This window comes from Carya illinoinensis, chromosome 1 (assembly GCF_018687715.1).
Source record: "Carya illinoinensis cultivar Pawnee chromosome 1, C.illinoinensisPawnee_v1, whole genome shotgun sequence".
NCBI lineage: Eukaryota > Viridiplantae > Streptophyta > Magnoliopsida > Fagales > Juglandaceae > Carya > Carya illinoinensis.
The window spans coordinates 55197611-55480190 of record NC_056752.1 but is presented as its reverse complement, the minus strand read 5'-3'; the positions used below and the strand labels follow the sequence as shown (position 1 = coordinate 55480190).

The 282580-nt window shown below is 36.3% G+C and overlaps 26 protein-coding genes, 3 long non-coding RNA genes, 3 other non-coding genes and 1 pseudogene across 62 annotated transcripts; 20 read left to right on the top strand and 13 right to left on the bottom strand.

Annotated features, from left to right (window-relative positions):
* Positions 1 to 7585: 7585 nt before the first annotated feature.
* LOC122301225 (dirigent protein 18-like) lies at positions 7586 to 8308 on the bottom strand. The gene has a single exon (XM_043112425.1). The coding sequence runs from the start codon at positions 8306 to 8308 to the stop codon at positions 7586 to 7588; it is 723 nt and encodes a 240-aa protein (XP_042968359.1).
* Positions 8309 to 8840: 532 nt separating this feature from the next.
* On the top strand, positions 8841 to 15985 carry LOC122290161 (spliceosome-associated protein 130 A). 3 transcript variants are annotated; one of them, XR_006236318.1, is made up of 5 exons: positions 8841 to 12282; positions 12988 to 13479; positions 14063 to 14218; positions 15395 to 15551; positions 15716 to 15985. XR_006236318.1 is itself a non-coding variant. In XM_043097731.1 (4 exons), exons 1-3 carry the CDS (start codon positions 9271 to 9273, stop codon positions 14198 to 14200), a joined length of 3642 nt encoding a protein of 1213 aa, XP_042953665.1. In that variant the 5' UTR covers positions 8841 to 9270; the 3' UTR covers positions 14201 to 14218; positions 15395 to 15985. The 3 variants fall into 3 exon arrangements, 1 of the variants encoding a protein (XP_042953665.1); XR_006236317.1 differs by having other exon boundaries at positions 15708 to 15985; XM_043097731.1 differs by having other exon boundaries at positions 15395 to 15985.
* Positions 15986 to 16190: 205 nt separating this feature from the next.
* On the bottom strand, positions 16191 to 19911 carry LOC122290173 (caffeoylshikimate esterase-like). The gene is made up of 8 exons (XM_043097751.1): positions 19676 to 19911; positions 19525 to 19572; positions 19273 to 19399; positions 18977 to 19123; positions 18553 to 18683; positions 17031 to 17168; positions 16783 to 16881; positions 16191 to 16660 (listed from the first exon to the last, which is right to left on the bottom strand). Exons 1-8 carry the CDS (start codon positions 19676 to 19678, stop codon positions 16367 to 16369), a joined length of 987 nt encoding a protein of 328 aa, XP_042953685.1. The 5' UTR covers positions 19679 to 19911; the 3' UTR covers positions 16191 to 16366.
* Positions 19912 to 23025: 3114 nt separating this feature from the next.
* On the top strand, positions 23026 to 31806 carry LOC122290149 (60S ribosomal protein L35-like). 2 transcript variants are annotated; one of them, XM_043097722.1, is made up of 4 exons: positions 23026 to 23186; positions 23327 to 23462; positions 23566 to 23722; positions 31594 to 31806. In XM_043097722.1, the coding sequence occupies exons 1-4, from the start codon at positions 23183 to 23185 to the stop codon at positions 31666 to 31668; spliced, it is 372 nt and encodes a 123-aa protein (XP_042953656.1). In that variant the 5' UTR covers positions 23026 to 23182; the 3' UTR covers positions 31669 to 31806. The 2 variants fall into 2 exon arrangements, with proteins under 2 accessions (XP_042953656.1, XP_042953647.1); XM_043097713.1 differs by lacking the exon at positions 31594 to 31806 and adding an exon at positions 24568 to 24927.
* A 5372-nt stretch (positions 31807 to 37178) lies between these two features.
* LOC122290135 (exocyst complex component EXO70H1-like) lies at positions 37179 to 39385 on the top strand. The gene has a single exon (XM_043097693.1). The coding sequence runs from the start codon at positions 37294 to 37296 to the stop codon at positions 39226 to 39228; it is 1935 nt and encodes a 644-aa protein (XP_042953627.1). The 5' UTR covers positions 37179 to 37293; the 3' UTR covers positions 39229 to 39385.
* A 256-nt stretch (positions 39386 to 39641) lies between these two features.
* On the bottom strand, positions 39642 to 40717 carry LOC122290142. Of its 2 annotated transcripts, none has more exons than XR_006236306.1 (2): positions 40373 to 40717; positions 39642 to 40156 (listed from the first exon to the last, which is right to left on the bottom strand). It is a non-coding gene; the product is annotated as an uncharacterized LOC122290142 (long non-coding RNA). The 2 variants fall into 2 exon arrangements; XR_006236303.1 differs by having other exon boundaries at positions 40403 to 40717.
* Positions 40718 to 43083: 2366 nt separating this feature from the next.
* LOC122290126 (3-ketoacyl-CoA synthase 19-like) lies at positions 43084 to 44855 on the top strand. The gene has a single exon (XM_043097680.1). It carries the CDS (start codon positions 43160 to 43162, stop codon positions 44543 to 44545), a length of 1386 nt encoding a protein of 461 aa, XP_042953614.1. The 5' UTR covers positions 43084 to 43159; the 3' UTR covers positions 44546 to 44855.
* A 6618-nt stretch (positions 44856 to 51473) lies between these two features.
* LOC122294038 lies at positions 51474 to 51589 on the top strand. Its single transcript, XR_006237452.1, has one exon. It is a non-coding gene; the product is annotated as a U5 spliceosomal RNA (small nuclear RNA).
* Positions 51590 to 52585: 996 nt separating this feature from the next.
* Positions 52586 to 52705, top strand: LOC122294045. The gene has a single exon (XR_006237455.1). It is a non-coding gene; the product is annotated as a U5 spliceosomal RNA (small nuclear RNA).
* A 261-nt stretch (positions 52706 to 52966) lies between these two features.
* LOC122290118 (ankyrin repeat-containing protein ITN1-like) lies at positions 52967 to 57680 on the top strand. The gene is made up of 4 exons (XM_043097670.1): positions 52967 to 53865; positions 54160 to 54666; positions 55506 to 55915; positions 56719 to 57680. The coding sequence occupies exons 1-4, from the start codon at positions 53844 to 53846 to the stop codon at positions 57547 to 57549; spliced, it is 1770 nt and encodes a 589-aa protein (XP_042953604.1). The 5' UTR covers positions 52967 to 53843; the 3' UTR covers positions 57550 to 57680.
* Positions 57681 to 60815: 3135 nt separating this feature from the next.
* Positions 60816 to 62384, bottom strand: LOC122303638 (probable membrane-associated kinase regulator 4). The gene has a single exon (XM_043115506.1). The coding sequence runs from the start codon at positions 62092 to 62094 to the stop codon at positions 61012 to 61014; it is 1083 nt and encodes a 360-aa protein (XP_042971440.1). The 5' UTR covers positions 62095 to 62384; the 3' UTR covers positions 60816 to 61011.
* Positions 62385 to 67624: 5240 nt separating this feature from the next.
* Positions 67625 to 70670, top strand: LOC122290112 (chalcone--flavanone isomerase). Its single transcript, XM_043097661.1, has 4 exons — positions 67625 to 67811; positions 67901 to 68059; positions 69619 to 69842; positions 70061 to 70670. The coding sequence occupies exons 1-4, from the start codon at positions 67706 to 67708 to the stop codon at positions 70352 to 70354; spliced, it is 783 nt and encodes a 260-aa protein (XP_042953595.1). The 5' UTR covers positions 67625 to 67705; the 3' UTR covers positions 70355 to 70670.
* A 4499-nt stretch (positions 70671 to 75169) lies between these two features.
* Positions 75170 to 78482, top strand: LOC122290106 (receptor-like protein kinase HERK 1). Its single transcript, XM_043097649.1, has one exon. It carries the CDS (start codon positions 75739 to 75741, stop codon positions 78211 to 78213), a length of 2475 nt encoding a protein of 824 aa, XP_042953583.1. The 5' UTR covers positions 75170 to 75738; the 3' UTR covers positions 78214 to 78482.
* A 4920-nt stretch (positions 78483 to 83402) lies between these two features.
* On the bottom strand, positions 83403 to 89287 carry LOC122290103. Its single transcript, XR_006236295.1, has 6 exons — positions 89144 to 89287; positions 88673 to 88931; positions 87059 to 87133; positions 84410 to 86884; positions 84208 to 84283; positions 83403 to 84105 (listed from the first exon to the last, which is right to left on the bottom strand). It is a non-coding gene; the product is annotated as an uncharacterized LOC122290103 (long non-coding RNA).
* Positions 89244 to 94513, top strand: LOC122290094 (protein RDM16-like). Of its 2 annotated transcripts, none has more exons than XM_043097632.1 (6): positions 89244 to 90070; positions 91013 to 91297; positions 91509 to 91973; positions 92053 to 92247; positions 92333 to 92493; positions 93055 to 94513. In XM_043097632.1, the coding sequence occupies exons 1-6, from the start codon at positions 89333 to 89335 to the stop codon at positions 93932 to 93934; spliced, it is 2724 nt and encodes a 907-aa protein (XP_042953566.1). In that variant the 5' UTR covers positions 89244 to 89332; the 3' UTR covers positions 93935 to 94513. The 2 variants fall into 2 exon arrangements, with proteins under 2 accessions (XP_042953566.1, XP_042953571.1); XM_043097637.1 differs by lacking the exon at positions 89244 to 90070 and having other exon boundaries at positions 91013 to 91096; positions 91179 to 91297.
* A 3669-nt stretch (positions 94514 to 98182) lies between these two features.
* On the top strand, positions 98183 to 101359 carry LOC122290086 (ABC transporter G family member 1-like). The gene has a single exon (XM_043097626.1). It carries the CDS (start codon positions 98583 to 98585, stop codon positions 100851 to 100853), a length of 2271 nt encoding a protein of 756 aa, XP_042953560.1. The 5' UTR covers positions 98183 to 98582; the 3' UTR covers positions 100854 to 101359.
* A 4738-nt stretch (positions 101360 to 106097) lies between these two features.
* LOC122290080 lies at positions 106098 to 106877 on the top strand. Its single transcript, XM_043097618.1, has one exon. The coding sequence runs from the start codon at positions 106224 to 106226 to the stop codon at positions 106809 to 106811; it is 588 nt and encodes a 195-aa protein (XP_042953552.1). The 5' UTR covers positions 106098 to 106223; the 3' UTR covers positions 106812 to 106877.
* A 94-nt stretch (positions 106878 to 106971) lies between these two features.
* LOC122290071 (SAC3 family protein A-like) lies at positions 106972 to 120762 on the bottom strand. Of its 2 annotated transcripts, XM_043097605.1 has the most exons (15): positions 120527 to 120762; positions 120384 to 120426; positions 120181 to 120252; positions 118329 to 119228; positions 117588 to 118025; positions 116171 to 116272; positions 115307 to 115404; positions 111346 to 111526; positions 110539 to 111036; positions 110285 to 110425; positions 109697 to 109756; positions 108404 to 108534; positions 108045 to 108178; positions 107685 to 107914; positions 106972 to 107486 (listed from the first exon to the last, which is right to left on the bottom strand). In XM_043097605.1, exons 3-15 carry the CDS (start codon positions 120238 to 120240, stop codon positions 107385 to 107387), a joined length of 3075 nt encoding a protein of 1024 aa, XP_042953539.1. In that variant the 5' UTR covers positions 120241 to 120252; positions 120384 to 120426; positions 120527 to 120762; the 3' UTR covers positions 106972 to 107384. The 2 variants fall into 2 exon arrangements, with proteins under 2 accessions (XP_042953539.1, XP_042953541.1); XM_043097607.1 differs by having other exon boundaries at positions 111346 to 111523; positions 120384 to 120762.
* Positions 120763 to 130259: 9497 nt separating this feature from the next.
* LOC122290066 lies at positions 130260 to 136346 on the bottom strand. Its single transcript, XM_043097594.1, has 4 exons — positions 136128 to 136346; positions 135006 to 135181; positions 132208 to 134915; positions 130260 to 132110 (listed from the first exon to the last, which is right to left on the bottom strand). Exons 2-4 carry the CDS (start codon positions 135027 to 135029, stop codon positions 130736 to 130738), a joined length of 4107 nt encoding a protein of 1368 aa, XP_042953528.1. The 5' UTR covers positions 135030 to 135181; positions 136128 to 136346; the 3' UTR covers positions 130260 to 130735.
* Positions 136347 to 137697: 1351 nt separating this feature from the next.
* On the bottom strand, positions 137698 to 138427 carry LOC122290059 (annotated as a pseudogene).
* Positions 138428 to 144369: 5942 nt separating this feature from the next.
* LOC122290045 (ribosomal lysine N-methyltransferase 4) lies at positions 144370 to 152797 on the top strand. 3 transcript variants are annotated; one of them, XM_043097574.1, is made up of 16 exons: positions 144370 to 144588; positions 144849 to 144958; positions 145396 to 145444; positions 145555 to 145665; positions 145942 to 146001; positions 146475 to 146582; positions 147572 to 147641; positions 148103 to 148111; positions 148336 to 148376; positions 148484 to 148564; positions 148687 to 148722; positions 151086 to 151169; positions 151282 to 151415; positions 151882 to 151970; positions 152134 to 152282; positions 152446 to 152797. In XM_043097574.1, exons 1-16 carry the CDS (start codon positions 144478 to 144480, stop codon positions 152602 to 152604), a joined length of 1401 nt encoding a protein of 466 aa, XP_042953508.1. In that variant the 5' UTR covers positions 144370 to 144477; the 3' UTR covers positions 152605 to 152797. The 3 variants fall into 3 exon arrangements, with proteins under 3 accessions (XP_042953508.1, XP_042953497.1, XP_042953502.1); XM_043097563.1 differs by having other exon boundaries at positions 145396 to 145459; XM_043097568.1 differs by lacking the exon at positions 148103 to 148111 and having other exon boundaries at positions 145396 to 145459.
* Positions 152798 to 161200: 8403 nt separating this feature from the next.
* On the top strand, positions 161201 to 164682 carry LOC122290021 (serine/arginine-rich splicing factor RS2Z32-like). 4 transcript variants are annotated; one of them, XM_043097548.1, is made up of 7 exons: positions 161201 to 161364; positions 161758 to 161872; positions 162552 to 162591; positions 162721 to 162816; positions 163496 to 163692; positions 163776 to 163853; positions 164074 to 164682. In XM_043097548.1, exons 2-7 carry the CDS (start codon positions 161766 to 161768, stop codon positions 164480 to 164482), a joined length of 927 nt encoding a protein of 308 aa, XP_042953482.1. In that variant the 5' UTR covers positions 161201 to 161364; positions 161758 to 161765; the 3' UTR covers positions 164483 to 164682. The 4 variants fall into 4 exon arrangements, with proteins under 4 accessions (XP_042953482.1, XP_042953467.1, XP_042953475.1 ...); XM_043097556.1 differs by having other exon boundaries at positions 161325 to 161364; positions 162345 to 162591; XM_043097533.1 differs by having other exon boundaries at positions 162552 to 162816.
* A 545-nt stretch (positions 164683 to 165227) lies between these two features.
* LOC122290012 (protein MAEA homolog) lies at positions 165228 to 172337 on the bottom strand. Its single transcript, XM_043097521.1, has 7 exons — positions 171928 to 172337; positions 171133 to 171327; positions 170666 to 170788; positions 169658 to 169843; positions 166448 to 166581; positions 165667 to 165853; positions 165228 to 165592 (listed from the first exon to the last, which is right to left on the bottom strand). Exons 1-7 carry the CDS (start codon positions 172237 to 172239, stop codon positions 165491 to 165493), a joined length of 1239 nt encoding a protein of 412 aa, XP_042953455.1. The 5' UTR covers positions 172240 to 172337; the 3' UTR covers positions 165228 to 165490.
* LOC122293506 lies at positions 167167 to 167285 on the top strand. Its single transcript, XR_006237293.1, has one exon. It is a non-coding gene; the product is annotated as a 5S ribosomal RNA (ribosomal RNA).
* A 7669-nt stretch (positions 172338 to 180006) lies between the features above and the next one.
* Positions 180007 to 185434, top strand: LOC122289998 (FYVE and coiled-coil domain-containing protein 1). 2 transcript variants are annotated; one of them, XM_043097510.1, is made up of 5 exons: positions 180007 to 180154; positions 181199 to 181674; positions 181831 to 183820; positions 184002 to 184208; positions 184807 to 185434. In XM_043097510.1, exons 2-5 carry the CDS (start codon positions 181304 to 181306, stop codon positions 185122 to 185124), a joined length of 2886 nt encoding a protein of 961 aa, XP_042953444.1. In that variant the 5' UTR covers positions 180007 to 180154; positions 181199 to 181303; the 3' UTR covers positions 185125 to 185434. The 2 variants fall into 2 exon arrangements, with proteins under 2 accessions (XP_042953444.1, XP_042953437.1); XM_043097503.1 differs by having other exon boundaries at positions 180015 to 180256.
* Positions 185435 to 186946: 1512 nt separating this feature from the next.
* LOC122289989 (deaminated glutathione amidase, chloroplastic/cytosolic) lies at positions 186947 to 191795 on the bottom strand. Its single transcript, XM_043097490.1, has 9 exons — positions 191527 to 191795; positions 190487 to 190623; positions 190023 to 190151; positions 189221 to 189279; positions 188485 to 188597; positions 188324 to 188416; positions 188080 to 188182; positions 187533 to 187615; positions 186947 to 187266 (listed from the first exon to the last, which is right to left on the bottom strand). The coding sequence occupies exons 1-9, from the start codon at positions 191740 to 191742 to the stop codon at positions 187225 to 187227; spliced, it is 975 nt and encodes a 324-aa protein (XP_042953424.1). The 5' UTR covers positions 191743 to 191795; the 3' UTR covers positions 186947 to 187224.
* A 7161-nt stretch (positions 191796 to 198956) lies between these two features.
* Positions 198957 to 202960, top strand: LOC122289971 (probable protein phosphatase 2C 38). 5 transcript variants are annotated; one of them, XM_043097462.1, is made up of 7 exons: positions 198957 to 199377; positions 199820 to 199854; positions 199943 to 200434; positions 201038 to 201420; positions 201752 to 201988; positions 202137 to 202369; positions 202944 to 202960. In XM_043097462.1, exons 3-6 carry the CDS (start codon positions 200110 to 200112, stop codon positions 202359 to 202361), a joined length of 1170 nt encoding a protein of 389 aa, XP_042953396.1. In that variant the 5' UTR covers positions 198957 to 199377; positions 199820 to 199854; positions 199943 to 200109; the 3' UTR covers positions 202362 to 202369; positions 202944 to 202960. The 5 variants fall into 5 exon arrangements, with proteins under 5 accessions (XP_042953396.1, XP_042953387.1, XP_042953415.1 ...); XM_043097453.1 differs by lacking the exon at positions 202944 to 202960 and adding an exon at positions 202603 to 202878; XM_043097481.1 differs by lacking the exon at positions 202944 to 202960 and having other exon boundaries at positions 201053 to 201420; positions 202137 to 202599.
* A 1623-nt stretch (positions 202961 to 204583) lies between these two features.
* LOC122289965 (protein IN2-1 homolog B-like) lies at positions 204584 to 210363 on the top strand. Its single transcript, XM_043097431.1, has 10 exons — positions 204584 to 204725; positions 206603 to 206677; positions 206872 to 206932; positions 207814 to 207900; positions 208389 to 208487; positions 208562 to 208661; positions 208734 to 208813; positions 209059 to 209166; positions 209979 to 210059; positions 210157 to 210363. The coding sequence occupies exons 1-10, from the start codon at positions 204715 to 204717 to the stop codon at positions 210160 to 210162; spliced, it is 708 nt and encodes a 235-aa protein (XP_042953365.1). The 5' UTR covers positions 204584 to 204714; the 3' UTR covers positions 210163 to 210363.
* Positions 210364 to 212200: 1837 nt separating this feature from the next.
* Positions 212201 to 215563, bottom strand: LOC122289951 (CDP-diacylglycerol--glycerol-3-phosphate 3-phosphatidyltransferase 2). 3 transcript variants are annotated; one of them, XR_006236269.1, is made up of 7 exons: positions 214804 to 215562; positions 213905 to 214002; positions 213736 to 213786; positions 213489 to 213602; positions 212787 to 212829; positions 212588 to 212673; positions 212201 to 212460 (listed from the first exon to the last, which is right to left on the bottom strand). XR_006236269.1 is itself a non-coding variant. In XM_043097418.1 (7 exons), exons 1-7 carry the CDS (start codon positions 215330 to 215332, stop codon positions 212340 to 212342), a joined length of 987 nt encoding a protein of 328 aa, XP_042953352.1. In that variant the 5' UTR covers positions 215333 to 215563; the 3' UTR covers positions 212201 to 212339. The 3 variants fall into 3 exon arrangements, 2 of the variants coding, with proteins under 2 accessions (XP_042953352.1, XP_042953343.1); XM_043097418.1 differs by having other exon boundaries at positions 212773 to 212829; positions 213905 to 213933; positions 214804 to 215563; XM_043097409.1 differs by having other exon boundaries at positions 212773 to 212829; positions 214804 to 215560.
* Positions 215564 to 216886: 1323 nt separating this feature from the next.
* Positions 216887 to 229529, top strand: LOC122289911 (ecotropic viral integration site 5 protein homolog). 9 transcript variants are annotated; one of them, XM_043097372.1, is made up of 19 exons: positions 216896 to 217225; positions 217908 to 217992; positions 218323 to 218949; positions 219038 to 219223; positions 219343 to 219456; positions 220316 to 220374; positions 220579 to 220645; positions 220782 to 220833; positions 220973 to 221086; positions 221264 to 221347; positions 221469 to 221693; positions 221829 to 221893; positions 222452 to 222513; positions 223789 to 223858; positions 227530 to 227610; positions 227694 to 227795; positions 228318 to 228442; positions 228739 to 228859; positions 229045 to 229529. In XM_043097372.1, the coding sequence occupies exons 1-19, from the start codon at positions 217173 to 217175 to the stop codon at positions 229153 to 229155; spliced, it is 2403 nt and encodes an 800-aa protein (XP_042953306.1). In that variant the 5' UTR covers positions 216896 to 217172; the 3' UTR covers positions 229156 to 229529. The 9 variants fall into 9 exon arrangements, 8 of the variants coding, with proteins under 8 accessions (XP_042953269.1, XP_042953306.1, XP_042953297.1 ...); XM_043097363.1 differs by having other exon boundaries at positions 221808 to 221893; XM_043097335.1 differs by having other exon boundaries at positions 216895 to 217225; positions 221297 to 221347; positions 221469 to 221893.
* Positions 229530 to 230616: 1087 nt separating this feature from the next.
* On the bottom strand, positions 230617 to 257669 carry LOC122289942 (probable serine/threonine-protein kinase PBL7). 2 transcript variants are annotated; one of them, XM_043097388.1, is made up of 6 exons: positions 257511 to 257648; positions 253815 to 254964; positions 253194 to 253381; positions 252099 to 252288; positions 251202 to 251593; positions 230617 to 231343 (listed from the first exon to the last, which is right to left on the bottom strand). In XM_043097388.1, exons 2-6 carry the CDS (start codon positions 254374 to 254376, stop codon positions 231080 to 231082), a joined length of 1596 nt encoding a protein of 531 aa, XP_042953322.1. In that variant the 5' UTR covers positions 254377 to 254964; positions 257511 to 257648; the 3' UTR covers positions 230617 to 231079. The 2 variants fall into 2 exon arrangements, with proteins under 2 accessions (XP_042953322.1, XP_042953332.1); XM_043097398.1 differs by lacking the exon at positions 253815 to 254964 and having other exon boundaries at positions 257511 to 257669.
* A 12862-nt stretch (positions 257670 to 270531) lies between these two features.
* On the top strand, positions 270532 to 271920 carry LOC122289903. 2 transcript variants are annotated; one of them, XR_006236251.1, is made up of 3 exons: positions 270542 to 270716; positions 270805 to 270868; positions 270998 to 271920. It is a non-coding gene; the product is annotated as an uncharacterized LOC122289903 (long non-coding RNA). The 2 variants fall into 2 exon arrangements; XR_006236253.1 differs by lacking the exon at positions 270805 to 270868 and having other exon boundaries at positions 270532 to 270716.
* Positions 271351 to 279205, bottom strand: LOC122289891 (two-component response regulator-like PRR37). 3 transcript variants are annotated; one of them, XM_043097278.1, is made up of 9 exons: positions 279015 to 279205; positions 277431 to 277782; positions 276853 to 277014; positions 276607 to 276740; positions 276245 to 276406; positions 273551 to 273734; positions 273015 to 273444; positions 272136 to 272925; positions 271351 to 271769 (listed from the first exon to the last, which is right to left on the bottom strand). In XM_043097278.1, the coding sequence occupies exons 2-9, from the start codon at positions 277780 to 277782 to the stop codon at positions 271662 to 271664; spliced, it is 2322 nt and encodes a 773-aa protein (XP_042953212.1). In that variant the 5' UTR covers positions 279015 to 279205; the 3' UTR covers positions 271351 to 271661. The 3 variants fall into 3 exon arrangements, with proteins under 3 accessions (XP_042953212.1, XP_042953202.1, XP_042953218.1); XM_043097268.1 differs by having other exon boundaries at positions 277431 to 277911; positions 279015 to 279204; XM_043097284.1 differs by lacking the exon at positions 279015 to 279205 and adding an exon at positions 277141 to 277222 and having other exon boundaries at positions 277431 to 277557.
* Positions 279206 to 282580: the final 3375 nt, after the last annotated feature.

The window sequence follows — 282580 nt, the reverse complement described above, 5'->3', positions numbered from 1 at the left end:
CCAGTAAATGATTTCTGGCAAAGCACTATCTTTATGGATATATAGATCGATCTTCTTTTGAAGACTATTACATGGAGAGTAAAATCTTGGTCTTGAAGATTTATGTGAACATTAGGAACAAATCATTTAGAGTTAGAATAATTGATAACTTATAATGGATAGAAGAGTTATGACAATCATAAGAGAGAAAGTTTCAAGTTTAAGTTATTAACTGGTCAGTTATCAAAGTACCACCTAGGTAGATGACTGATTGTTGCGATTATAAAGAAGTAAGTTAGTCCTAGACCAGTAGAACTCCTTGAGGTTTTTATTAACTTGAAAATTACTGAGAGTTTGGATATGCATGATTAAATGCATATTTATATGAGTCATTGGATCATGTCATATATATGAAAGATCCCTGAAAGAAATAAAATGGAGTACATAAAACATATACCAGAAGATAGAAATACAAATATGAATATTTGTGAAGTATTATTTTATTATCATAAAGCAAAATTACAGAAATTTGAGGCTCTTTGCCTCAATCTTTAAACGTTCTTGCTTTTCAAAAATCTGCATGCCTCTCCTATCTAAAGGAGTAGCCACTCGAAAAGAAGAGTTAAGCAAAGATTTTAAATCTCTGTTCTCTCGCTTTACTGCTTCTATCTTCATGTTGGATTCCATAAGAAGCCTCTGAAGGATAGAAATACTCTCGTGGAGTTTGTCAACCCCACCAGTCCTGGATTGCAGTCGCTGAGAATATGCGACAATGGCTGATGAGTATCGAGTACCGAGACTCACAAGCTCGTAGATAAGTTCATTTTCTGACTTATTAGTCAGATCATTATTTGATTGCATAATAGCACCTACAGAAGAAGCAGAAACAACTGGTGAACGAGGTGCATAATACCTCATATTTTGGCAATGAGAAGATTGCTGAGCCATTGCAAAGTGAGTAAGCAGAAAGAGATTGCAGAGTAAGAATGCAGACTAATTTCAGAAAAGTGAAGAAGATGAGATGAGAAAGAAAATGAACTGAATAATTCTTTTATAGAGAAAATTATGACGAATCATCTCTCGTGAATCATTTCTCTACAAGAGACAAGGGCAATGTGGTATCATAGCTGCGGTGCCTGACAATTACAGAAGAACAAAGTAGTGTCATAGCTATGCGGCGCCTGACAACTACAGAAGACCTATAAAAATCACGCGGATCAGAGTTGTCTGGTCTAAAACAGAGTGCCACCGATTTTGTTAAAAAAGAGAGAGAGAGAGAGAGAGAGGTTAACGGTTTAATTTTGATGAATTCTATACTAACTATGGTATTTACAAGAACATTTAAAGTATATCACCTATGTTTTTCTAAAGAAAAGTTTCAGAAGATTATTTACTTAAAGTTTTAGGTTTGGAGAGTATGTCGTTACAACTTGGCCAACCTTGTGCAAAGAAGTATAATCTAATTGTTGATTAAAGTAAGAGAGTTAAGGAATGACATAATCTCAAAGGCAAATATATACGAGATAGACAGTAGGTTGGTAAGCAACACCTCTTCATTAAATTGCTATTTCTTATTTAATTCGATTTCGAGGACGAAATCTTTTTTTTAGGAGGGGAGATTGTAACAGCCCACTAGAAATTCAATTGTGGAATTTCTATTAACTTTAGGAACCTCGTGAAAACCCCATAAGTTTTCACGAATCCATTAATCGTATAGGTTTTTGTCTAACTACATAGTTAGTGTTATTATTTACTATGGTATCAAAAATGTGTTTTTGATTATTGGAAATAGTTAGAAGTGTCAAAATGTATTATGGTTTGTGCCATTAGACTCGGAGGGCTATTTAAAGTCTTATGGCGCAATAACATTTTTTCATATTTTTGGACAAAACGTATGTTCAAAACTGTAGATATTATTGGATAAAAAGAAATATCTTGAGGTAATTTTCATGAATATTATTGGGTAAAAATATTTTGAGTTGATTTTTATAGATATTATTAGATAAAAATATCTTAAGTTGATTTTTTGTAGATACTATTGGATAGAATATTATGAGATAATCTTTTATAGATATTTTGGGTAAGAGAAAACTACACTCAACTCTCAACTCCAGCCTCATCTCTTCCATATCTCATCCATAATTATCTCCAGCCACCTCTCCCCACGAAATTATCTTCATTTACACTTTCCATTGAAAGAATATCAAACACTCTCTCTCGGACAGCTTTTAGGAGGTATTTTGCACGCCAATTTCGAAGCTGTTGTAAGTGTTTTATCATAAAGTCTCCTTCATATAAGTTGTTCCTCTTTGAGTCTAGTTTCCGTAGATGTATTTTTCGTATCATTCCATGGTTATTTGGTCAGTCAAAAGTATTTTTAACCATGGAAAGGTCATTCTGGGCGTGAATCTAGAGAGTATGTTATAGTTTGGAGTTTTTGACCAAGCTAATGGATAGATATTGGTCCGAAATTTTTATGGAGTATTGTTAACATGTATATATGACTATTGGTTGAGGATTTTTGCATGATTAAAGGCTTTGATAAAAGATTTTCTTAGATTTAGAAACTTAGAAACTGGAAGAGGAAAAACAGTTTCTGTTTTGAGAAAGTTTAACTCTTTGGTGGTCTAAACCTATTCTAATGACTTTGATAATTTTATTGGAGGATCCTAAACATCTTATATACATGTTATATTATTATTTTGAAGATATTTGATGTTAGTTTCAAAGATATGAAATTTTATGCAAAGAGATATTCAGATAAGCCAAAGTGTGGATATTCTTGGCTAAATTTATGTTTTGATTAATTTCTAACCATGTGATCTTGAATTAGAAGCTTATATATGTTTTAGGACATCTTTTTAAACCATGTGATGGTTTGGTTTGAAGATCACATATTTATAAGTCATAGATCAAAAGGTTGATCAAAACAAGTTGGAAACAAAAATCAATAGAAATAGCATATGAGAATTTCGGCCCTATGGAGTTTTAATAGTTGTGATTAGTTTTAAATTTTTCTAAATTGATATTTGAGTTGAGGATAAAATTTACATGAGGCATGTAAATTTTGGTGACTTTTGGAGTTAGTATGCAAAATCCTTAAGTTATGGGTAAAATGGTCATTTTCCTACATATAGAAAGTAAAATGGAAATTTTACTCTTTAAATTAGTATTTTTCCATATTTCAAATTATTAGTGATTTAGTACTAACTTTTAGAATCACTAATTACAGTTCCTCGTGATCGCGCTTGAGGTTTTATAAGAAACGCGGAGATCGAGGTAAGTTAGCTTTTAACTTACTAGCAGTCTACTGTGTATGTATGCTAAGTAAAAGAACTACAGTGTATGTATGTATGTTATCATATGTGTCATGCCATGTCAAGTTATCATGTAATTGTCTATTATACAGAATTTATTCTGTCATCAATTTTTATCTGTTACATAATATATTCTGTTATGTATTACTGTACATTACAAGTACGTCATGCTAAGTATGTCATCTATTACATGTAAGTCAAGTCATGTAATATTCACTGTTGCAAGTATGTCATGTTAAATATGTTGTCTATTATATGTTATGCCATGTTACGAAATGTTTCTATCTCAAGTTGGTCATGTATTCTAAGTTATGTTCAAGTCACGTTATGTTACGTCAGGACTTCAGTCCTTTCGTATTCCAGTCACATTTCATCTTGAGTACATTATGATGTGTAGAATACATAGGGCCACAACAACTGTGGAGTATGTATTTAACTACAAATGTGATGCGTAAAATACATGGGGCCACAACAACTGTGGAATATGTATTTTTCATGTTAAGTCAAGTTTGTGTAGAATACATGGGGCCACAACAACTGTGGAGTATGTATTTACACATAGAATACATGGGGCCACAACAACTGTGGAGTATGTATTTTTAATGTTAAGTCAAGTTTATGTAGAATACATGGGGCCACAACAACTGTGGAGTATGTATTTAACTGCATTGTGATGTGTAGAATGCATGGGGCCACAACAACTGTGGAGTATGTATTTACACATAGAATACATGGGGCCACAACAACTGTGGAGTATGTATTTTTCATGTTAAGTCAAGTTTGTATAGAATACATGGGGCCACAACAACTGTGGAGTATGTATTTTTCATGTTAAGTCAAGTTTGTGTAGAATACATGGGGCCACAACAACTGTGGAGTATGTATTTTCATGTTAATTCAAGTTTCAGAGCAAGTTCATGCTAAGTCAAGTTGCAAGTCAAGTTCAGTTCATGTTTCAATTTAAGTTATGTCAATTATGCTATGTTGTACTCCAAGTTATGCTTTAATTTCTTATGAATTTGATTATGCATTTATGCTTTTACTGACATCCATGCATCATTAGCTTGTGTGGAAGTTTTTTGTTAACTTACTGAGATTTGTAATCAAATCTCACTTTGGTAGTCTCAACTACCATTCCCCCCGAATGGTAGATCTTGTTACAGGACCTGAAGGAGAATCAGGAGCTGATCAACTAGACACAGTTGACTAAGTGACGGTGCGACATAAATGTTGATATAGTAATTAACGTAAATTATTACTTGTACGATTGAGTTGCATCTCTACTACTTTTTGGATCATAACCATTTTAGACTAGTGTTGTGATCTTAGTTATTCAATGGATTTTTATGTATGAAGTATGTTTTAAGCATTTGGGATATTTTCAATTTGGTGCATAGTATTGCTAAAGACAAAAAATTTATCCGCTGCGAATATTGCATATTGTTAGATGCATGTTAGGAATATTGCATCTTATATGTCATGAACGGGGGCAGGTAACCTTGTGTTGCATGTCTCGACGCTTCAAATGTCCGTCCGATCCCAAACGGAATTTGGGGGCGTCACAGTGGTCTAGGGAGATTTCTTTGGGTTTAGATGAAAAAAAGTAAAACTGAGTTCCTTTTACTTTTTCATTTCATTCACACGACTATTACCACGAGCCAAGACAAATGAATCATTCGTGACCTTCCATATTTTTTTGAGAAAACACTACTGAATGACTGCTGTCTTTAAACTGTCTTTAACAGCATTGTGCACTGCAAGAAATGCAACGCCATGTATTTCTTCAGTTACCATATTCACAGCATCATTCACAATTTTCTCCTGATTTTAGCAGTCTCTTGTGGCTTGTTTTGCCACAATTTCTAGCAAGTCATCTATTGTCCAGATCTTGACTTGCCTTTATCCTTACTATCAACATTCAGGACTAACAACTCGAGATCTTGCTAGAATTTCTTCTACCTCCTCATCTAGGATAAGATTTCTTACATTGAGAAACTTCAATTTCGACTTCTTTGCAGAATTACTCATAGCCATTCTCATGACCTCCCAACCTTTTGATCACAACGTCAAATGCTATTGGGCAACAATAGTACCTTCTGTCTTTTCTGAAGTTGAACAATTTCTTCATCAGCACTTTGTTATTTGCAACTGGCTTTTCAAAGAAAGCCACAATAAGATCCGATACGGTTCTCCTCTTAATAACAATATGCTCCATGAATTGTATGACTGTCAAAACTTGCTGATATAACAAGTTAATCAGTATCGTCCAATGATCAGAAGTTTGCTCCTCAAACTTCGCGATCCCAACTGGCTTAAATCAAGCCCAAACAAACTGAGTCTGTCACGACTCCAACTGGCTGCAATCAAGCCCTAAACACATGAGTCCATCATGACTCCAACCGGCTGTGATCAAGCCCAAAACAAATGAGTCCATCATGACTCCAACTGGCTACGATCAAGCCCACAACTGATCTGCAACTATGAACGGTTCAGATCGAAAATACCGATGACGAATCTCAACATTTCCACCGTACCGATGAGTCCGGAATGATCCAAATAGTTTGTCAGCACTATTTGATCCTCGCAATAGAACTCCAACTAGCGTGGATCTAGCCCAAAATGATCTACAACATGTGGATGGTTCAGATCGAATGTACCGATGGCAAATCTCAACATTCCCACCGTACGGATGAGTTCGGAATGATCCAAATAGTTTGACATCACCATTTGATCATCGCAATTAGACTCCAACTGGCGTAGATATAGCCCAGAATGATCTGCAACACATCGACAGTATCGATGACGAATTTCAACATTCCCATCGTATGGATGAGTCCGGAATGATCCAAATAGTTTGACATCACCATTTGATCATCGCAATTAGACTCCAACTGGCGTGGATCTAGCCCAGAATGATCTACAACACATCGACAGATGGATTAGATCAAGCCCAAAATGGATCTGGAAAATGGACGGTTCTGATCTGTCTGGCGCGTGTGACGCATGCGCTGCACAGTGAGAGTGGGCGGCGAGTTGGCGCGTGGATTACACGCACTACAGCACTGTGTGCGCGAGGGGGAGAGTGAGGCGCGTGAAGTACATGCGCTGAACCTCTGTAGGGCGCGTGGGGGCGCGTGTCCGTCACGCGTCTTCAGGGGCACGTGTGGACTCCTTCGACCTCCGTTTTCGATTCTGTTTGCGGCAACGGATTCGTCTCGACGCGAGGAACACCCTGGAGTTGTCAAAAATTGATTTTGAGCAACTTGAATTTTCAGACAGCTCGAACCAGAGCTCTGATTCCAATTGTTGTGCCTCTAGCCTGTCCGAAAATCACACAAAACAATTTTAAAGTGGTTTAGCAAATTGCCTACGTCCATTGAAGCCTCTTTTATAGAATTTGTACAAGATTTATAAAAATTTATAAATTCTCATTTCTCCCTCACGTCTCTCTTTCTCTGTTTTTCTTTCTCCCCCAACGCTGCTGCCGCGGCCCTCTTTCTTTCTCTTCTCCCACTGCCCTTGATCTTTTACCGCAGTGAGGATAATTTTTCTGCAACTGAGCTCTCTCCTATTTATAGGAGAGAGTAGCCTACAACTTACAATTTCGGTAGAGGGATTTACGGAAGAAATAGAGGTGCAGACACTGTGGGTGTCTGTGGGAGGCGCCTAATATGCCAAGGCAGAGAACGGTGTTTCTCTCTGTTTTCACACTGCAGGTGGTTTTTCAACATGAACTTGACAAATAGTCGTGGAAAACCTTTTGATAGCTCAAACTCGTGAATTGTGTGATATGGTTCTTTCAGGTACAGTTGGCACCTTCTACTTCTCCCGCTCTCTCTGTTTTTTTTTTTCCTCTTTTGAAACGAGTGAGTTTAGTACTTCAATTGCATAATCACATGAAGTTAAGTGAATCAGTGATCTATGAAACAACTTAGTTTGAGAAAATGATAACATATCGGACTTGTTGACATCCAAGTGATGTCATATCCCTTCAGTGCTTCCACAAGAATCGAATTTGTTTCAGAACCACAGTGAGCTCCATTTTAGAGTTCCAGTACGAAAAAAGAAAGCAAACATGAGATTTCTGGAATTCCCACAAATTAATAATTCTGTTTTTAAGCTTATTTAAAATTCCATGCCAACAAATTGCAAAGGAATTCAAGATTCTACTAAAAAAAAAAAACTGATCCAAATAACCCGATTATCACCGAGAAACATTCACTGTATGCTAAGAGTACCAGAAAGCACGAGCTTAAAATTGATAGTTTAGTTGGCTAACAAAGGTCCAACTAACTCAGATATACATTGAACAAAAGAAGCTTATTGGATCCTTTTGCATCCCGATCAGCATGAGACCCTGCACCCACGGCTTTAATTGTTGCATAGCCATTTGCTCCATTGTACTTCCCAATGCCACCAATAATTGCAATTTGAGACTCTGCAACATCAGTCTGATGCACCCCAAAAAATCTCAATCCGTCCTTAAAGTCAGTACCAGCAAAATATACAGTCATCGCTATCATGTGGCTACTGCCATCCTCTGAGCTAGCCACATATATCCCTTGTGCTTTTCCAAGTATTGGGGACATACTGTTGCTCGAACCTTTAAATATTTCTTCCTCTATTACTGTCACGGTCCCAAACTCCAGTTCTTGAAGAGTAGCTCTAGCCGGAAAAGATAAGCCAATGCTCGATAAATCAAGCGTTTGAGTGGACAATCCAGTGCTCGGAATCATGGGATCGGACCCAAGTAGGGGGATTGCTCCATTAGGGGGGAAAAGGCCTAATGGTTTTTGGAAGGGAAGCTGGCCAGTGACTTTGGTGGTTGCTGGTCTTGATGAAGGGTGACTCACATTGAGCACATCTCTCATTAGAAATGTAATTTTGTGGTAATGGGTATGATGGGTTGGTGTTGGATTGCCAATGGTTCTAGCAGAAGATGAGTGGTTGACGATGGCCATGAATAAAAAGAGTAAGCAGGGTATGACTAACATGGAGGGAAGCTTGGCCATTTTCACGGAGTTAGTGATCATGCTTTTGCTTTTGTTGTGTGTTTCTACATTTTATAAAAGTGTAGGGATATGAGAATTGGCTTGATTAGGTTTGGTCTGGTTGGGGTGGTTTGTTGTGGATTTAGTAGATGCTAAACGGCAGAAATTATTAAATAGAGTTACGATATTATTAGAATAGCTTATTATTATTATTTTTAATTTAGAATTTTAAAATTTGAATATTTATTTTTAATTTTATTTAAAATTTTAAAAAAATAATAATGATTAAATGAAAAAATTAAATTTTGAAATTAAAAAATATTTGTATTTATAATATATAAATATTGAAATAAGTTGAGTTGGCGGTTTCGTTTATTTTTACGCATGAATTAAGATAATATGAAAATTAAATAAATTATTATTAAAATATAATTTTTTAATATAATTTTTATTAAGATTTATAAAAAATAAATTATTTATTAAATTTTATAGAATTTAAAAAAATTATAATAATTCAAATAGACGAGACGATAAAACATACCAGACCAGAGAGGATGGATTATTTAATAATTAAGGCTGTAGTACGTAGTTTGAACTTGGAAGTGCTTTTCCCCTTTCGACGTTCACGAACATAAATCTTCACATTTATGATTTTGTTCATACGGTTTGGTCGGATTTTATGATTCTGCGCTTTGGAGTGTCCTGCAGCCGATCAGCTTGGTCAAATTCAGCCGTCCGATTATAACAAAAGGCGGTAACCATGGCGTTTCTCATCCCATCCCCAGATTCCCAGAAAATTCCCTTTTAGGGTTTTTCACATCGCACACTCAAACTCGCAGTCGCAGACCAACCCTTCTCGTCTGCAACCGTAATCTTTGATTCTTCACCAGGGCTCCATTTCCAAAACTCCATAAACCCTTTCCACCAAGTGATCCCCTAAAACCCTAGCCCTAACCCCCTATCCCCACTCTAATTCCTGAGTCATGTACCTCTACAGCCTCACTCTCCAGCGAGCCACAGGCATAGTATGCGCCATCAACGGAAGCTTCTCAGGCGGCAAGACCCAAGAGATTGTTGTCTCCCGCGGCAAGCTCCTCGAGCTTCTTCGACCCGATGACAGCGGTAAGATCCAAACCCTTCTCTCCGTCGAAATTTTCGGTGCCATTAGGTCTTTAGCTCAGTTTAGGCTCACTGGGTCTCAGAAGGACTATATTGTTGTCGGGTCCGATTCGGGCCGGATTGTTATCCTCGACTACAATAAGGAGAAGAATGTTTTTGATAAAATTCACCAAGAAACCTTCGGGAAATCGGGGTGTCGCAGAATAGTTCCGGGCCAGTACTTGGCTACTGATCCGAAGGGTAGGGCAGTGATGATCGGGGCTTGTGAGAAGCAGAAGCTTGTTTATGTGCTGAATAGGGATACAGCGGCGAGGCTGACCATTTCCTCGCCACTGGAGGCGCATAAATCGCATACAATTGTGTACTCCATTTGCGGGGTTGATTGCGGTTTCGATAACCCAATATTTGCCTCCATAGAGTTGGATTACTCTGAGGCGGACCAGGATTCAACTGGGCAGGCAGCAAGTGAGGCTCAGAAGCATTTGACTTTTTATGAGCTTGACTTAGGCCTTAATCATGTGTCTAGGAAGTGGTCGGAGCCAGTTGATAATGGTGCAAATTTACTTGTTACTGTTCCTGGAGGAGGTGATGGCCCGAGTGGTGTGTTAGTTTGTGCTGAAAATTTTGTGATATATAAGAATCAGGGACACCCGGATGTTAGGGCTGTGATTCCAAGACGTGCAGATCTGCCTGCTGAGCGAGGGGTTCTGATAGTTTCTGCGGCAATGCATAAGCAAAAAGCGATGTTCTTCTTTCTGTTACAAACGGAGTATGGAGATATTTTTAAGGTTACTTTGGACCATGACAATGACCATGTTACAGAACTGAAGATTAAGTACTTTGATACAATTCCGGTTACTGCTTCCATGTGTGTGTTGAAGTCAGGACACTTGTTTGCTGCTTCTGAATTTGGGAATCATGCTTTATATCAGTTCCAGGGGATAGGTGATGATGCTGATGTGGAGTCTTCGTCAGCTACATTGATGGAAACTGAAGAAGGTTTCCAGCCTGTGTTTTTTCAGCCCAGGCGACTTAAGAACCTTCTTAGGATTGACCAAGTTGAGAGCCTGATGCCAATAATGGACATGAAAGTCATAAATCTTTTCGAAGAAGAAACGCCTCAGATATTTACGCTTTGTGGTCGGGGTCCTCGGTCGTCTCTAAGAATTTTAAGACCTGGTTTAGCTATTAGTGAAATGGCTGTGTCGGAGCTTCCTGGTGTGCCAAGTGCAGTTTGGACTGTGAAAAAGAATGTGAATGATGAGTTTGATGCATACATTGTGGTGTCGTTCTCAAACGCGACTCTTGTTCTTTCCATTGGTGAGACAGTTGAAGAAGTTAGTGATAGTGGGTTTCTTGATACTACCCCTTCACTTGCTGTTTCTTTGATAGGTGATGACTCACTCATGCAAGTTCATCCTAATGGCATTAGGCATATTAGGGAGGATGGGCGTATCAATGAGTGGAGGACTCCTGGGAAGAGGACTATTGCTAAGGTTGGCTCTAACAGGCTTCAAGTGGTCATTGCACTTAGTGGGGGCGAAATTGTGTATTTTGAGGTGGATGCCACTGGTCAACTGATTGAGGTGGATAAGCACGAAATGTCAGGTGATGTGGCTTGTTTGGACATTGCCCCTGTACCTGAAGGGAGGCAGAGGTCTCGTTTCCTTGCAGTTGGTTCATATGACAACACAATTCGTATCTTGTCGTTGGACCCAGAGGATGGTATGCAGATTCTGAGTGTGCAAAGTGTTTCTTCAGCTCCAGAATCTCTCCTTTTTCTTGAAGTGCTAGCATCAGTAGGTGGGGAGGATGGTGCTGATCATCCTGCCAGCCTTTTTCTTAATGCCGGTTTACAGAATGGAGTTTTGTTCAGAACAGTTGTTGATATGGTGACTGGTCAACTTTCTGATTCCCGTTCTCGATTCTTGGGACTGAGAGCCCCAAAGCTCTTTTCTATCGTTGTAAGAGGCAAGAGTGCAATGCTTTGCTTGTCAAGTCGACCTTGGCTTGGTTATATTCACCAAGGACATTTTCTTTTAACACCCCTCTCCTATGAGACTCTTGAATATGCAGCATCATTTGCCTCTGACCAATGTGCGGAAGGTGTAGTTGCTGTTGCCGGTGATGCTTTGAGGGTTTTTACTATTGAGAGACTAGGAGAAACGTTCAATGAAACTGTGATTCCCCTAAGGTACACACCAAGGAAGTTTGTGCTTCAACCCAAACGAAAATTGTTGGTAATTATTGAGAGTGATCAAGGAGCATTCACAGCTGAAGAGCGTGAAGCTGCAAAAAAGGAGTGCTTTGAGGCTGCTGGAATAAGTGAAAATGAAAATGGTAACGTGGAGCCAATGGAGAATGGTGGTGACGAGGACAAAGATGATCCCCTCTCGGATGAGCACTATGGCTATCCCAAGGCAGAATCAGACAAGTGGGTTTCTTGCATTAGAGTTCTTGACCCAAAGACAGCTAGTACAACTTGTCTGCTGGAGCTTCAGGAGAATGAAGCTGCATTCAGCATATGCACAGTGAATTTCCATGATAAGGAATATGGAACTCTTTTAGCCGTAGGTACCGCAAAGGGACTGCAGTTTTGGCCCAAACGAAGTGTAGCTGCTGGTTTTATTCATATTTATAGGTTTATAGAGGATGGAAGGTCCCTTGAGCTATTGCACAAGACACAAGTGGAAGGTGTTCCAACAGCTTTGTGCCAGTTTCAGGGACGATTACTTGCAGGTATAGGAAATGTTCTCAGATTATATGATTTGGGCAAGAGGAGATTGCTTAGAAAATGTGAGAACAAGCTGTTCCCTAGCTCCATTGTCTCCATTCACACTTACCGTGATCGGATATATGTTGGCGACATTCAAGAGGTATGATTGTTTTTCCTTTTGACGGTGATTGGTTGTATGTTGGAGACATTCAATAGAAGCTCTCTTGCTTCTTTTTTGTTGACCATTTTTGAGTTGTTGCTTGGTCAGATATTTTAAAAAAAATAAACAATCACAAAAAAAATCTTTTTTTAATGGGTGATGGGTTTAGTTGTCATGGCAGACTTTCTCCCTCATGTGAAGCTTTAAGAAGAAACATAGAAAATTGCTATGTTACTCAAATCTCTCATTATTCCATATTGAATTATAAATATAAGTGAGATTGGTAGCTTTCTGTCTGCTATACTGATAAAAAATCTTGATGATATGGCTGCCATAAAAAAAAAAATTAAAAAAAAAAAAAAAAAAGCTTTGATGTTACGTTTTGTACCAGTTTTGTGATTTCCTATGAGGCATAGCTTATCTTTGTTAGGTGGTTAGTTATTCTGGGTTCAATGCTTATCCGTTGCATGAATAGGGATACTTGTGGTGTTAGATTATGAGTGGATCATTGGTAATACCAGGGGGTTGTCACCCTTATCTTATTTGGGTCAGTGCAATTCATATAATTTTGTTTCCCGTTCATTTATTTGCTTGTGATGTATACTGGAAGTAGGTGTTCGAAAGATACTTTTTATATTACCCATCTTTCTGCCATTCACACTTATTTTTTCCATGGCTGACTATCTTCTGGTATGCTCTCTGCAGTCATTCCATTACTGCAAGTACAGACGCGATGAGAATCAACTGTATATATTTGCTGATGATAGTGTTCCAAGATGGCTCACTGCATCATACCACATAGATTTCGACACCATGGCAGGTGCAGACAAGTTTGGGAACATATATTTTGTGCGGTTACCACAGGATGTATCAGATGAGATTGAAGAAGATCCAACTGGTGGGAAAATTAAATGGGAGCAAGGGAAGTTGAATGGAGCTCCCAACAAGGTAGATGAGATTGTGCAGTTTCACATTGGTGATGTGATCACCTGCTTGCAGAAGGCATCTCTAATTCCAGGTGGTGGAGAGTGCCTCCTATATGGCACAGTGATGGGGAGTTTGGGGGCATTGCTAGCATTCACCTCTCGTGACGATGTTGACTTCTTTTCTCACTTGGAGATGTATATGAGGCAGGAACATCCACCTTTGTGTGGAAGAGATCATATGGCTTATAGATCTGCTTATTTTCCGGTCAAGGTGATCATTTATTATTCTTCCATTTGTGTTGGTGTCCTATCTATTCAATCATTGAGGATAATCAGATTTTACGGTATTTACATTATTCACCTAGTCTTATGCGTTTTTGTCTTCTTTACATTCTTTTTAATCAGAGTTTCTGTAATTTTGTTTTTGATTGGTCTTAGCTTTTGTAGGTTTGATATTTCTTAAATGGAGCAAGTGCTTTTGATATCATGAGAATTTTGATTTCTTATGTTTTTGATTGTTATCTATTTTTTTATTTATCAAAAAAAAAAAAAAAATGTTTTGAGAAGTATGATGAAAATATTTCAACTGAAGAGTGGCTTTTGGAATGAGTCGAATGATACTTATCGAAAAAGTATATAGCATTTGGCTTAAAGTCGTGTTCTTTTTTATTTTTGTTCCTTTCATAGATATGCACGCTTGTCAATGCATTATTAAAAAAAGTCCTGTGATGAATTGGAGATTTTTTTCCCTGTTCTATCTTGCTTGCTTACTTGATGTTTTTGTTTCCATTAATTCCCTTGACTTATATTTACTATGAAAAAAATGCGGGAAATGCTGAATTATTACTTTGCAGGATGTGATTGATGGGGATCTATGTGAGCAGTTCCCAACACTGCCTCTGGATTTGCAGAGAAAAATTGCAGATGAATTAGATAGAACTCCAGGGGAGATACTGAAGAAACTGGAAGAAGTTAGAAATAAGATCATTTGAGGAAAAACTGACCTCAAGGTGCCTTTTGTTCGTTCTGTTTATTTATTTGTTATTGTTATGAGTATTATCACCATTTCTTTTTCCTGACCAAAAGAAATTATCTCCATTTCTTTTTTCATTTTTTATTTTAAATCATCTTCGGTTTCATCAATACCTAGCGGCATTGCAAGAGCAACATATTAGTATGTACGGTTATATATTTTCTGATGTTTTTTATCAAAAAAAAAATATATTTTCTGATGTTTATGTGACTGATTAGCATGGATGAAGCAGACAGATGAAAATTTTGTTTACTAAAAGTTGAGCTTTGTAGGGCACATTACATGGTTCTGTTTGCTGAATTCACCCATATTTTTTTTTTTGGTTGAGTAAGAAGATATTTTATTGATATTGAAATAGGCACAACCCAAATACACGAGAAGTATACAAGAAAATACACCTAGTTAGGAACTACAAATGGATACACGGAAATCATAGAAAGTTGAGACCATTAAAATCTATAACAATGGCCCACATAAATAAAGTCTTCAAGAAAAAACTATTAAATTCTTCCAAAGAGCATTCGCGATCCTCAAAATTCCTGTCATTCCTTTTCTTCCAAAGGCACCAAAGTAGACAAATGGAAGCCATCTTCCACACAGCTGCTATCCGGGGTATGCCCTTAATCCATCTCCAACTAGTTAGTAGATCAACCACACATCTCTGTATTCTATATGATATTTTTTGGTTGTGATTTAATGTGGTAGAGGTTTGGGAATGGTTTATTGTTAGGCTTTTGTGGAGTACGAATTCGGGAAAAGCATTGGAGGTTAGGTTAATTCCCGTGCTTTAGATTTTATTATTCTTGAGGCAGAACATCAGTTCTGGTTTTAGTTCATTAGGGAAGAAAGAAAGAATAATACAAGCCCAGGTAATCCAACCTAGGTTTCCCCAATGTTCTCAGCTTGTAAAAAAGGCAATAACTTCCTGAAAATATAGTGCTGGTTTAACTATTAAACAAACTGTTAGTTATTAAAAAAAGCCTAGCAAACAAACTGTAGACTACTAAAGAAGAGATTAAAAAGAAGATAAAAACAGAATTAGATTCTGAATAAGGTGTGTTCTTTTTGCAACTGGGTTTGTGGAATGGAAGATTTGAGCTAGTCAGGGTTTACATTTTGCTGGATCTCATCCATCATTTGTCTGTATTTGCAGATTACTGCTTTAATCTACATGGATCTGTTTTTCCATTAAAAAGAGGCAATGAGAGATGAACGTTCCCTATGAGCACCCTTCAGTTTGTTCTTTCCTGACTCTAGAATGAGACACGGGGACATTAATGTTGGGAAAAGCCAAGCATATTGGAAAAGAAGTATGCGATCCTCTTACTTCCCAGACAGCATTTTCTGTTGATTTACTCATATTTATTTCTGATACGCTCTTTGCATGGAATTATATTAGTTGACTGTATCTCTATCTGTTCTTCACTTATGTTGGCCGCACATCCGATGATAAAAAACTTGCATAGTCCCGCAGGATCATGGTGTGTGATTACTGCATGACTCGGTTAGCTTAGAATGTGAAAATGAGACACTGCTGCTGGTAGAAATGATCAAGAGTGACAAGAAGTTCGAATATTCTAGCAGTTAAAGTTTGTATTTCCATTATTCTGGTGGATTTCTCCAAATTGATCAAGAAGAAAACCTTGCCTTTGCGAGGCTTTGCGCATTATATGGCACATTTGTTAAGCACATAACTGTATGTAACTTACTGCTGGGTTCCACGTAAAGTTAACATTTTGTTTTCGATTGTTGGGCTCTTGATTCTCTTATTAGTTTGAACAGGCACGTAATTGACGTTGTGCTGCTAGCAATGATATATGGTTATTGTGAAGTAAAATTGGCATTAGTAGCCCACCTCCATTCAGAAAAAGGAGAAGGGAAAGAGGGATGTTTCCTTTTTGGCGGGTGTGTATTAGAGTATAGTCAAAGAATTTCTTGTGAAGATTTGATGATATTTAAACACCTTTTTTTATTTTATTTTATTGTAAGCGGAATTAGGTTTTAAACGTTCAGCTTACGACTAATTTAAAATCTCCTTCTACATAGCTCAACGCACGGGCTCTGAAGCAGTTCTTGGTGAGGTAAATATTACAGGATATTTGCTATACACGTGAAACACCAATCATCAGCAATTCTCAGGGATTTGCTCAGTCTTTGCCAAATCGTCGTTCTCATGCTTCTTCTCCCACTCCAACCTCGAATTTCCAACGGTGAATCTCTCCTCTAACCAACCAATGATGTCTGAAAACACGATGTCCGTGTTCTCCGGTGGCTCTCCGTAGAGTAGACCGTGCCACATGCCTGGATACAACTTGATTGTCTTGTCTGTGCTTGCGGCCACGTCATGGAGCAGTTTGCTCACTGATTTGTCTGTCACTTTGTCATCATCCCCGTGGAGGACTATAAATGGTAATGAAACCTAAACAAATCCAAAACAAAAAACAAAAACAAAACCCCATTAACATTTTCAGGCTTCGGATTTGATAAAAATCGTAATACTACTGCTCATAGAGAAAGAAAAACACAAAAGAAGTAACAAACCTCTGGAAGTCTCGTCTCAATACCGGAACTGAGCCTGAGAAGTTCGTAGCCGGTTTTCAAGCGAGGCCGGCCTTTATAGCAATATGGGTTCGCTCTAACCTGTTATATTATCATTAACGGTTAGTTCCCAATTGGTACTGTTGACAACTTGTTAAGCACGAAATAGAAAGCGATGGTTTAATTATTATTATTATTTATTTATTTATTTATTTTGAAGGGAGGCGAAGCTAAAGAGGGCGGAGATATACCTGTTTTCTTGTCTCGGGTACTTTAAAGGCGACGTCTATGATATCTTGTGTTGGGATTATTTTCCATTTTGGAATTACATTGCAAAGTAATGTCAAAATGGAAATCACCAATGCAGGTGGTCTCATGTCATCTGCAATCTGTCAATGATATAGAATCGAAAACAAATTAAAACAAAGTCCCAATTGCAAAAATAATATTATAAAGATTGGAGTTGCATGTAGCAACGTGCCCAATATATCTATATTTAAAAGTCCCATCTCATCCTAATTTGTTGAAAAACTCATATATGAGTTGGATTATTAATTAATGTTCACAAGGGGATCCGGATTTAATCATCTATCCAATTTCTATACATAACAAAATAGATTTGGGTCAACAAGATCCGTTATACCCGGATTTTGTAGCTGTCGAAAGCGACTCCAGCAATGTTTTCGGTCATAAAAGTATTGCCAAACCAATTATCTCTTATTTTCTATATATAATTTCTATTTACATTAAAATACAAATATACATGCAACGAAGACGGGATGTTATTAATATATAAATTATGTTACATACAGTAATTTTTATATAGTTTTTATGTATTTTACTAATGTGATTGACAAAAAAATTATTTTATATTTTAAAAAAATAATACAACTAATCATAAAATATGCAAAAAAAAAAAAAGCAAAATTGTTTAACATATTCCATCACTATTCTCTCTCTCTCTCTCTCTCTCTCTCTCTCGGTCACCTTGAATGACTATTTAAGCCAAGTAGTTTTGAATTTTGGGTACCTAGCAAAAAACAAAAGTTGCCAACTTTTGTATTGAACCGGTTATACGAAAAGAAAGGGTAAAAAAGTTCAACCCTGTGATAACTAATTGACAACAGCCATTGGGTTCCCATTTCTTTCTCCTCATCCTAGGCTATTACCTAGGATCTATCACCCACAAGTGATTGGACCCAAATTAAACTGTTGGTTTGATATTATATTTTACACCGATCACGGGTCACATGCTTACGAAAGAATTTTGTTATCATTACTTATTTATATAATTTCAGAATGATTTAAAAAAAATAAAAAGACATCATTTTTCATACTAGATGACATAACAGGTTTTTATATCAATAATTTATTTAAATAAGTTTTTCTACTCATCAATCTAACACTATATATCTATTGGAAAAAATATATATATGGATAATTTTTTATTTTATTTGAAGTCAATATCAAACCTTATAAATAGATTTTTTTTTTTTTTCCTGACAAAAATGTTTAAACAAAAGTGATATGAGGTATGAGCCAATCGTTCTACTCTGGAAGGAAAGAAAAAGAACTAGACAACTCGAAATTGGACCAACTTATCTGGAGAAAGCACACAATGTCAGACGGACTTTTTCGCACAATCCAGATCAACGAACGTGGTATAGGAATTGATGGTAAAAGACAGACAGAATGACATCGCAAAAACTCCAAAACAATAAATTAGAACTGCAGAAGTCAGATTTAATTAAGGGCCATATTAATTATATATACCTTACACATGGGAGCAACCAAGACAGCACCATCCCAGTAGTCTGGCTTCTTCCTGTGCAATAGCAGAGCCATGGCCCCTCCCAAGGACTCCCCCAACAAATATCTCATCTTCCCTTTATTCTCTTTCTTTTCTGAAATATCAACCTCATAAAAAATATATATATACGTTAGCTAGTGTTTTTTTACCCCCACCAAACACAAAGAAAGACCGAAAAAAAGCCTACCAAAAATCAGACAAGTTTTATTGAACTTTGATATATTTTCCAAGGAAATTTTCGTTGTGATAAGGAGAGAGAGTGGTTTCTGACCGTGCACATTTGCTTAACATGCGGAATCAGATTGAAATCTCTCTTATAATTATATATATATATATATATATTATCCTTGTTTTTCGTATATATGTTCAAAGAGAGTAAAATCTGACCACATATGGTAGTAAAATGATCAGAGCAGTCATCCGCGACATGGTCAAAGTTGTTAACAAAGCCAGCCAGTCCTCCTGATTTTCCGTGACCTTCATAGTCTATCCCATAAACTGCAAAGCCAGCCTTCACAAGCCTGGTTGCCGTACCTAATCCAATTAACCACAATCATAAGATCACATGCAGATTTTTGTTAACGATTTTTCCTCTTGGTTTTGTTTTTTAATTTGTTAGTAAACTATTTGGGTCTAAAAAATATATGGGATTACATCAAGTGGATGGACAAATATATGCATACTGTTCATGGTGATGCTGCATTCCATGGCATAACCATGGCATATGAAAATCAAGGCTTTCGGTTCTTTATTTGCTGGAAGCCATCTGCATGTGAAAAGCTTCAATTTACGCGAATTCGTTATATACTCCTGGAAAGTTTTCAGAAACAAAATCAAAATCAATCACAATATTTATTCCAAACACGTGCATTCAGAAATATATCCCAGGAGAAAAAAACCGAAATCAAATTCGATATATCAAAAACAGGGCTAACCTCTTCGTATACAACACCTTCAGTACTTTCATGAGCCTCATGATGTGCCTGCAAACGAACATAAAAAAAAGCAGAGAATATCAATACCAAAACGCCTGTCGTGTGTGCATGAGAGATAACATGATACCGTATGGTCGAGAGAGAAACAAACCATAATAAAGACCGGTGGCGATTACGTCTACCCAAAATATGAAGAAGAGATTCAAGAGGAGAAGGGAGAGTTATAACAGAAAAGAAAGTAAAGAAAGATGAAGAAAAGACCGGAATATCTGAATTAATTGGATGGGAACGATGTAATTGTAATAGGAAAAGGAAAGCGAGGAGGAGGAAGAGGAGTGAGGAAACTCTCTACCTACACGCTGTCTGAACTCTATTTATATACGGCCAAAAAGAATCCTACCTCCCTTCATGTTCAATGGTACGTGTATACTATCTACCGTTCCTCGTTCATTTTTAGCCCCTCGTGATTTGTTACCCGTTCTAAGTAAAAGGGCTGCCCGCCAAATATAGAGGCCGGGGAAGACCCCAAGGGCGAAAAAAATGAAGATAGGATCATGAATATTTCAATTTGTTATTCGAATTTAATGGTGGCAAATAGATAAATATATAAAATTATATTTATTATTAATTATTTAAATATTTTAAACAATATTAAATAAATAATAAATATTATAGCATCCAATCCGTGATATCAGTACCAATTGAGATCCACGAGTTTTAAATGAGATATTTTTTAAAAGATCAAAGGAATTTTGTATTTAATAATATATATTATGAAAATTTAATACATACATATATAACTTTAATAATAATAATAATAGTAATTGAAATGAAATTAGTATGATCATGACTTTCTCTTAGTAGTTAATGAATTTCCTTTTCAATAATGTCATGTTAATCTATATATATATATATATGTATTTGTCGGTTGATTTGGCATGCTATTTTTTTTTTTTTTTTTTTTATATATACTGGAAATTTGGGGAGGGGGTCGAACCCCAGACCTCATTTTGGAGGTGGGGCTTGAAGCCATCAGGCCTTTGGCGGCGCATGCTAATTAATATGAGGATGGACGCCCCTTTTCCAAAACGCAACTTGGCTTAGTTGACAAGGAGATTTATACCATTAATTAATTATATATATTTATATATATATATATATATATTATGTAGTTGCTTAATTCTGGTCAAAATGATTGAGCCCGGTTATTGCGTAAGTTTGAGATTCAGCCACTTAAAAAACCAGTTAAAAAAGTAAAAACTAGTTAAAGAACAGAGACAAGAAACTAACGAATTGATTTAGCACCGCCTACGCAATATCATGCGTACTTTCAACTAGATCTGTCTCTCCTATATATATTATTATTATTTATTACGACGTCGTCTAATTTTATATGCTATATTTTATTATATATAGACTGGTCGATCCCTTGTATTATATTTATATTATATATTCGATGTATGTCTATGATCTGTATTAATTCCTTGATTTTATTATATTGCGAATATCAAGTACTGAAGACCGCGTCGTCGTTTATATATGTATATATATATCTTGCATCATATCAGAGGGAGGTTAATTAAACTAATTAGTCCAGAACGTACGTAGTTACTTAATTAATTTAGGGATCGATATCATGTAACGGTGTTGAAATTCAAGCGCGTACGATGGACCGCATGCAGCTTTGACCAGCCACTTCTCAATTGTCACGGATTTCGCCTTGCTAGCTTTTATTTTCCTAGTGGCCACTGATCTCCACTCTCCTCCTTTTACAAAACACAATCCTGTATGGATTTCTCAGCTGGACAACGTTGAATTTACCCTTTCTTTCTTCAAATTATAATGGGCATGCATGCTATGAAAAAAATGTGATCTACATGTCTTTTATGCTCTCTCTCTCTCTCTCTCTCTCTCTCTCTCTCTCTGTGTGTGTGTGTACCCAGGAGAAGATCATTTATACTAACTCGATCATGATGATGATCAGATCGAAGATAGCCATGCATATATGTTATGCAGCAGAAGAAAACAATATTACTATCTAGCTGATGAATTATATATATCATGCAGCTAGCTAGCTACCATTAATTAATTGTTTCTATATATGTAGCATGACGATATATATTACATACTTGCAAATCCTTGTCATCCATAAATACACTTGCAATTTGCATTTAGGGCCTGCGCTAGCTAACTAACTTAATTAATGGGATGATCAATAACGGCCATCATGATCAAGTTACATATATAATTACAATTATTATATCTGCATATAAGTATTATTAACAACAATTTATTTTTAAGTTATGCCATCAAATTCATGATCATGTCATGTCGATCGATGCAAGTGTTTGCGATATGTGTATCGATCCCCATTCAAAGAAACCCATAGATCGATACTGTAATTAGGCTGATTTTGATATTCAAAGGGGGCGGCTGTTCAAAAAAAAGGGTAAGAGGAGGTTGACAGTTAACTGATAACAGTCTTAATTAGGGCCATCAGCAATCAGCCTTAATATTATATGTTCCTTACGCGCTTTTTTCTTTTTTATTAATTTATTGATTAAGAAATTTAGCAATCTTATCAAAAAAAAAATCGAACGATCGATATAAAGATAAAAGGAAGACTTGAAGGGAGAGAGAAAGTGTTGTCATTTTCTTCTACTCACATGATTAGACTGCTGACTACTCAATAACGAAACAAAACAAGAGACTTTAAGCCCGGTACAAAGACGTGCTTCTTCTATCTTCAAGCAACTTGAGCATGTCATTTCATCTTTTTATTTTTTAAATAAAAGTATTCTTGGTCTTATTTATTGATGTGACGCATTTGTAAATTAATCACTTAAATATATATAGTCATTTAAAATGATGTATGAACATTAATAAAAAAATTAAAAAAAAAATTTTAAAAAAAATAAAGATTAGGTTTTCAGCATGAACGTTATTTCGTTGCAATATGGTACTCTTATCCAATTGAAATATGTCCTTATCATTTAAATTACTTACATAAATATATAATATATATATATATATATATATATAGGATAATGTTATTCTCACATAAAGAAAACTATTGATAGTGACTATTGAATTTTATTTATTTATTTAGTGATTAAGGAAGTATTTTTAAATAATATTACGAATATTTTAAAAAATATATATTTAAAGATATAAAATAAAATAAAATAATTTATTTAATAATTATTATGTGTGAGTTTTAAATGTGGTTGTAGCAGAGTCCATATATATATATATATATATATAATAGAACGAGAATACGAATTGATCTCTCCATATTCCATAACTACTCAATAATTAACTCCCGAATGAAAGCTGTAGATTGAGATGTTAATGATGAATTAGTCAGAGATAAGTTATAACAACGAACGACCCATAACTAAACCATGTTAGTCATGTCTTATAATAATAGGATGCGACTTTCTTTTTCTCTCGAAGATCATTGGCATGGCCACCCCGGCCCACCCGTTGAATCGTATTCCTTCCTCCATCCGGCCGAGCCCAAATACTGATTCCAAACCCACCAAAGGAGCCCAGCCCGATCATATATAGATCTAAACCCATAGAGCAGATCATCATTTCTCTAGGGTTTCATTCCAGGAGACACAGCTCAGCCGCAGGGAAGCTCCGAGACGCAGAAATGGGTACGCGGGGAAGACGCCCTAATCTCTATTGCTTCTTTACATATTTCCAGAATGCCAATTATTGCTCTTCGGAGAACATGTTTCTTCTGTTTTTGATTTCCGTGTTATTATTGCAATTTGGCTTGTTGAAATGAACACAGCGAGAATCAAGGTCCACGAGCTGCGTCAGAAAACCAAGGCAGACCTGCTGAGCCAGCTCAAGGATCTCAAGGCCGAGCTTGCCCTCCTCCGCGTCGCCAAGGTCACCGGTGGGGCACCCAACAAGCTATCCAAGATGTACAGTTTATCTCTCTCTCATTTTTTTCCTCTTGCTTTTGTTTCAAAATGCAAGTATTTATTTCTGGTTCTAATGTGTTTTGTTTTTTTCTTGGTGGTACAGAAAGGTGGTGAGGCTGTCGATTGCGCAGGTGTTGACGGTGATTTCGCAGAAACAGAAGGAGGCTCTGAGGGAAGTTTACAGGAAGAAGAAGTACCTGCCTCTCGATCTGCGTCCCAAGAAGACCAGGGCAATTCGGCGAAGGCTTACCAGGCATCAGGTCAGTGTCTTTGCTTTGATAAAATCCCCCAGTTTGGTTCCATTTTTAGTCTCTTATATTATGCACAGAATATTCTGGTTCATGTATTTAGTTATTCGAATTATTTATTCTTTTAGTTGTTATTTAATATTGGGTAATTATAATGCTGCACGGAAATGCTATAAAGCTTACGAACGTTTTAAGAGTACTACTCGTAGATTGCTTCTTGTCTTATAGGCATTCCACTGCTCACTTACTTATGAACTAACCAATGTCTAAAGGTTTAGAAGTTGGAGTTTGGGTATTTTTCTCATTCAAATGATGCAGGGATAATATATATATATATATATATATATATTTTTTTTTTAAGAAGAGGGGATTCAACCAACGGTAACAGCGAATTAGTTTTTGCCTGGACTTTTTGACTCCAAAGCATACTGAGGTTTTCATGATGGCCGGTTCCTGAGTCATTTCTATCATTGTAGTCTTAAATTCTCTGTGCATTTGACAATTTGTTGACATGGATAATTATGAATAAGATACCATTATGCTGATTTTTGGATGGGCAAAGTTGCATATTGCTTTAACTGAACGAGAGAAAACATATTCAGCTTCAAAGATCGTTTTAAGAGATGAATGTTAGATTCGTTCCTTGTTTCCAAGAATCCTTAATTTCCAGAACTCCAAGTGTTTATGTTAGCTTTGGTGATTTGTTTTTGTTGCTTTCATGTTAAAAGTTGCGTTGATGCCTCTTAACTTATGTGCTTATTATTGTTCTTATCTAATTAGCATGTTTATACTTGTGCTTTTGAAATTTTAGCTTGCCTTGCTACCTTATTTGATTTTGTTTCTTTCTATTTGAACAGGCATCATTGAAGACAGAGCGGCAGAAGAAGAGGGATATGTATTTTCCCTTGAGGAAGTATGCCATCAAGGTTTAGTGTGTAGGACCTTTGTTTGAAAGATCTCCATTCCTTAATATTAGAAATCCATTCTGTTGACAATTTTGGTGTGTGTTTACTCATAATTTCTGGTTGGTGGACTTAATACTGAAAAAAAAAATTCAGGTTGGTGGAAATCTTATGTTCACGATTCATGTTTTCTAAGTTGTGGGTTAGTTTAATGCTATGGTGAGATGAGGTTATCGGGCATGTGTGTGAAGTATGAACTCTGTTCTTTGGTAAAAGTCTTATAATGTTTGCATATGCTATTTTATTGACGTATTATTTGGGATTGATTCACCAGTGAGATTGTACATAGTTTGTAGTCTAGCAGTTTGAAGCGGTTAATGGCGATGGCTGTCTGATGCTAATTAGAGAGCTCGTTGCGGAGAATGGATCAAAGTTTTGATTTCAGCTTCGGCGGCCAATTCGGTTAAGGTATTGGAATGAAATATTCTTGTACCATTTTGGAATAGTCTATATATAATAAATTAATTTTATATGTAAAAATTATATTTTGAAATAATATTAATGCAAGTCTTAAAAGGTTAAAGCACATTAATAAAACTCAATAATACTTCTAAGTTCTCAATCTAATTATTTAAAAAAAATAATCACTCATCTTTATCACAAAAAGAGTAGGGATTTGATTTCCAGTACTCGAGAATAGTGGATTAAAAAAAAGTTTAAAAGAATAATCTTCAAATGTGAGAAATAGGGAGAAAATTATGAAAATATTAAAATTTTTACATTAATTAATTTTGACCCGTATTGGTATTGGCTGTAATATTTAAAACCGGCTGGTATTGACCGTATTGATATAGTTTGGGTATATAACTCGATACGAAATAAATTTACTTTTTTATATTAATCATTATTTTAATTTATTTCTTATACTAATCATTCTTCTAATATGAGAAATATTTTACGAGAAATATTTGTCATGTCTTACGAAATTTAAAACTTTGAAAAGATGATTCTCGATAGTTAACCATTTCGTCTATTTAGGGATGCACTTAGTGCTTTCATTGAATAATGATGTGATTATAATTTATTTTATAATTTTTTACACAATAATATTTTAAATGGTGTGTTTTTATTAAATCAGTTTTATAAGTTATTTAATAAAATTTGATGTAAAGTGAGGTGTTTAATTTTCCATCATGAAAATGTGTTTCTGATCATAATCCTTTCCTTATGTCAGATCTGTTTTGCTCTGTTATTATCATATTTCCTTGATGGAGCTTTTCCTATTACGTAAATGTTGGCTTTGAACAAACTCTGGGTCTGTGGGTTTTAAAAGTTGTTCAATGGAAAATTTAGTTCGTTTTGATGTCACATGGTAAAATATTTTTAATCTTAAAATTGCAAACTTGCTTTTTTAATGTAAAACGTAATTCAATTTTATTTTTAAACAAATTCAAATTTGATAGATGGAAATATCTATATAATTTTAATATAATTACATATGGTCATAGGCTTTAAAAATTGAAATAATAGTTGTTTTTATCTTATAATTCACTTTTAAAAAAAAAAAATTGTTTGTAGATAAAGTAAAGTTTTTTAAATATATGATTATTAAATAAAAAATAACTTTTTAATAATAAATTTTTTTACTTGGACAGGGTATATTCACTATATTGTTGCCAGGCTAAGTTAGAATCAACTAAAAAGAGTTAAAACTAGGAGGTGCGAAGTTAAAAATTGAAATATATTGGCTTGAAAAATTAATGTTGCTCGTATTTTGTATGGCAGAATCTTACAACCGGTCCCAACTTTTGTAAACAGTCAGTAGTTATGTCATTTTACTTTTATTAAATTGTAAATTTTATAATTTGATGTATCATGTTAAATTATATCAATTTATAAATTTATTTTATATAATTATTTTATAACTAAAGTATTTCTCTATTTTATATGAAATCGATCTGTTCACCTTTCATTCAAGTATCCCTTATTTTTTTTTTATTTTTTTGGGATATTCTTGGGAGGATAGGATAACATATTAAACGGTGATTATTAATTTTGGGGAGGTGAAATAATGTTTCGTGGTCATATGGTGCAATTGAGAAAATGTGGATTCTTGGAGAGGGAATGATAACACTAGGCCGTTGATTTGGTCTGGGCCAAAACCAGGGCCTTTGTGTTCCATTTTGTAGTTCGAAAGTATTATATACCATTATCCATTTGAAAGATGAAAGGGAAAGGTGTTGAATGAAAACGTTTTCAACAGTGGGAAAAGAGAAATTGGAGCTGACCAGTTTTGGGACATTAGAGGCCACAAGATTGATATGTGAATGGTAGACTCTTCTCGTTAATGTTAGATAGTCTTACAATATGCAAGTTTTACGTTTTTTTCATTGAAAAAAAAGTAGAGTATACTACTAAAAAAATAAATTTATTTTATGTAAATATCATATTTATTAATTTTTTTTCAAAAAAAGTAGGCGGAGCTTACTCATTATATATACACTAAATATTATTTCTCTACTTTTCTTTTTTCTTTTTTAATAAAAAGGAAACCTCTTATATTCATCTATCAAATGTAGCACCAGTACAATTTAACTTCTTACAAACTTGTAAAGAAATAAATTCTAGACACTCATCTATCCAAATCTGATCATGTTCAACTAATAAGGTTTTTTTGCTAACGAATGTGCCACCCCATTTCCTTATCTTCTTGTAAACTGAACCTTCTATGCACTTCTCTCTCTTAAAACAGCTTTGACATCCTCTACTATATGCCCACCAAGAGAAAGGTTCTCATCCTCACTATTAACAGCTTGTACCACCACTTGAGCATCCTCTTCAAGTGTAACTCTATTAAAACCCAAATCATTACTCAATTCGAGAGCTTGCCATAATGCCATAGTTTTTGCTAGAGTAGAATTAGATACTTGTGGTTTTTTATGGCAAGCATAAGCTAGAACTTCTCGAATACCATTCTTCAAGACAATACCAAGTCCCAAGTTTTGTTTGCCTATAGAAGCATCACAGTTTGCCTTGATGAATCCTTGTGTCGGCTTAATCCAACTTTGACTACCACTTCCCATAGTAATTGCACTTTTTTATTTTATTTTAATCTTTGACTCATCTATCTTAACCTCTTGAAAATCTTCAATTACTGATTTGGCTGATCAAATTATAAAATCAGGATCTTTGAACTTATCTTAAAAAATGAAAGAATTTCATCTAAGCCACAATGGTCTCATCAATACAGCCACTAACTCTAGCTCCTTATCTGACAATTTATCCATTAGCTTCTCCCACATAACCATAAAATTGTCTTCAGCATTGGACCATTTATGTATGGCTCTAATTGAACATGTCCAAACATCTCTTGCAACAGGACATTGCCATATAACATGCATGGCAGTTTCCTCCTCAAGACCACATATGGGACATGAAGCATTCTCCACACTTTTCTTTTCCACAAGTTTTTCTTTATTACTAGCATATCATTACCCAATTTTCATAGAAAAACTTTAAACACCACTAGCACTCTCAGACCCCAAATATCATTTCTCTACTCTTCTATGTACATACCGATGTTGAAAATTTGGACCTTCTAAATTTACCCCTTAGAATCTACCCTTTGCAGGAATAACAAAAAAAATAGAGAAATAATAACAATACAAGAAATTTACGTGGAAATTACAAAACATGAGAAAAACCACCAGACCCAGAGAAGAAAATTCACTATGTGAAAAATTGTTACAATCACACAAATTTTCTCCTCACTCCAAACACACCTACAAAACTACCACACTGGTAAAACTTTAACTTTACACCTCTTCCTCTTTTACAAAAGGACTAATAGAGGAATTTAACTAAAGTTAAAAGTTACTAGATAAGCTTTTCAACTGATGTACTTAAACTAAGAGGTTAAGCCTCTTATTTATAACACATGACCTATGCCATTTTCATTAATCTCACCGATGTGGGACTAAAACAAGGAGCATAAGTCAACAATCTCCACCTTGCGATTTTGACTTTGATTGGTCCCACAGCCAAACTTCACCTCAATGAAAATTTTCATAACTTCCGCTATCATGCTTCACCATAAAAGTATACCCACTCAGAATAAATCAATTCCAAGTATTCCACTTCGACCCATGTCAAAAAACAACTTTTGCTGAAAATTATAGTGTAACTTCCACGTTTGGCTCTCCTGGAAGTTCATTAGCCATCGACATGAATTTCCACCACACACCCTGCATCAATGCCAAACCAATGCATGTGTGCAAACTTGTCGATCCGTTAACATTAACACATCCTCTATCATGGTAACTTTGGGAATTAGCGGCATGTCATGAGGATGTACATGTCTCTTTTTAAATATCAAAATCTTCCATAGAGAGAGACACAACCTTAACATCATTTCTAGTATTTCCATTTACTGACTTGGAACCACTTGTCGAACCTACTCTAGCTCTTGGACAATTTTTCTTGACGTACCCAGATTGTCCACACTCCCACAAACTACTTTCTTCTTCATGGAGTTCTTCATCTCCCTATTTCCAGCTACTACCATTACTAAGTTATCAAGAACATTACTTCCACTACTTAGTCTTCTCTTTTCAGAAAAGATTCTACTGATAACTTCTGAAAAAATTATTTTCTCTTTTCCATGCATTAAAATAGGTTTCATGTGCTTATAGGAAGATGGAAGAGACCAGATGAGTCTCATGGTTTGATCTTCATCATCAATTTTAATTCCAGTAGTTTCTAACTCAGCGACAATGCCATTGATAACGCTTAAATGATCTGAAATAGTTGTATCTTCACTTATCCGTAGTGTATGAAATTGCTCATTCAGGTACACATGATTTGAGACGCCATTCGTCTGATATAATTTTTCAAGTTTTTCCTAGACTTTCTTTACTGTAGATATTTCATGCACATTTGTAAGAACATTTTTGGTCAGGCACAAACGTATCGCACTTGTTGTTCTCAAATTCAAATTCTCCCAATCTTCATCGCTCATTTTAGATCTGCTCCTTTCACCAGTCACACTAGTACCAGTGCTGACTTCAGGTGTTGTTCTGCCCTTCAATGCCTTGTGTAATCCTGATTGAATCAAGACATCCTTGAGTTGTAGTTGCCAAAAGGCAAAATTGATTCTCTCATCAAATTTCTCCACCTCAAATTTGATAAGATTTGAAGGCCTACTTCTTGACATTGCTTTGATGAATTTTACTGTAGAAATGAATAGTACCTCACTAAGTCAGTTTCCAGAAAAGATTAAAGGGTCACAATAGACACATTTAAAATTTTTAATCTCCTAGACAAAACCGCCTTAGATTGTACGTATCCACGCTACTACACCAAAACTCCACTCCACAAAAAGAACCTAGTGTCTCTGATACCAATTGTTGGGAATTTGGACCTCCCAAATTCACCTTCTAGGATCTACTATTTGCAGGAATAATAAGAAAAATAGAGAAATAATAACAATATAAGAAATTTACGTGGAAATTTCAAAATAGAAGAAAAACCACCAGATCTAGAGAAGAAAATTTATTATGTGAAAAATTATTACAATCACATAATTTTTCTTCTCACTCCAAATACATCTACAAAACTACCACACTAATAAAATTTTAACTTTACACCTCTTTCCCTTTTACAAAAGGGCCAACAGAGAAATTTAATTAAAGTTAAAAATTATTAGATAAGATTTCAACTAATGCACTTAAATTAAGAAACTAAATTTCTTATTTATAATATATTACCTATACCATTTTCATTAATGTCATCAATATGAGAATAAAATAAGAAGCATAAGTCAACAATTAGTACGTGCGTATGTGAACGAGATAGGCACAAATATTCTTTTCAATTTTTTCTTCTTCATTAATGTCGAAAGCCTTGCTAAGATTAGTTGACCAATATGTGATTCGTTTTCTCTAATTTGTTCAATTAGCTTTAAATGCACAAATGAAAAATCCTCAAGCACGTGACAAAATTTACTCCAAGTCTCTTGCAATGACTTGTCCATGCAATTAAGTCGAGTCCGAGTTTGCGACTGACGACTGTGCTAACTGCCAATTGCCAAGTTGTGTGTGTGTGTGTGTGTGTGGGGAGATTCAATGTATGCTATTGCTAGCAGATAGACTAGTCTAACAGACTGTCTCCTATTGACAAAAAACCAGAAACTTATACCCACTGCAATGGCACATTGCTATTAATTATTACCTATACAGTTGGGAATCTAAGTCCATATACGTTAAAAGTCTTTTTCCAGTAATATTCTCTCTTCTGGATGATCTCTATTTTTCGTCCTCCACCAGTGTTGCCCAATAAGAACTGAACCAATGACAAATGAAAACCAGACTCAAAACAACAATGCTTCTACCATGATCATCCTGGTCTTTACGCAGTACTTGTTTCCTTCCTCTTGCAGAATCCATAGGCAGCGGCCTAGAATGCCATTAATCCTGGTCTTCACGCTAGCTATTCATGACAGGAAAAACCCAGGAAACTTAAATTTAGTGCCACGACTAGAAAAGGCGCACACACGCACACACACACACATATATATATATAGTGGGTAGATAACTAACCAAACATGCTTCACAATTTTGAGGAAAATTGTGATACTTTCATAGCAATGGATGGATGACGGGTCCATACGTATGTGTTAACGTTATTAAACACAAAAACTTGGGTCGACGTTCCGAAAGTCCTCTAAACACTTCAATTCTATAGATGTTTGACTTGTATTTAAATTCATTGAGTGCGCCACAAAACCACCAACCTTAATTATAAATCAAGCTTCTGCGTATAATAATAATAAGATCATGAAACTTAATTGCATCCACGTCCACTTCAAGAAGAGGTAGTGAACTGTTTATACCTCCATTATTTTCAATAACCAGATCTTGAAAACACAAGGCATAGCTTTGGCGAAATCAAGCTGATATGAATTTCTCTTTACTATTTGAACAGGCATCATTGAAGACAGAGCGGCAGAAGAAGAGGGAGATGTATTTTCCCTTGAGGAAGTATGCCATCAAGGTTTAGTGTGCAGGACCTTGTTTGAAAGATCTTCATTCCTTAATATTAGAAATCCATTCTGTTGACAATTTTGGTGTGTGTTTACTCATAATTTCTGGTTGGTGGACTTAATACTGAAAAAAAAATTCAGGTTGGTGGAATTAATCTTAAGTTCACGATTCATGTTTTATAAGTTGTGGGTTAGTTTAATTCTACGGGGAGATGAAGTTATCGGGCATGTGCGTGAAGTATGAACTCTGTTCTTTGGTAAAAGTCTTATAATGTTTTCATATGCTCTTTTATTGACGTATAACTTGGGATTGATTCACCTGCAGCGAGATTGTGTATAGTTTGTAGTCTAGCAGTTTGAAGCGGTTAATGGCGATGGCTGTCTGATGCTAATTAGAGAGCTGAGAATGGATAATTCCCGATACTTAACCATTTCGTCTATTAATTAGGGATGCACGAGCTTTCATTGAATAATGATATATTTTCAATTATTTTTATAATTTTTTACACAATTATATTTTAAATGGAGTGTTTTTATTAAATCAGTTTTATAAGTTGTGTTATGGAAATTGTCTATTTGATGTAAAGTGAGGTGTATAATTTTCCATGCTCTGACAAGTTTTATGTATGTTTTCTGATCATAATCATTTCCTTGTGTCAGATCTTTTTTGCTCTGTTATTATCATATTTCCTTGATGAAGCTTTTCCTATTACGTAAATGTTGGCTTTGAACAAACTCTGGGTCTGTCCGGAGTAAAAGTTTTTTAATGGAAAATTTAGGTTGTTTTGATGTTATATATTAAAATATTTTTAATCTTGAAATCTGAAAATATGTTTTTTTTTTTTTTTTTTTTTAATAATATGGAACGCAACTCGAACTTTGATAGACAAAAATATGTGTACAATTTTAAAATAATTACATATGGTTATAAGTTTTAAAACTCAAATAAAAGTTATTTCTATTTTAGAATGTATTTTTTTAATTTGTTTGTAAACAAAGTAAGGTGTTTTAAACATATGACTATTATATAATAAATAATATTTTAGTAATAGAATATATTACTTAAGTTATAAACTCTAAATTTATAAATTATATTTTTCACGAAATCTTATCAACCGGTCCTTATGATTTTTTTAACAGTAAATTATGCGTATAATGTCAAGTCAGGTAAATTTATAAATTTATTTTTATATAATTTTTTTATATTTTATTTTATGATTTTTTTGTGGTTAATGTATTTCTTTATGATATATGAAATCCATCTTTCGACCTTTCATCCAAGTACCCCGTATTTTTTTTTTTGGATTTTCTTGGGAGAAAAAACGGTGACTATTAATTTTGGTAAGGCGAAATAATGTTTCGTGGTCATTTAGTGTAATTGAGAAAATGTGGATTCTTGAGAGGGAATGATTAACAGTTCTAGCCGTACCTTGACTCTCTCTCTCTCTCACAGCAAGATGGGGTTGTATTTCTGGGCCGTTGATTTGATCTGGGCCCAAACCTAATTCTTCTTAGATTTTGTATTTCAGGGCCTTCGTGTTTCATTTTGTAGGTCGAAAGTATCATCCATTTGAAAGATGAGGGGGAAAGGTGTTGAACGAAAACGTTTTCAACAGTGGGAAAAGAGGCATTGGATCTGACCAGTTTTGGGCGATTAGAGGCCACAAGATTGATACGTGAATGGTAGACTAGTAGTCGGTTGGTGGCTAATTACATCACCAACTTCCAGTTCCAGCCCACGAGGGCAGGCCCACTTTAAGTCACAGCACGAAGATAGTGACTCTGATTATTTGAATGACCTAATCATATTATTATGCTAATAAAAATTCTAATTATCATCTCTTACTCTATATATTATTTTTACTCTTTTATTTCAATATACACATATTAATGTATATATATATATATATATGTGTATTTAAATATAACGAGTTTCCAAAAATCTGATACATGAATCCCAAGTCATGTTAGTAAGTATATATATATATTCCTAATGCTCTAATAATTAACAAAAGAGCACATCACATGTGTCGTGTTTAATTACCAAATTATTTTGAAAGTAATGATTCTAACAAATTTATTTAATATTATTTGGTCATGACAGCGACCATCGTGAAATATGGTAATATTTAATATAAATAATGTTGAAAGTCATGGGTTCGTCATTCAAACATGAGCAAGGACAGTTGGTCAGAGTTAGTCACTGTCTGCTAGCATATTCAGCAATAATCTTCTATACTCGTTAAGATTACTGTCTTTGTGCAGACAGATAAAACCTGCCTTACTAAAAGCCAACAAGTTTCCATCTCATCATCTTTCTTTTGTAATATTCCTTCATCCCATGTATTTGGTCATGTATAGATTATAAATATCATTTCCCTACTCTTATATGTATACACCGGTATGTGCGTATCTGAACGAGATAGGCACAAAAATTCTATTCAATTTTTTCTTATTCATTAATGTCGAAAGCCTTGCTAAGATTAGTTTGACCAACATGTGACTCGGTTTCTCTAATTTGTTCAATTAGCTTTAAATGCACACATGAAAAATCCTCAAGCACGCGACAAAATTTACTCCCAAGTTTCTTGCAATGACTTGTCCATGCAATTAAATCGAGTCTGAGTTTGCGAATGTGCTAACTGCCAAGTGCCAAGTTGTGTGTGTGGGTGGAGATTCAATGTATGCTATTGCTAGCAGATAAGACTAGTCCAACAGATTCTCTCCTATTGACAAAAAACCAGAAACTTATACCCACTGCAATGGCACATTGCTTTTAATTATTACCTATACAGTTGGGAATCAAGTCCATAATGTTGAAAGTCTTTTTCCAGTAATATTCTCTCTTCTGGATGATCTCGTTTTTTCTTCCTCCAGCAGTGTTGCCCAATAAGAACTGAACCAATGACAAATGAAAACCAGAGTCAAGACAACAATACTTCTATCATGATCATCCTGGTCTTTACGCACTTTGTTTCCTTCCTCCTGCAGAATCCATAGGCAACGGCGTAGAATGCCACTAATCCTGGTCTTCACGCTAGCCATTCATGACAGGAAAAACTCAGGAAGCTTAAATTTAGTGCCACGACTAGAAAAGGATATATATATATATATATATAGTGGGAAGATAACTAATCAAATATGCTTCACAATTTTGAGGAAAATTGTGATACTTTCATAGCAATGAATGGATGACGTACGGGTCCATACGTATGTGTTAACGTTATTAAACACAAAAACTTGGGTCGCGTTCCGGAAGTCCGATCCTCTAAACACTTTAATTCTAGAGATGTTTGACTTGTATTTAAATTCATTGAGTGCGCCACAAAAACGCCAACCTTAATTATAGAATAAAGCTTCTGTGTATAATAATAATAAGATTATGAAACTTAATTGCATGCACGTCCACTTCAAGAAGTGGTAGTGAATTGTTTATACCTCCACCACTTTCAATAACCAGATCTTGAAAACACAAGGCATAGCTTTGGTGAAATCAAGCTGATATGAATTTCTCTTTACTATTTAACATATCAAAGGATGCCCTTCCTTTGCTTCAAACCTTCTCTGTTTTCCCCATTTTTCCTTCTCTCTCAAGAGAGTTGGAGTATTTATGTGGGTGTGTTTCTTTTGTTATTGTTGGATATTTAGATTTTAGAGCCGAATTAATGTTATCATTGGTCAGACTTATTCCTTTTAATTTTTATAAGGGGTTAGGGATTCGAATCTAGATTTTCTATTGGGAGAACCAGACTATATTCCATTAGCCTTTTGACCGTAGATTTATTCTTAGTTTGTCTTTTGTTCATAGGTCTGATGTTATATGCTACAATTCAACTTTTTAGCTCAGCATGGATGTCATCCTTGGCCCCACTGCACGTCATGTTTTATTACTTTTAAATTAAATTAAGAAATCAAGGATAATAATCATGAGAAATGATAGTTGCACTTGTAAGTATATAAGTATCGTGTAATCATTTTAAAAAAATGAATAAATACGAGATCTATATAAAAAATAGTAGTGCTATGTATAGTTATTTTTACATACTTCTTGCACACTTTACTAATATGATTAGTTGCATTAATTTTTTTAATAAACAACTAATTGTATTAATGAAGTACACAAAAGAGTATGCAAAAATGACTGCAAAGTCTGCAAATAGAATTTTCTTATAAAAAAATAATAAAATTTTAATAGTGGACTTCACTCTTTTTTGAAATGACTACATAAAACTTATACATTTCATAACTATACGTAGTATTACTTAATAAAACGTGGGTTTGAAGTTGTGTAGCTTGGAATACTTCAAAAGCTGAAGGAGCTCCTCTGGTCAAAATACAGATACATCCTTTGATATGTTGAAACAAGGATCTTCTAGACGAGCATGGTCTCCAATACTTATCTATTTATGTTTCTGGTCAAGTTTAATTATTTCCAATTGTTCATAATTCAAAGAGTTTTCAGTGCGGATCCATAATATATTCAAGATTACCTTCTATATGGAATTAAGAGTTTTCCGGTTTGGCTAATACGACCACACTGTCATTAAACCATATATTATACACATGCTTATCTGAAAAATATTCATGGTGCAATATATACGTGGCGAGTATACGTTTTGGCTGAGTTTTCCAGCGTCGGAAGTTCAATATCTGTATTCTGTAGACATAAATGATCATAACTATAATAAAATTCAAACCTATTAGTAATTACAGTTAATAAAACTACGATATTCAAAAGGAATATCAAGAAAAAAAAAAAAATAGTTGGTTTGGAAATTTGGTACATAAATAATCAGAACGCAATCTTGCTTAGTCCACAAAATTGTTTATACTGATATTTTTTTATTTAAAAAAAAAAAATGTCACGTTTAGGGAACATATCCCATATAATTCGGGGAACGTAAACCAATTCTCCTGTTGAAGACGAAGGAAAAACGACAGTCTAAACACATTAACAATACCAACAATCTCCACCAAGTCTAAGAAAAATCTTTCATTGACTGTTGCAAGCTCTTGAATGAGGGTTGATTGTATCCGAGGTTGTGACTCGTAACAGGTTCAGAGAACCTGTCCAACCGACACAAATCTATTTTAATTATTTCCAGGTTGTTTCGCAGAGGACCTGGACTGATCACCAATCACCATCAACAGTTTTAAGGCTTAATAAAAAATAAAATAAAATAAAAATATATCAGTGAAACAATCTGTATAAAGTTGAAACATTAAATACTTTGAAGTTTGTGAATAAGGAACAATGTGAAATTAGTAAGGTAAGGTGTGTGTATATAATTTTAGAAAGCAGAAAATTAAGAATCACAACTGTCCAATAAAAAACAATAGATGGAACAGCTTATCAAGAGCTTAAACAAAGTCTAATCAGAATTAACCAGTGCTTATTGCAAAAAAAGAAAAAGAAAAGAAAAGATGTACTTGTACATCCAACCGAGTCAGTCAGGGATTCTTTTCTTCCTCTTTATAAACCCCCAAAACAGAACCTAAAACCAAGAACTTATGATTGTAATCTCTCTCTCTCTCTCTCTCTCTCTCTCTCTCTCTCTCTCTCTCTCTCTCTCTCAATTGCATTGTCTTCGCCTTTGAGCCAAGCTCTTCTTCAGTTTTGAGTTCATACTCTTCAAGTCTCAATGACAATATCAGAAACACCAAAGAATAACAAACTCATGCCTAGAAGATTGATGTCAAGTCTTTTCTTCTCTTCCTCAAAAACCCTTTCTTCCTCAAAAACCCTTTCTTCTTCTTATTCATTTCCAAGCTCTTGCTCGAGCACTCCCTCTACCCCAACCCACAAATTCTCCCAATCTATGATGGAAGAAAACATTGAAAATGCGGAATCAATCATCTCCAAATGGGATCCAAACTCTTCATCATACACCAAAGTCACTTCTCTCTTCCACCATAACAGAGAAGAAGCTATGGAGTTTCTCAAATCTGTCAAGGACTTGCGGCGAGCAATGCATTTCTTAATCAGTGAAAATTCTACATCCCCAAAGCTCACACTTGCTCAGAACCTAATGCAAATAGCCATGAAAAGGCTTGAAAAAGAGTTTTATCAGATACTCTGCAAAATCCGTGACCATCTTGATCCAGAATCAGCACCTGTACGGTCCGCAGGTGGGTTAAGCAAATCTGATGGTGAAGATGAGGTTCAAGCAGATGACTTTGAAATTGCTGTTGAGTCAATCACCGAGGTGGAGAGACTCTCGGCAATTTCCATGACGGATTTAAAGTCAATAGCCGAATGCATGATTCGTTCAGGTTATGGCAAAGAGTGTGTGAAGATATACAACATTATCAGAAAATCTATAGTAGATGAAGGATTGTATCATCTTGGGATTGAAAAGTTCAGATCTTCTCAGATTCATAAAATGAACAGGGAAGATCTCAAGCACGTGATTAAGAAGTGGATGAATGCAATAAAAATTGCTGTGAGGAGGCTGTTTAATGGAGAAAGAGTTCTCTGTAATCATGTGTTTTCAGCCTCTGAGACAATCAGGGAGTCGGCCTTTTCAGAAATAACCAAAGATGGAGCAATCAACGTTTTCAGGTTCCCTGAACTCATTGCCAAGAGCAAGCATTCGCTGGACAAAATTTTTCAGCTAATGGAACTTTATGGAGCAATCTCTGAGTTGTGGCCAGAGATTGAACTGATATTTGACTTTGAATCAACCTCTGCTATCAAGTTACAAGCTCTTTCATCACTACTCCTACTTGGAGACTCCACTCGCACTATTCTATCTGAATTTGAATCGACAATCCAAAAGGACTCTTCAAGAAATCTGGTATTCGGGGGTGGCATTCACCCGCTCACCCAATCAGCAATGACTCACATATCTTCACTTGCAGATTACAATCTCATTCTCTCCAAAATCATTGTCGATGGTCCACCATCAGCAACTTCACCACTACCAGAATCTTACTTTGAGAGTCCAACCATGGACAATGGTAAAACACCATCAGTCTCGGTCCTCCTAGCTTGGCTCATACTAGTTCTTTTGTGCAAGCTTGACAGCAAAGCTGAGCTGTACAAAGATGTTTCTCTATCATACCTCTTCCTTGCCAATAATCTCCATTTCATTGTTGAGAAGGTATGTACAACCAACCTTAACTACCTCCTAGGCAATGACTGGATATTGAAGCATGCCAAGAAAGTTAAACAATATGCCAGGAACTATGAATCAATGGCTTGGACTAAGGTCTTTTCAGCTTTACCGGAAAAAACCTCCCCAGCAATTACTCCTGAAATGGCAAAGGAGTGCTTTAGGAAGTTCAATGCAGCTTTTGAAGAAGCATACAGGAAACAGACATCATGGCTTGTGCAAGATAGCAAGTTAAAGGATGAACTGAAGGCGTCAATAGCAAAGAAACTGGTTCCAGTGTATCAAGAATTTTTTGATATGTATTTGGTGATGCTAAGTGGGGAGAATAATTTGGAGTTATTGGTGAGGTTTTCACCTGATGATTTGGGTAATTACTTGTCAGATTTGTTCCATGGGACTTCCACCTCAGGTGGTTCTACTTCTACATCATCATTGCAGATGAAGGGATGCCTACCCCGCTAAAAAAATACTGTATCTACATTACAACACAAAGTAAGCATGTAAGATTCAAGAAACATGCAGTTCTGTTATGATTAGCACTGGTACCTTTCAAATGGTCTTTTCAGATTTTTCAAGATCAACGGGAGTTGGCCATATAAGAATGATAATCATTTTGCAAGTATGGACATTAAAAACTTTCATTTATAAACTGCACTATTTCAAGCAACATTTTGGAGAGTAGCAAAATCAATTTTACTTGAATGCTGAGAAATATCAAATGTAAATAAAAGATATGTTGATATTTGCAAGCAGAAAGTTAGAAACTCCCAATCACATAAACAGACGTGTGAATGTGGTAAGTTAAATAGGCATCCATGCAAGTTTATCAAGTTTGACCACATCACAAGTTTGACCTCGAGAAACAATTTCACACATAAAACAAAATTTTAGAAGACTAGAATTCACTTGAACTGATTTGATTTATAAAATTATCTATATAAAAAGATAAGACAAAAAGAAAAAGCTTCATGCTTGAATGGTTGATATTTTCGATCGGGAAATCTTAGCCTTTTATGGATCTGGGAGGGGTCTACTAACTCAAAAGAGTCAACAAACAGTTGATTCCAACAATTTCTTTTCTTTTCATTTTTTCAGAGAGAAGATAAACCCTATTGAGATCAGAGGTACAAGTAATGCAATACATAAAACGAGAAAGCAAATCAACTATGCTATCACCATCTGCTCTGCTGGCCTAGGAATGGATTGCCAACCGGTACAAATGTGAATATCTTTAAGAGAATCAGATGGTGCTTCCATTGTCCATGTCGGATAAATTTCACTTGGATGGAACACACATTCTTCACAGGCCCATGTAAATAAGCAAGCTTGAGCATCAGAAACAAATCTCCCCGAGATCTTATTGATCTAGACTTTGCTTCTTACATATCCGCTGCGGATGGAATGAATGCAACCACGTATTAACAATTGCACATTTCGGAACTGGACAAGTAAACTCATCAAAAATAAAATGGAATACCATAAAAATATGATTAGGAATTCCAACTTTAGCAAAATCTAAACCATTAATCCTAACTGTAATGCCAAATTAACGGCTTCGTAAACCCATACAAATCGAATAAAGCGCAAAACGAGAACCAACCCTTACCAAAACTTGAAAAAGTGCGAGAGAGAGAACCTGCGAGAGTAGTGACGCCATAGACCAGTCCGTTGAGGCCTCCGACCGAGAACCGCGCGAACCCCTGGGCTCATACCTGCCAGTGCTGTCAGGCTAGAATCCATGCCAGCGCATGGTAGGCAAGCAGTGACGCCACGTCATGTTCTGTCTTCGGTGGAGCTCGGAGTCCAAGCTTGAATCGAAACGTTAATTAAAGATGGGCCAAAGACAAAAGACCTTAAACATAAAACGGCTCGAACGGTGGAAGGTTCCGACTCCTAATAATGCCCGAGTACATATTGTCCAGTTTGAGTTGGGCTAGGTTCAATTTAAAGCCCATGAAGTGTTCAACGGCCAGGCTTAGTTCACGACCCAAAAATAAATTAAAGAGCACTGGAACATTATTAACATCATTAGCACAGCCCAATTTTGCTGACATGGCAATGTCTCATGGTAGTGGCAATGCCATGATCTTATCCGTTAAAAAGGCCGTAGAATTTATTTTAAAATAGGTTAGTGTGATATTCTCATTTTATTAAAATTAATTTTTAATTTTAAATCTCTCATTTAATTTTTTTTATGATTGCTTTTTTATCTTATTTTGTTTAATTGTTGCATAAAAGAAATTCAACATATATAATCATTACTTGAAGATGAAAAGCGGCATTCCTTGTCCGGTACTCTTCGTTTTAAGTGTTTTTTAGATAATAAGATAATATAAAATGATTTTAGATGAAAATAAAATAAAATATTATTAAAAAATAATTTTTTAATAATAATTTTTTAAAAAAAATTGATAAATTTAAATTATTTATTATATTTTATTTATAAATTTAATAAAATTATAATAATGAGATATGTTGCTTTCCCAATTCAAACTTTTCAAAGTAAGTTGGTCCGCAACTCATTCAATTATGCCCACGTGATATATAACTCATTGTCATGTCTTTATTGCTCCCATCTAATATTTGATTGGCCCTGATGATTTTGAAGGTTGTTGTCAAATTTGACTAGTCCCAAAATAATTTGTTTTTTATTTTTCTTTTTCTCTTTAAAATTGATTTTCTGGTACGTGCAACTAACTTTTTTTAGTTGGCTTAAATCAAATTATTAAATGACTCCGTCTGATCCATTGACAGCCGGCCTGCACCATTTTCAAATAGAAAATACTTTAGTTAAATAGATTATATAAAAATAAATTTATAAATTAATGTGATATATTAGATTTTAAAATTATTTTTATTATTAAAAAAATTTAATGGATTCTATAAAATCACGTTAGTTTGTGAGTTTATTTTGTGTAATCTTTTTATATCTATAACAGTTTTCTTTTTTAAAATTTATTGTTAAAAATTATTGTTTTTATGTAAATTTTATATTTATTTATTTATTTTAAAATAAATAAATAAATATTTGTAGTTATATAGTATACAACACCGCACATATCTTTTGAAAAAGTAAGTAAATATATGACTCACAAAAAGTAAGTAAGCATATATTTTTAATAGTTTATCATATTCATTTTTAAAATAAATGCGCGCGCGACACTTACGCAACCTAATATTACTAAGTAACCGTTTCTATTCTAAACAACCAGCTGTCTCTTTTATTATTCATGCACGAGAGTAACGTCAGCTAGCTTCCTCTTCTAATAATGCAATTATCTTCGTCTCTAGCTTGATCCCTTCTATATATTGAGCTAGCGCGCGCGCGCTGATGATCTATTTAATGGCTCATAATAGATCATAATCAGCAAAACAAAATCTTATATTAGTAATTTTAACATGATATATAATGAGTAACATTTTTGCTCGTTGTTATAAATTACCATATATTAGTATAGGAAAATGCTAGGTGGACCGATGGTTTACCTAACATTTACACCGATAGGTGATTTTTTTATTTATTTTTTTCAAATACTAAAAAGTGTATTGAATTAATTTTTTTCTTTTTTCTTTTCATTTTTTAAATATTAAAAAAATATTTTTAATATTTTGAAAAAAAATTTAAAAGCATCGATAGTTAACGATAGACATTCTATCTCCGTAGCATGACCCATTAGTATATGTTTATAATCGAAACCCAAGAGTACTAATTTGTACGTACGATTATCTCATTAGTTATAAGCTAATCAAATAATAACTAATTGGTTGAATTATTATATATATATATATATATATATATATATATATATATAAAAGGAGAAATGATTAAATGGTTTTAAAAGTAATGTGCATGATACGTACGTACGTACGAAGTAGTTCTGTTTTAACCTTAATATATAATCATATTATATAAATAATAAAATAATCCCAATAAAAGTAAATGTATGACATTAACATGAAGTGGAAAACATATATATATATAAGACTGGAAAACTCTATTTTATTGTAAATAGCTGTAACCCTAGCTTCTCTTACTCATGAGCAGCGCTAGAATTGATTCCTGCTTGTTTCATGAGGAGGAGGGTTCTAGTAAAGTCTGACATCAAGTAACATGAGTAAGAAAGCGAGCAAATTGATAGGACAAGCTACGAGCGAGAAACTAGGTCGGATTAAAAGAGGTTGCTGGAATTTGATCAGAAGAAACTGGAGAGAGATGATTAATCATAGACATCGTATTTATTATAGGAGTTTGTTAGGTAAGAGTTAAACGCCCAATTAGTTGGTGATTGAAGGCGTATAAGACATCTTTATAGAGCTAGACATTATTGCCACAAAACTTGCATTACGTAGAACACGAAAGGAAACACTTTCTCGCTGTCATCTCTCTCTAGCCATGGATCTCTTCATGGTACTTTGCTTTCTACCTCTATTATTTGCTTTCTCCTGCATCTGCAAGATGGTTCTTCAATGGAGAGACCAAGGTTGTTACATGTTGGCTTATGAGTGCTTCAGGGCCCCTGAGGACAGGAAGCTCGACACTGAGTCCTGCGCAAAAATCGTCCTCCGAAACAAGAATCTGGGTTTGGAAGAATACCGGTTTCTCTTGAAAACCATTGTCAGTTCAGGGCTCGGTGAAGAAACTTATGGCCCACCGAATGTCGTGGCGGGCAGAGAAGAATGTCCAACAATGGCAGATGCCGATTTTGAGACGAATGAAATCATCTTTGACACACTTGACAAGCTTTTTGCGAGTACAGGAGTTTCTCCATCAGAAGTCGACATACTTGTCGTGAACGTGTCCTTGTTCTCTCCCTCGCCCTCCCTAGCTGCGCGGATAATAAATCGTTATAAGATGAGGGAGAACATCAAGGCTTTCAACCTCGCTGGAATGGGCTGCAGTGCAAGCCTTATAGCAATCGATATTGTCCAGCGCTTGTTCAAGACATATAAAGAAGCATTTGCTATCGTTGTCAGTACGGAATCCATGGGTCCGCACTGGTATCGTGGCAAAGAAAAATCCATGCTCCTCTCCAACTGTCTATTCCGTGCCGGAGGCTGTTCAATGCTCTTCACAAACAACAGAGCTTTGAAGCATCGAGCCATCTTGAGATTAAAATACCTATTTCGAACGCATCTTGGCTCAAGCGATGAAGCATATGAATGCTGCACACAAGTAGAAGATGAGCGTGGCTACCTTGGCTTTCGCCTCACAAAAAGCCTCACAAAAGCTGCTGCCCAAGCTTTTACAATTAACCTCCGAGTGCTAGTACCTAAAGTACTGCCACTAAAGGAACTACTCCGCTACCTCATAGTAGCAATCCAGCAGACCAAAACCAGCAGCCAGGAACTTGAAGCAGTGGGATTGCATCTGAATTTTAAAGCTGGAGTGGACCACTTCTGTATCCATCCTGGTGGAAGGGCCGTAATTGATGGGGTTGGCAAGGGTTTACGGCTGAACGAATATGACCTCGAGCCAGCTAGAATGGCGCTTCATCGATTTGGTAACACCTCTGCCGGTGGCCTTTGGTATGTTTTGGGTTACATGGAGGCTAAGAAGAGGCTTAAAAAGGGAGACAGAATTCTGATGATCAGCTTCGGAGCGGGATTTAAGTGCAACAACTGTTTGTGGGAGGTGATGAGGGACTTGGACGGTGGAAATGTTTGGAAAGACTGCATAGAGAGTTATCCACCTAAAACCGGCATACTCAACCCTTTCGTCGAGAAGTATAGTTGGATTAATGACGAACATCTGAGCTTTGTCAGAGTACTTGATTTGTAAGTTTCAGCTGGTGATCTATGCAGCTTGCATGCTCAATCGTTCGAGTCTTCCCCGCTATAACAATAATATTGCATGGAGTTAATATGCTTCTAGAAGGACACGTCCTCATGGATGGCCGGCCTGTACGTGATATATAGAACTAGTGTAAAAGAAATCGACGTATCATGATAAAAATTCAAGATACGAAGCCCATCTCCTTATGAAAGTAAATTAGTTACTGTGAATTCAGCATGCATGTACCGGTCTGTTTCCTTTCAGTCGAATTATCAATGTACTGTATTCATATACTAAAATGATTAATTTCGCGTCATGATATAATTTTATATATTAATATTATTATAATTACTTCAGAAGGAAAGAAAGCAACTTTTGTATTCACGAGGGATTGCATCCTTGCTCCACATCATATATATAATTACCACAGTTATAAAAATTAGGGGTGAAAACCGACATATCGGTTTCGGTTTTGGACAAAAATCGAGACCGAACCGATCTCATGAAACTGATGAAAATCTCGACCGAAACCGGCCGGAGAAGGGGGAGGAAACCGTCGTCTTCGGACTCAGCGTAACTCCAGTCGGTTCGTCGGCGTCGTCGGTGGCTGTGTGCGCCGTGAGAGAGAGCGAGAGACCACGGTGACTGCGTGGCTGGCGAGAGAGAGAGATACGAAGAAGAAGAAGAAGAAGAAGAAGAAGACGAAGGGAGAGAGAGAGAGAGAGAGAGAGAGAGAGAGAGAGAGAGAGAGAGAGAGAGAGAGAGAGAGAGAGAGGAGCGGCGGCTGGTGAGAGAGAGAGATACGAAGAAGAAGAAGAAGAAGAAGACGAAGGGAAGAGGAACGGCGCTGTGTTAATCCTAGGGTTAAACGGCGCCGTTCCTTTTATTATTTTTTTCAACTACTGGGTCATAAAACGACGCCGTTTCACTTAAGTTTAAGTTAAACAGCGCCGTTCCATAGGTGATGTTTTTAATGCACAGGATTTAAACGGCACCGTTCCACTTAAATGAGTGAAACGGCGCCGTTTAGATAAGTAATATTTTAAAAAAAAAATATAAATAATATAGTCGGCCGGTTCAGCGGTTTTTCCCTTGGGCGAACCGCGAACCGAACCGGCCAACGTCGGTTTGGCTTAAATCCTACCGCCGGCCGACCGGTTCTCTGACGGTTTCGGCCGGTTCCGTGCGGCGGCGGCCGGTCTGATCGGTTCCGGCCGGTTTGTCGATTTTTCTGTACAGCCCTAATAAAAATAGTTACATTTGCAAGTACGTACTAGATCGAACTATTTAGTATATCTACGAATATTTCCTATTATAGCTAGGGATATTTTTATGATTTGGAACAAGCATTTCAAATTCATAGCCTAGCTAACTCATCTCATAAAATCAATTTAATAAGAGGGTTATTTATTGTTTATAAACATGTATAAGACCTTGTCCATAAGTAATATGAGATTTATTCCTTAATACTATTCCTTACGTGTAGGCCAGTATTTTTGTTGGTCCTTGTCACAGGATAAAACTCATCTCTTAAAACAAGTTCAGAGAGAGATATGTGCTCTAACCTTATAAACATGTCCAAAACTTTGTCCACATTCAATATGAGATTTATTACTCAACATCCTCCCTTAAGTGCATGCCAGTATTTTTTCTTATCCTTGTCACGGGATAAGTAGTATGGGCCTCCATTGTTTTGTACTGGCAAACGTTAATACTCTAAAGAAATTTATGGGTCTAACTCATCTCTTAAAACCGGTTTAAAAAAATATACTTGCTCCAATCTTATAAATATGTCTAAGACCTTATTCACAGATAATATAAGATTTATTAATTATTGAGAACTGTAGAGAAATTTTATAAAAATAAACTGATAGATTAGCGTGATTTCATACCATGTATTAGATCTATTTTGTAAAATAACGTACTACACTAATTTATGTTAATTTATAATTTTATCTTTATGAAATATCTTCTTGACCAAAGTATGTCTCTTGAAAATTTGACATTGTCGGGTGGAGTTAAAATCTAAGGAAAATAACACACGGGACCTTATCCCACGGAATAAAAGCAAATATACGGGGGCAAAAATACGAGTATCAACAGTAACTTGTTTTTGCCCTTGAAAATTGAAATTACTTTGATTTACAAACCAAATATTCATCCTTCAGTCTCTACAAAGATGCATGGCGCCTGATGATCCATACAGACCAGAAGGAAAATCATTAAGGTGAAGTACGTACTAGCTAGCTAATTATTGTCGTTTCCTAGCGATCCAATGCCATCAATATTCTTTAATTGACACAACACGAATATCTTCAATGAACACTCATTTTAGCTTTAATTGAACTGATAATTTTTTTTTTTGTTATTTTTGATAACTTTGGATGTCCGAGTTAGTTTATGCGTAGTTCGACTAATCTCAAGGGGCCTTAAAGTTAACAAGTAGATAAATCTTTCAATGGTTCTGAGAGGACTCGAACTAGCAATCATTAGAAAGCAAATCTAAAATCCCACCAATTGAACTACCCCTCAAAATTTAAACTGATAATTAAGTATACATTTCATATTTCAATAGGAAACGATAATTATCGTTAAATTTGGAGAAAAATGCATGCACCTCATTTGAGAAGAATTTTGAAAACAAAACAGTCCCAGTGTACATTGTTCCCATGGCCGAAAGCGGCAGGTGGATTCTGTGCGGACGCCCCGGCCCCCGGCCCCCGGCCAGCTACCGATTGATGTTCCGAAAATTCAACATTGGCATGCTGCTGCTTTACTTTGTATCTCGTCTCGCCCTTTTCGGCATTCAAAGCTCGAAACGGATCCATCGATCTTTAATTAAAGCAGGCTTATCGATTCTTCATCAGTATCTCTCTGTATCTGTGCATTGTCAATGTCGATGGACAATGACGGGGACTACTACAATTGGGATTAGGATCATGACTACAGTACTGATGATATATGTATATATATATACAAAAATTATAATACACCATATTATTATTTATATTAAGATAAGAGATATATTTAATACTATTAAATTATAAAAAATTATTTAATAATAATAAATGTATCTATATATATATATAGAAGTGGGTGGGAAATAAATGGTTAGATGAACAATATCTATTAATATTAAAGAAACTTTGTCCCACATTATACTTGTCAAACTAACTGTAGTTCCTCCTACTGACAACGCATTGATATTTGCATGTGTTGTATTAAGACTTTTTTTTTTTTAATATTTTCTCAGATGAAAATTACTTTTCTAACTTTTCTTATAAAAAAAACTAATATTATAAAATGTAAATGAAAAATGATTAATTTTATTAGTTTATTCAATTTATTTGATGGATGAAAGGAACGGTAGGAGTCGGGAGGGGACGGTCAGACTTTCCCATTTAGACGAACAAAATGAAACACGATAGCTGTCTTATCTTATTGAAAACTGAATAAAGAGGGCGCTCTCTCTCAAATCAAATTTGAACCATAATTTAGGAGTTTTTGTCTTCATTTCTTTGATTGTATATCTAAAATAATAATAATAATAATAATAATAATAATAATAGTCTTACTACTCTTTTACCACCACTTTATCATTTTTTTTAATTTTTTAATTTTTTAAAATTTTTTTTTACTTTATGATTAAGCAAGTGACTATCACTAAAATTATATATTTTTAAAATTTTTTCTTAATAGCTAAGAATGTTAAAAAAATATTTGAAAGAAAATAATAAAAAAAAATACTCTACAATTAGTAAAATAATAGTAAGTGTATCATTATTAAAAAAAAAATTAATTGTATCTCATTTAAGTGTAGGGACAACCGGCTCTGCGGCCAGGACATGATGTCAGCCGACATTATTAACAAGGAAAAAAAAATAAAATGTGAAAGAGGGAAATAGATTTGAGCTAGCCAAACTAATGACGGCCAGAACAGGGAAATGGTTTCATTTTAAGAGTGAAATGATTATCATTTTTAGAGAAATTGTCTTCATTTGAGGTCTGTAGTTGCCTTGAGATGATGCTCTTAGTCGGCTTAAATATTTTGGATCGATTGTATGGCTTTTGGTGTTCGTAGGATTGGATTCAGAAATTAGAAACCCACCTTAACAATGGTTTCTTCCAAACAATCCACAGTCGAGAAAATGACCAAAGCAATCAAACCCACAAAATCACCTAAGGATTGTTTTTGCTTTTATTTTCCTTGATTTGGTTTATGTTATTTTCTTAATTTTTATGCTCTGATTCTATATTCTCATTGCTTCATCCTCTCCCAAAATTTATTCACTTAATTGTTTGTTTAATAAAAAAATAGTGGATATAAAAAAGAGCATTCATTTCAAGACGGACCATGTTTGGTTGGATTCTTGTTTTAAGCATTTTTTCCCTTTTTTTGGATTCTTAATTTGCGTTAGTGAGTGTAAGTTTTGATCATAATCATGGGTTTAGATGAGCCAGATCATAGAGTTGTTTTGTTTAATTTGCAAAGATGCAGTTGTTGAAGCTTTTGTAGTTTTGCTTTCTTCATTCTTCCTGTTGTATGAGACATGGATGAAGCTAAGGCTTGGATTGGTTATACAAAATAAAAAATCTTATCTCGTTTCATCTCAATTTATTATTATTAAATCATCATACAAAATATAATAAACAATTTAACTTTTTCAAAACTCAATATATAATTAATATTAAAAATATATATTATAATAATATTTTATTCATTATTATTTAAAATATTTTATCTCATCTGTGTAGTCAAAGAGGATCTAATAAAACTAGAAGTAGAGCAATGAAAAATCTTTCTCTACAATTAAAGATTTGAGCATAGAAATGAAACAAAATATTTCTACAAATGAGAAGGAAGAGCTAGTAGTTGATGGGGGAGAAACTAGAAGATGAGTGATTTAGTGGGGAGGAGACGATGGTGGGTTTTGAAGTTGGGTGAAGAAATGAAGATGGAAACCAAGAGATTGTTTGTTTCAAAGTTTCAAAGACAAAGGCTAAGGGAAATTGAAGAGATGGTTTGTTGTTCAAATTATAATGACGTCATCAAGATTTAATGCCATGCAAGAGCCCAGGCCACGACTTGGATGCATGCCGGTTGCCTCTAGAGGTTTTTTTTTTTTTTTTTATCCCATTTAATTTAATTTCATTTATTTAATTTTATTTTTAAATATTATTTAAATACAAATATTTTTAAATTAATCATTATAATTTGTTTAAACTAATCATTAAAACTTTTACAAATTTTTAAACAAAAAATAATTTAATTTTTTCAAATCTCAAAATAAAAATTATATTAAAAATATATATTTTAACAATATTTTAACTTTATAATATTTTTTATTTAAATTTTTCTCTCTCATTTCTCAAAACTCATTTATATTTCAAACATTCTCACTGTTATTTATAAAATTTTCATATCATCTCATTATTTAAGCATTCCTAATCTTCAATCTTGTTAAAAAATTCAATAAATTTTTAAACAATTAATACTTATAGTCTATTATATGAATCCCTATTTATATTCGAGCAAATTAATCTAATATCAACTTATTTGACAATAACTCCAAGAACATGATATATGCTCTACAGACCAATCCTTAATTTCCTTATTTGAAAATTCAATCCGATCCTTATTTGAAAATTCAATAAAGTTGAGTTATGTGCTCTACGGACCAATCCTTAATTTCCTTGTAACTGCCACTGGTCCGCCAAAGAAACACAAACATCTCATGCTCATTGAAAGGTCTATCTCTGCAGACGGCACTGTTTAACAACTAACTGACAACTAATCCGAACCTGACACCTGAGAATACAAGCATTTTCCTAGAAAATAATTAAAACTCTCTTTTGTAGATGTACGTTGCAAAGACTTCCAAAAGCTTTATCATCTTTACGTGTTCACATTGACACATGCACCCTTTTGTCTGTTGGGGGTTTGAAAAAAAAATAAATGAGCAGTATCTCGGTGGGTTTAGTATTATAAAAATCTACAAGTATTCCTGTGGATTTGAACCGAATCATTCCTTTTAAATCTTAAATGGCCATTTGGAATTGGGAGCCAAAATTCAACTTTGCAGTCTAGTCGACCTCCCCCGCTTTCACACGGCCTGACGGCCATGGCCCATGAGTTGGTAGTTGGTACTCGGTTGTTGAAGACGTGAAGACTACGTAACAAGATCACGACCATTGCGAACCAGACAGGCAGTTTCCAAGCCATCCATCTTCCATTATCATCTACAATGCCACGTTACCATCTATGGATTGTTGAGCACTTTTAGGAAAGAAATAGAAATAGAAATAGAAATGAACTAAAGAAAGAGTACTTCACTGCTTCTACATGAATAAAAAAAAATTACATAAAAATAATATTAAAAGTTGATGTAATTTTATCTGATTCGTTAAATTTATTTTACAATAAAAATAATTTTATAATATGACAAACCATATTAAGTTACATCAGTTTGTAGATTATTTTATGATTAATATATTTGTCCTAAAGAAATCGATAGATAAGAGTAGGGTTTTAGATCAACAGAATATTTAGTCCGTGTAATACTTACGCCCATTCTCAATTATTGAAATAATCCATGAATTTCTTACAAATCCAATTTACAAGTAAAGGACTTGAATTTATTAATGGAACATGATTCGGTTCAAATCATTCAGATGCTGCTCATGAACGAGTTAACTGCATATTAATTTCCTGGATCCAAAAAATTAATTATTGAATAATTAAATAATATTTTTATCATAATTGAGAGGTAGAAAGGGGAGGGATTTGCTGCACAGCTTTACCAACAAGGGAGCCACTTAGTATGAGAGATTAGAGAAGAAAATTGAGTCTTCAGTCCCACATGGAGAAAAGGAAATAAGAACCAGCCAATCCTTCTGCTACATAGTGAAGCATTCAAACATCTCAAAGCCGTGGAGCCGTCCGGTGAGCTCAAAGCGAACTATTCTTTCGCCTTTTACTAAAGAATACCGTGTGCTCGCCGTTTACAGCGGCATACATCAATTTTTTAAGGGGTTGTTCTCTGGATTTCCCCACCAATTCTAGTTCAGATTTCCTTCGTCTGTAACATGGTAATTCTTCTTTGTATCTCAGAAGCCAGAAGGCTTATCATGATCCAGTTTAACCTTAGCCAAGACCCACTTGCATTAGCCCATGTTGCACAGTTCCCTCAAAGCTACGCGGTTTAGAATCAAATAATCAAAATCTCAGTGCAGCTGCCTAAGGAATGATTTTCTTGTTCATTGAGTCAAGCTCAACTTTTGAAACTAGACCCTGATCCGAATTTAAAGCCAGTCTTCTAGCCATACTGACACGCAATTCCAATAAACTGCACCCATTGTTGTAGAGTATTTAAAGAGGATCTATCCCTAAAAACAAAAAAACAAAAACAAAAAAAGATGATCTAAACTTGTCAACATGTAGTCTTAAGAGCCGAGATTGCAATACGCAGGTCTAATTGAGATGATTAGATAAATGGCATCTCCTAAAGCTAGCGCAAAGACAAACTCACTGATCACTTGTTAATGTTATGTCAATTCAATAGAGTACAAAGAACCCCCAAAATCTAATTCAATAGATTACAAAGAACCTCCAAAATCTGCTCGAGAAAACTCGCAATATTAAACCCCATTTGAAAAAAAAAAAAAAAATTCAAGTCACAGAGAAGAAGCTCCTATCTAAATGAGAGTATAGGAGTCGGATTGGATTTATTCAACTGAGGAGAAAATAGCGAGTAGAGCCAAAAAGTGTCCACACATCACACATACATGAGTCACACATGGTTTCTAAATTCTCCGCTGTGTAAAAGAGAGGAAATGACGTGAAACGTGCAGTGCTGTAGGATAGGATGGTTTGACGCCAAAGAAGGAGAAGAGCATGAAACAATAGAAACATTTGGGAAATGGGAGAAGTTAATGGAGTCAGTCAGAAAAGGGAAAAAAAAGTAGAGTCCCACAGGGAAGAAGAATAAAAACTCGCAGAGTCGAGTTGCTATAAAACAAAGCACACGAAGTGTCAGGTACTCACGGAGCCGTGCGGTGAGCACAGAGCGAACTATTCTTTCGCCTTTTACTAAAGAATACCGTGTGGTCGCCGCTGCTTATAGCGGCATACGCCAATTTTTGAAAGGGCGTTCCTCCATGGATGCTCCTACCAATTCTAAGTTGAAGTTCATTGTCTAACTCATGCCGGCTTCAGCATTATTTTCTTTTTTTATTTACTGGCAACTGAAGCTATTTACTTAATAATAGCCTTAAAATATTAAAACAGAATTATAAAAAAATAAATGTAAAAAGCTTAGGTGTCATTACTTAGAATTCAAAGATACACGTGGAGTTTTTCTTCATGACCCAACTAACACAACTTGCAGAATCACCCATATTCCATAAATAAAGGATGTGGGGAAAGAAGTAGTTGGAAAATACATGGGATGAAGCCTCCGCAAAAGGAGAAAAAAATTGCAGAAAGTGCCAATAATAGGCGAGTATCACCCAGATAAAAAGGATCTGACATGTGTAACTCCCCAAATTTAACAAAGTATTAATTTAAGCTTCGGACTTTTTTTTTTTTTTGGTTTTTCTTGTCGGACGTCTCCGGCAAATTTTGACGCTGATTGTGGGTAGTTGAGGGTACCAGCACCGGAGGTTTTTGACATTGGAAAACAGCTCCACTAATATTCTTGCTTTTTATAGAGAAAAACGTCACAATCTTGGAGGTTCACCCGTCGGATGTGGGCAGGATTCTCCAATTTAGGTCCTCTTTGCTAGCATGTCGGCGAAGTAATATATCGCCGAAATTATCTTTGTGAAGACTTGAACCAGGAAAAACACCATGCCCATGCTCTTTCATATACTGTTCTTTTCTCATGTTGAAGACCTGGAGTCAACTGCACATGGAAGCGTGCTGTATGTCCCTCTGAATCATCCATGAAGTTTCAATAAAATTACGATGAGGGTTTTTCCCAAAAAAGTCAGAGATCACAGTTGGTAAAACTGAGGAATTATTAAAGTAGTAAGTAGATTCGCGGCAGCCGCAGGGATTGGATGGTCGTGTGATGGACGTGGGACCAGTTTTCCGGTCGACGTTGAATACTGGAAAAACGAAAGTTTTTATTTTTTTTGGTTCTCTTCCTACAGAGCATTCTCTCCTTCTCTGCACTTTCCTTTTCTCCTTTTCTGTCCGCTTTTTTGGTCATCTCCTCTCAATCCCATAACTCATCGATATTTTTCCTCTCGATATCTCTCTATATGAACTCCTAGATTTTCCACTTTCTCTCCCAGGTCAACAATGGCATCCCTGATCGAAGAAGGTACTCTCTCTCCCCTTTTCTTCAGCTATCACGCTGGACCAATTATTTTTAGTGTTGCATATGAGACTTGCTCGATTGGAATCTTCCTGTCAATGGTTATCACTTGTGATCTCAGAACGAATTCCACAATGACTAGTTAGCTCATTAATTAAGTAAATTCAACACAATAAAGCTTAATATTTGTGGAAACAGTTCTTTATTTTCTCGAATACAAAACAAACGGAGCTAGAGAAAGTAGTAAGGTATTTTTGGTTTGTTATCTATGAGTGATTGAACTTTGATTTAATTGAATAGGAGGCGAGAGGGACTTGGAGAAGAGACTGATGACCTTATCACCAAGTCAAAACCCTCTGGCCGAGCCGTCACCATCGCCATCTCCTTCTTCCACGGCTGCGGCTGCGGCTCCGGCGTTAGTCCTGTCCAATTCCGGAAAGCGGATTGATCAGGCGGGGAAGAAAAAGTACGTGAAGCAGGTGACGGGGCGGCACAACGACACTGAGCTGCACTTGGCGGCGCAGCGTGGTGATCTGGCGGCCATGAAGCAGATACTTGATGATATCAATTCGCAGATGATGGGAACTCTGAGCGGCGCAGATTTTGACGCTGAGGTTGCAGAGGTACGGGCTGCAATTGTGAACGAGGTCAATGAGTTGGGAGAGACGGCACTGTATACAGCATCCGAGAAGGGCTACCTTGATATTGTGAAGGAATTGTTGAAATATTCGAGTCCAGATACTGTCACTAAGAAAAACAGATCTGGGTTTGATCCGTTGCATGTAGCTGCAAGTCAAGGGCACCACGGTAATGGATCAGTAGCGTTATATTGTCTTCGTTGTGTGCTTTAAGAATTTGAGTATGGCCATTTAGTTTGAATATGATAGAGATTTTAAGAGGATGAAAATTAAGTTCATGTAGGTTTTGGGTTGCTAAAGATGTAGAACAGTAGATGCTTAGGTAATTTCTATTGTTCCTTTCAACATATCATTACACAGAATGCTAAATAGGACAACAAAATTATGCAAGGTATTGACAGTTGAGCTATGTTAGATTGTTTTGAAAAAAAAAACAAAAGAAATGAAAACCTCTGTTAGATTACAATCTAGACATGTAGCAATGTCTACAGAGTTCTTTACCAGAGAAATGGTGTTTCTTTGCAGTCGCCATTCTTTAAATACATGTATCTGGACAGATGATACCAAAATTGAGGATCCATAAAGCACATATTTCAAATAAATCCAACTTTATGTGATAGAAATATCCTAGTTGACACGTCCTCACAAGTTAACAGTCACTGAAGTTGTCATCTATGGCTTTTGGTTCTGGATTTGCAATCTATATTCAATTTGAGAAGAGATTATCATTTATCAATAAGGAATGCTGAGTTAAAGGGGCCTTTTCAGTTCCTTCTGGCCCCTAAACTATTGGTTTCCAGATTTTAATTCTATTGCTTTGTCCCTGATCGCTTTTTCAATCTTCACGATGAAAGTTCCCATTTAATCTGCTTGAAATCATAAAATATATGAGCACTGCAATAATGATTGAATGATATACTGATTGCCCATAAAAGATATACCTACCAGTTTTTAAGTTTCTGCTTTCTATACAAAGATAGTACACTCATGGTGGTTCTTCTGTTCCAGCTGTTGTTCAGGTGCTTCTAGATCATGACCCTGGGCTCAGCAAAACAATCGGCCCATCAAATGCAACGCCTCTTATATCTGCAGCTACAAGAGGCCATACGGAAGTAGTCGATCAACTGCTGTCAAAGGATTGTAGCTTATTGGATCTGTCTAGATCCAATGGGAAAAATGCATTGCATTTGGCTGCCCGACAGGGCCATGTTGACATTGTAAAAGCATTGCTGAACAAAGATCCACAGCTGGCACGAAGGACTGACAAAAAAGGGCAGACTGCATTGCATATGGCCGTAAAAGGCCAAAGTTGTGACGTGGTGAAATTGCTACTTGAGGCTGATGCTGCTATTGTTATGCTTCCAGATAAATTTGGTAATACGGCATTACATGTAGGCACAAGGAAAAAGCGAGTAGAGGTATTATATTTTGGCGTTTCCTGCACTTTGCTGTTTAAATCTGTAGCCTATAGAAGGGTAATGGTTGCACCTTTTAAATTATAGATGATGGCTTTAATTCATATTGATATAGCATACCAGCCCAAAAATAAAGTTTTACGGTTCCTTTTTTTTTTTTGTTTCTCGGAGGCAGGAGGGTTGCTTCCTCACACAGAACTTTATCGTCATCTGCCTCATTGAACACATCAAATTGGCTTACTGAGTCTTTCACCTTTTTTGTTTCCAATCATGCTACTCTCTGTTTCTCTCTCTCCAGTCCCAGTTTTTCATTAGCGTGCTTGCTCTCTGCTTCCTTTGAGTCTGTTCATTGTCCAAATGCCTGCCACTTGATCCCTGAATGCATCTAGCTTGGATTTATTTATTTATTTATTTTTCGACTTTGCAGTTTACTTGTCTTAGTGATGAATATCTACTTCTTATTTGACAGCTAGTGTAAATGAAGTACATATCTTGCAATGTCATCATTTCTTTCTTTGTTCATCTCAAACATTGGTTGTATTCTGAAAGTGAGAGATGACAACTAGCACTGACCGTGGGAAAACTAGCATCTTTAGTTTGCTTCTGTATCCATCTCACATTTATCTTTCTCCAAATTTGGATTCATTATTATGCATTCTTAATGTTTTCATCATAATAACACTGATAGGCTATACATTAGACTAAAATTACGTCTTACTTCTATATGCGTCTTACAAAGTTCACGTACACCCAGATTTCGCGGGAAAAGATGGTCCTAGAATTGACATTCTGTTTTCTTCTTGCAGATAGTGAAGGAGTTGTTATCTCTTCGTGACACCAATGTTAATGCACTGACCAGAGACCACAAAACGGCTCTTGACATAGCAGAAGGGCTTCCCCTTTCTGAAGAATCCTCAGATATAAAGGACTACCTTTCTCAATGTGGTGCTCTCAGAGCTAATGAACTGAACCAACCAAGGGATGAGTTGAGGAAAACTGTGACTCAAATTAAGAAAGATGTTCATATCCAGCTTGAACAAACTAGGAAAACTAACAAAAATGTTCATAATATTTCTAAAGAGCTTCGGAAACTTCACCGAGAAGGGATCAACAATGCCACCAACTCAGTGACTGTGGTGGCTGTGCTATTTGCTACAGTTGCCTTTGCAGCTATTTTTACTGTGCCTGGTGGGGATGCTGATTCTGGGATGGCTGTGGTGGTCACGACTACATCTTTCAAAATTTTCTTCATCTTCAATGCCATTGCCCTTTTTACATCATTGGCTGTTGTGGTTGTTCAAATTACATTGGTTAGAGGAGAGACAAAAGCAGAAAAACGAGTGGTGGAGGTAATTAACAAGCTCATGTGGTTGGCTTCTGTGTGCACTTCGGTGGCTTTTATGGCATCCTCTTATATAGTGGTTGGCAAGAAGCACAAATGGGCTGCAATCTTGGTCACAGCCGTGGGGGGAGTAATAATGGCTGGAGTTCTCGGCACCATGACTTATTACGTGGTGAGGTCCAAGAGGAGTCGTTCATTGAGGAAGAGGGAGAAGCATTCGAGGAGGAGTCTATCCAACTCGTGGCATCACTCTGACTTCTCAAACTCAGAAGTCGATAGGATTTATGCTCTCTGATGTGGGCAATTTGCAATCTTTGGAAGTTTGTAGGATTGTAGTATGAAAAATGCTTCCTTACGAGTACAAATATGCTTGGGAATGCATTTTAACATAGCATTCAACTTCTATAAGAATCATTACTTCTGAAAGTTATATTTCTTTGCACCTCTATGGTGGACATTATTTTTTTATTTTTTGGTCCAAAACTCCAACTCGGTAACTATAGTAGACCAATGCCTGAGGCCCTGAACCCCCATATCAACTATCAAGAGTGCCAGCCAGAAGGTAATGAGGGAGACAAATTGAAAGACGAGAAGGTCAATGTTTTTGGGCCTTGGGTTTTGGGTAGTTTCGTTGTTTGGTTTTTTGGCTGGGGTTGTGATTTGTGAAGATTGTGATTCTGTTTTGCAGGCCCATCTAAGTCTTTCCTAAGGAGCTCTTCAAGGTATAAGGGCTAGTTTAGTTTAATTTTGGTTACATAAAATTAAACTATCTCATTTTATCTCATATAATTATTATATCTTTTTCAAATTTTCATAAAAAATATAGTAAACAATTCATTTTTTTCAAATCTTAAAACACAACTAATATTAAAAAATTATCTTATAATAATATTTTATTCAACTTTCAATAAAATATTTTATCTCATCTGAACTGTGTAAACAAACGAGACTTAAAGAATAATACCCTATGGTATGAAAGAGTGTGTTTATCCTAATACCTTACCATTTTTACCTTAAAAAAAAAGGAAAAAGAAAACTCGATCATTTCATTTATGCATCGCTAAAGGGTCATCCTTATCAAAAGCTTAACAGTTGCCATTTTTTTATAAAAAGAATGATAAATATTTAAATGCTAAAGCTGATTTAGCAAAATCTTTGACATTGAAAATGAGAACATTAAGATTTAAACAAATCCACTAGATAGAACAGCCTAAGAACTGTAGAAGATTCTCACTAATGTGGATGGCTACAACATATTTTCTGCTCAAACTTGGACATCAAATGGGTCATTAATTTCTCAACAACCAAATAAATATATTTTCAGGACCCATATGTAAGCTGAATGATTGAGTTGTTCAAATACCCAACAGCTTAGAGTTGCTCAAATACCCAACAGCTTATGTGAGGCAGACATAACATTACTTTGAGACCATAAAAAAACAGTCAATTATCCTCAAAATTAAACCAACTTGATCATTTAATTAGTTTGCTATTGCTTTTTAAAGAAAATATGGAAAAAAAGAAAATATGAACAACTTTGTGTTCCGCATATTGATTGTACTCCTACATGTGCAGATCCATAACATATTTCATTAAAATACTGATTGAAGCACACAGTTAACCACTGCATATTTGAATTATTGCTGTCTTAAAGTGCGATAATCATTCATGAGATGCAATGTTTGATTATAATACACCCTTTAGGGTGCTAACCAGTTACTTTCTTTCGGCAGTATTTTAGCAGGCTGCTAGGAAAACTGGCTCTGTAACGAGGGATTCAGATAACTAATGCATGCAATTTTAATTCTCTCCCTCTCTTTCATAGCATTTCTAATTTCCTGCATTTTCTTTCATCTTCTTGACATTTCCGTCTATCCAAACAATAAATATACGGCATGGTAAACTCCATGTGATTGGTGACACATCACCAATATAATAAATATCGATTAATTTACTTTTTGATTGCTGATGCATTAGTTTGTAAAACTAAAATCCATGCAATAAAATTTTAGTAGCTATAGCATTAATCTGGGATATATATGCTTAGGATAGTTATGCCATAAGCTTTTGGGTTAAATTTTCTGGGGTTATTTTAAAAAATTAAGTAACAAAGGACATGCGGAGGTGATTAGGTATGCCAGTAGGTATGTGAGGCCTGCCTTTTTCTTCTTTCTTCTCGCAGATAACCTCCATAGTGCTCTACAACATCAAGTTGGCCTTTTTGTTGCTTTCCTTAGGCCTTAAAATCTTAACCCTGTCAAAATTCAGGCTGACATGGTTGCTTAGTTTAAGGTTCAGTACACCCCACTAGGTAAATGAAAAGAAAGGGAAAAGAGCCATCCATGTCTTGAAAGGCTGTTTGTCTGCACCTGAAGATTTCCTCTTAACATTATTTTTGTTTATTGTCTTTCCTTTGCTTAGATTTGTTGGCGTTGCATATTTAGGTAAATGATCCTAACACCTTTACAACATTTGAGCAGTTTTATAAAACTTTTCAAATGAATGTTTTCTATGTTATCATGAATCATGCAGCATATTTAATGAAGGCAGGGAGGGGTCTCTTAGTTGCTTTTGAGAGGTGGAAAGATGGGCATCTAGGATTATAGTCATGATTATTTGGGTCAATTGATAATTGGCTAGAACATCATAATGATACTCATCTTTGAAAGATGCCAGCTAATGGAAGAGATGGTTGGTGAGATTTACCAGTAAGCAACATAAACCTTTTTCTTTCTGCCTACCATTTGAAAACAAAGGTGAAATGAGGAAGAGTCCTTGACAATTATGTTGAGAAATCTTGAATTCTCTCAGGACTCACCATGAATTTTTACCTAGGATTTTTGTTCTGTTTTTCTTTTCCAATATTCCACTTAATAATGACAGTAAACGAGTTAGTTGTGGAAAATGATTGTTTGCTTTTCCGTGCTTAAGGAATTTGAAAAGATACTCATTTTTTTAACAGATAAAAATTAAAATCTGATCCACTTCCTGATAAGATATTAGCCAGGTGATCAATAAAGCCAACGCTTGAGATAGCTCCCATGTCAGAAGAAACAAGGATATAAAATCCCGCTATCAGTGCAGTACACCTGTAAACATAAAGTGATGCACTGTCGTCTGTCCACTCAATCAGTTGGAATCATTTAGGTGGAGGTAGTATCGTAAGGATGCTTGGTTCGTTATAATTTGTTTTGTATATATCCTTAAGGAGTCTCGATGGTAATAATGCCTTAAAAGATTTTGCAAAAATCAAAGGGGACTTGTTACCTAAGTGAAACTATTTCAAAATTCAATGAGTGAAACACTTTGTGCGCAATAGAAGATTTTGTTTCTATGAAATCTCCAAAGTGGCTTATGAATAGACCTATCCGTTATGATTTCATGTCTTTTAAAATGATGACTAATGCTAAAGGACACATGTGAAACCAAGAATTATCATTGCAGCAACAAATATCAATCAACTTAGATTGTTAAATTCCACCCAGGGTTTTAATCTATATGAAGAGACTCTGTTCCTCTTTTATTCGTCTTAACTAAGTTTGAGGAAAAGAACTTCTAATGTGCATTTTCACAAACTTCCACATGATGCTCTGCTCTGAATATTCTAAAACGCCATACACAGTTCTAGCCTTGAACCAATTCATGGGTATTAGCAAAATTATGAAAGGGAGAAGAGGAAAAACAGAAAAGAACACATGATCATTAAAACTAAACATCCTACTTTGCTTTGTCTTTCCCCTCTCTCTCTCTCTCCCTCTCAACCTCTGCAAAGGTCTGGCCTTTCTTGATCTTCACGAACTGCAATCCTGGAAGTTGACAATGAGTAAAACCCAACTTCACTTACAGTCTTTCTGGAGTGGAAGAGCTGCTGAGACTGTTTGCAATGAGCAATTGCTCCTTGAATTGATATCTCGATATCTGAACTTGCGCTGCCGCATCTCTTGAGAAATTGCAACTCATGGAATCCCTTTGAATCGTTTGAGTTTGAAGATGAAGAAAAGCTGGATGAGGATGAGGGGAGTGAAGACTTCTTTGTTGAATGGCGTTTGATAACAACCGAGAATGATCTCCTATGGTGGCCAAAGCCATTCTCGGCAGTCTTGTCTTCGTCAATGCTCTTCATGATGCTTGTTGACGTTGAACATTTGTCCTTCTGAATTTGCCCAAACGGGATTTTCTTAGACTCTTTCACGTGCGTATTCATACATTCCTTGGCTTTTGAAACCGATCTTTCATCTGCATTCTTAGTAGCCGCTGTACAGGACTCATGTGAGCAACCAGATTTACTGAACAAAGACTTGAGGTAAGCCCTGGAAGCCTTCAACTTTAAACCAAGTGAAGAATGCTTGAGCTTTTTGGTCCAAGACTTTCTTGGGTTTTCGCTATAAAAGCCACTGACTTCAGTTGAATACTCGGAGATATACTCATCTAGGTTCAGCTCTCTACTAACCCGGCAAGATTCCGAGGGAGAGATGTTACAAGATTCAAATGGGGTACTAGAAGTCGGTGTTGGGGCAGTAGTGGTTAATGGAGTGCTATAGAATTCTTCGAAGATATCTTTTCTTGTATCATAAGCAGGGCTGGAGTTTTGCAGGAGTTTATCTACCATTTGCAAACGTGGGGGGAGGTGAAGAGGAAGAAGCTTTCCCTTATAGAAAAGCTCGTCAGCTGGGGAAGTTGTTGGCTCTCTTTCTTGAGAGCTGGAAGACATTTGGAACTCGAACTCTCTGCTGTGCGGAGGGGAGCCAACAGAATGACAAAGGAAGTTGGAGTATGAACTTACTTCCATGTCGATGTAGTCATCATCTGCATGATCACATGATGGGAGGTTTACGGCCATTTCAACTCTGTATTTTTAAGATGGACCTCTGTCTCTGTCTCTGTGTGTGTGTGCGTCTCTCTCTCTCTCTCTCTCTCTCTCTCTCTCTCTCTCTCTCTCTCTCTCTCTCTCTCTCAATGAATCACCTTATGGGGAGCTGAGCAATGTGAGGGGGGATGAGGGGTAGTCCACCCTTTAAAAGCGTGGATGAGTGGGGAGAGAAATGAACTGTAGGAAATTGTCAGGATTTTTATAAATCTTTCAATGCTTCCAAATATAAAATGCAAACACATTATGGGGTTTTTCTAAAGTTTCAGCACTGACCCATCTCTAAACATTTCTTTTGTTGTGACTCATTACTTTTCTTCATTTTATAATTAATAACTGGTAGGAGTCCCGTCTCTCTCTAGATCAAGTTTTATATGGAGGAGTGAAATCAGAACTAGTAGGGTATGGTTTCAGACAGTGAATTTTGCAGTATCATACTCTCTCTCTCTCTCTCTCTCTCTCTCTCTCTCTCTCTCTCTCTCTCTCTCTCTCTCTCTCTCTCTCATGAATCGGGTCTCTTTGAAAGCACATATATAGTTGACATCATCAGGACTTGATTATTTGTTGGGGCCATATGCAAATATTCAACACCCTCAACTGCACAAATAGGTAACTTCACGGTCAGAAGACCAAGCCCTTGAGCAAAGAATCAGGCCCCATTGATATGATACGGTTATCAACTATTCAGAAAAATGAAACTGATCATTGAAGGATTCACTTAGCACTGTGGTACTTGGGTTGGCATTTTCTTTGCTAAATTTATTGTTTAGATGGAAGTAAATTGAATCTAGTGCTATTTTGCTCCTCGATAATTTATTCTCATGAACTTATTTTTCTGATTTTATGATTTTATCGAGGTATATAATCATTCGGGCATAAGTGGATTAAATCTTACATAGGATAGCATTCACGAAGGCTTTATAGATATGGCATAAATATATCTGAAACTACAGGCTTAAGCTTTTGAGTTGAAATGGTGTTCCAATATGTTATATCAACCTGAAGGATTCAAATGAGATTGCAGACGACATGCCTTGTACCAATGTATTTTTGAAGGATTTCCCATATATTTGTTTTCATTTTTTTTTAGATTGTAGCTTTTTAAAGGTCATTTCGTGCACTTCAACTATACTCAACTTTCCCTTTTCAATAGAGAAAATCCATTACTGATGCCATTTAGCTTTCCCTATATGAGTTGAGATTAAGCTCCTCGAAAAGAATTTTGATTAGATGATTGCACCCGATGGGTAGATTTCATTTTCTGTTTTGGATCCTTTTTCCTCCTCTTCCCTTTCTGTTTGTAACTTTATATTGTAGCTATTTGGTAATATTTTTTTGTGCTTACTTTTGAGCATCTCTTCGTTTCAATCCCACGTTCATAATTCATCGAAAAGGTAGAGATAGAAGGAAGCAGCAGCACAGGAAATATTTGAGAGGGTAATGGGTTGCATTGTGTGAGGCAAGAGATAAAAGCCCCCACATAATTATATATTTTGAGTGTGGTTTAAGAATTCAAGGTCTAAAAGAATATACCTGATTTAAATTTAATTAGTGAGATAGATAATCATAGTTTAAGAGGGTGTAACTGAAAGTTAATATATCTTTCTGGCTTTTACGTAGAAGTCCCCAAGCCCCCTAATCAGCCACATTCAAATTTCCAGCAGTTTGTAGCTTAAAACATGGCTTTATGCACTATCCACATACAATATTTGGTTCATCTCTATCTCCGTGCACCATAACTCTTTAAATATGGCTTGAAAAAAGTCTTCCATTCAATTGAAAAATAATTTGTAACAAAAGAAATCACTTTACACTTCACCAGCTTTTATCACTTTACTGGATTCCTGGGTTGTTTTTACTTTTTGTAACTCTATTTTTTTCCTATCAGAAAATTTCCTCACAATTATGTTCTTGATAAATGCATCTGCTCGAGCAAATTTCTCGGTCTCTATACAGCATCTTCCCAATTAATTTTTTCTTTTCTTCATCTTCTTAGATTTTCATAGTTTCAGAGCTATATTTTTCTTCACTTGCTCAAAGCTGACACAAACACAATCATAGCAGAGAGAGAGACTTGTTTCCCTAAGAAAGGACCAGCAAATGATCCGACAATACATGGTGGAGAGAAGGGAAATTCTGGATGGAATGCCTGCGTAGCTCGATACTTTTTTTTTCCTTGCTTCTTTTAACACACTCCTCACATTTTAGTATCCTCTTCTTATATAGGTATATATTTATATTTTCAACACACAAGAAAACACACGATCAAATGTTATCATTTCACTGAAGAAGTCTTTTCAGTTGTGTTCAAAAGCATCGTGGCGTGTATGGTTTATGTGCAAGCTGTTAGCCCTATGCTGTATCCATGCAACATGTTAACCGGTGCGGTGTTCAATTGGCAATAAGCAAAATGAACCATTCAATTAAAAAAGAATGATTGAAATTCTAAGAAATCCCACTAAAAAATCTAGATGTTCCTGTTTCAAAAGTAACTTTTACATTGCAACAGATGGATCAATCAGATGTTGGACGAACATTTCTGCTGGGATAATTACAGAGAAAAGTACAAGCAAAGGACAGCCATACATGTATCCATCAGAAAGACCCACCACCCAGGAAAGCTGGATGATAGAGCAAGCCAGTAGAGCCTATCTGGATCGAATATAAGGGCTCCATTGCCGGGTATCCAACCAGCACCAAGGAAAGAAGAAAATAGCAACAGCATATAAACAGTTCCGAGCAATGTCTTGTGGTAGTCAATTTGTAAATTGCCTTTTGAAGGGATTACGGGCAAGGGGTTCCCAGCCCACTAGCTTCTGTACCGTTGTGCTGAAAGCATGGAAGGCCCTGTACAATCATGATGCCCTTCAAGGATAAAACAATTCCCAACTTCTATATCCGGAAACCTTTTCGATAGATCAACATTAACAAAGACATTAAAAGTTTAATAAACCCCACATTTTGCCTCTTGTTTCCTTCATTTCTAAGTGAGAAAGCACGTCATGCCCACTTCAACACTAGATGGTCATTTCCCCCACCTTGTACAAGAGACAATTGTGCCCACATCCTCCCTCAAAAGTAGGTAGCCTCGGGAACGGAGTAAGATATTGCAGAATAATAGTAATAAGATATGTGTTTTTTGAATAGCTGTTACCTGATCCACTTCCAGTAATGTTGCACTTAATATTGCAAGCTGAAATCTTCCTTAAATATAGGTTCTACAGGCCATACAAGTTTCCTTCATTTCTTTTAATTCATTCCTTCGTCAAAAATTCAAAATACAAGTTTGAGAATTTACAGAAGAATGAAAAAAAATGGAACTCCATAAACATAGGTGTTGGGCTTTCTATTAAACATAGATCCTACCAAATTATCCATTAGAGCCGATTAACCAATAGCTTTATCCCGAAACAGAAATAAAAATAGCTTAATTTTCATAGATGTTGCTACAGTACTATTTTTTAACAAGAAACAACATTAAAAATTAAAAAAAAAAAAGTTTTTAGCCATTTAACTTGTCTTTGTACTGTATGCATATCTTAAAACCCAAGCTGTACATAAACTTTAAAAAAATAAAAAATAAAAAAAAATCCCTTTCTAGCAAACCCCATTATGTACACACACTTGGGCTTGAAGGTTCTTCAAGATTTAGACAAAAATAGGCCAGGTTAAGGAAAGGCCTGACTGCAACCCGAGGTTTTTCAAGATGTAGACAAAAATGGGCCATTTTAAGGATAGGCCATTACTCAATTAAAATAGTAAACCCACCACAAACAAACAGACAACAAAATTATTTAGCCCATTTGGTTCTCGAGACCCGTGGCCGTAGATTAAGCACCAAGACCGTCGTTTAATTAAGCTATGATAAAAGTCAAGCCTATGCTCCAAGAGGTCCCAATCACTCGACGAAAATATATTCTTGGGGATACTCTACATTGTAATTAGCTTCATCTACTACTATCCAACAATGCCATCTAAATCGCTGACGATAAAAACCTACGAAAAAGTTAACCTACTTGTAAAGCCACACACACGTGACCTAAATTCCCGTCTATGGCAAAAGAGGTTGGAAATTATTCAATAACCAAATAATTACACAATCTAGAGGCTGTTGTTTGAGTTTATTATTTCTCGGGATATATATATATATATATTTTATATGGGTTCGGTTTGGGTACAATGGTAAAATAACTGGATACTTTCTGTTAGCCAAACTGACACTGTGTAGTGTTGTTTTTAAGTTTTAGAGTTCTTTTTCTTTTTAAAAAAATAAATTTCCACAACATCGGTTCAAGCAAAGAAATCTCAATATTAAATTCTCAATAATGTGGTACTGAATATTATTTAGTTTAAGCTAACAAATAACAATATTATTCATGAATTTTAAAGAAAAAAGTATCGCTTAAATTATTACTTACCATAATAATCTATTAGCCCATTTTAAACCGAATTTTTTTTTTTTAAATACTGTCTTTATTTACAATTTTACTTGTATAAAATGTGTCAACTATTGAAAATAGTAAAAATCTTAAAATTCAAAATCAAATAATAAAAAAAAAAAACAGATAGAATGAGATACTACCACTTTATCATATTGTTCATGTGTAGCACTATTTTTTTATTAAATAATTTTAGATACGACTTGTGTAAGTATCGTATAATTTTATTAAAAAAATAAGATTTATCAATAAAAATAGAATTTTTAAATAAATAAAAAATTTATTTATCTTTTTCAAACAAAATGCGTGAAACTTAAACATTTTAGAAATGGATTTAAAATTGCTAGGAGACAAAGTCCTTGAATAGAATTAAATTTAAATTTTCTTATTTCTCATTCTTTCCGTTGTTATTATTATTATTATTATTTATTACTTTAACCAATAGATGATTTCAAAATTCAATAGGATTAAGCTCCCGAATTCTTAACTTCTTAAATAGATTGATCATCAGCATAATTTTTTTGCCTTTTTCCTTAACCAACATACACGATGTCAGTTTGACTATAACAGGAAGTATCCAGTTAGTGGCAATTTTGCTACTGAACCCAAGCTGGACCCCTTTTCTATAAGCTTGTAGGAAATAATATCAAATAGACAAGGAAAATGCTTGTGGGCCCGTTGGGGGCTACCTCTGGTTTGTTTTTATTTTATTATTAATTTTTTACAGTAAGTATTTCTTAATAATATTATAATACTGTAAATTTTTTGGAAAAAAAATTAAAAATATTAAAAAAAATTACATGTAAAAAAAATCATTAAAAAAATACATCTTACAGCTAGCGGTAGGTTCCCGCGGAGCTATAGTGCTACCCAATAGACAAAGACCCAAATGATGGAGGATGAGCATTGAGCCATTGACATCAACCAGAAATTGGGAATCATGTCCTACGGTCTCCACACACGTGGCCTTCCAATCAACGCACGTGAACCACAACTACCTCTTCAACTTCTACCTTCCCTTAATTGCCACTGTTGATCACGTCACAATTACAAACCAAACAAGTGACCCCTGTATAAAGCCCTGGGCGTGCCACACTCAAAATCAGACACCTCCTCGCACAGTTACCACTAATATCCTCGCCAAAATGGTTCCAGCACCGTCCCTGGCCGGAGTTCATGTCGATAACGTGGCGTTCCAGCCCACGACGAAGGTTCCGGGCTCTGACAAGACCCTGTTCCTGGGCGGCGCAGGTTCGTATGCGCTGCACACCTGCAGTTTGTTTTTATAATAAGCTAGTCTTTCTTTCTCTCTGATTCCCGGTGCTCGCTAATGTGTGCAGGGGTGAGGGGATTGGAGATCCAAGGGAACTTCGTGAAGTTCACGGCCATTGGCGTGTACTTAGAGGATACCGCCGTGCCTTCGCTATCCATTAAGTGGAGCGGAAAGAGTGCGGATGAGTTGTCGGAATCCGTCGAGTTCTTCAGGGACATCGTTACAGGTAATAGATCACTTGCTGCTTTCATTTCCGCGGGATCTTCGCTCCTTTGTCCAGGATTGTTATACGGGCATTATAGTAAATATGCGCCAGTTTGTCATTAATTTCATCGTTGACTACTGACTGCTTTCTAAAGTATAGGCGAGAAATGCTAAACCTACCGAGAAATGTATCTCGATAGTGTGTCCCCATTTTTTATTTTTTATTTTTTTGTATTTAGTGATTATAGAAATATTTGTTTAATGATGTTGTGAATTTTTTTAAAAAAAATTAAAAAATTGAAAAATTAAAAATGATAAAAAAAAATGTACAGAAAAAAAAAATAAAATACAATAGATCAAATACAAGACCCAAATTTGATTCTCGATTTGGTAGGTAGCTGTAGAAGTACTTTTAGCAGGGACAGAGCTGACTGCTTACCAAATTGACATTTTGATCCTTATAAATATTTTCACAATTTTTACCCAACTTAGCAGATGAATGCGCCTGTTACGAGAGTACAACATCTATGGGCTCACTTGAATGAAACGATTCAATTGCGGGTTTTGTTATCCACGAAACTAATGTGTAGGGTGAATCTTACTCGTATGTATGTCTCACTCACCAGTTCCGTGGTTCACGCATGCATGAAATACACAAATCGTGTGTTTACTAGATGATAGATGTCCTGACTGGCATGTGTGAGTTCCATGAATTTTATGTTAAGCAGGCGATATATGCATGCGAGTTAACCCGAAAAATTGTTGCCATCGTATTCCTTTGTCATATATGAGATTTTTTTTTTTTTTTTTTTCCTTTTAAGAAATCTGGGGATCGAGATCGGGCCTCGCTGGGATGTTAGTTCATTTGAAGTGGCCTTTAAATACGTGGGTTCATTCTGTCTACATGTTATGTGGAAGTGGGAACACGAATTCAAGGTTTGCTTTACTAATTACATGCATGTCTGAATTCACAGATCTTGTGTTTGATGCGAATATACTAATTAAGGTGAACCTCATTTGTAAGACTTGTTTGGTCCGGTGATTAGATCTTAGTTCATCAACGATGTGTATCTTAAGGAATTAGATATGATGACTACTGAATCAGCTCTCCCCGGCTATAGAATCCTCTTTTCAGGGCACTTTAGCGATCCTCTGTGGTTAGTTGCTGTTCATATAATTTGGGCTTCTTCTTCTTCTTTTTCTCATAAGGTGTACATTCAATCCATTGCTGTTGTTGAATGTGGTTAGTTGCTGTTCATATAATTTGGGCTTCTTCTTCTTCTTTTTCTCATAAGGTGTACATTCAATCCATTGCTGTTGTTGAATTATCTTAGTAGCCAAACTCATGGCTTTTATTTGCTGTTTGTTGCTTAGAATCTATGCCATAGGGTTTTCTTTTGTTAAAATAAAATGATCCTTTTCCATATGGAAATATTTGTAGTGTATCTCTCTAGTCTGAAATTATGGTACTGTTACTCCAGGGATGTAAATTACTGGCTTTGAGATAATCTGAGAGAAATAGTAATATTGTATTATCCATAGTTTTGTACTGATCAGGACATTTTTACCATTCACACGTAGGCCCCTTTGAGAAGTTCATACGGGTGACAATGATCCTGCCATTAACGGGTCACCAGTACTCAGAGAAGGTCACGGAGAATTGTGTTGCCTTTTGGAAATCTGTCGGAATTTACACTGATGCAGAAGCCAAAGCCATTGAAGAGTTTCTTAAGGTCTTCAAGGATGAGAAATTCCCACCTGGCTCCTCTATACTTTTCACACAATCTCCCAATGGCTCATTAACGGTCAGTAAATCACAACCAGGAAGTTTTAATCCTTTAGCTTTCATTTTGATTCTTTCTGCAGGGAGTTCTTGTTAACTTTAATTAACAAGACACTTGGAAATCTCAGATGGTTTTGGCTGATTGCTGGCGGTGGTAACTAGATATTAATCATTCTATTTTAAGCATTTCTGAAATTTAAAAATTCTTCCCATTTTTTTTCCCATTTTTGTGGAGTGTAGATTAGCTTCTCCAAAGATGAGTCCATTCCCGAATCTGGGAATGCAGTGATAAAAAATAAGCTACTTTCAGAGGCAGTACTAGAGTCGATTATTGGCAAGCATGGTGTTTCTCCGGCCGCAAAGAAGAGTTTGGCTACAAGAGTATCAGAGTTGTTGAAAGATAGCAATGATAAAGAAGCTGAAAATCAGAAATTGATGGCTGAAAATCAGAAATTGAAGGTCGAAAATCAGAAACTGGAGGCCGAAATTAAGATATTGAAGGCTGGAAACTCAGAAATTGGAGGCCACAAATAAGAAAATTAGTGACCGAAAAGGTCACTGAAGAACACGAATCAATGGAGTTAAGAGGGAAGGATGTCAAGGTTTATTTTCTGTAGAAACGCAAGCTGTGTGAGAGTGGAGATGATGATCTCATTAGTATTAATATTGCGCATTTGTACTTATTATCACTATCAATAAACCGAGTGTTCGTACGTGAATTGGAAATCTGGTGTGTATTCTGAATTCAAAAAACTAATACATACATACATGCATAGATACTTTTATAATCTTAGCAAAATTACTCAACATCCCCATATCATATAATAAAAGATCATGTGTGGTTTATAAATGATGGGTAGAATTTCATTGATTATTCTGACTGTCACACTCAAACATCAATTAGTATTTGAGACAAGCGGTAGTGGCCTGGGCTACCTGAATTCGAGTGCCTGTCTAAAGAGGAAAAGGTGAGAGTAATAGAACAGAGGAGATGTGCACAGAAAGTGCTCGACAGAATGTTTCATAGAGGACTGAATATATTCATTATGAAATGTTTACACTCTTCTTCCATAATACAATGCACTGTTCTCGTGTGAATATATAGCACAAGACCCTAACAGAATACAATTTGAGATTGAATCCTGACTGTACAGCTTATGAATTCTGTTATGGTAATATTCTTCCAGATGATTCTATAGCATTCGGTTACCAAAGATGCCATGTGCTATCCTTTAGATGCTGAGTCACTGACCACCTCATCAGGTTAAGCAATAGCAGTTCTGCTTGGTTATTGAGATTTTTTATATGAAAATTTTAAATTTTAAAATTAAATATTAAAATATTATATTTTAATAATATTATTATTTTAGAATTTGAAAAAGTAGAAAAAAAATTAAATTTTTTATTATATTTTATATGGAGATTTGGGAAAGTTGTAATAATGAGATTAGAATTTTGTGTTTGAGATAAGAATTCTTTGTGGCCAAACAATACCTAGCCCCCCTTGATTCAATCGGCACTGGAGTTATAGTGAGACTTGAGCAAAGGAGATTGATCGAACAGTGGAGAGTGGCTTGGTTAAGATGTCAACTACTTGATCTTTGTTTGACAAATGAAACTTAAATAAATGAAAACTTGTAAAGTCTTGGCTGCCACCTGATCTCCCACAAAATGAAAATTAATTTCAACATATTTAGTTCTAGAATGTAAGACTAGATTTACAAATAAATAAGTAGCCCCAAAATTGTTACACCACAAAGTTGGTGGATCATGTAAGAAAATGGATAATTCTTTCAACAAAGATTGAATCCACAAAATGTCACATGTGGTGTTAGCCACAAATTTATACTCAGCCTCCGCAGAGGAGCTTGCTATAGTGGGTTGCTTCTTGGAGTCCCATGAGATTAAATGAGAACTAAAGCATATACAAAAGCCTCCAGTTGACTTGCGGTCATATAGGCATCATGCCCAATATGTATCAGAAAAAATAATAAGTTTGAGAGATGAAGAGGGAGAGAAATAAATACCAAAGTAGGAGGTTAATCTAAGATAGTATAAGATACGCTTGACAGCTTGCCAGTGGGAAAGACGTGGGCAATGCATAAACTGGCATACTTTGTTATTGGCAAAAGAAAAATCTGGGTGAGTAAATGAAAGGTACTACAGACTCCCAACAACACTTCTATATAGTTGAGGGTCCTCAAAGGAAGGTCCTTCAAAGACTAAAAGTTTAACTGAGATTGACATTGTGGTTGAGACTGGGTTAGACTTGTGCATGTTGGTTCGAACAAGTAAATCATGTATATACAAAGACTGTGACATGAATAAGCTAGTAGCAATTCGATTAATTTATATCCCTAAGAAATAATGTAACAGACCTAGATCTTTGACTGGAAAATCAAATAGAATGGATGAAATAAATTCAGTAATGAGCACCGGGTTAGAGGCAGTAACAATTATATCGTCTACGTAAATAAGCACATAGATAGAAGCAGAACTAGTGGAAAATATAAACAAAGAGGAATCTGAAATGGAACTGTGAAAACCTAATGAAAGCAGTTTGGAAGACAACTTAGAGAACCAAGCCCTAGGAGCTTGTTTCAGACCATAAATTGACTTACATAATTTACAAATATGCTGAGGAAAATCAAGATTAACAAACCCAACAGGTTAACACATCCTCCTCCAAGTCGCCGTGCAAGAAGGCATTTTGTATATCAAGTTGATGCAAGGGCCAATTCCGTGAGACAACAATGGAGATGAGAGTCCGAACGGTTATTGGCTTGACCACAAGAGTGAAGGTCTCAATGTAGTCAAGACCGGCTTGCTGATGAAACCCTTTGGCCACAAGACGAACCTTGCGATGCTCAAGGGTGCCATTAGCATGCCTCTTAATCTTGAGCACCTATTTGGAGCCAAGGATATTGAGATCGGACGAAAGGAGGACTAGAGCCCAAGTTCTGTTGTGAAGTAGGGCGTGAAACTCACTAGCCATAGCCTCACGCCACTCTAGATATTTGGAGGCTTCAGAATAGCAAGTGGGTTCCTCTGGAATGGAGGAAGATTCGGTAATGGTCAGAGAAATGAATGGTTTGAGTGAGGCCAAAGAATGGTTCCATTCGATCAGTGCATGGGCTTGGAAATGTGAGACTTAGAACGAGTGGTCATAGGATGAGTGATGGAAGGTAATGAAGTAGAGGGCCCTACAGACGAAGTGGTCTTAGAAGAAAACAATGTCAAGGAAGATAAGTGAGGGGTCTGAGAAGGATTCAAGGACGTAGGTATGGGTAAGATGATGGGCTGGGTTATGTTTGTTAGTGTGAGTGGAGAAGAGTTGGGATTGGGCTGAGAAGTCTGGCCAGAATGGGAATGTAACTTAGATAGCATAAGGGAGGGTTGAACATAGGGAGTTTAAATGGGAATGTAACTTAGATAGCATAAGGGAGGGTTGAACATAAGGAGTTTAAGTTGCAGACGGGTCGATAGTGGACATTGGTGGGCTTGGTGCAAAGGGAAATATATTTTCATTGATTAAGACAAGAATAACCCTTATGGTCTGGGCTATAACCCATAAAAACACATAATTGAGAGCGGAGATCAATCTTATGATGATTAAAATATCGTAGATTGGGTTAACAAGCCGATCCAAATACACGAAAAAAATTAGTCAGGAGGGCGATGAAACAAAGCTTGAAAGGGTGAGAGATTTTTGAGAACGGGTGTAGACATACAATTTATGAGGTAGGTATCCGTTTAAACCACAACTCAATATTTTTGAGGCATAGATGCATGGGCCAAAAGAGAGAGACTAGTTTCTACAATGTAGCGGTGGCATTGCTCAACCAAACTATTTTTTGAGTGAGAATAGGGACAAGTGATCCATGCATAATGCCAAAGATTTTAAGCAATGAGTTAAGATGCCTTTAAATTGAAACAACAATTGAAGAAAAAGTATTACTAACGTATCGAAGGAAAGATATCTTAACATCATAATAACCTTAACATCATAACCTCGGTTGTTGGTTTTTTTTTTTTTCCTTTTTTTTTTTTTCAAGAATGGGGTAGACAAAAACAAAAAGTGTAGGAAATCCCAAAGAACATATAGCTGGAAGATCGGATTATGTTGATTCTAAAATAATCTTGATTTTTTAAAAATATTTTTCACTTTCAACTCAAATATTTTGTCTAAATTTCTATAAAAAAAAATACATTTTTTTTAACAGAAATCTTAAAAGAAAACTTCTCACAAATTATTTTTTTTATCGACAACTTCTAAATTCTACATAACTACTTCCACAAATTGAATATAAAAATCGCCAGTGAAACAGGCCAGAGAAGTTTCTCTTGACTTGCCACATGATAAAATATTATTGCTCTTTTCTTGTTTGACAGATTAAAAAAAAAACAAAACTTTCAATGGATTCAACAACACGACACGAGGGTGCCAGAAGAAAGTCAAGAAGGGTGGGCAGCACCTGGCCGTCGGTGGGTTAACCTAACTCGATATGATGGGTGAAGGTTAGGTCCAAATATTCATGTCAACCTTGGGCCCCAACCCTCCCACCACAAACTTTCGACTTTGGATGCAGCCCTGTAATAAAAACATTCACATTCTCCCTTCCAATTACCCAGAAATTTTCATCCCAAATCTACAGTGTCTTGAGATTTGGTTTCAATAGCCTTTCACTCGACGATAATGCATACCAAAATGAAATTTTGTTAATTTGGATTTTTGGGGACTATCCCATTTGACAACCATATTTGAAATTTATTAACAAAATAATTTTTAATATTATTTTAAAACAATAAAACATAAATTTATGGAAAAAAAACAGTTTTTCTATCAAAAAAAAAAAAAAGAAAAAGATCATTACACTTGAAAATTTAGTAATGCGTTATAACTCTTAAATCCCAGAGAAAATCGAAAGCTTAAGGCAATCCATGCGCTACTGTGCACTGACTGACCCATCACCTTTGTTGGCATTTCCCACTGTCCATAAGATTTTATTTTATTTTTTGGTCAGAAATGATTTGTACATTTTGTTTTATTTTTAATTTCTTTAAAAGCCGAGTGATTGAAGTCTACATTTTTCTGATTTGGTTAATGGGCCCACTATGGGCCGAAATAATGTCCAATAGTAGCCCAAGACATGGGCTATACAAGACTATAAGTAGTCACTATTATTAATGCGCGGTGGTTGTCGAAAACGCGTTTTTCCCACCTGAGAACGACAAATTGACAAAATACTCATGCCTTGTCCCCTCATTTGATCTAACGTTATCCTCTCTGGCTGCCGAGAACATCACACGAACCTTCTCTCTCTCTCTCTCTCTCTCTCTCGTAATATCAAAACAGTACAAATCTATAAGGAAATAAAGAAATAAAACCCTTTGAACACAACATTTAACAACTCTAGGCGTCACACGCAGAAAGGTAAGCCATCGAAAAATACAGCTGTCCTCCTCTTATGTCATGTTCTTCTGTGCAGTTCTTTGATTTTGAAGTTGCGGGACCTTTTGCCAAATTTCCCATTAGTTAAATGGATATCTGTCGAGGTCGTTTTCTTTTCTCCTACACGTCGTGTTCGTGTTGTCTTTCAAGTACCCTTTAATTTGAATGCGGCAAGTCGAGGAATGAGGAGCTCGTGACTGTGAGATGTTTCTTGTTTTTTGTCTTGGGTTAGTGATAAAGAACATGGCTTTCCCTTTCCATTGATTCCTTGGTGATCTTTAAACGCGACCCTTATGTTTGATTCATTTATGTTCTTCATTTTGGCATCTGGGATATTGATACATCATGTGGTGAAGATATAGAAGGCATCTATCTTCTCTAACATTTGTATCAACCTTCTGTTTTTCAACTGAGCCTTATCAAATTCCACTCTCCGTCTCTCCCTCTTATCTGAGTGTCACCAATAATGAGTTCTGGGAATATTCGACTGTTTATGTGGGTTTCATCTATTTTGTGTTTGATATGTGGTTCCTATGGATTTGTTCCTCAAGATCATTATCTGATAGACTGCGGATCCCCCATCAATACATCGGTGGGCGATCGCGTATTTGTGGCTGATACCTCTGATTCCAATGCTCTTTCTACCCCACAAGAGATTTTTGCTAAGACAACCCTGAAACCTGTTTCACTTTCCAATGATTCAGCTTTGTATGAAACTGCACGAATACTCAATGGACCCTCAATTTACACGTTTCCCATTAAGAAACTTGGGAGGCACTGGGTTCGCCTCTATTTCTTCCCTTTTGTTTTCCAATCCTACGACTTGAGCACGGCGAAGTTCTCTGTTTCCGCTCAAAATATCACTCTTTTCAAAGACTTCCATGTAGGGAACGGTTCTCAGGTTAAGGAATACTCTTTGAACGTGACTTCCAGCAATTTGGTTCTCACTTTTACTCCTTCTTCCAAGTCTTTCGCCTTCATAAATGCCTTGGAAGTTCTTTCACTCCCCGATGAGCTTACCCCTGAGAGTGCCCGCACAATAAATGATCCACCGGGCAGTTACCAAAGTGTGTCAAATAAAGCATTAGAGACAATTGCGAGGGTGAATATGGGTGATGAAACAGTCTTTCCCCAAAATGATACTCTGTGGCGTCTTTGGATCTCCGATGATATGTACCTGCTACACAATAATCTTGCAGAGTTTGTGTCTAACATTACAGCTGTCAATTCAACAATAGCCCGGGCAATGGTAAATATCGCTCCCGCTATTGTCTATGGGACCGCCACAAAGTTGATGAACTCTGGCGAAGATCCTAATATAAATGCCAATGTTACATGGCGTTTCAGTGTTGACCCCGGGTTTGAGTATCTGGTCCGGTTTCACTTCTGTGACATAGTGAGTATCTCTCCAAATAATCTCTTTTTTAATGTCTATATAAACTCCATGCTCGTTTCTAGGAATCTTGATCTAAGCCATCTAACATCAAACATCATTGGTGCCCCTTATTTTATGGATGTCATCACAAGAGTAAACGATATCTCCAAGTTAAATGTTAGTGTTGGCCCTTCTAACGTTGGTAACCCTTCGCCAAATGCCATTCTTAATGGCCTGGAGGTCATGAAAATAAGCACTTCTAAGGGCAGCCTTGATGTTTTGGATTCGGATCTGAAAAAAGGCTCCAAGATGAAAGTTGGTGTTATAGTGGGGTTGGCCGTTGGGATATTCACTGCTGTTATCGTCGCTATCAGTCTCTTCGTCGTCTGCAGAAGAAGAAGAAGAAGAAAATACGCACATGTCAACCATTCAAAGGCGGAAGAAAATTTTGCCACCAGTGGAATGGTGACCAAATACTCCAATAACGGAGCTGCAATATTTTCTAGCTCAAAAACTGGTTATCGCTTCCCTTTTGTTGCAATTCAAGAAGCTACTGATTATTTCAGTGAAAGTTTAGTTGTCGGTGTTGGTGGGTTTGGGAAAGTTTACAAGGGGATTTTGAGAGATGAAACCAAAGTGGCAGTGAAGAGGGGAGTTTCTTATTCACGGCAGGGTTTTGCAGAATTCCAGACTGAAATTGAAATGCTATCAATGTTCCGTCACCGCCATTTGGTATCGCTGATTGGCTACTGTGATGAACAAAATGAGATGATCATAATTTACGAGTACATGGAAAATGGGACCCTAAAGAACCATCTGTATGATTCTGATCTTCCCAGCTTAAGTTGGCCACAGAGGCTTGAGATATGCATTGGATCAGCAAGAGGACTTCACTATCTCCATACTGGCTCTACCAAAGCCATTATTCATCGTGATGTCAAGTCTGCAAATATACTACTAGATGAAAAATTCATGGCCAAGGTTGCTGATTTTGGGCTTTCAAAGACAGGTCCTGAGATTGATAAGACACATGTTAGTACTGCAGTAAAAGGAAGCTTTGGGTATCTAGATCCAGAGTATTTAACAAGGCAGCAACTAACAGAAAAATCAGATGTCTACTCTTTCGGGGTAGTCATGTTGGAAGTCCTTTGTGGGAGACCGGTTATTGATCCATCCCTTCCAACGGAAAAGGTAAGTTTAGTGGAATGGGCAATGAATTCACTGAAGAGAGGGAAATTGGAGGAAATTGTAGACCCTTGTCTTGCTGGCCAAATTAAGCCAGATTCCTTGCGGAAATTTGGAGAAATAGCTGATAAATGCTTGGCAGGCTGTGGTATGGATCGACCTTCAATGGGAGATGTGTTATGGAATCTGGAGTGTGCACTTCAACTTCAAGGGAGTGAAGAAAAACCCGATCCCCAAGGTCAATCTTTACCAGTTAATCATGTCAATAACTTGGAGACCAATGCATCTATTGCACAGTTTAGTATGGGAAGTGTAGGCGACCTTGCTGGTATCTCAATGAGTACTGTGTTTGCCCAAATGGTGAAAGAGGATCCGAGGTAGATAATGTTAAAGCAATCCACTAGAGCAAAAGAATTCATCGCAGTCAATGCAAAGGAGTTCTGGATATTGACAGTGTGGGTGTGCCCGTAGGTCTTTCATCTTTGTCATGAATTAGCTTGATTTTGTGTTTCATTAATTAATTCTGTAAATTCCTTTTCAAAATTCTACCCGTGGCATTTGCATGACATGATCTGCCTTTTTATGGCGTGGCCACTTTGTTTCATTCAAGGATTTTGCTGCTATTATAATTTTTTTCTCTCTTTTCTGCACAGGGTCCTTCTCCCTTGTACTTGATACACAATACGTTACCCCCATGCTGTCTATCCCCCCACACCATAACGAAGTAACCTATTTTTTGCCCAAGCTCCTTGAGACCCTGAACCCTGTACATCTCAATGCTTTAAATAATTTGAAATTTTAAAAATCTGAAAACCTTTCCTAATATTGTAATTTGCATGGACTGGCCTACTAGTACTAAATTTTAAAATTTTAAAACATTATTTGTATGGAAGTCTTATATCGCATTCACCTAATCAATATGTGATTTATTGTATATACTCTTATATCTTAATACTTAAATATATGTGTATTTAAATAAAAGAATAAAAATGATAAATCAAATATTAAGTAGGTAAACGTGTGAGGTGTAAAGTTTCTTTTTAACATTTATTCTTAAATAATAAACGTTTGAACAAAATTAGCTCATCAGGCTGTGGTTGATGGTTATTGTCATGCAAGTAATATTTATTAGAAAACCCAATAAAAAAGAAAAAGCTCAATAATAAATGTTTAAATACTCGAGTAGTCAATTTTTATTTTTTACAATGTAAATCTCAAACTACGAGAAGTTGTGTTTGTATTCTGAACTATTAATTGATTTTACAATGAATCATCTCGTTGTAAAGATTGGCTCATTCGATTTTACAAACTTTACAAATTATCTCATTTCTTCTCAAATTTAAATATAAATATTTTTAAATTTTTAAAATTTTCATTTAATCATTATAATTTTTTCAAATTTCAAAACAAAGCACAAAAATTAATTGACCTTTTTGAAATTTCAAAACAAAATAATATTAAAAAATTATATTCTAATTCTATTTTAATTTTATAAGTTTTTATTCAATTTTTTTTCTCTAATTTTCTAAAATCCTATAAAATTTTTAGAGAAATATTTTAACCAAGAAAAGATTGCACAAAAGTAAATCCACAAATTGACGTGGTTTGATACAGTATGTTAGATTATAAAATTACTTTTAATATAAAGTAAATCTAACGCATCGCATGAAACTACATCAGTTTATAAATTTACTTTTATGTAATCTCTTTGTATATGTAGCAATTCTTAAAATTTTAACTTAAACTATTTTATTACTATTCATAAATTATTTTAATACTATTTACATATTTTTTTTTATCTCATCCTCATTTTTTCTTATACGTGTATAACCAGATACTTAAATAATAATAAAAGTAGTAATTTGATCTTAAATAAATTAAGAAAAATTATTTTATTTTTCAAATCGGTGTATAGTACTAATAAAATATTAAAAAAATTTCTAGCAACAATATAATTATATAAAAATAATCTGTAATTTAATATGATTTGTCATATTATAAAATTATTTTTATTATAAAATAATTTTAATAAATTAATTTATAAGATTATTTTTATATAATTTATTCGTAGCAATATTATAAAATGGAAAACTCTAAATGCAGGCGCGCCACGGAGTGGTTCGCGCACCAATATTGACGTGGATTAATGAAACAGCGCGTTTCAATTCACGTCCGACGATTAACTAGTTATCCTTTCCGAAGCATTTTGGCGTTTAAAGTTGTTACTTTAATGATTAAGTGAAACGGTGCGTTTCACTGAAGCGGGAAGATGAAATTTTTCGAGAAGACCCTCCGTTTTCTCTCTTTCGATCCCTGAATGTTTGTCTTCCCTGGAAACCCTCACCGATGAAACCCTAGCAAGAAGACCCTCCGTTTTCTCTCTTTCGATCCTTGAATGTTTGTCTTCCCTAGAAACCCTCACCGATGAAACCCTAGCGAGAAGACCTTACGTCTTCTCTCTTTCGATCCCTGAATGTTTGTCTTCCCTGGAACCCCTCACCGAGATCACTGAAGATGAAATTTTAGGGTTTCCCTCCGTTTTCTCTCTTTCGATGTCAATCGAACTAAACCAACAATCTACCCCTCACCGAGATCACCTCTGCCATCAATCTACCCCCAAACTCACTCTCGCAAGACCGATCGCCTGAAATACACCTCCCCATTTGGTGGTTTGTTCTTCAGGAGGGTTGTCTGCTCGTGGACTCCATTTTAGGGTTTTGGCCCTTTTCCTCTCTTTCGATGTCGCTACTCTTTCGATCGAAATAAACCCATCGTGTTTCCCCTTCCCTGGAACGCCTCACTGAGATCACCTCTACCATCAATCTACCCCCAAACGGCCTATCGCAAGACCGAGCGCCTGTAATACTCCTCCCCATCTGGTGGTTTTGTTGTCTACTCATGGACAACCATGGCATAGATCGAAGCCTCACGAAACCCTAGCCTTGATTAACAAGTATCTCTCTCGCTATCTCTCTCTCCTTCCCCTGGTTTTCCCTCGGTTATTTGATGAAGGAAAAATATATTAACTATTAAATGTTGCGGTTTCCTTTGGTTATCATCTTGTTCGCTGTTGATCTTGGAGTCCGCGACGTGGATCCGAGGAGTTTGGAAACCTTGAATCCAGCTTAACAGGTCTCTTGATATTGTTTGAAGATAATCAAGTAAGTGGGTCTTTTTTGGGATACAAAATTAGTTGTAAACCCTAGGAGTTTACTCAAGTGGTAAGGGCCATGGTCTTGGAGGTATGCCCTGCAAACAATTTGTACTCGATGATTTACCTGATCCGGGGTTTAACTGGGTAAACCCCATGTTACATTCGCACGATCTCCTGGTTTCTCATCATAAACATATATGATGTTCACTGCTAAAAGTGATTATTGACTAAAATGCAACACTTCACTCTTGTTATGTTATTTTAAAGTCCCATGATAAAATGACATGTCTTGTTATTTATCTTATGAAATCAGGTTGTGATTACTATTTTTCTATAATTGATTGGTCTTAGAACAGTGAGTTGCTTAAGTAAAGGTGTTAAGGATATCTATTTCATAAGGGAATCAATTTAATTTTTTGGAAAAAGATGCAAAGCCAGGAGCTTTCCCTTCTCTTTTTTGGGCTGGGAATTAATCTGGTGTTGTGGTTTCTGCAAAGTTGTTGATGAATTCTGTTTTTTGGGCTGCGAATTAATCTGGTGTTGGGAATAATGAGTGGCAATTGCTTTATCTTGGTTGATCTGTTGATTTCCGGTTCTCTTGTTTGATTTTGGGTGTTACTACGGCTGTAAATGAACAAAGCTATTCATGAGGCACTCGAGCTGAATTCATGAGGCACTCGAGCTTAATTCGTTTAAACTCAATTTGAGTTCAGTTCATACTTTTAAATAGAAAATTGAGTTCAGTTTGCTTAATAAATGAATCAAACTTGAACAATTGTCTGTTATCATTTATTAAATGAGCCGAACTCATGAAATCGGCCTGATTGATTTGATTTATGAATGTGCTACTGCTTTAGCAATAAACCTGTTAGTTTGTGTTTTCACTTCATCATGTATGCTGTGAATGAACTATCTGGTGTACCTGGGTATGTGTGAATATCTGTTCTCCTGTTGGTGGTCAGAGGGTTAGAGTTGAAAATTAAATTTATGGATAAGATTAAATTTCAGTTTGTGGTTTTTTTTTAATGACATTAAAAAACTTATTACCCTTACACATATGCAGAAAGTCCATGTATGAGCTTCCTCTTGTAATAAAATATTTCGGGCAGGACCAACTTGGTTGATTAATTTATATTAGGCCCTTTGTGTCAACCTAATCTTCATGTTGTCTGAAGAAAAGGTTTCAAGTGAAGATTATTCATCTTCACTTGTTAATCATGCTTCGAATTACATGCCAAAGTGTACTTGTGGGTCACCCGCAAAACTTAGAACATCCAATACGCCGAGGAATCCGGGCCGATCATTCTTTAGGTGTTCAAAGTACAATACGAAGGTACAAATAACTTCAATTATTTCCCACTGCATTTGGGTATGAGTTCAGAATTATATATTGCAATTTTAAATACATAGTTTGTTTGTTTACACAGGGGTTACCACACTGCAACTATTTCAAATGGGTAGATAGTGGGCATGAAAAAGATAAAGAAACTTTCAACATAGAAAGTGAGATGTCTAGGAAGGAGGAAGAGCTTCATGAAACTCAGGCAGCTCTTCATCAAATAGAGGAAGAAGTTCGAAGCATTGAGGAAGAAGTTCGACAAAGAAAGGAAGAGGTTTGAAATGCCATGGAAGAGGTTCGAAGTGCGTTGGAGGAGGTTCAAAGTGCTTTGGAAGAGGTTCGAAAAATAGAGGCTGAAATTGTCAAGAGGGAGTCCGTAGTCCGGCGTCAATCCAAACATCTAAGGGTCTATTGTTTAATTTATATTATATTTTACCTGTACTTTATACGATCACAGTGAATACCCATTGATCGTAAAACTGTGTGTATAATTTTGAGGACTTGGGGACTTTTTTGCTTTAGAACAGTGCTTATGGAAACCATCGAAAATTGCCATGCATGTATCAGGATAGATGTACTGAATTTTGGAATAGTTGGGACAACAAAATTGAACATTAGCTAATAGGTTTTCCTCCTATGTGTGATGCTGATTGTGTACTTGTTGATTACTGAAAACAGAAACTGACTTTTTCTGCTCATGGTTTTGTATTGTCTGATTGTGCATCTTGTGAATATAGTGCACTTGTAACCGAACGGACTTTATGCACATCCAAACTGCACATTAATAATACATTTTAACTGCAGCAAGCTAAATACATATCCAAATTTTAACCGAATCACTGCATCAGTATGCATTTCCAATTACCTGCAGCAACCTGAATACGTGCATGTACAGTAGAGATATATATATATATATATATATATGTGCATGAGTTATGTGTCTGTATATTATACATATAGTTGCATATTCAAATGGAATGTTGTGAATTGTGTGAGAAAATACACAATTACCTTGTACAAATCATGAGGAAAAATATGCAACCATGTATATATAAGAGATAACACCATAAAATCTGCATCCATGTATATATCAGAGATAACAATTACACAAGTCCTGTCCTTTAATTACACAATAAAATCTGTCCACCCATCAAAATAATCAGTTCCTATCTACAAATTTACACCAGCCATCTCCTATCGGATTTATCATAAAATAAAATAAATACAACATCCATCTCTTATCCACACATCAAAAAATAAATACAACATCCATCTCCTATGTCCACCCATCAAAAAATACCCAACTACACTGCAACTGTCCTCTTACATACATACCTCCAAAACATATACACAACCTCCATCTTTTGCAACTCTATCTCCACGCATCTTGCAATACAAAATCACCACGAGCACTCGGCCTACAATGAGCTATTCCAACATCGAAAATGATCTTCCCCTTGTACAAAACTCCCATGAATCTACCATAACCTCTATATGAACTGAAATCGTAACACCAAAAATCATATGAACCTAGTATATATCAACAAAATGATACCAAATTAATGTAACCATAACTTAACTACATATTTCTAAAATATCATTATACTTGTCACTAGAAATTCCAATAAACATATATGATGCCAATAAGGGGGTAGATTTTCATATTAGAAAAATAATATGAAAGGTGCAATCGAGATACAAACCCCAGATTGTGTATTTATTCCCACGGTTGTGTCTCACTCAAGCTATCCGGCTGGTTTCCATCCACCCCAAATTGCATCTGTGAGATATAATATATTGAAATATATCAAACCAAGATATAATTATAATATCCTCGCTCCAATAAACAATATTCACTATACTTTAGCAAGACCATTTATACTTTCTTGAGTCTCAGTCACAGCAAGACCGTGATCGGTGCCACTAAAGTCCAACACTTCGGTAGTATTGTCAGGCGGCTAACAAGAAATAAACAAAATGTTAGAGATAACTGTTTTTCCCAAATAATATAATTTTTTGGAAACCATGTATTAATAACACAATTAATACATCTCCCATGAATCTACCAAATTATATTATATTACCTGAACTAGGACATCTTCTTGTCTTACAACATCTCTTTGGCCAAATAAGTTCCTACACGTTCTTGTATTCTCTCCTTCACGTCCATGCGGCTACGAGGTACAAAAGAAATGAAAAGTCAGAATACTTGCAAGTCTATTTCACCCACAACAGTAAAATGAACATATCTTAGCTGAAAGTTGTACGTCATCCCGTCTCATATCAATCTACTGTTTACGGTTTCCTTTCTAACTAGCCTTCTTCGTCGTGGGTTTCAGCCGCTCAATCATTGATTTTTTCCTGAGAGACGGCGGTCTGCCTTTTCCCCTCATTACATGGGGACTCAGTACTTTCTTCGAACTCGCTTCAGTCATTGTATCGGGTGCAGAACTTACAATCTTCGATGGTGGCTTGTTGGTGCGGTAGCTTAAGTTCATTTCTTCTAACTTTCCCAGCATATCCTCAGTGTGCTCATCACATGATGCTGCCTGTGTGGCTACTTCGTAGCATTTCTTGATGATACGTGAATGTCTCTTAACTTCAGGCCTCTGGTCAACCACATCATAACTACTTCGTATAAGAGTGTATGTTCGTTTTATGTCTTTCCTCCATCGATCTATAATGTACTTATCTAGAACCTCACGGACTTTGTTAACTCTCATAATGCCCAAGACATGTCTACACAAAATCCTTCTCATTATAAACAAGGCACATGAACACTTCACTTCACATTCGGCCTCATTAATGTAGACTGTGTGGGTTACCTCCTTAATGAAACCATCGACATTCAGTTCATCTTCTACATGGTAAGTTGCAATTACACCATCCTCCCGGTGAAGAGTTGAAAGAATTGCAAGCATCCCTATCACTTCTTTCTGAACTTCTCTGAATTTATTGCAAGTGTAAATATGCTGAAAAATCTTCTCAAGTGGAGAGGGAGAGACGACAGGAATTGTGAAGTTGAATGAGTGGAAGTCTGCAGCACTTTCATTCTCAATCTTCTTCCTCAAGGCATTATCGAGCTGATCGACAAACTCTTTCAAGTTTGTCTTAGCATGCACATACCCATCGAAAAAAACATTCATGCTCTCGCTTCGCTGGGTTGTACTCATTCCAGCCCAAAACACTTCTTTTATGAACACTGGTGCCCAATACGTACGTTCATCGTATAAACTCTTCAACTAAGCATTCTCCTGCAAGTTATACTTCATAATGAATATTTCCCAAGAGACCTCAAACTCCTCTATTGTGTGAGAGTCATATACACAATTTAGCAACTCACTCTTCAACCCGGTCTTGTATGCACCATGTGAACCTAGTTTCTCAGGGATTTTTTTCAATATGTGCCATAAACAAAATCTGTGCCGGCTATTTAGAAACACAAGACTTATTGTATTTTTCATGACTCTATCTTGGTCTGTGATAATAGCCTTGGGAGCTTCACCATCCATACAGTTCAACCAAGTATGAAACAATCATGAAAATGTTTCCGAATCCTCGCTCGAAATTAATCCTGCCCCCAACAAAATTGACTGGCCATGGTGGTTTACACCAACAAACGGTGCAAACGGCATCCCATATCTGTTTGTCAAATACGTCGTGTCGAATGTCATGACATCACCAAAATATTTGTACGCTGCCCTACTTCAGGCATCTGCCCAGAATACATTCCTCAACCGCCCGTCATCATCCATATCCATGAGTGAAAAGAACCCGTCATTCTTGTATTGCATCCAAGCAAAGTACTCACGGAGGGTTCCAGCGCCACCTTTCCCAAGTCGAAGGTGGTTTGCCCTGTCAATATAGTTACGACAGTCTTTTTCATTGAAAGAGAGGTTTTCAAACCCACCCACTTTTTGCACAAGAGAGACGAAACTCTTGTTCATTCTGATCCCAGCTTGATCATTTATATCTAACAACCTCTTAATAGACTCGCTGACTTCTTTATTACAGCGAAAGAATCTCGTCTTTCGTGGACTTAGGCCGTGATTATGGGTATTGTTAACACTCGACAACGTCAACACCCCTTTTCTGAATAAGGCATTTATCATTGCCTTACAATCTGTCTTTGATGTAGGACGTGGTCTTGCGACATTTGACGTACGGTTCCGTGCCTTCCCACAACGAGCACAACCCACTGTCACATATCTAACACTCCTATCCTCAAACCTATGACTCCTTTGTATCATTATCCCAAAACTACATTGTTGCCCATATCTTTTATAGTATGAAAGTAACTCTTATTCAGATTGAAACACCATACCCAACTTCGGTTCCTCAACGATTTCAGCCCCTTCAGTATGCAATACATTTTGTGGCCTTGGTACAGAATGGTCCGTTTGATTTGATTCAACAGTATCAGGATACGAAGGCATAGACATACTTTTTCCCGTAGAGTCAGGTGATATATTTTCAGGCTCAACAGCATGGCTTGAACTTGCAGAGTATTCCCCAATCGGAGGGTTAGTGCTTGAGTGAAATGGGAATATCAGATTTGCCTGCAGTTTACACAAAACCAAAATGAAATAAATTGCTAGAGAATATTGCCCAAAGTAATTCACAGCAGGAGGCCTTGAACATAATGCCCAAGAATTCACTTGTGTCAACTACTTCCCAAGACCAGGCCATTATAATAAAAAAAGTACAGATTTTTACCCTCCACAAATATGTACCTAGGTTGATGGATTTGTTGCATGTTCTTCGGTAAGACGTGAAGTAGAAGATGCATGCTCCTTCACTTTCTCCATCTAGAGAATATTGATGAACATTAAAATTCATATTATATAAATATAATCAAATGATACAAAGTAATGTTATATCTTTTGCAAATTAATTGAAAAATAATATATCAAATTGCACCCAATCACCTCTATATTCAAAACAAAACGAAAAATTTGCGTATTCAGATTGTGTATTCATATCAGAAAAATGCTACACTGAAATCGGAACCCCAATAAATAAAATATTAAAAAAAGATAAAAATAGAAGATGTAAAAATTTGTTTTACATTCAAATCATATTATTTCACATGCTCTCGGAACCCTGTGTGATTCTAGTTTATTATTCTCAATATTGACATGAAAAATATTGGAAAAAAACCCAATATTGGATGGATAATATCAGAGATCATGACAATCGTCTTTATAGTACTTCTAAATACATAACACATATTGAAACCAGTAAGTTCTATTTCTGACTGACCCCAAATACCATCATTTTCTTGTGAGGGATTGAAAGATATTAATTTTGTAAACTATGACTAATAGGTTTTTTTTTTTTTTTTTCCAAGTGTAATCTATGACTAATAAATTAGAGATTATATTCACACTCTTTAATGGCCAACAATCCATTCAAAATGAATTAAAGGGGGCCATCCAAATTGTCATAATTGGGAGAGGGTGGCATATTTGGCAATCGGTGATAATTCAAATGAGCAATATGTGAGCTCCATCTCGGGTGGCTTTTGCCCTTCCTTGGGTGAAGATCCCAAGCTTGAAAATAAATATATACAGACAATGAAAATGGCAAGATGAAAAAACACAAGTTCTCTCTAAATGACCAAAACTCATGCAAAAATATGAAGTTCACAGCCACCCCATCGTGGAGAAGGTCTAGCCAAAGACCCTCTATGCCATTTATCAGCAAAAGATCTTTTTCAAATAAATTCAAGGGGGTCATCCAAACTTACGTAATGACCAATTAAGAATAGCTAAACACAAGTTCTCTCTAAATGATGGAAACTTACGTAAAACTTAGAAGTTTCCAGCCACCCTGTCGTGGCCAAGGTTTCACCACAGACCCGTATATGACATTTATCAGCAAAATGCCTTTTTCAACATGCATAGATGACAATAAAACAACTTTCCATGTAATTTATGATTTTTAAAATGAATTCGGGTTGGAGTTCACTCTCAAACAATCTCCCCTGCTTTCCAGAAACCAACAAACGCAGCTCTTCGACTCCTAACAGGTATCTGGAAGCTTGGGAGCTTGGGGACTATTTTTTCTTCTAAACCAAAATCAAAAACACTTTATTAGGGGAACCAAAACACCATCTCATTATGCAACAATAAATAATTACTAAAAACTTACATGCTTGTTCTAAGAAACATCACTAAACTAAAAATGAGGAACCTTGCACTTTTCGAGAAGACGATTTTAACATCTGAAACCGGAATGCCAAATGAAAAACAGAAAATGAGGAACCCAAATGTACTGTAATGGCAGAAAATATAGCAAAACAGAGACAAATCAAATGATATAGAAAAAGTGAGAGATGAAAATACTGAATGAGAGAGGAGTTGGTTGCGCGACTGAAAATGTTGGAGAATATAAGTGGAAGTCACGTCCGACGAGGCTGTCGGAGAGGAGCTGGTCGGAGAAGAGGCCGGTCGCAGAGGTCCTCCCACTCGCAACGCACGGATGGGTGAGCTGACAGCAAGCTTGCTTTGGAAGCTTTCTCTGTATAAGTTTCCCTCTGTTTTCCTTTTTTTTTTTAAATTACCGGCCACGTCAGCACTGGTGTGCAATTTCGTCCGCGGCGCGCTGCATGTAGAAGAACTGTTATAAAATATTGGAAAAGTATAGTTGCAAGCACAATTATGTACTAATCTGTGCACTAATGTGATGTGATTGGTCAAAAAATAGATTTTATTGAAAATGATATTAATTTAAATTTTAAATATGAATAAATCAGTATTGGTACATAGATTAGTGCGCGACTGTGCTTGTATATAGCAAAACTCTAAAATATTTACATGGAATAATATGATGTCACAGCCCTTTAGTAAGACCGGTCTGTCCGGTTCAGTAAAAGCAAGCCGCGAAGAAACCCCAAGATAAATCTGAGCCGTTATCTCTTCGCTCTATTCTTTCCGATCAATCGAGTGGGAGACAAGACAGCGAGCGTGAGAGAAACTCGGACATCTGCGAAACCAAACCCTAGCATGGACAGCCTCTCGGAGAGGGAGAGACCAAGCAAGCGCACCCGAGAGGATCGAGACCACCGCGGTAGAGACCACAAGCACCGATCCTCCAGGGACGACAAGCATCGGGACTCCTCCGATCACCACCACCGTCACCGATCTCGGCGCTGCCGCTCCCGGGAAGAACGCGAGGGTAGTAGAGATCGAGATTCCAAGCGCGATAGGCCCAACGAGGATGAGAGGGAGAGAGATGGGAGCATAGATCGGCTCGAGAGGTCTTATGAACCGTTGAGCGAGAGGGAGGGGAGCAGAGAGAGAGACCGGCCTAAGCATCGGGATGCCAAACGCGAGCCGTTGGATGAAGATTATGAGGATCATTACGAGAGACCGCACGAGAGAGACGGTTCGGTGGAGAGGCGGCATTCCTCGCAATCGCACAAGAGGAAGGAGAGAGGGAGCGAGGAAAGGAGTGATGGTGGTGAGAAGAAGGCTAGGGTTTTGGAGAGAAGACGGTTTGAGGATGGGAAGGAAGCAAGTGGAGAAAAGAGGAAGGAGAAGAGAAAGGAGAGGAGGAGGTTTGATGATGGAGTGAAAAAGGAAGAGGAGGAAGAGGAAGATAATGAAGGGGGTTTGGAAGACGGGAAACGGGTGAATATGTGTGAGGTTAAGGTTCAGGTCAAGGAAGAGGTGAGTGATGGTGAGCATCTCGGTAACTACCAGAGCACCACCACGGCGAATGCAAGTGGTCCAGCGGGGAATGTAAGTTGTTCCCATTTTTCCCTTCTTTGTACAATGTTAGTGGGAGTAGCATAGGCAAATTTATTTACGCTTCAAGTATTTATTCAATCGGTAGTTCTTTTAATGTAAACGGGGACCATGTTGTGGTCATCTCTCTGTGGATGACTACACTTCTTTGTGGGTTTCTTGCTCAAAAATTTCACATCTTCAAATTCTACAATTCCGATCAAGATTTATCTGTGGTGGACTGGATGAATTTTTAATCATCATTATGAAATGCTGGGTTTTCCAAGTAGTGTTCTGGCATACTTAATCATCAATTATAGCTCTTTTAACGATTAAAATATAATCAGTAGAAAACTATGGTCATTTTTGTGAATGATAGATTTATTGTATCGCATGGGTAATGCCTATGAGGGTGGTAGATTTATTGTCATGTTGGAGAGGAATCAGGGCAATCGTCAAATCACAGCCGTTTGGAAGAAGGTGCCTCTATGTTTAATGTGGTGTACTTGGAACGAGAGGAATGATTGCTATTTTGATAATAGGAAACGTTCCATGGGAGGGTTTAGGGACTTTTTCTTTCATACATTGTTACTTTGGGCTTCAGCTATTGTATTGAATGGGATTAGCTTTAATGAATTTTATGCTGTTTCTCACAGCGCTTAGCTTGTGATTAGGTTCATCTCTTGTATACTTTTTGTGTACTTGGGCCTTGCCTAATTATTTGGATTAATAAATTCTTCTTACTTATATATATAAAAAAAAAAAAAAATTGTGAATGACTAGTGTCCTTGATGTTTTGCTGCTGTTGCTGTTGGTATTCTTTCCATTGGTTGACGACATTTCTGCACATTCCCTTTATGATTTTCTTGCTAATTTCCATTCTTGTTTCTCAAGATGCAGAAAAGCACATTCCCCATGGGCTAGTATATTAACTTATATTTTATTTTTTCCACACAGGGTGCTGCTCTGGAATCACTCACCATGGAATCTAGGAGGGTGCCTGATACCTCTTTCGCTCCTAGCCATCCGTTTCCCACAAAGGTATCTTCAATTTATACCACAAATGAAAATAAGGGAGTTAGTATTACCAGATCTCATGAGGTTCCTGGAAAATCTAGTACAGATGGGACATCTTCAGCTGCTGGAAAAAGTGGGAGCCTATCTCTTGATGCTTTAGCTAAAGCAAAGAAAGCTTTACAAATGCAAAAAGAATTGTCTGAGAAGCTGAAGAAGATTCCTCTCGTAAGTTGTTCACCTCCAGGATACTTTTGCCCCATCTTATGTATCTATTAGCCATCTATTTCTCTCGTGTTAAAGTTGTCTGCTTTTCTTTGTTTTTTTTTTTTTTGGGGGGGGGGGGGGGGGGGGGGGGGGGGGGGGTGGGTGGGGAGGTGGTGGGGGGCATGATTATATGTGTTCTTTAGTATGCATTAACTATTATATTGATATGTAGCTGAACAAGGGTGCTAGTTCAACTCCAGATGGTAGCCCACACTTGGAATTGAAGGAGGGGCTGAAAGCACCATCTATTACTACTGGAACAGGACAAGGGCCAATTCTTTCTATGGCCCCCACAGCACTTTCAATTGGGGTAGCATCTAGTTCATCAAGCTTACCTGCTGCAGCTTCTGTGATGTCACCTGCCACTGGTCCTAGTGCACCGGCAGGCCTCACAACTATACCCAACATTGAGGCAGTGAAACGTGCACAGGAACTTGCTGCCAGGATGGGGTTTCGTCAGGACCCAGAGTTTGCTCCTCTTATAAACTTGTTTCCAGGTCAGATGGCAACAGATGTTGCTGTCCCGCAGAAGCCATCCAAGGCCCCTGTGCTTCGTCTCGATGCACTTGGTAGGGAGGTAGATGAACATGGAAATGTGGTGAATTTGACAAAACCAAGCAACCTCAGCACTCTAAAGGTTTGTAATATTTTAATTTGTTCGGACAGGTATCAAGTATTTTTTAAGGTGCTCTAATATTATCTTGTAAACTTTCCAGGTCAATATTAACAAACAAAAGAAGGATGCATTTCAGATTCTTAAACCTGAATTGGATGTTGATCCAGAATCAAATCCTCATTTTGATGGAAGTTTGGGAATAAACAAGACTAAGCTGTTGAGGCCAAAGAGGATGGCTTTTCAGTTTGTTGAAGAAGGCAAGTGGTCAAAAGAGGCGGAGCATATTAAGTTGAAGGTATTTATACTTGCATTATCTCCTCTTGATTGCTTCTGCAAATTCAGCGCCTGTTTTACTAGATGTAGGCATTTTGTTGTTTTAGAGTAAATTTGGAGAAGCACAAGCAAAAGAGCAGAAGGCAAAACAGGCCCAGTTGGCTAAGGCAAAGGCAGCCCCTGATATTAATCCAAATTTGATAGAGGTAGCAGAGAGAGTTATCACCAAAGAGAAACCTAAGGACCCAATTCCTGAAATTGAGTGGTGGTAAGTGGATTTTGAGTTTTTATTAGGCAGTATGTAGAATCATTTCCCTTTGTTTAGGCATTTTATTGGTGTTTGCTCTGTTTACTTGGCATGCCCATGGGGAAGTTGCATTATACAAATGCTATGCTGGTAATGCCAAATCTATTCTGTTTTTCTCCCTCCCCCATGGAAGGACTGGAAAACCAAATCCGGGTTGGGATTCCTAGTAGAGACTATTTAATTTTCACGGAAAGCAGTTATTCTAGATTCATGCTATATTATTTGACACTACATGGATACCACGAAATTGTCAAAAAAACATGATTGATTTATCTGTTTCCTGAATATTTGAAACAAGTGAAAGTTGGAATATGACTGATTATTGGAGTTTGTTAGGGCTACAGTCCTCTTTCGGAAATAAAGTTCTCCTCCCCATTTGTCTTACTTCACCTGATGAAGCAATTTATTTCCTTATTTCCCATTTGTACTTTCTATCTTATATGTACAGTATTAAGAACTATAGCTTAGCCACATTTTTTTCTCTTGTATGTTCTATCTTATTACATTTAATGGGATTATCAGGGATCTGCCTGTTTTGCAATTTGGTGCTTATGGTGATGTTACCGATGCTACCATGGCTGAAGATAAACTAAAGATGGAGAAGATCACTTTCTATGTGGAACACCCTCGTCCAATTGAGCCCCCTGCTGAGCCAGCTCCTCCACCACCTCAACCCTTGAAGCTAACCAAGAAGGAGCAGAAGAAACTTCGGACCCAGCGACGTCTGGCTAGGGAGAAAGATAAGCAGGAGATGATTAGACAAGGCCTAATTGAGCCTCCAAAGCCTAAAGTTAAAATGAGCAATCTGATGAAAGTTCTTGGTTCCGAAGCAACCCAAGATCCAACGAGGCTTGAAAAGGAAATCAGGAGTGCAGCTGCTGAACGGGAGCAAGCTCACATTGACAGGAATATTGCTCGCAAACTCACTCCTGCTGAGCGCCGTGAAAAGAAAGAGCGGAAGCTTTTTGATGAGCCAAGTACACTGGAGACCATTGTATCGGTTTACCGGATCAATGACCTGTCACACCCGCAGACCCGCTTCAAAGTTGATGTCAATGCCCAGGAAAACCGCCTGACTGGATGTGCTGTGATTTCTGATGGCATCACTGTTGTGGCTGTTGAAGGTGGTAACAAGTCCATAAAGCGGTATGGAAAGCTCATGCTTAAGCGCATAAACTGGGCTGCTGCTGTAAAAGAGGAAGATGAGGATGAAGAGGAAAGTGATGATAAACCTGCTAACAAGTGTGTCTTAGTATGGCAGGGAAGTGTTGCAAAATCGAGCTTCAATAGGTTCACTGTTCACGAGTGCATGACTGAAGCTGCTGCCCGAAAGATTTTTGCAGATGCTGGTGTTGCTCATTACTGGGATCTTGCGGTTAACTTTTCAGATGATCAAACATAAGCATTGGATTATTATTGTTCAGCTTGAGCTGCCTTGTCTTTGGACATGTTGGTAATTTGAGGTATAGAGTTGTTTGATGCGGGTTTCAACTGGATGTAATACTCAGCAGATTTCTTGAAATTGACATACATTTATCTAGACCTTTCATACGCTTGGAGTGTAGTACGAAATTGCATAAGTTGGGTGAACTTTATATGCAAGTTGCTGTAGTCGTACTGACTATTAAGACTGGTGAATGCCTTGGTTAAGATCACAGGGGCTGGCGGAGAAGACGACTTCGTTGGATATGGGTTTCGACCTGTTCATGTGCCAGTTTGGGACATAGTTACCGGTTCAATTCATATTTCGGGCTCGGCTTTAGGTACAAGGCTTCAACCTTGAGATCTATAGGAGTATTAATTATTATCTTCTATTATAAATATGCATATATTACACTGGGCCCTGGGCCAGCCTCTTTTAGGGGGAAAAAAGTGTTGAAAGCTTGTTCTAGATAAGATAATGTAGGCTTGATTACTTCTAAATCCTAGCACGGGTTGAATTCGAGTTGTTTTCTTAATGAAAAATATCATCTCCACACTACCCACCATATTTTCTTATATTTTTTTATTTCTTTTCTAATGTGTGGTACTTGAATAATAAGTAGAAGAATTCAATTAGCTTAAGAAAAAAAAAAGTGTGATATGTGGTGTATGCGGATGATAGCAAAACCTCAATTTACGTTATTGGACCAGAGAATCATGCTGTAGATTGCCTAATTATTTGTTGTCATCATACGTGTGAATTCGTTTGCCCATCTAACATCCTTTGGTATAGCGAGTAGTCATGAACGTCCAGATTATAAGTACCATAAGGTGAGATAATACCATTTGGGATCACGATTCCTTGAATGTGTCCAAATTTTTGGATTTAAATTCAGACATAAATAAAGAGAATAGGTCTTACAATATTTATGAAGAATAAATAGATACAAGTGTAGCATAGTCGTAAGTACTCAGAAAATGAAAAAGAATTAAGGAGAGGGAAAAAAAAAAAAAAACGAGCTAGAGGATGGGGGTCCCGTCTCTGTGAAATGGATAACAGAGGACGAGAAAATAATTCGTGTTTGTTGTGGAAGCACACATGGCATGCACGTCCAAGTGCTAGCCCAAATTAATATATGTGCACTTGTCACTCATGAAAGAGGCGAGGTGGTTTTTCGATCGCATGGACAAAGGTTTGAAACTTTAGAGCTAACATAGAAATGTTTTCACTTTGAATGCTTGGACCCAGCTACATAAAATCATGCGTTATATTTAATCATGGGCTTGTCGTTGTCAAGAAGCCGAAAGCGTGTACTCAAGTTGGGCTCTCCTGGCCGACCTATATTGTATTAATTATAGCGTTTGGATGGTCCTAAATGCTGTATTTTGTTAAATCTTTTTGTATATCTATTTCTCTGTCATTTGAATTTATCGAATTCTCACTAATCTTGATCGATCTTACGCTTCACTCCATGTATTTTACAAAAATTCACTGGATATATAGTTTTTCTGGTTAGTAATTTCTGTTCAACCCAACTTCTTACGTGGGTTCGCTCGCATCAATTCAAGAGCGCTACAATGGCACACATTCGACGCGCATGCAGGAAGTATCGCCACAAGCTGTGGTGGGCGGGCACGGCACCTAGAGAACGTTGAAGAACCCCAGGCCACTGGGACATGAGCATGAACTTCCCTCAATCTCAGCCTTCGGTACTCATTTACTTTCAACAAATTTATAATTCATTTTTTATGGGTCATTTCCAGAACGAAAGAAAAAATGAAGCTACGTACGTAAGCTAGCTGTGATTGGTACTGTAACCAAACGTATGTGGCTGAAGATGGGATCCTTTTTCATGCCCACCCACCTCAAAATTAATAACCAATTCCTACGTAAAAGAATTGCAGCTGGGACAATGACTGGTCCCGACGAAAATGCTACCTTTTTGAAAGAGTTTGTAGAATAATAAATTTTGACCATTGATGAGTTTTTTTATTTGTTAGTATTGAGTCAAAAGGCCGCGCCTGCCATATGTCCCATGCTGTTGCTCTTGCAGTACCCATGTTGGTGCCCATTTTCTGCTTTGACTTGGGAGTTGGGGCTCTTTCACAGCCAGGCTCGTTTATAGGTATGAGTTAGCTTGCAGTTCGGTAAGGGAGGGTGGCCTATCTACATTAACTACCAGGCTTCTACGCACCAAAACTATCATCATGTGCTTTCTTCTTCTAGTTTTACTCCTCGGCGCCCTTATATCTATCTTTCTTTAAGTTACCCTTTTGGCCCGGCAGGAAGGCAAGTTGGCTACTTTCTTATTTATATTGTTTTAATATATAAAACAACCCTTGTCAAAGTTTTGAAAATCTTATTGCTGGACATATATAGCTATATATAGCTATATATATATATATTATATATGTTGATTAGTGAAGATTAAATAATGTTGTGGCAAGACATGATCAGGACCATCCTTCCAAGTATATGATCCCTTTAATTTACGTACCCCTGTTCACCAAACAATTGAAAAAAAATAATTATAACGTCCATACAAGCCTAATTAATGATCTCATACATACGTACATAAATATATACATACAATAAAATTCGATAAACGTAAAGCTTCCGGATTATAGTTAGGCTCTAATAGTCATGAGATATAAACTAATTATTGCACTATTTTGAACTGATAATTTAATACCCCCGATCGAGAGAGTATTATCGAAAAGATTCTCTTGAATTCATTACCTAATTGCATCCATGGTGTATGTATATATATATATATATATATATTTGCTCGATCCTCTTCTTGATCCTGTAATGAGCTGGCTGGCTAGCTTCCAGAACGTCCAATATTTCTTGGTGTTTTATGGATTTAAAATCTTTAATTTGTACGTACGGGCTAGCTGCTATCACAATTTTCTAATGAATTAATGTTGTTTATATATAAGGCGCTCGCTCCATGCCACCATGCTGATTTACTTTGCAGTTACGAAAGCCATTGCATGTTATAACCGGATGCCGACAAATTATACAGCATTTGCAAGTTACGTTGCAAGTCTGAAAATGGAAAATCAGACAGCCTGCTTGGCATTATCCAGCCTTCAAAACAGAGATATGAACTTCGAAACTCCCATCTCTAAATGTATAAAAAAAAAAAAAAAACTAAATAATTAAAAGGAAACGACACAATATTCTCCATGATTGATGCGATCAATATATACATATATATACATATATTTTTTATATTACTCCATTATCATTACCCACAATTTACAAAGGAAAAAGGTTGTTAATTAATTTGTTGTGTCGACATTTGTTAAAAGTAACACATTAAGTTCTGCCGTCTGCCTTACTTAATTTGTTCAAATAGTATGTTTGGTCAATATATAGGCGCCATACCTACGTGCGTGGCTAACTACATACATACACGTACATGCGCGTACATTTATATAGAGAGAGAGAAGCCGCGCGCTTGATCAGCCGTCTAGCTAGCTATTTGCTTCTTCTAATTGATCTCCGTAATTAGAGATCAGATCAAGTACAACTAAATTTGAGTCCTCTTTTTTCTTAATTAAAATTCATTCAGCAGCTTTAAATTAAATGCTTAGTATACTTAATTCAAAATTATTAGAGATTAATTATTAAAAAATATAAGCTCAAACTTTACTCCGAAATTATCCTATAATAACCTTGTTTATGATAGTAGCTAAACCAGAAACCAGATCGGCTTGTACGTACAAATCTCGATCGGCTTCCAATTAAACAGTAGAAGAGGCTGGCTAAAAAAGAGGTGAGCTGCAGTAGCACTAGTAGTACAGGCCCACGATTTCAGCTCCCCACGAATCGCATTAATCAACGCCATACTGCCACAGTAGATCAACGTCCAACCTAATTTCTCCATACTTCCCTTTTATTTATTTATGCAAGCAAATTAACAACCTCAACCTGACCCACCTTAATTAAAAACCCACAACACCACGTGTCAGATTATCCGCCAACAAGAGCACCCAAACTATGCCCTGATCGATCAGCCTCTCTCACCTTTAAATTAACAAAAAAGAAAACGTACAGGCAAACTGATTAGGCGATGTAGGTGACCTTTCTCTCACCTCCCCATCCCTCAATCAAAGCCGTCAAATTGAAAATATTACTATAAAAAAAAAAAAAGTCAAATAAAATAATACTGGCCTGTAGAATGGATGGAGGACTCGTTTTAAACCCACATGATCCCCCATATATATTTCATGAACACATACATATTATAAAAACACAAACCCCACCCCACATTAAGTATTACTGCGCGCATGCAATAAGGAAAGGAAAGGAAAAGGAATCCCCACCCCCTTCAGCTTCCTGATCTTTCTCGCACCACTCTCGACACCCGCCCTACTACCACCACTCGTGGACATCAGGCTGTTCCTAACGCTCGTTAACCCTCATGACTTCCCTTACCTTCTAAATATAGATATATGTATGCGTCGTTACGCATCATATTGTTTGTGAATTGTACGTGCCAAACCCCACGCCAAACACGCCGTTAACCTCACCATCTTCTCCCTGGTATCTACCTATTCATCTATCTGAAACTCCGATCCCCTATAAATAAATACTCTCCCCACTCGTTCACAAAACAATGTCTCGTATCGCTGCCGATTCTTTTGCGCCGGCGAGACATACTTTGCCTACTGTCAGTCACTTGATGGAGCTCCAAGACCACGACCTCCCTCGCGCCAACACCAGCGCGTCTCCCACGCTAGGCCAGCTTCTGAAGCGGGTTGGAGATGCCAGGAAGGAAGCCACCGGAGACGGCAACGAGACCCCCGTGCACCAGGTTCTTGATCTCACCGACACGACCCTCGAGCCTCGTCCCTTGCCTTTTGTCCTCTCTTTCAGCAGTTTGACCTACAGCGTCAAGGTCCCCCGCAAGATGACCTTTCGGGCACTTTTTCCCCGGCGACTAAACAGGCTCGGTGCCGCCACAGAGGCGGATCCGGTTTCCGGAGAGAGACTTTTCACGAGTACAAAGACTCTCCTGAACGACATTTCGGGTGAAGCTCGCGACGGCGAGATTATGGCGGTTCTAGGCGCCAGCGGATCGGGAAAATCCACACTGATAGATGCGTTGGCAAATAGGATCGCGAAGGGAAGCCTGAAAGGAACGGTGACTTTGAACGGCGAGGCCTTTGAGTCCAGGCTTCTAAAAGTGATTTCGGCTTACGTAATGCAAGACGACCTGTTGTTCCCCATGCTAACTGTGGAAGAAACCTTAATGTTCTCGGCGGAGTTTCGGTTGCCGAGAACGCTCTCCAAGTCCAAGAAGAAGATGCGAGTCCAAGCACTAATCGACCAATTAGGGCTCCGAAACGCCGCCAAGACTATTATTGGCGACGAAGGCCACCGCGGGGTCTCCGGAGGCGAGCGTCGGCGAGTGTCGATTGGAATCGACATCATTCACGACCCGATTATCTTGTTCCTCGACGAACCAACGTCGGGGCTCGACTCCACGAGTGCATTCATGGTGGTGAAGGTTTTACAGAGAATTGCTCAGAGTGGAAGCATAGTGATCATGTCCGTTCACCAGCCGAGTTACCGAATTCTCGGGCTACTGGACCACTTGATTTTCTTATCGCGGGGACAAACTGTTTACAGCGGCTCACCTACGAACCTTCCTCAATTCTTCGCGGAGTTCGGTCACCCCATCCCGGACAGCGAAAACCGAACCGAGTTCGCTCTTGACCTAATCCGCGGGCTGGAGGGTTCGCCCGGTGGGACGAAGAGTTTGGTGGAGTTCAACAAGTCGTGGCAGAACATGAAGAAGCACGACAGCAGCGCTCGGAATTCCTCCTCCGAGACGGACCGGCAGTGTTTGTCACTCAAAGAAGCAATCAGCGCCAGCATTTCCAGAGGGAAATTAGTCTCCGGCGCCACCAACGACGTGAACCCGTCGTCAATGGTCCCAAGATTCGCGAACCCGATGTGGACAGAAATGGCCGTACTGGCGAAGCGGTCTATGATGAACTCGCGCCGAATGCCAGAGCTTTTCGGGATTCGGTTGGGTGCGGTCTTGGTGACAGGCTTTATCTTGGCCACCATGTTCTGGCAGCTGGATAACTCTCCCAAAGGCGTTCAAGAACGATTAGGGTTCTTTGCGTTTGCCATGTCCACCACGTACTACACCTGCGCCGATGCCCTCCCGGTCTTCCTCCAAGAGCGTTACATCTTCATGAGGGAAACCGCTTACAATGCATATCGGCGGTCGTCCTACGTTTTCTCTCACTCGCTCGTGTCTTTGCCTTCATTGATTTTCCTCTCCTTAGCGTTCGCGGCGACGACATTTTGGGCGGTCGGCCTAGACGGAGGGTTTTCTGGATTCTTGTTCTACTTCTTGATCATCTTGGCGTCGTTCTGGGCCGGAAACTCCTTCGTAACGTTTCTCTCCGGCGTGGTTCCTCACGTAATGCTTGGATACACCATAGTCGTAGCAATATTGGCATACTTCCTTCTCTTCAGTGGCTTCTTCATAAACCGTGATCGCATCCCGTCCTACTGGATCTGGTTCCATTACATCTCCCTCGTGAAATATCCCTACGAAGCCGTTTTGCAAAACGAGTTCAGTGATCCAACCAAGTGCTTCGTAAAGGGAGTTCAGATTTTTGATAACACGCCGCTCGGTACCGTTCCCACATCGCTGAAATTGAAGCTTTTGGAAAGCATGAGCAACACACTGGGGGTGCAGATAACGAGCACCACGTGCTTGACCACTGGCTCGGATTTATTGCAGCAGCAAGGAATCACTGACTTGAGCAAGTGGAACTGTTTGTGGATCACGGTGGCTTGGGGTTTCTTTTTCAGGATACTGTTTTACTTCTGTTTGTTGCTGGGTAGCAAGAACAAGAGGAGTTGATCCATCAATATTTAAGGCTATAGGTCTGGATGGATTGGTGCTGAATGAAAAGCATGCATGAGGCAGCAGAGGTGGAGATGTCATGGTCATGTTGGCCTAGCCTAGCCTGCTGGGGGTCCCTTTGGAGGATCAAGGCCAGGAGGGAGAAGTACTTCATGGTACTCTTTTAATTTGTTTTGTGTAAACTGCTTCTTAATTATGTTTTGGAATTAATTTGATCGTTAGTGTTTTAGATCATCATGAGCTTCGCGGTTCTTGGTATATACAGAACTGTTGCATATATCAATCTTTTCAATATTGTTATTTTCATGCATATTCAAAGTCGTTCGTTCGTTTAATTTGTATTCAGTTTAAATTGTAATTTATCATATCCTGATCTCTTAATTTGTACGTTACTGATCGATCATGGATGCATGTAATCAGATGATCTGGGATTATCAAGATCATTCTCGAACCGTACTCTTGTATGAAATTTCATATATGCATGGTATCTGATTAATTCTGAAGATTCATTATGCAGTATGCATTTATGGATTAGTTTCTGAAACCGGAATTCATAAGAAATCTTCTGGTGGATGTGTTCAATTTTGTGCCAATTATCCTTCACATTTCCTGTCTTATCTTGGAATGGTCTAATGGCTTATAGCTAGTTTCTATCATGAAATGGATACAGGAGAGTACTACTGCATATGGCAGCTTCTATATGTATTGATCTTGCTTTGACTTGTTCTCTTCACCTGTTTTTTTTTTTATAATAAGTATAGGGATTTAGAAAATTTGGAGATTACTATATATATTTTAGTCTATAGTTTTTTTTGCTACCGTATATTTTAGTTTATATATATATATATATTGTAGGAAAGAAAATCTAAAAAGGTAATTGGTCCGTGATGACCGTTTCGATGGCAGATCACAGGAAACTTTGGTAATGCAAGACCTATCCCTATATATTAATATATATAATTTTCTGACTAAAATTTTGATTTGTTGGGGGACCAAAATGCAGTATTAATGTATTATACGTACCGGCTTTTTGTTTTGGGGTTGCGTATGTGCTGTTGCAGTACTTATCCCTTCCTCCCTCCCTCCCTCGCACACCTTTTTTGTGAAGTGATTAATGAGCATGAGTAGCGATAGTATTGTCGTCCAACAATTACGGCAACCATCAAAAGTAGGCTAACCAACGTTACGTCGTGCCCACGAGAAGAAAATATCGTAACGATGGCTGTATATATATATAGGTACGTATGGCGCGCACCACGTGTATATATATATAGTACGCACCTATGGTACTACCTGGAAACACAACGAAATGCCACCCACATTAATTTGCATGCATGCCTTTCTGGCAATTAGGTAATACCGTGATGAAATTTAATATATCAACACGCCTGCAATATTCTTAATTATCTGAGTCTTTTTCTTGTAAATCCGTGTGAATTAATATCTGAGCTATAAAAGAAGATTACCACAGATACATAAGAAATATAAACGTAGATATAATGTAAATCATGCTTGAAAACCAGGCATATATATGCATAAGTGTACGTGAGTGCATGTGGCCGCCTGTAAATCAGCTTTCAGATCTTGATCTTACAAAATTACAACCTTATAAACGTTATCAAGGTCCCGAATGACTCCCGATCGACCAAACATTAAGAACCATTGCACATAACACAAGCATTTTCATTAATCCATCCTAATCTCAATGCATCATGCATGCATGATCGATGTAGTCCATATATACTGGCTATTTCTTCCAATATAAGTTACCCTTTCTACGAGGTCAAATTATGACAATAAATGCTTTAATACTTGCAAGAGATAATCACCATGCCATTCAAGAAGGTATCTAAAATTCAAGTACGTCAAAACCCGGCCAATTAATTCAAACTGCTTGGCGCTTAAGAATCTGCATGATTACAACCCGTACGTGTACATACGTTGATCATCAGATGGCCGTCCAATATTAAAGGAGTTTGATCTTTAACTCTTTTCCTCTGCTTGCTTAGTTGGCTTGTTTTCACACTGTCACATGAAAGAGAATGCAACTCAGAGATCTAATGATTCATACCCAGCACGAAACCTCTCTCATCAATGATCATGCATGCCATTAACGCCTACTATATATTAAGGAAACGTATTGTCTAGCTGAGATCAGTCACACCATGCAATCAAGTTCGCATTAATTTCCATCTCACCTAAACTAAGAAATCGGAAGTTTACTAGCAAGCAAAACAACTATATATGCAACTTAGACTAGCGTTAGAGTTAGGTAAACTGTACAAAAACGAAGACGTTGCACCTGTAATATGGACTTAATTAATGTATAAACCAACAGTTTTAATTATTCTGGTCAACAATATACTTCTACATTTTCCAAATTGAACTTCATCAGTTGAAAATGCAAGATTGCGTGTTCGTTCTGATGCATAGGGATAATGACTTACATAAATACATTAATCCCACTATATAGTATTCTCTCTCATTACTTCGCTGATAAGATTTTTGCATTATCAGAAACAGATCATATATTTGTACACATTCTTGATACATGCATTTTCATTTACGTACAGTACTGAATTAATTATGTTAGCTGGATGAAACGTATACATTAATATACAATTGTATTGTGAATGCCCTTCGGAGAAAATTAGTACAAGAAGGCCGTTCCCCTAGCTAGCAGCTTGCAGAGTAGCAATTAACGTGATCAATGCTTTTATAAGCTTATTCCAACACCTGGATGGTCTAGATCTATCTATGACTGTATGGGTAATATTGTTAGTAATTCATTAACTAGTAAGGCTTAGAGGCATGGGGACAAACGAGCGAAGTTTTGGGTCCATACAACTCTATTAGTTGGTTTCCATTAATTCCTATCCTCCTTCGAGGTTAAGGCTACGTACAGCATTGTCATTATCAATCCTGATTAGTTGGTTTAGTTGTGGGTTTAGACATGCTATGGGAATTGCTAGTTCCAATTTTTGTTTCTTTCCTTTTCGTTGGTACCCTAGTGTCAGCCTTGCCTTTACACCATATCCGGGCCAAAGGGGAACACTTCGAATAATTTCCTTTGATTGTATGCCAAGAAAGCTTTAAAAAAGTTATAAAAACGTTACCAGCCAAAATAGCAAGAGAGTAGTACATCACGCCCGGGGGCGGAGCTAGGCTAACTAAAGATAGCCATAACAGAAAACAAAGCTCTTAATTAGCAGGCCTCTTGGTGGGTCTAGGCCCAACCCACCTTAATAAGCACTGTTTGGGCGTCTATAAAAGAACTGTTTATCAAATGTTTTTTATTGGGCCTAATTGCTAATCCATAAATAAGATAGACCATTAGTTGAGTAATTAGATGTAATTATATGACTAGAGTAGGAGGTCCATGTTTTGATGAGACGAACTCTACTCTCCTTAAGCCCAAAATGAAATTAAGAAAAAAAAAATCCATTTTTAAAAAGAAAAAAAAAAAGAGTGAAAAGATTAAAACTAAAAAGAATAAACATTTATTATGATTCAAAACAGATATTGAAACATTCATTCTCTATATCCTAACTTAAAAATAAATAAATAATTAAAACTCGTGAACAAAAGAAATTACAAAAATCTTACAATATAGAAAAAAAAATTGTATGTGTAGCTATTTTGTGTACTTTTTTGTATATTTTATTTGTTGAATTTAATGTTTTAAGTTTCGTGTAATTATATATCTACACATAGATTTTGATGGTAACAAATAAATTCAAAAAATAAAGGAATCTCAAGCTCAAATTGTCTACACAATGGAGTCAAGCACATCAAGGAGTCAAGCATGAGCAAGAAGGGAACAAGTTCACATTAAAGTCATAGAGTAATGTTGTAAATCTTTTAAAAATTCGAAATTAAGATTAAGGTTTAAAATTAATATTTTATCATAAAACATTAAAATACATTTTTCACATGTGCATGAATATTTTGAAATTTTTGAAAGATAAGTGATTGTCATCTTTCACATGTAGATTACATGATTAAAGGTTTGAATTTTAAAAATATTAAAAATGATTAATTGTCATCTTTCACATGTGCATGAATTATTTGAATATTTTCAAAAGTGATTGATATTTTTTTTTACTTATACAAAAGGTAGATGTTTTTGTTTGAAAAAATTGAAAAGTAAAGTGTGCTGCTTTTGTCATATGCAAAAAATAAAAAGATTTAAGTTTGAATTTTTTGAAAAATAAAGTGTTCCTTTTGTCATATGACAAAAGTAAAAGATTAAGTTTGAAGTTTTTGAAAAATGAATGATATTATCTTTGACAATTGAAAAAGAAGAATCTTTTATTTGAATTTTTTGAAAAAGTAAATACTGTTGTATTTGGCATGTGAATCTTTTTAAATTTGAATATGAAGTCTCATATGCCTATAAATAGATTATTTGAGAGCTTCACATTTACAATATCAAGAGCATACAATATTCATTCAAAATTTTCATTCTCTCTTTTCTAAGTATTGAGCCTTAAATTATTGTTCATTTTTAAAGAGATATAGTTTACACTGTATTGTTCTTATTTTACTCATTGATGAGTGTTTTCTAATAACCTACCCACTATCAGCTCTTGTATCAATAAAAGGGTGTGTATAACCCTTGTGCGTGTAAAAAGTATTCTACACAGGGAATAGTTGAATCACCACGTGTAAGGTGATTGCAAGTGTAGAGGGTGTTCTACACTGATCATGTGTAGCGGTATTATTCAAATATGTAATAAGTTTCTATTTCCACCTGAAGAAAGTTGAATAGTAAATTTGGAAATTTTCAAGAGATAGCTTGAGGCGAGGACTTAGGCAGTGGGGCCGAACCTCGTTAACATACTGAGTTTGCTTCTCTCTTATCCTTACTATTTATATTTATTACTGTTTCATATTTTGTTTATATTTTATATTGTATATTTGATTTATAATTATTATTATTTTTAAATATAATTCAATTCATCCCCCTCTTATATTAGTCATCTAGGCAATATTATTAATGTGATTAATTATGTATTAAAAAAATTAATACTATCAATTACATCAAAATAAAATGTATAAAAAATATAACATATCTCATATAGAAATATATATTTGTTTTGGTGAAGGACGGAATACTAAATAAAATAGAGGATACCATGATTTGCTGGCTCAGAAGAGCAGTGATCCATAAAGCCCAGGCCAGCTGCCCAAGGATTCTCACCACTAAATATATAGTCCGCACTAAAAAGCTAAAATGAAAATTATACTCTAGCAAAGCCCATTGGAAAAATTTACAAAATGTATCAAACAGACAAAGCATTTCTTATCCAGAAGAAGAAACACGGCGAGTGCAAGAGAGAGTGATAGAGCGCTTACGTAGCAGGAATGGCGACCATACCATCTTCGTCTCTGCAAGTCATTAACACTTTCCCACTCGCGTCGGCACTATCCAAACCTCATGCGTCCAAACCTTTTCACTCCTTCAGCATCCGAGCCGTAGATCCACAAACGCCCCCATCCGAGCCGGAACCCGAAGAGCCCTCCAAGTCTGGAGCAGACCCCGAATCGGACTCCTTCGAGAACCGCCTCTCACAGGTCCGCCTCCGTTCCCGGAGGGGTATCGGGAAGAAAGCGGAGCTCCGAAAGGGAAGAAAATCCAAGAAGCCGGGAGGGTCATCGGGGACGGGATTGTACCTTCCACCAGTGCCGCTGAAAGAGCCGGTGTCGGGGGGATTGAAAGTAGATCTCGGGTTCAGCCCATACAGCGAGAGGATAAACGGACGCATCGCCCTTCTGGGGCTATCGGCTTTGCTGTTGGTGGAGTTGGCCACGGGTAAGAGCGTGATAAATTATCACACGCCGTCGATTATTCTAATTCAGATATATTTCGTGGCGGCGGTTGGGGCTTTGTACGTTAAGTATGAGAAAGAGAGTGTCAGCGTTTGGCCACAATCTCCATCTCCAAAGGATTGATTTTTCGCTAAATTATGATATGGGAACCAATTTCAATTAATATTTCCGAGTGCGTTTATTACATTATATGCTAATCTTTTATTTCTTTTGTAATAACATTTCAACGGCTTTACCCAAAAATTTACTACTGATTCCTGTCTAGGAAAAACGACGACAGTAATTAAAATAATAAAGACAATAAATTGTTTTTGAGCTTTACATTAATATACTTGAGTGAAAAAAAAAAATGACAATTTCTAATACATTATTTACTATTGTCTGTCTTCACCAAAAGAATTGATTGAAGTAAAAACACCAAATCAGCCCGATTGCCATGCCAGCATTTTCTTCGGGGAATAATCTAGATATTTTTAATCATACTTCCATTTTCATACAGCTTCTGATCTACCCTTTCCTAAAGAAAAGAAGAAAGTTACAGGCAATCCCACTAGTCTCAACCTCCTCCAAAGTTCCAGTCGATAGATAAAATATCAACCCCTTTCATAATAAAACAGATCGTTGAAGGCCGTGGGATTTTCCACTCATTTTCTCGCTAATAATGCACAAACACATTTGGGTGCAATCAACTCCCAACTACAAGGATGTTCGCGTCAGAAAATCATTAACGGCAAGACTAGCGTCTCCATGGGCCACCGCATCTTCCGGCTCCGGCATGTAAAGACTTGAACATGAAGCCTGTACATCAAACATTATCATTAACATGCCGTTAAAGAAAGGAATCGTGAAACACTACAGTATTCTATCAACATCTACCACACCGGGGCATAAAATGAGCCCAATCTCAATGCCATGCTCAGATTTGATCAATTTAAAAGAACACTATATTTTGAACCCAGCCCCCTCAAAATTGATAGCACGTGAGGTTGAACATACTTTTGTATCAAGTTGCATCTCGCCACTATTATCTGCAGTAAGGCATGCACCATGTGCCTTTAACCAATCCACACACTCCCCTAAGCCATTTGAGTCCTTCTCATCACTTCCTTCATTCCTTGGTGTGGTGAAGCCCAGCACGTGAGCAATGTATGGAACAGGTATTGTTGGGCGATGCGAGCGAGACATGCAGCTCACGGCCTTATACCGCATCTTTTCAACATAGAGATCTACAAAAAGATTATAAACTATTATTGACTCTTTCTAAGTAGCCATTAACTTACGGAGCTACATATTTTTAAAACCTATGGAGTTGCTGATGAAGACTTATTCTGAGGTAATTCAATAACATATACCCACCCATAAGGCAGGAATTCAAGTTAGGGGCTGTCTTGTATAGTCTAAAAAATAAGACATAATTTCCCAAAGTGACGGCTGCACGAACTGCAAGGGCGTGTTTTACAGCTTCATCCCTTTTCGCTTCAATTGATAATCTGGTAACCAAGAAGACACTTCCAATCAAAATTCATAGAAGTTTCGGTGGGTTAATGATTATGAAGGGAGCATATGGCATTTCTAATTAGTTCAAACTTGTTACACGACAATCAAACCATACATACAATAAAATAAAAAAAATGCATAAGCTGACGCCACGTTATAACTTAATTATTTGAAGCAAAACAATGAAAGCTACGTCATCTTTCTGCAAATTAGCCCACCTTGACATCGATGATAAGAGATCTCTGTAATTATTGGAGTGCAAAATGACACAGAGTAAGTGGTACGCAGAAAACTCCATGTGGCAACCCTCAATACCTTCCGCATAAAGGGTTTGCAATTGCGATTGGCACTGAAATAACATAGAAGAAAGTTAACCAGCAACTCTAATTCAAGTCAACACTATAAAATCTTTGAAAATTACGGTGAGATATAGAGCAAAGGTCTCTTAAACTCATTCTACGTTTATTAAAACAAAAGGTAAGAAATTGCTACCATGAAGCATTGGGTTGTCAATAAAAGGTGGCAAAAAAGTTTTGGCACCAACTCATTTAACCAAAGTCACTGTAAAAGAGATAGCATACCCACAAATCCATTAACTAATAACAATAAAACAAACCTTTACATGATTGAACACAACCCAGCTCCTCAAAGCATATTATAACTCGTGGCTCTTCACATGCAATAGAGTGAGTAGCTGGGTTGTTGAACAACACTAGTTTACCCATAAACATGAGTTTTCCCCCTTTCTAGCAGGGGCGTGAGTCTGTTACCCCCTGAAATTAGACTTTTCCTGTCACTTAAAAATTATTTCTTTCTGCCAAATTTTCACATTACAAGATAGCCTGGTATTTTCACAATCATCCATGAACATAGGAATGCGAGGATGGCACAGTAAATATGATGCCCAAAATATTCTGCAATAAACTGTTAAGTAATAAAAACATTACGGACTTACATTAAAAGCTACCATATATATTAACCCCTAGGGGTTGACTCAAGTGGTAAAAGCCTTGATCTTGGTGGTATGCTCTCTCAAAATCTAAGGTTTGAACCCTTGGGTGCAAACAATTTCTAAGGGCCATTGGACTGGGAGAATTTCCCATTGAATTACCCGAGATGCACTTGTGGAAAACTCCTTGCCAAGTACCCATGCACTCCTGGTGCCAGTAAAAAAAGAAAAAAGAGAAGGCTGAATCTATTGGAAGTTGAGACTGGTGCGTGTATACAGATAATTGCTTTAGGCACCATTTATGATTCAGAGGCTGGCTGTGTAACAGCACACAAAAATGGCTCCACTGATCAGTTTCAACATAAAGATGGTTTTGTATGAAACATGAATTATAGTCTAAAAAGTTGTGCATGAAAAACAGTGTAGCAAACTTAACAGAACCAGAGTTTTATGTGGCTGTGTAACAGCACACATAAAAAGTACAGAACCAAAGAAATGAGGCAAGAAAAAGTGAAAAACCATGTAAAATAAGATAGAAATCAAGAAAAGTTAAGATCACCACCTGATTATACTCGGGCAAGTCCCCAACCTCCAAAGCTAATCGGGCATGGGTTTCATACACCTGCAAAGCAGGTATGACGTATGGACAAAAGCAATTCCAAAACACACAAATATATACATATAATGTTGAGTTTAAGCTACACATTAATCTATGTAATGTTACAATACGTGAAAAGTTTATACCAGGTCATGTCATTAAATGGTAGGTTCAATAGAATATTGATAAATCAAAACTTAATAGAGGGATGTAACAATATCAAAAGTTGAAACTGACCACTGTGTGTGTGTGCATGAGCGCGCGAGAGTACTAGAAACTCATGCATTCAAACCAATGAGAACCCATGTGTGTTGTTGGGGGGGGGGGGGGGGGGGGGGGGGGGTTGTTGTGAAGGGGAGAGGAAATCTAATGCCTTAAGGCTAGATGGTAGACCCAAGGTTAAAAAAAGCAACTTAATTTTTATTATTTTTAAAAGGTAACAGGAATCCACTGGCCATCCAAAAAGTGTATGCAAGAGATCACCACAATTGTGCTGAGAGAGATGAAGTGGAAGAGATTCAAGAGATCACCATTAACACGCATCATATATACCTTTACTGTTAGTTGATTGCGAATATGTTGTACAGTTAGATCTTGCCGAATAGACTTCAACTGATCACACCTAAATAGGTAATTCTTTTGAGATTTCTGAACCATATCCAGAGCTTTTTCTAATACTTCTTCTGGTCTTACCTGTGTAAAATGTTGAGAAAATTAGTTATATTGCTCTCATAGATTCCATCAGTTCATTATTGAGATTTTTCAAACTCAAAATATCTTAAAAGTCAATGAAAAAAAGTATTTACACCGGCAGGATCAGGTGCAGAAGTAAGACGCAAATAACGTTTCTCAATCTCCTGGCAGGTCCCCTTGACAGTAAGGGAATCCCAATCAATGTCCTCAACAGCCCTGGTGCCACCATCCTCAACGTCCTTGCTAAGCACCAGAGCACTAGTCCTTCTACTGTACAGGTTTCCTCTTCCAGCACTTTTTTGTTTTAAGTGATTGGTTTCTGCTTGTCCTTGCCCTTGCCGTTTTTCAAAGCGCTTAGAGCGATTTTCACGTCTCTTTTTTTCCTCTGGTGTATTCGCAAGTGCTATTGCACTAGAGTAATATGCAGTTAAACTTTGTTCCTTATCGCTATCACCAGATGCATCACCTTTATCAGCAGCATTGAAACCATCAGCAAAACGCTGTTTCTTAACCAGCCTCTGGGTGTTCTTACTTGCATTTTTCTGGTCCAGTGGAGAGTATTTTGCACCACTGAAATTATTCTCCTTGCTCTCATTATTCCCCACAAAAGGCTGCAAACAATTTTTTAAGCAATGTAACAACTACCAAAAATCTAAATTAGACATGCTTCTCAGAACCGAACTTGTAGAAATATACGCCAAGTAAAAAATGAGCAAGTCATCGGACACAAACATGGATCCATACACACCAAGTCAAATAGTCGGATTACACCTCTTCCAAACCAATCCCACCCACCCACCCCCAAAAAGGGTAGAACAGGTTAATAAAAAAATGAAACACCGGATTTTAAAAGGGAAGACTGAATGTAACCTAAGCAGCATTGTAGTTTTCCACAAAAATAAGTGTCATCACATGAATACCTTTCTGTCCCTCTCCTTCGCGTTCATCCAGCCACCATATTTCACAGCGTTATTCACAGCAGATGCTGATTTAGCAAGTGGTTTCTCCTCTGGTAAAGGCTCCCACCTACTTTTAGATCGTCTATTAGGACTTCTTTTGTACTCTGGCAATGCCAAACCTGGGGTTGAGCACTGAAAACTGCTACAAAACAGAAAGCATTTGAGGATAAATTACAATACTGTAGACATAATCCGAGATAGGCCTATCTAATTTATACATAAACTAATTTATTCATCATCCAGTCTCAACAAAATCCTCCCGAGTTTTGAATCTTTCAAAAAAACATGACCTTGCCTCTACTAATGCAAAACAAAAGGGTCTTCCAATACCCAATGAAACCTGTAATCATGAGAACTTATCCCTTAAAACCTTGGATTCTTGGGAGTGCAAGGACTACATAGTCTTTCAATAAAAGAGCATTTTAGCCCCCTAATTGCAGAATATATTTAGTTAGGTTTTGATTAAAACATTCAAGTTTTTTACAGAGAGATTTCATCTAAGTTTAGATATGTAAAATTTAATTTGGGAGACTAATTAACCCATGGAAGAATTTTTATCCCTTTTTTTAATGTTGTCCAATATAGACATGCAATTATACAAATCATAGCATTAAAAAACTAGTAATACTTCTCAAAAAATAAAACTTGTAATTTCCATTACAACTCAATTCTAAACATTGCTCGTCTTAGGTTGATATAAACATCCTACCCAATTACAAGCCCCATCATCACAATAAACAATGTGGTTTGGATTTGCTGGAGACAAAAGAGCTCCTTCTTCCTTATCCTTTCTTTCTTTAGCTATTCCCTTGTCCATCAAACCATCTTTCTGATTCTTCTATTGCTAGACTTGTGACCCTCCCGTCCACACACCACTCAACCCCTACAACCCCCCACCCCAAAAGAAGAAGGGTGTCTATTTGTGTGTTGCAAAAAGTTTTACAAAACATACACAAGTGCTTTAAGATAGAATACTAGGAAATTTCCTTGTAGGAGAAAGTTGACATCATCAATTAAAGAATCCGTGGTCAGGGAGGCAAAGGTAATAACTCCAAACGATGCTTTTGTAATGGAAATGGATTTGCTATAGAATTTTGAATAATCCACAAAGATAAAAAGGAAAAAGAAGAAAAACAATTTGAACCCAAAATAAAAAGTCCATCAATGGAGATACGTCGTGGAGACAAAAGTCTAGAGCGTTATGGTTGAAGGAAGGAGATCGAAGCACTAAGTTTTTCCACAAGGTAGCCAATTCTCATAGGAAATACAATAATATTGAGATACTGAAGATTGATGGGGTAGATTGTAAGGAGGAGCAGAGGATTAACAATCATGTAGTTGGTTTTTTTGAACAACTACTTATTGAGCAGGTGGGTTGCCAACCAAAGACTGATGGGCTGGTTTTTTACTCCATTGGGCATGTGGATTTCAGCCGTTTGGAGAGGCCTTTTGAGGAGGTCAAGGTCTTGGAAGTGGTGAGGAAAATGGATAAAGACAAGACTCCGGGTCCTGATGGGTTTACTATGGGTTTCTTTCAAACATGCTGGGATGTATTAAAGGATGATCTCATGAAGGTGTTCCAGGAGTTTTATTCGGCTGGAAAATTTGAGAAAAGCCTAAATGCCACTTTTCTTGCTTTGATACCGAAGAAAGTTGGGGCTGTGGAAATTAGGGAGTTCCGACCCATTAGCCTAGTAGATGGGGTTTATAAGATTCTATCCAAGGTACTTGTGAATCGTCTTAGTGAGGTCATGGGAAAGATAATCTCAAAGCCTCAAAACGCTTTTGTTAAGGATAGACAAATTCTAGATGCGATTCTTCTTGCCAATGAATGTCTGGACAGTAGCCTGAAAGCTGGCAAGGTAGGGATCATATGCAAGTTAGACATGGAGAAGGCGTATGACCATGTTAACTGGGACAACCTGATTGACCTGCTTGGGAGGTGTGCTTTTGAGGAAAGATGGCAATCATGGATCCGATGGTGTATATTTACAGTGAAATTTTCAGTGTTGATAAATGGAAGCCCATTTGGTTTTTTCAATAACACACGGGACCTAAAACAATGAGATCCACTATCCCCTCTACTCTTTGTTATTGTGATGGATGCTTTGAGTTGAATGATTTCAGCCTTGGTTAACAATGGTCGTGTGTCTAGTTACTCGATTGGATCCCTGGGTGTATGACTTATTAATATTTCTCATTTATTGTTTGCAAACGACACTCTTATCTTCCGTGAGGCTGATCAACAACAAATCCGAGTATTGAAGGCCGTTCTACTATGCTTTGAAGTAGTCTCAAGGCTGAAAGTGAACTTGAAAAAATCAGAGATGGTGCCTATAGGAGGTGTGCAGCGGAATAAGACAGTTGGCTAATACTTTGGGATGCAAGATCGCCTCACTCCCTTTGACATATATTGGTCTTCCATTGGGGGCCGCCTCAAGAGCGGTTTCTTTATTGGATACAGTGATTTAGAAAGCAGAGCGACGATTAGCAAGCTGGAAGAGAATGTACCTATCAAAAGTACCTTATCTAACTTACCAACCTATTTTTTGTCTTTGTTCCCTATTCTAGCAATAATGGTGCTTCGCATTGAGAAATTACAATGGGACTTATTGTGGGGGGAGTTCAAATTTCACCTAGTCATGTGGAAGAAGGTTTGTAGTCCTCTCTCTAATAGTGGTTTGGGCTTATGAAATTTGAGAATCTTTAATCGGGCGTTATTGGGAAAATGGTTGTGGAGATACCATAAAGAACCTGAGGCCCTATGGAAGTTGGTGATTGAAAGTAAATATGGCGGCGTATGGGGGTGATGGTGTACCAATGAGGTGAGGGGCTAATAGAGTGGAGTTGTGAAAACATATAAGAGGAGGATGGGGGTTTTTCTTTCGCCACACAAGATTTCATCTAGGAGAGGGGGTCAGGATCAAATTCTAGTATGATACGTGGTGTGGTAATTGTGCTCTAAAGGATTTGTTTCCTGTACTCTTCAGGGTTGCAAGTGCCAAAGATGTCTCAGTGGCGGAAGTCTTGGTGATAGCAGGGGAACAAATCCAGTGGAACATCAATTCTTGCCGAGCGGCACACGATTGGGAAATGGACAGTTTTGCAGCTTTTTTCAGCCTTCTGTACTCACTCAAACCAAGCAACCAGAATGCTGATATTTTGTGGTGAATTCCTACAGGAAAAGGCTTGTTCTCGGTTCACTCGTTTTATAAGTTTCTTTCATAAGAGACTCCTGTTCAGTTTCCCTGGAAAAGGTTTTGGAGACATAAGGTGCCTCTAAAAGTAGCGTTTTTTGTGTGGACCGCCTCCTTGGGTAGATCCTCACAACGGATAATTTGAGGAAAAGAATGGTGATCATCGCAGACTAGTGCTGCATGTGTAGAAAGGGGGGTGAATCTGTGGACCATCTTCTACTACACTATGAGGTAGCTCGAGGGTTATGGTACGAGGTATTTAGTAAACTAAACTTGGATTGGGTTATGCCTGAGACAGTAGTGGCAGTCCTAGCTAGTTGGACAGATCTAAGAGGCAATCAACAGATCCAGGCTGTATGGAAGATGATCCCTATTTGCATCATGTGGTGTGTGTGGCATTTGCGCAATAAACGGACATTCGAAGGCAAAGAGAGATCAATGGAGGAACAAAAAGCTTTCTTTTTTTTAGAAATCTTTGTACTTGGGCCATCACCGTTAATTTTAATGGCCAAAATTTTCATGATTTTCTTGTATCTATTGCTCCTACGTAGTTAGGACATTCTTTGTACTGAACATGGCTTTGCCTATTCTTTTAATTAATATACTATGTTTACTTATCAAAAATAAATAAAAGTCCATCAATCCTTAGATTTTTCTTCGCAAAGGCAAAGGCAAATGTACAAAAAGAAATACAAGCCATGAAAGTAGAGAGAGAGAGAGAGTACTCTTTGTTGACTGCATCCGCATTTGGTAGTCGGAAAAGAGGTTCAATATCCCAGTCTCGTGTGTAAAGTGTACCATCAGCAGTTGCCTTTGTGATCAACTAAAAATAGAGGTAATAATTTTTTTTTCTCAAGAAAGTACACATTAATCATAAAATTAAATTACCAAAAAATCACATAAATGGTATTAAAAATCAAAGTCCAAAAAAGAAATTTAATTATATAACCATAAATGAAAGCATGCATATCAGGAGAGCAAAACTGACCACAAGTTTTAGATTTTATTATCACTCCCACTTTGTTCATACTGTCTCAACTGAGTACACTCAATGCTTGTTAGTTATCACAATCAAATAAAGGTCACTATTATCCAAACTTACCCAAACTTTTTCAAAGACATCAATTGGTCCTTTTTGATAAGTTATATATATTTTCAATACGCATCAATTATTACTTTTCTACCCCAACATAAAGAAGAATAGTCTGAAAATTCATATAACTTTTTTTTTTATAGATAAAAGATATTTTATTGATCCACGTAAATAGGCAAAGCCCGAGTACACAGGAAGTATACAAGAAAAAGCCTAATTACAAACTATAACTATAAGCATTGCTTTGGAAGCAGGCTTATCTTGATATCCCAAAAGGGAAAAAAGAAAAATTAAATCGCATGGAGGTAACACATTAATATATTGTTTTTACGTTATCCATTGTTCAAAACTCTGGAAGTTTTAAATCCTTTCTAACTTTTGAATGCTTTTCTTGGGTTTCATTCACAGTTTTGCTTATCACAAGTCAGATGATTTCAAACTTCACACTGTAAGAAGTTTGGCAACCAAAACAGAACGACTTGTCTTCATGGCTTACCTCCTTCATGACAGCCTGACAGGCTGCCATCTGTGTGTCATCTTTACAGCGAGACAACGCCCTTTCAACATAACCACGTAGTGATTTGGGGAACATACCAGTCTGCAAGCAACAAGAGTCATAGGCTAACATAAAACCATGCTCATAAATAAACCAATTAATGTGTCATCTGAGTTATATTATGACATTAGATAGATAGAATATATCATGCCATCCAAATACAGATAGAATATATCATGCCGTCCAAATACAGATAGAATGTATCAAGTCGTCCAAATATCAGATAGCAACATTGGCCACTCAAGTCGTCAAAATCCAAAAGCGAAATTACAATAGTAAAAAACTGACTGCACAGGTGCATTTAAAGCAGCATGACATGTAGATCCACCAAGCATGACTCAGGTGAAAAGACTCGGTGCCCAACTAAATTCAGCACTCTCCAGCTCTCAACCATCACGTTGGATAAATGAATACATAGGTTGCCGCTCAACCAAATAAGAGAACCCACTAAAATGAATGAAAAAAGCAAACAAATATGAAGCATTTCTCTATTTATTTGAATAATTTTTTTTTTTTTTTCGTAAAAATCTCCTTGGCATCTGGACATACAGCATCCACTTAACTAATCTGAAACCACTCATAGAAAACCAATCAACCATTAGCCCAAAAACTAGAAGTTCATGAACTCTCCCAAGGATTGCATCACAAAGCTCAAAGGAAAGCTTCCGGCATTAGAAAGAAAGATGATTATGCTAATGCAATGCATTATTTATTCAAGATTAAAAGAAGTTTCCATTTTCTAAACAGACATCGCAATCCTTGTACCTCAAAGCAAAATAAATGAGCTTCCAGCATTTGTTATAAGTGATAAATAATTTACTGATGGAATAATAGGCATAGCCCATGTACACAAGATGTATACAAGAGAGAGACCCAAATATGATAGGTTCCAGCATTTTAAAAAAGCATGATTATGCTTTGCAGTGTTCATACATTTAAAATCTTCATAGTACAACTTTATGAAAAATGATCCTCTTATGTTGGATGTGGTGCATTTGGAGGGAAATAAATTATAGGAGCTGAGGATTGCGAGAGGACAATGGAAAATCTTAGGGCTTTTTTTTCTTATAATTCTTTTCATCCTTGGATAGATGTCCATGGTTTTTACCATTTATAGATTTCAGGACTTTCTTGCTCTTTTTTCCTCTGTTGTTTAGGTGCATCCCTCATATATGTGTGACTGAGTAGAACCCATATCTTTCTATTGATAAAATTATTAATTTATCCAACAAAGTTTTTTGCGACACCTGATTTTAGTAACTATATCCTGCTGCATCTGTCCAATCTCGCATTCCATATCATAGAAGATAAACATTTATGAAAAATTAGTTTGATGGATGGCAACAATTTATCTCACCTTAAGAACAGAATCAGCAGCATTATCAGACATTACTTTCTGATTTGCAGTTGGAAGTGAAACACTAACATAAGCAGGTTTTGGTGCTGTACTCGTCGCAGAGCTATCCTTGTCGATTTTCGGTAAATTGAAGGTCAAATTCGAAGCAATTCTAGGGTTTGTTAGAATCTGCAGTTTGCTTACCCTTTGTGTATCCAAAGATGCAACAGTTTGCATGGGTGATTGATAAATCTGAGGCACCTGATGAGTAGCAGGATAATGTACACTAGGCCCTTGAGAATACACAGTTTTCTGTTGATCCTGAAAGCTATCATAAGAAGTTTTCGGATCCAGTGGCTTTTGAGATTGGGATTGCATGGGACTAGTAAGGAGAACTTGAGAACTTGGAGCTCCATCATGCCAGTAAATATCATTGGAACCACTAATTCTTACAGTAGGCTGACCAAAAGAAAAAAGAAACAGAGAAAGATAACAATTTAACCACCAAGTGTCAGTGCAAAATAATTGTTTAACCCAAGAAAGATGCAGCGTGATCTGTCATGAAAACCATATGGCACAAAGATCTGAAGAAACAAAATTGCATTCCTTAGTATGACTTTGTAGGAGTACTCAATGGAAATTTCTCATGTATACTAATTATATATGTGGAGGGTGTGTGTGTGTGTTTGCATTAGAATATCTAATACAGCAAGTGAAAAGGCACATAAATCCTCCAGACTCTGTATAGAAAGAAATTAAAACCTGCACTAAGGGCAAGTCAGATGAACTGGAATCTGGCCTCCAAGATGGGGTGTAAGAAGGTCGCGTCTGGCTATTCGAAGTTTCATATCCACCACTAACACCAGGTACCGGACATGCAACATTAGACTTATTAGCAGTAGAGATATTTTCCGTGCCAGGAGCACAGGTGACTTCTGTTTGACCGTAACAGTCTGCCCATTGCTTGTACTGCTTTTGATAATGTAGGGAGGTTGCAGGCGCAGCACTTGAGCTATAAGTACCAGGTGAGTCTGGATTGTAGTTTGCATATTGATGGGTAGCGTAATTTGTATAAGTGCCATCATTCCACAATGCAGTCTGATTACTGTAACCGCTACTTGAGTAACCTCCAGCTGTCTGATAATCACCAGGATTGTAGTAAGTGCTTGAATAACTTGCAGGCCCAGCATAAGACCCTGTATTCTGAAATGAGGAAAGAGGCTGATAAGGAGCACCTGTGTTTTGAAATGCTCCTACAGGCTGTGAGTAGGAATGGTTAGATTGCTGCTGTTGATAGCTGGAATGGTTAGGCGGCTGCGGTTGATAGCTGGAATGGTTAGACTGCTGCTGCTGATGGCTATTACAGTAACCCAGGTATCCAGAGCTTCCATATGGATCTGTAGAATTAGGGTATGGTGCATAGCCATTATAATCGTGCGACACATTTGCTGATCCCAAACTTGATGAACTAGAAGGGACGGATGCTGCAGTCTGGCCATCTTGAACATTTCTTGTCGGTGGCTGTGTGTGGTAGTCATATTGATAAGTGGAGGTGGAGCTATGATCCGCCTGGTGGATGGTCCATGATATGGCTTCTGGCCCAGTTGTTGGGGGAAAATATGAAGAAGTTTGTCCTTGGCTTGCATCAAGTATGTGCCAATTCTGAGAATGAAACGAATGCAGAGTATTTAATAACAGTTAACATTTGCAGCAACCAATACACTACCGGAATTTAAGAAACGATCTTGATATGAAACTTATACAAGTTGCAGCAGGTATTAATTGATGTAAAGAGATGAAAAAATAACTATGGAAACATCAAAAGAACCTGGCAATACAATAGCAGCAGATCACGATACAAAATTTTCCCCAGACGCAACCCCAATGCAATTTGATATATCCTAGTCCAAGTTGACTGTGTGCAATTTTATTGCACGTAACCCCAATGCATGGGAAAAGTAAATTCAAACAGTTGAGTTTGAATTCGAATTCTTAAATTCATTTCATTTTTGCATTTCTATAAAGTTGAATTTGTCAAAATTCAAAGAAGCAATTTCTTAAGAATACTTTAGTTGGGAAATAGAGCCCTTACTCTCAGTTACGATTTTTAATTAATAGTTGATCTGATTATTGTTGGGTAGGTTGGCAAAGTATCGTCACTGTTGACATATATTCCATTAAGCTGCAGGCAAGCCCCCTCAAAACTCCGATACCAATCAACCTCAAAACTCCGATACCAATCAATAGACTTATAAAAAAATAAAAATAAAAAATTATTTGTGCTCCCCAGGAAAGGAAAAAAAAAAAAAATCTAAAACTATGAGCAAATCAACAGAAAAATTAGTGCCGATAGATAATTAACCCTCACAAAATAGAACCATCAGCAATTTCTACCCATCTTGATGCACCATCAAAACCTCTCAAGTGGAGATGCCTATCTTTCAGCTAATTGTACAGAAAGATTTGCTCAGTGAATCAACCTACTAAAATAAAGTGTTCATAACAGCACCAAAAAAACCAATATATCCACCAAGAAGAATTACAATTGCATTCATTTAAACTTATACAATCGAACAGAGGTTTAAACAAGAAAGCTATAGTGCCTCGAAATTACCTCAAGGGAATTGGTCTGCGCGGGAGCAATGGTCTCAGTACTACCTCCTTGATTCATCATCTTATCCACAACCTGATTAAGCACATCAATAATCTAATAAGCACAAGCGTAGCTTCACTGAAAGATTGATTAATCACGAACCCGCAGAATACAGAAATTTCAAAACCCTAATCGGCTCGAAATAAATGGTAAACGATTCAAACCTTCAACAAAAACTCGAATTCGCAGGGAGAAGTCGATTTCGGGCTGAGTCGGGGCACCCGAAGCAAAAATCGAAGATATGAAGAAGCAACTTTCAGATAATAAAATATCAACCAAATTTATATATACAACCGAAAAAACAAACCTTATAAAAATCAAGCAAAATGGATGAAGTTTATTTGGCCGGAAACAAAGAAGCTAATGAATAATGAAACTCAGAGAAGAAAACAATTATAGTTAATTACTGTAATTCGAAGATTTCATAGAGAGAGGGAGTGAGGGAGGTACAGGCGGGGGTCTAGGAAGAGTCGTGATTGGGGGACGGGACTTGTTAATGTTGTTTGGCGGTAGAGGAAGGTTATGGTCGATAACTCGTGTGGGATTTTCTAAATATATCAACGACTTTAATGATAAAGATTGTAATAGTTCTCTGATCGTCAAAGTCAGTTTTAAATCGGCATCCTAATTTCCAATTCCAAATAAAACTTTTATTTCTTAAATTCTTCTCTCAAAGCAAAACAGTATATTATTTATTTAAAAGTTTAATTTTATTTGGAATCACACGTACATAACAAATCTCATATTAAAAATTTTATATGTAATATTTTTATATAATCTTTATACATTCTACTAATGTAATTAACTGTGTTATTTTTTTAATATAAAATAATTAATTCAACTAATCACATCAATAAAATGTGTAAAGAATAGACAACAGTAACTATATGTAATGAAATTCAATTTTTCTCTTTTTTTCTGATTTATTTGTATTTATTCTGTTGGCAATTCTTCCATTCATAAGGTTATATATACTATATAGCAGGCTCATCCTGTGCCCATTGGCACCCATCTCAGTTGTTAAAAGCGATATGTCAATGGTTGAGCGTGATACTTTCTTGAAAGTTTATTGGGACTTTTTTATATTAAAAAAAATTAAGATGATTTTAATAGCTTTTTGTAAACTCGTTAAAATATGTCTAGATTCATGAAAATTCTGAAGTATGCTTTGTTTGAGTTTAAAACAATGGCAGAGTCCATTAAAACATGAATGGAAGAGAGTTTTTGAAAGGGATTTTTTAATTCTATAAAAATTATTTTGATTTTTGTATGCCACCAAAATCAAGGTAAGATGTTTCGATGAGATTGTTTTTGAAAATATGTTTGAAAAAAATATAAATAGAGAGTACTACATGACAAGAATTTTACCTCTAACGTAAAGATATGTGATTAGAAAATTAAAATTAAAATTATTTACAAGTCGATGTTAAAGAAACACATTATACACTATTGATATGATATGATATAATTTATAAAGTAAATTTAAAAATTTAAACATACAAATCAAATTATGTAATGTCAATTATATAAATTGAGTACTCTCTACACCAACTTACAAATAAAATGACTCAGGTGACTAACCATTGATGATCTTGCTCTAAACGTATTAATCTCACTCTTACAGAGTATACTCATTTCCTACCTACTTAATTGGAGAGGAAAAAAAAGATTTGGTTGCTCTAAAGAGAGAGCTTAGGCCTCGTTTGGTTACAGTGTTCCATATATGAAATGAGATGAGGAATTTATAAATAGTAGTGAAATAAGTTAAATTAAAATATTTTATGAAGTTTTGAAAAATGAGAGAAAAAATTTTGAATAAAAAAATTATAAAGTTAAAAGAAGATTATAATATAATTTTTTTAATATTATTTTTGTTTTAAAATTTAAAAATGCTAAATAGTTTTTTAATATTTTGTTTTGAAGTTTGGAAAAATTATAATGATTAAGTAATTATTAAATGAATAAAATTTAAAATTTAAAATTTAAAAATATTTGTATCTAAATGCTATCTAGATATTGAAACGAGTAAAATGGATTAAAAGACTTGCGAAACTAAAACAAGCATAAATGGTAAATCCAAGGCTCCAAGCTTCATAAGTGGCTCACATAAGAGTTCAAACTGTTTACCTTTCAAAATGCGCCCTAAGAGCATTGGCAATGGATTCTTTATCTTCATATGTAAAATTACATGTTTTGAAGATTGATTTTAAATATAAAGAAAAATTCCTATATTAGATTATGTATTTTTGATCAAATAATAATAAAATAATAAAGAGAGAGAAGAGAAAAAAGAAAAGAGATAAAAAAAAGAGAAAAGAGAGAGTTGGGAGGAGAGAGAAAAAACAATAAAATAATGTTTAAAGAAGGAAAAATGCATCTTCAAAAATGAATAATCACTGTTCATAGTTATTTAAAATTATAAAGATAGATAAACCAATGTAAGTGATTTTAAGGCAAGTTTATTCAAATTTGAGAATAAAAATGAAATAAATAAACCATTACTAGTACTCTAAGATCAACCCAATATGTGACGATGATAATCTAGTATGGCGAGAGTTGAGCACTAGCCTATTCATTTGGCATCCTTTTTTTTTTTTAAATAAATATGTTTGATTTAAATTCGAGTTCTAAATTCTTTAAGATCTCATAGAAATATGAAAATCGGATTCTTGGTGGGAGAGACTCATACAGATAGAATTTGAGATTCGTATATGTATAAATATAATTTTAAGCCCTAAAATTCAAATACAAATTATAAATAATCTAAACCTTGCTGAGAGCATTGGCTTAAAGCATTTCCATGCGGTTTTCTAAAGTATAGTTTTTCCTAAAATATAGGGTTTACATTTGAGGTTTTTCTCAAATACATGCTCCATCCCGTTTCCCATTTTAAGGAAAATGTTTAGGATGTGAAGTGTGAACAGTTGCTCCTTATTTAGAGAGCTACTGTTCATCCCCTAAATCACTTTTTGGTCTTTTTATATATATTTTATAGAAAATAGTTAAAGATATAGAAATAAAGTAGTAGAAATAATAAAAATATATTATTTTAATATAATAGAAAAATGATATGGAATAGAATGTAGGAAGTTTTTTAAAGATGATTAAAATTTAAGAGAAAATTATAAAAAGTATGATTTTTAATTAAAATTTTAAAAAAAAAAAATTATAGGAAATCATCTACCGCTGCAATGCAAAGTTTGGCTAACAAAGAGTTCAAACCGTCTGCATTGGTACAAGTAAAATAAATGCATCTTACATAAAGTCCACATTAAATATTTATATATGTTGAGTTACAGTTGCTCACTGATAGGAGGTAAAGAGAAGAAAGATAATTATAAGAATATTCATCATATTGTATTTACAAGACTACAATTACATGATGCCTTAGACAGCTTATAGAGGCATTTAGTACAGCAATTATGTGCTGGAAAAAAGCAGAAAAATGAATTAAGTTTGTTGTAACAGAATTGTGAAAACATAATTCTTGAAGCTTCTAAAGCAGCTGATGTGGATTATTGCAACTTGATATTTTTCGAGTGTGCATTAGCTTGATTAAGGTTAATACGTCCCCTCAAGTTAATAGGATGTCAATCACAGTAAGACTCGATTTGAGAAGTGAGAAACGATCAGCAACCAAAGGTTTGGTAAGACATTTGCTAGATGGTCTTTGCTACTACATAATTGAACTTGAAAAATCTTTGCAGTAACTTTATCTCGTACAAAATGAAAATGCTTATCTATATGCTTGTTACGTCAATGATATACAGGATTTGAGGTCAAGTATATTGCATCTAAGTTGTCACACCACAAAACAGGTGGCTGTGAAAGAGAGAAACCAAGTTCCTTGATCAATGTTTGCAACCATATGAACTCTGCAGTTGTATTGGTCAAATACTTGTACTCAACCTCAGTGCTTGAACGAGCAACAATATGTTGCTTTTGTAAACTCCAAGTGATATGGTGCTTGCCCAAAAAAATACGAAATCCTCTTGTAGATCACCTATTATCCAGGCATCTTGTCCAGTTGGCATCGGAGTACGCATGAAGTGTAAAACCAAAAATTTTTTTAGAGAAATAATCCATGATTAATGATGGATTTAAGGTAACAAACAATTTTCTTAACTGCTATCCAATGGGTAGTTTTTGGATCATGTATGAATTGGCATACTTTGTTGACAGCAAAGTAGACATCGGGTCTAGTTAAGCATAGGTATTGTAGGCTGCTAACAATGCTTCAAAATAAAGTGATATTCTTGAAAGAAGGTGAGTCAAATTTTGAGAGTCTGGTTGATACAGACATGGGTGAGGATATTTAATTTGCACCAAGTATATTTGTTTTCTTTAACAAATCATAACTGTATTTTTTTTTTTTAGACATGAGCACACCATCATTAAGATAATCAAGTTTTAATTCCAAAAAATAAGATAATTGCCCTAAATCTGTAACAGGAAAGGCTTCACCAAGAGATGCAATCAAACTATCTAGAGCAAATAAGCAGGATGAAGTGATAACCATGTCATCAACATACACCAAAATAAAGAGCAGAGATCACTTTTCTGCAAAATAGAGAGCGAAGGATCACCATTTGAAGCTGAAAAACCATAATTGATGAGCCATGAGTTTAATTCTGAGAACCAGGCTCTAGGAGCTTGCTTAAGACTATAAATAACTTTATTTAATTTGCACACAAAATCAAACCATATAATATCAATGAATCATTGCGGTTGTTGCATATAAACTGCCTCAATAGAATTGCCATGAAGAAAGGCATTTTGTATATCAATTTGTCTAAGACACCATCCACGAGCAACAATGATAGATAGAACTAAATGAATAGTTGAAAGTTTTGCCATTGGGCTGAAAGTTTCGATATAATCAAAATACCGACTTGTTGGTGGAAGTCCTTGGCCACAAGCCTTGCTTTTTCAATGGAGCCATCAGGACGTAATTTTGTGTGGAACACCTTCCTACAACAAACAAGATTAGAAACAAAGGAAGGGGGGACAAGGGTCCAGGTATTGGTTTTTACAAGGGCTTAGAATTCTTTTGACATTGCAGTTTGCCATTTAGGGAACTTAGATGCAGTAGTAAAAAAAGAAGGTTCATCTGGAACCAAGGCAGTGGAAATGAAGCATTGATGAGGTGTATGGATGTAACAGGTCTGATTCGGTCTAGTTTTAGACAAAATTTAACCAAACCGGTATATACCAGTTTTACATTTTCAAAAATCGATTACGCACCGGTTACCTTCCTAAATCGATATGTCCAATTTTACAGGTTTCAGTTTGGTCCGATTTTCTAGTTTGAATATATTAACTATATTAGTATTACTAATGTATTTATAAAAATATATATATTGAAAATTTATTAGACAATAAAATGTATTTAACATATACTTTTTATATTTAAAACATATGATCAAATAAATATCTATGTTTAAAATTAAAATGTTATATTATAAATTATAATATATTATTTCATACATAATTATATAAAAAATTTATATATAATATACAATATATTATATATAATATTAAAAATTAATAATATATATAATAAGGACACCAGTCCGGTCCAATTCAGTGTTGAAAAATGTTAAAATGATTCCAGACCGGATTTGACCAATTTTTTAAAATAAAGAAACCAATTCCAGACCGAACCGGTGGAAAGTCCAACCAATTTTTCATTTTTTAATTTATTTTTACACTCATGACAAGGAGGATATGGACTGTACCGATGGGCGAACATGGAGGAACTAAGAGGAGAATTTTGAGGTGGTGGAAGATGATGATCTACGAGAGAAGAAGAGTAATTAGGAATTTTAGATGAGAAATTTGGAAATGACGACTAGAGAACTTGGGAGGGAGATGATGAACGAATGAGTTGTGTTTACTTAAGAGATAATGGAATAGTGGGCCGAGAGCATGAGGAGATAAGTTGACTAGGAGTATGACTTGAGGGGCTAGGAGGGTGAAGAGGTATTGAGTCAAGAATAGAGTGAGGAAAGCACAAGAGAAAAGCAGTTTGTGTACTGGGCTCATTGACAGGGTGAACAGTATTGGATTTTTTGTAGGGAAATTTTTATCATTGAAAATAACATCCCGTGAAATATAAAGACGATTGTGATGTTGGTTAAGACATTTGTACTCTTTGTGAGAGGAACTATACCTGAGTAATAGATACGAAGTTGAATGAAAACTCAATTTCTGACGACTATATGGTAGAAGATTAGGCCAACATTCACAACTAAAAACTTTTAAAAAAGTGTAATCGAGTTTGTGATAGATCAAAATAAGGAGACCGATTTTGTCATACAGTTGTGGGAATCAAATTGATAAGATATGTGGCGGTTTCAGATACATCATCCCAAAATGATAAGGAATATAAGCTTGGGCTAAGAGTGTAAGCCCAATTTTGACTATATGTTTGTGTTTCGTTCAACAAGACCATTTTGTTGATGTGTGTGAGGACAAGAAAACTAATGTATGATCCCAAGAGTTGCAAAGATTTTTAAAAGGTAGAAATTTACCTCCAGCTTCAGATTGCAAAGAACTAATTTTGGTATTAAAAAATCTTTTAGCAAATGTAATGACACAGGTAAAAAAAGGTAGCATATCATATTATTTTTTATAGGAAAGACCAAGTGAATTACGTAAAATGATCAACTATACTCAAATAAAATTTGTAGCCATTTCTTGAAACTAAGGGGTCAGGCCACATACATTAGCCCATAAGAGATTTAATAGCTTAATAGAAATAGTTGATCCTAAAATAAAAACGATAACTGATGGGCATTGTCTAAGGGACATTCAGGATAAACAAAAGAGTGTGTGTATGGGAAATATGGCAAACATGTGGTGCACATAACTCTGGAGACAATATCGAGAGAGAGATGTCCAAGCCTTCGATACCAACAGCTAAAGGAAGCTTTTTCACCAAGGTGGACAAATGGAGATGATGGTTGCATGGAAGATGGAAAGTGATAAAGGCCATTACGAGTTGGGCCGCTAATGTGGTGAGTTTATTGATTTGGCAGCCATGGTTAAAAAAAAAAAAAAAAAAAAAAAGATCAAAAAGACTGCTAATCTAGCAACTCTGATACCATATTATAATGAGGTAAAAGAGAAAAAAGATAATTCTAAGAATATCCATCATATTGCATTTAACAAGACTACAATTACACGATGCTCTAGACAGCTTATATAGGCATTCAGTACAACAAGTATGCACTTGAAAAAAGCAAAAACAGGAATAAATTTGTTACAATAGAATCGTGAAAAAGGAATTCTTGAAACTTCTAGAGCAACTGATGTGGATTATTGCAACTTGATATTTTTCAAGTGCGCATCAGCCTGATTAAGTTTAACACTCGCCCCATTTAGTATTTTCTCTCTTTTCCATGCCTCACACCAACTAAACCCCTCTATGCTCTCGCACAGCAAGTAATTTTATCTGCCTCTCGTTCAAATCCTCTCCTCTCTCTCATCTCTTTGCATCTGTGCACATCCACATTGTCAAGACCCAAATGGTAAAATTTTCTCCCTAATTGTACATTAAATAAAAGTTCTAGATTGATTTGTACATATTACTATGAAATTTTGTTTGATAATGAACTTAATTTGTGGTTGTTGTATATGTTTCATGTATTTTGATGTGTAAATTACTAAAAATTATAAATGCTAAAATATAAAATATATACATTAAAGAGTAGATAAAAAACTAAAGAAATTTAAAAATAATAGTATTTTATTAATATAGACAATGAAATGCCTAAATTCAACATAGAATTAAAATTTGGAATGAACTGAACAATGATAAAAAGTGATTTTATTTAAAATTTACATAAATTTTAACTGTACCAATGTGAAAACTCTTGACATTGCAAGTAGCAACCAAGTCCACGACCACTTTCCTTTGTTCGTTAGTTTGTTTTTAGCAAGTGGGTCATGTCAATTTTCAACGAAGGGCTTCTCTTTTCTTCATAAAAAGGTTTGAAAATTAGACACTCCCTACAAGTCAGATTTAAGCCATAATCTGATCCTAGCTCCGCAAGAGCATCAATGGTCCTTAAGTCAATTGATCACCAATAATCCTGAACTTCTCCGTTATAGGTTCGACCCCAAGACCTAATGCCAACCGACAAACTCATGGACCAAAGAGCTTGCGAGCTCTACAAACGGCATGGATACTTATGGCCGACCAGTTCATCAAGATTCTTAAATTTTGATATTGTGGACAACGTTGGCTGTCAAGACTCAAAAGACAGCTATGGGCTCAGTCGACAAGGCGATCACTGTTTCCACATACCATAGCAATAAACTATGCCCCACCACACAATTTAATAAAACCCAGATCGTACTCTCTTAAAGAGTCTTAAATGTGGACTGTGATTGGCTGGAAATGTCAATGTGGTCCACTTGTATAGTTATAAAAATCATCTTCACCTGCAGCCGGCTTACCTATTGAATAGTCCATTAGTCCTCATTCTCTATACCCTCTTTCATGGAAGTAATGTTCAGAATACTCGGGTCCTACCTCTCAGTTTCCCTATATCACTCGGCTTTTTGGCCTTCCCACTAAATTTTTTTTCCTGCTTTCTAAGAACGGGTCTTTTTTCATATAATATCACCACTCGAAAAAACCATCCACCAATAATTCTGATCCCAAAGATTCCAGACAAATTCCTTGGTTGTGTGCAAGCTCTAATCTACAATCGACCCTGTGCAATTCATGTAACTGTAATAATATCACTAGTAGTGCTTTTGTTACTACTAGGACAACGGGAAGAAGCAGACCAGAGCATGGAGGAGGTCGAGGAAGACGAGAACAAGAGACTTTAGAAGCCTAAGTTCAACATGGTCCCCAAACCGAGGATAAGCCAACACAACGCAGGAGCAGTCTACACCATCCCCACCAACTAAAACCTAAACAAGGTGATTTCTTCGGCTGATTCACAATCAGATGGATCATTTGTCCCCTACTTCAAGCCACTCCTGCAAAGAAAGACTAACAGAATACCAACGGATTCTTAGTTTTCCCGACATACTCAGTTCAATAAAACTAAGGCCTACACGGTGAGTCGATCAAATCACCAAAAACAGGCAAAATCTAATCAAGGTGATTTCTTCAGCAGAGGCACAACCAGATGGATCGTTTGTCCCCTACTTCAAGCAACCCCTGCAAAGAAAGACTAATAGAATACCAATGGATTCTTAGTTTTCCCGACATACTCAGTTTCAATAAACTAAGGTCTACCTGGTGAGTTGATCAAATCACCACTAGCAGGCAAGGTGTGAACCGTCTTGTACCATTCATCAATGTCACGGATGAACCAACACTAGGCAATCTTACTCTCAAATACAGTCACACTATATAGCAGTCAGAGTGCAAGCACCATTAATGCTGGCCACCAACCAAAACATTCTGTCCTTCCGGTCAAAAACTCACATGTAGCAGCAATAAATGGAGCAGAAACAACCAAGAAAAGTAGCCATGGGAATTTTCTCTCTTTTCTTGAGATTAATAAGCATAAAAACACAACTCACATTGCATCCACCCAAGACGTGGCATAAGCCAGAACTGGTAAAAAGTGTGCTGTGGCTCCAACCCAGCAAAAATGGGTTCCTATTCCCCCAAAGTTCACGATGCTATAATACCCCATCAGTTCAAGAATTAGCTGAAGAAATCAGATCAGTCTCCATGACAAAATCATCCATCCAATGCCATCAATAAAATTCAAACCAGCCGGAAAAAAATGAACATGCTGTTGATGCAAACGAAATTACAGAACGCACTAGATTCTTCCCCAATTATCTTTGGCTTCAACAGCTAAGTATTATATACAAGCTCCATAAAAACCTGCAAAGTTCTTTACTCTTTTTTAATTGTAGTAGATTGCATAATGTACTTCATGCAAGCTTCAGTACCGTGCTGGAAACTGTCTCAACAGTCCTCTTATATTTAGTTAATGTATATCTCCCTACAAATGAAGGATTTATAATACCGTAAGATGGAATGAGGAATGTGAAGCCGTAGATCAAAAAATAGGTAATTAGCAACTTTATTGATTATTCTTTCATGATTTAAAGATTCATTCAAAGTTCTACTAGTTCCTTCTGGCATACCTGCTCTGGCCAACCAAGCACCCAAATCAAAGAGTTGAAGATACTTTGAGAAACTTTAGGAGATCCACTGAAGATTTAGCGAAACACTTCAGCAAGTACATAATGCACCACCTTAATTTATGAAATACAAGATTATACGAGTTAAAAGATGATTTAGCAACCATGGTACCATAGGAACTGAGCTATGTGCATGACATCAAGCAGTACAGAACCACAAGTAACCAAAAAGCAGAGCCTGCATCTGAAGTTACTTTCACAGCTTAAAACTGCAAATAGGGTAGCAAGTCCTTTGCCCTTAGTGCTAGTAAAATGTCGCTGGTTAGAGACTGCAAGTTTCCATCTCCACTAGCATCTGAAATATCAACTCATGGCAGGATCAAAATCAAAATCAAAATCTTTTCCTCTTCACATGAGAGATCTCATCAAATCCATCATCCTGCCACACCTGCTCCCCACGCCTGTAATTTACTTCCTGCTCTTCAATGCTTCTTGTTCTTCTATGTGCATTTCCTGGCTGATTCTTAATCCTTCGGTCAAACCCCCGATCCCTCATATTGCCTCTTTGATGGAATTCTGAATCATCTTCTGGATAAAACCTAAAAGGCCTGGGGCCATCCTCTGAATTAAGATGAAAACCATCACCATTAGCATCATTATAAGGAGGCCTAAATGAACGGACAGGTCCACGTCTCCCACCAAACCTTCTTCTATCATCACCATTCACATCACCACTAAGCTCATGCAACCGACCGGTATTCATTGGGCCCCCACAATACTCATCACTGCCTGTTTTTTCTCGGGGATTTATAGCATCAAATTGCCGGTTTCTGAGTAAAATCCGACCAGATTGGCTCCTATTCGGAATTACAGATCTTGGATGACCATTGTCCCGTCCAGAATCCATATCCCTTAAATCATTAGATGATCGTGGCAAATACGGTGGGGAGCCATGCCTTCTGACCATAAGGTCTCCAGTGAAACAAGGGAGATCTGGAGATCTCATCCTCTCCATCCTATAAATTGGAGGAGATCGTCGATGAATCAATTCTGGAGGTCCACCAAAACCATCTTGGGATCTTCTCCTTGGAGACGACCACTGGACAGGAGAACGAGATCTGGATCTTATCGGAGATTTTGAATGCATTCGGGGAAGACCCCTTCTCTGAACAGAAGAAAAGTTTCTAGTACCTCGTGCAAAATGGCCACTTACTCCTTCATAGGCAGGTTGAGGACGTGTGAACATTGGTTCCATTGTATCATCAGTAAAAACCCTTACAAACTTCTCACTATGCCTAGGTCCAACCACTTCCGACCCATCTTCATCAACACATCTACCTGGACTCACATTTCTAGTAACTCTGCGAATCATTTGACCACCACCACGTGCAGCAGGTATGTCTCTCCCACCTGAAGATTGTCTTCTTGGTGGAATACGGCGAAAAAAGTCATCATTTAAATGCTTCCTCCTTCCCCGACCAGTGCCAAAAAATGAACCTTCTGGTGCAATATTATAACTATTATATTCAAGGTCAGAGTCAGGGACAGCAGATGCATATTTATGTCTGGGGACACGAAACTCCGTTGTCCCATTATAAAATCCTGAATTGAAGCCATGGTCAGAATCCCAGTCACCATGTAAAGTGTCTAACCGACTAGGGATCCTCCCTCTTCCACGCATAAAATTTAACCTAGAATTTCTGGGTGAGTTATCTTGGTGCCTCTCTCGTGAAAATCTGTGGGAGCCATCCATGTAACATTCATCTCTAAAAAAAAAGTAAAGGTAAGAAAATCAGAGAACAGTAGAACTATTAACCCGAAAAAAAGAGCAATAAAAGTAAACATGGGTAGAAGAAAGATCACCTCCCTTGGGGATGTAAGTTTTCTCCCTCAAGTACTACATCAGGTATCTCCCTTCCAGCTCGTGATGGCAATGATCTGGCAGAAATAGGTCTTGTTTTACCAGGAGATAACCCATGAGAAGCTCGAGACAAATTTATAATACGGCTCCTAATACCGCCATTGTTGACGTCGTTAGCCACATCATCACCATCTGTAGATGCTTCCATCTTTTGCAGAGCTGTATCATTCTTTTCCAGCATGAGGATTTTTTTAACATTCTCATCTACAGTGGCCACAGCTTCTTGGTTTCCTCTAGAAGTTTGTTCAGACGATGATTCTATCTCCTGTTCCTTCAAGCAATCTTTACTACCCAATTGATCACATGGCTTTCCTTGAATGTCATTAATTGGCCTCTTCATGCCAGCTCCACTCAGCTTTTCAACAGTCGGTGATTCTTGCGAGCATGTAAGTTTATCAGCACTGCTGCTGGACACCCCCTCCACTCTATCATCATTATTGTTATTATCTTTGTTGTTTGTTTCATCAGGATCTTCTGTTTTAAAGTCTTTTACCTCAACATGAGATGGAGTAGCATGATAATCACCATCTTGTCCAATAATGTCCATCTTTCTATTGTCAGAGTCACCATGATCAACATGTTCAGCTTCTTTCTCACATATAGGCTCCTCTACTGCATTATCCATTAAAGGTTCTCGGACCTCACCATCTTCATAGTCGTCTTCTTCACCATCTTGTTTCGTATCCATAGCCCTAGCTAAAGGATGATTCCCATCCGACTCATAATCAGAACTATAAGAATCTTCTAACATATCAGCTGATATTTCGATCTTCTCCTCATCACTTACTGAATCTTCACCAACCGGCATATCAGGGAGGTGGTCATTCATGCATTGTAATCTGCACTGCTCAGGTTCATCACTAATTCCATCTTCAGCTCTTACATTATCAATCATCACAGAAGTATTTGATTCTTTACCATTATGACCCACATCTGTATCAACTGTTTCTGAAGCAACCAGCTGAGTGCTTTCACAAGCTTCTTGAGGCACCACCTCCCCATTACCTTCAGTGCACCTAGAATGTTCAAAGTTGTTTGCTACATCACCGGCTATAGTCAACTCTGTAGAACAAGAAGGCTCAACTGCAGTGCAGGACATTGGTGCAGTTCCGGATGATGGCATGGCAATAGAATGATTACTAAAACCCTGTAGCACTTGTTTGTCTACCCGCGATGTCCCCTCTATTTTATTGAGTGCTTGTCTATCCTCATGTACTGGTTCTGTTTTAATGGATTCAGGACCACCTAATTTCAAGGCGCTAATATTTGAAGACTTGGCAAGATTGCAGTCAACTAATTCATGCTTTAGTGTTCTACTGTTTAATAGTCCCATACTATAACCTTTAGTTCCAATATTATCTAACTTGATGCTCTCATCAAATGGTTCTGATTTCACGGTCCTATGATTAACTCTGTCCAAATTGCTAGTTGATGCCTTCAATCTAGGCAAGCTTATATTGGGAAAAACCCTGCCAAAATCTTCTTTGGCAGATAAGCAGGAAGGTTCCTGGCTCACCTGTGACTGAAAAGAAGTTGGACTAAGGCCTAAATGAAGCGAGTCAATAATTTCATTTTGTTGGCCAGACAGTTTGGATGATAAGTCAAAATTAGCTCTGTTCTCACTCACGCTATTGTGTTCAGAAGATGAAGCAGTGCCAATCATCCCAGAAGATGAACCAGTGCCAATCATCCCAGTTGAGCATATGAAAGGTTTTATATCATGAGTACGATCAGTTGGATTGAAGTCATCAACAGATACCTGATCTGCAGCTGCATCACTGGCAGAACATTGCCATGCATCCATCAAAACATTCAGATCCCAGTTTGCCCTATTAGCACACAGCTGTACACCATTATTCAACTCAATATCATCCTTTTTCCACTGGAGACTGCTATTTGCGTTGCTCAAAGATAAATTCAGAGAATCGGGTTCTAAACTATCTTTTTTCTGGCCCGTTCCATCACCTTTTTGACCTGCCAATGCTGGAAAAAGATGTTCCTTTAATCCTAATGTCAGTTCAATATTCCCTGGAATAGCAGGAATTTCTGCTTTACACCTGCCTTCAGATTTTTCATTGCTACATGTCTCTTTGCCCATAGGAAGCACAAGAGCTTCATTTGGTGCTACCTTCAACTTCGCTTTTGCCAATGTTATTGGCAATTCAGAGTTCTTGGTTGCAACAAGCTTATCTTTGCAATCGATGTTACCCACAGAACCAGAGTGAATTCTTAGGCATGGTTCTTCGAGTTTGACTCTAGAGTAGTTAGGGAACAGAGTAACATTAATATGATCAGAATTTCCTTTGGGCTCCTCAGATACAGGTTTCTTGTGTGCATCAGATATACCAGAATAACATGTTGCAGCACTAGCAGTTGATATAGTGGACCCCCAAGATGGGCTAGATTGTTCCTTTTGTAGCGAATCAGATTGTTTCTTTTTTAGTGAATCAGATTGCTCCTCCTGCATCAAATCGGATTGCTCCATCTGCATCAAATCGGATTGCTCCTTTAATGAATCGTTTTCTGCTGCGAAAGGAATCGGTTCTTTAGATGGAGGTGGAGATAGACATGGCAATGGGAACCTCCTCTTCTTTATAGGAACACCAGCGATGTAATCACTAGCTTGCCTGGAAATGGGTTTCACCCCAGTCTGCAAACAAAAATCGTTAAATCAAATATTCAAATGAAGAAGAAATATGTATGGCTCCAATCCAAGCAGAAACTTAGAACAGAAATAAACCTCTTCATTTCCTGATACAGGCATGACTTCAAACTTATAATCAATAGCAACTCCTTGATTAAATTTATAAAATTGGTCTTGATTCCGGCACTGGTATATCTAAGCTACATAAGACTATGCAGTTTCACAATCTTCTGAATGTTAAACTCCGGGATGGGATAACAAGTAGTAATCACCTGCAAACAAAAAATAATTATAATAATGCTACACCATCATGAACTAGTACAGAATGAATATTCAAAGTCAGCGAGAGGGAAGAATGTAAATAAAAAATAGTTTCAATGGAAATAAATCTAAATCGTGGGAAATCACACAGTTTTTCTCGATCAAAATCGATTACATAATAATTCTTAAGAGTAGTAAATATAGCCGTAAAGCAAAAACAGGAGAAAAGATAAAATAAAAAATAAAAAAATCCGCAGTGATACAAAAAATCCTCTTCAAACACTAACTGTAAATCCAAGGAAGTAAAACATATAGCCTGAAACATGATCTTATAGACGAAAACGCACAGCAATCTCCAGCGAAAGTGATAAAATCACAGATCAAACTCCACACCCTGTCCTTAAAAGATCAACTTCCCAATGAAAAAAAAGAAACTAAATCCACAAAACAAGTAATTTTCTTGCATATGCACATCGAAAATACTTAGATCCGCAAAACCGTGCTGCAAGGCCAACTCATTTAACCAAAAGTACTGTTTTCCAGGAAACATCTGTAAAGAGAAAAAAATGCACCCAAAAACGATAAAAGGAAAGAGATATTTTAAAGAAACGAAAACGTGTTCACCAACAAACACATCATACATCAGATCCGTCAATTTTCTCCATCGTTTCCTCAAATCAGACACCAAAAAGGAAACAAAAAAAAATACATAAAATGGGAAAAAGGGACTAAAAAAAGGAACATCGAAACCATTTTCAGGAGGAAATAACCAAACCAGGTTGAACTAATGGAACTACAAAATGAAACGGAAAACAAAGAGAAAAAAGTACATTAAAAATTAAAAAGAAGTTAAACCGACATAATTTCCAGGAAGTGCCTGAAATCCAAAAATCAACACGCACACGCTGGCCACAGATATTTCAACAGAGGAAAAATTACAACGAAGAAATTACGTACCCGAAGGGCGAGAGGGAAGTCGGAGGAGTTCGGTCAAGCTCTGCAACTTCCCGGAAAGGATGCTTGAAAAAATCAGATGCCAAGGAGAAACGGAAAGATACGTAGACAACGAAAAGAATCAAAAACTCATTTTTTAGCCTAGTCTATAAAACCTAGAGTTTGTGGCTGGTGCAATCGGCAGATCTCCTCTATCTATATTATTGCGGTGAGCGATGGGCCGTCTGCTGTGCATTATATTTATATAATATATTGACTTTAAAAGTGGTTGGACGCGTAGAGTCTTGGTCACACTTCGGCCAGAAGGCCTGAGCTCGAGTAGCTACGTGACACGTTCACTATCTGGCAAAAATCACCATGTGACGTGTTCCCCACCCTGCTGCCACACTACCGCAGAACCTACCGCCCTTGTTTTGTCGTTTCTACTTTTCTTTCCCTGCTAGTTCTCGTCTATTAATAACTTTTTCTGTTCTTTTTTTTTTAACCTTTTGCAAGGTAGACTTCCGCGAAGGAGCGGCCCTTGAGGCATTTCGTCAAGGCATTTAGTATGCTTTTCGTTACCTAGGTCCTTTCCTTCTTGATATGTTGCTATTAAGTCCCTCTGCCTTTTCTTTGTTAAAAAGTCAGTCACTGCACTTGGTGAAAATAGAACCGACGGTCCGACCGTGCTTGAACATTTTTTAAATGGTAGTATTATTTAAATTTTAAAACTTTCTACGTTAGTTTAATTTATAAAATTTATTTTTTAAATTAATTATTATATATTTATGATTTATACTATAAAATAGTTCCAATTAATAATAGTTCAATGAGTTGCACATCCTCGCATAATGTCTTGGGGGGCTATTTAGGTCCAATTTTAATATAAAAAATATTTCCTCACATTTTATGATTATAATTTTTTAAAATTTTAAAGAAAAATATTATAAATAATTTAATTTTTTAAATTTTAAAATAATAATAATATTAAAAAATAATTTTTAATTTAATTTTATTTTAACTCATCTCATCTCAATTTATTATTATTTTTTTTTTTTAAGAATCTCAACTTATTATTTAAATCATACTTTAAAAATTACTTAAATTGAAAAAAAGCTCAATTCAATTCATTTTATCTTACCTAACCATTAAAATTTTTTTAAATTTACATATAAAATATAATAAATAATTAAACTTTTTCTAATCTTAAATAAAAATAAAATAGTGATAGGCTTATTATCTTATTACTAACTATCATTAAGTGGATTATAAATTTTTTTATTTTTATTTTATTTTCTGTGAAATATTTTTTTAATATTTTTAATCATTATGAAAAAATTAAAAAAATTATAACTTTATTAATACTCATTTTTTAATTATTAAGTAAAATAAAAATTTTAAAAAAATAAATATAAAAAAAAGTATAAAATAAGTTATAATGGAATAATAAGTATATATTTTTCATCAAAATAATATGAAATCATTTTTATCGTTATCTCATCTAAAGTTACGATCCAAACCTCTTTCTTGTTAAGGCATTTTCGCTCGAGAAAATGCGGAATTAGGGAGAGAAAAAAAAAATGATTCCACGAAATAGTTTGGAAAAAGATAATGTTTTGCATAATTTTCAAGTCGTTATCACAGACCCAATAAACCATTTCGATGAGTACAGGATCGAATCCAGAGCTATCTATAATGGCATAATGACCAATACTTCGTTTTGAGTTAAGCAACAAGATTCTAATTACCAAATCGACCACGAAAACCTGTAAATTTTCCCATTCTTGACAGCAAGACTTGATCCACCAAACCCGTACAAAGTCATGCCCTGCCTCTTAAGCGTGTAGACCACGTCCACAGCAGTCACGGTCTTGCGGCGAGCATGCTCTATGTAGGTAACGGCGTCTCTAATCACATTCTCCAGGAAGATATTGAGCACTCCATGAGTCTCCTCATAGATGAGGCCGCTGATGCGCTTTACGCCTCCTCTGCGGGCCAAGCACCGAATTGCAGGCTTGGTGATGCCCATGGATGTTGTCGCGCAGGACCTTGCGGTGTCGCTTAGCTCCACCTTTACCAAGCCCTTTACCTCCCTTGCCACGCCCCAACATTATTGATCAACGAGGGATCTGTAAACACAAAACAAAATGAAGCTGGTTAGCATTCAATCGAAAGCCTAGATTAAGATTTTGTGGTAAAAATAGAGGACATGGGGTTAGAACCGAAAACCCACTCAATTGTCAAGAAAGGATGAGAAAGAAAGAAAATGAGGCGGATTAATGGGTTTCACTAGACTGCTACGAGATTTGTTAGGTAAGTAAGGTCGCTTCTACTCTGTTATTGAGATTATTTATATCAGAATTTTGAGTTTTAAAATTAAATATTAAAATATTATATTTTAATATTATTATTTTAAAATTTAAAAAAATTATATTATTTATTATATTTTATATATAGATTTGAAAAAATTATAATAATAAAATAAAAATTTTGTGTTAGAAATCAAAAATCTTGATGGCTAAACAATACCTGTCTCGCATTTTCTCAGCTTCTAGTTTTTGTATAGAGCACAGATAATTTCTACTTAGTTATTGAAATTTTTCATTTAAGAATTTTGAGTTTTAAGATTAAATATTAAAATATTATATTTTAATATTATTATTATTTTGAAATTTAAAAAAATTAAAAAAAAGTTAAATTATTTATTATATTTTATATGGAGATTTGATAAAGTTTTAATAATAAAATAAAAATTTTATATTTAAAATGAAAAATTTCAACAGCCAAACCGAATCTAACTATCCATTAGACACCACATATAGCCAACCTAATTCTTAAGGATAACAAAATAATGGAAAACTGGCGCGTTACTCACTAAAACCCAAAATACTAAGGCTCGAAAACCATAATGCATCATAGCCATTGGAGCACAGCATTAAAGAAGATATGCCATGCTGACAAATTTAATGGGGATGAGAAACCGTAACGTTTAAGCTGATAGAGCCATAGAGGAAAGAAGACAAACCTGAATCGCACTATAATCCGCAAGTTGCGTCACAACCTACCGGTAGGGATCCGTGGGGAGGGATTGGGGAGGGATTGTTTAATTTGCTTGGTGGAGTTGGGAGGGATCCAGGGGTAGTTACAATGAACTATACCTGAAGATTGGAACTTTGGAATCGATCCGCGATGGATACTTTGGGGATGATTCTAAGGCTAGCCATCGATCTCCAAACATTCGAATCAGATTGCAAGTTCAGCTAGGCAGTGGATTCATGACGTGGCTAGGAAATTGAGCGTGCTGCCCAGTTTTTTCCTTTTTTTTAAAAAATTTTTTTATATTTTTTTAATCATTTTCTTAATTATTAAATAAAAAAATATATCAATACACTTAAAATTAATCCCTTGAACACTAAATTTTTTTTACCAAACAACACAGAGTGAATAGGATTGAGATGTGTTTTCTCTCCTTCTTCTTTTTGCGCTAAAATTTAAAGAATTGGACGGCTTTAGGATATGAGACAAAGAAAATACAAAATTCTCAAATTCGTTTTGAAAAATATACAAATTTTAATTTTAGATTATTGCAAATGAAAAATGAGAGCATTGGTATTGGATTATGCAAATATAAAATCATAATTTGGCTAATATGGCATATTTTGTCTTTTGGCTATTCCATTTGAGAGATATCTTCACAATGAAATATTTATCTATTAGCTAAAATAATAATAAATTATTAATTTAATAATATTTTTTTCTAATTTATTTTGTCGTACTTTGCAATTCTAATAATCATATGATTGGTATTGATTATTAATTAACATATGATTGGTAAAGACGTTGTACAATTAAACAAAACAATTATTCTACATTGAAGACAGTAAAATTATAACATCTAATTGCACTAATCAATAAATTCATTAATTTTCTTTTGGATACCCCTTAAACTCTACAATGAAATTCATCTTTAAATGATCAGCTGAGAATAAGTTGGACAAATCAATTTTAGTTTATCAACGTACCAATTGTAAATGTGGATAAACCAAAACTTATTCATTTAATCTTGTTGACAGTGAGTTAAGCAGCAGTTAATTTATATCAATTCCATCAGCAACAGATAATTCTACAAGGGTTTTGCTACATACAGTCGGGAAACGCAGTCGGCGTGCAGTCGGCTGTACGGAATGAATAAAAAAAAATTAAAAAAAAATTATTTTATATTCAGGGAGACCTACATGAATTATAAAAAGTTATAAAAATAATTTTTTTTTTCATGTAGGTCCCGTATTAATTTTTTTTTTACAGCCGACTGCACGCCGACTGCATTTTCCGACTGTACAAATCATTTCTGATTCTACAATGACATTCTACAATTGAAATAACGGCAGGTAACCATCACTTGCAAATAATTTCAGTCATTCAAAACACATAACTATATAGGAGTGATACCTACGTATGCAAAGTCCTCACCTCGGTGTTAAGGGCAGGGGCAGGGGCACACCTCGAGGATATTGATTCTCCATTGGATTTAAAAATTATTATATAATTAAAATTTATATATGTAAAAATAATTTAAAATTTGAAGATATAGAAATTATGTTATCAACTTTTAAATTTGTTAAACTTATTCATAAGCTAATGCAATGTACACTCTTATTTATAAGTCTAACAAATTGTAATATATATTTATATAGACAAATTATAAACTATAAATATATATTTAAAAATTTACAAATATTAGTAGGGGCTGGTTAGAGGGGTGCGGGGCCTCGCTACCCACCCCTATAATTATTATGGAAAATACTTTAGGCATAAAAGAATTACACAAAAATAAACTTACAGACTAATATGGTTTGATGTAGTACGTTAGATTATAAAGTTACTTTTATTATAAAGTATATCTAACAGATTCTATAAAATCATATCAGTTTGTGGGTTTATTTTGTGTAACCTCTTTGTGTCTGTAGCAATTCTCAATTATCATTCCAGCATCCTAAATTCAATAGGTCATTTCAGTTGTTCAAAACGCATAAGAATGCATAAAAAAATAATGCTCAATCTCAAAATGGCAGCGTTACAAAATAATTAATGCACACAAGCACCGTACAAAAAACAAACTATTGTCCCATTCTTCAAGTTATGATAGTAAAAAATAGACATCACTAATTGTGAACAAGTAAATATCTACAATCTTTAAAATCTTTTTATCGGTATTTGATTCTTGCCTCTCCCTCCAAACATCAGAAGTCATGCTTTGGTCGAGAACAAACTTTTAAGATTTTTGAAATGAGAGATTTATTTAACCTATAATAAAATGAGGTTGTTGAAAGCAATGCCTAAAATCATCTCTTGCTCAATAATAATGAAGTGCGTTAACTCATTTTTATACTCAAAGCATTCCAATATCCTTTTCTCATATTAAAAAAGAAAAGGACCTCTCAATTGTTTCCCACATAAGCACTATCAAACAAAACTTATATACATCTAAATATATTAAAATTACAAGATTTTTTTCCCTTATTTTCCTAACACAAACGCATAAAATAGAAAATGAAAGCTCGAGTAATTGTGAATGGAATTGAAATGCAGTGGTTTTGGAGAATAGTGAAGTGGAGAGTGAGAAGCTTCCCAACAACTATCAGCTGAAGCAGCGTTCCATGAACATCACAACTTAATAAGCCTGAGTTGAGATTTCATTAATGTCGAATTTGTGTGAAAAATCACAAAAACGAGGGAGAGTCAACCCACGAAATCAAGAGAGTTATAAAATAGAAGCAAAATCAAAAAAATAATCACATTTGATACAATTTCAATAAATTAGATATGAGATAAATTTTCACACTTCATTTATAACCATAGATCGAATCGAAAATGGTGATTTGGTAGTATAAATTTGGACATAAAGAATAAGGAAAGAGAAGAGAGAAAGAGGGAAAGAATAAAAATAGTGAAGATTGATCTATCAACTAAAGTTTTAAATACCATATCGGTCAAAGCACTAAAACAAAATATTTCGATACCAGTACCATTTCGTATGTTGTTTTAGAATTGTTTATACATGTATAAATTATATAAATACACGTAAATTATATTATAAATTAATAATAAAATAAGTCATAAACTCAATAATACTATTTGTCAATACAAGTATTAAATTTTAACAATACACATACTTGTAAAGTAAAATTAAATAAATCTAAATTTAGGTATTAAAATAAAATCACTCACCTTGAAATTACATAAAAAAATAAAAAATAATACTACCAATTATAATAAATAATAAAAAAATTGATCACATAAAACAATAATAAATTCAAAACTTTCAAAATGAGGTGCAAGCATGCTCTGGCTATTTTAAACATTATCTATATCCATTGATCTCAATGAGGTGCAAACGTACAGTAACGTAATGGTCCATCGGTCCTTTTAAGTTTTTATTTTTCTATTCGCAAAATGAGGTACAATCATTCAAATGCCAGTAATATAACTGTCCTTTTCATTTATAATGCTCTAAATATAAAAATGCCACTATCATTCTATCGAAATCACAAAATTGTACGGATCACTCAATATTCAGTTCCTATTACACGTATAAGACATTTCAGTTGAAATGTCTGAAATACCGGCTGAAACACACCGGTACAGCCGGTATTTTAATAGATACGAGGCAAGCCCATTCTCTATACTAGATTAAATATTTGAAACAAAAATTTAAATTAATTTTTGTGAGTATGATAATATTTTTAAAATTTAAATTTTTAATATTTTTGTAATTATTTAAATTATTTTTAAAATTATTATTTAAAACTATAATAAATATAAGTATGATAGAAAATATAGATGATTGAAAGTAAATAAATATGATAGAAAGTATAAATGATTAGAATAAAATATTAATAAAAATAATTTAGAAATGTCTACTGTACACCCATAAACACTTTTTTTAAAATAAGAATTTAGATATAGAGGTGATTTTAACGAAATTAGTAAAATTTTCATTAAATTATAAGAAAAAGGTACTGTACCACATGGGAATGCTCGAAGTGCAACGCAACTCAAAACCGCCCCAACCCAAAAGAAAAAAAAGGTTGGTTTGCCGCCTCTCTAGTTTACGAAAATGTTTTTGAACAGTTGCTTACGTGAAGAGCCACTGTTATCCCAATCACTTATTATAAAATATTCTATTATAATAAATAAAACAAATTAATTTTCCAACCTTCTACATTTTCTTTTATTCTTATTTTTGTTATAGTCGAAATATGAAAAAAATGTTACTATTAAGATGATTATTTTTTTTTTAAATTGACCATTCGTTAAAATCTAAATTTTTTAAAAATATTATTATTACAAAATGATTGATTTTGAAAATATTATCATTTAAAGAGATAGGTAGTTTAAAAAAAAACCATTACAAATGAGAAACAAAAAATATGCGTACAATAAATAATTAAATAATTACAAAAATGAAATAAAAAATTCAGTAAAAAAGTTTTCTTCCGATGATTTACAGAAAGATAAAAAAATGAGTAATTATAGATGTACAAGAGTAAAAATAATAATAAATAAATAACATAAAAGATTATTTTAATAGAATAAAAAAAAAGTGATAGATGAAGTTTTAAAAAATAATAAAATTTAAGAAAAAAACTTAAAAATGTATCTTTTTAATTAAGGTATTATCAAATATTCTATTACTATTTATTTATTTATTATTATTTATATATTTTTTACTATTATTTAATATTATATTATTATTATTTAATTATCTTTATACTACTATTCACAACTTGTTTCAACATTTATCAACAATCAAATTTATCCTAAATTATAAAGAAATTTATAGAAAATCGTTTGAATGCTCTCAATGGTAATTAGAGCACTTTCAATGACGATTATAAAATATATTTTTCTTTAAAATGTAAAGAAGGATGGCGAAATGTCTATTTCAATGAATCATTTATTTTATTTCTATTTTATATTTAATTATAATAAATTCTCTACACATAAATGTTACTGTTTATTCATCTAACCAATTTATTATTATTTATCTCTCATTTGTCTCCAACAATATTTCCTCTCTCTCTCTCTTTATAATTTTTCTCCAATAAATTATTAAATAATATAATATTTAAATAATATAAAAAAATAAATAAGTTGGTGGATGATATATTATAAAGATTAATATATAAAGTAAAAAAATGAGTTTTGATTATATATTTTAAAGAATTGAATATATATACCATTGGACTGCTCTAAGTTCGTTGTTTTTTTCTGACCGCAAATAAAAAAGGATGAAATAATATTTTGCGCAGACGCCCAAGTTCTTGAACTCTGAAGACGAAAACGTTTTTGGCTCTGAAGTTTGAACACTGCAATGCTCAGGGGAACTCGAATCCCGAACCTCATGCCGTATCAACGTCCACTCTTCACCGTCCTTCCCAATCTCCGCATTAAGCTCAAGTTCACATCGTTATCCGAACCCCAGGTTTCGAACTTAACTTCTCTCTCTCTCACTCTCTGGTTGGTTCCCTGAAAAATTTGTATCAATAGCAAACGCTATCAAATTTAGAGTCCTCAATCCAATTATTTGTGTCAATGTATGCATATGATTCCCTTTATTGTCGTTGTTTTTTCCCAGCAATCAAACGATGGTGCCAATATAGGTTCATTTAATGCCAAGTTTGTGTTAGCTAAACTAATCAGGGTCTAATTAATTTTGCATGCTGCCGCGATGTTGTGTGGCAGGGTTCCCGCTCTTTGGACGAGGACTCAGACGATTTTCTGCGGTGGTTGGAGCAAAAAGCTGGCTCTCAGATATCATCGGTGCTTTCGATTGGCAAATCTGCTTACGGCAGGTTATTTTCTTTATTTTTCTTACTAGATATTGTGGCTTATTTATTTACAAAATGGGAAAGAAACTTTAATTGAAACACTACTAGCATCTTGTTCCTATTGAAAAACGATAGTTAATTCTTAGGAAACTTTGAAAGTTTGGAGCAATCATTTTGGTCACCAGGTATATTGATAATTTTAACACTAAAAACCTTTAATTTATCAGTTTTTTGTGCTGGGAAGCTTTTTGATGGTATTGAGTATGCGCTGGTGTCCATTCCATTGCTCCTATCTCATCCTGCTTTCATAACGGTGTCATAGCTTAGGCATGGAAAATAGTGTTTTGTTAAGCTACTCTGAAATTGTCTTGAATGGGAGTTATATTAGGTTTTTGCTTATTAAATATTGAATTGTTTGTTTTTTCAAAAAAAGTTAAGTTACACCTGTTTCCTGCATGCAGGTCTTTGTTTGCTTCTAAAACCATACAAACTGGAGACTGCATTTTGAAGGTTCCTTACTGCGTGGTATTAATTGATAAAGCACTATTGCACTCTTTTAAGGCATGTCTTGCTGTAGTAGAAACCAAATGTACTTCGTGATTTCTCTAATTGATTTGCAGCAAGTAACACCAGCTCATCTTCTTCCGGAAATCAAATCCTTATTAGGTAATGAAGTTGGGAATATCGCAAAGCTTGCTATTGTTATTCTTGTTGAGCAGAAATTCGGCCAGGTAATGTTATATTTCTTCTTGTAAGCTCATATGAATGTTTATATCAATATAGGTTGTGCATAGTTTCCCGTGTACTTGGGCTATGCGTACTTTCTCATCAATAAAGTTCTTATTTACTGATAAAAATAAAGCATATTTTCATGTTCTTGTACGTTTGAGAATGTTATTATTATTTTTGTTTGTATATCTTGTTGTGTTGCCTCTTTCCTTTATTTTTCAATATTCGAGGAAATAAGAACTGAATGATTTATTCTGTATCCATTTCTTTCATTACAGAAATCTGAATGGGCCCCTTATGTCAGCCGTCTTCCTCAGCCCGGGGAGATGCATAATATGGTAAGTGTTTCCTTTGTTCATGTTGCATCATAAATATTTTCTATAGATAAAGCCTGCAGTCAAGTGTTCACTGGAATGTTGTTTTACGTGGGAATGTTCAGTCTCTGAAAGGTAGGGGAAGCGCAGGCTATAATACTGCTAAAAATGGCTCTCTTGATATGTACATGTATTGAACTCACCGATATGGTGACCTCCATTTTATAATGAATTTTCTTAAATAGGTAATTGGATGCCATGTCATTATCTATAATTGAAAGTACTATATTTCATGACAACCATTTTGCTCTGTTGAATTGGGAAGGAGAGGTCTGAAGTTCCATCTATTGAAAAAAGAAAATTTGGGAGGGGGATGTTTCCCTTATTGTAATATTATAAGAAGTGAAAAATGAACCCTGTTTTTTATTTGGTTAGCAACATAGCCTTTCTATAATTAGCTTCCATATATCTGATGTATTCGGTTTTAATCTTTGGAGATATTTTGGAGTGAAGCTGAGTTGGAGATGATTTGTCAAAGCTCGGTTTATCAAGAAACAATCAATCACAAATCTCAAATTGAGAAGGACTTTTTGGCAATCAGGCCGGTAATGGGTTCAATATGTTTTTTCCCTTTATTTCTTTCTATTGATTTCATTTATACATGGTTCTGTGCGTGTGAATCAATATGCCTGGGTATGTTTGATTACATATATGTGTAACTTTTTCTGATTTTTATGGCTAGAGAATTCAGCAATCTTATTCCCAACACCTTTCTGGTTTTTATTAACTTTTGCACTGATTAATATTAACTGATAAAGCAGAGGGTGAGTGATCCAGCATGGGGTGACTTAAAGAAGAATGGCAATACAATGAGCCAATTACTCTTGTCTCAGTGGTACATGCCGTAACAAAAACATTTTATTTCGCTTGAAATATATTCCATCTTCTTGAGAACATTCATCAGCTTCAAATGTTTCAGTGTCCAGATTTACACCCCTATGCAATTGTTGTTGAAAATTGGGGACAGCAGTGCATAAAAATGGACATCAATTGTGGCAATGTCACCCTTCATTCTGCTGAACTACTGTTTCTTTTTATGATTAAGAACTTCTGAACTGAACAAGAATGAGGACAGGACAATGGAAATAAATATGCTTTACTGCCATCAATGTCCTAGAAGTGTGACTACTCAGAGAAATCAGTTTTTTTTTTTTTTTAAATCTTTTTTCCCCGTTTTGTGAGATTTGAAGTCAAGATCTATACCAAATGCATTCCACTGCTTACTATGTGATCCATAACTCGAGGAATATTTTATCATTAAATGCAATTTAATGTACTTGTCCAAAAAATTAATATATTGGGTTGTTTTTTGTTCAACAGAATTAACTGACCAGAACTACCAATCAATGAATTCAAAACATTGGAATATCAGATGGTGCAATGTACATGTTTATGGGAGGCCTATCTTCTATGAAATTTTGTTGAATGTATTTATAACATGGCTTTTTGCATATTGATTCTTTGTGATATTTTTTTACCAGTGATATACAGACTCTTTCTGATTATGCCAAGACATGCTTTATGATGATTACAGGCTCTTCAATGTTTCCCTGAACTTTTTGGAGATATCACAAATAAGGATTTCATCCACGCATGTGCCTTGGGTAAGTATATTCAGTTGGAATACATGCTTTCCTGTGGAAAACATTCAATTCCTGCTTCTGAACCAAAAAAAAAAAAAAGAAAAAAAGAAAAATCTAAGTCTGCCATCTTAATGTCATGGTTTAGTCTGTTATGACATAAAGTTTTATAGTTAGTGACCAGAATTCTGATCAGCATAAAATTGCATCTTGCATAATATTGACACATTGAGTTTATCAAGTGATTCTGGTGTTAATGGACCTCTGAATGCTCCTTTTGGCACATATTTGGTTTCATATTTAATTGTTTTTTTGATAAATATGGTTTCATATTTAATTGTTATTTGTGCAAAAACCTTCATCTTTCTACCATCAAACATGACTTAAAAATTTTAAAGTTTCATTTTACTTGGTAGATATTGTGATATTGTTCTATAATCAAACCTCGAAGTTTCTTTAATCAAATGCAATGCAATTTTGTGTAGATTCAGCTGGTGGGTCATTTTGAATAATTCATTACTCATCTCTCGGATTATGGATTGCCCATTTGAGACCCAGTTACTCTTCTTGAAAGTTATGTTGTTGCTGCTCATTAGAGGCTGTAGCGTTTTGTTATTTGATGCTGGTGCCAAGTACTACCTAATTTTATGTTTATATAAGGTTAACGTGGGATTGTATTCTAATAAGTTAATCTGAAAGTTTATTTCTAATTTGACAGTTGGTTCTCGAGCATGGGGAAGCTCAAAGGGATTATCCCTGGTATTGATTATATGATGATTACATATGCACTTTTTCTGGAGGATTATGAGCAATTACTCTTTATACTCTTTACATAATTTCTGTTTCCATTATAATATATTTTGTAGATTCCATTTGCTGACTTTTTAAATCATGATGGAGCCTCAGAATCAATTGTATTTAGTGATGATGACAAACAAATCTCAGAAGTACTCTCTCTCTCTCTCTCTCTCTCTCTCTCTCTCTCTCTCTCTCTCTCTCTCTCTCTCTCTGTGTGCGTGTGCACCTGCATGTTAGGTATGGTTTTGTCTAATTTCACTTGTCTGTGCAGGTCATTGCTGATCGTAATTATCATGCTGGTGAACAGGTCAGATTCTACAAATAGGGATTTCTTTTCATGAATTTGGAGAGTTGTGTTTATAATTTTTCTCTTGAAATGAATCCCTAGGGGGCTCGAGTGGTAAAGGCCTTGGGTTTGGGGGTATGCTTCCCCCAAGGTCTAAGGTTCAAATCCCCTTGGGTGCAAACAATCTCTAGGGGCCATTGGACTGGAGGATTTTCTCCTTGAATTACCCGATATGCACTTGTGGGAAATGCCTTGTTGAGACCCTTGGGATTAGTCGGGATGCTTTACACACGGTGCCAATAATAATAATAAAAAAAAAGAATCCTCTTGAAATCATTGTTGTATGGGTTCAAAATTTTAGCCTTTTGTTGTTCTATACAAGCAGTTTGTGTGTATCATCTAGAGTTGAAACTTACAGCCTTGTGCTGATTTTGGCATGGCAGACACTTTTGTGGGGGATTTACACTATCATACAGGACCACTCTTCCACCCTCCCGGGGGTGCGTGAGTGTTGAAGGTTCGTCTAATGCTTTTCTTTGGTTGCTAACATCTCTGACAAGAAGGTCTTACTAACGTATCCTGAAATTGAATTCTAATCTCCATAAATGACCAACTCAACTCAGTGTTTTAATAATTCTTTCTTTTTTCTTCACCACTCTTTTGCAATACCTAATTACATGGAGTTCTATTTGTAAGCTAGGTATAGAACACACCATCCACATTACTTATATGGTAAGATTAAGGGATTTTTCGTTGGTGCCTTGTGTGGGGGAAAGTCTAGAATCGGGAATGCAGTTGGATAATGTGTTTGGGGATAATGTTGCTCCTCTGGTCTCTCTTCCTTCGATAGCGGATTGGATTCTGCCTAAAGTTAACTAGATTCAGCATTTCGTGGGGATTTCACATGGAGGATGTGAAGACCAGTTTAAAGAACTAATCACTGCGATTGAGGCAAGCCACGCACTTGAAACCAAAAGTTTCAAGAAAAACAGGGAGTTACGGCGTCTTTCTTGGGCAATTAACTATGACGCTAAGGGTGGTAGCTCAAGTAGAGGGAAGTCTAGACGGAGGGCGTTGTGAAGACGGGAAACACAAGGAGTTGGGGTTGGGGTATGGGTTGAATATTAGTTCTACAGGAAACAAGGGGTTGGGGTAGAGGAGGTGTGTTCCTTTCCAATTCGGGCTTAGTGTTTTTTGGGTCATTAGGGGCACTCTAATATGGGCTAGGTGTTTTCTTGTATACGTTTAGTGTATTTGGTTACTCCTTTTTATATATATAATATTTTTACTTATAAAAAAAAAAGATTTGATTTGTAAAATTTAAATTATAAAATTTATTTTCCAAATCAAATTATCATGTAAGTGCTTTGCTAGGTATATTATCCATAATAGTTTGTAAAAAGAATTTTTCATTACCATGAAAGAGAGACTAGCTTTTGTATGTCTTTATTATGTGCATATTTTAAATTGTGCTTTTACATTGTATGCACATTGATGACAGCATATTCATGTAGCAAGAGATTGTGGATTTTGCGTAACTAAGGGTGCTACTTGCCCCCCACACTCACATGGGCGGGGTGGTCATTTTCCACCCTGCCTGTATGCTTTTTGCAACAAAATTCTGCCATGACCATCGTGCTCTCAATCTGCCCCAACTCTCTTCCCAAACACACATACATAGACAACCGGCCCTTTGCTATGCTTCTCTTTTGTTGTCTACATTGCAAACCGACAGAATCACAAATCCATCCCCAAATCTTTATATGCAAATCCCAAAATCTAGATCAAACTTCAAATACGTAGATCCAACCAGAAATTAAAAAAAATAAGTGAAAACAACTTACCCATGGTCGTCAGCCACGTCTTGGACGCGGGTCTCTGTGCAGACCCATGACCAATTCATGGCTATTGGTTGCAACCAGCTCGAGAGACCGATGACCATTGTTGTGGGTCTCTCAGCTACAACCAGCTCAAGAAACCCATGACCATGGTTCTGGGTCTCTTGGCTACAACCAGCTTATGTGAGCCACGGCCCATGATTTGCAAGAAGAAGGTGAGAGAGAGAGAGAGAGAGAGAGAATTAGGGTTTTTTTCAAGCTTATATACTTCGGTGGATGGGTACCCATGCCCACCACCTGCCCGTTTGCTTTTATCTTTAAATGAATCTGTCTGCAGTATCGGGCATTGGCCCTGCGTAACATTCTAGACGAGGCAAAAGTTTGAAGATCTCTAGAATTTTGTACTGTCTCCTTGTTATTTTGTCCCTACATGCTAATAAATTAAAACTATGTACTGTCAAGCTGTATGCCTGTGCTACATAGATAGTGTTGCACAATGGATTTCTCTAGTTACACTTTGTGTTTTACTTCAATACATTTGAATAGGTTTTAATCAGATACGGAAAATTTCCAAATGCTACCCTGATGTTGGACTTCGGCTTTTCTCTTCCATACAACAAACAGGACCAGGTAAGTCTAATTTGGAATTTCAAAAGTCTATTGGTGTACTGTTTTACAATGGGATGATTTCCGTTCAGTGAAGTTCTGCTTTTTAAGTGCTATACCTGTTTATTGTTATCAGGTTCAGATCCAGTTTAATGTACCTCGCCATGATCTTCTGCGTGAGAAGAAGATTGACTTTTTGCGAAGACATTGCATCCCAATCGCTAAAGATGTCAATGGTTTCAACTCGTCTGTTGAATCTTTCACAATCAAGTTGGTTCTGCTACTTGTTTCTTCAAGATCAAATGCCACTTGATGTTGAATGATGGTGTAATTTCATGGGTTTTTTCAGTCCAATTAAATAGAATTAAAAATAAACAGATTAGTGGAAAGCTAGAGACAAGAGAAGTGGAAGGAGTAGCTCCTAGGATGAAGCCGACCTGGCTGATATAATAGGCAGGCGGATGTGTCCACCTCAGAAATTATGTTGTATGTCTGATGCCAGGTGTAGTACCAACAAAGTCAAGTGTACTGAAAATTGGTAGTGCTTTTGTTTAAAAAGAGTATGAATTATAGAATGGTTCCACCCCTCAATGATCATCCAAGCCAATAGCTCTAAAATTACCAATGCCTGTAGGCACTGAACACCCTCAGAAATTATGTTGTCCATCTCGATTTATTTCCAGTGATTTCTTTCTTTTAAGTAGGTTTTCTTTTTAATGACTTCACAATCACATAGGGAAGTGAGGTCTGCTAAAGGAAAAGGAAAAGGTCTCCCTCAGTCGCTCCGTGCATTTGCTCGAGTTTTAGTTTGCACCACTTATGAAGGTGTGTGTTAAATTCCATTGTTCTTGTATGGACTAGTGTAACCTTATTATTTGCAGACTTCTGCAATTGTTGCTTTTGTACTTGGGCTATGCCAATTTTTCATTGTAAATAATTTTTTTGCTTACTAAAAAAATTGTTTCCTGGGTTATAATTGAATATTCAGAACTTGGTGATTTGGCCAAGGAGGCTGCACAAAATGATGGCAGGCTGGCTAGACGTCCTTTAAGTGACAGAAGCAAAGAGATCCAGGCACATCAGATGTTGCTATCACGAATCACTCAATTAATTGAGGATTATAATGCTGCTATTAAGGTAAAGACTTGAATGAGATTTATTTCACACTTTGATTCATACGTTGGTGTACTTTTGAATCTGGCCGTAAAGTTAAGTTCTTACCCTTGATTTACGTTGAACCATCATTGCTTGTGTTAATAGAAGAATCTCGTTTATTTTGGGGGTTCTTGCATTTGTGCAGTCATTGGTGCCTATCAGCTTCCCTCCCATGTGTGAAACACTTGCTCCTAGGAGGCAAATGGCTCGAGATCTCCTCAATGGCGAGCTTCGGATTCTCAAATCTGCTTCCGCTTGGCTGAAGAACTACTGTGCCACCTTGACTACAATCACCTGCAATTGAGAGAATATTAGTGATTAGAGAACTATTCCCGGATGAACTTGGAGAGCTGTCAGATACCCAATATGAAAATCCCGCTTCTTGAATTTTGGCCCTTAATAACTCAAGTAGAAAGTACACTGGGACGGACTGCGTTACCCATTTAGGACGAATCGTAGAATAATTTGTTTAAATGAAACTCAAATTTTTAGCTTGATTTACTGCTCCTTTTTCCAGTAAATGCTATTTTAATCGACGGGAGATAATATTCGATTTATGAACTAAATCAGATGATGTTACAAAGGTATAAATAAAAGTTGGTATTGAAATAGTGAGTTAATAATAATAAAAAGAATAAATAGAAGCCATAAAGATGATTAATCCTATGTTTGAACTTTGCCATCCAATTTTAAAATCAACGTCTTAAAATTTCTTTTTCACCTTTTAATTTTAAGAAGTCATTGCATGAAGAAGCTTATTAGAGCATTTCCATCCTCTTTCCTATCCACATTCCTATAATTTAAGTTAAAATTACATTTTCTCAAATTTTTTCTTAAATTTTATTCATCTTCTAAAAACCCCTCACATCCTATTCCTCATCTTTATCTCTATTCTATTAAATAATATTTCTCTATTCTTTTTTTATTACTTTTTTCTCTTTCTTCCATTTACAATTTTAACTACTAACTCTTTTGTCTTATTATCTTTTTTTTTTTCAAATATCAATTTCTATTAAATTTTTTTACGGTTTCGACTATCAAATACAATATTTTTTTTAACTGAAATTCGTATTATAAAAATAGTAATTTTTTTATTTAATTAGTACATTTTCTAACGTGATGGCCATATTTTATTATTTAGTATTCTTTATCCATTTTTTTAATGATAATACCTAGTCACGTATTGAATATAAAATTTCCACTCATTTTTTTAACGGTAACAATGGCTTCGTATTTCTTTGATATAATAATGGATTAAATTTGAGGTCATTTATAATTGTGTCTGAAATTGTGGCATCCAATTTACTTGCACAAAAATATAACAGGAAACTATCATCAAAAGTACAAAAAAAAATTACATTACTTTTTACACATATATCATTGTCCAAAACATTAGATAACAAATCAATTAAAAATACAATCAATCCAAATCTCGGGCATTACTGCGTCTCATCATGATTTCCCTTTGGAGTTGCTGGAAATATAGCCACTGCATTTCTGGCATGACACTCACATCCATCATCATAATGCGCTGATCTGATTCCTTCTTCACAAGCTTCACTTTTTCAGCTTCCAACCTCTGTCTTTCGTCCTCTTGACGGATTTTATTTTGCTTTTTTTCAGCTTCAATCCTCATCTTCTCTACCTCAAACCTCAATCTTTCATCTTCAAGACGTAATTTTTTTTCCTCTTTCTCCTTGTCATACTCCATCTTTTCGGCCTTAAGGCGATAAAACTCTTTCTCCTGAGCACGTGACTCCTCTAAAAGAGTATACTTCATTTTTTTAAGTTGGAAATTTTCCTCTGCTTGCTTGCCTTGGGCCTTTCATTTTCATTTTTCAGCTTTCCTGCCCAATAGTCGGTCCAATTCAATAACTTCATTTTCTATCACATTCTCCGTCTCGAGATCAAACACCAAATCCTCTGTAACGGCAGAACATCGAGTTGAGGTCGGGGTCAGGGACAGGGACATCGTCTTCCTTCGCTTTGGATCATCCTTTGTGGCGCTCCAAATCCACTTAGGTTGGTCCTTCAATAGGTGCTAACAATGCTCGAACTGGAAACTGCATTTTTCTACGATTGGTATATAATCTTCGCATTCTCAAACTTGCATTTAAACAAATAAAATCTATATTAAACCACTGCAAATGAAAAAATAAATTACTTGTAAAATAAGTAAGCGTATGGTATTTTTACCTTATCTTGCTCGATCATGCCACTTTGATTTAACCCTTCAACTTGAGCTAGTTTAGTACAAAATTTATTTGTGACCTTTTGAATAACCGACCACCGATGTATTAAAGACTTTATTATCCGCTCATTTGTGGTTTCTTTATATTGCTGAAAGTATTCAAAGATTTTTTTCCAAAGTTAGGAGTGTTTATGATCTGTTCCCTGAACAGCATCAAGGCTACAATTTAGCCATATGGAGACAAGTAACTTGTATTCTTCGGGGGTGAAGTTTGCACCCCTCACTGATTTCCTAACATAGATAGGCTCGTTAGGGGGTAAGGGTGGAGAGTCATCGATGGTTATAGGAGAGTTCCCACTTTACCCACTGTAAGTGGGATCGAGTTGAGGATCTTGGCTAAGAAGGTTGGTGAAGTACATATGTCCTTGGTCTTGTGAATCCATCTCTAAAATATTAATGAGATGTTAGAACAAGAAATAATGGGAATTAGGGTTTAGTCGGGGTCGCCGGCTCAGGAATCGAATGGTGACGCATAAGAAATTTGGTCACCCATTTGTGGCTGCAACAACCAGTTGCCAATCACAATTGGCCATTCAGGTTACCTAGCCATTGAGAAAATGACCAACAATTCACAGTATCTCTACATGCGATTGTCATCATCACAGCCAAAGGGTTTAGTTTACACATAATACAAAACACTTCTCAAACAGCATGCATATCACAATAATAATAAATAAGAGCATCCTCATTTGATTCACTAATATATAGAATATATTAATAAGTAAAAAGGCTCAGAATGGTGATGATATAATCAGCATGAGTACGTAAGGAATCTTACAGCGAATGGCTGTAAAACCCCACCTAAACCCCGATTGCCTTTTGTGGAAAGTAACAAAAATTGCAATATGGTCATCCAGGTGAGGATTACCCCGCCATAGCAATAGGGCCCCATTAACACTTGTGACTTACTCCACACTAAAACACCATCATCACAGCCTAACAACAGCCCCCCACCCCCGAGAGATACCAAACACTGCAAATGACCCAACAATACAGAATAAATTACCCTCTCGAAAGACCCAGACAGTGCTATTACAAATGGTAAAATTAGCAAATGATCCACATGTACAGCATATCAAGTCATGTAGAACCAATTACATGCAAGGAGCCTAAAAAAATATGTAACTAAAATTATATCATAAAAAAATGGTATGAAAAAAATACTAATAGGCTACATAAATATAGTCAATGAATTATGAGGCAAAGACAACACGAAAGTAAGAACCCAAATAGATTATTATAGCTGTAAAAGAAATGCCCACAACAATCCAACATATATATTATAGATATATATGTATAATGTCATCTAAATTAGCATCGGAATCAATGGCAATTCTTTTAAGTATGTAAAGAAGGAAATGTAAGACTGCATGTTTGGTGTAGTAAGGGTATTTGAGATTAGCTATTTCCTTTTCCCCTGTTGAGAGTATGAGTAAACCCAACTATGATCTTTATGTGTGTCTACAAAAAATAGCATGCGTGCCATTTTGCAGTAGCATAAGCATAGTTTGCATTATCTCTCAGACCGTGTCCTTGCAAGTGTCCTTTTTTTGTCAACAATACAACCGTCCATTAATTCTTAGGATCGGGGAGAAGCTCCTCTTTTGTCGCGTTTGGAATAATAGATGGAAACTTCCATGTTATTCATGACATCAATTAATTTTTTATATTAAAACCAAACTTCTCTATGTTACTAGAGAATATAATCTAAATGAACAAATCTACCCTTAGTTCAAATTCTGAAATATTCTATGTGACGCCCCCAAATTTCGTTTGGGATCGGACGAACATTTGAAACGTCTAGACATGCAATACAAGATTACCTGCCCCCGTTCATGCATATAAGATGCAATGTTCCTAACATGCATCTAACAATATGCAATATTCGCAGCGGATAAAATTTTTTCTTTTAGCAATACTATGCACCAAATTGAAAAATATCTCAAATACTTAAAACATACTTCATACATAAAAACCCATTGAACAACTAAGATCACAATACTAATCCAAAATGGTTATGATCCAAAAAGTACTAGAGATGCAACTCAATTATACAAGTAGTAATTTACGTTAATTACTATATTAATATTGATGTCGCACCGTCGCTTAGTCAAATGTGTCTAGTTGATCAGCTTCTGATTCTCCTTCAGGTTCTGTAACAAGATCTACCATTCGGGGGGAATGGTAGTTGAGACTACCAAAGTGAGATTTGATTACAAATCTCAATAAGTTAACAAAAAAACTTCCACACAAGCTAATGATGCATGGATGACAGTAAAAGCATAAATACATAATCAAATTCATAAGTAATTAAAATATAACTTGGCGTACAATATAGCATAATTGACATAACTTAAATTAAAACATGAACTGAACTTGACTTGACATGAACTTGATCTGAAACTTGACTTAGCATGAACTTGCTCTGAAACTTGACTTAACATGAACATGATATAAAACTTAACTTATCATGAACTTGTTCTGAAAATTGACTTAACATGAAAAATACATACTCCACAGTTGTTGTGGCCCCATGTATTCTACGTGTAAATACATACTCCACAGTTGTTGTAACCCAATGTATTCTACACAAACTTGACTTAACATGAAAAATACATACTCCACAGTTGTTGTGGCCCCATGTATTCTATGGAAACTTATTCTTTAACTGCTTAAATACATACTCCACAGTTGTTGTGGCCCCATGTATTTTACGTGTCACAATTGTTGTGTCTCACGTAGTGTATGCATCACAATTGCTGTGACCCTATACATAAGTAATCAAGATGAAATGTGACTGGAATACGAAAGGACTGAAACCCTGACGTAACATAACGTGACTTGAACATAACTTGAAATACATGACCAACTTGAGATAGAAATATTTCGTAACATGGCATAACATATAATAGACAACATATTTAACATAACATACTTGCAACAGTGAATATTACATGACTTGACATACATGTAATAGATGGCATACTTAGCATGATGTACTTGTAATGTACATCAATACATGACAGAATATATTATGTAACAGATAAAAACTGATGACAGAATAAATTCTGTATAACAAACAATTACGTGATGACTTGGCATGACATGACATATATTATAACACACATACATACACTGTAGTTCTTTTACTTAGCACACATACACAGTAGACTGCTAGTAAGTTAAAAGCTAACTTACCTCGATCTCCACATTTCTTATAAAACCTCAAGTGCGATCACGAGAAACTGTAATTAGTGATTCTAAAAGTTAAAACTAAATCACTAATAATTTGAAATATGGAAAATACTAACTTAAAGAGTAAAATTTTCATTTTACTCTCTACATGTGGGAAAATGACCGTTTTACCCATAACTTAAGGATTTTTCATACTAACTCCAAAAGTTTCCAAAATTTACATTCCTCATGTAAATTTTGTCCTAAACTTAAATATCAATTCAGAAAAATTTAAAACAAAACACAACTATGAAAAACACACTATGGCCAAAATCTCCATAGGCCATTTCCCTTAATTTTTGTTGCAATTCCTTCCAATTTCAAAACTCATGTTTAAATCAAAATTTTGCAACAACCATCTTCCAATCCTAAGTTCAAAACCATACTTAAAACATCCATTTAGAAAAACTAATAATCAACACCAAACTTTTTTTGTAAAAAGATCAAAGCACTTGAATCACAAGTTTTGACCTTAAATCAAAGCATCTCCAAGAATTTCAAAAAATCAAATCTTACTTCTAACATATTCGTAATATCATCCTAACATCAACCATGCTTTAAATCTTCAAACTAAAGTCACCAAAATCACAAAATAACATTTGGAGTTTTTGGTTTTACACTTAGTCCAAAAACAGAAACTTTTTCCTCAACTAGTTTTGATAAATCTCTTGATCTATGACTTATAAATATATGATCTTCAAACCAAACTATCACATGATTTAAAAAGATGTCATAAAACATATATAAGCTTCTAATTCAAGAACACATGGTTAGAAATTAACCAAAACATAAATTTAGCCAAAAATATCCATACTTTGACTTATCTGAATATCTCTTTGCATAAAATTTCATATCTTTGAAACTAACATCAAATATTTTCAAAATAATAATATAACATGTATATAAGATGCTTAGGATCCTCCAATAAAATTATTAAAGTCATTAGAATAGGTTTAGACCACCAAAGAGTTAAACTTTCTCAAAACAGAAACTGTTTTTCTTTTTCCAGTTTCTAAGTTTCTAAATTTAAGAAAATCTTTCATCAAAACTTTTAATCATGCAAAAATCCTCAACCAATAGTCACATATACATGTTAACAATACTCCATAAAAATTTCGGACCAATATCTATCCATTAGCTTGGTCAAAAACTCCAAACTATAACATATTCTCCAGTTTATCTCCCAGAATGACCTTTCTATAGTTTATATAATATTTGACTAACCAAATGATTTTCAAATGGGGCAAATAAGATATTTATGTAAATTAGATTAAAAAAGAAACAACTTATATGAAGGAGAATTTATGATAAAACACTTACAAAAGTTTTGAAATGGGCGTGCAAAAGAACTCCTAAAAGTTGTCCGAGAGAAAGTATTTGATATTCTTTTAAAGGAACGTATAAATGAAGATAAGTTTGTAGGTGATGGCTACAGCTACTTATGAACGAGATAAGGAAGATGATAAGGCTGGAGTTGAGAGTTGAGTGTAGTGTTCTCCTACCCAAAATATCTATAAAATATTATCTCATAATATTCTATCCAATAATATCTACAAAAATCAACTTAAGATATTTTTATCTAATAATATCTATAAAAATCAATTCAAAATATTTTTATCTAATAATATCTACAGTTTTGAACAGACGCTTTGTCCGAAAATATGAAAAAATGTTATTGCGCCATAAGACCTTAAATAACCCTCCGAGTCTAATGGCAAAACCATACTACATTTTGACACTTCTAAATATTTTCAATAATCAAAAACACACTTCTGATACCATAGTAAATAATAACACTAACTATGTAGTTAGACAAAAACTTATACGATTAATGGATTCGTGAAAACTTATGGGGTTTTTACGAGATTCCTAAAGTTAATAGAAATTTCACAATTGAATTTCTAGCGAGCTGTTACACTCTACGTCCCAATTAAAATGTCAAATTCTTTTCATAACAGGAGGCTTCATGTACTATGTAATGTGGTCTTCAATGGTGTTAGAGAATACAACCTAAACCTTAAAATTTACCCTTTCCTACTGAACGACCTTCTCCTGAAATCGTCCAATTTTCACATAAATAATTCATTACTCTTCATAATCTAAATCAGGAATGTGATGCTATAAATGGTTGTAGAACTGTATTTTTGGTTGGGGCTCATAACTTCAAAGGTATAGATGTTGTTCAAGTGGCATCCTGGACCCTTGGTCAAGATGTGATGGGCTTCTGCATTTTTCACTACCCGATCGGTGCTGCTAGGTGGGGAAGGATGGTTCGCATGTTCATTAAATGATTTGCATAGCATTCCATGTGTTAAGAACATATAAGTAGAGATATGATAAATGCCTCGTTGATAAATGGCACAAAAATTTATCAATAATACTTCTAAATGGCACAACATCTAGGAGAAAACTCACCAATAACCAAAATCAACAGTGACCAAACATCACACAAAAGCAATGGAGAAATCTCCAAATCGGCAGTTACCCAAAATGACAGTTTATAGCATCCTCAAATCCCCAAATCCCAACATCGGCACAGACCCAAAATCATAGCAATAATATGATAAATTCTTACTTCTAGGATTGTACATTTGAAACTCACAGCACAAGAAAATTCATGGAAGTGGAAACTATCATCAAAAGCAATGTGTGTGTGATCGTGAGAAGCAGAGGAGAAGAAAGCCCTTACCACCGTTCTTCATCATTAAACTCCAAGGACGATATGAAAAAACAGCAGAGCACATTTATATACACAATAAGAAAAAAAAAATCCGCAAGAAAATTATATAGGTGCCTTTCAGATTTTGCCCTCAAAATGCTCGGTTACAGAGACAAGAAACACTCACATGGTATGCCGATAGAAACATTCCCATCAGAAAATCACAACAGGAATGTCGATAGAAACACAGGAGGCACAAAACCATAACACCAACGCCAAAATCAACATAGGAACCAACCGAGAGGCAAGAAAAAATTTCCTTCATATGCAACAATGGGAAACCAAAGATCCAAATGCAAAAACTACAAATCGGGGCAATATAATCAGAAATTCACCTTCAATTGAATCGAGAAGGGGTGCAGGTGCTGCGTTCCAAGAAGGGGAGGGAGAAAAAGTCACGGGTCGAGCTCCAAAACCGTTGGGGCGAATATGAGATGTGGATATACAGTGGATCCTCATATCTCCATATATGGAGATTTACTGTAGCACATTTTAAATTGGACCGCATTTTAAAAATCTGGATGGAGAAGAATTTTATGTAAAAATCTTAAAAATTACCTCAAAATATAAAGACGTGGGACTGATACGAGTCCGGATGGGATGCTCTTACGGTGTAAGTAAGTGAGAGCGGACGATTAAACCCAGGTTAGTTGGGTCTACAACTACTTTGCTGGCCGAGACTTTTTTTCCTTGCTTGTAGTTTCGAGGAAAAGACGGGGCTTTTACTTCACTCAACCGGACTTATCCACACCGTTCCTTTCTCTATAAATATGGAGAGAGAAATTGAACAACTCCATTTTCCTCTCTCTATTCTGTCTTCGAAACAAATCTAGGGTTCTGAGGCTTCGTTCTCTCTTCAGGTAAGTAGCCCGCCTTTCTTCTTTCTGTACGCTAGGGTTTATTCCCTGGGGATTTTTCGCCTCTTCACCGCCTTAATTTTTCTTCGATTGAATTTGAGTTTCATCATTGAATTATTCTGTCACCGAAATGCAAAAGTGATGAAGTTTTTGGATCTGGTTTTCTCTTTCCCGGAAAATCTTGCAATTATATGGGAAAAAAATTTCAGTGTCTTTTTTCTTTCCCTCCTAAGTTGTAGGGGTATTTCACGTTTAGCCGAACAGATAAGGGTGAATGGAGTAAATACCCGTCATAGTATATGTGTTATCGATGTTTATATTCGTGCGTGTGTATATATCCCTATGCATTCATGGTGGCTGGTGTTGGTACTTGATCAGCTAATTCGTATGCTGTAGGTCAAAAGATGCCTCGGTATGATGACCGCTATGGTGGAACTCGTCTCTACGTGGGACGCTTGTCCTCGAGGACGAGGTCGCGTGATCTTGACGACCTCTTTAGCAGATATGGAAGGTATCAAAGACTTGACTTTCTTCTGCTTTCGTATGAACTCTTTGCGTTTGCCAGAAGAAAACCAACTTTTATTGATCTAGTTTGTAATTAGCACCGAATTGTGACGGTCCTTTAAGCCGTACGAACTGTCAGCCTGATAAGGAATTACTTCTCTTGTAAAATTGTTTGAAGTTTACATATTATGAACCATTAATCTTTGAGTGCACATTCTTTTTTTTTTTGGCATTCGTCTCTGCTATTGATATGAACGAAATCCATATCTATTGTGGTTATGAAGTTCTATCTTTAAACTTCTTCCGGGTTATTGGTGGTCATGGACATAGGGCCGTGAATGGCTAGGTGTGTGGGAGAAAATGAGGACTTTGCCAAGCCCTTTTGTGCTTGACATTTAAATATTCATTTTATATCTGTGTGAGAACGTTGCACCCTTCCACGGGTCTCGTGTGGTTTAACTCGAATGATCTTCTTGAAGGTTTCTTGGCTTTTGCCTAACCTGGAGGTCTATGGTGAGAGGGTGAACCTTGGTGGATTTGGCAAGTCTTTCTATAATGTTATTGCGTGTTTTTATGGAAATGGCAACATCTCAAAGTGGTGTTTAGTTCATCTGTGAGGGCGAAGTGTCCACCCTTCGATACTTGTGTCTTGATGGCCTTACTGTTTCTGGCACCCGTTTACGCAGAGTACGCGATGTGGATATGAAGCGCGACTTCGCCTTTGTTGTATGTATTTCGGTTCTTTGTCCTATTCTCTCACTCATCTTTTTTCTCATGCATGTGGTTCATTCACATCACTCCTTTTGCAAGAATGATCTTCTCTATGTTCTTCCTTTCAATTGCTGCTTATCCCAGGAATTTAGTGACCCACGAGATGCTGAAGATGCAGTATATGGTCTGAATGGCCGGGACATTGATGGAAGCCGCCTCATTGTAGAATTTGCGAAGGGGGTAAATTAATGGAATTTATTTTACCAAGCAGCATACTCTTGGTAACACTTTTAATATTTTTATTTTTGGAAGCATGCGCGTGGTACTATTTTGGTTTTTTGCCACATCATGGGCCCTTGCTTTTGGTAAAATTGGGCATGATATGTAACTCATTCAAGTTTATTTTCCCCAGGTTTTTATGTAGATCCATTTGAATGTGCCACATTTATCTTTATGCCACTTTGACTTGGTTAAGATTTTAGATTCTATATGTTTTTTTTCCCCATTACATCTCATTTTCGTGGTTTATGTTTGTGCTGTGATCTTAAATTAATTTTTTTTATAAGTGATCTTAAATTAAATTTGTAGAGGTCATGTGTATATATAGTGGTTCAAACTTATTGGCCCGTCACCTTGTCTAGATTACAGAATTTAACCCATCAAACTTTGTTATGAATAAGTGATGTTATAGAAGAAACTATAATATTATATTTTTTTGTTGAAACTGATGGTTGAATTAACCAGAACAAGGTCATGTTTGAACCTTGGGTTTTGGATTTTTTTTTTTATTAAAAAAAAATTATCCTTTACGTTTGTGGTGTTTGCATGCTGCTACCGTTCTTTTTTCTAGAGTGTTGAAGGAGATTGTTTGAGGTAGAAACTTAAGCTATGCTCATATAGTTATTTGGCTTGTATTTAGGGGCCACGTGGTCCTAGTGGATCTCGTGAGTATCTTGGGAGAGGTCCTCCTCCTGGATCAGGGCGCTGCTTTAATTGTGGAATTGATGGCCATTGGGCGCGAGATTGCAAGGCTGGGGACTGGAAGAATAAGTGTTATCGCTGTGGAGAAAGAGGCCACATAGAAAGGAATTGTAAGAATAGTCCTAAGAAACTTAGGTACTCTCTCTTACACAGAATCTTTCTTCCTTATGCCACTTTTATCTTTCTGGCTTTCATTCAGCAAGAAATTTCTGGTGCAGACGTGGGCGGAGTTACTCAAGGTCACCAAGTCCTCGACATGGCAAAAGTCGTAGTTACAGTAGGGAGCGTAGTTACAGGTATGTTCTATCATTATCCTTCCTAGGAACTTTTGGGCCCAGCATAAAGTTAAGCTACTGAGATTAATTTATCTATTTTCGTGATAGATGAAGATTTTTTATGGTTGGCTGCGTGAGTATAGGAGGCATTGTACAAAACAATAAAATGTTTTGCTCATTACAGAATGCACAGACGCACTTTAATTGTCCACTGTTGTGTAATAGATTTCATTTCTCACAGTCGATCTAGATCGCCTCTGAAGAGAGAGAGAAGCCTTGAGCGAGTTGAAAGAAAATCAAGGAGCCCTCGTGACAGCCGAAGCCCTAAGTGGCATAGGAGTTCACCACCACCATCTAAAGGGAGGAAGCATAGTCCTACACCTGATGAGAGGAGCCCAGAAGAACGAGGTAGCCCATCCCAAAGGGATGGCAGGCAGGCCAATGGGTCTGATTACAGTGGCAGTCCCAGGGGAAAGAGCAGAAGCCCTATCAATGATGCTGATGGAGAGGCCCTCCGGGAGCGGAGTTATAGGAGCCCTGCTGAAGAAAATGGCCAGAGTCACAGCCCTAGTCCTATCCGTAGGGACGACAGGAGCCCCGTTGATGATGATGATAATCATGGTTCTCCGAGGGGCAGTGAGTCAAACTAAAAGAATTTTTATGTGGCGAAAGTCAACTTAAAACCTATGTTTGCTAAAGGTTTCTTCTGCTTTGTACGGATAGCACTTGTATCGAATATTGTTACGTGTTTGAGATTTTCTGTATTTTTTTTTTTTAATTTTTCTGGAGAGGTACTATTTTGAACATTTCCAGTGATCTTAACTGTACCATGTCACCACAATTTGGCTTCCTTGTAGGCTTCGCTGTTTTCTTTCCTGAGTTGGGACTTTCGATTCCCTTGAGGTCTACTTTTAATGCAGGATGGTGATGGTCATGCATGTCCCATGGCTGTGCTAGTTCTATTCATGGGGGGTATTCCTTCTACTCGTCACATAGGAGTTATAGCGGACCTCCGTTTAATGCATTAAACCATCTATATGGATATGTTTTCTGAAGATGGCAGGGTTCTATGCCAGTAAATAATTATAGTTCACGTGCTGGCAATTTGCTAACGACCTAAGAAGAATCGATAGTAGCTATACAAGGTTCTCTGAAGGGACTCTGTCGTTAGCCGAGCTACTACCAAGCACTTTGAACAGGAAATCACTTTCGGTACAACTCAGACGACACTACTAGTGAGACGTAATCAGTTAAATTACCAAAACTTCACCTTGAATGGATAATTCTGGATATTCTATTTCTAAAGTATACGGCATCACTGTCCTTGTTATTTTTTCCCCTTGCAAAAAAGATCCGGTTCGGAACATTTTGGAGGAGAATAATCTTCTTGCCTCATTGAAACTAATGGCTATCACCTTTAACAATTTAGATCAGAGCCTTGGTTCAAAGCCAAAGTAATCAAATGTTATGAGAAATTATATATACAAGTCTCCACCACAGGAGCCAAATGAAGGCATCAGGAATTTTTTAAACAAGTCTGTCGTGTTCTTGCTGAAAGGAATTATCTACAGCAGACGAAATAAACTGCAACATAGACAGACATCATGGCAAGATTTCTCAAACAATTTGATTCAGCAGACGGACCTGAATATAAGGACCTATGATATATAGGCCTTAACCAGATCTAAGTAGTTGCAGACCAAACCTGTCCTTGGACAGGTGATTTTACCATTATTCTTTTTGGCCATTTCTTCGAGAGCCTGCCAACCCAAAGAATAATAAGTTAAAATCATAAACTGAACACATACTTCTTTATCACAGGAACAATGCAAACCTTAGTGCTGTAAACATAGCCATTAGGCAAAACTTGGGGAGGGTTCTCTGTGTCCATCAGCTCTTTAGTTATGTAGCAAACTAACTTTGAATGATGCTGCTTAGAGTATGGTAATGGCAATGCTAGTTTCCGAAAATTATCCTGTGATAGAGGGTCTTCCTTGGTGCAATCATCTTCATAACAGTATCTAAATCAGGTCAAGGCAACCAAACATTATCTAATAAAACTAGTAGTGGTATCCCTCACACACCTGCAGGCTCAAACCACAGTAACCAAATGCCAGATCGTAAAAAGGCTTCATAATTTATTGTTGGTTAATCAGATATTTTCTAAAGATGAAATTATAGGTGCCTGAAGTTTACGTGATAAGTCTACAACTCATTTCTGAGTTTATTACTGAGTTCTATTTGTAATAAACTCAGAAATATGGATACTGAACCAATGACCATTTCATATACTTTCCAGCACAAATAAATGAGTTTAGTTTGGTAGGGTGGAAATGTCCTATATCATCTTTCGCTATAAACAAATGTCGGGTGAAATGTGCTTGCTGCTTTGTCCTTACTTTTGATGTCTGCTACCGTGTGCTGTACATTTCTGACCATATGAGTATGAACGTTTAGACTTGTCCTCGATATACTGTGATGCTAAAATTACTAGTGCTTGGTAGATGCAGACAAAAAAGGCAAACTATTGAATGCAGCATTGAATGAGGATGCTTGGTAGGTAGAAGCAGACAAAATAGCTAAAATATATCAGATGGGGCATTGAATATGGATACGGAGTTTTTAGAGCAGACAAGCCTGCTTGCAGATAAATATGAAGCAAAGGTTCTAGTGTCATGCCATATAATCTGCAGAATTCTTGTTTGAATTGGTCCACCAAGAAATCCCATTGTATGGGTTCAAATAAAACCTGCAAAAGAAGAAGAAAAGTAACCTATATCAGCTCCCAAAATCAAAACAAGACCACTCAAACAGCCATCAAAGAAGGTAACACAGGTCTAGGCCAAATATGAGAATCTAATTGGAACCAGTGATACCAAATATTAACACACAGTTTTTACGGGCATATCAGGTTAATCTTGGCACATAACTAAACAAATTTGTATAACTATTTAAAAATGAAGCGCATGTGTGTTTGTAATAGGGTTGTAGACAACTTGGAAGACGCCAAAAAAAAAAACTTGTAGGCCTATGATCCAACAAACAAAGAATCTGAGTAATAAAGCAATACAGTAAGTTCAAATCAACTTTGATATTACTTATGATATATTGGGTAACAAGTTGGTCAGTTCTACTATCAGAAAAAAGTTTCGTATTAAATAAACTACAAGTAGCCGAACCCATCTTAAGAACTCAAAGCTTGGTTTGTTAACCATTGTATGTGACCATTCATAACACAATAACCATGTCAGGACAACCTCTATGCAATAATCATAAGTAAGACAGAACATCTTATTAATAGAAGTAAATAGGCATTAATCAATTGTTATGTTTTGAGTGCGATCATATCAGCACTAATGCACCGGATCCCATTAGAACTCCGCAGTTAAATGTGCTTGGGCGAGAGTAGTACTAGGATGGGTGACCTCCTGGGAAGTCCTCGTGTTGCACCCCCCCCCCCAAATTTTTATTTCTAGATGCGGTTCTGATAGCGAATGAATGCCTAGACAGTCGGTTGAAAACTGGCGAGGCAAGGATTATTTGCAAGCTAGATATGGAGAAGGTGTATGATCATGTCAACTGGGAGTTCCTTCTTGATCTGTTGGAGAAATGCGGATTTGGAGAGAGATGGTGTTCTTGGACTAGGTGGTGTATATCAACGGTGAAATTCTCCGTCTTGATAAACGGAAGCCCAACTGGTTTCTTTCGTAGTACACGAGACTTGAGACAAGGAGATCCGTTATCCCCTTTACTCTTTGTTATTGTGATGGAGGCACTGAGCAGAATGTCATCAACTTTGGTTTCGAATGGGTTTCTAGATGGTTTTAAGATTGGCTCTCCGACTAGAGGACTTGTTAATGTCTCTCACTTGTTGTTCGCAGATGATACTCTTTTCTTTTGTGAAGCAGATCCTAGCGAGATCCGAATTTTGAAGGTCCTTCTCCTTTATTTTGAAGTAACTTCCGGACTGAAAGTCAATTTGGAAAAATCCGAGATGGTGCCTATTGGACTTGTTCGAAATATTAGACAGTTGACTAGTATTTTGGGATGCAAGATTGCATCTTTACCCATGACTTATCTGGGACTTCCACTAGGGGCGATCTCGAGAGCAGCTTCTCTATGGGACTCAGTTATTGAGAAAGTGGAATATCGGCTAGCCGGATGAAAGAGATTATATTTGTCAAAAGGTAGACGGATTACACTAATCAAGAGTACTCTTTCTAATCTACCTACCTATTTTTTGTCACTGTTTCCTATTCCAACAAATGTTGTTCTTCGGTTGGAAAAACTTCAAAGGGATTTCTTGTGGGGTGGACAGGGAGCGGAACAAAAATTTCACCTTGTTAAGTGGGAAAAGGTTTGTAGCCCCATCTAGAATGGGAGTTTGGGCATAAGAAATATGAGAATCTTCAATCGGGCATTACTAGGTAAATGGCTGTGGAGATACCATAAGGAACCTGACGCCTTGTGGACGACGGTAATAGAGAGCAAATATGGGGACCTATGGGGGGTTGGTGTACAAAAGAAGTGAGAGGAACACATGGAGTGAGTTTGTGGATACATATAAGAAAATGGTGGGAGGTCTTTAATCGTTATACCCGAATCCGTTTAGGAGGAGGAACCCATATTAAGTTTTGGTATGACACTTGGTGTGATCAGGGGGCTCTAAATGAATCTTTTCCTTCTTTATTTAGAATTGCAAGAGATAGTGATGCCTCAATAGCTGATGTACTGGAAAGATCAGGGGAGCAAATTCAATGGAACATCCACTTCAATAGGGCGGCACAAGATTGGGAGATGAGCAATATTGAAGCCTTTTATATTTTATTAAACCAGGAAATTCACAAGATAGTTTATGGTGGATGCCTACAGTTAAAGGTACTTTTTCAGTGTGCTCTTTCTATAAGTCTCTTACCCAAGAGACACCTATTCAGTTTCCATGGCGAAAGTTATGGAAACATAAGGCGCCACCCAAAGCGGCTTTCTTTGTGTGGACTGCAGCATTGGGTAAGATTCTTACAACTGATAACTTGAGGAAGCGCAGGGTGATCATCGCAGATTGGTGCTGCATGTGTAGAAAGGGAGGTGAATCGGTGAACCACCTCTTAATACATTGTTAGGTAGCGAGAAGGTTATGGAATGAGGTTCTTGGCAGATTGGAATTGGCTTGGGTTATGCCGAAAACGGTGGTCGGGGTTTTGGCCAGTTGGAAAAATCTGAGAGGAAATCAACTGATAAAAGCGGTGTGGAAAATGATCCCTATATGCATCATGTGGTGTCTATGGCGAGAGCGCAATGACAGGACGTTCGAGGACAAAGAGAGATCGATTGAGGATTTGATAGTTTTTTTCTTTAGAACTCTTTGTACTTGGACCATAGCGGTTGACTTCAATGGATTGGTGTTACATGAATTCCTTATATCCATTGATCAAACCTAGAACTGGTCACTAAACTTTGTATCAGGCTTTTGCCTTCGTTTTTGATAATATAACTATTTTACTTATCAAAAAAAAAAAAAAAGTAAATAGGCATAACTAAATTACATTTTTCGAAATCGTGATCCCTAAAAAATGACCACTGTCTCACTCATCATTTTTGTAATGAAGGTTACATTTTTGTCACTTTCCAGTCAAATTGAAACATTTGACACTCAGGGATTATGATAAAATACAAAATGCAAATGATTGGCATGGAGAACAAGATAGACACAGAAAAAAAACGCATAACAAAATGATAGCGCTTCCAACCTGTTAAAGTATCAAAGAAGTTAATCCATTACAGTAAGAGGAAAAAACATTGTTCAGAACAAAAGAGAAAAGGTTCACCTTATATCTAGCACATTCGGTATTACTTTTAAAAGCCAGAGTTGCCATGACCCTCTGCAACTCTTTCGTATGGGTGGCACCCCATGGTGAAAGGTACTTCCGAGCATATGTTATAGCTCGCATACTATTTTCAGCTCGCACCAACTCTATAAATTCTTGAAGTCGCAACTGGAATTCAAATTTGCTCTGTCATCATTAAAACAATTTATCAACAAACAAGCTGACAAAATCTTGCCTGTTGTAACTGAATCTTTATTGAGGAAAAATGACATGATGACAGAAGTTCTAATTTTACCAAGACTCAGAAAAAGTGGCTCAGAACACCAACTTCCTTTTTTTAATAGGTTCAGAAAACCAACTCTAATACCAGTGTAACAAACTCAGATTTTAAAATCGCTCCATCCAAAGAAAAAAAAAATTACTGGCATATTATGCCTATAAAAGTAGCTTTCAACCCAGATTGCAGCCGTGTGGAAGATTGCATTTGGAGAAAAAAGAATGACAGAAATTTTGAGGATCCAGAGTGCTCTTTGGAAGAGTTTTAAGAGTTTTTTCTAGAAGACTTTATTTATGTGGGCCATTGTTATAGACTTTAATGGTCTCAACTTTCATGATTTCCTTGTAACCATTTCTAGCTCCTAACTAGGTGTAATCTCATGTATATTTCCTGTATACTTGGGCCATGCCTATTTCAATATTAATAAAAAATAAAAAAGTATCTTTCAACATGTTAACATGTTAAATGGAAAAACCTCATGTCTAGGGGAAAAAGTGTGGAAACCAAGCAGACTACCATTGGAAATTTTTGCTACAGTGACCAACAGTAAGAAGTCTAAAACATGAGTTTATAAGGTGAGACATAGAATTTACATATTTTCTATCCAATAACTTTCATTTAGCAATCTATCTAGCAGCAGAAGCCTTTTCTAAGCAAGCAGAGCAAGCAACAGTCTTGGCAAACTCACGTATCCACCAGTTATTAAAGAAGACCAATAGAATAGGAAATACCTTGGACTTCTTCAACCTTGACTTGTTATCAGCACACCAGGCTAGGGCAGGAGCTACCTCCTTATTCTGAAGAGCATCAATAACCTTTTTTGCTTCTTGGAATACATCGATATCAACAAGATCCTGAGACATCAAAATTAATCAAATTAGGTGAAGATGTAAAGGTGGCAAAGGTGTGAGTATTGCTAATTACTTCAAATAATCTAGGAAAAACTAATTGCATCCACACGGACCTTGTAGGCCTTCAGAAGAATGTGAGAAGGAAATACAAGCGTGCCTGGGCATGCAAACTTTATTTTTTTTTTTGAAATATAGATTTTTTCCAATATCTTCAAGCCCAATCATACAAACAACCATAAATAGGCGTTGAGAAGTAATCCCTGCGCTTTCAGTAAATAATGCAGAAAAAACTCCCCAAGAATATACCACAGAAAATCCCATTTATTCAAGACAAGCAAGCAAAATACCTGAATATTGTTGCTTTCTGCCAGCTTCGCTGCAGTGTCGTAATAGGACATTCGCAACATGTAGTCTACAAGAATCCGCTTCAAGCGTGTATGATTCCAATCTGGCAAATTCTCAGCATCTGCTGACTCCAAATGATCAAGGCGAGCACGGCATCTCTGTGCTTGCAAGTTCTCGATACGACTTCCCTCTTCCAACTTAACAAATCAGATATGTGAGAATGATCAGCACATAAGAGCTTTGAAATAAAAAATAAAAAATCTTCCACCATTCAAATCACAAGATTGCTAAATCTGAGTACCCACTAATGCAAAGAAGTAAATGAAAACTTCATAATTATAAAACAGTAGCATACACTTGAAGTTTTTAAATCTTCAAAAACAAAAGAAGGTAAAAACAACAATCTTAGATTTGATTACCAGTTAAAGATTTGGATAATATAAGTTCTTAATTTCCTGAACCAATGGTAGCCTCTTTATAATAACCAAATCCATGAATTTATACAATTTGCTCATTGAAAAAATACTACTTGAGCAATTTGACTGGGTCCTTGAACGAATCAAAGGATCATAGTCGCCAATTTGGTCCAAATTCATTGTCTCGTCTGCTTGGAAATATTTTAAAATAAACTTTCCAGCTATGAAATTCAATTATTTTGATGTGCGAAACTGGGGAAACCAACTTACAAAGATTCATTAAATTAAATCTCCCTCAGTAGACCCAGAATTTGAACTCCTAACCACTTATTAACCAAGCAAAGCGATATAAAAAATAAATAAGGGCTCTCAATCCCGGACCTTCCTTTTGAGCCCTTGAAGTTTGGACACGAGAGAGCTGAGATGATGAACGGCGTCATCTTTAGAAACATCGGCATCGGCGGCTTCAGTGACGCCTGAGATAACGGCAGACATCTCCTTCTCGAAGACGCGGTGGTCGGCTCGGATCGACTTCTTGTAATGCTCGAACGGGACGCGCAGGAACTGGTGCTCCAGCTTCAGGGACTCCGTCAGGTGGGCCAGCTTTGAGGACGGTGGGGCAGGGGTCATGGTGATTGGAGTGGTCGGAGTGGCGATGGTTGCGGCTGCCGCCCCGTTCGAAAGAGAATCCATTTCCGCGGAGAGAGAGAGAGAGGAGGGGGAGATAGAAAGATGTTAATAATTATTTTGGCTTTGTAATTTGCGATGAAATGATGTTTGGGTTGCAAGAAAAAGGAAAGAAAATTGAGAGGGAATATAGAGAGATATTGGGCTCATGAGGTAGCCGGCCCATTTTTCCTTCAAGTACGAGCAATTGGGCTATTTGTACAACAACGACAGGCTAACCAACTAGCCGTTACAGTCTAGTCAGATACCCAATCCTTCCTAGGAAACAGTAACAGTAGGCCCGAGCCACGAGAACGGCCGTGACAACATTGACATGGACCAATCGTAAGATGCCGGCTTACACCCAAATCAGCTGTTCCACGCCATTGTACATGTTTGATTTCTACGAGGCTGGCGTCGATTCAGAAATAAGATAAGGTAATATAATTTTAAATAAAATATAAAATATTATTATTATTTAAAAATTTAAAAATATTAAATTATTTATTATATTTTAAATAAAAATTTAAAAAAATTATAATAATAACATGAAATGAAATGAAACGTAACATCTTTCAAATCCAAACGAATATATTTATAAGCAACGTACTCTATTCCTAATTGAATCATTAATTTTAAGATAGTTCGAGAAAATTTCTATTCCACTTTCTCGTATTCAATTAATTCCACAATATTCAAAAATTTAAGCTAAAGCTTTGGGAACGAGTGATAAATAGTATAGCACTTAAAATCATTTTTTTCATGTCGTAATTGATACCGTAATCATATTTTTTCATCCCTTTAAGATACCGTTCGAATATCTTTAATGGTGTTTATTGTTCCATTTTGAAATCTTCTCCAATTATTTGATAAGATTTGTCTAATTCTAAAAGGATATAGACACGTATGAGTATATTAGAGCATTAGTAGTAGGTTCAATAAATTTTAAATAAAATTTAGTTAAAAAATTTACTTTCACAAATTTTAACTAGTCAGTTTTTACAACATTAAATAATAGGCTTAACAAATCTTTTACTATTCTATTAAAATATTGATTTTGAACTTTTTATATATTTTAATTCTAATTGTAATTTGAATATGATCATATTAAATATTATGGTTACATTAAAGTTTATTGTTATATTATTATTGTATTAAATTTATAGTTGTATTATTGTTATATTAAAATTTATGGTTGTATTATTATTATATTAAAGTTTATGGTTGTATTATTGATGTACTAAAATTTATAGTTGTATTATTATTGTATTGACGTTGATGGTTATATATTTTCAACGGTCATATTTTTTCAATGATCATATCATATGAGTTTGATATATTTTTTTAGTCTCATTTTTTCCAACGGCTATATTTTTAACGGTTATATATCTCCAATGGATATTTTTTTTAACTGCTATATTTTTTAACGGTTATATTTTTTAATGGCTATAATTCTCCAACGGTTATATACTTTCACTATAAAATATAACATTTCATCTACAATTTCATTCACTTCAACTCAAGTATCTCTTTGAAACCTTTTCTTCTCATTTTCTCTCAATGGATCGTTCGCTTTTTCACAAAATAACACTTATTGATTCAAATTCTAACAAAGAATTTGAGATAATGAGGCAACTTGCTTTGGAAGAAGAAGGATCAAGCTCACATGGTTCTTCTAAAAATGCACGTAGATTCATAAGGCGCGATCGATTGCAAGCCCACCAAAATCTATTTCACAACTATTTTGCTAATCCTCCCATCTATCCTCACAAATATTTTCAAATGAGGGTTTGGATGGGTTGTTCTCTATTTTTTCGTATCCAAACTGCAGTAGAAACCCATGAACCTTATTTTGTCCAAAGACGAGATAATTCTAGAAGGCTTGGTTTTTCTTCCATTAAAAAAATAACAGCTGCTCTAAGGATATTTGCATATAGTGTCACAACTGATTTTATTAATGAATATTTGAAGATTGGATAGACTACTCAATTAAGAAGCCTAAAGATGTTTGTCAAAGCTGTTGTTTCAATTGTTTATGAAGAGTGCTTAAGAAAACCCAAAAATGATGACATTGTTAGATTACTCGCAGTTGGTGAGAAACGTGGATTTTCATGTATGTTAGGGAGCATTGATTATTTGCATTGGAAGTGGAAGAATTGTCCAACTGCTTGGCATGATATGTATTCTGGTTATATTCATGAACCAACAATTATTTTAGAAGCAGTGACTTCTTACGATCTATGGATTTTGCATGCTTTTTTTGGATTACCGGGATCTCATAATGATATAAATGTATTTGATAGATCATTTATATTTTTTGACCTTGCTCAAGGGCGTACTCCAACTATTAATTACACTATTAATGGTCATAACTATGCAATAGGGTACTATTTTGCTGATGGCATTTATTCGTAATGGGAAACATTTGTTAAAACTATTTCAGCTCCACAAGAAAACAAGAAAAAATATTTTGCTGCAGCCCAAGAGTTTGCAAGGAAGGATGTTGAGCGTGCTTTTGGTGTGCTTCAAGCACGATTTGCTATAATTTGTGGACATGCACGATTTTTCCACATTGAAACACTCAATGAAATTATAATGGTATGGATAATTTTACATAATATGATCATTGAAGATAAACGGGCTGACAATAGAGAAGAAGAGTTCGAATATGAACAGTTGCCATAAACTACACATGATCCAGTGTCAACTGGCCCTACTCCTGAATTTAGTGAGTTCATTCAACGTCATCATGCTCTTAGGGATAAAAGAATCCATTATCAACTCCAAACAGATCTCGTCGAACATTTATGGCAACAATATAATGCTGCATAAGACATGGTTGTATTAAATTTATGGTTGTATTAAATTTCTTGTTGTATTAAGTTTATGGTTGTATCAAATTACTCCATAATGATCAATCTGAAGTGATTAATATAATAAATATAAATATAACATTACTCCATAATGATCAATCTGAAGTGATTAATCTAACAAACATAAATATAACATGAATCCATAAAATTGCACTATAGCTAGTTTTTCCCAGCACGACTTGCAAGTATTTTCATTTGTCGTTGAAGATAATATTGTTTTAGCATTGGAGGCATGTCACTTGTATTTAACATCATAATTCTTTCATCTTCTTTCTTTTCTTCAATATGTGCTTTCACTTGTTGAAGTAGCACATTTTTTTTTTAATACGCACTTTGTCTTGCCTAAGACTCACTTCCTCTTGCCTAAGACACAACATTTTATTGCCATGATCACGTGCTTTTTGCATAAGAACAAGTTTACTCTTTCTAATTTTCGCCATCTCATTTAGTACCACAAGAGAGTTTAAGTTTTTCATTTCTTTTCTATTTCATTTCTCTTTTTCTGCTTTACAACCTATTGGTCGTTCCAAATTTGAAAATACTATATGAAAATCCTCATCTTTGCCTAGATTTATTGAATTTGGTGTCGAATCATGTGAACTTTGTTTCTTCTTCGGCTTCACTATGTCCATATGTTCCACCCACTTTGGATGGAATCTTAACATCCGCCAATAATGATCAAAGTTAAAAAACTTATTCTCTAACTCCAAGAACATAACCTTTGTCTTGCCAATCTACATACATAAAACATCGTGGTTTTAAATAAATAAGATGTTAAAAAAAATAGCATGTTAAAAAATAAGTTTAGAAGGTGCAAAACATACATGGTCTTACTCGTTAAACTCACTTGGATGCATTCCTTCAATTCAGGCCAAGCAACCACAAAACTTATTTGTAGTTTGTTGAATCGTCGACCACCGATTCATTAGAGATGTGTAGTTACGTAAAGAGTCAAATTTCTTGTTTTTTCTCAAAATACTTATGAATTCTTTTCCATAACATCACGTTCTTTTGATCTTTTCTTTTACTGCATCTAAGGAAGTTTCAAGCCATCCCTCCACACGCAACAAATCTTCCTCATTACTAAAATTATTACCTCGTTGTGTTTTTCATCCACTTGGTTCAATTTCAATAACCTCAACTCAGGGTGGAGAGAGTTCTTGTTCATTTATGGCACTCATCAAAAAGTCATTGTTATTTAGAAGATTTGTGAAGTAGGTATCATTGTAAGGAAATGGATCCATTCCTAACAAGAGATGTGGGATAAGGAAATAGATATCATTTCTAAACAGTTAGAATGTGGTCCACAGGAATCACCAAGAAAATGAAAAAAAATAATCTATCAAATGAACTTCTGAACTTCTAAATTGACAAAAACGATGGCCTGGGATAATTTCTCTCCAACTTATGACAAAAAAATAACCCAACATATATCTCTCTGAAGTTCATATAACAAAAAAGTATATTTCTCCCCATCATATCAAACAGAGCAATACACCACTATATTCAGTTTCAGTTTCAGTTTCAGTTTCAATACACCACTATGTATTTTCTCCATCTATGTTCGGTTTCAGTACAATACACCACTATAAATTCTCAACCTCCACATCAAAGAAACACATTTGGAGTGGTTCATCATCTTTGATTTTATCAAATTCAATATACCAAAATCACATCTAGAAATTCAATCAAAGGTTTAAAAAAAAAAAAAAATTGGAGTTCAAACAGAGATGAATCCATAAAAATTCCATCCAATACCAAAACTGATTCCATAAATCGCATTTAAAAAAAAAAAAACTAGAAGAATCAATTCAAATAGAGAGTTCCTGGAGTTTGGCAACTTACCGATGCTCCTTAAATTTTCACGGAGTCGTGTCGCCGTTTGGTGCTGCAGCTGGAAGACGATGGAGAGAGTTCCGTCCGGTGCGATGGGTTGCTCTCGTTCGGTGCTGCAGCTGGGAGACGATGGAGAGAGTTCTGGCCACAAAAAATGTTGGGCGGCTCTCGTTCGGTGCTGCAGCTGGGAGGCAATCTGTTGCTCTAGCTGGGAGACGATGAGTTTTGCTCAAAATGAGGGAGATGAAAGGGGAAAGACAGAATTTCTTTGGCTACGCGGGAGAGAATGTGCAACAGCGAGAAGTAATATTTTACTCAAAAAATAATATTTAGCTAGTCTCTTTACCTCAATAAATTTGATCAGCCAAATGATCTATGGCCAAATTTACTGTACATTTATTGAGCCAATTATAGCACTTTATTTCACATTTTAGATATTCTTTGGCTATAATTTAGGTTTGTTGAACTCACTACTAGTGCTCTTACGATGTTTAATGTTATTTGTAAGTATTTGTGGACATCACAAACTCTGCACATGCATTTAAGGCCTTGTTTGGTTATCAAGATGGGATAAAACTCATATAATTATTATAATTTTTTCAAATTTCGATACAAAATATAATCAACAATTCAACTTTTTGAAATCTAAAAATAAAAATTATATTAAAAATGTATATTCTAACAATATTTTATTCAACTTTTAACTTTTATCTCATATCTTATCTTTTGTGTAACCAAACGAGTTTTTATTTATCTTATTTTTGTATTTTTACCACTCAAATCAATCAAAAAGCTTAAAAAGGGTCTCTCTTAGTTTTTCCTACTCATTTATTGTATACTCTATTCTAATAAGTTATAATAGTAGCTGGTGCATGAGATCTCACATTACTTAAAAATGAGAATTTTTTATTTTTTATAATGTTCTAATGGAGGTCGGGGCTCAAATTGTATAATTGACTAGTTATTTTAGAATTTAGGTCATATGATTTGTTTTTTATATTAAAGTGTAACAAATGATACCAGAATTTATCTTAACAATAAATATGGGACTTTGACTATGTCACCTACAACGAAATGACCAAATGTTCTTGTTGAATATGTAAGGGTAGAAATTATGATATCCTAATTTGATGATTGATAAGAGTAGGTAGTGAATGAAAATTTCAAACATCTTTATAATATTCTAACAGATTAGTCATTTTATAATATAGACCTAATCTATTAAAATATAGACTATGTGAGTTGAACCTTCTATTAAGACATTACATTTACACACATTCAAAAGCCACTTACTAATCTCTTCCCCCTTGTTTGCCATACCATTAGAGTCATATATGCCTCTTCACACGATAAAAGAATTTGCATGTATTGATTAAATGCATTTTGAAATCTCTTTACCTTTAACTAAAACAAAATAAAAAGCACAAGCCTCCCCTCTCACCTAACCTACTTGATATTTCAATATCTCATTATTTTTTATATTGAAAGATGTCATAACTCATCAATTGTGTTCCCCTCTTTGACGCTTAGGAGATATTTGGAAATAATTTTTATTTTATTCATATTATTTTTTTTTAAATATCATTAAAATATAAACACTTTCAAATTAATTATTACAACTTTTTCAAAAATTTTAAACAAAAAATAAAAAATAATTCAATATTTTTAAATTCCAAAACAATAATAATATTAAAAAAATTATATCATAAAAATATTTTAATTTTATAATATTTGTTATTAAACTTTTTTCCTCTTATTTCTTAAAATTCAATAAATACTTAATTCAAAATATCTTATTACTATTCACAAATTACTTTAATATTATTTACAAAACTCCTATCTCATCTAATTTTTCAAGTATCCTCTAAGAGGATTTGTTCTAAATCTACAATTTCATGATTGTTATTAAATTTGTCTATGCATTTCTTCTTTGTATTTTTATAGGGAATTAAGAAGTTGATCTACCCAAATTTATCCACGTTCGTCACACATGCATGCGTTTATTGAGAGATTCCAAAATCTGACTCAATTTTTATTTTTTATTTTTTAATACAAGGATATAAGTAGTTTCAATCTCAAGTTTTTATTTGAAAAATCGGATCATATACCATAAATTTAACTAACAAAAAACATGGTATCGGAATTTTTTTTTGTCATTTCCTTGTTCCATAATAACCGAATAAGAATAGTTGTTGGAATTTTCTTCCCAATCGTGTCTAACTTTGACAAGATTAATATCGTAATTTCGATAAAATAAAATAAAATAAAATGTCAAATATGAAAGAGAAAAAATGCTGATGAAAATATAGTACAACAATAATATGTAGTTTTTCCCGTGACGACATTAGCAAGGATATGTCGTCATTAGCGTTAAGAAGGTCGTTCTTGCAATGATGAGAAAAACTACATGATATAGGATTAATGCTATGCATCATTATGTAACATAAAGAAGGTTCAAAAAGTATGAATGATGGCCATCATGAGTATGCATGATGTAATAAGAGTCGTGAATTTTTCCCCTTCCCTTTTCTGCCAATTGACCTTCGTATCATTAGAATAATACTAATGTATTATGGATAAGCATAAATGTATAAATTTATGATAATATGTAATACTAACGTATAAGCATTAATGTATAATAACATATACTATTAAAATATAATAATATGTAATAATAATATATAATAACCAATTTATAATAACATATAATATTAATGTATAAACACTAAGCCACTACTGTAAAATAACATGTAATATTAATATATAATAACAATTGATACTAAGTCTAGTATATAATTAAATTAGGAATACATTATAAACTAATATAATAACATGTAATTAAAACTGTAAGTTTATAATAATATAAGTAAAACATTGGTATAAAATATTATAATAAGTTAATATTTAATAACATCTAATACTGTCATAGAATAACATGTAATTAGACAGTCCAGCGAGTCTGAAAGGGCCAAAACAGAGTCAAAACGACGTAGTTCGACTCTTGATTTGGTAAGAAAACGCCACACTAATGACTAAACGTGTTTTACGTCGTTTTTGAATTTCAATTTTCTCCCCCTTCCGCTCCCCCCCGCTCCCCCCCCCCCCCCCCAATCACGATTCACTTCAGCACTCCAGTCTTCACGAATCACAAACTGCTCTTCACGAAAACTAACCCTAGCCGCACGAACCCTAGCCCCACGATCACAGCCGCAGCCGCACTGCCCCAGCCCGTGGTAGGCAACTGTATATCAAGCTCCTGATCTCTTGTTGAAGTTCACCTAATATTCAGTATCTTTTTTTTAGATTATCTCATGGGATTAATTCATCAAGAAAGGGTATAAAGAACTTCCTGAATCTATATTTTTTTTTTAATTATAAATTCTTCTTTTCTTTTAATTTTTTGCGTGGTGCTTCTACTTTACTATTGGAAGCATGTCTGAGGTTTTTTTGGCATTCAAATGTGTGGTGAACCAGGAAAAGGCTGAAAGTTGTGATGTGTTGAACTTATTGGCTTTTCTTCTAAATGTGTGCCATTTTTTTGCTTCTTTACCAACGGATCTCGAGTTGGTTTGATATATAATTTGTCTTTTCAAATTAATCTGTTAGTCTGTCAAATGTTTCTGTAAATCTGCTTACTGTTTAGCGACTTGGAATATGTAGGATGTTCATGATTTTTTTATATTAGTCGGGCATGGAAAATCCTGTTTTTCATCCTGATTTTTTTTTTCCCCCAATCACACAGCTAATGTATCATATTTTAAGTATCTTTTCATTTAATTTTTGATCTTTGAAGCCACTTAAAATGTGTTGCATCATTTGGTGTGAATGAGGATGATAAAATTAAAGATGTAGAGTAACATTGCTGTTTGGACATTCAAGATATTCTATTTGAAGGGATATGTTGTAAAATTTGATATGAAGACGATTTTCTGGATGCGCACTCTGGTTCCCAAGCCTTTTTTCCTTTTTACTATTTTGACAAGTATATGGACGTTATTATTCCAGACTCTTGTTGATTTTGTTACTAGTCCTTTGGGTTCCTCTTATAATGATTATTCTCTTACTACATGCTTTAATTTTCTTATTTGGAATATTTATTTTGGAAAAGAAATCCAAATTGATGAGCTTGCATGAGATGTGTTTTCTTTTTTTTGACAAGTTAAAAATCCGAAAAAGAGATTTATTATAATTTCTCTTCTGGTTCACTTTTTTTACCTTATTTCTAGCAGTCTCAGTGATGGTTGTGTGGATCTGTATTTTATTTTTCTTTATTCCAGGTTTAGTAAGATCTCATCATTTTTAGAGCTTGGCCTAAAAGATCACGTCTAAATACTGGAAACTTTCATGAGCTCTAGTTTTCGATTCCTACTGAAGATTTACTCATGAAGAAGTTATTCTTTTTCAAATCATCTGCATCTTGCAATGGAAACAACAATGGGTTTCCTCCAGCATCAACAGATAAGCAAGTTTATTGGGAGAAACCATTGGAAAGTGGCGGGAGAAGTCAAAATAATGACAAAGCTGAGAATAGTTTTAGGAGTCCTAGGCCATTGTTTCCCAAATCTCAAAAGCAAGCATCTGATTGCCAGAGCTCCAATACCGGTTCAGGTCTTAGAAGGAGCCGCTCGTTGTCATCGGCTGCCTTTGGTGATGGGCCTGGACAAACTGATTTTTCTTGCTTGAATGATCGAAATAGATATCCTTCTAGTAATACCAGCAGTGCTCTACATCAGCAACGTGATCATTTATCTCGGTGAGTCTGCTAGGTCAGTTAAATTATATGAACCTGAACTTCTTGTCTGAAGCTTATTTTCTTTGAAGACATTATTAAAAAAATTATGTCACATGAAAAAACTGTTTAGAATTTGCTTTGTGAAACTAACTTTACTGGGGTTCCTTTATGTGATAGTGGTCGGACTATTACTCCTGAGAGGCAACACAAGGCAAAACGACTTGAAGATCCAGCTTTTCAAAATGTACACAGATCAGAGAGGCCCGGCTCTTCTGGTTCTTCTAGAACCTATAATGACTCGTCATCTATTAGCTCTAGTAATATTTCAAGTAAGATTGTGGACCGCTACATCGATGGAGAGCAGCAGCAGGAAAGAAGCAGGACCAATAACAGTTCTCAAAAAAATTATGCTGGACATAATGGGAGGCTTTCCCCACGGGTTCATTATGCAGCACCTACTTCACCAGCAGATAGCATCAAAGACAAACCAAGGGCTTGTTCATTTAGGGAATTTAAAAGTTCCCGTCTTCAGTTATCACATAAAGATTGGGCAGAAAATGGATTTGGGCATGAATCTCCACGGAGACTTGCGAAGAATGTTATTGAGAGACTCTCCCAGTCTAATGGTTTCCCCAAAACAGTTTCAAAGGAGTTTGATACTCCAATTACGATTGAGGATATTTATGGTAGATCCTTGGATGGCTGCTTTGGTTCAAACTCGGATGTGGCTGCCCAAAAAAGTTCTCTGTTGGATGAATTGCATGAAACAGTTAACGGGTATCATGTAGAGGATAACTCAGGGTTCCAAAGATGGAACCATTTTCATGGTGGAACAAGTGAGGATGTGAATTCTGATGAAATCGAAGATGACATTGATGCAGAACTACAAAGAAGATCCAGAGAAGCGGAGGAGAGGGTCATGCTTCTTTCTGGAGAACTCGAGCAAGAAAGCTTTATTCAAGATGGTGAATTTGATGCATCAATGTTGATTCGAACAATTAGAAACCTAACAGAGCAGAGGATAAACTTAGCACTTGAGGTTTCAAGCCTTTTACAGTCACAAATGGCTGAGAGGGCTTCCGCAAGGGAAGAACTCAGATGTGCAAATGCAGAATTGGAGTCTCAAACCCGAAGACTCGAGAAGGAGAAGAATGAGTTGCAGTGTGGACTGGAAAAGGAGTTAGATAGAAGGTCGAGTGACTGGTCATTCAAGCTTGAGAAATTTCAGTCAGAAGAGCAGAGGCTTCGTGAGCGAGTTAGAGAGCTTGCAGAGCATAATGTCTCACTTCAAAGGGAAGTTTCTTCTTTTAATGAGAGAGAAAGAGAGAGCAGGATCACAGTGACAAATTCAGAGCAGCAACTTAAGGACCTGAGTACAGAGGTGATAGACATAAAAGATGAAAACCAAGTTTTACGACAGAAGCTCTCTGAATTTCAAGAGAAGTATAGAGCAGCAGAAGAAGATCGGGTTTTCATTCAGAACAATTTTGAAGAGAAGGAGAAAGAATGCAAAGGGTTGCACAGATCTGTTACAAGATTACTAAGGACTTGCTGTGAACAAGAGAAGACAATTGATGGCTTGCGAGAAGGCTTTAGCGAAAAACTTGGGGGGAATCAAACAGCGGAGAAGTCTGATAAGCATGTGGCTAAATTACAGTCAGAACAAATGAGGTTGACAGGGGTAGAACTTGCTTTGAGAAGGGAATTAGAATCTTGTAGGCTTGAAGTTGATTCTCTTCGACATGAGAATATGAACTTATTAAACCGCTTAAAAGGTAGTGGGAAAGAAAATGTTGCTTTAACTTTCAGGCTAGATAAGGAGTTGTGGACCTGCATCCGTTGCTTACAGAATCAAGGGCTATCAATGCTAAATGAGAGCACCCAGTTATGTTCAAAGATGTTGGAATTCATCAAAGGGAAAGGAGGCCAACCTCTACCAGATGGTAAGCAGTGGGTGGAAGTTATCAAGAATGGTTTGGATTCACAATTTGTTGTTGAAACTGAGGTGAGAGTTCAGGGATTTAAGCGGGGAACTGAGAACCTAGCAAGGAGTTTGCAGGTGATGTCTACTTTGTTGCATAAGAAGTCCATTTCACCTGCTTCTAAATTACAGCCACAGTGTGTTGATGCTGATGGATCAGTGACGCCAAATGATCAAACTTCAGATGTAAGTTGCTGCTGCAAGTTGTTAAATTTCTGAGCAAGCACACCTAATACAAATTTTTTAATTGTTTGTTACCTATTAATGCATTTTAATACTCTTGTTTATATGTTCACTTGAATTGATCAGGGAGTGGTAAAATCCCTTTTTCCCATTGATAATATTGTTGCTGTTTTTTCTTATGTAGGATGCAATAAGATCTGAGCTTAAAGCAGAAGCTTTGCTGACCAGTCTGTTAAGAGAGAAGCTTTATTCTAAAGAGCTGGAAGTTGAGCAGTTGCAAGCTGAACTAGCAACAGCAGTAAGAGGCAATGATATCCTCAGGTTTGAAGTTCAAAATGCAATAGACAACCTTTCCTTTGTCACTCACAAGTTGAAGGATCTTGAACTTCAGGTAATTCTTACTTTCATCTCAGTTTTGGATAGTTTAATATATATATATATGATTGGCTATACATGTAAATTATTATTTTACCATGTGATTTTGCATCCACGTGTGTAAGATAAGCTTATTTGATGTAAACTTCATAGACTATTATGATTTTGTTTGGTTAGATTGAGTTCCAGAATAGGCCTGGAATATTAATAATGTTAGTTAGAAAAGTTAACAGATGCCACGGAATAAAGAAGCTTTGGAATAAGCTGGATTCTTCTGGATATCAAATGTACTCATAGTAGTTGTAGGATTTGAATTAGCGAACTTTTGAAGTGCTGAATTGTAAGTTTGAAGAGAGGAACAAAAAGTATATGTAGAATTTCTGAACAAGTTCTTGGATAACAAGCCTTATTGATCATAGTGATGATATTGGGTATAGTGACGAGTCACGTGACATGCTTTATAGTGGCAACTGCTGGGCAGTTAAGAAAGGCATCCCAAGAATGAGCATGATCATAACAACGAAGTTCATGCGGATGATACTTTTTGTTACAAGGATTTGGGTTGTCAGACTTTTAAAAAAAAAAAAAAAGTAAAGTTTTTTTCTTTATAACAGATGCTGAAGAAGGATGAAAACATAAATCAGCTTGAAAATAACCTCCAAGAATCTCTGAAGGAATTAACGATTATGAGAGGGATATTGCCGAAAGTTTCAGAAGAGAGAGATTTGATTTGGGAGGAAGTGAAGCAATACAGCGAGAAGAACATGCTATTGAACTCTGAGGTTATTGCATTGAAGAAGAAGATAGAGGCACTTGATGAGGATGTACTTCTGAAGGAAGGTCAGATCACAATCCTGAAAGACACCATAGGGAAAAAACCTTTTGACCTTCTTGCCAGCCCTGACTCTTTGCAAGATTTTCTGCTGGAATGATTGCGAGAAAGCTATGCTGGATTTTTCTTTAAGGTGAATAACCACACTGTTCATAGTCCTATACTTTGTGCTTTGAGGCTGCTCTTTTGTACATTTTCTTTTCTTTTCCTTTTACTTGAGTGAAGGTTATGATAATGAGTAAAAGAAACATACTGTGATTCTTTTGTGATTGGCCAGTTCACATAATTGTATGTAGTTTGTTTTGGAGCTTAGCAATACCAGAGGAATGTCTTTGCAACCCTTTCTGATGTAGCTTTTGAATTCAATGGAATCTCTTGGAAGAATGCTTTTCCCCCTTGTGTTGGTTAAATTCTTTGTTTGTGTAGGAGAAAAAAGGAAACAAAGATGTACTTTAGCCACCATAAAACATCTAGTTTAGCGGACATGATGTCGTTTGCTTAATCGATCACTGGTGGGCGTTCCTGTACCACACAACACTGTTTAGACTCTTTTTAGAGTCCATAATATTTACGTGAGGTTTTCTACTTCTCTTATTTTCTTCAAAGTCACCAATCGATGTCCATGGACAGGCCCATCTTTCAGTTTTCTACGAGGGTTTCTTACTAGACGGTCTTATAGCTTTTATTTATTCAGATATCAACCTGATTTTATTCCTATAAAATTTCAATAATACATTATACAATTAAAAAAGAAAGAGGATTGTCCACTGTCGAGGACATTGTAGTTAATCCCCCTGAAGTCATACTGTAGAGCCTCTTTCTTAATTTTTTTTTCGATGGAAAAGCCTCTTTCTTAATTGTTTTGAAAGAATTATTCTATTTTCAAGTTGGTATGTAAAGTACACCATTTACATTATTTTGGCAGTAAAATTTTATTTGTAAAATTTAAAATTTATCTTTAAAATTAAATTAGGCTACGTAAGCATTTACTAAGTATGCTTTATACACTGGTTTGATAATATAATTTTTTGTTAAGAAAAGAAAAAAACTTCATATTTCTCTATAGGTAAGAATAAAAATTAAAGTTTTATATTGCTATGGCTTATGCTGATGATTGTTTTATACTTCAAAAGAGCACTAGAAAATCAAGAGAATCGATTGGACTATTAACAGATAAAGAGGCCTGAAAAGGTTTTCAAACAGAATTAAACCAACATATATTCATAGACATGAAAGCAAAGGCTATTTGAGTTTGAGCTTTTGTTCAAGGTTAATTCAGATGCTTTAAGATGAAAACGAAGACATAAATATAGGGACTTGAGAGATTAAAGCTAACTCTGATGACATTAGAAAGCACTTACCACGTCAAAGTTCAGTTAAAAACAATTTAAACAAATACTTGGACACGCTACCAGGCTCTTCATCTTCAACCCGATTTATCTTTGTTTTCTTCTTCTTAGTTGCTCTGGGTTGATCCTAGAGGAACCGGGAAATCTCGTTGCCACGTTTCAGGTACATTGGAACGGGTTGAAATGTATTGGGAGGCTCCCGTTTCGGCTATTACAGAGGCCGTCAGAACCGGGGCCAATTTTCTCAGACATTGGCTTGGAATAAGTGATGGTGCCGGAAGCGGTCTTCATTTTAAGAGGTTGTGAAAAGAAAGCAGGGATTGGAATTAGATGGAGATTTTCCCCCATTTCATGGCAACTGAAATAGATCTAAATGGTTTGCATGGCTGTTGAAAAGCAAAAAGATCGGTTACTTGAACTTAGCACGCACATACTTTGAAAGAAGGCAAAGTAAATACAACAAAAACAAAAGTGGTGTTATTGCTACTACACCTCCCAATTTGAAAACACAAGAATGTAACACCCCTAATGCATAGACACGCAAAAGAAGAGCACTTATTGACTGCTTGACGATGAAGGAAATCAAGTCCCGACGTGAAACATAATAATCCAGAAATTTATGTATAGACAAATGCATTCGTAGAGAGAATACATATTTAATAGATCGCCAAGTTGCTGACAAAGGAATTCATGAGTTAATTATGCCTATTCAGATCGCCAAGTAACATCATCTCCCATAAACCAAGCAAGTTGCTCTTTCTTCTTACATAAAAGTTCACTAAGGCTTGAAATGGCTCTGGCGTATCACCTGGATGGCAGCAAATGCATGATATATATGCCAGGTCCACAATTTATAGAGATGCTGATTTCCAGAAGTCAATAGGCTTCCGTTGCTGAATAAGGACATTCAATTAGAAACACAAGAAAAAAAAGGCATCTTTATAAACTAAATTTGTATTTAAGAGAAAGTAAAACTATGCATGTGGTGCATAAATCTAACCCGTTGCCTTCTCAAAATGAAGGTACATGCGGAGCATGAGGATGTTTTAAAAGGTAAAGAAAAGAGTCAAACACGCCTATCATCTAGTCAGTTGAAAATGATTTGAGGCTCTGTTTAATTAAAATTAATTTTTTCCTGGGAGAGGTTTTTAGAGTTTACCATGGCAATTGGCATCTTCGCCCTTATTGAATCAATTAGTGAGAAATCAATTTCAGCTACAGCAATTCCTGTTGACAATCGATCTGAAAACAGAGAAACAGAACCGGATGTGAAAATTAAGCTAGCCGCAGCTGTTAGTATGCATACTACATGTACTGAAAGTAACAAAAGGCAGCATTTCTAAAAAATTAAGTTCCCATATAAAAGTCTGATCCTTGGGGAAAGAGACAGTTGCTCCAAGAAATAAGCATTAAGAACTTAAGACATCATCTTTTATTTTGGAGGATGAATCCAGTGATGTTGAACACACCAATGAACAAATCAAACATAAAAATCAGAACACTATTCTAGTTAATCTATATGCCTGTTAGATTGTGATCCAAACTCATCATGTTTCCAGAACCATAGGGTGAGTTGACTAACTAGCTAATCACACACATTCATTTAGTAGTTTCAACGAGAGATCACAACCTCCAATTTTACCCATTTAAGTAGTGGATCAATCACAGGTGAAGCTTCAGAATGAACAAAGGGGAATGGTCCTTACCAGGTAGTCGACCAACTACAGTTCCCCATGGATCAATTATTATTGAGTCACCATAGCTCTCTCTTTTATCATTGTTCATTCCAGCTTGTGTAGCAGCTACAACCTGATAATGCATTCAGCAAATAATTCTCCATTAGATGCAGTAAGGGATGATATGGCACTCGAGAAAAGCTTGTCAATGAACTCGGTTTTACTATGAATTTTTATCCAAAATCTTTCTACTAGAGGTGAAAATGGAACATACATAGCATTGAGTCTCAATTGCACGAGCACGAAGAAGAATCTCCCAATGTGCCTGACCAGTCACTTTAGTGAAAGCTGAGGGAACCAATAGAACCTGCAGATTTATAAGTGTTAGATACAACACAACCCATTCAATTACAAAGCTAAGAAATCCACTCATGCCTGCGCATCATGTTGGAATCTAAGCTGCTGGTAAAGCTCTGGGAATCTCAAATCATAGCAAACTGTTAGGCCCAAACGTCCAATGGGGCTGTCTACAGCAACAACATCCTTTCCTAAAAACATTGTAGCTTTAGTTGCTTAGATGTGGAAAAAAATAACCGTTTATGAAAGTGTAAAGATCATCTAGCGTCCAATTGGACAAAAAATTATGCTGTTTCACAATTAGTCCAACAATGTATATCGAGCAAACACAACAACACCCCCAGCCCAAAACTACATGTAGCAAACTGCACAAGGATCCCAAAAATACATGTACCAAAACTTGAGCAAAGACCTCAATATCAACTAAAGTTGGACAGAATGGGCAAGTGCCTTAAAGCTTAGGCTGTTATGAAATAAGCCAAACGAAATATATCAAGCTCACACTACTAAATACGGACAAAATGAAAATAAGAAATAATTAACCTCCCCCCACAAACCACATTAAAAATAATGGTAATAATCACTAGACTTCCAGTAATCACGGCCCCCACAGGGTTAGTTCTGGCTAAAGGATACTATCACATATGGAGTTAACCAACTATACAAAATAAAAAAGAGAAGAAAATAAACATGTGCTTACTTATCAACATCCATTTCATAGAAAACAAATGAATGAAGTAAAAGAAAGAAGGGATAAGACAAGGAAATCACTTATTTAACTTGGATGACATACACATGGGTTGAAAAAAGTTACCTGCTTCTGTAAAGCTACTTTCCTTGTATACTCTTCCGCCAGGAATATTCACATCAAACCTTAGCACATTTGAGAAACTATTTTTCAGTAAATGTATCATGTTGAGAAAACCATATCATCATAAACTCAAGTAGCATGGCTACAGGAGAATATTTGGCATTTAAACTTGAGGAAAGTTATATGAACACAGATTATATTGTTCCAACTTGATGTAATGATCCTGCCACCTCTCTATGCGTTCACGTGTGCACACATGTTTGACATGCAAACAAACACAACACACACATGCACATGCACACTGAAGTATATATCCTACTGCATCTTGGACAAAGAAGGGGTTTCATCTCTATATTGCCTCTATTGACAGGCAGAGTCTCAACACCGCCACTTGAAAAATAACAGTTCTTAAAGTTCCCATTCAAGAACAGGATAATTCTATTGATTCAGTAAAGTGGTTCCTATTCTCAGCAATAATTTATTCATAAAAAATCTCACCAATTACCCCCCACAGAGAGAGAGAGAGAGAGAGAGAGAGAGAGAGAGAGACTTAACAGCACTATGTAATCCTACAAAAGCAAAAACTCAAACCATGTCCGGAAAACTTTGTCAAACCAAACATGTGTGCATTATAAAGTCTGTAGCATTAATGCAGGAAAATCTGACATTTCTCCAAGTTGAAGAAAGATATGAGTATTTTAGTAAACATAACTTTATAGCTCTCTTAAACAACACAAATACAAATAACGAAAGCTCTATAGACTATAATAAAAATCCCACTGAAACACAGAACAAGTCATCTTACAAGTGTATTTTCCGATAAGTGCTTCTGATGTTCCCAGCATCATCAATCACAACATGTGTGTTACACAGGTGTTCATCATCAGGTCCTTTTTCTTGGAAGCCTCCAAGTGACAGCCAAATGCTGGACTCTCTGTGATGCATGACAGAAAATATGTCAATTGCAGGAACAAGAATTTTCTAAGGTGCCAACTGCTTCCTACTAGAGAAACATTAAGGAAAGAAAAAAAAGAAAAACTGACTAACACAATGGCAACTATGATATTTCAAGAATGCAAAGGCTAAACAAGAATGAAGAGTTGAGCAGTGAAACAGACCTCTAGAAAAAGGAACTGCATATTAGTGTAAATGAAAGAAGAAACTAAAAGACAGGAAATCAAAATGATTCTAGCTGGGACAGTATGCAAGACTTTAGTAGTAAACTGAGAAAGGAGGACTGGGATAGACGGTAGGAAGTTAGTTTACCACCTTGCTAGAGAGCAATACTTTTGCATAATTGGTCCATCTAAGGGTTCTGCGATCTTGACACTGTCCCCATCCTTGGCACCCACATAAGAGAAGCTTTCGGGTAAGCAAAGCAATTTTGCCCCAGCCAACGCTGCTTCCTTTGCAGATAGATAGAAACTCTTAAATTAAACTAAGAAAAGCTATAGACATTTAACTTCAAGTCTAAAAATCCTGTATTAAATCTTCACAAATCACGCGCATTTAGCAACAAAGTAGCAGTTGGTGTTATACTTGAAAACCAGGGTGTTGATATCTACTTTAATGCAAAATGTTGGCTTTTATACATCAGAAACAATACAGCACACAAAATAATACGACATGATACAACAAAAAGAACAAAATGTACTCGAAGAAAAATTGTTACTTACACAAAGCCAGGTGCACGTGCCACTACAAGTCTACGATAACATCTAGGGAAATGAAAAACCTCTGGTCTGCCCGTAAATCAGGGAGCCACTGAATTTCGAAGTGTTACAAACAACCCTTTGTACGGATTAATGTGCTACCGTTAGATTTCCAGTCAACAGCAACGGAACGCCAATTCCATCAGCCTCTTTGCCACTTCCTTTGTTTTCCCCTCCGCCCTCTCCCTCTCTGTTCCCCATACAATATATTCCCGACATTTTCCCTATTAATTTCTGAATTTTGTGATATTTCATAACCAAAGTAATACACAGATTCACAACACCCAGGCCTAACGGACAGTTATAAATTTTATAATCCCCAAATTTACAATTAGCAATTGACATCTAAACGAGAGAGAGAGAGAGTTGAAATTCCAATTATTCTCAATACTGAATCAGCATGTCAAACTTCGTAAAAACCAGGTTAGAATTCAAGCTCAGATATCCTCTTAAGAGAATAATACAGCGAATAACTCACAGAGAGAGAGAGAGAGAGAGGAAAAATCAAATCTGAGATTCAAACAAGAAATTTAGAGTCGCGATTAAAAGGAAAAAAATATGGAAAAGAATATTCAGAGCGAAAGCAGTAGTAGTTACTTTGACAAGGAGAGAGCATGTAGCGAAATTGGTGGCGAGATCGTTAATGGAGGTCATCTGGGCGGCGGCAACTCGGACTGAGCTAGCGGCCATGTCTGAACCGGCGGCGACCGCGCGTATAAAGCGGAAGTGCGGGGGAGTGATGGGTAGGCGGTTCGCGGTGATTGGACCAGCTAGAGTGGAACCACGTGGAGTGAGGCGAAGACAGAATGACATCGCTATTTCGTACAGAGGCCAAGAAAAAAGGGCCCTATCAAATGCCTACATGGATTTCGAACAACGGCCGGCCTTCTTCGGTTTTTTTGCCATGCGATCCTTTATTTTTCTATATATTCAATACCACCCTCTCAGCTCCCTCCACTTTCCTTGATCCCAAGCGTGGGAACTCTTTAGACATCTGCATTTTTCAAAAATTTTAAGGTAATCTATTATTTAGATTTATTTAATTTTAATTATCGTTTTCAACTTTAATGGTAGATAATTTTTTTATGGGTAGTGATAAACTTACTACCCAATTACTACTTATACTACTTATAAGGTATCAAGATTTTTTTTATTTTTTATCATTTTATTTTAAGTATTTTTTTAATATCCTTAACCATTAAAAAAAATTAAAAAAATTTATAATTTTACCAATAGTCACTTCCTTAACCATTAACTAAAATTAAAAATTAAAAAAAAAATCAAATACAAAATGAGTAGTAAATATGTAATAAAATAGTAGTAATCTTATCATTTTCATTTTTTTATTAATATCTTAGAATTTTTTGGCAGGTGAAAGTAATTCTGTAAATTTTTATTTTTATTTTTATTTCTTCAAATTGAGGTACATTGAAATTTATGAAAGTTGATAGATGCAATGAAGAGTGATTTAGATAAATAAAAATAGATGTATTTTATGTTGATTTTTATAAAGTATTTTCATCTTTTCTCTCCACAGGTGACAATTATTTTGATTTTTTGTTTGTGTTTTTATCATAAAATCCGAGATAAAATGACTAAATGAGAAGAAAATGATGAGATTTGATTTTTTTTTTAATGCTTTACAAATTACAATTACAAATGTTTGGATTGACTGATCCGACATCCTTCTAGTGTAAGAAAAAACTATAATGAATAAAAAGATCTATAGGATCTTTTACCTCCGGCCATTTGTGCTTGATAACTGGAAAACTTCAAATCTACAAAAGAGACTAGAGATTTTGCAGGGAAGGGACTTCTAGTCTTTTGCCTTAGAACTTTTTTGGGTAAGTCTAATGGAAAACACAAGCCCCTTTATATAGGCAAGACTAGGGACCCTCATTTATTACTCCTACAACCTTTAGGCTACCCTCATTATTCCATCCATCACAAAATAGCAAGGGTCACCACTTTATTTATGAAGGGCAATTACCTATGCTTGATAGATGAAGTGTATCATCTTAGATGAAGTGAACCACTTTAGGGAAGAGAAAGGTTTTCTAGGAAAACCAAAAGTCTAACATTCTCCCACTTGGTTCACTTAATAGGTAAAACTGAAATGACCAAAATAATGCCCTTAATTCTGTTAAGGTATCCTATATACGAACCATGGTGGTATTGCTCTTTATAGTGAACATTTCCCTTCCATGTGTCACAATACATAGTATCCCTTAAAAATACTTTATGAACAACTATTAAAAGTCATTCGGGTCCAACTTAATCACCCAATGGATATGACGAATTCTTTACTTTATGCGCAAAACTAAAACTGAATTCAACTTTATTCTATATAGTAACATGAGAGATTACACTTTAGTTAGGCCCATACGATCCACATGACCTTGAAACTGTTTTACCGGTAAACCTTTGGTCATTGGATCAGCTAACATCAAGTCTGTATTGGTGTGCTCAATATACACCACATTATATTTGATGCTCTCTCTCACACTTAAATACTTTATGTCAATATGCTTGCTTCTGCTTCCGCTCTTATTGTTCTTTGAGAAGAACACTGCAGCGGTATTATCACAAAGAATCTTTATTGGTCTTTGAATGGAATCGACAATTTTAAGACCAGAAATAAAATTCTTCAACCATATGGCTTGTGTCGTTGCTTCATAGCACGCAATGAATTCTGCCTCCATAGTAGACGTAGCAACTATAGATTGCTTCGTACTCTTCCAAGATATAGCTCCTTCAGCAAGAAGAAAGATATATCCAGAAGTAGACTTTCTGGTGTCTACACAACCGGCAAAATCCGAATCTGAATAGCCAACTACTTGTAAATTTTCTGTATGCCTGTAGGTTAGCATGTAATTCTTGGTTCCTTGCAAATACCGCATCACCTTCTTTGCAGCTATCCAATGTTGAAGTCCTGGGTTACTTTGATAGTGACCCAATAATCCAACTGTTAGACATATGTCTGGACGGGTACAAACTTGAGCATACATCAAGCTACCCACTGCAGATGCATAAGGTACACTTTTCATCTGCTCTTGTTCCAATGCATTTTCAGGTGATTGTCCTTTATGAAATTTATCACCTTTGATTATGGGAGCTACAGAGGCTTTACAATCTTTCATACCGAATCTCTGTAAAACTTTTTCAATGTAGGGCTTTTGAGACAGTCTTAAGACTCTTTGTTTCCTGTCTCTGTGAATCTCTATGCCAATAACATAAGAGGCTTCACCCATATCCTTCATTTCAAAGTTTTGGGAGAGAAATTGTTTAGTCTCATGTAACAATCCCAAATCACTGCTTGCGAGAAGAATATCGTCTACATATAGGACTAAGAAAATGTATTTGCTCCCACTGACTTTAAAGTATATACATTGATCAACAAGATTCTCGATAAAACCGTATGAGATAATAATCTTGTGAAACTTTAAATACCATTGACGGGAAGCTTGTTTTAGTCCATAAAGAGACTTCTTCAATTTACATACTTTCTGACTGTCGTTACTGAAACCTTCAGGTTGTTTCATGTATACCACTTCATCAAGATCCCCATTAAGAAAAGCCGTTTTCACATCCATTTGATGTAACTCCAAATCAAAATGAGCTACTAAAGCCATGATTATCCTCAACGAATCCTTCTTAGAGACCGGAGAGAAGGTTTCATGATAATCAATGCCTTCCTTCTGAGTGAATCCTTTAGCGACAAGTCTAGCCTTATATCGTTCGACATTACCAGAAGAATCTCGTTTGGTTTTAAAAACCCATTTGCAGCCAACTGTTGCCGCCCCTTCTGGTAATTCGACGAGATCCCAGACTTGGTTCTTATAAATGGATTCTAACTCATTTTTCATGGCATCCAACCAAAGTGTAGATTTATCTCCACTCATGGCTTGTGAAAACGTAATTGGGTCTTCCGGAAGTCCAATGTCAAAATCAGACTCAGTTAGGTATACAATGTAATCATCTGGAATAGCAGGCCTACGTATTCTTGAGGATCTTCTTAGAGCCATTACTTCATCATTTGGAGATGACTCAATTGGCTCAGACTGTAAATGCGGAATAATTTCAGATTGAACCTCATTTACGGGAACATGTTGTACTTGAATTGGTGTCATTACATGATCTTGCGATCTATTTTGCCTTAAGACAACCATTCTTTCTCCAAAAGAAGGCAAAGTAGCATGTTCAGGTGTTTCCTCAAAAGTGACCTCTTGAAGATTCACACTCCCACTAGGTTCAACATCCTCAAGAAATTTTGCATTTTTAGATTCAACAATTCGAGGGCTATTATTGGGACAATAAAATCTATATCCTTTGGAGTTATTTGAATACCCAATAAATAAACCGCTAGTTGTCCTTGGATCTAACTTCTTTATGTTAGGATTATAAATCCTAACTTCAGCAGGACAACCCCATATGTGTATATGATTTAAACTAGGTTTCCACCCTTTCCACAACTCGAAAGGTGTCTTAGAGACAGATTTGGATGGAACCCTATTCAATATATACACTGCAGTTTTAAGAGCTTCACTCCACAAGGAAAATTGCATATTAGATTTACTAATCATGCTCCTTACCATATCCATTAGCGTACGATTCCTTCTTTCTGCAACACCATTTTGTGATGGTGTACCAGGCATTGAATATTGGGCAACAATGCCTTCTTCCTGAAGGAAATTTGCAAATGGACCCTTAATTTGTCCATGTTCTGTGTACCTACCATAATATTCCCCTCCTCTATCAGATCTTACGATCTTGATTTTCTTTTCACTTTGATTCTCTACTTCTGCTTTATAGGCTTTGAAAACATCTAGTGCTTGAGCCTTCTCATTCAGAAGATAAAGATACATATACCTAGAATAGTCGTCAATAAATGAGATAAAATATCTCTGACCATTCAGGCAAGGGGTAGAAAATGGTCCACATATATCTGTGTGTATAATCTCAAGAACACTTGAGCTCCTTCTTGAACCTTTAGAATTATTGATGGTCTGCTTGCCCTTTATGCAGTCCACACAATTCTTGAAGTCAGTAAAATCAAGATCCTGTAGGACCCCTTCTTTTACTAACCGTCTCATCCTCTCTATAGAGATGTGTCCCAATCTCTTATGCCATAATAGAGAAGATTTTTCATTCAAAAGGTTTCTCTTAATGCCAACTGAATGCAGAGAGAGATAATTCTCTTCAAAATCGGGATGAATATCTAATTTAAAAAGGTTATCAACTAAAGTTCCAGAACCAACAGGAATTTTATTCTTAAAAACAGTCATAACATTTTCAAAAAGGAAACTGTATCCTTTGATAACAAGTTTGGAAACAGAAATTAAATTTCTACAAAATTCTAGAATATAAAAAACATTATTTAAATCCAAAACATGTCCCGATTTGAGAATCACTCTAAAAACTCCAACTGCAACAACTTGTGAACGCCCTTTATTTCCGGTGAAAACCCAAAGTTCACTTGTTGTTGGTTTCATTCTGGTGAGAAAACCCTGCAATGTATTCACAATATGAATTGAAGAACCAGAGTCAATCCACCATGAATTTTTAGGAGCATCAATGAAAAAAGATTCATGACACACAAGAGATATAGAGCTACCTTTCTTTTCAAGCCACTTTTTATACTTGATGCAACTCTTCTTTACATGTCCCTCTTTCTTGCAAAAGAAGCAGGTCACCTTTTTGCCATTAGATCCATTGGATTTTGATGGCACATTATGCTTCCTTTTCTTTTGAGGTCCACTTTGGCCCTTCTCGGTCTTAACTTTATCATTCACGACCATATTTGCACTTTCAGGTCGATCATGCTTCATCCTTTCCTCTTCTTGCACACACATGGTCAGAAGATCCGTAACTGACCAGTTTTCCTTATGTGTGTTATAAGAGATCTTGAAAGGTCCATACTCAGATGGCAATGAGTCAAGGATGAAATGGACCAAGAATGGCTCAGATATCTCTATCTTTAAGCCCTTAAGTTGAGAAACAATATCTCTCATTTCTGTAATGTATGCACGCATACCCTTAGAATTGTCGAAAGCTTTAGTAGTGAATTGCCTGATAAGAGTGCTAGCTAAAGCCTTGTCAGAGCGAACAAACTGTTCCTCAATTGCCTGCATTAATTCCTTAATTGTAGCGCAATCACCAATAGAACCTCTAATGCTCTTACTCATGCGAGACTTTATGAGCATTAGACTTAGGCGATTAGATCGCTCCCACCATTGACGATTTTCAATAACTTCCTGTGCATCCGTATCCGTGGCAGCAGGTGGTTGCTCCACACGGAGTGCATAGTCAAGATCCATATACCCCAAGGTAAATTGAACCGAATCTTTCCAGTCAGAAAAATTAGTACCATCAAGCATTGGAATAAAATAAACACCATCAGCTAAAGATTGTGGTACAACAGCTGCAAAACCAAAAAAAACTTTAATGCTATGAATTCAAGTAAATTTTAACCTTCCTGTGGGAAAAGGTTGCAAAATAGCATAAATTTACTCATCTTTATTTATAAGACAAATTATTCCAAATATTAACAAATAAAACTATCTACACCTGTAGGCAGAAGATAAATTTAACTGTTAATACCGAAAATCATTTTCTTATACTAATTAAATCACAAAAATTAAAGATTTCCCTGTAGGGATAAATCCTTAAAACCTATGATTTAATTACAATGAGATTCCATTTTTTTTTTATATGTATTCTTTTAAATAATAAGGATGCTGTGGCATTACCTTCATTATTAAAAGAAATACAACTGGACATCTCCTTAAAAAACTGTAAATTAGCCCAAAGGCCCAACAATATGAATTGAATTTGAAATTGAGCCCACAAAAGATTGAAATCATGACCCGGCTCCTCTCTCACAATATAGATTATGACAAAAAAAAAAAAAAAACATTAATCATGCAAAGAACAAAACTAGATTTCAAAAGCCCATTAAATGAACAAAAAAATACTAATAATTCAAACACAAAGCTGAAAGGCAACCGCTCTGATACCAAAATGTAAGAAAAAGCTATAATGAATAAAAAGATCTATAGGATCTTTTACCTCCGGCCATTTGTGCTTGATAACTGGAAAACTTCAAATCTACAAAAGAGACTAGAGATTTTGCAGGGAAGGGACTTCTAGTCTTTTGCCTTAGAACTTTTTTGGGTGAGTCTAATGGAAAACACAAGCCTCTTTATATAGGCAAGACTAGGAACCCTCATTTATTACTCCTACAACCTTTAGGCTACCCTCATTATTCCATCCATCACAAAATAGCAAGGGTCACCACTTTATTTATGAAGGGCAATTACCTATGCTTGATAGATGAAGTGTATCATCTTAGATGAAGTGAACCACTTTAGGGAAGACAAAGGTTTTCTAGGAAAACCAAAAGTCTAACATCTAGAGCATGTGTTAATCGAGTTTTTGACTAACATTAGCTCCCCAACTTAGAAGATGGAAATGCTGTTCGAGTTTTCAAATGTTGTGAAATTCCCAATACTTTCTGATGTAAATGTTGACCAGATTGCATGCCAAACTGTTCCAGTGGGGTGGGGAAAAGAAAAGAAAAAAGACTCGTTTGTTCTTCTGAATGCTACATGATAGCATTATAAGCTAAAAAGAGGTAACGGTCATGTTGATTATGCTTCTGAATGCTATACATAATTTATTATTCATCATTTAAAAAAAAAAAAAAATTTGAACGTGACATTAAGTACTTGAAAGATTAGTGAGAATTTGAAGGGTATCATTTTTCAATTATTGAAAACAATAGGAACAGATAAAAACTATTCGAGCAGAAATGTTGATTAAAAGTTACAAATATTATTTTTCATACTTTACTTGATGGGTTTACCGTTTAAGAGATCTAACAAATCTACTATAAATGAATTCTGGATTCGTTTTTTTCAAAAAAAGAAAAAAGAAAAAAGAAAGAACAGGGGCGGAGTAAAATTTCCTTAAAGGAATTCTTTTAGTTTTTACTATTTAAAGGAGAAGGAAAGATGAGCAAAGGTTGCCTAAAATGGTGGTTTGTTGCGGGTCAAAGTCAAAAGTCAAAACCCCAAGGAGAAAATTAGAAAACCAAAACTGAAAATCCAACCCAAAAGTAAAAAAGCCAAAAGCCCATAGGAAAGGCACCATTGATGGATTTCAAACCGAGGGAATATGTTGTATAACCTCTTTCTTTAGAAGGAAGGAAAAAGGGAAAAGAGAAACAAGAACCAATAACAACTCCATGATCTCTTCCTCCCTCAATATGTTGCTAGATCTACCCTTTCAAAAGTTTTGAAAAATCTTCTCTTTTTGGTCAGAGCGTTCCAAATCTCCCTTGTCGATGATATGTTTAATCCATCAGATAAATGGGTTCTTTCCAGCTAAGGTTATAATCCGGAAACCATACACAAAGGAGTAGAATATTTGTTAGAACATAGATTCAAGGTATGTTTAGAAGTTCCTGTAGTTTTAATTCTGTGACATGATTGTTCGATTTTTGTCTTTCAATTCCTGATATTTAATTATAGCACATACCCGTAAATTTGTTTGATCTTGAATTGCTGACAGATTAATGGTGTTTACGTTTTAATTATTGTGTTAAGATCAAACAAATTCTCTGAATACCCGTATCTTCATTTGATTTACAATAGCTGCCATGCTTATATGCTAGTTACATTTGGTTGTTTTTCTTGCAAATTTATGTTATGCATTTCCTATCCTTGCTCATCATTTTTCTTCAAATATTTCAATAAATGTACATATTCATGATTCCTGCACTTTTTCCTTCTTCTTCTTCTCCTTTTTATTTTTTTATTATAACCTTTCATAACTTTGCTGGCTGGTGATATCCACAATTTGATTTTTGTCTCATTATCGTATTGTGCAGCCATAGAACTTTTGTCATCTCAAATACCCGGCATGGTATGATTTTTGTCTACTGTTTGTTTTTTTGTCTCAAGTTCGTTTGCTATCCCTGCACATAACCATTAACTTATTTACACCTTTACAGATTAATGGTGTCTGTATTCATAAATGAATATTTGATTTCTGGAGCAGGCGACTTACCTTTTGTCCTTGAGGAGAAATTAGAGCAGAAACTAGGGTTCTATCTTGTTCTTGATAACCATTTGATGAATAATTTGATTTTCGGGTCATTTGGGTGAGAATATGTAAGGTATGGTATCAACTGCATTGATGAGGATTGTGTCACCCTGTTGGAAACCTTCTGTTGAGGGTGAAAATTCCAGTGAGCGCGGTGATGTGAGTGGTCGGTTTGATGGTTTGTTGTGGTACAAGGATTCAGGACGTCATGTGAATGGAGAATTTTCAATGGCAGTAATTCAAGCAAACAATCTGTTGGAAGACCATAGCCAACTTGAATCAGGGTCAATGAGTTCGCTTGAATCCGGTCCTCTCGGAACATTTGTTGGAATTTATGATGGGCATGGAGGTCCTGAAGCTGCACGTTTTATATATGATCGCCTGTTTGACAATATCAAGAGTAAGTTTTTCTTCCACCAATCACTTTATTAATTCAGTTTTCAATTCATCTGAGTTTGTGAGACTTGTTAATATGTTGGGGTGATGGCTATTTCATTTGTGGGCAGTTCCCCTGTTGCAAACGTGGCTAATTATTAGTTCTATTATCTTTTGATCTTTGTGCACTCGGAGAATTCCACAGGACAACCCACCAAAACAGGCATAAGTTATGTTATGAAATTGGGTGATATTAGCTTAATTGAAAGTTGATTATAGCTTCCAATAAACAAGAGATATGGCAATGGATGTATCAATTTTTTGATACGAGGATTTGCCTCTACTTTGGAATCTTGTTCTATAATTATAGCTTGCAATTGTAAGAATTCAGAATGAGGCAAAGTTTTATTATTATTGGGTGGTAATGCAAGTGACTCTTGTGAGTAGTTTTTCATGGATGATATCAACCAGAAAATGATAATTTTCTGTATGTTAAGATAAAGGCAGTGGTTTATTTTACATTCCATATATACTCTCTCTTTCTGCTTCTTGCTCTCACTATGATAACGTGTTTTGCTTTGACCCCAATTTTTAATTAATGCTAATGCATATGTTACTGACTTGACAGCTATTCGTGCTGCAGAGTTTACATCAGAGAATCAGGGAATGTCAGCTGATGTTATCAACAAGGCATTCTTGGCGACTGAAGAGGAGTTCCTCACTCTAGTAAAGAGGCAGTGGCTGAGTAAGCCACAAATTGCTTCTGTTGGTTCATGTTGTTTGGTAGGCATAATATGTAGTGGACTGCTTTACATTGCAAACTCAGGAGATTCTCGGGTGGTGTTAGGTAGACAGGAGAAGGCTCTTAAAGTGATTAAAGCTGTTCAGTTATCATATGAGCACAATGCAAGTGTGGAATCTGTGAGGGAGGAATTGCGATTGCTGCATCCCGATGACCCACAGATTGTTGTTTTAAGACACAAAGTGTGGCGTGTGAAGGGTCTGATACAGGTGATTTCCGCTGCTGAACTAGTAGATGCTTCCCCTATGTTTGCTCAGGTTTTTTTTATCATAATTTAAGTTTGTCTCCATCATTCTATGAATAAGTGTAAGTATTGAATTTGAAACGAAGAATATATTTGTTGTATTAGTTTTCATACTTCACAGTTTTTGGGTTCTTAAGTGACATGCAATGTGAGCAGTCTATGAATCCAAAATCGGAAAGTTGAGTACGATCCATAATTCCTGGAAGATTTCTCCTCAGGAAATCAGGGTGGTTCATACACAACGATGACATGACTGGAAAGATAGCTCTTTTGACAGATCTTTGTTGCTCTTGCAGGTTTCAAGATCAATAGGCGATGCTTATTTGAAGAAGGCAGAGTTCAATAGAGAACCTTTATTGTCGAAGTTTAGACTGCCAGAACCCTTCCACAAGCCAATCCTTAAAGCGGAGCCAACAATATCTGTGCAGAAACTCTGTTCTGAAGATCAATTTCTTATATTTGCATCAGATGGCTTATGGGAGCACCTAAGCAATCAGGAGGCAGTAGACATTGTCCAGAGCTGTCCACGTAATGTAGGATTCCTGCTACTATTTTTGAATTTCCTTTATATTTGTTGCCATGGGTTTTTTCTAACTGACTATGGTGTAATTAGTTTCTTGGTATTCATTAATTGTTGAATTTTCTTCAGGACGAATTTAAATATCTCCTATGTTTTTGCAGGGCATAGCAAGAAAACTTGTTAAAACAGCACTTTGTGATGCAGCCAAAAAAAGAGAAATGAGATACTCAGACTTGAAAAAGATTGATCGAGGGGTGCGGAGACATTTTCATGATGATATCACAGTTATAGTTTTGTTTCTTGATTCCCATCTGATCAGTCGCAGCTCCTGGCATGGACCCCTACTTTCAATCAGAGGAGGTGGCGATAACTTTGCCAACACCTAGTTTAAGAGGTTCTGAATATCTATCCTTGAACCTTATTTTCTACAATTGTATTGAGAAACATTATTTTTTCTTTATCCTATAAAAGAGAAGTCGAAGAAATGTCTTTTTTATTTTTTTCGCCAATGTGTAGTGATCCTTCTTGGAAACATTTTCCCCATAATGTTCTGTAGGAATTATCTGGTGATTAACTCATGTAAGAAAGCTACCACTTAACAATAGCTACAGTTTTCCATTATAACAGGAATGCGAGGCTCAAGCATGTTGATAATGTTCAGTTTCACCTTGTCTAGTTGAGTTTATTTGGGAGCTGTTTGCACGTTATTAGGAATATTGAAATTGAAGGCAACTCAACAAGAACAATAGCAATTTGAATCTGAATGTGTTCGCGGTTTGCAACTTGTATTACTTCACATACCAGGCAATAGCTTTGTAGCTTTGTGTTATGCAAGAACTTCAAATTCCAAACTACCACTTTGCGAATGTCAATAATTATATAATTCCTTTGTTACTTTAGGAATTTATGCCTTCTTCATGAGTCTTTGCCATGTACGTGTACCCACCCCCTCTTCATGGTTTTCCTAGGTGTGCCAATTTGTGGAACCTAGGCTTCATTTGCACGCACATCATCTTCTTTGGAGTGCCAGTTTCTTTCCACCCTTTGACTGAAAGATGTTTACAAGTCTCACATTCTCCGTTCTGGTTTTAGCTGTAGCTCGGTATTCACAATTTCACTACTCAATCATGCACTTTATACCATTATGAAACAGGAAGAGTAATAGTATGGACTCTGCTCCTACGTCACTGAGCATGTACTGTTGATCGTGCCTGATAGTGTATTTACACTTTTATTTTTGGATTTTTTTAAATGTCTTTAAATATTTATAAACAATATATAAATTTATTAATAATCACTTTCTTAATTATTAAAAAATAAAATAGAATATAAGAGCCTTCAACTTTGAAGGGACAAATGCAGCGACATAATAATAACATTCATTATTTAGTACCTGATGGGTACCGCATAGCGTCTCTTTTAGGGGTTGTTTAAATTGAGAAATTATCTTATTTTATTTCATTTCATCTCAATATTACAATTTTGTCAAATTCTCACACAAAATATAATAAACTATTTAAATTTTTTAAATCTCAATTTTATTTTTTTAAATTCTAAAATAATAATAATATAAAAATAATATTATAATAATATTTTATTCAACTTTTATCTAAAATCATCTCATTTTATTTCGTTATCCAAACAATTCCATGTCTTTTATGCATGTCAAAACTTGTACCTAAAAGCTTTTGTGGCTATATCTACCATCAGTGTTTTTGCCCCGTAACTCGGATAAAAAAGGATGAATGAGTTCATTGGGCTATATTGATGCCATTTCGTTAACAAGAGATATTGCATTCACATTAATATTTGAGAAATATTGATAATTTTAAAAATATTATAAATTTGACCATAATTAAAATTTTAGTCATCATTTTTTTTTATATTTTTTAATATTATTTATTTTAGATATATATTTTTAAAATTTTTATGATAAATCACTTGGTAAGTTGAGAGAAAAAAATACTAGTCATATAAGTTGAGCTTAGCAAGACAACAAGGAATACGTTAAACGCCTTATAAAAAAGGTGATGGAGATGTACAACCACTGGTCAACCGAATTTCGGCTACCGGGTTGGAATGGGCGGTCGTGTTACGGTTACCTGATACAGGTTGTGTGTTTTCGATGGGTTGTTAGGCAATTATTGATCAATCACCAAGTTTTGTCACTTTGTGCAGAATCTCCAAAATATTATGCAACGACATTTCTTTTATTGAAACTAATGTCAAATATTGTATGGTATCATTACTCAATCTAATCAGCCACAGAAGTTGTATGAAATCTTTTCTATTGATCCGCACGTTGATCTTAGAGAAACAAGCATCTTGATTCTTAATTTCTTTATAAAAAAAAAAAAAAAGCATCTTAATCACTTAAAGACTGAGATTTTGATCTCAAAGAAACAAGCATCTCGAGGAGCCTAACCAACCGTCAAACAAAGCCCAAAAAAGAAATGCCCAGTTCAAAACTGAGCTACCCTTCGCCATGGTTGACTCTTTCCGCACGTTGATCCAAGCATCTCGAGGACCCTAACTAACCGTCAAATAAAGCCCAAAAAAGAAATGACCAGTTCGATACTGAGCTACCCTTCGCACGCTCGACTCCTTCGGTCCCTTTCTCCGTCTTACTATTTTCGAAAAGGTGACACTGACGCAGATTATATAACCAAACTAACGTAATTCCTCTACGTACAGCTTCCAACACCCGGAAAAACCAGAGCTACAATACTATCCGCTACAATGGCATCCGGGTAAGTCCTAATGTAAGTGATAGTATGCTTGATTACTGATAAAATAGAGTTAAAGAAACCAGAACAGATCGATCGACAGAGTTCCTGCAGTTGACTACAACGTCAACTGCAGGAACTTGCACGCCTAGGCATACATTTTTTGTTTTTTTGAGTTCGATGCACAGACTTACACACACGTATGATTGTGATAAGTTGGTCTTCCTGGTTTTCAAGGATCCATGTAGAGGGGATATATTAAGAATATTTTATTAATAATAGTGAAATAGTTTATAAATAGTAATTATTAAATTTGAATCAAGATATTTATTGAGTTTTGGCAAAGAATTACCATTCTCATCAGTCTTTTATCCCCTTTTACATCTCACACTTTATGTAGTCAGACCCAACCACTAACAAGAAGGATATGAGTGGTATGGGAATTTGAGGAGGAACAAGAGGAAGAAGGAGAGGAGGGAGACAGAAAGTACAATTGTTTTGAGGGAGAGAGAGGTGGAATGGAGAGAGCTTGAGGAGAAAAAGAAGTTGAAGAGAGAGAGCTTTAGGAGAGAGAGAGAGGTCGAAGAGAGAGAGCTGGATGAGAGAGAGGGGGTTTGATGGGAGAGAGAGATGTCGATGAGAGAGAAATAGAGGAGATAGAAGTAGATGAGAGAGATGGATTGAGGGATGATACGTGACATTAAAAATAAAATGACATCAGGTATAAATAGTCACTGATATATAGCATATCTTTTTAACAAATAACAGATAAAAAGAAATTTATTTGAATATAATTTTTAATATAATTTTTGTTTATAAGTTTGGAAAAGTTGTATAGGATTTTGTATTTTGTTTAGGACTTTAATAAATTTATAATAATTATATGAAAATGTTAAAAATTTGAATTTGGAGTATATTTTTTTATTTAAGTAGTATTTGAAAAAGTATATTTAAGAATACTTATAAAAGAGTAACGATATCCTTAAATTTTTATACTACTGCTTTACTATTCAATTTTTTTTTTTTCTCTTTTGATTTTTGAATCTGAAAAATCCTAGAATATGACATTTTTGCATAATATAGTGGAAAATAAATTTAATTAACTAATGTATCGTGTAATTTAATTAAAAATTTTAATTTTATAAAAATTGACTTTCTTTTACTTTTTAAGTTTCAAAAACATTGTCAGAAATAAAAGAGGTCTTTTTTCGTAACACTTAAGTGTGATATACATATTGAAAATTATAAGGAGAAAATCAAACTTATAATTTGTTTTATAATTTTATCTTAAAATAGAAGATATTTTTATAAAATTGATTTCATTTTTAATTAAATTACATGATTATATTAATTAATTGATTTTTTTTTTTAAATTATGCAACAAAAGTCACGTTTTAAAATTTTTAATCTAAATTTAAATAGCAGAAAAAAAAACTGTATAGTATAATAATAAATAAAATGTAAGGATATCATTACGAGAATACCTGAAAATATTTGCCTACCACCCAGATTTCAACTTACAGATCATTGCAGCTTTTCCTTGTCTTTTTTATTTTTGTTTGGAAAAAACAAAAAAATAAGATGTTATTTGAATAATAAGTTAAGATAAAAATTGAAAGTTAAAAGATAAATAAAATATTATTAAAATATTGATTTGTTAATAATAATATTTTAAAATATAAAAAAATTAAATTATTTATTATATTTTATATAAAAATTTTAAAATAGAAACAATTTTACTATTCAAAGGGCTTAAAAAGCATTCTTACATTTTACTGAAATAATTAGTTGAATTAATTATCTTTAATACATAACCAGCAAAAATTACGCAAAAGTTATCCATAAAATTTTTGTAAAAAGGAGCTCGGTTTTTACGTTCGGAGCTTTCATTCTCGACGCAGAATTGTGAAAGAGGTCCTTCCACCAGTGCTTGGTTCTACTGCAGAACCGCCTCCGCTTTTTGATGGAACTACAAGGTTGGATTCTAATCTGCTTCACTTTTTGGCGCTTGTTTAACCATAATAATGATATTTTACATCTTTGTTCGGTTAAAATAGATTTATTTCGATGCCCTTATTATCATATAAACCTAACCGAGAGCTTTTCTTTTCTAAGAGATTCTTCTTCGTGGATTTGACTTTGATGAGTGCTGCATTTTCTTACATTGAAGGTTGTATATATCATACACATGCCCGTATGCCCAGCGTGTGTGGGCCACCCGGAATATTAAGGTTGTCTTCAAAATCCTTCGTGATCTCATTTCTTATTTATCTCTATATGTATGTTGTGTGGGAGTACGGGGGACAAGAATGCAAAGTACAATTTGGTTGCTAAAACAAGATTTCTAAATGGTAAGGAGAAAAAAGGGGTCAAAACCAAACTCCATACAACAATTTGTTTATTTTGGCGGAGATATGGGTCATCGGGGTGGTAGGGGGATTTATGGCCCATTTGGATATATAATTGTTTTCAAATATTCTCAAATATTTATTTTTTAAACATCATTTAAATACAAAATATTTTTCAATTTCAAATTTTCAATTTTTTTATTTAATTATTACCTAATCATTACAATTTTTTTAAACTTCTAAACAAAAAACAATTCCACTAAAACAAAAATAAAATTAAAAAATTATATTCAAACGAAATTTTAGCTTTATAATATTTTTATTCAACCTCCTCTCTCTCTTTTTCAAGACCCAATAAAATATCTTAACTCAAATTATTTTACTACTATTTATAAATTATTTTACTACTATTCATAGATATTCTAAAGTATTCTTAATATCTAAACGAGCCCAGTGAAGTAGATCTGATTTCAGTATTTAGTTTTACTTTTTGAACTTGGAAACCTAACCTTAATGAAGCCTACAGTGTAACTGTGTAGGCATATTTGGGTGAATGCTTTTATTTCCTCAGGTACCCAAAATATATCATGAGGGAAATCATACTTGGAACCCTTTTTTGGTTCCTTTTCTTATCTTTGGGGAAATTATGCTGCAACATATATTATCCATGCTAATCAATCTGCAATCTTTGGCATTTGCTTTTTCAATCTTATAGCAAACTTACTCCTGTTTCCTTGTTGTATCCAAATAATGTGCGGGAGCAGGGATTGCAGGACACGATACAATTGGTTCCTATTGATCTGCAAAACAGGCCTGATTGGTATAAGGAGAAACTTTACCCACCTAATAAGGTAATCTTTATAAATGCAATATTTTCTTTAGATATTTCGTTGTTGTATGAAGGTATAAATTTCCATCTTGTCTTCCCCTATAAATTACAACACATTCAAAAACCACAATGGAATGGGAAATGAAAGAGGAATAGTTAGTAACTAGTAATTTTTCTTTAGATAATCAAACCATAATACAAAGTAGTCTTCTGGCATGAAATAGATGTGGACAATTTTTTATTGCCGTGAAACAATAGAATGTTTCCATTCATGGAAATGCCAATGTGCTTCCTCCAGATGATACTGGGCCAGTATATGTGACACATTGTTAATATTAAAACTAATAAAGAACTAAACAGTGCCGATAAAAAATACAGAACTAAACAGTGTACAAGATCCGTAGTAAGACAAACCGTACAGCTAAAGAAGAAACTTGTGGCTGTGGGTGCCATGCACAATTTAGTTCTGTTTTTTTTCCCCTAAGTTGTTTACCCGAAATTCATGTGCAGGTACCATCATTGGAACACAATAATGAAGTCCAAGGAGAGAGTCTTAATCTGATCAAATATATAGACAGTCACTTTGAAGGGCCTTCACTTTTCCCTCTCGTAAGAAATGAAAATTCTCTAGCGCTTGTTTATCAGCACCACATCTTGTAAAGACACTATATTTTGAACTGTAGGATCCTGCTAAGAAAGAGTTTGCAGAAGAGTTGATGTCCTCGTCTGACTCGTTCAACTCAGCTGTGTTTTCATCATTTAAAGGAGACGAGAATAAAGCATGTGAGTTGAATATCTGCAGCTTATGTCATCTATAAATAACAAATATAGCACTAAAATGGTGAACTGCATCAGATGCTGCATTTGATTTTGTCGAAACGGCTCTTTCCAAGTTTGAAGATGGCCCCTTTTTCCTTGGTCATCAGTTCAGTCTGGTGAGTGAAAATATTGGTGTGATCGCGATTATATCCACTTTCTGCTGTTTATTAGTTTTCAGTCTTGCTTTTGTGAAGAGATGGATGGTAGATGATCTGCAGTGTTTCTGTATCTGTTTCTCTAATACTGGCAAGTTGTAGGGCTTTTTATACATAAAGCTATCAGAGTTTCCCAATGTAGAAAAACGTCCTATTGCATATCATGGTAAGGGAACTCAGTTAAAATCTTTTTTCGTAATCTTCAGGTGGATATAACCTATGCTCCATTTCTTGAAAGATTTCAACACTTCTTATTGGATGTCAAGAATTATGACATCACAGCAGGAAGGCCTAAACTGGCAGCTTTTATTGAGGTACAATAAAATTAAATGGTCGATGTCAATTTGATTCTATTTCTTATTCCGTTGGATGTCTTATATGTTCTGTAATTTTCATCTTCATGTCTCTTTGTTGTCATCAACTCCAATAAGTCATTTCTCCTTCAATCTCATTTGAGCTAAAACCAAAGTTGATATTGGGGTTGAGTAAACGGTAATTTATAATTTAGAGCATCAAATGAACTCCACAAGTTAGTGTCACTTCCATTGTGACAGAAGATAAATCCAAGTTGAGATTTAAAATTCTTACATCCATAGAATAAAGATTTGTTTTTTTTTTCTCCCCTAAGATTTTAACATGATTGATTCTTTCATGTTGGCAAATAAGGGTTGAAAATTCTGTTTCTCAGGCCAAAAGGAAAAAAGAATAAGCCAAACAAAAAGGAAAATATTCAGAACTTTGCGATGATTAAACTAATTGCTTGTGTAATGCAACTTCTGAAATTGGATGGAAGTGAGTGCACACTCCTCTGCATGTCAACTACAACTAACATTGTCATCCCTTGCCTGAAAGAAATCACATGGTTTCACAAATTGGAACGGTTCAGAGTGAATATGTTGAAAATAGGCCAAAAAAAGAGAGATCAAACAAAATATGTCTATGCACATATAGCTTGATACAGTCCCATTACGTGTGTATTGCATTTAAATGGAGTAAAAGCTGATATAGTTTGACATATTCATCCATAAAGTTAAAAGGACACAGAAATATCTCATGTATAGTTAAAAAAAATAGAGTAATGGACATGGAATGAAACTTCTATTCACTTTTTGTTAATAATGTGTAGGAGGTGTACAAAATGGAGCCTTACAAACAAACTCGACGTGACCCAAAGGAGTATATTGGAATTTTAAGGAAAATGTTCTTGGTAATTCCCTTTTTTTTGTTCTGTACAACTGGTTTGTTGCCTGTGATATTGACTCGATGACATTCTTATTGCTTCTCCTGAACCATTTCTTCTGCAGGAGTAACTCTGAAAAATCAGTCCGTCAGATTAAAAACTCTCTTCCGTTTTGTGCCTGTTGTGATGGCTTTGGAGGACATGTTTAGTTTCGAGTCTTGAAGCCATGAAAATTGACTTCGAAAACTTACATGGATTGTCCATTATGATTATCTATGTCTCTGCACTTGAAATAATTATGGTAACGAAAACGCGGCTGGCATTACCAGAACTTGTTTTGTGGCGACCATTTCGACATGCTAAAAGGCAAAGGTCGAGTTAACATGCTCTCCTTTTACAAGTAAAACCACAGTTTCATTACCTATATGGACGTCGGGGGAAAAAAAAAAAAAAAAACTCAACAGATTATTCTAAGGCCCAAACTTACGCTTGACCGTACGTTTTAGTCAAACTTAATTGGGCAGTTTTATCCGTAGATCTAGAACTGACGGATCACCTCAAACTGCTTTTTTTTTTTCCCCTTCAATATTTAGAAAAATATTTCTTAACAGTTAAGAAAAAAAATTAATATGTTTCTTAATAGTTAAGGGAATATAAATAAAAAAAAAAAAAAAAGGCCCCCTGTCGGTGCAAATGCTTCGGGTCTACCAAGCATTTTTCAACATAATTTCATATGTTTTATTTTATGATTTTGTGAATAAAAAAAATTTAAATATAATAGCTGAAGAAACAAGAGGGAAGTGACGGAACAGACTGCAAGCGCATGTTTGTATAAAGAATAATGCTACTAGCCTACCTCTTTTTTTTGACACGGCACCACATATGATACTATGTGATTTATTAAAAACAAATTAAATACAAACATAAAAGGGAAGTTAGAGTTTCAATTTAATTTTTTTTTTATATTTTTGGACGCACTTTTTATTTGAATATATTTTTAGTTTTAATAAACTATGTGTCATTAAATAGTGGTGAAATAATTTTGAGATTCAATTCATATTTGTCTTAAAATTTGAAGAAATTGTTTTCCAAGATTTTAACTGAGAAGTTTGGATAGTGAATGAAGATGAGATAAAATAAAAATTAGATAAAATATTATTTTTGTTTTGAGATTCGAAAAAATTGAATTATTTATTATATTTTATAAAAAAAATTAAAAAAAAATTATAATGATTAGATAAAATGAGATGAAATGAATTAAGTTAATACCTTCTCAACCAAACAATGTTCTATGGGCAATAAAACTTACAATTTGGTTACGAATGATTAAGATTTAATTTGGATTAATTTCGCATTCACTTTTCACCTTTCAAAAGAATAAAAATTTTATATGTAGTCATTTTTATGTATTTTTTTACACACTTTATTGATGTGATTAATTGAGTATTAAATAAAATTGATACAGCCAATCACATCAATAGAATAAACAGAGAGTATGCAAAAGTGATTGTACGAAACATTACTCTATAATTAAAAGAATAGAAACGAATAAACTATATTGAACTCCAAGACCCCAATCAAAAATTACTCGTAAATCCTCCAAGCATAGCCTCAGGGCCCGGTTCCTTCCAAGTTGGTGTTTCAAAAAATAAACATAGCCTCGTTCAAAACCACAAACAAAGAAAAATTTCCTCCAAGCAAACATAAAAATATTAAAAAATTGGCATGGCTTGGGTTATGCCTTTGAGTATGGTGAATTTAATAGCTTGCTAGAAGGATAATCAAGGCTGTCCCCAAGTGGTTGTACTTTGGAGGATGGTTAATTTGTGCATTATGTGATGTATTTTAATAGAAAGGAATAATCGGTATATTCAAGATAAAGAACGCACAATGGAGGAACTTTGGAACTTTTTGTGCACACCTTATTGCTCTGGTTTTCAGTCATTGTGCTTAATGGAACTAGTGTTCATGACTTTTTGTTTTTAATTTGGGGATTCTAGAATGTATTTAGGCTTTCTTTTGTGTACTTCCAGAATGTCCAAACATTTACGTCCAACTATTTCCCAAGTAGATCAGGGTACGGGACGATTTCAAGATTTCAAATACCTTGGAGACTGTCATAGTCGAAGTGATGCTGACCCCCACCCCCCAAGATAATTCAACTGAAATTAAACTCAAAAAGTTTGGAACTTTTTCCTAACATCTTTCCTTTCCATCCATCTAAAGAACACAGCTCCAATGCATGAAGTTCATCATCAAAAGGGTTCATGTGCGAATAAAGTGGAACCATGCAACAAAGCTAGCACATTACTTCAGCAATACTCTCCAAATCTTCCTCATGTACACAAATAGTGACCATACAGCAAGACCAGCTGAGATGTAAAGCAAAACAACTCCAAAAGCTACGAGAATTCCCGGTCCTCCAAGACTGCACAATGAGGGGATAATACAAAAATATAATAGGCACAATCAGACATTTTTCAAGGAAATATCTATTTCATCCTGATTAAGCCAGAACAGGAATGACACAATCAGCTAGATAAATGAGGATGAACCTGCTATCTCTGGTAGCCAATAGGATGGTTAGTGCAGTCATCTGTGTGGCTGTTTTCCACTTTCCCAAGTTATTTACAGCAACAGCCTAAAAAACTCCATTATTATAACATATTTCCAGCTAAAACACCAGCAATTTAGAAAACAAAAGTGGTGTCAATCAAGGTGTACAGAAGAGAAAACAAACCTCTAAAAGCTTACTATTTTGAGAAGCAGCCCATTCTCTTACTGCAGACATGGTTATCTACATAAAAGTTTCAGCATATTTTGTAAGAGAATATCAACGAGAACATGAACTGATATCATCAAACAAGATATATCAATAACTCCTTTCTGTAAGTAGGATATATATGTGTGCACACATATATTCTCTTACAAAATAATGAAGGAAAAGTGTGCACACACGCACGAGCAAAAAATCATGTCAACTTAAGTAACAAGTATTCAGTTATATTATCCTCAAGCATTGCTCCAAGGAAGCAGTTTTGGCAGTAAAATATGACCAATGGGGAGAAGGAAAAATATCGAGGAAGATAAAGACCAAGACAGAAGAAATACGAAACACAAGGATTACTTGGTTCACCATGATTGCCGCCCCACCCCCCCTAAAAAAACACCAGTAAGGTAGCAAAGTGGCCATAATGCTGGACCATAAAGCCCTGAAGGTGGTAGAGCCGTTAATGTAGAATATATTTCACCTAAAGGAAGGCAAATCCTGTCCTGACCTTGTTGCCAACTTTAAAATTAAATCCTATTGGCTACTTCTATGAATAAAACTTCTTGATTACTGATATAAAAAAAAATTAAATCCTATTGGGAGCTATTTGCAACTTCTAGTTTATCGAATCCAGAGCATTCATGTGGCTGACAAGATTAAAACAAGCATTAATAAAAAAATATTACCTCCCTACCAATTATGGCAATTGAAGGTGCAGCCAATAGCCATGGCACTTGCCCAAACATTGGTACTTCAACAGGTCTGGTACACAACAAGACCAATGTGGCAGCAACCATAAGCTGCATTCAGCGGGGATGATAAAGACAAGAAAAAAAGAACTCAAAAATTATTCTCAACAGTTAAATTGAAGCACCTGTATAGTATAACTAGCTTAAAGCAAAAGAATATGAAGTTCTAATCATCTTACCATACCTTGTCAGCTACTGGATCTAGAAATGCACCAAATGCAGATCCAAGCATCATCTGAATTTTTTAAGAATTAATCCTTATAAGATGTCACAAACATACTAAAATTTTCCGATCAATTAATTTGCCACAAGATCTGCTCCTATACAGCATGAAATACTAAGTGCTGGTATACCTTCCGAGCAAGATAGCCATCAAGCCAATCTGTAAAAGCAGCAGATATGAAAATACTTGTCGTAGCAGTTGGTCCCCACCAACTATCAACGTAGAAGGCTGATGTGAGATATGATAACATTAGTCTAATGAAATGCAAGTCTTTCATGCAATGACCACTAAAATGTATACTCAATTCGATAACCATCTGCAATTCCACATTCAATAAATGACAAGGGCAATCTTTGTAGCCCCACAAAGCACCTCAGAGTACCATGGAGTCCACATTATAAAATCCGGAAATCATGCTACCATATAAACCATAAACATATTTCAATCGAGGAAACCTCCTTCATGCATGAACGAGGCAAACAAAAATCTGAAATTCAAAGGCTTCCTGGATTAAAGAAAATTCAGTCCGCAACCTAACAAAGTTGAGATAAGCTCAAACGCATAAATATGACGAGCAAAAAACCTGAAATCCCAACATCATAAAGAGACTAATAGAGATCTAAATTCACCAAAAAAATAAAAAATAAAAAATAAATTTATTAACTAAAGCTTAGCAGTAAACAATTAGATCTTACTGCCAAACTTAAATGTCCATCATAACTCGTATGTTCATTTTTTGATAGATAAATAAAAAATTTATTGATAAAGAACGATAATACAAATAAAACTTTGAGATGAACACCAAGCATTACAAAAATCCAAAGTTTAACCCACAATTGATGCTACTCTGCAACCAAAGTTTCCATACCTATCACATTCATTCCTATAGAAAACCTCAAACCTGGGCATCCATAGTAAAAGTTCCAAGCTTTTCCATCCAATTCCGATCGGATCATCAAAACTAAAACCATCCCATTCCTTAAAACAGCTCATATTTGAAAACGAAAAAAAAAAACAATATTCACATACTGCTTATGAGAAGCGGCACAGCGGCGACGCGACCGAGCGTTAAGATTGTGGGTAATGTGAGCAGTTTCGAAGACTGTTGTTGTTGTGGCCGCTGGTTTTGCATTGACGAGGGCGATTGCAACAAATCGTTGGGGTCCTTGCTTTCCGCACCCATATCCGCCACGATACCGGAGCCAGATTTAGAGGCAGAAAATCCTCCTTTCTCTTCGGAGCTAAAACTGCGTGAAGATAAAGCAGGGGGGCAATTCTTGTGGTGGACGCCACGAAACCGTAGCGTTTTAGGGGCACGCTTATCGCACACGGAGGGTGTGAGGGGTGCGCACGGGGCTATACTCCACCCATGTTTATAGACAGTAACAACGGGTATTCGCTCGCAGTTGCAGTTAACATACAGGGCTTCGAAGTGTCTGGGTTTAGGCTTTAGTTTGGCTAGAGAGCTGGTGGCCGTGGCGGTGGTGCTGCGGGCCCATTTGTTCAAATTGTGGTGGCAGCCGCAGGGCTTATGGGTGTAAATAGAAGCTGCCGCCATGGGCAGTTTCAGGCCTGACAAAAATTAATCCACAACGAAGTTGTTGAATTGTATTTTGTGGGTACGATTTAGTTCAGGGATTCTCTCTGATCCGTTGTGTAATCTCTACCTCTTCGACAATCTAAAGCTTACTCTTTCGAGCATTCATTCCGTAGGCCCTAGGGGCGAAATTTCGACGTGTTAATTAGAAAAGGGTCGCCGTGATAGCATCGTTGATGTGTTTTCTGTTAACTTTATTACCTTTAGGGAATAGACATAAGATTGCTTTTCTATTTTTACTTCGTCGGTGCAATTTGGGGTAATCCTTCCACCGACAAAATAAGCGAAGAGCACGTGAGAGTTGCTCGAGAGGTAAACTATCCTTAAAAAGTAAAAAAGAAAAAAAAGAAAAGAAAAAAAAAGAAGAGACACAACGGGTAGGAGGAGCGAAAAAAGAATGCCAAAAGTGATGGGTGTGCATGTTTGGTAGCTGCATCATGCAAAAGAATAAATGGGATTGAAAATAGATCCCATTAATATTTACTCGGCCGTGATCGAATTGTTGCTGATAAAAAGATGTACTACTAGCAATAAGGAAGGGCCACCATGCTATTCTTGGGGCCTACTCGTTTTCATGACCAAGTGTGCATAAAAGTACGATGAAAAGCTTTTCCATGAAGCTAAAATAAAATTGGTGATATGGGTATGAAACTTAAGTATGCCTAAATTATACAGTCACTCATAGAAAGCATTTTTGTATAGAGTAACTACGTACAGTCTCATCCATACGAGGATCATTCAAGCTAGTCAATACAATTTTATTAAAAAAAAAAATTTTAAAATTATAATAATATATTTTTTTAAATGATAATTTTTTTCTTTTTGCCTCCATACATCAATGGGTCTACACACGTAATTTCAAGTATGTTTTCTACCTAGAACTACAAATATATTTTTTCTTTTGTATATAGATTTTGAAATATCATATAAAATATGAATATAAAATGAAATATACTTATAAGTTTAAGCTCGATCCATGGTCAAATAAAAACTAAATGAATAAAACTTGAGTTTTCATTATTCATTCAAAATTAATTCGTCTACGTCCCTAATTGATAAAGTGCTAAGGTAGTAAGTAAGGCTAAAATTAGACATTGAAATGGTAGGTAATGGTGCATATATTTCAAATCAGTCGTTACTCCCGAGGAGGTTAGAGTGTCTGTAAATGTGTAACGATACCAATGATTGAATTTTTTTTTTTTTTGGTATAATTCTTTTTAAAAAGTTTTGTAACGTATAAGATGAAAAAGGAGTCGGTGTTAATGCTGTCGAATTCAGATTTAAAAAAAAAAAAAGTCTTTTAATGTGTGGACTATGAACCCTTAAAATTAAATAAAAATGTACGAAAATTGCAAAATAGTCTCCAACGGCCACGGGAGCCCAAAAAAAAAAAAAGAAAACCCAAATCCCGATCGGTCACGTTCTCCAATAAATAATTTCGTACAAAACGGGGGCACCCTCCTTAGAATTAGAAATATGAAGTGTTCGGATTATGCGTTAAGAAATCAGCACATGTATTAATAACGTGAGCGGTAATATCGCCCATTTAGCCTTTTGCATGTGTTGCGCCCTCTCTCTCTCTCTCTCCCCTCTTCGCTCCCAGCTTGCAAGTTTACAACTCTACCGTATAGAGAGACACACTCGGTACTCGCCTACTTGGTGCTCTCTCTCTCTCTCTCTCTCTCTCTCTCACTGAGATTTCAGTTGCAGAAAATCAAGGAGCAGAGCCGAGATCTCCCCCGAAATCAAAGTAAGAACTGAATCTCCGCTTCAACAGTCAAAACCGATCCACTGCTAATCAATGAAGGCCACCCAAGCCCTCAATCCCTCTGTCATTACCTTCGACCACAAGAGGTACGCATTCTTTACTTCTCCACATCTCTCCTCTCTACGCGCCCCTGCTCGTATTAACTCTTCACTTTAAGTTTCCCCGCTCTTATCTCTATCTCCCTCACTGATCCAGATAGTTCCGCTTTATATTTGGACACTTCATCTATTAGTTTGAATTTCGCTGAAAATACATCCGATCGTCTTGGATTCTGACAATTGACAGTTACATTTTCTCTCTGTGTACTCCGATTTGTTTGTATGTATGTGTGTACTTAAATATGGTTAGTTCTTTATAGATCAGTGAGTCTAACAGTGATATTGCTTTCCATTGTACTTAAATTTGCACAAATTAAGTTTAGTGCTTACGTAGTGTGCGTTCCGCAATGAGTTAGATGGACTGCGAAATGCGTTGCTTTTAAGTTAGTTTCTTTTGTGCTGAGGCAATGCCAAGCGCTATGGGAAGTAGAACCGAGTTTTCAAGTTGAATATGTTGATCTCTAGTGTGAGCCGGAAATCTTTTGAGGTTGATTGCAGGTAATTTGAATTATGGTCATGCTTGGAATTTCGTTGTTCATTGTTGGGGACTTAATATACTGCAATGGACTTGGTTTTGGGCTGTTTTGATTCGTTTGCGATCTAGAACTTGCTTGGTGTTTGATTGTGGAGTGTAACCATTGAAAAATTATTGAATTTCTGAAATTAATAGGATTGGTGTGAACAGGGATGCGTATGGGTTCGCTGTGAGACCTCAGCATGTACAAAGATACCGTGAATATGCTAATATCTACAAGGTTTAATTCTACTTTTGGTTCTGCCTCTTGTCTTAAATATCAACACTCTTTGTTTGGTTGCTGAGAAAAGGTGATTGAAAAAAAGAAAGAAAAGGTGAGAAGGATTCCAAAATTTAGGGTTTTTTCCCTTTTAAAAGGCTTGGGGCTTAGTCAAGTTTGACTTTTTTCTGGTCTAAGGTAATGAAAAAGTTGAGATCTATTTTTTCATTCTTCCTCTCACATCCTTCAGCAACCAAACAAAGTTTGAAGAGGGACAATGTATGAAAATGTGGTGTTTTTATATGATGCAATGAATATACTTATAAAAATTAATATAATTAATTGTTTCAGGAAGAAGAGGAGGAAAGATCAGATAGGTGGAAGTCTTTCCTGGAAAGGCAAGCAGAGTCAGCTAAACTACCTGTAAATGGATTAATAGAAGAAGAAGATAAGAAGACCATTCGTGCTGGAGCTTTAGAGCCAGAAACAGATGCCAGCACAGAGAACATTGTTGAAGGAGATAAAATAGATGGCCAGAAGCTTGGCTCCGATTATTTGGCCGAAAATGGTGCCCGAAAGGAGGATGTACATTCAGCTAAGGAGACAAAAACTCACAAGGTCCATATTTGGACTGAGATTAGACCATCTCTTCATGCCATTGAAAACATGATGAGCACTCGTATAAAGGGGAAAACCAATGTATCAAAAGATGAGCGAGGCGGTGGAACTGGGAAGCTGCTTTCTTCTACTATTGAAGAGAATAGATCCTCTAAAGGAGCATGTGAGGAAGATTCCGAGGATGAGTTTTATGATGCAGAGAGGTCTGATCCCAGTCAAGATGTGCCTTCAAGTGATACTGTCAGTGCTCCTGCTACTGGCGCTGCTACTAATGTGGTCCCTCCAGAATCTTTGTTTCCTTGCAAAGAAGAATTAGAAGTCCTTGTTCGGGGTGGAGTGCCTATGGCTCTCAGGGGAGAGGTACAACAACTCTATTGAGTCGTATTTTGATAATTAAGTTTATTTCTTGGGGAACGAGCTCAATAATTTAATATACTCAAAATTTCAGCTTTGGCAAGCTTTTGTGGGTGTGAAGTCACGTCGTGTCAAGCAGTACTACCAGGATCTTCTAGCTCCAGAAAGTAATTCTGGCAATCACACGGAACACAATAGCAAACAGATAGACAGCAACAGTGAGGGATTAACTACAGATTCTGTATTTGTTTCAGAGAAATGGAAAGGGCAGATTGAGAAGGTCAGTACATCTCTTGGTAACTCAACTTTGGTGTTCAATAGATTCATTTTATGGTGCTAATTCTATTTGTGCATAATTAATACAAGTTTCTTGACTTGCTGATATTGGTTTTATTCTAGGATTTGCCTCGAACATTTCCAGGCCATCCTGCTCTGGATGTGGATGGTAGAAATGCTTTGAGGCGTTTGCTTACAGCATATGCTAGACATAATCCCTCTGTTGGGTACTGTCAGGTATTTGCTTCCAGGAAAAAAAAAATTTATATTCTTATTTTTATTGAGGTTGCACTGCTTTAAGAATATTACGACAATCACAGAAATCTCAGAATGACACTCACAATTGATGTTACAAAACCTTTTTTCCCAACTACGACATGGTTTGTACTTGAAGCACTCAATCCAGCACAATGATTTTTTGCAGTTCTGTATGAAAGGCTGAAACCGACCACTAAACTGGCTGTGACCTTTAGACCCTTGATTCTTCAAATGACTGCTTCTCAAGTTAAATGTGGTTACTTAAGTTGTGATTTAATCGATAAAAAGCTTGCATGAGCACTGCCCTGGGAAACTTATTTTTTGGGTAGATGAATCTATTAAAAGAGAAAACAGAAAAAGAGTACAAGAGCTAGGGTGGGGGACCCCAAAAAATAAGATTCCAAGAACAGAGAGAGAAACTCACTTGAGCTAGTGCTACTCCCAGAGTAAATACAATAAGAAACACAAAAAGAAGAGCAAGCCCTTCACAGAAGATGGAAGCTCCCAAGACCTCTGAAGCCTTAATTTCTGATCAATTCTTGGAAAATTTAAAATAAGGAAGAACATTAGTGAGAGAGTAGATTCATATATTCAATCTTGAGAAACTCTAGTTCCCTGCATGCTAGATTGCATAGCAAATGGAGATGTTCATATTGAGCTGAATTTCTCCCAAAAATTGCAAAGATTTTTGGTGGACTGCAAGTGAAAAGAGGCTTTTGCATGCCACTCCTTACAGGAATTCTGTTTTGGTTCTACTTTTAAATTCATTCTTTTTAGCATGGAACTGAAGATAACTTTCTTTCGGAATTTTAGCTTATTTGATTCAATATGCATGCAGGCCATGAATTTCTTTGCTGGCTTATTACTACTCTTGATGCCTGAAGAAAATGCTTTTTGGTAGGTCTGAAATTTTTTATACAATCGTGCATAGAAAAAAAGTATCTGTTTTCAAGTGGCATTCTTTTTTCGATAAGTTCAAGTGGCATTCTTTCCTGAAAGCATACATAAATTAGATGTTTAATATTTGTGCAGCATCTTAGCATTATTTTGTTTATTCTGTTGGCTTTTGTGCCCTGATTAATAGAGGTTTAAAACAATTAGGGCCTTGTTGGGCATCATTGATGACTATTTTGATGGCTATTACTCAGAGGAAATGATTGAATCTCAGGTATTATCTACATACTCCTTTGATTGGTTTGTGTTTTTGATGTTCTTGAATGAGCTGTGTAATGAAGTTGGGGAGGCTTCATAACTGCTGTGTATGGGTAGTGCTTTTGTTCTGATAGGCTGTTGTGCCTTTTCAGGTTGACCAACTTGTTTTTGAGGAGTTGGTGCGGGAGAGATTTCCAAAATTGGGTTAGTATATCATTGCCATATGTTGTTAGTTTTGCAGTTTTCCATTTTGTCCACAGCTTATTGGCCACTTTTTTTTTTTTTTTTTTTTAATTATTATTATTATTATTATTAATTTAATTTAATTTTTAATTTTTTTAAGTCACCTTCACGTCTGTTGCAGTCAATCATCTGGATTACCTGGGAGTGCAGGTGGCTTGGGTTACTGGACCGTGGTTCCTTTCCATTTTTATGAACATGCTTCCATGGGAAAGTGGTAATGTTTTATTTTGTATTTTTAAAAATTTTAAAGTTTATTTGTGTTTGAGTGCATCTTAAATCTATCTACATAATACTCTGGTATCTTACCAAAGCATTCTCATCCTTGTAATTGGCATTGGACAGCTTCTTGTTAAAGCTTGCTTATAAGCTAATGGATTTCTCCTTACTCCAGTTCTTAGAGTCTGGGATGTGCTTCTTTTTGAAGGAAATCGCGTCATGCTATTTAGGACAGCACTTGCTTTGATGGAGTTATATGGTACTGGGTAACAAAGAAGTTTGGTTTTTTGAATTCTGTATTGTGTTATTGCAGTGGATGAAACAAATAGTACCATGTACACAGTTTATTTGATGAACTTAATTAGCTCAGTTTCGTGTAGGCCCTGCTTTAGTTACAACCAAGGATGCTGGAGATGCAGTTACTTTACTCCAATCACTGGCTGGCTCAACATTTGATAGCAGTCAACTTGTATTGACTGCTTGCATGGGTTACCAAAATGTAAATGAAACCCGATTACAAGACTTGAGAAGTAAACACCGACCAGCAGTAATATCTACACTCGAGGAAAGATCCAAAGGGCTTCAAGTTTGGAGGGATTCTAAGGGTTTGGCATCTAAACTGTATGGTTTTAAACATGATTCTAAATCAATGATAATAGAAGCCAATAAAACAGAACAACTGGATGATACACCAACAAATGGTAATTTATCTCGGTCAGATTCTGGGTCCACTAATGCAGATGAAATTGTCATTTGCCTGACTGGAGCTATGGAGATTGATTCTGTCAAAGATCTTCAAGAGCAGGTCATTTATGTCTTCTTTTTGCATAATCATTCTGTTAACCCTAGAAACATTTGAGTTAAATAATAATTTTGTAAATATAAATGCTTGTATGGTTGTTCTGTTAATAATATAATACAAATAATTAAATCTATCTCTTCCCATCAGCTTAATGGGACAAGTGGTCATTTCACATGGTATTAGACCAGGGGTCTTGAGTTCGAACCTAACTCTACACTCTATCCCATTTAATTAAATATTCCATGTATTGGGCCCACACATTGAGGGGGAACCTGGCCCACACGTGAGGGGGAGTATTAAGAATATAATATAAATAATTAAATTTATTTCGTCCCATCAGCTTAAGCTCCTGGAACAAGTGGTGGTTTCACATGTTCAGCCAATAGAATAGACGCATGTATGGATGACGTAATTGTTATGTTTCTTAGTGAAATACAAATTAACCCCTTTTATTTCATTGTACAAATAGTCATTGATCAACCTTTTTGAATTATTAGTAGATGATACATTTGAGCATTTTTCTCACAGTATAATTGAGTTCAGTATATGAACTTCATGCAGGTAGTGTGGTTGAAGGTTCAATTGTGCAAGTTGCTGGAGGAGAAAAGATCAGCAGTACTCAGGTCTATTTTTCTCTGCACTACAGTTTGTAACTTGAAATAGTTTTTTTATTTTTTAAACTTCTTGGTTGCCAATGTCATGTCTGCATTCTCAAGTGTAACTGCTTTATGGTGATAGTGACTTGATTACCTGCAAGATAACATGTACCCATGTGTGCTTTAAGCATGAAAAGTCAAGGTTACTAGGAAAATCTTTGAATATTTATTATTCAGTCATTGATTTGAGGCGGCTCTGGTATTGCATATTCTTCTTTGAATTCCCCACCTAACGATCATCCCAAATTAAATGTTAATGGTGTCCCTTTTTTCGCTCTTGTTTTTTTTTTTTTTTTTTTTGGGGGGGGGGGGGGGGGGGGGGGGTTGGTGGAATTTCTTTAGTGAATTGTGTCCAATCAGGGATAGGGTGCGTACGCAGAACTATAGTTACTTTCTTCTTCGCCCTACTAAGAGCAGCTGGAAATTGGTCCATTTACACTGCATTGTTGTCAAGGGCAACTTCAAGATGTTACTGATCGGAGTTTCTGCTGTAAACTGCTCCTTAACATTATTTTTCCTTTGCTTGGCACTCTTTATTATGTAATCTTTTCTCCCTCTCTTAGATGATAGAATTAGGGAAATTTTCTTTAGCCAAAAAAGGGAGCTTCTAGGTTTGGGCATTTTACTAAGAATGCTTTTCCTGTATTTTTTAAGTAAGTTACTTCTTGGCTTTGCTTGTTTATTTGATTGTCTCCCATTGTGCTATATTTTGTTCGCACCCTCTCGATAGGAGATATCCTCCCTTTGCTATACCTGTTCTCTTTTATGTACCCACCCGCTTTCCACAACACCCCCCCCCCCCCCCCCCCCCCCTCTCCTCCTCCTCCCAAAACAATAAAAAAAAAGAAAAAGTAACAGTCTTCCATAATGGTCTCTTCCTCCCAGTTCTTATTCTGTCCCCATTGACAGCCTCTTAAGCACCATGTTACTCCTAGTGGTCGGTAGAGCTTGAGTGGAGGATTCCTGTGTATCTGAAACTTAATTTAGCTGTTTCAAGGCCACAACCTTTGCTGGCGTCACTTTCTTGATATTTTTCTTTTAATTTTATTTTCCCCTTGGGTGAACCCACCCAGTAGCAGTTATAGAAACTTTCGAAGTCCCTTGATATAATCTACTCTGCAAAGTATGATTTAGTAGCTACCACAAATTCAGTCATGCAATACTGTTGTTTTTAAGCGAGTTATATGTACTTCTTTTCATTAGTGCATAATTGATAATCTGGCTTTATCTGACTTTTTTCAGAGCTGAGGAATTGGAGACAGCGTTGATGGAAATGGTCAAGCTGGATAATCGGCGGCAATTGAGTGCCAGGGTATATTTGGGATGCCTTTACACAGTAGTTCTATTTACCACCAATCTGTTTGTGTGTGTGTGTGTGTGTCCTTTTAGGTGTGTACAGAACAGATCGAATCGGTCGGAACCGATGGGAACCCACTGCTGGAGTCAGGAACTGGCTGGAACCGGTGGAAAACCGGTTGGCATGCGGTGGGAATTTGATGAAACTAACGTCGGCCGATTCTGTCCCAGTTCAAACCGCCCAACTGACCGATATAATATATATATTTATATATATATATATATATATATATATATTTTAAGTAAAACGATGCCGTTTTACACATACCATTTAGAAAAAAGATTTAAAATGAAACGGCGTTGTTTGAAATTAACTCCCCTCTCTTCTTCTCCGGATCTCATTTCTCTCCACTTTCTCACTCCTCTCTCTCTCTCTCTCTCATGCAGCATGTCTGCGACCTCTGTTTCCTTCGTAAGTTCCTCTTCGTACACTCCTATGTCTCCGACTTCTCTAATATGATTTCTTAGTTCTCACTAATATGATAATATCTCTACATCAAACTCGTCTATATTATCATAGATGCGTTTCAACTCCACCTTTCAGATCAAAGAATTGTCTGTCAATCAAGGGTGTTTGTGATGATTGTGTTCGAGTGCTAAGTTGAAGTAGGTAACCTAGAACAATTTCATGGCAGACAGCAGGCACTATGAGGGAGAGTATGGAGATAACAGGCTCCGACTCTCTCTCTCTCTCTCTCTCTCTCTCTCTCTCTCTCTCTCTCTCTCTCTCTCTCACATCGTGGCGTCATCGCACCTCCCATATCTCTCTCATCATGACGTGGACGCGGCAGTGGCATAATGTGGCACCATTTTCTCTCTCATCGCGACATTCTCACTTCTTAGTATGTTGACATTCTCTCCATTCTCTCTCTCATCTTGCCACCGAAGACACCGGCGAATGGACTGGATTTATGTCGAGACCGACGTCGCCGGTTTTTGCCCCCTTCACCAGCCGGTTTTAGACATGTTCTACACGTTATCGGTTCCAAAATCGAAATCGAACCTAGTTATCGGTTTTCACCCCTATGTCCTTTAATCAGTTACCATGCTAAGGTTGCTGCATGCATGTTTGTGAAAAACTCAATTTAGTCCACATTCAATCCTATTGTGCATATAATTGCCATATCGTAGGGATATAATATATTTAACTTTCTAGGATAAGTAAGTTACGAAGTACATCCTTTCAAAGGGCAACTATCTAACAGAGGGACAATGTTCCCATGAGGGCCTTGGCTCTAGGGATCTTTGTGGGGTTGGGATAGATGTAATTATTGAATATTGCCAAGCCATATCACAGAATTAAAATAAAAAATAAAAAAAATAAAAAAGAGAACATTCAGTATTGTCTTCTATGGTTATTGGCAACTAGCAGTATAGTCCTTTTCGTTTTCAAGTTACTCTATCTCCATGGAAATCTGAGTATAGTTGCAAAACTTTCTTAACCATAGGAAATATGATAAGCATAATGTTGTTATAGGATTCACAGTGAATTGGTTCCATGTCTATTAGATTTGGTGGTGAAAGTTGGTTCAATGTGTGACCTCTTTGCTGGATTTAATGGAAGTGTATGTGTAACACCCCGCTCCCAACAGTTAAGAATAAAATCAATTTGAAAGATCTGGAGGAGCCAGAGTGCTATTACTGACCTTGACCTAAAAATATTTTCTTATAATTATGTTAGATATAAAGATTCCACAAAAAAATAAAATAGTTCTTTATTAAAAATACTTAAATAATAAAAGTGAGTGTGCGTAAGTATTTATTAAAATTTCTCAAAATCCGTGTCATAAAAAAAATTATAACATAAAATCTCTGCATATGATCTAGGCCTCTGTCACACCTCCATGGACTAAAGTATCGTCCTACAGCTCTACTTTCATAAATATCTTGACCTGGGGTGTTTTTAAAAACATAAAAACAAACTAAAATGAGTTGATGACTTAGAAAGAAATCCATCATAGCGTAAACATACTTAAACATAAGTTTTTTCATAAAATCTTTCATGCTGAAAACTTAAAATCATGATTGTTCATATGTATGTTATGACATGCATGACTTATCTTGGCTTATCTGACTTATCTTACTTATTGTACTGGCACATATACTTAACCCTGTGTGCAAGGTTATGCGCCAGCCCCACATCCCGCAACTGCATGGGGAGCCACTAATAGTATTCTATTCTAACATACTATGATGGACCACGCTTAGGTCCGTGGCTTGCACATCCGTCCATAAATTCACATTAGTACTACGCATCTGAATGGCCATCTGATTAACTATTATGAACATATTTTACACTTGACCTTTTAAAAACTTACGTGTCTTATGTAGCATGAGATACATAATACATACATAAATATAATGATATGCATGGTTTGTAAACACTGGCTTCCAAAGAATTAGCTTTAATAATAATATATATAACTAGCTAACGTATGCTAATCTTAATTTTATGATCAAATTACTTACTTTGTAGTGTTGCTTCCTAAAATTTTCGACACAAAATTGATCACGGTGCTAGATTAGGAGGTTTATGGTTTTTTTCCAAATAACACGCGGAAGGAAGATATTTATAGAGAGATTTGGGAGAGGTTGACGACCAGTTTGAGTTGGACTCGGTTAAATACATGTAGTGACACTAATCTGCTGAACACTCAATCATGATCATTTAAGAAGAGAGTTTGGATTTAAAAACATAATTTAGTAGTTCATTCAATAAAGGATTCACAGTGACTGAGAATGCATAGGGAACTTTAATTAGTAATAATTTTAAATTAAAATAAATTTCTAATGGCTGATCTTTAAATTCTAAAAGGAGTCTAACTCGTTCAATAAATAATAAATAGGATTTAACCTTAGTTATTGAGTCTAATTAAAACTCCTAATTGATCATAGTAATTTATCGCTCGTGGGATTATTCAATAGCCCATTAAATATAATTTAGGCTCAATAAAAATTATTAATATTACGACCTTAGAATTATTGGCCCAGGTCGTTACAGTTTGGTTTCTTTAGAAAGATGGCACAGGACTAGATCTTGGGGGAGTCAAAATTTGCAATACTTTCACTATAGAGGTGTTCATGGATATCATACTGACGGTACTTTTATGGGCATTATAGGCATATTTTAGTATCATTTGTGCTTGTATACCTGATGTGTAAGGCTAGTTTTAGTTTAAGTCAAGGGTCATGACTAAGACTAATCTTCTACAGCCAATGGTCTTTGGACCAAGTGGCATCTTCTTTCGCCACAAGTAAGGTGTGGCATGATGAGGTCCCAGATTCAATCCCATATAGATGTGAGTTGTATTTACTAGAAAGAAAATAAATAAAGAAGAGCCTATAATCTTCTTTAATTTATTCTTCTGCAAGGCTTTAGTTTTTCTACTATTGGCAACTTCGATATTCATGCATTTCCTGGTAAAATATTTTTACACCACACCAAGCCCTGTCACACTGAAATCAACATGCTTTGTGTTTAGAGTTTGGGTAAAGCTTTCCGAACATTGGTTGCTCAGCCAAAATTAGAGGCAGTAATAGCCCACATTTTCTGAAGTTGTTGTGTTGTGCAGCTGAATTTCTATTCATTCTTTGAAAACTTTAGTTAATTCCACGTTCAATTTGCAGGTTGAACAGTTAGAGCAAGAGGTTTCTGAACTTCACAGGGCCCTTACTGATAAGCAGGAACAAGAAAGTGCTATGCTTCAGGTTTCATCTCTCCTCAATGTTCTTTAACTACCTACTTTAACTGTACCATATAATTCATAACTTGCTATTTAATAATCTTATAGGTCTTAATGCGGGTAGAGCAAGATCAAAGGGTAACAGAAGATGCTCGCAGATTTGCTGAGCAAGATGCAGCTGCACAAAGATATGCTGCTCAAGTGCTTCAGGTTTAACTTATGATTTTTGCTGTTTTTGGAATTTGGTTTGATTTATTCAATCATGCACCATTCTTATGGAATTATATGGTGAACATTTGCTAAGTATTGATCTTTGCAAACTATCTGGAGTCAGCAAAATGGTCATCTTTAACCATTATATTACTATTTAGAGCTGTATCCTATGCATTTGAAGCTTGGCTGTCCATATCACTTGATTCTTTACAGCTTTTGTAGCACATCAAAGCTGTGGACATCAACCTGTAGTTGATCGCTGTACTCTAGCCACAAAACCATCAATTTGCAATTCCTTAACCTATGTCTTTTTGCATCCATTGGCTCCATGCATTTGTATATTTGGGGGTTGAAGTTTCTATCAGTCTGAGATACGTAGACAAGATGGTTTGCTACACTGGGTTTATCTTCTAGCTTTTCTGGGCTTGGTCTTTTCAAGGTTGAATATTCAGATCTGGATAACGATCTTATTTTCCTGTTCATATAAAGCCTTCTACCGCAACAACTATATGTATGCAGGAAAAGTATGAAGAGGCCGCTGCTTCAATTGCCGAAATGGAGAAGAGAGTGGTTATGGCAGAATCAATGTTGGAGGCTACCTTACAGTACCAATCTGGCCAACTTAAAGCACAACCCTCTCCGCGGTGTGTATTCAAATTGTAGTAATTTTTTTGGTGCAGTCTTAATTCACTTTTTGATAAAAGTTTATCATTACTTCTTTGTACGGGTTTTTGACTCTTTGCTTCTAATATTTTTTCGTTTTTGGTTGTTTCTTTATTTTTCAAATGATTTCTCTTGTCTCTACATCTCTATTTTCTGCATCAGCTGCTTTTTTTCAACCCCCCTCCCTCAGCATAGGAACGTTATCTGCATTTCTTGCCTATCATGCCCCCCCATGAATGAGATTCATGTCTAATTTAAGTGCAATTTTGCTTTGTAGATCTCCACATCCAGATTCTTCAACAGCACAAAGCAATCAAGAGTCTGCGCAAGATATACCTGCAAGAAAGATTAGTTTGCTAGCTCGTCCATTTGGACTAGCCTGGCGAGACCGGAACAAGGTTAGCTTTTACTTGCATTCTCCTCAGAAAGTGAAGGCTGATTGCTCACACACACTTCAAAATCCCTGTATGTGTATTTAGTATAATAGCATGCAGGGTAGGCATCATTTTGTTCAATTAAGTATGATTTTACTGTACTTAATATATTTAAGATTTGCAAATCAATTTTTTACTGCATGCAACAGGGGAAACAAACTGACACCGAGGAGCCAGTTGATGGCATCAAATCTACAGATGAGGGAGAGAGTCCTGGCCCGCAAGAGAAAGTTACCAATGGTGTTCAAGAAAAAGAGTAGAGAATAAAAAGGTTAATTACAATGATAATCAAACAGATATACTCCCAGTCACAGCTTCAATTCCAATATGCTTTTTGGCTTGGTGGATACTGGATATCTTATCGAAGTTAGCTCGGGAAGCAAATCGAGTTTTAATTAGACACAACCGCGATAGAGTGCATATTCTTTCATTATTTCTTTGTTCATTGAATCGGTAGTAATAATAGTATAGTGGAGAGTAGAATTTAAGAAGAAACATGAGATCGATGGTTACGCAACTGTATAATCTTTGCATTATAGTGCCTTGTATTGCTCTGTCTAAACTCGTAGTTTTCAGGAAGATTTTTTTTTGCACTTGCAACTGTAATATTTATATTCAGTGTCTTTTGTTGTTTCGTCTTTTTCCTAAATATTTAATTATCAGAAGAATTCGTGACAGCTGCTGCTCATCTCTCTCCAATGCACCCTTGCCCAGTTGGTCCAATTATATGTTACATATATATATATGTTGTCAGTGCGTTATTTTCAGTCCTATTTATCTGCAAGGTTAAGAAAACAAAAAACAAAAGAAAGTATGTGAAGTGAAAAACTGGAATTGTTCAAATCCCCGAGAAGCGGGGTACAAGGAAATATTAATTTGATGTTTTCTTTGTTCTTTTTCTTTATATTTTTTCATACACAAGCACCAGTGCCAGTACTGCTTACATATTACAAATAAGAGGGTGGATCTTTACCACTATGGAAGTCTAAAAGCCAAGGGGAATTGAGATGAGGGGTATGATTCCATAGAAATTACAGAAAGCTGTCCATTGCATAATGAAATGCGCGCATTGATTGAAGTCTCTATAAATTTTTCTGGTTTGACAGTTTTGAAAGGACTGCAATGAGCTCCTGATGTCTTGAATTATACTGTAGAGTCCAGTCTGAAGTACTATTTGGTTCATTCACTGCTTGTAGTGTCACCAATGAATCACCAGCAATGAAAAACTTTTTGATTTGCCTTTCCTTTGCTTCCTTTACTCCTATGTACATAGTCATAGCTTCTATTAATTAGATGTTTTCACCTTAGTCAATGCCTCATGATGTGCATAAAAATGAAACGAAGTGAAATTAAATAAACGGTCTGCCCACAAAATAACTGCGTTCTATTGCTTGCAATCTTGCTGTTTTCACAAAACTCTCTCGATCGCCACCCTCCTATAACATTAAAGTTTTAAACTCTGAAATCGCATTCTTTTCAAACCAACGATGGGCATGGGTCTGGGAATAGCTAGTGAAATTGTCTGTACAAATGACATTAGGATGCGTCGATCTTTTCATCTTAATTATAAACATCTTGATGGTTTACCACTTTGGAACTCATCTTTTTCCCTTCTTGAGCAAATGCATGCATAAACACATAAAAGGAACCGATATGGTAACGATGAGAGCATTTATTCTGCCAGGTTAACGAACGAGTTTGTCGGATGTTTGCAAGGGATGTGACAATTGAACGTGATGAGGTGAACTATATATACGTAACTCTAGAAAACTCAAACGGTGAGGTAAAGATACTCTACAAGGGGAGCAGTTTCTATATAGATACAAAAACCCCAAGCTCAATCGTACATAAACGAATCTCGTGGAGTGGTAAGAGAGCGAGGAAAGGGAAAAAAGGAAATATATGCATCCGCTGTTCCAAGACAGTGGGGCTAGCAATCGCACCTGCTATCTGGATTGATGCAAAATTTGAGAAACGGGTACTCAGCATCTGTGCCGCCAATACCAAACTACTAAACTTCAATCCACCGACCTCTGTATCACAACTGCAAACCTATTTCAAAAACATCCCCATGCAGGACCACAGCTACTAGGAGGCAGCAACCCCCTCCCCCCTCCTCTACTCTTGGGCTTCTGACGATGGAACTTGGATAGGTCTTCTGCCCTGATCAATCTCTCATCTGCTTCACTGCTCCCTTCTGGTTCTAGGAGTGGACGAGCCGAGGCGGGAGCCCTGGACTGGCTGGGATTCGGGATCATACTTTTGAGAAGCAAGATAAGTAAGTGCTGTGACTACATCAGCAATGAGGGGTCGCATATTTGGTTGTTCCTGAACGCACATTGCTGCAACGGCAAGAGCTTGATACAAACCCCTCACTGGATATTGGCCTTGGAGCATTGGATCAGCCATCTGTGCAAACTTTTTTCGTTCTTTAAACAAGGGTCGGGCCTGCAGCATAGAGTTTACATTTACATTGAGTTAAAAAAAGTAACCAAATATGCGCCGAGTAATGTTACATACAGTCACTTTTGTATACTGCTTGCACACTCCACTGATATCATTGGCTACATCAATTTTTTTTAATACGCATCCAATCACATTAGTAGAGTGCACAAAAGAATACATAGAATTTTTAATTGTGTAATAACAAGGAAACAAAAAACCACATTGGTGAACTAAGTAAACATTTCTTATCTAAGGCTTTTTTTTTTTTTTTTTTTAACAAGTAACAAAAGATTTTATTCCCAAGAAATAGGCATAAGCCCAAGTACACAGGACGTATAAATAGAAATGCCTACTACTTTCCAAAAACGAAAGGAAAACTAAAACAGATTCTGGAAATTATCTTTCACTACAAAAGCTTTTAGCCCACAAACTCAAAGTACTAAGGAAAAAATTCCTACGTTCTCCCAATGAACTTTTTTGTCTTCAAAGCATCTCTCATTCTTTTCAAGCCATAGGCACCACATGAGATGAATGAATAATCTTCCAAACATGAACAGCATTTTTGCTACCCTTCAAACCCTACCAATAAATCCACCACTTCCTTGGGCATTACCCAAAGTAAACCAATTCAATTCAGAACCCCATTCCACAAAAACTTGGCCACTTCACAATGAAGAAAGAGGTGATTAATAGACTCTCCATACTTCTTGCACATGACACACCAATTAGCAATGTAAGTACCTCTCATTCTAAGATTTTCAATTGTCAACACTTTGCCCTACGATACCACCCAACGGAAATAAGCAACCTTGGAAGAAACTTTCACTTTCCACATGTTTTTCCAGGGAAATTCACAACTCTTGTGACTGGTTAATATTCTGTAAAAAGAGACTAAGAACTTAGAATTTCCAGCAGGAATCCACAGCATGCTGTCCTCCCCACCTAGCATCAACTTTGAACTATAAAATCTTTCCACAAAAGCTGGAAAGCCTGAACATCATCCATTTCCCAGTCATTAACATCCCTGATAAAGATAACATTCCACTGAATATTATTGTCAACGCAACAAAAAGACTTTCCTACAGCTGCATTTTGGTCCCCTGCAATTCTGAAAAGAAAGAGAAAGTCCAGCTTAAGTGAAGCATCCCCACACCACAAGTCATGCCAGAAAAGTATCATCTTCCCACCTCCCACCTTCAATCTAATACGATTTGAAAAAACCCCCCATTATTTTCTAATGAACTTCCACAAACTCACCCCATACGCATCACTAGTATCTTTAGAACATCAACTTCCTCACAAACTACCATATTTTACATAAATAACATTTTGTTTTCATGTCGGGAAACCTTTCCAAGGCAGGGCCCTTCGAACCCATCTCTATAGAGTAAACCCCGGTCCCGTACCCTCAGAAATATCCTTACACGGAACTGGTTAAATCGCTGATTTTTCACCAAGGGTGTGGTCTAAAAGGATTGCTTGCACCTATGAGGTGTCGAACCTTGGGCCTTGAGGGGAGTGATACCCCAAGACCAAGGCCTTCACCACTTGGACCTTGATGAGAGTGATACATCAATAACATTTTTTCAAAAGGCATTACTTTCCAAGTGGTACCTCCAAAGCCATTTCCCAAGTAATGCTCTATTAAACAATCTTAAATTTTTTATCCCCAACCCACCACAATCAATCAATTGACAAACCTTCTTCCAACTAACCAAATGGAACTTTTTTTCAACTCCTTTACCACCCCATAAAAAATTCCAAAATAAACTCTCAATTCTTCTTTCAACCCTTGCCGGCTACAGAAAGAAATAAGAAATAAGTGGGAAGGTTAGACAAATTACTTTTTATTAATCTTCCCCCTTAGACAAGCAGATTATTTTCCAGCCAGCTAACCTCCTTTCCATTTTCTCATTCACCACATCCCAAAAATTAACAGATTTAAAAGAAGCCCCCAAAGGAAGCCCAAGGTACTATTGGAAAGTTTCCAAAATCTGCCTAGTCAACTATGTTATATTCTAGGAGATATTGGCTGTAAATGTGTGAATATTATAGGAGATTTAGTTTCCTTAGAAGTTAGCATTTAATTTATTCTTTCCTGATTTTTTCTTTCCTTTTCCTTTTGGGGTAATCTATTTATACTGCCTTGTACCTATGTTACGAATTTAATGAGAATTATTCCTACAAATTATTCTCTCATTCTAAATGGTATCAGAGCCAGGTTCCGTTTCTGATTCATGTAAAAACCCTATTCCCTCTTATGTTGCTGTCGAGCCTTTTACCATGGCTGATACTTCAAACGAGGCCAAATTCAAAAACAAACCAGAACCAAAACCTACCCATTCTGAACCATACTCTATCCAAATTACAAACATGCGACTGAATGAGGTTAACTTCCTACGATGGTCACAATCAGTCAGGATGTATATTCGATGGAGAGGGAAGATAGGGTACTTGACTGGTGAAACCAAGGAGCCCGAGAAAACAGACCCATCCTATGTTGTATGGGATGCAGAAAATTCCATAATGATGGCGTGGCTTGTGAATGCTATGGATGAAGTAATTAGTGCCAACTACATGTGCTATTCGACTACAAAAGAGCTCTGGGACAATGTTAGTCAGATGTATTCTGACCTTGGAAATTATTCTCAGATATACGAATTGCAGCAGAAAATCAGCAATGCTCACCAAGGAGAAGGCAGTGTAACCAGGTATTTCAATGTTCTTAAGGGACTTTGGCAAGATTTAGACTTATTTAATGATTATGAATGGAAAAATTTTGATGATTGCAATCATAATAAGAAGATGCTGGAGAATGCCAGAATTTTTAAATTCTTAGCTGGACTTTATAATGAATTTGATGAAGTTAGGGGAATGGTTCTAGGGAGACAACCATTACCTCCACTTGGAGAGGTATTTTCGGAGGTGCGAAGAGAAGATAGTCATCGGAATTTCATGATGAAAAAAAAAGGAGGATGAAACTGTGGAGAACTCTGCATTAGTTGCCGCCAACCCTGCTCCTTATTGTGCTACTAGCACAAATTTATCCACTGCCAACATTTCTGCACAGCGGTCCTATTCTAACCAAATGGGGTATGAAGATAAGTTTCGGGTATGGTGTGATTATTGCAATAAACCACGCCACACTAGAGAGACTTGCCGAAAACTCCATGGAAAGCCTGCAAACTGGAAGAGCAGCAAATTTGGAACCTCTGGCAGCAATTATATAGCCCCTAGAGCCAATGAAGCAAAGGTTAATTTCCTAAGTGTTGAGCAGGTGGATCATCTTCTTCAATTGTTGAAATCTACTCCTACATCCGGTCCTCCTACTGGTTTCTTGGCCCAAACAGGTAATACCCCTAGTACCTACTCTTGTGGCTTAACTCTTGCACCATGGATTATTGATTCTGGTGCATCTAACCATATGACCAGTACTTCACAATTTTTTCAATCTTATTACCCTTGTCCTGGTAATAAAAAAGTCAAAATTGCAGATGGAAGTTTCTCATCCATTGCAGGAACAGGTTCTGTCCAAATCTCTGAGAAAATTGACCTAAAATATGTCCTTCATGTTCCTAAACTTGCTTGTAATTTGTTGTCTGTTAGTAAACTCTTAGAGGATTCTAACTTTCGTGTCATATTCTTTGATTCCCATTGTGAATTTCAGGACCAACTCTCAGGGAGGATGATCGGTAGTGCTAGGATGATTGATGGACTCTATTATTTTGATGAGACCCTATTCAACATTAAACAAGTTTAGGGTTTGAGTGGTAGTAGGACTAGTTCTATGCCTGTACAAGAACAAATTATGCTTTGGCATCTTAGACTTAGACATCCTAGTTTTTTCTATGTAAAACATTTGTTTCCCAGCTTATTTAAAATTGTTGATCGCAACTCTCTTCATTATGATACTTGTCATCTATCCAAGAGTCATCGGAACACTTATCGATCAAAAGGTTACCGTGCTTCAAAACCTATTTATTTAATTCATAGTATTGTTTGGGGTCCCTCAAAAATCACCACTGCATCTGGAAAAAAATGGTTTATGACATTTATTGACGATCATACACGGTTGTGTTGGGTGTATTTGATGAGTGATAAATCTGAAGTAGAAAAATTATTCAAGGATTTTTATCAGATGGTTTAAAATCAGTTCCAAACACAAATAAGTATCCTTAGAACTGATAATGGTACTGAATACTTCAACAAATGTTTAGGAATTTTTTTGTCAGAAAAAGGTGTTCAACATCAATTTACTTGTCGTAACACCCCACAACAAAATGGTCACTTATTAGATGTTGCACGTGCCCTAATGTTTTCTATGCATGTTCTTAAATATTTATGGGGTGATGTTATTTTGACTGCCTGTTATCTCATTAATAGAATGCCTACTCGTGTTTTGAAATACATCACTCTTTTAGCTTGCCTAAAGGAGTTTTTCCCTACTTGTCTAGTAACATTAGATTTACAACTAAAAGTTTTTGGCTGCACTGTTTTTGTTCATATACCAACCCATCTTCGGTCCAAACTTGACCCTAGGGCAGAAAAATGTGTTTTCCTCGAATATGCTCCTAATAAGAGAGGGTACAAATGTTTTAACCCTATTACAAAAAAACCTCACATCAGTATGGATGTTTTTTTCCGTAAAAAACAGCCTTAATGTAGCCATAACTATCTTCAGGGGGAGAAAGAGGAGTGAAAATGAGTTTTGGCAAACTTCTAATCTTTTTCCTAATGTTTTCATTGGCATTGACATGAACATCCATACTCCTTTAGAAGGTCAGAAAACAGAAAATTTATCTAGTTAAAATAATGGAAATCCAAGTCTACTTGTACAAGGCATAAGTGATTCACAACCAAGGGGAGAAATACTACCAGATACATCTGAACTTCATGTTTATACTAGAGGAGATCGTCATAATAATAGAAATCCTTCTTCCAATCCGGAGCAAAGCCAATCATCATCACCTCTACAAGTTGGTCCTCCCAATACACCAGGTAACTCTTCCACTCCTACTCCTTTTGTTGACAATTCTGCTGATCTAGATTTACCTATAGCCCTTAGGAAAGGAGTTAGCACCTGCACCACACATCCTATTGCCAAATATCTATCCTATCATAGACTCTCCGATACCCATAAGGCCTTTACATCCAATATTTCTCATCTGTTTATTCCAAGAACCATTCAGGAAGCCTTGGATCACCCGATTGGCTGTTCAAGAAGAGATGAATGCACTAATTGCTAATAACACTTGGGAAATTGGTAATCTACCAAAGGGGAAGAAGACTGTGGGCTGTAAATGGGTATTTACAGTCAAATTCAAGGCTGATGGTAGTGTAAAGAGGTACAAAGCAAGACTTGTGGCAAAGGGGTTCACTTAAACATATGGAATTGACTACCAAGAAACTTTTGCTCCCGTAGCCAAGATAAACTCAATCCGTGTGTTATTATCCCTAGCAGTCCATTCCAATTGGCCCTTGTATCAATTAGATGTGAAGAATGCCTTCTTAAATGGAGACCTAGAGGAGGAAGTTTTTATGGATCAATCACCAGGATTTGAAGGCAAAGAAGGTAAGGGGAAGGTGTGCAAATCGAGGAAGTCTTTGTATGGACTCAAGCAATCTCCTAGAGCTTGGTTTGAATGCTTTGGGAAGGTGATAAAGAGTCAATGCTACTACCAAGGTCAAGCTGACCACACTATGTTCTATAGACATGCTGGTGGAGGCAAAGTAGCTATACTTATTTTCTATATTGATGATTTTATTCTGACAGGGGATGACAACAATGAAATTGAGAGATTAAAGCAGATTCTTGCTAAGGAGTTTGAAATCAAAGACTAGGTAACTTGAAATATTTTCTTGGCATGGAGTTTGCAAGGTTAAAGAAAGGTATATTTGTTTCCCAACGAAAATATATTCTTCATTTACTTGGAGAAACAAGTTTATTAGGGTGTAAAGCTGCAAAAACACCCATAAAGCCGAATCTAAAACTTCAACCAGCTAAATCTGAAAAAGTAATCAATAGAGAACAATACCAAAGATTGGTAGGGAAACTCCTGCATCTCTCTCACACACAGCCTGACATAGCCTTTGCAACAAGTGTGGTAAGCCAGTTTATGCATTCACCAGGACCTGAACATTTTGATGTTATATACAAAATCCTAAGATACATAAAGGGGACTCCGGGTAAAGGCTTATTGTTTGGAGGTCATGGGAGTTTGCAAGTGGAAATATACACTGATGCAAATTGGGCTGGAAGTGTCACTGATAGATCAACTTCTAGCCATTGCACATTTGTTGGAGGAAATTTAGTAACATGGCGCAACAAGAAACAGAATGTGGTGGCAAGGAGTAGTGCAAAGGCTGAGTTTAGAGCTGTTGCTCATGGAATATGTGAAGCGCTGTGGATTAAAAGATTGCTAGAAGAGTTGAAAGTTACTAGTTCATTACCAATGAAATTGTATCGTGATAATAAAGCTGCAATAGCTATTGCTCACAATCCAGCTCTTCATGATAGAACAAAACATGTGGAGGTGGACAAACATTTTATCAAGGAGAAAATAGATAGTGGGGTAATTTGTTTGTCCTATATTTCTACAACTGAGCAAGTAGCAGACATACTTACAAAGGGACTGCCGAAGAAACAGTTTGAAAACTTAATCAGCAAGCTGGCTATCCAAGACATCTTCAAACCAGCTTGAGGGGGAGTGTTGGAAAGTTTCCAAAATCTACCAAGTCAACTCTACTGTATTCTAGGAGATATTGACTGTAAATGTGTGAATATTCTAGGAGATTTAGTTTCCTTAGAAACTAACATTTAATTTATTCTTTCCTGATTTATCCTTTCCTTTTCCTTCTGCTGTAATCTATTTATACTGCCTTGTACCTATGTTATGAATTAAATGAGAATTATTGCTACAAATTATTCTCTCATTCTAGAGGTACCTCGTAGGGAGTGAAGAAATTCAGCAGCCCAGAATATTTGCCAAGTCTGAAATATTATGAATAGAAGTTAGAACCCACAGGAATGACTTCAGATTTTGATAAATTAACTCTTAACTCCGAAATAGCTTCAACACACAGCAAAAGTGCTCTTAAAGCAGGTGGATTGTCAGAATCAGGCTCACTAAATTTGTTTTTTTATAAGTAAACGATAGTATTAATAAGAATAGGCATAGCCCAAGTCCACAAGGAGGTATACAAGAGATAACACCTATCTAGTTCGCTAAGTAGGACAAAAGGAAATCATGTACATTTAGGCCATTGAAATCTATGGCAATGGCCCATTGAAACAAAGTACTGACAAAAATAGACGCAGCTCCTCTAGTGTGTGCTCCTTCTCTTCAAAGGTCCTCTCGTTACGCTCTCGCCATAAGCACCACATAATGGATATAGGGACCATCTTCTAGATAGCTTTGATTTGTGAAGTACCTCCCGGCATCACCCAACTCCCCAAAAGCCCAACCACTGAAGCCGGCATCACCCAACTTAACCCTACACGACTGAAAATTTCGCACCACAGAAACCTGGCTGTCTCGCAGTGTAATATGAGATGGTCCACTGTCTCACCGGCTTTCTTACACATACAACACCAATCTAAAATGATTATCCTTCGCTTCCTCAAGTTATCAGTAGTCATAATTTTACCCAGGGCTGCTGTCCATGTAAAAAACAATGCTCTAGGAGGCACCTTGTTCCTCCATAGTCTTTTCCATGGGAATTGAGGATTTGGTGAAGTTGTAAGGGCCTTATAAAATGAGCGAACTGAAAAAATACCCTTATCTGCTGGTATCCACCACAATTTGTCGACTTGCAGTCCATTCGGTTTCTTGGAATATAGCATACGAAAAAAGGCCTCGAAATTGTCTATTTCCCAATCTTGGCTGCTCTAGTAAAGGTCACATTCCATTGAACTTGATCTCCTGAGAGGGTCATGAGATCCGCCACCGCTACTTCTTGGTCACTTGCCACTCGAAAAGCTAAAGGAAATGAATCCTTTAGTGCCACCTCCCCACACCAAACATCCTTCCAAAATTTTATACGCGTTCCTTCCACCACCACCAAACTGGTACGGTTAGCAAAAGCCCTCCATCCTCGTCTTATATGCCTCCAAATCCCCACACCGATCGGCCCATTGCCCTCTCTAGTACACCAACCTCCCCAAGACCGACCATATTTACAATCAACTACTAGTTTCCAAAGAGCGTCCGGTTCCACATTGTATCTCCATAACCATTTTCCCAAGAGATCTTGATTAAACAATCTCAAGTTCTTTATCCCTAGTCCACCTGAATGAATTGGTCTACACACCTTGTCCCAACCGACTAGATGGAACTTAAATTCTTCCCCCATCCCACTCCATAGAAAGTCTTGGTATAGTTTTTCAAGCCGCGCCGCCACACCTGCTGGGATAGGATATAGAGATAAAAAATAAGTTGGTAAGTTAGAAAGAGTGCTTTTGATAAGGGTCGCCCTCCCTCCTTTTGACAAATATAATCTTTTCCATCCTTTCAATCTTCGTTCTATCTTCTCAATAATTGTGTCCCAAATCGTTAAGGCTCTTGAAGCAGCCCCCAACGGTAAGCCCAGATAAGTCATTGGGAAAGAAGCCACTTTGCACCCAAGTATGCCCGCTAACTACCGAGTATTACTTAAACTACCAACTGGTACCATCTCTGACTTATCAAAGTTCACTCTCAGCCCTGATACTGCCTCAAAGCACAGAAGGAGCGCCTTCAGAGTACTAAGTTGGTCCTGGTCTGCCTCGCAGAAAATTAAAGTATCATCGGCGAAAAGCAAGTGTGAAATTGAAACAGTGCCCCTATTTAAATCCCCCAGTGAAAAACCTGCCATAAGACCATTGTTAACTAGGGCCGTTAACATCCTGCCCAGTGCTTCCATGATGATAACAAAGAGAAGTGGTGACAACGGATCTCCCTGTCTTAACCCCCGAGAACTATTAAAGAAACCTTCTGGGTTGCCATTGATCAGAACTAAAAATCTGGCCGTTGAGATACACCATATGATCCACATACATCATTTCTCTCCAAAACCACATCTCTTCAATAAATAAAGGAGGAAATCCCAATTTACATGGTCGTATGCCTTCTCCATGTCTAACTTGCAAATGATTCCTGCACATCCAGATTTTAATCTACTATCCAGGCATTCATTGGCTATTAAGACAGAATCTAGAATTTGACGGCCCCTTACAAAAGCATTTTGTGGTTTTGAGATTATCTTAGCCAATGTCGCCCCTAACCTGTTTGCAAGCACCTTTGAGATGATTTTGTAAACCCCATTTATGAGGCTAATAGGTCTAAAGTCTTTCACCTCCAATGCCCCTGTCTTCTTCGAGATTAAGGCAATGAAAGTAGAATTCAAACTTTTCTGGAATTTTCCTATTACATATAATTCCTGGAACACATTTATAATATCCTCTTTCACAACCTCCCAGCAAGTTTGAAAGAATTCTATTGAGAAACCATCTGGTCCTGGTGCTTTATCTTTTGACATTCTTCTGATTACTTCAAATACCTCATTATCCCCAAAAGCTCTTTCCAACCATGACGCAGTTTGCGGCTCAATAGAATCAAAACTGAGTCCATCCAAATTTGGCCTCCATCTCTCTTTTTCTGTAAAAAGTTGTTCATAGAAACTTACCACATGTTCCCTAATCACTGGAGCCTTCGTACATTCACTATCATTAATCTGCAGCATCTCAATAGTGTTGTTTCTCCTATGCGAGTTGGCCACTCTATGGAAAAATTTTGTGCTTCGATCCCTTCTTTCAGCTACAATGCTCTTGACTTCTGACGCCAAGAAATTTCTTCCAAAGATAATACTTTCTCTATTTCTGAGTTCAACTCTGCCTTGCACGAAATCTCCTCTAGGGTAAGAACTCTATCTTCCATGAACCTCTCTATACTTTGTAGTTCCTCCAGCATGGTTTTCTTTTGTTCCCCCAAGTCTCCGAAGGAATGAGAATTCCAAAGTTTTAAGTCATTCTTTAAAACTTTTAATTTACCTGCAAGTATGTGAAAGGGACTACCAAAAAATTGATATGATGTCCACCAAAGCCTTACCCTTTCCACAAAACCCTCACTCTTAAGCCACATATTTTTTTTTTTTTGATAAGTAAAACGGTAGTATTAATTATAATAGGCATAGCCCAAGTACACAAGAAGGTATACAAGAGATAAGACCTATCTAGATCGCTATAGAGGTTGCAAGGAACTCATGTACATTTAGACCATTAAAGTCTATAGCTAGAGTCCACAGAAACAAAGTACTGAAAAAAATAGAACGAAGCTCCTCGTTTGTCCGCTCCTTATCTTCGAATGTTCTCTCATTGCGCTCTTGCCAGATACACCACATAATACAGATAGGGACCATCTTCCACACCGCTTTGATTCGTGAATCACCCCCCAGCATCGCCCAACTGGCCAATAATTCTACCACTGACTCCGGCATTACCCAACTTAACCCTACTCGGCTGAACACCTCACACCACAAAACTCTAGCAATCTCACAATGTAGTAGGAGATGGTTCACTGTCTCGCCAATTTTCTTACACATACAACACCAATCTGTGATGATGATCCGACGCTTTCGCAAGTTATCAGTAGTCAAGATCTTTCCCAACGCTGCTGTCCAGGTGAAGAAAAGTGACTTTGAAGGCGCCTTATTCCTCCACAAGCTTTTCCATGGGAAAGGAGGAGATGGAAAAGTTGTAAGGGCCTTATAAAATGAACGGACCGAGAAAATACCCTTACCCACCGGTTTCCACCATAGCGTATCTTCATGTCTTCCATTCATCTTCATAGAGTACACTAGGCTGAAGAACTCCGTGAAGCTATTTACTTCCCAATCCTGTGCTGTTCTACAGAAATTGATGTTCCAATGGACTTGGTCCCCTGAACGAACCAGAAGTTCCGCCACCGAAGCATCTGGATCACAAGCCACTCGGAAAACCAACGGGAAGGAATCCTTCAAAGCCTCTTCCCCACACCAGATATCTCTCCAAAATTTTATGCGTGTGCCCTCCCCCACCAAAAGTTTCGTATGGTTGGCAAACACCCCCCACCCTCTTCTTATATGCTTCCAAATCCCCACCCCATTAGGCCCAGACCCCTCTCTAGTACATCATCCCCCCCATAAGCTGCCATGTTTGCTCTCAACTACTAATTTCCACAATGCTTCCGGTTCCCTATTGTATCTCCATAGCCACTTCCCGAGCAATGCTCGATTGAATTTTCTTAAGTTCTTTATCCCCAACCCACCTGAAGAAATTGGTCTGCATACCTTATCCCAACTAATTAAATGAAACTTGAATTCTTCTCCCATCCCACTCCAAAGGAAATCACGGTACAATCTTTCTATCCGTGCTGCCACGGAAACTGGAATAGGGAAAAGAGATAGAAAGTAAGTAGGTAAGTTAGAAAGAGTACTCTTTATCAGGGTCACCCGTCCTCCTTTCGACAAATACAATCTCTTCCACCCAGCCAATCTTCGCTCTATCTTCTCAATCACTGGATCCCAGATAGAAACAGCACGTGAAACAGCCCCCAACGGTAGTCCCAGATAGGTCATAGGGAGAGCAGCGACCTTACAGCCCAAAGTACTAGCCAACTGACTCGTGCTATTGACATTCCCAACAGGAACTAACTCTGATTTATCAAAATTCACTCTCAAACCTGACGCTGCTTCAAAGCATAACAGAAGTGCTTTCAGAGTCCTAAGTTGTTCTTGTTCAGCCTCACAGAAGATTAGAGTGTCATCTGCAAAAAGCAAGTGGGATATCGAGATTTGGCCCCTGTGCCGATCACCCACTGAAAATCCAGCCAGCAGTCCATTGGTAACTAACGCCATTAGCATCCTACTCAGAGCCTCCATGACAATGACAAATAGAAAAGGGGATAAGGGATCTCCCTGTCTTAACCCCCTCGAACTGTTAAAGAAACCTTCTGGACTGCCATTGATCAAAACTGAAAATTTTGCCGTTGAGATACACCATCTAATCCACCTACACCAACGTTCCCCAAAGCCACACCTCTTCAATAGATAGATGAGGAAGTCCCAATTTACGTGGTCATATGCCTTTTCCATGTCTAGTTTACAAATAATCCCTGCGATACCAGACTTTAATCTACTATCTAGGCATTCATTGGCTATTAAGACCGAATCTAGAATTTGACGACCCCTGACAAAAGGCATTTTGTGGCTTTGAAATTATCTTGCCGATGGCTACACCCAACCTGTTTGCTAGCACCTTTGAGATAATTTTATAAATCCCATTAATGAGACTAACAGGCCTAAAGTCCTTCACTTCCGAAGCCTCGGTCTTCTTCGGGATTAAGGCGATAAAAGTCGCATTCAGGCTTTTCTTAAATTTCCCAAACAAGAATAGTTCCTGAAAGACTTTCAAAATATCCTGTTTTACCACCTCCCAACACGTTTGGAAGAAACCCATCGAAAATCCGTCTGGTCCTGGTGCTTTATCTTTCCCCATTTGTCTGATCACTTCATACACCTCCTCTTCCTCAAAAGCTCTTTCCAACCATGATGCGGTCTGTGGCTCAATCAAATCAAATTCAAGTCCATCCACTTTTGGCCTCCATCCCTCTCTTTCTTTAAAAAGCTGTTCAAAAAAATTCAGCACGTGTTCCTTGATCACAGGAATCTCCATACAATCTCTACCATTGATTTTCAGCATTTCAATGGTATTAATCCTCCTATGAGAGTTTGCCACTCTATGGAAGAATTTTGTATTTCGGTCTCCCTCTTTCAGCCACAAAGCTCTTGACTTCTGTCTCCAAGAGATCTCTTCTAGTGATAATACCCTTTCCAGATCGGCAGTCAACATTGCCTTTCTAGAAACTTCCTCTGCGGTAAGCAATCTATCTTCATTAAGCCTTTCTAGAACCTGTAACTCCTCCATCTTATATTTCTTTTGTTCCCCTACATCTCCAAAACTTTGTGTGTTCCAAAGTTTTAAGTCCTCCTTAAGCGCCTTAAGTTTGCCTGCAAGAATATGAGAGGGCGTACCATTAAACTGATAAGAAGACCACCAGTTCCTTACCCTATCCACAAAGCCCTCACTTTTCAGCCACATGTTTTCAAATTTGAAATAACTACGCCCACTATGAATGCCTCCTCCATCCAACAAAATTGGAAAATGGTCTGAACATAGGCGCGGTAATCTCCTCTGACATACCTCCGGATAATGGCATTCCCATTCCGGCGATATTAAAAATCTATCCAGCCTGGACCACATCTGACTATTAGACCAAGTAAAACGACCCCCCATGAGTGGAAGATCCACCATATTCAAGTCAAAAATGAAGTCGGAAAATTCTGTCATGGCTGGTCGTAGACGGCTGTCACCGGATCTTTCACTAGGGAACCTTATAATGTTAAAATCCCCACCTATGCACATAGGCAGGTTCCACCAGCTGTGTACACCAGCAAGTTCTTCCCATAAAAGATGTCTGCGGTTGTCTACATTTGGTCCATAAGTTCCTGCAAAAGTCCACAAAAAATTATCTTCTACCATCTCAAAAGAACATGCCACCGAGTAATCCCCAATGAACTCCTCCATCTTCACCACTACCCTTTTGTCCCACATCACAAGAATACCACCCGAAGCCCCATTCGAGGCCAAATACACCCAATCTACATAAGGACAATGCCAAACACTTCTCACTATTTTTCTATTCACCAATTTCAACTTGGTTTCTTGTAAACAAACAATATCCGCCCGCCAACCTCGAAGCAAGTTTTTTATTCTCGCTCGCTTATTACTCTCGTTCAACCCCCGAACGTTCCAAGACACAATTTTTGGCTTCATAAAGAAAAACACGTACCCTTCCCTTTAGCCCTTTCACGGCTTGAACTTCCCTCTTTCAAAGACCAATCCAGTCTCTTGAGCTCCCTACTTTTCTTAGCTCCCTTATTCTTAGAATGCGAGTGACCCACCTCGATGGCTGTGAGAAGAGCCATAAATTGTTCTTCATACCCCACACACTTCATACCCACAATGTGTTGAATATCCCTTACCTTTTTAAACACCCAGTCCGACATCTCACCTTCATTGGGTAACAAACAGTCTAAAGGAATCGGATTCCCTACCCCATACCCCTCAAACTGATTTGTATCTTCCCATTCCAGCACTGTCTCCATTATCTCCAACCCATCCGAGAGGTGATTTTCTTCTTGAGAGTCCGGGACTAACTCCAGCTCACTGTTAACAGACCCCAATACCTCTACTTGTCTGGTCGATGGGTTCTGTGTGTTTACAACAGGTAAGGATGCTCCCGAAACACTGTTTTCTACATTGAGCTTCACGGGCTCCTGAAGACTTTCCGTCCCAAAGTCTGAAAATGAATCCAGATGATTATTAACTACACCAGGGACCTCGACTTGGGATGAAATCATCTCCCCATATAATTTCGGTTGGTTCTGTGCGATAAAATCTGGAAAAAAAGCCATCGGAGGCTGAATCTCGATGTTTTCCTCCATTCTCGACGGCAAAATCTGTGCCTCTGCCGTCGCCGGCGTAGTCTGTGCCACCGGGGAAGGCTTCGCCGTCGACATCTGCTCCCCCTGGGCCTGGGTCATCGTCGGGTTCTTGGGTTCCGACGTCGCAGGGTCCAACTGCCTATTTCGGGTCCTCCAAGCCTTTGGATTCAGCCCATGAGAAGGTCCCGGTTCCTTCCCTTTGTTGGGTAAGGCCTCAACCACAGGCCTCTCTTTGCAGGCCCCCTTTTCCTCCCCTTCCCGGCCCATACCCGATCCATTATAGGCCCGCCCCCATTCCTTCCTTATTAAATGCTCTATTTTCAACTGCAGTTCACTTATCTGTGACTTGGCTTCCCAAAGGAGTTTCAGCGTCTCCTCGTCAGTCACATCTCCTACTTGTCTGTTGCCCAACTGCCCCTGAACAGAGCATGGCTCTCTGACATGGATCTGTCCCGTAGCCTCCCCAACTGGTATGAACCTACCCCCACCTTCAGACCGAGCCACCTGCGGCTGCACCACCATCAAAGCCTCCCTGTAAGACTGTGGTTTTGCATTGGATAACTTCCCCATCAGCCTACCATCCTTCCTCTTTTCATCGCAGAGCTCCCACAGTGCCTCCCCCATCTTACTCCAACCATACCCCACTTCTTCAGGGACAAAGATGAACTTCCTCTTCCCTCCAGCTCCATATTCCACCACTGCCAGATATCGGCCTCTCGCATTTGAACACCGTTGAGCAATAAAGCTACTGCTGCCTTCCCTTATGGTGGTGTAAAAATCGTTTTTATCTTCCTTTGTGCACCCATCCATGGCCTTAGCCAACCATTTTACTGCTGAAGGTCCCAGGACTACCTTGGCCATCATCTTCCATGTCCTTTCCGTTATCACCACTCTGCCCCCCTCCTTAACCAGAGTGAAACATTTAGAATCTATAACTAACTCCTTACAAAAATACATAATGTTCACTGAAAACCAACACCACTGTCGTGAGAACCGTCGCTAACCACCCTAAACTAACGCAAGCAAAGTGACTGCCAGCTAACCATCATCAAGAAGAAAGTGTACGGAGAGAAAAATCAAAAAACATTAGGTGAAGTTTATATGTTCCAGGGCGGATTTGAAATTTGAAATTTGAGCCACATATGGGTTAAGCCACATATTTTCAAATTTGAAATAACGTCGACCGCCTTGAATGCCTCCTCCATCTAGTAAAATGGGGAAGTGATCGGACCCCACTCGTGGCAATCTCTTCTGGCACACCTTTGAAAACTTACTTTCCCACTCCGGCGAAATAAGGAAACGGTCTAAGCGAGACCACGTTTGGCTATTGGACCAGGTAAAAGGGCCTCCTGTAAGTGGGAGATCTATCAAGTTCAAGTAAAAAATGCAGTCTGAGAAATCTGACATTGCTGAGCGAAGACGGTTATCTCCATATCTTTCACTAGGGAATCTTATGATATTGAAACTACCACCAATGCAACATGGGAGGTCCCACCAAGTGTTTAATCCGGCAATTTCATCCCATAATTGTTTTCTGATATTATCAACATTTGGTCCATAAATACCTGCAAAAGCCCCCATAAAGTTATCTTCTGCCATCCTAAACGAACAAGCCACTGTGTAATCCCCTATATGCTCCTCCATTTTTTCTATCACTCTTTTATCCCACATCACAAGAATACCGCTAGAGGCCCCATCTGAAGCCAAATACACCTAGTCTACATACGAAAAGCTCCACACACTTCTCACAATTTTTTGGTTCACCAATTTTAGTTTTGTTTCTTAAAAACAAACGATGTTTGCCCTCCATTCCCGAAGCAAATTTTTTATGCGCTGGCACTTATTAATCTCATTTAGCCCACGCACATTCCAAGACAAAATTTTAGGCTTCATAAAGAAACAGCAGTGCCCTTCCCTTAGATCTATCCCGACTTGAACTACCTTCATTTAAGGACCAGTTAAGTCTCTTGAGTTCCCTCTGCTTCTTGGATCCCATCTTTTTATCATTCATGTGCCCCGCCTCAATAGCCGTAAGGAGTGCTAAAAATTGTTCTTCATACCCTACACACTTCAATCCCACCACATGTTGAATATCTTTTACCTTATTGAACACCCAAGTTGATGTATCAAACTCACCAGGTAACTCACAATTCAATGGGAATGGAGTGTTGTCCCCATTCTCAATTTCGTCATCCAACAAGTTGCAGCCTACCCATTCAACCACAGAGTTCATTTTATTTATCTCTTGAGACTCCGGTACCAACGAGATGTCGGTATTCTCCCCTAAGTTGCTTTGATGAAACCCCACGATTCTTCCGGAATAAAGATGCAGTTCCTACGTCCACCCCCATAATACTCTACCAAAGCCATGAAGACCCCCTGGATATTTGAGCACCTATGTGCTATGAATCCCCTGTCACCCACTCTATGGCCTGCATAGAACTCCGTCTTCCTTTCTTTTACATAGTCGTCCAGAGCTTTGGAGAACCACCTAGCCATGGTTAGCTCTAGTCTCATCGTCTTTACCAACTTCCATCCTTTTCCGTGACTACAACCCATCGACCTTCCCTCAACACCACAGAAGATTTCTGTTCTATCACTAAAGTCTTTGAGGAACCCATGAGTCTAAAAACTTATTCAAACTCGCATGATTGAAAACACTAACATCACCAGCAAGAAAAAAATTACGCTGAAAACTCGTACGGGCAGAGTTTGTACGGAGAGAAACTCACACTCTATACCATGGTCTCTTCAACACCCTCACTAAAAATCAAAGTGTCATCAACAAAGTGTGAGACCTTTAAACTACTCCTTACCTCATTACCCACCACAAAGCTGGACAGAAAAACCATCCACGGCCTTCTCAATCATTCTACTCAAGGCATCCATAATCATAACAAAAAGAAAGGGGGAGATGGGATCACCTTGCCTCAAACCACATGAGCTACTAAAGAAACCAATTGGTTCTCCATTCACCAAAATAGAAAATTTCAAAGTTGACACACAATGCTTCATCCACGAAGGCCATTTATCACCAAAACCATATGTCCTCATCAAATAATCAAGGAAAGACGGTGAATATACTGAAAATTTAAGAAAATGTGGTCTTTGCATCGTTGATTGGTGTTTTATGTGTAAGAAAGATGGTGAATCAGTTAATCACTTGTTTGTACATTGTGAGGTGGCCTTAAGTTTGTGGAATGATATTTTTGGAAGGACGGGTATTTCTTGGGTGATGCCAAAGCATGTGGTGAATTTACTAGCTAGCTGGAAGCATGCTGGGCGGGGTCTTCCTTTCACTTCCATTTGGAGAATGATCCCATTGTGTTTGATGTGGTGTCTTTGTCTTGGAAGGAATGGTAGATGTTTTGAAGATAAAGAACGATCGATGGAAGATATTAAGGATTTTTTTTCTTAAAACTCTTGTCTTTGGGCTAAGGCTTTTGTTTTGAATGGTGATGAAATGTTGGATCGTTTCTAGTTTTTTCTTTTTTCTTAGCAGCTGTAAGTAGGCAGTTCCTCTTATATACTTCATGTATACTTGGGCTTTGCCTATTTATAGTAATAAAACTCTTATTAACTATCAAAAAATATAATCAAGGAAATCTCACATGGTCATAAACCTTTTTCATGTCCAATTTGATTGAAATACCAGCTTTCTCCATTTTAATTCTACTCTCCAAGCATTCGTTTGCAATTAAAACAGAGTAAAATCCGTCTTCACCTCACAGAGGCATTTTGTGATTTTAAAATTATCCTCTCTATCACCCTACTCAAATGGTTGGCCAGCACCTTAGAAATGATTTTATACACTCCATTCACCAAACTCATAGGGCAAAAATCTCTCTTCTCCACAGCCCCTACCTTTTTCAGAATAAGTGCAATGAAAGTCACATTAAAACTCTTCTCAAACCTCATATACAAATGAAACTCAGCAAACACCTTCAGAATATCTTCTCTAACTATGTCCCAGCATGCTTGAAAGAGGGCCAAAGAGAACCCATCCAGACCCAGAGCCTTATCCCTATCCATACCTTTAACCACATTAAGTACTTCTTCTTCTTCAAACTCTCTCTCCAACCAATCAACTTCGACCTGATCTATAGAGTCGAAACCAAGTCTGTCCAGTTTTGGTCTCCAAGAAAAATCTTCTGAAAACAGATGCTCCTAAAAATTCACTATGTGAGCCTTAATGTCTTCTTGATCCATGATAAGCCTGTCCCCATCTCGAAGAACCTCAATCACATTATTTCTTCTATAAGAGTTTGTCATTTGATGAAAGAAATTAGTGCACCTATCTCCTTCCTTCCACCACAGCACCCTAGATTTTTGCCTCCACAAAATTTCCTCCATTAACGCTATATTTTCCAGTTCAGAAACCACCTGTTTTTCTTATTTTGTCCTCCCCCGATATCACCCCTTGCACCTCCTTCTCATCCAAACCTCTCAAATCTTCCAAAAGCTTCCTCTTGCTATCCAAATTCCCAAACTCCTATTTATTCCATCTCTTTATATCTTTCTTAAGATATTTCAATTTTCCATCCAAGACAAACCTAGGAGTGCCAGAAAAATTATAGGAATTCCACCAACTTCTCACCCTGTCCATGAATCCCCCATCCTTCAGCCACATGTTTTCAAATTTAAAATACCTTCTCCCACCCTCAATTCCACCACAATCCAACATGATAGGATAATGATCAGAACACAATCTCGGCAATAATTTCTGAGTCAAACTAGAAAAATGAGCCTCCCAAGAAGGCAAAACCAGAAACCTATCCAGCCTTGAAAATGACCTACCATTAGACCAAATATAATCTCCTCCCACCGAAGGTAAATCAATCAAAAATTAAATCTGAAAAAGTAGACATTGCATGTGAAAAATATAATTCCCCCAATCTCTCAATAGAGAAACGAGTGAGATTAAAATCCCCACCAAAACACCAAGGAAAATTCCACCAACCACATACACCCAACATTTCATCCCATAATAAACTCCTACTACTATCCACATTAGGGCCATACACTCCAGCAAATGCCCATTCAAACCCATCTTGGATATTCTTAAAATGACATGCCACCAAGAATTCCCCAAAAGGTTTAATTCAAAATTAATCATAATGGCCCTTCTAGGAGTGGAATTATCAGAGCATGGATGGCAAGTTAAGATTCTGTTGTCTGCCTTGCATAAGAAACAAGGAAATTTAGACTAGTTTATATGATAATATAATCACCTACATCAGAATAAAACATGTTCACGAGGTCTATATTGTAAGCCCAATACCAGAAGGTTTATATTTTTCAAACAAAGATTATCATAGCAGAGAAGACAAGGGTCTCTTACCCATGCAACCAGATTGTGTTCCCCAGCAGCTCTTGAGTTGTCAATCGCTTTTCTGCCAGTGATAATTTCCAGAAGAACAACCCCAAAGCTATAAACATCTGATTTCAATGTAAGTTGACCAGTCATTGCATATTCAGGTGCACAATATCCATAGGTTCCCATCACTCTGGTGGAGACGTGGGTATTATCTCCAACAGGACCTAATTTGGCCAAGCCAAAATCAGATAACTTGGGATGATAGTCTTCACCAAGCAAAATGTTTGAGCACTTCAAATCACGATAAATCACAGGGGGGTTAGCTTTGTCATGCAAATACTCCAGACCCTTTGCAGCACCCGCAGCTATCTTCATTCTTGTATTCCAGTCAAGTCTTTTCTTGTCAGGTGGCAGGTCTAGCACAGATGAGCAAGCAAGGTGAACAATCAATAACTTAGTAGTCTTTATCTAGTCATTTGTATTTATTTTTTGGATAATTCAACAATGTTGAAAGATGTCACACATATAAGGTTGATGACCCCACCATAAAGATCAAAATAAGCTAATAGAGTCGAGCACTTGATCCACAAATAAAAAACATAGGCTGTTTTACCACTTGGGATAATTCATGAGACAGAAAAGATCATGATCACATGATTCCTGATAATCTTTCTTAAAAAACTTTTTAACTTTTTGAAACATAGTAGAGAAAAATACAACACCTAAAACCACTAAAAACTTTGTGATTCCTTTAATCTTGAAAATCTCTTTACAGGGACCCTTTACTTCTTATGTCTCCTTCTCTGAAAAACCAAATTCTTATGGGGGAAAAAAGGTATAACAGATGCCTAGTTGCTAGTACTAGAGAAAATTATTTAAACATGCAATGAAGAAAAGAAACAGTATTAGTGCTGTACATACCATGCAGATGGTCTTCCAAAGATCCTAATGGCATGTATTCATAAACCAGAAGTCTCTGATCTCCATCAGCACAATAGCCAATTAAGTTAACAAGATTTGGATGGTGAAGTAGGCTTAGCATCAGAACTTCAACAAGGAATTCCCTGTTCCCTTGCAGCCCATTACGATCAAGTTGTTTGATAGCTACAACCTACACCAAACAAAAATAACCAAAAACAAAAAAAAAAACAAAAAACAAAACAAAAAAGAAGAATTAGGGGCATGATGAGGTTACAAGGTTCGAGATTGGTCAGATGCATATGTAATTTAGCAATCCAAAATAAAAAGAAGTTGAGAAGTGAGTCGTGGCTTACATCTCTTACATTCAGCCAATGGGATAACCTAAAAATACATCTAAATATATACAAAAAAATGCATCCTATAAGCATGAAAAATGCATCCTATAAGCATGAGTTTTCTTTTCAATATTTTTTAAAACAAGGAGTACATAGCTCATCCTGGGCATTGGAATTAATAGCATTAAATATTTGTAGGTTATTAAACTTAGCTTATGAAATTATCTATAAGAAAGAAAAGGAAGGAAAGAATTAATACAAAGCCTCGGGAGAGGATGACTATTTTTGTTGCCTGTTTGATAACAAATGTTTGAAGGTCAGTACCTTTTTAATTGGTCCATTTATGCTTGGATCTTCTGCATGGCTATTCTAATCAGAGAAATTTAAAGTAGTACAACTAGTATTTGGTTGTACTAATTTATGTTTGAGTCAATAAAAAAAAGCTTGACTCACAAACCCTTGGATACAAGATCCCACTGGCCAGAATCATGTATAAGATAATTAATGGAGACTTCTAGAGCATACTCTAACCCAGGATATTTGAGTTTACATTAAAAAAAAAAAAAAAAAGATGTCTGAGTTTACAGCTCATCCCAAGCCAGAATGTCTGGTTTGATTGCCCATGGAAAAGGATCCTATTGTGAGGCAACCAAACCAGCAAGACATACGAGTTATAACAAACATAAGCATCACAAAACAAGAATAATTATTAATACATCTCCGTATGTTGTAACAGTTAAATCTGACAAACTCAACAAACCTGATTGCTACTCTCCAATCGCCCTTTATATACACGGCCAAAACCTCCTTCACCCAAAAGACAATCAGCCCTGAAATTCTTTGTTGCGGCAGCCAATTCACGAAATGTAAATGTTTGTGCAGCAATGCGGCCAGATCCTCCATTAGAGTTCTCATTTACATCCAGCGATGAATTCAACTTCAGTTTTTCTAAATAAAAAATAAAAATAAATAATAATAATAATAATGATATTAAATAAAAAACATATGTGGCACCCTCAATCTCCGCTTGCGATTTAACAGGAACTGAGACATCAGGATATGCAACACCGGTTACACACCCGTTCTGTTCATGACAGTTAAGATGCATAAAACTGGCAATATGAAATAATCACAGCCGAAAGGTAATACAAAAGCTTGTACCATATAAATCCCAAGTACAAACACCTTCTCTTGTAATAACTTAGGTTGTAAATTACACAATCGGGCAAAAGTAGCAGACACAAACGTGTGATGCACCCAAATCAAACAGTGTGCATGCATAATGATTGTATAATCTAATATTGCTTGTAAATCAACATACCATCTATAATTTAGATAAAATTCTATGTTCCTTTAAAAATTAGTAAAGTTAGTACATTACCAGTTATTAATCCAGCTTCTTCCACTTCTGAAGCTTCATTGTCTATATCACCAGGCATCATTACATACACCCTGGCCAGTGCTTGCGGTTGTTGTCCAAGTCTACCGTTAGGATTTTGCGCTGTGGCACTTCCTTGTCCCAGCTTCAAACACTCTCTGGCTAGGTGACCTGGTTGGCCACACCTGAAACAAACTAAAGAGCTGAACCTACACTCTCCGGTATGATTCCTTCCACAACGACAGCAAAGTTGAAGTTTTCCAACAGCTGGTCTACTGATGAGCATATTATTTCCTCTATCACTAGTGGTCGTAAACACTTTCCTGGTCGGACCTTCTCTCACAAAGCCAAAAGGATAGGCTCTCTTTTTCTGATTGATGGCATGAGCCACCAAATTCCTCTTCTCTGCCTCCGCAATAGAGGCGACATCTACCAACTCCTGAAAATTTGAAATCATGAAGCATGCCACTTGGCTTCGGATTTTGGGTTGGAGTCCTTCCTGAAACTTCAGAGCCCTCATTTTCTCAGTAGAAATCAAGTGTGTAGTGAACCTTCCCAACTCCATAAACCTTGTTGCATACTATTCTACAGTCATCCCTCCTTAAACAAGATCTTCAAACTCTCATGCCTTCTGTTTGTTCACCGATTTAGGAAAGAATCAGTTATCAAATTCTTGCTTAAATCTTTCCCAAGTCAAAGTTGCCAGATTGCCCAACTCCATTGCTAATAACTGTCTTTTGGTCTCCCACCAGAAACCAGCCTCCCCTTGCAACAGATACCTTGCATATTGCACTTTTTGATCCTCTGTGCAGCCAGAGATATCAAACGTCCTTTCCAAGTCTAATAACCACTTGTTAGCACTCATGGGCCCTTCAGTCCCCATGAAACTTGGGAACCGATATACCAAAAATTTCTCCTCAGGGCAACCCCTTGGTTCTGACCTTTGTTGTTGTTGTTGTTGTTGTTGTTGCTCCAGATGCACCTGTTGTTGGTGTAACTGTTGCCGAAATAGCTCCAGTTGTTGTCTCATCATTTCCGTCATTTTGTCAATGGCCTCTACAATCAACTGGCTCACATCTCGTGGCGGATAATTTTTAGTCATTTCTTCTTGTTCTTGATCTCTAGATCTCCTAATACGTGCCATGTGTTCCTTCTGAAACACAAGTCTAATTGTATCACTTAATAATTCTAACACCATTCTAAACAATTCAAGCCTAAATGTACTAGCACTTCAAGCCTAATATCGGGTACAAAGATTCCAAGGTAATTTAAGGCAAGTCTTCCAAAGTCATAATACTCTAATACCACGCTATGACGCCCTCAACCCCCCGCTTAGGATTTAACGGGAACTAAGACGATGGGATATGCAGCACTGATTTCACCATTCATGACAGTTAAGATACATGAACCTAGCATGAAACTAGCAATATGAAACAATCGCAGCGGAAAAATAATACAAAAGCTTGCACTAGATAAGATTATATCCCAAGTTTAAGCTTTACATGGTCACCATAAAGTATTTAATTACAAACATAGTCATAAAACCGGAACATTGCCATCCATTTAAAAAAGTCGCATTTATTGGAACATTGTCATCCATTTACATGAACCACGTCGCCAAGACATTCAATAATTACAAGTTCAACCATATGTAGACAGAAGAGTTCCACTAAAATAATTGCCCATTCTAGCTTGGGGTCGTAGCACTTTCTCAACAACTTCATGCTTTATGCAATAATGTCATGTTCATGAGAAGCTTACAAAATCAGCCAAAGGCAGATGCATTTCAGCAAAAATAATTCATGATCATGCTTTTGTAGTTAATGAACAATCATAAATCATAACATCAAGGAGTTCAGTTCAAAGGTAACTCACTATTTTTCTTTAGGCTGATCCTTCTTGGTGTTTTTTGTTTGCGTAATAAGATCGTGAGTTAGAAATTTTGATTAAAGGCTCTGAAGCTCGCCCCTTCATTTCAGTCCTTAAACTCTTTGTTTTTATCATAATAACCTAACTTTTACTCTACTTGAATCTTTGGCTTAAGACCAAAAACAGGACCCTTTCTAACCATGCCGAGCACTTTACACCTATCTCAACTCTACAAAAATTTGACATTATTGATTCATGAGTATGCTAACTTTCATATCGTCTTGAACCATGAGCTGCAGGACATCAACTTTCAATTTTTATACGTCATAAAATTTCTCAGGTTCAACCAAGATGGTGTTTCACCTTGCATTGTATTGAACCAACACATTGCAAGGGTTACGAGCTTCTAAATAGAGCTTCTTTCCTTGGGTATACATCCACTTGCACTCCAAGAATCAACAAACTCAAGTGACAAGTTATAATCAAAACATACACAAACAACTCACCACGGAGGATTACCACTAAGTAACACAACCTGACTTCGACACTCCATTACTGCTCGCAAACCTCAAGTTACAGACTTCAGTTTGTACTGTTTGGCAACAAAGAATTTTCATCTCAAACACAAAATTATCATCTCATCATTACAACTTTCCCAAATCCTCATACAAAATATAATAAACAATTTAACTTTTTTTCCTACTTTTTCAAATCCCAAAACAATAATAATAATAAAATATAATATTTTAATATTTAATTTTAAAACTCAAAATTCTCATCTGAAAAATCTCAGTGGCCAAGCAGAACCCTAAGACTTCAGTTTTTATTTTAAATGCAACATTCGTATGTATACAAACATCATTCCAGGTTTTACTCTTCAAGAAATCGCCGATTTTATCACATCGTACTCATCCACAGCAACATTCCAATACCAAGCAGTCACAAAGTGTTGCTCGCCTCATGCTTTGCCCGCTTTTCTTGCCTGTTACTTCTCGCCCAAAGTGTTGTTCCCCTCATGCTTTGCCCGCCAACATTTTGCTCACCTAAAATCGTTTAGTCCAACCTTCCTCTCAATTTCTCCTTAAGTGAATAATGGCTAAAATCATTTTGCTCTCACAACATATAAACCATTACAAACGACTAGTACAAAGCCAGCAAAAGTTATAGGTGGATTTAAATTTTGGGTGCTGGAAAAATATAACCATATCATTAAGAGTTTAGAAAGAACACAAGGATCCAAAAAGATTACAAAAAAACATATGAAGAAGGATCCAATCTTGGATTTTTCAAACTCAAAAAGCAAATAGGGGAAATATCTGCATAGTTAACGTATTGGAATGATTACATCACAACATTCATACAGAAATAAAAATAATTTTCATAGTGTGTAAAGATTATGAATTTCTGCTATACTTCAAGGCACTAAGCAATTATTGGAGAGAATCCAATTCTAACAATCAAAAGAGAAAAAGAATCTCAGTAACCCAATCCCCACGATAAGAACTTAAGAGTGCCCACGAACCCGGAACCGTAATCTCATTGGAAGAAAATTAAGTTTCACACGAATCCATTTCAGACTAAGCCAAAAGAACATGCATATTCATCAGCTGAAACATTTTCTCAAAAAACAATCCCCACTGGAACCAAAGCAAATCACACAATAATGATCCAGACGATAAGTCAAAGGGCGTGTGCCATCAATCTTAGGCAACTATCTATGGGTGCCAATGCACATTAAGAGACAGTATGTCACTGGGTTGAGTAAAAATTGAGCTTTAAGTAGAGTAGAGGAAATTAGTCAGTTCTTTTTCTTTGTTCTCACGGAAGTACCTGAGGCTGATGAGATCGGATCGTTGTGCTTCTGGTTCGGCTTCTTCGATTTTTTGCTCGATTTTCTAGGACAGAGGAACCAACCCATGGTTTATTCTCTCTCTTGGGTAAGCGTATCAGAGAGACAGAGTGTGTGTGTGTCCAGCATATATCTTTTCGTTCGGCGACCTTATTACATATATGTCCTTGTGTCCTTCTTAATTGTATGCCAGCCCTCAAAAGTCCCAAGTTTCAATTTAATCACTGACCCGATGACATTTTCAAATTAAACCAGACTATCTTCGTCAAAATTAACCGTTGAATTTGAAATATTTTTACGCCAAATTTGTTAATGGTAGATTTGAATAATGAGATAAAAAATAAAAAATAAAAAAAATTATTTTAGATGAAAGTTTAAAATATTATTTTTTAATATTATTATTGTATTTAAAAAAGTTAAATTAAAATTTTAAAAAGTTAAATTATTTATTATATTTTATTTATAAATTTAAAAAAATTATAATAATGTCATCTTTAGTAGAGGGAATCAATCTCACCACCATAAGTAATATTCTCTTATGAATAATAATACACACAACACTCTTTACAATACTTTTCACAATACATGAAGTAAAATAAGAGTTTTTTTATCAAATAGTGTTACTTTTATATGATATTTTATTATAATACCCCTCATTTTAAAACATCATTGTGAAATATATTGAAAAAAAAAATATTGTGTATTTATTATTTTTCCTATTCTATTATTATGAATACTGCGTGAACTCATGGATGTCAAACCCCATGAATCATACGAGCATATGATTGGGGAAAACCTTCTAAAAACTTTAAAATTTGAAATGATTTATTACTAATTTTATTCATCATTTCACATCACATATTTTATATATTTAAATATTATTTTTTATTTTTATTATTTATTATTTTATTTTATACTTGTTAAATTAATTGATTTATTCTACTTATCATCTATACATTATATATTTATTATTAAAAAATTAAAAAATACATAAAATAAATATAATATATGATGTGTGAAAATAAAAAAGTGTCAAACTGATTTAATCAGACGTGAGCATTTTAAAAAGACAATGAGAAGGGTTACAAATGAAAATATAAATATTGTTCTTAAAAATAATTTTTTTTTTTTTTTTGACAAATCAATTTCAGCTATATAAAAATATATAAATAATATATTTTAACAATTCTAATAAGAAAGGAGAAGCACATCAGCAACATCAACGTAGTTTTATTATTTATAAATCCGGAATTTCTTTTCTTTTGAGAAAGGTTACTTTAAATTACCGATAAATTAAAATTAAAAAATCTCCCTTTTAGCCCTTTGCTTTTGGCTTTGGCGGTACAGCAATCGAAGCTTTGAACGGAAAGAGCAAAATCCCCTTTGCAAAACCGCATTTTACGGGTTTTAACTTAAAGAAAACGACGATTTTTTTTTCTTTGTTTATTTGTGAAGCCATAAATAAATAATTAAATAAAACTCATATCCAATACATATTTGTAATTTATTGCAAGTGTTTGTAAGAATGTAAAAGCCACTACAATACTCTTTCGGGCTGCGTAGCTTTAGGGAGCGAATCTTGGGTACTTTCGGCAATACCAAAGAATAGTTTACTCACATTATGAATAGGATCATCCCATAGATACATAGACAGAGATGTTTATGCAACCTTAATGTTTTCCCAAAATTTTGGTCTATTGGAGTAATTTTATTTTAATGGCAAGAATACTCAAATTTCATCATCAAATCACATGATTATTCATTTGAAGAGATTCCCAAGAAATTGTGCGCAAGTAAGGTTTCAAATTTTAAGGTGCGGTTTAGATAGTTAGATGAGATGATTTTAGATAAAAATTAAAATTTAAATAAAATATTATTATAATATTATTTTTTAATATTATTATTATTTTAAAATTTAAAAAAATTAAATTATTTATTATATTTTATATAAAGATTTAAAAAAATTTAATAATAAAATAAAATAAAATAAAATATTTATACTACCTAAACGGAGTTTTAAACTACAAGATGCGAGGTGTTTAATAAATATATGTGGCATGTTTTGTTTTGTTTGAATAATTTTTGTGAGATCTGTGTCTTGTTTTGGGGGCATTTATGTGCGTCCACCTCGCCCTCTCGAGAAGACAGATGGATACTTAAAAGTGCCAGCTGGTGCCGAGTGGATGCAGCTCTATATTTGTAGATTTTAGTGCAGGTTTATGGCCTCCAACTACTTTGTGCAAGTAATTTTATAGCTGGGTTTTAGGTCCCATTACTTCCCTCCAAAATTACTAGAATCTTTTAGTTTTGGACAAATTTGCATTGCCTTTTTAAACAAGGTTGTAACAAATAATATTGATGATCTGGATCTCTCTCTTTTGTTGTCCTTTTGTGTTCCTAAAACATGCACCAATGTTCTAAGAAAAAACATGTACTAATGACACAGAATAGACTGAACCGTGTTTGGTACGTGAAGTAATTTGACTACTGTTTATTATTATTCATAAATTATTTACTAACAAAACTGCAACCAGAACTGATTACAAATTATAAGGATTTTTTTGCAAAACTAATGTCAAATGTCAATATGTAGTGGCAGAACCAGGTTGTACCAAGGGGATTCATGGCCCTCTCAAAACTTTTTGAAATTATATAATAACCTTAGATTTTATGCATAATTCTATAAATATAGAAAACGACCTCTTAAAAAAAATTATAATTTTTATATGCTCTCTAATTTTTTTTTTTAAATCTCAATATGGCTAGAAATGTCTCCTTCCATTTTTTTTATAGTTCTAAAATTTTGTTTAATTTCTATATATTATCTATTTTTAAGGATGTAGATTTTTTAAAATTAAAATTAAAATTAAATATAAGAGAAATAATAAAAAATTATTTTTTAATTGTGGATTCTATTTTTTAAAAAAAAAAAGTGCGTAAAGTTTACACACCTTGTATTTAACATTACTTTTTACGTAAATATGTCATATAATATATAAGTTGGCCTCCCCTCAACACACTTGTTGGTTCCACCACTTTTAACATATATATTATTCCTTTGAAATAAAGGACAAGACGTGTTCAACACTTTTGCATTACATGTTACAAAACAATTACCCAATCCACAGGCACGCAATCCTTTGGGATGGCCATAATTGCATTGCAGAGTTGCTAGCTTAGCTTCTTCTTTTTTTCTCGATAAATAATGCATTTATAGATAAACTAGCATATACAAGATAAAAGTTCAGTAGGGTGGGAGTCCCCTACAAACTTCCAAAAGCCAACACATATTACAGCACACAAACAAAAGAACAAAAAGGGTGATTGGAGCTAAAAGATTGGCTCCTACCCAATTCCCACAAGAGGAGACCGCTTGGTGACGGTTTTTAAATAGTCTGATAAATAGACTATAAAACTGCAACTAGAAGACACAGTACAAAAGAGTGTGCTGCAACGTGTTGGTCTTGACTGATTGGAAGGAACTATCACATCCACTTTCACTCGATTCTTGGTTAGAAAAATCGGAAACATAATGTAGCAACCAAAACAATGATGAATAGCCGGCGAGAGGACGTAACTAGCGGTAGCGGCGTGTGCAGGCCACGTGCCACGGCTAGAGTGAAGAGAACAATCGGATCTAAAAGATCCGAGGCTGCAAATCCTGAAACTGCCTACGTGGTGGCAGAGAGCACTCCTAGGCACGGCAGCGGGTGAGGATCATGCATAGCAAAGGCAACGTGTAAGGCAAACACGCCACACGGATGGGCGAATTTCTTCCGCCAAATAAACGATCGGCACCTGGAGAAGCTGGAGAAGGGCGCGTGTCCGCCCTAGGTCGACGGAAAGCAACAGATCGGCAAAGGTGAACAAAGCTAACGGGAAAAAAAAAACAAAAACAAAAAACCAAAAAAACAAAAAAAACAAAAAAACAAAAAACAAAAACAACAACAACAATAACTGGAAATAAAGGTCATGGCCGGCGAGGAAGGGAGGTGGGCGGTGCCAAAGCGCCAACCCTTCTCCTCTCGGTCAACAAAAAGCTTTTCTGGGTGGGGCAATGAGCACGCTGGAAAGAAAAGGCTAGAGAGAAAAAAGGTGTTGGCAAACAAAGTTTGCTTCTGCCGCTAGCTAGCTACTAACTCAAAACCGAAGCATCCAAAATGGCCTCTCTCTTTTGCTAGGTCCAGCGTATGAGATTCATGTGATTATAATATATGTTTTACATTTACAGGAGTAACAAAGAATACCTTATTAAAAAAATGAAAAATGATTAATTATCATAATTATCATTATATGTATTAATCAGCCCCCAAAGACGAATATATGCATGAATTCCTAACCCGGATTATTGGGAAGGTTTATTCAAGAATACAATTATATAATGTTAACACCATAATCCCAAGAGATCTAGATTCCTATAATTTTGTTTCCAATTCAAGGAGGAAATTAGAAACAATTTGGATACAACCCCACGGCCCAAGCTTTGAGCTGGACTTCAACTTGTACAGATTTTGTGTAACTATTATAATGGGAACATAATAAAAGTATTACACATTGATTGTTCATAAATTTGAAAGATAGTATTTCCATAAATTCTATCCCTCAATCTCTCTATACGTAATGACCCGGTCCATTAATTCTAAAGTCGAGATATTAATAATTTTTATTGTGCCTAAATTATCTTTAGTGGGCCATATTGAATAAGCCCATTGGCAATAAATTATTGAGATTAATTAGGAGTTTTAATTAGTCTCAATAACCAAGTTAAATTACATTTATTGTTTTAGAATTGAGCAATGTTACATACAGTCCTCAAATGGGGATTGCAATGCAGGCTTAGGCATTTTTATCTTTAAAATTTTTTAAAATTATAAAAATATCCCTCATAAAATGATGTTTGTTCTTATTTAATAAAGGGTCTGCACATACAGTCTCTACTTAGAGATTGCAAATAGAATTTCTCTTTAAAATTTGAAGATCAGTTTAGAATTTTACTTCAATTTAAAATATCACTAACTGAAGTCCCTTACGCAATCCCAGTCATTGTCAATCATATATTAAATGAATTACTAAATCATATTTTTAAATTCAAACTCTCTTCTTGAATTATCGTGACCGAGTCTAACTCGAACGGGTCATCACCCTCTCCCAAATCTCTTTATAAATATCTCCCTTATGCGTATTATTTAAAAAAAAAAAACCATAAATCTCCCAAACTAACACCGTGATCAATTTTTATGCCGAAAATTTTAGAAAGTAACACTATAAGGTAAGCAGCTAAATCATAAATTAGGATTAGCATATGTTAACTAGTTATATATGTTATTATTAAGAGTAATGTTACCTACAGTCACTTTTATGTACTCTTTACATACTTTACTAATATGAATGGCTGCATCAAATTTTTTTAATGCACAATCAATCACATTAATAGAGTACACAAAAGAATATGCAAAAATGACTCACATATAATTTTTGTATTATTAAACCCAATTCTTTCGAAGCCAGTGTTTACATACCACACATGTCATGATATTTTCAAGCATAGCAATCATTATGTTTTATTTTGTATATTATAGTTATATATATATATATATATATATATTATGCATCTCATGCATCTCACATTGTACAAGACACGTAAACTTTCATAAAATCAAGTATAAGATAAGCTCATAATAGTCAATCGGATGGTCATTCATATGCATGGTATCAATGCAGTTTCAGGGTGGGCATGCAAGCCATAGACTCAAGTGTGGTCCACCGTAGTACGTTAAAATATTGCACAGTCGACTTCATTTGTTGCAGCAAGGAACATTAGTGCTGAACCTTGCACACATAATTAAGTGTGTTGTCCAGTTAAATCAGACAGATGAGTCAGATCAATTAGTTACTTTTGATAAATCAGTTACACATAGCATAAGTATCAGTATGATCATTTATGATTTTAAGTTCTTAGCATGAAATATTTTATGAAAAAAAAAAATCTTATTTTTGATATGTTTACGTTATGATGGGTTTCTTACTGCGTCATCGACTCATTTTAGCTTGTTTTTATATTTTTAAACTATCCAAAGTCAGGATAATTATGACGATAGAGCTGTAAGACGAAACTTAGTATAGGGAGGCGTGATTGTGGCCTAAATCATATATAGAGACTTTAAGTTATGATTATTATGCCACGGGTTTTGAGAAATTTTAATATATACTTTAATGCGCTCTTATTTATGATCTCAGTATTTTAACTTAAAGCGACTTTATTTATTTATACTTGGTGCTTTCTTCATAATAAATAAAAATAGTTTTAAGTCAAGTTTCAGTAACACTTCCCTCTCAAAAAATTTATAAAAGTGACTTTATTATTAAATATAGCTAGTGGAGTGTTACACTATAACTTATGAAGTATGAGCCCCCAATCTCTTAACAAAAGATTAAAAATAAAAACACCTTTGGAAAGTAAAACTGTTGAATAAATATACAGTGCAACTTCATTCAGTATTGTCTACGAGTCATGTAAGCAAGAGTTTTGACAGCGATATCAAATAAAAGCTGGTATTTTCTGGTGTTTCTCGGCAGTTATGGCCATACACTTGTTACATTAATTTCCCATTGACCCGGATACAGCGTTTGCATAGAAAACAAAAAAATCTCATGTCAATGTCTTCTCGATGATCATCGGCATTTGCCTTGTTCTTGTATGTATAATTTTTCTGTAGTCATGGATTCCTTTTCAGATTCTGGTTGTTGTCAATAATGAGTACTCATACGATGTTATCGTTATTTTGCCTCTTCTTTTGCTTAGATTATCTCTTAAAAAAACACATAAACCTGCTTATGAATAGTGGTTGATTACCTTCAGACGATATCCGTAGCAGCAGCAGCTCTGCTGTCTTTAACTATTACACAATGAAGATCTCCTAGCTGCAGGTCGTTTATCTACTAAAGAAACTATATGTCTTCTTGCATTAAATCATAAGTCTGGGCATGGATGATACCGTACACATTTCATGTATTTCATTTCTCGAATGTTCTTTTGATTATTTTGATTATTCTGTAGGTTTTTCCTTTATTGTTAGAGAATTACCACTTGTGGTAAATTTGCAGTTAGTTTGTTATGCTTGAGATGTATGTATATATTCGTTGGTTGTACAGTGCTATGACAATCAATATACAAAGGAATATTCAAGTATTCTCCATTTCCTTCTTGTGAAATAGCTCTCAACCTTCTATGATTTCTAAAACCTAATATGGTATCCAGAGCCTCGAGAGCACCATCCATAGAGGATCTTCCGGACGTTTCAGACGATTCCTCCTCTTCCACACATCTCTCTGTTCATTCTAGCAAACCCTCAAACACCTACAATGCCACAACCATAAACCGATACCTTAACCTTACAAACCCTCACAACCCTTTTCACCTAGACAACGACGACAACCCCGCAGTGATTTTAGTCATGGATTTTCTCACCAATGACAACTATATTACCTGGTCGCGTGCAATGAGGAGGGCTCTCCGTGCGAACAATAAATTTTTTTTCATTTTCGGCTTACTTCCTTAACCCATTGACCCAAATGATTCCCTTCTTGATTTATGGAACCGCTGCAACGACATGGTAGTCTCATGGCTACAAAACTCCATTTGCCCTTCCATTAGATCCAGCATCGCGTTCATTGATAATGCCCGTGAGATTTGGCTTGGCCTTGAGGATCGATTTGCTCATCAGAATGGCACACGAATCTACCAACTCAAGAAGAACTTAGCTGGTCTACTCCAAGAATCTGACACTATAAGTGCTTATTACTGCAAGCTAAAAACTCTTTGGGATGAATTATTGATTTATGATCCTATCCCTGTTTGCACTTGTGGCTCATTGAAAATATTATCCGATCATTATCAACGTGATTGCGTATTTCAATTTTTGATGGGCTTACATGATACTTATTCTCCTGTTCGGGATCAAATTATGTTGCTCGACCCATTACCCCCACTCACCAAAGTCTTCTCTCTAATTCAACAACAAGAACGCCATTATCAGATGGCTTCCACCAACCCTTCCCCTGATTCCTTAGCCTTTGCCATCAGAAAAGCCTACCCAAACCCCACTAAACCTTCCCATCAATCCAAACCTAAGAAAGACAGAGTATATTGTACTTATTGTAAAATCACTGGTCACATCCTTGATACATGTTTTAAAGCCAGAAATGCTGAGCCACCAATATGTACCCACTGTAACATGTCTGGACATATGATGGAGAAATCCTATAAGCTTCATGGCTACCCACCTGGCCATAAATTGTTCAATAACACCCACGATTCCCCTGTTTTTGCTGCTCAATTTGCCTCTGAACCAGAGAATATCAATGATGCTCAAGTGGGTCTCACTAAGACTCAGTACCAGCAACTTCTGGCTTTACTTCAACCTCGGGAGCTTTCCACTGCTGTTCAGCTTTCTGCTAATCAGATTCAATCCAATTTCCCTTCTACATCGACTTCTCACATTTCTGGTATATCACTTTTTTTATCCACCAGCACACACTCCACTTTGTCTAATACAACCTTTCCTTTGATCATTGATACAGGCGCAACAGACCACATGGTTTGCTGCCCCTCTCTGCTCACCTCCATCACAACCTTTATCTCGCACTCAGTTAGGCTCCCAAATGGAACTAATGTTCCTGTTACACACACTGGCACTGTTTAATTGTCATCTTCCATTTATCTTAACAATGTGTTCCCTCTTTTAAATTTAATATGATCTCTGCCAAGAAATTGGCTGCTTCACTCACTTGTTGTCTGGTTTTTTTCCTGATTTTTGTCTCATACAGGACCTTCTCTCATGGACAACGATTGGGAACGGTGAAGTGAGGAATGGACTTTATTACTTGCTTAATACTGCTGTTTCTCCATCTACTCTAGCCTCAACCCTTTCAAAATTCAACAAAACTTCACCAACAGCTTGTGTTTCACATTCTCATAATGTTACTGACCTATGGCATTGTCACCTAGGTCATCTATCACTTCCAGTTTAAAATATGATTGAAGATCCTATTGTAAAAGACCACATTAGTATCATTAATACAAAACCATGTTATGTTTGTCCACTTGCAAAATTTCATAGACTTCATTTTTCTCACAGCAAACATAAAACAACCCGACCTTTTGAAATTGTGCATTGTGACCTTTGGGGACCAAACTCAGTTCCTGCCTATGATGGTTCTAATTATTTTCTTACCATAGTTGATAACTTTACTAGAAGTACTTGGCTCTATCTTCTTCACAATAAAGCTGAAACAAGAAAAAGCATAGAATCTTTTGTCAATTTAATTGAAAATCAATTTGATATCAAAATCAAAATTGTAAGAAGTGACAATGGCAAAGAATTTCTTATGCACGATTTTTTCAACAGCAAAGGCATTATTCATCACACTAGTTGTGTTGCCACACCCCAACAAAATAGGATTGTGGAACAAAAGCATCAACATATTCTCAATGTAGCTCGGCCTTTAAAATTTCAAACTAGTCTCTCTCTTGAATTTTGGAATGACTGTGTTTTAACAGCCACATACCTCATTAATAGGACTCCTACTCCTTTACTTAACAATAAAACCCATTTTGAACTTCTTTTTAACTCTCCACCTTCATATTCTCATTTAAGAGTTTTTGGTTCACTATGCTTTGCCTCCATCTTACATCAAGGTAGGAAGAAATTTGACCCTCGAGGTCGCATATGCATTTTTCTAGGGTACCCTTTTGATACTAAAGGTTACAAACTCCTCGATGTTGAATCACGAACCACTTTCATATCTAGAGATGTCATATTCCATGAATCCACATTTCCCTTCCAACATTTACCTCATCCCTCATCCAACCCCTCTCCCACACTTGTTTTTACTAAACTCTTACCTAATTCACTTGAATTTCCCACCAATCCCCTGAATTTCAGTCCTGTCACACCTCCACATCTTGCCCCTTCCATTCAAATCTCAGCCCAATCTCAAATTCCAGCTCTATCTCAAAATCAGACCACCCCACAAACCTCATCTACATCTTCCAAATCTATCTCTCCTTCCCCTCAAATTCCTTCCCCCTCCTCACATTTTCCTGACCCCCCTTCTCCACCATCTAACCCCCTTCTCCGCAGGTCCACCAGAGTTAGAAGAGCTCCACAATATTTGCAAGAGTTCCACTGCAACCAGACCTCACTTCTAGCCACTTCTCAGTCGCCATCCAAGTCCAACATTGGTAATTCTTGTTCTCTTGCTCATTTTTTAACTTACTAGAAATTTTCCCTTTCATTTACTGCCTTTCCTACTTCTATTTCAACCATTTCTGATCCCACTACTTATAAACAAGCTATGAAACACCGTGGTTGGTGTAAAGCCATGGAAGCTGAACTCTTGGCCTTATAACAAAACCAAACTTGGCTCATCACTGATTTGCCTCTTGGGAAAGAGGCTATTGACTGCAAGTATGTCTACAAGACCAAGTTTAATGCTGATGGGTCTGTAGAAAGGTTGAAAGCACGACTTGTGGCAAAGGGGTTTACACAACAAGAAGGTATTGACTATACCGAAACATTTTCCCCCGTAGCCAAGCTTGTTACTGTGAGAATTCTACTCTCCATTGCTACTGTCAAGAGCTGGTTCCTTTTTCAATTTGACTTTAATAATGCATTTATCCATGGAGAGTTGGATGAGGAGATTTATATGCCTAAACCACCCAGTTACACCAAAGGAGGCCCCAACCAAGTATGCAAGCTTCTCAAAAGCCTTTATGGCTTTAAACAAGCTTCACGGCAATGGTATTCTAAATTTTCCTCCTCTCTTATTGCTTTTGAATTTCACCAATCCAAAGCTGATTACAGTCTCTTCACTAAACTAAATGGAACTTCTTTCATTTCCCTTCTAGTTTATGTAGATGATATTATTATTACTGGAAATTGTTCATCGTCCATTGCCTCCCTTAAATGTTTCCTTAACACTCAATTTAAGATCAAAGACCTTGGTTGTTTGTGCTATTTTCTTGGCTTGGAAGTTGCAAGATCTTCCAGGAGCATTCACTTATGCCAAAGAAAGTATGCTTTGGACATTTTGGCTGATTCAGGGACACTTGGCAGCAAGCCTCTTAAGCTTCCTCTTGAGCATAATTTCAAACTTAGCAAAGATTCTAGTGTTCCTCTTTCAGACCCGAGTACTTATAGACGACTTATAGGTTGCTTGTTGTATCTCACAATCACTAGGCCTGATATATGCTATGCTGTCCAGCTTCTAAATCAATTTATGAGTCATCCAACAACATCACACTTGGCCACAACACATAAGATTCTTAAATATATCAAAGCTGCTCCTGGTCAAGGCATATTGCTCTCATCTTCTTCTCCACTCCAACTTAGAGCATATTGTGACTCAGATTGTGCCTCATGTCCTGACACACGCCGTAGTGTCACTGGTTAATGTGTATTTCTTGGAGATTCTCTTGTTTCTTGGAAGTCAAAGAAATAGTCTGTGGTTTCTCGCTCCTCATCTGAAGCTAAGTATCGCTCTATGGCCTCCACATGTTCTGAAATTACTTGGCTCAAATATCTTCTCAATGATTTTCAAATTCATCATTCACAGCTAGTACTACTTTATTGTGACAACCAAGTAGCTCTTCATATCGCTGCTAATCCAGTTTTTCATGAAAGAACAAAATACATCGAGTTGGATTGTCACTTGATAAGGGATAAAATCCAAGAAGGAAGCATCACCACTACACATGTTGCCTCCAATAGCTAACTGGCTGACATTTTTACCAAGGCCTTGCCCTCATATCTTCTTTAATTACATTTGTCCGAGATGGGAATAGTTAATCTCTATTCTCCATCTTGTGGGGGGCTATTACACAATGAAGATCTCCCAGCTGCAGGTCGTTTATCTACTATAGAAACTACATGTCGTCTTGCATTAAATTATAAGTCTGAGCATGGATGATACCCTACACATTTCATGTATTTCATTTCTCGAATGTTCTTTTGATTATTTTGATTATTCTGTAGGTTTTCCCTTTATTGTTAGAGAATTACCACTTGTGGTAAATTTGTAGTTAGTTTGTTATGCTTGAGATGTATATATATATATTCGTTGGTTGTACAGTGCTACGGCAATCAATATACAGAGGAATATTCAAGTATTCTCCATTTCCTTCGTGTGAAATAGCTCTCAGCCTTCTCTGATTTCTAAAACTTAATATCAACTGAATCACATTCAGGAAGAGTACACGCTAATTAATTGATATCTGTGGAGATACTTGAGTCTTTATGTTCTTACTGCCTTGCGGACTTTTTGAAACAGCAAGTCATACAGAAGTAGATAGAACATGTTCCGTGTTTGCTAGCTTGTGTGATGGATATTTGCCTCAATATTAGTCATTGTATTTCTTCGTTGCAGTCCACAGTTCTCGACATATTGGTTTGCTTTCCACACTCTATTATTGTTAAAGCCTCACCATTAATACTAAAGTTATAGGATATATCATAATAATTTGGATAAGCCTTTGAGCTAATTAGGATGATAACAATTGCTTACAAATAATTTGGCTATAAAGTTTGAGAAGGAAATGGTTTCTACTCGCATTGGGTTCTGAATGCATTTTCTTTGACCAGGAACATACGATTCTGTCCGAATAAATATATCATTTGGAGCGAATAGAGACATGTCTTCTAGCTAGTTTTACCCGATAGATCACGTTAATACGTGGGTTCTGCAATATTTGATGATAAAGTACTAACTAACATTAGATAATGTAAAATTTAGTGTCATGTCTTTAGAATGTAAAAAATTATTCAGCCAGAAAATTAGGGGATGGAACGGCGATCTCTCTCTCTCTCTCTCTCTCTCTCTCTCTCTCTCTCTCACGGTTCATTTGACGATCGAAGAAGACGTGAGGGACCCGCATGGGCACTTTTGAAGTGGATGCTGACACGTCAAACTCTGACCACCTAGCAATAGGGAATGTTTTTATCTTCGGAGTGTTTGGATAAGGATCGAGAGGAGGGTGCACATCTTGCACTGCCATGCCGATGTCGTAATGACACGATCGTTATTTCTTTCTGTCTAAATTTGCATGTGCAGCTTATAATTTGCAAAAAGACCTAACAGTTTGGAGATTTGACTCTTGGTCACGTCATTTGCATCAACCGCTCGAATGGGTAATTTATCCTAGCTTTGCATTATTCTGTTATCTACTCGATCCATAAAATGATAAACAATATTAACGTCACAATATCCTATTTATAGCATTTGAAAACTATGATCCGATCAAAACCCAATCTATACGCAAAGAAGCTGGAGCTTCAAAGCGGTTGGGCTCTCTCTCTCTCTCTCTCTCTCTCTCTCTCTCTCTCTCTCTCTCTAATGTATGAATACTTCTGTTTATTATTTTTAATGATACAGAATATAAAATCTAGCTCACTCATGGCTTGTATCTCAGGGGTGAAACTGTTCCCTGATCTCCTTCCATGGCTATATATATGGATCACGTACCTTATTGTTGGAATGCTGCCAGTCTGGGAACTTACAATGTCAGGTATGATTCCAGGATGTGAATGGCGATTGTATGGAACTGTTGGTCAATGTTTCTGCGAACTCAACGCTAACCTGTTTGGGTCCCGAGGAATGACCAAAGCTGCCTTCCGCGACATCACCTCTTCCTAAACTCGAAGAGACAGGTCTGTTACCATAATTCTCACATTTGGTTGATTGTACATCTTATGTAATCCTACTTAATCAGAGAAAAAACCAGAACAGGATTGTCTGAAAACACCACATCAGACGGAATGTAGGTTGAAGAAAAAAAAAAGAGTTCTTCAAGCATCCAATCATTAAAGAAGTCTAGAAATACAACGGCACACCGATCAGAAGAGTTTTTATTAGAGAAGACTGCCCTTTTCAAGGGTTACCCCATTTTGGAGCAGTAGCAGTAGCAGCAGCACTAATAATAGTAGTAGCTTATACATAGTGCAAGGTGTTTCTGCCGAGTCCTTACACAATCTACTCGGTCCTCGATCACAGTGGTTACGTAGCTCACCTCGTGTACACAGCTGGTGTCAATATCATGTAGAAAATTCCACGAGTATCATCAGGGATAAGTCAGGTTAACAATGTGTGTCCTTACTTTCCTTCTTGTGCACCGCCTGTCGAACAAATTGTCCTCGAATTCGTGGTCTCTGTTCTGCCAGTTTCTTCCTGCTCTGGTATCGGACCTGGAGAAGATTATGTAAAGAGATATTTCTTTCGTATCTCCTCCAAAATCATAGAAATGAAGATTATACTAAAAATGCAAGAACAAGAAGTAGTGTTATTTGAGGATTTTACACTAAAGACCATCGGAATGGCATGATTTGATTTGTAAGATTTAAATTTTAAAATTTATTTTTTAAATCAAATTATAGCATGTTTTGTGGTGTAAAAACTTTTAAATAGAATTGTACGGTATCATGTATCAAATTTGTTTGGAAAATATTGAAGTTTTCCACAATATATTTCTTGATGGGGAAATATGCCGCTAATTGCACGTCAAGGAATGAATCAATGAATTTTTGGTGCCACGTTGTTAAACTTATACTTACCTTCTTCTCAAAGCATCTCTCTTTTCTCTTCTGACGGAATTTAATTAAAGCAGCCTCTCTTTGTGCAGAATTGTTTGTATCAATTCCGCTTCTAGTTGCAAATCCTGTTACGACCCCGTTATCACTTTCCGTGTTTGTTCCTCTAGCATTTAAATCTGTGATGCTTCCATTCTGCCCATTGCTCCCGCTGTTACTTCCCGAGCCATTTCCATTCATACTTTGATTGCCAGCCTTGCCCTCAAGAGGTGCACTCAACATATTTGATGACCCACACTGCAGAGCTTCCACTGCAATGTTTTTTGAAGATAAATCATCTTGGTTGGCTGGCTTCTGCTGGGGCATGTTATGCACGTGGTGGTGGTGGTGGTGATAATGATGATGATGGTGCTGCACGTGGACTGGCTGTTTGATGTCCCTTGTTTGAGCCGTTTGTGCCGAAACCTTGCTAGCTGTTGCTGCATCTGTCTTACCTTGGATTATGGGCTGAGGGGGAGAATTATGGCCATTTTGCACTGGTTGGAAGGCAGAGGACGGATGAAGATATTTGAATGCAGAATTGGGTGCTGCCTTGTCACTGAATGCCACTTGTTTAGTATAAACATTATTAGTAGTTGAGCCCATGTCATTATTATTACTACTACCATTCGAACACTGATTGGGATGTGTGCGATTAGAGTTAGATCGAAATTTTTGCAGTGAGTCGGTTTTTTCTGCCTCTGAGCTGTTACGAGGAGAACAGCTACCAACATTCCCTGTTGGAGCCTGATTAGCATTTGATGCAAAATTATACCTGCTAGTAATAAAATAGATGTGACCATCACATTTGTGGACAGCTGGCTCAGGATATAGATGTAATCTGAATTTGAAATATCATTCTACCTTGAGAAGGCTGAAAGGTCTGAATGTCTCAAGACATTTCGGTCATGGGCACTGGTCCCAGTATCTCCAGCATCTCTCAGCCTCTTTAAACTGAGTTCAAGGGAAGGTATTTCCTTATTGTCAAAGATAATCTTATCTTTCAAGTTGGATACCTTGGAGATACCATTTGGGATGTCAAAGACAACAGTTTCTATCTGAGGATCGGTATCGTTAGATGTCAGACCCACTAGATCAGCAACTTGGTTCCTCATTTCGCCATTTGGTTTCTCACTGTTGAGCTCCACTCGTCCTTTATGCAGCTTCTCATCATTTTTCTTTGAGTTTCTTTCAGAGATCTTTTCTTCAATAGTGCCAGCTAAGTTGGTCAATCCCTTTGCACTTGGGTTTTCAAGCTGCAAATTTGGAATTCTAGATATTCCCATCTCCAAGTCTTTGCCCATGGGAACATTGACTAAATATTAAAAACAGAAAAGAAAAGCAGCAGATAGTAGAAAAAAGTAAACATATATCAGAGTGAGGTGTCAAATTCATCATACCAAGCTCATGATCCTGCCCTTCATGCTCCCTTGTTGCCATCACCGGCACCCAGTTGTTGCCAAAGGCTTCAGTCCTAGAAGGAATAACCTGGGCACAAGTGCTATCAGGAGGATCATCTACCTCTTCCCACAGTGACATAGGTTGGGGACTGTCAACCTCTGCTGCCCTCTTTGTCCAAGATGTCTGTGCATATATGCATACAAAATTTCAAGTAGGCTTTAGTTTGGATTATGGGGCCTAAAATCAGAAAGATTAAGAACATAATATTTAGCCACCACAAATAAATATATCATTTGTTGATACTCAATGGTAACTCATCCCAATTAATCATGCCTGGCTAAACGAATCCCTTTAAGTAATTCTGCGGAGTCCTTGGGTTTTCCTCACCTCAAAATTAAAATTATAAATTATTTTATGTTCTATTATACAGTCTCAGTCCATGTTCCAGTCATCTCACCGTCCTGGCAGTGCCCTTAATTTTAAGCATATTACTCCTTACTACTGCACACATTGGCATTATCCATCTTTACTGTATCACATCCAACCTGTGCAATCTCTTTAATTGACACATTCAATTATCCATCTCTGTTTAGATACATATACATTTTTTTTTTATAAGTAGTTTAGATACATATACATGCATCGATCATAAAAAGGGACACCTATTTGGTCATTCAAGTCCAAACATTCTAATATATTTACATTGTCAAATGCATTATATCTCATATAGGGGTGTCCAAAAACAAAACAAAAAAAATCTGCGCTGCACTAGGGAAAGTATAATTTGCTTCTCTTAAATTTCTCAATTTACATCTGCACATAATAAGATATTATCTCGTTATTTGTCACATTATAGTGCAGAAAAACTACAATAATAATTAGATTTAGATGGTAAAGTAGACCAAAAATGAGATTATTTTCACAGTAAACTGTCAAGATAACTATCAGTCACAACAGTTTAAACAAATAGAAAGTAGGGCAAGTATATCATGCACAAAAACATATTAATCCAAACATAGTAAACCAAAAATATTAAATAAAAAAGACAGTCTGCATGTCAAGTATTTGAAATTAACATTCTTTCTTAAAAAATAAAAAAACATTTTAGAGAACCATCGATTCCAAAAATACTCAATCCAAAGAGACTCGGGAACATTTTATATGACTATAAATGGAGTTCACAAAGCATATAAGATTAATATGAACCAAATGTAAACTGATTAGACACCATGAGTAATCCTCATGTTAAACCAAATGGGAAAATAAGCACATAGAGGAAACACTCGCTACAACCATGTTAGAAGTTTGGGATGATTTGTGTTTGTCTGTCAACATCATGAATGCTTTAAAATTTTGATAATTATACTCTAAACGGCAAAGGCACTGCACATTCTCCAGTTTTGCCTAAAATGACACTTAGGGCTCGTTTGGATACTAAGAATATCTCATAATATCTCTAAATAATAGTGAAATAGTTGTGAATAGTAGTGAATAGTTTGTAAATAGTAATGAATAGTTTGTGAATGGTAGTGAAATTGTTTGAGAATATTTTAGAACAGTTGTGTTCCCAAACGGGCCCTTAGATTGACATCCTTAAGCAATGAAAGACAACATTTATGGGTTGTTAGTTCATGGTTACGGACAACTTGCCCATTGTTCATGGCAACAAGCTACCAAACAGTTAGTACTGAAATTACTATGTGCTTATGGGGCTTCTCTGAGATGGATGAAGGATCTTGCCTTAGTAGCTGTAGAAAGGGCTCACCAAGCTGGACATGCATCCTCATTATGAAGGGGGACACCTATCCTGACTCCTGATCCCTTGAAAAGGACCAAGATAGAAGGTGGAGGCTTCACACAAACCATTGTTATGCCTCTATCTTGTCTTTCTCACAACTCAAATCTCTCTCATGAATTCAAGGTATGCTGCCACAACACCGTTTGTACAGGTGACCTTTCAATGAATAATTATTGATACTCGCATAAATTTCCTTCCACCTCTTAATTGACAAAATAAGCATCACATTCATAGAAGCTTTTATGGACGGCTGGTATAAGTTTTGCATTACTGGTGCTTATAATGAAGTGTATGATTCATAATTTATCAGTCCAAGCTTGTGTACTGCGTACGTAAATCCTTATGTAGGGGGATGCATGATCCTTTGAAATGGACCAAGATAGAAGGTGGAGGCTTTGCACTAACTATTGTTATGCCTCTACCTTGTCTTTATCACAAGTTACATCTCTCTCATTAACTAAAGGTAGGCTTCCACAGCACCGTTTGTAGGGGTGCCTCCTCTTTATGACCAATTACTGATACTTGCAAAACTTTCTTTACTCCTCAACATAAGGCATATACTTCATGGGAGCTTTTATGGAAGGCAGGTATAAGTTTTTATGTAAATGTCTTGTGATTTTCAATTGTTGATGCCAAGATTGAAAAGATAAGCACTTGTTGCCATATCCAACATTACGTAAAAGCAAAAGAAATGGTCACAAGGCTAGAATTTCATCGTGGTATAAGGCAATACGAACTATAAAGAGAAAACAATTGTGATTATTAATGCAAGAAAATTAGTTCAAAGAAATATTGAAGTATAGTAAAGGCAGAGGTTGAAACTTAAAAAACAGAGAGTTTGAAGATCATTCACAGAGATTTCATAACTTACTAACTGAAAAAAAGAGTTTAATACCTGAGTGCCACTTCCAGTATCACTTCCACCCCTAACATTCAAATCAATGCTTCCAATATCATCTTCATCATTGCTTCCAGTGTTGTTGTCTGACTCTTCACCACTTTTCAACTTTGTTGATTTTTGTGTGTGTATACCACTTTCACTTCCACTATCACTAGACTGATGAAAGAATAGAAAAATATCTCCTAGGTCAAATTGCAAGACTCCAGCAAAATAAGCAGCTTCTTTATAGTTGGTATAGTTCTAATTGGCGTTCAGGGTCAATAAATGCGTAAATAAGAACCAGCATGATGTCTAAAGTGAATAATCGGTCCAGAATATAGTTTCTTGGAGAATATGGGTTAACTATAGCAACTCACGCTGTGGCATTTCCTCCAAACATGCTGCCAAAGATTCTTAAGCTCATTCTTTCGAATAGGCTTTGCTAAAAAGTCGACTGCACCCTTTGACAAACACTTAAAGACTATGTTCATAGAATCATAAGATGACATCACTGCACATAAAACTCACCAGGTGTAGCAGTTAAAAGTATCAATTGTTTAAATATAAGAGGAAAATATCATATTACTTTTACATGGGAGAAATGGTGATAGCAATATACTCACTAATCACAGGAATATTCTTGCAAGTGTTGTGGCTCATTATCTTGCATAGAAGGCCAATGCCAGATAAACAAGGCAAAACTACCTCAGTCAAAACAAGATCAATACGAGTGGTAAGATCTTCTAAGATTTTCCAAGCTTGTGGACCATTTTCTACTGCTGTAACTGCCAAGAGTGATTAACAGTTAGGTTTGCTTGAGAAGAGATGCCAAAAATGACAAACTGTCGTGCTCCCATTGAATATGAAATTAAAATATGATTAATGACAACATTCAGATACCAATCACTCACCAAGCATTTGGCATTTAAAATAGATAGGATGTTACTTCAAGGATTTCAGTCTCCAAAACGACAGTAAAGAAGAAGAAATTGTCTGACAAATGCCAAGATATATCATCTCCAAATATAAATAAAAAATAATTTAAAAAAAATAAAAAAAAAAAAAAAAACACCTCCATGGGCCAAGAAAGCATATTAGCATAAGAAGGACGTGAAGTTTTCAGCAACAAGTTTGATATTATATGGAAGTTTCAAATTCAACATCAAAATTATTCCAAGATGTAGGAATTGAAAGAATTTACCTTCGTAGCCACAATTTCGAAGTAATGCACTGACAACCTGCCGAGTTGAATCATCATTTTCCACCAGTAGAACCTTAAGAGACCTAAGAGGTAGAAACCTCTCCCAGCGAACCACAGGCCCTTGAGGCTGTTGCTGCGAGCTCTGAGAGACATCTGGGGAATGCGCTTTGCCTTGGACTGCTTCTGACTGCGCAACATCAACGTCTTCTGCATCCTTATTAATCTGATACTCATCTTCCTCCGAGAGCCCTTGGCCTTCACCGGTAACCCCAACCCTCATTTCCTTGCGCTCATCTTGCATTTGGTGATTTAGTTCTGCCAACTCTTTGGTTACCGGGCCATTATTATTCATCTGCATTACTCCGATCAACCAGATTCAAAGAGGCCAATAATGAGAAAGGTGATGGATTGAGTCGGCACAAAAACCTCCTTTAAAACCGAAGATAGAGTGCACATCCTGTTGTCTTAAAGATAAAAGCCTCTACAAACAAGAGGAGAAAAAAAAAAAAAAAAAAAATGAAAGAACAACCATTTTAACCCAAGTCATTACACTGCTTTAACATTTATCTGAAAATAACATGAAACCGTCAAACCCAAACTGATCTATGTAACAGCAAAAAAAAAAGAAAAGAAAAAGAGAAAAAAAAAAAGAAAAAAAAAAAGGAAGAAGAAGAAGCAAATAACTAGCTAAACTGATGAAAAACCGTTTTAGAGAAAATTATTAGCTGCTCCTGGAGTACCAGAAGACACGAGGGAAAACTGTTTCTGTCTCAATACCAGAGCAGTGTAATACTGTAATCTGTATATAGGCACGTACTACAAAATTCAAAGTAATCTGTATATAGGCACGTGTTACAACCGGTGACAGATAAGTTTGAGCCCTACATGAGTACAGAGAACTATCGTATACAAAATTCAAAGTAACAAAGCAGGAAGAAATGGAGATAAAGAATATAGGGACTTCGACTAAATCATGGTCACGCTGCAAATAAAAACTACATGTCCTCATGCTTCTGTTGGTCATCCTGTTTGGAGCTGTCTGAGTGCTCTGTGGATATTTGAAACAAATGCTTCCTTAATTGCTTAACAGATTGCTGGACAAGTGAAATAAATCAGAAATAACATGTGCTTTAATTGGTCAGAAGCATTAACCAAACAGATGGTAATGGAGAACTCGATCTTCAAATACAAACATATACCAAGGAACAGAGAACAATTCAAGACCGAACATAAGTTAGGTTTGCTGTTACCTATCAAAAAAAAAGTTAGGTTTGCTGTTTGTCGGCAACCAAAGTACTTTTGCAGAAACCAAATTCTCAAATCTTATAAAAGGGTTATATTACTTCCAGAAAGAATCAGAAAATTTATATAAAACTATTTCAGCTTAATAAAAAAAAAACAGATTTTACAGAAAGTATTACGCATTTCCAGGAAAATTCAAGAAAATATTAAACGACAAGAAAACAGTGAAACGCATCATAATATCGGTTGGACAGGGATCTAATCACCAACGATCGAAAATTTAAGCTTAGAACCCAAAAAACTCAAATCGAGGAACATCGACGATTCAAACGACAAAAATACCTTCTAATTCACATTGGAGGTGGGTTCAATCAAAGGCCAACGATCAAGAATTCGAAACTTCAATCAGAGCAAATTCAAATACCAAAACCTACCCAAAGCAGTTTAGCGTTTATAAAAGTAAAGAAAAACAATTGTCAAATATACAGCTTGACTCGCTAAGGAGATATACGCGAAGCTCGAAGTTTGGGGGAAAATATAGATAATGCGAGAGAGGGAGGGTTCCGAGCCGCTGACACGTATGATGCCACGTCGGATGGAGGAGTGATGAGATGGACTAAGCTGGGCTCAGAAATGGGTTTGTGAGGATCTGAAGCGATCCACCAGATCGTGTAGGAACACCTGGCGCATTATTCGCAGAGTTAAAGATGCTCCCTTTAGATTACGCCGTTGACGGTGTCGTTGACGTTTGACGCCAAAGCTTGCACTTCGGAAACTAACGGCGCAGTGGCCCAAGTAACGCTGGTATCTTCCGTAACGTAAATGTTTTTTTTTTTTTTTTTTTTTTCGAGTAAGTTTGCATATATTAAGTGCAAATAATTTACAAAGTTTAGGGTGGATAATTTTCACTATCAATAAATAACATACATTTATAAAGAAGGTTAAAGGGTATGCATAAAAAAAAATAATTGGTTACTGCCCATTGCGCCATAGAGTGCACATCAATTTGTAGATTGATAAATTTTGACAAAGTTTCAAAGACTATGGGGCGCAGAGATATGTCGAATATCTTCAATGATTGGGTTGATGTGCAAGAGAGGAAGAGCTTATGTGCTTTCTATGGCTTATATTACAATTTGTGAGCCACCTTCCAAGATTGTTTTTTCTTGTCTTCTTTGGGATGCCATTTTCGTAGTTAGGAGAGTTGTCTTTGCTTTAGCTACTAGTGGATTGGAGGTGAGGATCTTTTCAGTCTAAATTTCTAAGATTTTACCTTCAGGATCTCTGCAAAATGCTGAAGTTAATGAAAATAAATCGCTAACAGCTGCATCAAATGAAAAACTCAAAAAGTTGATTGGAGGAGTCTTCCAATTTTCTACCTGGCTTTGCTTTTTGGTTTTCCAAGCTTCCTTGTATTCCTAATAGATTCGGTTTAGCTGGGTTTTTGCTTGTAAAATTGAGAAAATTGTGTGATCATGGAAGATTTCATTTCTTTGTTTCTAGATGAAATCCATAATCATCACTGCAAATAGTTGAAAGTGACATGTTTCTTCTCCTCTCAAACCCAGTTCTTTTTCTGGAGAAATAATCATTTTTACCCAATTCGATAATGATTGAATTAGCTGGGTTTCCAACTTCAATGCCCATGCGCTTTGATACTACAGAATCCTGACAATTGGGCGGCATTTTATGAAAAGATGAAGTGATGTTTATTCTTCTTGGTTGCACATGAGACATTCTTTTGATTGAGTTTCTTGAATAACTTCATTGATTCTTGATCTAGTAAGCAATATATTCCATTGAAGCTTCCACAGCAGTAAATTGTGTCTGTCATGGATTTTTTAGTTTCCATATGCTTTTGTAGATGTTCTGTACAGTTGATTGAGTAGTTGTCTCTTGGTTGTTGATTATCAATTGATAAGCTGTTTTGACTGAAAATTCACCTGTGTTGCTCGGGGTCTAGATTATCTCGTTTTGGCTTCTAGAAAATAGAGGCAACGGTATCTTTTGAATTTCAACAATGCTTTCTTCATCAAACAATTCCTGTATTTTTTGGATATTCCATGATCTAAGGCCATCAATAAGGAGGTCAGAGACTTTCAGATTTGGGTTAGCTTCTTCCTTCTCTTGAAGTGGCATTGGTTCGAAGCTGCGCATTGTGGGTATCCATGAGTGTGACCATATGTTGATTGAGTCTCCATTACTAATCTGGTAGCACCTTCCTTAGCTATTCGTGTCTCTTGTTTGCAATATTCCTTTCCATAGGCTATAATCCATCTGTTTCAATCTTATTTGCCAGAAATCCATTTTATTGAGATACTTTGTAGATAAAATTGAATGCCAAAGTTTATTTTTCCCTTTGCTCATTTCTCATCTCAGCTTTGCTAACATTTATTGATTCATGTTTACCATCTATCTAATTCCAAGTCCTCCTTGAATTTTTAGCTGGCATATGGACTTCTAGGATTTGAGAGTTAAGTTATAGTGTTTATCTCTAGGGAAACTCCACCAAAATTTTTTGAAACTCGTATCAAGTGCCTTGCATACTGATTTGGGAATTTGAAATGAAGTCATGTAATAAGTGGGAATGGTGCTTGCAACCGTTTTTATCAATGTTGTTCTTCCCACTTGTGAGAGGAGTTTGAGTTTCCATCCTTCCAGTTTCTTTTCAACCTTACTTATTAGCTATTTGTAATCTTCTTTTTTTCCTGCTAAATGAAGTTGGAAGGCCCATATACTTCATTTTTGCCGTGGACGTTTTATATAGTAGCCTTTGTTTAATTGCTATTTTGACTTCTTAGTTAGTATTCCTTGTGACAAAGATGGAGGATTTTTGTATGTTGACTTTTTGGCCTGACCACCGTTGGTACTTATCAAGGCTTTATGATATTGTTTGTGCATTTCTTTATGTGGCTTTTGCAAAGATAATCATATCATCCACAAAGAGGAGATGAGAAATTGGGAGATTGTTCCTACTAATTTTGACTCCTTCCATTTCATTATGCACTTATGCTTTTAACAATATTCTTAATAATGCTTCTGTCACCGATATGAATAGAAATGGCAAAATTGGATCACATTGCCTTAATCATTTTTTAGTGTTGAAAAATCTCCTGGGTGAACCATTTATTAATATGGAGAAGGTTGTTGTCGTGATGCATTCTTTTACCAGGTTGATCCATACTAGACTGTAGTCCAACTGCTTCATTACCATGAAAAGAAAGTTCCATTCCATTTGATCGAATACTTTTTCCATGTCCAAATTTATGGTCATCCATCATTTTTTCCCTTTTTTTTTTTTTTTTTTAGTCGGTGAAATAACTCATAGGCTATTATTGTGTTTTTTTTTTTTTATATTGCGCTTAGGGACAAAAGTTGTTTGCAGAGGGGATATGATTTTGCTCAATGTGACTTTGAAATGGTTGGCCATAATCTTGGTAATGATTTTGTATATGACATTGGCGAGGCTAATAGGGTGATATTGGCTCAGATTATTTGGACTTTGAATTTTCAGGATGAGCGCAATGTTTGTATGGTCGATCTGTCTCGATAATTTCCCATTTCTAAAGAATGTTTGCATTGTGTTAATGACATCCTTTTTGATGATGTGTCAATAACGCCGAAAGAATAGTGTTGTCATGCCATTTGGACCTGGTGCTTTGTGGTTCGAGATTTGCCTTAGTGTTCCGTATATTTATTCTTTAGTTGGTACCATTTGAAGTGCTTCATTTTCTTGATCTGTTATTTGTCTCTCAAAGAGGTTGTCCAAGTTGCTCGGGAAGCTTGGGTTTGAAGTGTGGTAAAGGAATCTAAAATGAGTTATAAAAGAAGATTCAATAATGTTAGGATCCATAGAAACGAAATATGTTAGAAACAAAATGTTCCTATTACTGGATTTCTTTCTATCA

What these genes read in the sequence shown, in the direction of transcription:
- LOC122301225 (XM_043112425.1), bottom strand. Translation starts at nt 8,308, where the DNA reads ATGGCCAAGCTTCCCTCCATGTTAGTCATACCCTGCTTACTCTTTTTA.
- LOC122290161 (XM_043097731.1), top strand. Translation starts at nt 9,271, where the DNA reads ATGTACCTCTACAGCCTCACTCTCCAGCGAGCCACAGGCATAGTATGC. An exon ending in ATGTTGGCGACATTCAAGAG is followed by an intron (nt 12,283 to 12,987) that starts GTATGATTGTTT and finishes TGCTCTCTGCAG; the next exon opens with TCATTCCATTACTGCAAGTA. An exon ending in CTGCTTATTTTCCGGTCAAG is followed by an intron (nt 13,480 to 14,062) that starts GTGATCATTTAT and finishes ATTACTTTGCAG; the next exon opens with GATGTGATTGATGGGGATCT.
- LOC122290173 (XM_043097751.1), bottom strand. An exon ending in TGGTTGCTCCCATGTGTAAG is followed by an intron (nt 17,169 to 18,552) that starts GTATATATAATT and finishes TATCATTGACAG; the next exon opens with ATTGCAGATGACATGAGACC. An exon ending in TTGAGACGAGACTTCCAGAG is followed by an intron (nt 16,661 to 16,782) that starts GTTTGTTACTTC and finishes GGATTTGTTTAG; the next exon opens with GTTTCATTACCATTTATAGT.
- LOC122290149 (XM_043097722.1), top strand. An exon ending in CCCAACAAGCTATCCAAGAT is followed by an intron (nt 23,463 to 23,565) that starts GTACAGTTTATC and finishes TTGGTGGTACAG; the next exon opens with AAAGGTGGTGAGGCTGTCGA. An exon ending in GAAGGCTTACCAGGCATCAG is followed by an intron (nt 23,723 to 31,593) that starts GTCAGTGTCTTT and finishes CTATTTGAACAG; the next exon opens with GCATCATTGAAGACAGAGCG.
- LOC122290135 (XM_043097693.1), top strand. Translation starts at nt 37,294, where the DNA reads ATGACAATATCAGAAACACCAAAGAATAACAAACTCATGCCTAGAAGA.
- LOC122290126 (XM_043097680.1), top strand. Translation starts at nt 43,160, where the DNA reads ATGGATCTCTTCATGGTACTTTGCTTTCTACCTCTATTATTTGCTTTC.
- LOC122290118 (XM_043097670.1), top strand. Translation starts at nt 53,844, where the DNA reads ATGGCATCCCTGATCGAAGAAG. An exon ending in GGCATCCCTGATCGAAGAAG is followed by an intron (nt 53,866 to 54,159) that starts GTACTCTCTCTC and finishes TTAATTGAATAG; the next exon opens with GAGGCGAGAGGGACTTGGAG. An exon ending in TGCAAGTCAAGGGCACCACG is followed by an intron (nt 54,667 to 55,505) that starts GTAATGGATCAG and finishes CTTCTGTTCCAG; the next exon opens with CTGTTGTTCAGGTGCTTCTA.
- LOC122303638 (XM_043115506.1), bottom strand. Translation starts at nt 62,094, where the DNA reads ATGGCCGTAAACCTCCCATCATGTGATCATGCAGATGATGACTACATC.
- LOC122290112 (XM_043097661.1), top strand. Translation starts at nt 67,706, where the DNA reads ATGGTTCCAGCACCGTCCCTGGCCGGAGTTCATGTCGATAACGTGGCG. An exon ending in CTTCAGGGACATCGTTACAG is followed by an intron (nt 68,060 to 69,618) that starts GTAATAGATCAC and finishes ATTCACACGTAG; the next exon opens with GCCCCTTTGAGAAGTTCATA. An exon ending in CTCCCAATGGCTCATTAACG is followed by an intron (nt 69,843 to 70,060) that starts GTCAGTAAATCA and finishes TGTGGAGTGTAG; the next exon opens with ATTAGCTTCTCCAAAGATGA.
- LOC122290106 (XM_043097649.1), top strand. Translation starts at nt 75,739, where the DNA reads ATGAGTTCTGGGAATATTCGACTGTTTATGTGGGTTTCATCTATTTTG.
- LOC122290094 (XM_043097632.1), top strand. Translation starts at nt 89,333, where the DNA reads ATGGACAGCCTCTCGGAGAGGGAGAGACCAAGCAAGCGCACCCGAGAG. An exon ending in AGCTGAAGAAGATTCCTCTC is followed by an intron (nt 91,298 to 91,508) that starts GTAAGTTGTTCA and finishes ATTGATATGTAG; the next exon opens with CTGAACAAGGGTGCTAGTTC. An exon ending in GCAACCTCAGCACTCTAAAG is followed by an intron (nt 91,974 to 92,052) that starts GTTTGTAATATT and finishes TAAACTTTCCAG; the next exon opens with GTCAATATTAACAAACAAAA.
- LOC122290086 (XM_043097626.1), top strand. Translation starts at nt 98,583, where the DNA reads ATGTCTCGTATCGCTGCCGATTCTTTTGCGCCGGCGAGACATACTTTG.
- LOC122290080 (XM_043097618.1), top strand. Translation starts at nt 106,224, where the DNA reads ATGGCGACCATACCATCTTCGTCTCTGCAAGTCATTAACACTTTCCCA.
- LOC122290071 (XM_043097605.1), bottom strand. Translation starts at nt 120,240, where the DNA reads ATGATGAATCAAGGAGGTAGTACTGAGACCATTGCTCCCGCGCAGACC. An exon ending in CTCTTATCATCGATGTCAAG is followed by an intron (nt 108,179 to 108,403) that starts GTGGGCTAATTT and finishes CTTGGTTACCAG; the next exon opens with ATTATCAATTGAAGCGAAAA. An exon ending in AGATGCAACTTGATACAAAA is followed by an intron (nt 107,487 to 107,684) that starts GTATGTTCAACC and finishes TTTGATGTACAG; the next exon opens with GCTTCATGTTCAAGTCTTTA.
- LOC122290066 (XM_043097594.1), bottom strand. Translation starts at nt 135,029, where the DNA reads ATGCCTGTATCAGGAAATGAAGAG. An exon ending in CTGTATCAGGAAATGAAGAG is followed by an intron (nt 134,916 to 135,005) that starts GTTTATTTCTGT and finishes TTTTGTTTGCAG; the next exon opens with ACTGGGGTGAAACCCATTTC. An exon ending in AACTTACATCCCCAAGGGAG is followed by an intron (nt 132,111 to 132,207) that starts GTGATCTTTCTT and finishes CTTTTTTTTTAG; the next exon opens with AGATGAATGTTACATGGATG.
- LOC122290045 (XM_043097563.1), top strand. Translation starts at nt 144,478, where the DNA reads ATGCTCAGGGGAACTCGAATCCCGAACCTCATGCCGTATCAACGTCCA. An exon ending in CATCGTTATCCGAACCCCAG is followed by an intron (nt 144,589 to 144,848) that starts GTTTCGAACTTA and finishes GTTGTGTGGCAG; the next exon opens with GGTTCCCGCTCTTTGGACGA. An exon ending in TTGAGCAGAAATTCGGCCAG is followed by an intron (nt 145,666 to 145,941) that starts GTAATGTTATAT and finishes CTTTCATTACAG; the next exon opens with AAATCTGAATGGGCCCCTTA.
- LOC122290021 (XM_043097533.1), top strand. Translation starts at nt 161,766, where the DNA reads ATGCCTCGGTATGATGACCGCTATGGTGGAACTCGTCTCTACGTGGGA. An exon ending in CTCTTTAGCAGATATGGAAG is followed by an intron (nt 161,873 to 162,551) that starts GTATCAAAGACT and finishes CCGTTTACGCAG; the next exon opens with AGTACGCGATGTGGATATGA. An exon ending in AGTAGGGAGCGTAGTTACAG is followed by an intron (nt 163,854 to 164,073) that starts GTATGTTCTATC and finishes CATTTCTCACAG; the next exon opens with TCGATCTAGATCGCCTCTGA.
- LOC122290012 (XM_043097521.1), bottom strand. Translation starts at nt 172,239, where the DNA reads ATGGATTCTCTTTCGAACGGGGCGGCAGCCGCAACCATCGCCACTCCG. An exon ending in TTCAAGGGCTCAAAAGGAAG is followed by an intron (nt 171,328 to 171,927) that starts GTCCGGGATTGA and finishes TGATTTGTTAAG; the next exon opens with TTGGAAGAGGGAAGTCGTAT. An exon ending in TTGTCTGCTCTAAAAACTCC is followed by an intron (nt 165,854 to 166,447) that starts GTATCCATATTC and finishes GACCTGATTTAG; the next exon opens with ATACTGTTATGAAGATGATT.
- LOC122289998 (XM_043097510.1), top strand. Translation starts at nt 181,304, where the DNA reads ATGAAGAAGTTATTCTTTTTCAAATCATCTGCATCTTGCAATGGAAAC. An exon ending in CAAATGATCAAACTTCAGAT is followed by an intron (nt 183,821 to 184,001) that starts GTAAGTTGCTGC and finishes TTTCTTATGTAG; the next exon opens with GATGCAATAAGATCTGAGCT. An exon ending in TGAAGGATCTTGAACTTCAG is followed by an intron (nt 184,209 to 184,806) that starts GTAATTCTTACT and finishes TCTTTATAACAG; the next exon opens with ATGCTGAAGAAGGATGAAAA.
- LOC122289989 (XM_043097490.1), bottom strand. Translation starts at nt 191,742, where the DNA reads ATGTCATTCTGTCTTCGCCTCACTCCACGTGGTTCCACTCTAGCTGGT. An exon ending in CATGCTCTCTCCTTGTCAAA is followed by an intron (nt 190,624 to 191,526) that starts GTAACTACTACT and finishes CTATCTGCAAAG; the next exon opens with GAAGCAGCGTTGGCTGGGGC. An exon ending in CAATTGAGACTCAATGCTAT is followed by an intron (nt 188,183 to 188,323) that starts GTATGTTCCATT and finishes ATGCATTATCAG; the next exon opens with GTTGTAGCTGCTACACAAGC.
- LOC122289971 (XM_043097462.1), top strand. Translation starts at nt 200,110, where the DNA reads ATGGTATCAACTGCATTGATGAGGATTGTGTCACCCTGTTGGAAACCT. An exon ending in GTGTGAAGGGTCTGATACAG is followed by an intron (nt 201,421 to 201,751) that starts GTGATTTCCGCT and finishes TTGCTCTTGCAG; the next exon opens with GTTTCAAGATCAATAGGCGA. An exon ending in TCCAGAGCTGTCCACGTAAT is followed by an intron (nt 201,989 to 202,136) that starts GTAGGATTCCTG and finishes ATGTTTTTGCAG; the next exon opens with GGCATAGCAAGAAAACTTGT.
- LOC122289965 (XM_043097431.1), top strand. An exon ending in GGGCCACCCGGAATATTAAG is followed by an intron (nt 206,933 to 207,813) that starts GTTGTCTTCAAA and finishes GTGCGGGAGCAG; the next exon opens with GGATTGCAGGACACGATACA. An exon ending in AACTGGCAGCTTTTATTGAG is followed by an intron (nt 209,167 to 209,978) that starts GTACAATAAAAT and finishes AATAATGTGTAG; the next exon opens with GAGGTGTACAAAATGGAGCC.
- LOC122289951 (XM_043097409.1), bottom strand. Translation starts at nt 215,332, where the DNA reads ATGGCGGCAGCTTCTATTTACACCCATAAGCCCTGCGGCTGCCACCAC. An exon ending in TGTGCCGCTTCTCATAAGCA is followed by an intron (nt 214,003 to 214,803) that starts GTATGTGAATAT and finishes ATCTCACATCAG; the next exon opens with CCTTCTACGTTGATAGTTGG. An exon ending in TAGATCCAGTAGCTGACAAG is followed by an intron (nt 213,603 to 213,735) that starts GTATGGTAAGAT and finishes CGCTGAATGCAG; the next exon opens with CTTATGGTTGCTGCCACATT.
- LOC122289911 (XM_043097307.1), top strand. Translation starts at nt 217,173, where the DNA reads ATGAAGGCCACCCAAGCCCTCAATCCCTCTGTCATTACCTTCGACCAC. An exon ending in AGGAAATGATTGAATCTCAG is followed by an intron (nt 220,646 to 220,781) that starts GTATTATCTACA and finishes GTGCCTTTTCAG; the next exon opens with GTTGACCAACTTGTTTTTGA. An exon ending in TCAAAGATCTTCAAGAGCAG is followed by an intron (nt 221,894 to 222,451) that starts GTCATTTATGTC and finishes AACTTCATGCAG; the next exon opens with GTAGTGTGGTTGAAGGTTCA.
- LOC122289942 (XM_043097388.1), bottom strand. Translation starts at nt 254,376, where the DNA reads ATGGAGTTGGGAAGGTTCACTACACACTTGATTTCTACTGAGAAAATG. An exon ending in AGAAGCTGGATTAATAACTG is followed by an intron (nt 253,382 to 253,814) that starts GTAATGTACTAA and finishes TTTTTTATTTAG; the next exon opens with AAAAACTGAAGTTGAATTCA. An exon ending in AACACAATCTGGTTGCATGG is followed by an intron (nt 231,344 to 251,201) that starts GTAAGAGACCCT and finishes TCTATGCTGCAG; the next exon opens with GCCCGACCCTTGTTTAAAGA.
- LOC122289891 (XM_043097268.1), bottom strand. Translation starts at nt 277,788, where the DNA reads ATGCAGATGAATAATAATGGCCCGGTAACCAAAGAGTTGGCAGAACTA. An exon ending in CAAGAATATTCCTGTGATTA is followed by an intron (nt 276,741 to 276,852) that starts GTGAGTATATTG and finishes TTTTATGTGCAG; the next exon opens with TGATGTCATCTTATGATTCT. An exon ending in AGGGCAGGATCATGAGCTTG is followed by an intron (nt 273,445 to 273,550) that starts GTATGATGAATT and finishes CCATGGGCAAAG; the next exon opens with ACTTGGAGATGGGAATATCT.